A 262,822-nucleotide genomic window follows, 5' to 3' on the forward strand; every position below is an offset into this window, starting at 1 on the left:
AGCGAGCCCGGGGCCGCCTGCTCGCGCCCGGCACTTTCAAACCGAAATCCCCACTGGGGTCCACCGCTGAAAGGCAGGTCGTTTCCACCTAACACACCCGGAACACTTAATTATTCTCACTCCCTCTTTCCTCCAGAGGGAAGCGGAGCCTTTGTTTGCAGAGCCAGGCCGGGAGCGGGTGGAGGGAGCCGGCCCAGCTCCTGTGTCCTCCACGCGGCCCCGGCCCCGCCCGCTCGCTTGCCCGGCGCTTCCTGGCCCGCTGGACGGACTTCAACGAGAAGAAAGGAAGAAAAGTTCCCGACGGAAAGGTTCGGCGCGGGGAAGACAAGGAGGCCCGGCTACATTTCTCAAAGGGAGGGAAAGTTTAGTGCGCCCCGGGCGGACCTCACGACCCAAGGCGGGGTCCGTGGAGCGCGCGCGTTGTCGGGGGAAGCAGGGTTTTATAGGGCGAGGAGAGGTCGGGTGGGAAGCTGGGCTCGTCCGGCGGGAAAAGTTTGTGGGGCAGGTAGAGGTTCTTTGTCTGAGACGAGACTCGTAGGGGGCGGGGGGAGGCTCAGCGTCTGAGTCCTCCAGGCAGGTGTCCGCATTCCTGCCCCCAGGTGGGCTTCAGGGTAGGCTTTTGCATTCCGGCCCCCTGCATGGACATGGACCTTTCACTTACCTCTCTCCTCTCTCCTCAAGGCCCCCCGTCTGCACGAGTGTGATGTTTTCTATGAATTTCTGTGGAAAGACACACGGGTCAGGAAAAGTCCTCTCAGAGTCCATTTCTTTTCTTTTTTTGAAAAGATTTATTTATGCATGCAAGAGCTGGGGTGCAGGCCAGAGGTGCGGGGGTGAGAGGACTCCCCAGAGACAGAGTGGGGAGCAGAACAGGCAGATCCACTGAGATCCACTGCTGAGGGGAGCAGCGGGGAGACAGGAGGGGTCTGCTGCGCCCTCTGGGTAGCTCCCTGGCTGGGGATCGAACTCAGGCCCTGGCGGTGACAGTGCCCAGACTTAACCCCAGGCCACCAGGGAGGCCCTGTGACTTTTTGGCAAGCTTTAATTTTTTAGCTTAATTCTTCTTTCTAGGAAGGAACAGAGCCAGGACAGGCCAGACCACGGTCAATGACGCTGTGATTCCTGCGCGCACACGGGCCTGGAGCTGACTTCTAAACACAGAGGAATAAAGAGGAAGGGACACCTTGGGTTCACAGCAGTGTTGAAGAGGGAGACAGCTGGACAAGCACACACACCACAGTCAAGTTTTCAGCTAGTTCTGGGCTCTCCTTTACGTAGGAAACTATGAGACGTAGGGTTTGGAGGGTGTTTTTTGAGCATTTTCATTTTATTTTATATATTTTTTGCATCATTCTTCATTTTTGCACCATGTACGCATTTTCATCTTGGTGAGACGTCCCCAGACAATTCCCACTCCCCTTGTTTTGATCCTACTCCCTCCTCCCCCGCCCCCCGCCCCCCCACCCCCGCCCCGTAGTCTGTCTCTGTTTTAAAGTTGCTTGTTGGTTTTGATTTTTACTTTATTATAGTTATTCTTTTTCCTGGTCCCTTATTTAGGGTTTCTAGATTCCTGCTATGAGTGAGACCATCCGGTATTTTTCTTTCTGGCTTATTTTGCTGAGCATGATCCCTTCCAGCGCCATCCATGTTGCTGCAAACTGCATATGTTTATCTTTTTTGAATGCTGAGTAATATTCCATGGTGCATATGGACCACATCTTCTTGACCAGTCATCTATTTTTGGGCATTTGGGCGGTTTCCAAAGCTTAGCTATTGTAAACAGTGCTGCTCTAAACATAGGGGTGCAGGTGCCCTTTGGAATGGATGTTTCTGTGTCCTTTGGGTAAATACCTAGGAGTGGAATTGCTGGATCCTATGGAAGCTCCATCTTTAGCAGGTTGACCCAAAGCAGTGAGAGTGAAGGCAAAGATAAACAGCTGGGACTACATCAAACTAAAGAGCTTCTGCACAGCAAAAGAGACAGTAACCATAACAAAGAGACACCCCACCGACTGGACTGGGAGAACATTTTTGCACACAACACTGATGATAAAGGACTGATCACAAAAATCTACAAAGAGCTGAAGACACTCAACAAAAAGAACGTAAATAATCCAGTCAAAAAATGGGCAGAAGAGCTAAAAAGAAATTTCTCCAAAGAGGAAATGCAAATGGCCAACAGGCATATGAAAAAATGTTCAACATCACTTGCAATCAGGGAAATGCAAATCAAAACTACCATGAGATACCATCTCACACCAGTGAGAATGGCACATATTAAAAAAACTAGCAACAACAAATGTTGGCGAGGGTGTGGAGAAAAAGGAACCCTCCTGCACTGCTGGTGGGAGTACACACTGGTCCCACCACGACGGAGAGCTGTGTGGAGGCTCCTCAACCTGCTAAAGAGACTCGGGCTTTAAGGTCACCTTCTAATGTGCGTGCCGTGTAACCAGAGCGTCGGAGGAAGAGCTAAACTGTGAATTCTAACATCATGTGTAGGACATAGTTGAAATGGCCCCAAGGGCCCCGGGGTCAGGACTGGTCATCGTGGACGTGTCGCCCAGCTTCCCGGGACTCAGTTTCCGGTGTGTGAAGGAGCAGTAATTACAGAGCCTGTGGGGGAGGCTGAGATGGCAATGTGAGAAAGTGCCCTGAGCAAAAAGCCTGGTCAGGCTGCCGTGATTACAGCCCTGCTGTTAATTTCTCCGTGTGGAAGCGCAACTGCTAACAGCAGCGTCCGGGGCCGGGAAAGCACTATCTGTAAGATTTGTGAGGAGCTGAGAAGATGAAAGGGCTCTCAGCGGCGTCTTCCCAGGAGTCAGATCTGATCCCAGGTGAGTCTGAATTGGGGTGAGGGGGTGGTGGTTGCGTGTCAGTGGAATTAGGAGAAATACACATCTTATGCTGCTTTAAAAACTTTTATTATAAAACTTAATGTGAGGGGGGCCTCCCTGGGGGCGCAGGGGTTAGTCTCAGCACGATGAAGCTGTTGCAGCCGCTGCAGCATGAGTTCAGTCCCCAGGGAGCTACCCACAGGGCGCAACAGACCTCTCCTGTCTCGCCCCTGTATCCCTCAGCAGTGGATTTCAGTGGATCCGCCTGTTCTGCTCCCCGCTCTGCCTCTGGTAAATCCTCTCACCCCCTCACCTCTGGCCTGCACCCCAGTTCTTGTAGCATAAATAAACCTTTAAAAAAAAATTAAGGCATGGGCCTCCCTGGTGGCCTAGGGGTCTGCACTGTTACCTCTGCGGCCTGGGCCCGAGTTGGACCCCGGCAGGGGACTAGGCCACAGGGTGTAGCACTACACGCACAAAGGCGCTCTCCTCCCCCTCACAGGAGTGACTCTTCATCTGAGAGGACTTGCATCTGCTTGACAAACCGCAGCCAACAGAGCTTGTTTACGGTACGTGTCCGTCACCCCCACAACCTCTCCCAGGCCCCTCCAAGCCCATCACCCCCTTTGCCTCCGTTTGATAAAGTAGGACATAGCCTGGGCTCCACCCCGTCTGCACACTCTTTGGGGTTCATGCCTGGTCTGCAGAGCCTCGCCTGTGTCGCCATCAACCCTTTCTCCCATCAGCGGCCCAGATGCGGGACCCAGGAGAGCGGAGGGAGGGGTCCTGCTCCCCTACTCTGCTTGTGACCACAGCAGTCCACTGAGATGACTCTGGGATCTCGAGTCACGTGTCCCAGTGCCCCCCCCCGCCCCCACACGCGTCCCCTGCTCTGGGTCCTCGTGAGCCGCAGGACGGACGTTTCACAAGAGGCGGCCAAGCTGTTTGTCTGTTCTCCCTGTTACGACACAGCCCCCGCCCCAGCCCCCTCCCAGTGCACCTTTCTTCACGTTTCCTTCTTGCCGCCCGTGGCTGGGAGGTAGCGCCCAAGTTCCCGGCAGGTCAAGTTTTACCTCCTCAGTTTCTCCCCAAGCGTTGATTTGATCTTTTCTCAACTTCACTGGCCTCGGCCTGAGGACAGGCGGCTCCTGAAGAACCCCCCCCCCCAACGGGAACGGGCCCGGCTGGGGCTTCCTCCTGCTCCACGACTCAGCAGATCTCACCACGCTTCCCTGATCTTTATATTTTCACACATTTTTCATGTTTTATTTTATTATTTTTTTTTTTTGGTTTAATTTATTTATTTATACAAGCACTGGGTACAGTCAGAAGCGCGGGAGGGCGAGAGAATTCACCAGAGCCAGAGCGGGGAGCAGAGCAGGCAGAAGGACCGAAGGACACTGCTGAGGGGAGCAGCGGGCGGCAGGAGAGGTCTGCGCGCCATGTGGGACCCTTACCCAGTGGCCGGGGAGCAGCCGGGGATCGAACCGGCGCCTCAGAGGCCGCGGGCAGCTTCGCAACCCAGCGCTCAACCGCTGCGCCACCGGGGAGGCCCATTTTTCATGTTTTAAAAAAGGTTTATTTATGTATGCACACAAGAGCTGGGGTGCAGGCCAGAGGTGCAGGGGGTGAGAGGACTCCCCAGAGACAGCGTGGGGAGCAAAACAGGCAGATCGACTGAAACCCACTGCTGAGGGAGCAGCGGGGAGACAGGAGGGGTCTGCTGCGCCATGTGGATCAGGTCCCTGGCTGGGGATGGACTCGGGCCATAGAGGTGACAGCCTGAGCCTGACTCCTGGGCCACCAGCGAGGCCTCCATGGACATTCTAGAGGCACCGTTTCCATTTGTATTTGCTGAGGAGGGTCCGTCTCTCTGGAAGGCCCTCCTTGCATGTGCACACGAGCACTTCTGTTTGCTGAAAGCTTCCTGGACAGAGAGTCGGGCCCGACGTCCTGGGCTCTGGCGCAGGAACAGTGTATTGAAGACCGGCCCTCAGACTGCGGCCTTGTGCGTGTGAAACTCGTCCCACGTGCAGCCAGGGACACTGTGTTTCTCCGTCTCCCCACCTCCCAGCCTCCTGAGGTGAAATCTCAGGCAAAAATTGCACAAAATGCCCTTTCATCTTTCATAGCTTGCAACGGGAGGGCCGCGCTTCCTGCTTTGAGGACACCCGCCCCTCCAGCCGGCTCTGCTTCCAGAGAGCTCAGAGGCGAGAGTTGTGCCTCCTTGAAGGGGTCACAGCAACGGCAACTACCGTGGGGCAAATGAGCACAGGTTCTCTCCACCGATTTCCAAAAATGGAGTGAAGAGCTAAAGCCCTCGGCAGGAGTGTGTGGGTGGAGAGTCAAAAGTACCTGGAGGAGCTGATCAAAATAAATATTGGGCAGTCCAGTGTCCGGCCGACTGAACAGACACAATCTTTACTCTCATTTAAAAGTTCGCACGGCGATTCCCTCTGAATAGGCTCCACCGGAACGCACTTCCGGCCCACTTGCCGCGAATCGTTCCTGGCCAGCAAAACCCTGCTTTTTCTCTGAGATCATCTGACCTGCGCTCAAGCCTATGCGGTTGGGCCTGAAGGCGGTTCTGTCCATCGTGAGCGGCTGCACCGAGGAGCTGAGACCCTTGAGGGGCTGCATGTCAAGGTCCCCACATCCCCTTTCATGGGGAATCATAATCGTCAGTAATAAATGAAGTGATTCCCCCCTTATCTGAGTGGATGCCTTAGGAATAACAGCGTAGATTTTTCAAAATACACCTCCAATTGCTTCAGATTTTTTTCCTGTAGGATTCCCTCATCGGGCATGAATAAACCTGTACTGGAATCAAAGCAAACACAGATGTTTACTCAGTAGAATCCCCACCTATTTGAGAAAAACCCAACTAATTAAGTTTTAGTTTCAAATGCCCTTTGTAAATCCTGTACCTTGCCAAAGTGATTCGAATGTAATGTTAATTTTTTTTCTCATTTGCTGGAAGTTAGAGTTCCCTGCTGTTCTTATTCAAAAGTAGATGGATATTGGGCCTCCCTGGTGGCGCAGCAGGCTGAGCGCCGCACTGTGAAGCTGCCCGCAGCCTCTGCAGCGCCGGTTTGATCCCCAGCCGGCGAGGGTCCCGCATGGCGCGCAGACCTCTCCTGCCGCCCGCTGCTCCCCTCAGCAGTGTCCTTTGGTCCTTCTGCCTGCTCTGCTCCCCGCTCTGGCTCTGGTGGATTCTCTCACCCTCCTGCGCTTCTGACTGTACCCCGTGCTTGTATAAAATAAATAAATAAATCTTAAAAAAAAAAAAGTAGATATTTATCTTTGTAGCTTGGTTGAAATATAAGAATTTTTAGCCAACCTATATTTAGCTTATAAGAAGTGGAAATTGTCCGCGAACATCTTTTGCCCCAGTGTGTTTGTGCAGTATTGGATTTTTAAAATTTACCAATCTTGTAACTTCAAAGTTTTTATCCTGTTATTACTTTATTTGACTCCTCAATCTTAAGCTGATTTTGCTTTGGAATATTTTTGCTCATTTTCTGTTTAGATCCCCATGAGAAAAGAAATTTGTAGGCATAGAGTGGTATTTTTTTCCTTGTTTTTCTTAATGCCTTTGCAGATTTCCAGGTGTCTCCACCAGGATCCTCTCTTCATCCATGTGGGCCTTACTGAACGTATCCTGCTTGGCCGCCTCCCTGGTGGCGCAAGGGGTTAAGCGTCAGCGCTGTGAAGCTGGCCACAGCCTCTGCAGCCTGAGTTCGATCCCCGGCCAGGGACACACCCATGTGGTGCAGCAGACCTCTCCTGAGTGACTCGCCTGCTGCTCCCCTCAGCAGTGGATTTCAGTGCATCCGCCTGTTCTGCTCCCCACTCTGTCTCTGGGGAGTCCTCTCACCCCCAAACCTCTGGTCTACACCCTGGCTCTTGCATGTGTAAGTAAATAAAAATAAATCTTTTTTTTAAAAAGATGTATTTATTTATGCATACGAGAACTGGGGTGTAGGCCAGAGGTGTGGGGGTGAGAGGACTCCCCAGAGTGGGGAGCAGAACAGGCGGATCCACTGAAGTCCACTGCTGAGGGGTGCAGCGGGGGACAGGAGGGGTCTGCCGCGCCACGTGGGCAGCTTCCTGGCCGGGGATCGAACTGAGGCCGCAGCAGCGACAGCCTGAGACTGACCCCCGCGCCCCGGGGGCGCGTCCTCGCGTCTTCGCTGCACAGACCCAGCGACCCCCGTCGGCGACAAGCGGCGGCTCCGCCCGCCGCCCGACGACTGGGGCTCCGGGCCGCGAAGCCTCGCCGGGGCCGGGCGGCGGGAGACCCGGGGCGACCGGGTCCTCCAAGGACTCCCCGAGCGACCCGCGCGGCCCGGCGGCCCCTCCCCCCACCCCCCCCGCGCCGGACGCCCGGAACCGCACGGTGGGGCGGGGCGCCGGCGGGTCTGGCCCGGGGCGGGACCGCAAGGACCCGCTCGCCCCGGCCCGGCGCCGCTTCCGACGGAGAGGCGTCGCGAGCACAGCCGCCCCCACCGGCAGCCCGCGAACCCCGCTCTCGGGGTCCCGGCACTGAGGGGGAGCCGCGCCCGCGGGGGCGTGTCCCGACGGGAGGGGCGTGTCCCGACGGCTGGGCGTGTCCTGACGGAGGGGCGTGTCCCGACGGCTGGGCGTGTCCTGACGGAGGGGCGTGTCCCGACGACGGGGGCGTGTCCTGACGGGAGGGGCGTGTCCCGACGGCGGGGGCGTGTCCTGACGGGAGGGGCGTGTCCCGCCGGGCCTGGGCGTTCCGGGCCGGGCGCGGAGCCGGCGGGCGCGCGGGGCTGCGGGCCGAGCGGCGGCACCTCGCGGGCGGGCGGGCGGCTCCCTGCTGTGCGCCGGGGCCGCGCGGCGGCAGCATGAGCAGCGGCTACAGCAGCCTGGAGGAGGACGCCGAGGACTTCTTCTTCACCGCGCGGACCTCCTTCTTCCGCCGGCCGCCCCCGGGCAAGCCCCGCGCCGGCGCGCAGGTGAGGCCGCGTCCGCGCGGGCGGGAGGGGCCCCGGGGCAGAGCGGGCCGGGCCGGGTGCGGGGCGCGGGCTGCGCCCCGTCGGGCCCGGCGCGGGGGGCCGCGAGCAGCGAGCCGGGCCCGGCCACGTCCTCCCTTGGGGGCGCGCGGGGGGCGCGGGGCGCGGGGGGCGGGAGGGGCGCGGCGCCCGCGTCCACCCGACGGGCCGGCCGGGCCGGGCGGCCCTTCCTGGACCGCAGCCGGGCGGCGCCGGCGGGCGGGGGGGGCGGCTGTGTCAGCGCTGCCCGGCCCGGCCGCCCCGTCGCGCGCGCCGAGGTCGGGCTTCTCCGGCCGCGCAGGCCGCGAACGCCCGAGGACGGGACGGGACGGGACGGGACGGGGGCGCGGGCGGGGCGGCCAGCAAGTGTCCGCTCCTCGGCCGGAGTGTGGGGTCCCCCGGCCCCCCCGGCCCGGCCCGCGGGAGAAGCGCCGGCCCCGCCGCGTCGGGAGCGGAGCCTGCGTGGCCTAATCGTCCGCCGACGGCCCCGCCTCCCGCGCGTCAGGGCTGCGCCCCGGCCGGGGTCCCCCGCTGGCCCTGGGTGGCCGCGGCCAGGGGGCCGGGGCGGGGCTCGCCGCCGGGCTGGGCTCTGCGGCCGCGTTCCGCGGCGGGCGTGTGATTCCCTCGTCGTCGCGGGCCGCTGACTCGGCTGCGGCCCGGGCCCTCCTGGGGTGCTCCAGGGCACCCCGATCTGAAAGGGGTGGCCTGACGGGGGGTCCTCACCCGCGCTGAGGGGCTCTGGGAGGACGCGGCTGCCGGCGCGCGCAGAGGCCGGCGAGGGGTGTGTTGACGGGAGAGTGAAGAGTTTGAGAACTCGGGGAACGGGGACGGGGGGTCGCCCGTGGACGCGCCTGCCCGTTTGTCCTGCCGAGCTGGGCCCGCGCGCCGGGCGCTGGAGGAAAAGCAAGTGGCCGCCAGGCCCGCATGGCGGGGACGCCCAGCCCCGCTGCTGGCTCCGCCCCGCCCGGCGCCTCCCGGGGAGGGTGACTGCAGGGTCTGCCGCCCGTGGTGTCTGGGGTCTCCCTGGCCTGGGTGGGGGTGGAGCCCAAAATATTTGTGGGGTTGGCTCGGGCGCCGACCCCAGGACCTGCCGGCTCAGCGGCTGGCGTCCTCCGGTTCTTCAGGCCGCCGTCCGGCCTCGGGTGGCTCCAGGTAGTCACCCCAAGCCCGCAGGGAGGGGCCTTTGTGGGTCAGGAGCTCCCAAGGCTCGGGGAGCGCTGCGCCAGGAACTGTGGGCGAAGGCCGGCAGGGACCTTCTCAGGCCGGGTGCGCTTTCTGCCCCTTCTCTCTCCCGGGCCGCCCCTGGCCCGCCTGCCGCGTCCTCCGGCGCCGGGAGCGCTGCCCACCGCGTGGTCGCGGGGGTGGGACCCAGAGCTGACCGGTCTCCAGGAAACCCGCAGGCTCCTGGATTCTCGCGGGGAGCTGCTCCCTCCCCCAGGCGGCGTATCCCGGCTGGAGCTGCGAGAGAGAAGCTTCAGGCCTGCAAAAAGTGAAAACGTCCTTTTTCCTGGCGCGCACACGTTGTTTTGTGTTCACGGGGCTCCCTCGGCGCCGCTGGCCTGCAGAGTGCCCTGACTTACTGCGTGTTTGAAGTACGGCGGTAAAATTCACACGGTTAAGACCAGGTTGTTTTTTTTTTTTTTTCCCAAAGATTATTTATGCACACAAGAGCTGGGGTGCAGGCCAGAGGTGCGGGGGTGAGAGGACTCCCCAGAGACAGAGCGGGGAGCAGAACAGACAGACGGACTGAAACCCACTGCTGAGGGGAGCAGCGGGGAGACAGGAGAGGTCTGCTGCGCCATGTGGGTAGCTCCCTGGCCAGCCAGGGATCAAATTCGTGCTGCAGAGGCTGCGGACAGCTTCACAGTGCACCGCCTAACCCCTTGCGCCACCAGGGAGGCCCAAGACCAGGTTTTTGTTTGAAGAGCATACTACGTGTACCCTGAAGCTTTGCTGTGTCCCCCCTTACAGAGCTCGCACCCGGCGCTGGGTCACAGACTGACTTGCCGGCTGGAGTAAGGTGGAGACCGAACTCTGAATTTTAGTGGGCATTTTGGTTTAAAGAAGTGACTCAGCCAGTCTGTTAAATTCCTGATAAGATTTGTGAGCTAAGGAAGTGAAACTTAGAATAAATTGATAAGGATTAAGGTTCTCTGTGCTGGTGGCTGTAAGATAAGCACTTTGGAATCTGGTGTAGAAACGAAATTTACCTTTTCTTTCGAGAGGTGAAGAGGGAAGGATCTATATTGATAATCGTGATTTTCTGGGGCTGTCACACCTGGTGGAAAAGCCAGGACAGTGCGGTTCCTAGAGCTCTTGAAAACATCCAGAGCAAGCAGGGTGTTGTGGTAAATGCGGAACGGGGAGAGGGCAGGGCTGTGAGACTGTCTCTTCTCTGTCTGCTCCACAGTGACAGAAATTGTACATCTATAAAGAAAATGCTGCGGGCCTCCCCGGTGGCGCAGCGGTTGAGCGCTGGGTGGCGAAGCTGCCTGCAGCCTCTGCAGCGCCGGTTCGATCCCCGGCCTCCAAGCGAGAGTCCCACATGGCGCGCAGACCTCTCCTGCCACCCCCTGCTCCCCTCGGCAGTGTCCTTCGGTCCTTCTGCCTGCTCTGCTCCCCGCTCTGGCTCTGGTGGATTCTCTCACCCTCCTGCGCTTCTGACTGTACCCAGTGCTTGCATAAATAAATACAAAAATATGTAAAAATAAATACCTTCTTTTTTTTTTTTTTTTAAATTCTTTTTTTTTTAAAGATTTATTTATTTATTTATTTATTTATTTATTTATTTATTTATTTATTTATTTATACAAGCGCTGGGTACAGTCAGAAGCACAGGAGGGTGAGAGAATTCACCAGAGCCAGAGCGGGGAGCAGAGCAGGCAGAAGGACCGAAGTACACTGCTGAGGGGAGCAGCGGGCGGCAGGAGAGGTCTGCACGCCACATGGGACCCTCCTCCGGTGGCCGGGGAGCAGCCGGGGATCGAACCGGTGCTGCAGAGGCTGCGGGCAGCTTCGCAACCCAGCGCTCAACCGCTGCGCCACCGGGGAGGCCCAATAAATACCTTCTTTTAAAAAAAGAAGAAAGAGCCTGTCTAAAGGGAACGCACAAGTGGCTTTTTTGTGGTGCTTTTGTTATAGGGCAGGGAGAGGGGCAGCCCAAACCCCGCAAACCTGCCTATTCTAAATGGGTTCTGCCATCCGCCGCATCAACACAAAACATAGGAGACTTTAATGGGAAGGAACTTTAATAAAACTAGGAAACAATACAGGAAAGGCAAAGAGTCTAGTTTCTAAGTGAAGCATCCAGAGTTACCCGTCCCCTCGTGGGTAAAAGTCCATCCACATGGGATTGGCCCAGAGCAAGGCCCCAAAGCCTGCCCCAAGTCTAAAGCACCTTCAAGTGGGGACCCACAGAAAAGGGTCACAAACAACCGGACAAGCCCGGAAGGAAAAGAGCAAAATCAACATCAAGATAAAAGCTGCCATGGTCACCTCCCCATGGGTCTCACCCACATCTGTGTCACCCCGTCCACGACCAAAAGACAAGCGCAGTTTCTTCACGTGTCTCTAGGCTCCATGTGCCTCCTCCAGGTCTCCTGGCTCCATCCTGCTTCCTTCCTTCCTCAGTCTCTTCTGCAGCTTCTCCTCTTCCTGCTCAGCTCCACCCTCCCTTGGGTGGGGCAGGGAACCTCCCCCTTTCCTGGGGACCACCCTGTTACACTTTGAAGGTCATCATGTTTATTGCTGTTCCGCAGGGCCTCTGATCACCTGCGCAGCGGCCGCCGGGGCGTGTAGGTGGAGGGAAGGACCTGTCCTGGCTTGGTGATCACTGGTCTTCACTGGACCACCTCGTGATGCTCCGGAGAAGCCTCTGGAGGCTGCGACACACCTCGTTACGGGGTTCACCGAGGAGCCACATTTCGGGGGAGGGCTGCAGGTTTTCTGACTCAAATTCCATTCTCCTTTCCGTTGTTCTCAGCTCCAAAAGTAAATTTAAGATTTGATTTTCCCTTGGCAAATACAGACATCTGCACGTTAGGAGCTTTTTAAATCTTTGCCTCCCTGTCCCGTCCGGCAGGTATCTTCATCACAGTGTTGGTGAGAAATGGAATAGGGACCTCCCCAGTGGCCTAGCACACTGTCGCTGCTGTGGCCTGAGTTCCATCCCCGGCCAGGGAGCTCCCCACATGGCGAGGCAGACCTCTCCCATCTCCCCGCTGCTCCCCTCAACGGTGTATTTCATCAGTCTGCCTGCTCTGCTCCCCACTCTGTCTCTGGCGGATCCTCTCACCGCCCCCCTCCTCTGGTCTGTACCCCAGCTCTTGTGTGCATAAATAAAAATAAATCTAAAGAAAAAGTAGAATAGGCAAGTCTTGAAATCTTAAAACTGTCTTCTAAATCACCTACACTTTTTGAAAAGTCGTAGTGAAGAATTGTTTAATAAGGCAAGCCTGTGAGACTCACCTCCACATGACAGGCCTCAAATTCCCCTGTGAATTTTATTCCTTATTATCATTTCAATATTTTCTGTGGTTCTCTCGTTGCTTCCATGTCTGACTGCTCACATCGGTTGTAACGAGTCGCACAATTTTAGTGTTTCCATTAGACGTTTTGGTGATGGGTCACTGAGGGCCAAAGCATGGCAGTTTACCCCACAAAGTTATTTTGACTGCACTGTCCTGGCTTTTTATGCTCACCTTCTAATCCCTGTCCTGCCGAGCATAGACAACCCCTCCAGTCCTGCCCGGCGCACGGCGACCTGCTCACACGTCCTCGTGTCTGCTGGAGTCTGGCGCCGCAGCGCTCCTCCGCGGGAACACGTGTGAGCAGAGCTCACGGGGACAGATCGTCCTCCAACCGCATTTCAGAAGAAAATTAGTTGTCAGTCTTACTTGTCCGCGTGGATGGGCAATCTGCTCTTTACGCGTTTCTTCTGGCTGACTTGCAAGGTTTGCAGTTATTTGGAAAGCAGTGACACGAAATGTTTATGAAAAGAAAAGCTAAAAATACCCAATAGAGTGGCTGTTCTTTCTAGACTGTCGTTGGCCGTGAGAGCGGGTCACACTGTGAACATTTTCTGGAGAGAAAAAGTGAGGTTCTCGTGTGCCCTGCTGACCGCCTCGGCCCTGGACACAGCCCTGCTTGCCTCCGGCGGCCTCGGGGGTCGCTGCCTCTGTGAGAGCCCCAGTCAGAGGCTGCTGCCTTAAGACAGATACTGACAGAGTCCTCATGTAACACTGTTGGTAGGTGATTTTCTTTCTTTCTTTCTTTTTTTTTTTTTTTTAAGATTTATTTATTTCTGCACACAAGAGCTGGGGTACAGGCCAGAGGTGCGGGGGAGAGAGGATTCACCAGAGACAGGGTGGGGAGCAGAACAGGTGGAGCCACTGAAATCCACTGCTGAGGGGAGCAGCGGGGAGACAGGAGGTCTGCTGCGCCCTGTGGGTAGCTCCCTGGCTGGGGATTGAACTTGTGCTGCAGAGACTGTGGACAGCTTCATAGGCTGCGTCTTAACCCCTTGTGCTACCAGGAAGACCCCGAGATCCACAGTGTTATTGACAAAGTTTTATCACTTTCATACCAGCATTTGAGGTTGTGAAACTTCTGTGGGGAGAACTTCCCTTTTGTCACATAAACACTCATAGGAGGGGCCTCCCTGGGGGCGCAGGGGTGAAGTCTCAGCACTGAAGCTGTCCGCAGCCTCCGCAGCATGGGTTCTGTCCCGGCTAGGGAGCTGCCCACAGGGCCCAGCAGACCTCTCCTGTCTCCCCGCTGCTCCCCTCAGCAGTGGGTTTCAGTGGATCTGCCTGTTCTGCTCCCCACTCTGTCTCTGATGAATCCCTCACCCCCCACACCTCTGGCCTGTACCCCAGCTCTTGTGTGCATAAATAAATAAAAGAACTGATAGGCTACTGCCCTAGTGGCTCTCTAACTATTCTCTGCCTTCAGTTTACAGACTAGGTTCATTATTTCACAGAGTATTAAAACAGCAAGAGTATTATGCACTTTTATGTACCGTAATTGCTAAGTGCTGCTACATAATTCAGTGTGCTAAGAATAATTTACTGATTGTATATTGCAACGCTCAGTTCTTTTTCCACATGCTAAACAAAGTAAGATGAATAGAGGAGAAAAAAGGATGGATTTGGGAATTAGAGACCAAGAAGAATAAATTTAGAAGATCTTGGATTTAAGAGATTTATAGTGTCATTGACAGTGTTTTCATGAAATTAATGCAGGTTGTGCGAAGTGTATGTGTTTAGACTGTGTGAGGTCAGGGAGGTAGTTTTCTAAGTTTGTTTCCCAAGTATTTATTGAATATTTACAGTATGCTAGAGGGCGGGTGAACAGAACAGATAGAAATCTCCCATGGAGTTTGGTTGGTCTGCGTGGACCATCTCTCAAGCATGACAAAGAGCGAGATCATTAGTTAACATGGGCTCCACCTTGGGCCTCCCCAGCGGCCTAGGGGTTAAGACTCAGCTCTGTCATCTCTAGGGCCTGAGTGAGATCCTGGCCAGGGAGTGACCCACAGGGCGCAGCTGCTCCCCTCAGCAGTGTGTTTCAGGGGATCCCCCTATTCTGCTCCCCACTCTGTCTCTGGTGGAGCCTCTCACCCCGCCCCCCCCCCCACCTCTGGTCTGTACCCCAGCCCTTGTATGCATAAATAAATAAATCTTTAAATTTTTTTTTAAAAAGCCCCTTTATTTTTAAACTAGTTTCATTGCCCCCCTAGTTCCACCGGATATAATCATTACAATAGAGGGAGAAGCCTTATAAAGGCACCTCATTGTTGTTTAATGCGCAGTACTTTAACAGTGAATTGGATGGATGTTTTTGTGCCTTCTAAGTGGATCTTCCTCTTGCTGTGAGCTGGGGCATAGGTGGCCTCTGACCCATTTGCTGGATGGGCGGAACCTTGAGAAAGCTGCTCCAGAATCCCCTGCAGGGGTGGTTCCCCTTTTATTTTCAGTCAGCAGAACTTTAGGTTATTTTTTTGACCTGCTCTGTTTGTACAAAGGGACATTACATCCCTGGCATTTTGCAATCATTTAGAGTGAGTTTCGGGCTGACATCACTGAAACTCCTCACAAAATCCTTCTCTCTCCTGCAACAGGCACAGGACAAGCTTTGCTTAGACAGTGTCACCAGCACCGGGAACACTCGCTGATGGGTCCCCTCCCAGCTGTGTAAAAAGGGGTCTGGAAGCGCCCGTTTATCTTTGAACTTCTGTAAATTTAGCACATGGTTTCCATCCCCCCTGCTGGCATTCAGAGGAACTGAGTTATCTTACATGTAGACCAGGTGCTGGGGAGAGGGTGTTCGCCCACGACTATAAAAATCCCATCGGGGCCTCCCTGGTGGTGCGGGGGGTACAGTCTCAGCATCACCTCTGCGCAGGAGTTTGATTCCTGAGTTCGATGCCCGGCCAGGGAGGTGACCACAAATGCTTGTTTTGAGGACCTTTAAAATATTTTTTCAGTTAAGTCGCAGGAAGTTACATGTACAAGATAAAGTTCTTAAATAGCCAACAAAAGTTAAAAAACTTTTATGAAATTTAAAACATTTTTTGAAATTTCACAAAATGTAAAACAACACAACTACGTGCACTACCCAGAAGGAACACCCCAATGCTAAGAGGGAGCTTAATCTTCCGTAGTGCCTGACAGTTCATGGAGTAATAAGGGATTGCAGGTCAGCTGGTTTATTGAACTCTCATTTCAGGGGAACTTTGAGGTGAGAAATTAAACTAACAGAAGCTTTATCCATGTAGACCTTAAGTAGAGCCACGTTTAATTCACGGCAGAGGGGAACTCACAGGTACCTGACTGTAGCTGTGACTTCCCAGCTATGGGAAAATGTAAATATTACGTAGGTGGTTTGTAGGTGGTTTAAAGAAACAATAGTGTTACGTTTGTCCCTTTAAGTTCTGCTTCTCTTTGTTTAAACAAGCCTTTCATAGCTTTATCTCGCCAGTTTTCCTCTGGGGGGGAAGGCAGCGCCTCCTCAGAGCTTTCACCCGTGTTGATTGTGTGGTAGGCCGCTGGCTGGATGGAGGGGTGTTGGGGTGGGGGTTCATGCTGGGCTCTCCTGTTGGTTTCTGCTAGAGCAAATGTGTTCTGAGGGTCAGCCCAGAGAATGGTCATTGCTGCTATGCCGGGGAGAGGATCTGGACATATGTCGGAGGGGGAAGACAGTGTCTTTCAAACCTAGAACCAGTATCAGCAGAGCAGCTTAAAATCCATTCCTACTGTGGGTATCCGGGACAGTTTGAAAGTGAACATTATTCTGCATCTTGAACTTTAGGTTTATTTATACAAGAGCCGGGGTACAGTCAAAGGCGCGGGAGGGTGAGAGGACTCACCAGAGATAGAGCGGGGAGCAGAACAGGCAGACTGACTGAAGTACACTGCTGAGGGGAGCAGCAGGGGAGACACGTCTGCTGTGCCATGTGGGTTTCTCCCTGGCCGGCGGGGAATCGAACCGGCGCTGCAGAGGCTGCGGACAGCCTCACAGCGCGGCTCATCCCACCGCACCACCAGGGAGGCACCACCATCTTGAACTTTTGAGGTGAGACTAAACATTCCCACTATTGGGGAGAGGAAATTTAAAGTTACTTTCGGCTGGAAGTGTGTGTTCTGGACTGCTGGCCTGAGTGTAGGTGGCTGTGTAAGAGCCTGCACTCTCGGGAGAGTCGCTGTGTCTGGTCAGCCTCAGTTTCCTCATCTGTAAGGCAGCAGGTGACTGCTCTGCAGAGGTTAGGTGCCTGGCTCACTTCAAGCAACCGTAAGTCTTAGCGATCGTTATTTTGAGAATGTTCTGTTATATTTGATCATGTACTTCTCCTTGGAGGGTGCTGGGCTGAGTGGAGAACTGAGCGCGTTGAGAGGTTTGAAGTGAACTAAGAATCCAGCTAAAGAATGGGCGATGGCGGGACGCTTGGTCCCTCTCTCTGGCTTTATTGATTGAAGTGAATCAGAAACCTCAGTGGAGCTGACCCATAAAGAGCACGGCTGTTCCTGGAGGCTTCGTTTTCCTCCTCTGCTGTGTTGTTTTTCTTTTCAAACCCCTTTCACTGTCACTGTAGTGCTTTGTTCTCTGATGAAAGGCTGTTTCCTCCCGACCACGCCTCAGACATTGGATCAAAATTTTCACCAACTTCTTCCTTTAAAGCTCACCACCCCAGTGGGGAGAGAATGAGCAGGCCTGTCAAACTGCGCTTTTTCACTCGTGTGAAAAATTCCTTTCTTTTTTCTCTTTCCGCTTCCTCTGCTCTCCGGCTCACCTGCCCCTGCAGGACTCTGGCTGCAGCGTGTCGCCGCTGGCTTGACTTGGCGGCAGAGTCCTCTTCCTGGGTTTTTCCTTTTCCTCCAGACGTTCTCAGTCACCTTGCACTCATTGTTTCAGTAACTTGGTCACTGTTTCATTCCTGGTTTTCATAAGATCAAGTCGGATGAGGTGTCAGGACGCAAAATTTAACCGAGTACCTTTCTGTTGTGTTTATTCAGTGATTCGCGACAAGGCAGCTTCCCATCTACAGGGACGGGTCTGAGCTGCGCAGGGAGGAGGGAGTGGGGCCCGGATGTCACACTGGCGAGAAGTGGATGGGGGGCTCTGCCAGGCAGGCTGCGCCTTTAGTGCTGACCGGAGAGTCCTGCTACGGCCTTAAGATCCCATTTCTGGAAGAGCCCGAACTGTAACTGAGTTTTAGTTTGGTGGGAGAGGGCTTAGCACTGGGGCTCCATTTTGGGCTGATTGTTTGTCTTTAACCAAGGTAATTTGTGTGAACTTTGTGTCGTGTTGCAAAGGCAGATGCCATAACGGTTGTCAGAATCCAGCTCCTCCAGTTCCACACGCCGTGTCTGGCTCTCTCAGGGATTTCGCGTAGCTGGACACAGTCCTAGTTCCCACAATAAGCTCATGCAATTGCAAAGCAGGCATGAGAGAAGCCTGGTGAGTCATGGGAATTGTTTGACCAGCTCTTCAGACTTCACTTATGTTCTGTAAAACCGACATGAGTTAGGGCCTCCCTGGGGGCGCCGGGGTTACCTATGAAGCTGTCCGCACGCAGCCTCTGCAGCACGAGTTCCATCCCCGGCCAGGGAGCTACCCACATGGCACGGCAGACCTCTCCTGTCACCCCGCTGCTCCCCTTGTGACAGGGCAAATCCCTATACAAAATGGGGTTTCCTGACTGTGGGTCCTCACCTGCACGCTTAAAGGGGACTTACGCATGCTGCACTGCAGACACACACACAGGGTTGATACAAGTTCATTTACACGGGCGGGGGGAGTGGGGAAATGAGTAACTCAGGGAGACAAAGAGGGAGATAAATTCGTACATGCATCCTACCCGTTCTGCTGACCCGGAACCCCAGTGACCCGCCCAGCTGGCAAAACCTTAGCACGCCTCGAGGCCAAGCCGGCGACCCCCCCTCCACCCTCTCCCCACCACCCCCAGTCACCCTCAGCAGTGGGTTTCAGTGGATCTGCCCGCTCTGTTCTGCACTCTGTCTCTGGGGAGCCCCCTTACCCCCCACTTCTGGCCTGTACCTGGTTTTTGTATGCATAAATAAATACGTCTTTAAAGAAAAAACTGACACGAGTTTGGAATCTGGTGGGAAACCTGGTCCCTTGGGCCACGGGCGCCTGCTGGGGTTCGCTGTCCCCTCTGGCCTGCCCGCCTTCCTCGTTGTGTGCTGCTTACAGTGTATCGGGGCGTGAAGTTGGCTTTATTGTTTCCGAAGGCCATTTTGAATCTTTTTAATGACTTAAAGTCTGAGCTGCAGTATTTATTGATGCGCTTTCATGTAATTGATACCGTGAATCCGTACGAATGACTTGGAAGGGCCCTGGAACTAAAGGCAGTTGAGGCAGTGCAGGTCAGCTGTTGCTGCTCATGATGTGACCATGTGGGGGGAAGAGCTTGCCCTCGGACAGTGTGGTTCGGTGGACAAGTTCGGGGAGCTGGAGCTGTCGATGATCTTGACTTTGCGTTGATGCTGCCTCTGGGAGTTTAAAGTTCCCTCGAATACTCGTTTGTTAATCTTTAAGAGTGAGATAATTCCAGGGTGTTGTGATTTATAATAGCAATATGTATTTGGTCTTCACTCCCTGGTTTTTTTTTTTTTAATCTATTTATTTATGTACACAAAGGCGGGGGTGCAGGCCAGAGGTGCACGGGGGAGAGGACTCACCAGAGCCAGAGTGGGGAGCAGAACAGGCGGGTGCTCCATTCTTTTTAACTGGGGGACACATGAACTGTGATGATGTGTAACAATTATTTCCTCCCACTTTCCTCCATGACAAACACCATTGCTGTAAACACCTTTGCGGGGCTGCGGGGCTGCTGATCTTCTGAGCTGCCTTAGTAGGTGCTTTGAAATGGGGATTTCTTTGAGCGTGGGGATTAGGGATTTATTTCCTTTTAATTTGTAGGCTACTATTTTCTTGTAACTATGAATACTTGTGGTTTGGGGAAGACTAAGAATGTTGACTAGGTAATGTTATGTTAATGGCTTGTAACTTGTCAGCTGAGCAATTTATAGTTGCATGTCCTCTCCTGGAACCACAGGGAAAGACTCTAAAAAAAAAAATTTTTTTTTAAAGATTTATTTATTTATGCATACATGAGCTGGGGTACAGGCCAGAGGTGTGGGGGTGGGGTGAGAGGATTCACCAGAGACAGAGCGGGGAGCAGAACAGGCAGACTGACGAAATCCACTGCTGAGGGGAGCAGCGGGGAGACAGGAGGGGTCTGCTGCGCCATGTGGGGAGCTCCCTGCCTGGGTGGGAATCGAACTCGTGCTGCAGAGGCTGCGGATTGCCCCACAGGTTGCGTCTTAACCCCTGCACCACCAGGGAGGCCCCTATAAATAAATTCTTAAACTGCATTTCCTTGGTTATTTCCTGTCAGGCAGGGGCCGCTGATTGTCAGTTGTTTTGATCTGTTGATGTTGCCCGTGTGCAGAGGAAGGTCGTCCAGGGACTCACCTCTTCCTTTTTTTTTCTTAAAGATTTATTTATTTATGCACACAAGAGCTGGGGTGCAGGCCAGAGGTGTGGGGGTGAGAGGATTCCCCAGAGACAGAGCGGGGAGCAGATCAAGCAGATCCACTAAATCCACTGCTGAGGGGAGCAGCGGGGAGACAGGAGAGGTCTGCTGCGCCATGTGGGTAGCTCCTGGGCCGGGGATTGAAGTCGTGCTGCAGTGGTTGCCGATAGCACCACCAGTGAGGCCCCCGCTATTTTTTTAATCTTTTTTACCCTGCCCTCTGGTCTTCAGGGTGGAGGGCCTGGCTTCGTCTCGGGCAGCAGGTTTGCAGAGCCGGTTCAGGCCTCAGCTGACTTTGCCCTCTTGTCCTAGACAGGGCAGGGGCGTGTTCCCAGAACGTTCTGTTTGAGCTCACACTTCTTCAGGTGCTTCTTTCCTTTTGGCAGGAGCCGGTGATTGAGCTCCTAGTTCGGGAGCTTGGTTGGGAGTTCTGTGGTGTGTCTTCCCTCCAGGGGCCTTTGAGGGGAGGTGACGCAGCAGGCGCTCCTGGCCGAGCTGTGGTGGGGCCAGGGCCGGCTTTGCACCTGCCTGTGTTTCCTGAGCTGAATGAATCCCTGACGCGTTTACCCCCAGTCTGTGAGGGCGGTTTATAGTCTTTGCTCTTCCACTAATTTGGACTTAGAACTTTCCAGCAGGTGGTTCAGTTGAGGAAATGCTATAGATGTGGGATTTGTCAAGACCGCCTTGGCTTTGGGAAGCGCCGGCCAGAGGACAGTCTCGACTCCCAGGCGCCACCGGTTATGGGGCCTCCTCTGACTCTCTGCAGTTCCCGCTGCTCTTTACCCCTGTGCTCGGAGTCGTTAATTCCAATTATTTGTTGCGGATTCTCTTTCCTGCTGCCTTAGCCGGGCCCCTTGTGAGCACATCAGAAGGACCCCTCGCCTGATGATCTCAGATGTTTGCTTTATCCTCCCCGGCGATTCTACTTCTAAAAATTTCTCCTTAAAGCAAACAAAAAACCCCACAGGGGTAAATGAAAAAAAAATCTCTTTCAGGACGGTTCACCAAAGTGTTGTTTTTATTTTTTAATTTTTATTTGGCATAATTTGCCCTTTTCACCCAATTACTAATACATCCAACAAAATTTTCCCAATTTTTAAACCTTTCTTTACCACTGATGGTGACTTCACTATTCCTTTTTATTTATTTACACATAAGAACTGGGGGACAGGCCAGAGGTGTAGGGGGCTGGTGGGTGTCTGTGTGTGAGAGACGATCACCAGAGACAGAGTGGGGAGCAGAACAGCTTGATAGCGCTGACTTTAACCCCTGCGCCTCCAGGGAGGTCCTCACTATTCCTTTTTTTTTTTTTTTTTTTTATAGAGGCATGTTTTTCTTTATTTATTTGTTTGCTTGTTTGTTTGTTTTGTTTATACATGCACTGGGTACAGTCAGAAGCGCGGGAGGGTGAGAGAATTCTCCAGAGCCAGAGCGGGGAGCAGAGCAGGCAGAAGGAGCGAAGTACACTGCTGAGGGGAGCAGCGGGCGGCAGGAGAGGTCTGCGCGCCATGTGGGACCCTCCTCCGGTGGCCGGGGAGCAGCCGGGGATTGAACCGTCGCCGTAGAGGCCGTGGGCAGCTTCGCAACCCAGCGCTCAACCGCTGCGCCACCGGGGAGGCCCTCACTATTCCTTTTTAAAGCACGACTTAAGGAAATTGAAATCTTCACCGGGAACCTGTTTGCTCACAAGTCCAGGGGATCGCTACCACACGAGGTGTATGCGAGAGTAAGAAGCAGAAGTGGCCTCTGCGCAACCGGCATGTTATCCAGTAATACACTGAGCTGCTTCTGCCCGCACGGAAGCCTACGTGGGCAACATGGTTTGGCCTCCTTGCTGCAAGCTTGGACTCCTAGTGTGTGATTGTTCTGGTTAATAATGGTAGATTTGGGAACAATTTAAACGCCCAGCATCCAGAGGTCGCACGCCTAGGGCCGGGCGCAGGCTGCGTGCTTTCTGGTCCTGACACTGTCACCTAGAGCTGGGCGACCCGGGGGAAGTTTCTTCTCTTAAGTTGTGGTGAAACATGCGTCACATGAAATTCACCATGATACATACCGCTTTCGTGCGTGTAATTAAGTGGCATTACATGTGGTCCCCTTGTGCGTGGGGGGTTTCCTGATGGAACTGGTCGTGTGAATGTCAGCAGGTCTCTGCTGGGTTATTTTGAATCTTAAGAAATAAACATGCCGCGCACATGCCTGAAATCTTCCCTAAACATGAGTACACACATACATATATGTATTTATATGTATGTATTATCTTAAGGTCAAATTCACATTTATTTAAGGTCAACATGATGACTTGAGACACACACTGAGGAAGGATGATAACCACGAGGTAACTAACCTGTTTCCTCAGCATCCTTACAGTTCTGTGAGCTCCTGGCTCCCTCCCTGTCATCAGCTCAGTCTCTCTGGACTCACCCTACACGCCCCCAGCTTTGTGCCTTTCGACCCACAAACATTGGCTGTTCTTGTTATTAAATTTTAAATGTTTTTTAAAGTATTCAATACACAGATAATCATGCTTTTTAAATGGAAAAAAATTTCAGAACAGCACGTACAATGTACTATTAAATATAAGAACAGAAAAAACCCCAAAAGGTCTACCACTCTGGATAATAAGCTAATTTCTTTCTTCCATGTGTGTTTTTTTTCTTTCCTATAATTGTCCTGTTTTCCTTTTGTAATAGAAAATGTATTTTCTTTGTGTATGAATTTTATTCTGAGATCTTTGGGTAAAAACTCCCAGAGGTTACTGGCAGGTTAATCCTAAGAAAGGCAATTTGATTTTTCACTTTATCTCAGAGTTTCATATGTCCAGATTGCCTAATTATTTAAACAAAGTTAAGGTTCATTGTAGTGTGCAGAGAGTGGTGATGAAAATGCGCTTTCATACAAAGGCGACTTCCTAAGGGTGTCCATAAAATTGTATTTTGTTGGTGTTATTGTGGTATTTTGTTTTTTTCATTATAGTTTCCTGTTCTTGCTATTTGCATGTCAATGCTGATGGGAGTGTTTGCTGGAGGGGCTGGTAACCAGATGTTGCGCTGCTTATAATTCAAGGAAACAGCCTGCTGCCTGCCGTTCTCGGTACAACTGCACAAAAAGCTGGAGTGCTTTGGTTCAAGTTTTATAAGGTAGATTCCAGGAATATTCTAAATTTCCTGTCCCCACGCTGAAGCTTCCTGCAACGGAGGTGGGAAGAAGCAGCAGGCGGGGGAGAGTGAGGGCCTGGGGGGGCCGGGAGGAGAGGAGAGCCTCCCCCCCTGCAGCCCCCCCTGCAGCCCTCTGGCCTCTTTGGCTGGTCAGACGACCAAATTAACTTCAGGCTGGTTAGTGGCAGAAAAGGAAAAAACCATTAATTACATAGGTTTCGGGAATCTGAATGGATGCAAACCCTAAAATAAATGGGCACGGCCCAGGTGGGGGCTCTGGGGAGGGAGGAGGCTCAGCTGACAGGGCCCGGTGGCCCGGGCGGTGACCGGAGGCCCTTCCACTGGCCGCTGCCCGGCCCTGCGCAGCGGGTCCGCCGAGAGAAAGGGTCTTTCTGATGAAAAACCTAATTCTACTTGGAAAAAACATGGCGGCCCCCGGGAGGTGGGGGCAGGGGGAGGAGGGCAGAGGTGCCCAGCGACTGTGGAGGCGAGTGTAGACGAGAGCCTCACCCCCGGGGGACGCCAGACCCCCGAAACGTGTAGTTGTGTTAATCAGCGGCAAGAAGCAGCCAGTTCTGGGTAGTGCCCCCCATCCCCCTTCCTGTGGGGAGTGAAGGGCGTGACGAGTTTCCCCTGTGCCCCAGGCCTTGGGCTTAACTTGAAACAATCGGCACGTTCAGTGCCATGTCCTGGGAAGGCCTGTTCGGAGCATCTGGGGGGCCGGGCGGACACCCCAGGAGCGCGAGGCAGCTGTCTGCCCGGGGCTTCTCAGCACCCGCCCCTTCTGCCGTGGCAAACACGCGGTTTCTGGGTGTCTGCTTGTGTGGACGGCTTCCTGTGCGGGCGGGGCCCGGCCCCTGCGCTGTCAGCGACGGCCCTGGGTGGGCTGCGCCGGGAGCGCGAGGCCCGACTCGCGTGGCTTCAGGTGGGGGTGGTTCACGGTGGCCGTGGCTTGACGGACCTTCTGGCATTTATCCAACCAGGACTGAATCCCCGCTCGCTTGAGAAGTTTTGTGGGCTTGGCCAGAAGGAAGTGCAGGAAATAGGCAAATCGGGATGGCAAACAGTGTGAGGGCCCTGCCCGGGCGCTTGATGGGCGGGTACCCCGGGATTAGGGGATTCTCGCCAGGCAGCCCTGGAGGCAGGCACTGCCAGCACCACCCTCCCTGCCAGAGACTGCACCAGGGAGGAATTTATCCTTTCTTAAAAAATGTTTCATGTTCTAAGTGTTTGCGTGCGGCAGGTCTGTATCCTTGTGAGGCAGATAAGCTTTTTATCATTAGCATCCTGCTCTGCCGGCTCTGCCGAAGAAAAAAGAAAAGGTGACTTGATTTCTGAGGTGGACAGTGGAGCGTGTTGTACCTTCTTACTCCTGCTTCGCAGATGAGGAAATAAAATAAAGCTCCTGCCTGGAGCTCTCGGGGGTTGAGGGTCTAAGCACAGGCGGGTCCAGCAGTGCCCCTCGCCCTTGAACGTGCACTGGCCGGAGCTGTCCTCGGAGCTTCTGGTCGGTGGTGCTGGAACACGGGCCGCAGGGACCCCCGTGCTCATGGGGGTGTGGGGGGACGCAGGGACGGGGAGCCGGGAGCTCTGTCCTCTGCTGCAGCCGGGAGCAGTGTTAGATGTCTCCAGAGGCCTTGTTTTCCGAGTGGCTGTGCTGTTCTGCTCGGACACTTGCCAGTTTCTCAGGCAGCCACTTGCAGATAATTCTGAGGATCAGAAAAGCTTTTTGGTGAAATAAGCCAAACTGCCCTTGCGGCGGCCATGGAGGGGCCTGGCAGGGGTGCAGCTGGCCTCCCGGCCCCGGACACTCGTTCTGGTGGTCAGGAGTCTGCGCCTCCGCCCGGTAACTGCTTCCCACCCCAGACGTCCCCGTGGCGCTTGTGTTAGTGTCGGGGTCTTCATCGTGACCCCCTTAACCTCTTCCTCTGCCGGCGCTGCGCTTCGCATCTGGGCTTTTTACTCCTCAGGGCACAGGCTGGGGCCGTTTAGCCCCGTGTGCGTGGGGTGCGGGGTCGCGGGGACAGGCCTGAAGTGCACCTTGACCTTCCTCCTGGAGCCGTGTCCTTGGAGCTTGTGGATCTTACCAGAGTCCAGCTGCCGCCCAGGGTCACTTTGCCCATTTTATAGGCAAATGTGATTCTCTCCCAGCGGAAGAGGAAGCCGCGCCTCCGGGCCAGCCGCCTGCCTCTCCCCTCCTCCTGAGCTTCCCAGATGAGACTAAATTCAGGTATTTCACCAGGACCGCGCTGTAAGAGTTTTGCCTTTTCTTTCGCTAGTGATTTGTCGTTGAGGGGGTTTCGGGCGACTCAACCCACTGCTACCTGCAGCACACCAGGCTGAGTAGAAGCCCCTGCAGGGAGTGCTGGTCTTACTCCCCGGCCTGTGTGAGGGGGCGGCCGATTCTTTGCCTGGAGCCTCTGCGGCCACTCAGGCCTGTTTCTCCTGCACTCACGGTCCCCAGAGGTGTTTGCTGGATGTCCTTCGTGGCGTTTGCTATAAATGGATTTGAGGTTGCCCTTTGAAGTGTTGCACAGCCATATACAGAGCTAACTCACTAGAGTAACGTTCCTGCGTCTCAGACACTCGCGTCTAATAATAGCGAAGGCCTCTGCACCGCCTCTTCTGTGCCCCTCCTTTTGCACGATGCCGAGGGCAGGAACTCCGGCCGCCACCCTAACCTCAGGCCGGCATATCTGGAGAGGCCGCAAAAACAGTAATGGCCGAGGTGCCTGGAGATGCGGAGAGGAAGTTATTTTTTAAGTCCCCATTTATTCAATTGGTTGATGGGGTGATGCTGGTTTACAGCACTGTGTTTTGGGGTGTGGGTTCACGCTTCTCTACAAATGCACATGGTCACACGCGTGTGACGGCACCATCCTCACCCCAAAGCCCGAGTCTCCCGCCTCTGCAGCTCCCTGACAAGGCCCCGGTTCAAGTCTGCGAGCAGACGCGGTGTCTTACGTGTGAGCGGCTACACACTCTGGAATCCTCACAGGTGCCGGGCAGGCGTGAACTGCACAGCAGCAGGCGGTTGCGCTTCCAGACTTGTCGGTGTAGCTCCTGTTTCCTCTGCAAACGGGTGGGGACGGTGGTGTCTCAGCCATCAGCTAGAGCTCGGGCTCTAACACAGGTAAACTTTGTAACCGTTTGGCCTCTTAAATAGTGTAACTTACAGAATAGATGGCTGGTTTTTATTTCCTTTATGGAAACACATTGTGGCTTTTTTTTTTTTTTTTTAGATTTATTTATTTATGCATACAAGAGCTGGGGTACAGGCCAGACGTGTGGGGGGAGGGGGTGAGAGGACTGACCAGAAATAGAGTGGGGCACAGGACAGGCGGATCCACTGCTGAGGGGAGCAGCGGGGAGACAGGCGAGGTCTGCTGCGCCATGTGGGCAGCTCCCCGGCCAGGGATCGAACTCGTGCTGCAGAGGCTGCAGATTGCTTCATAGAGCGGTGCTTAACCCCTTGCGCCACCAGGGAGGCCCCATTGTGTCTTTTTCAGTCATTGTCTATCTGTGAGCTCATCCCTCTGAGCTACTGGCCGGGCGTTCCTCATGGCAGGTGCTCAGACCGTTGTTTTCTTTTTTTTTTTAATGTACTTTATTTTTTAATTTATTTATGCAAGCACTGGGTACAGTCAGAAGCACGGGAGGGTGAGAGAATTCACCAGAGCCAGAGCGGGGAGCAGAGCAGGCAGAAGGACCGAAGGACACTGCTGAGGGGAGCAGCGGGTTGCAGGAGAGGTCTGTCGGCCATGTGGGACACTCGCCGGTGGCCGGGGATCGAACCGGATTGAACCGGCGCTTCTGACCCACCCACGCGCCAAGGTCCGAGGCCTTATGTTCACTCTGTGGAGGAAACGCTGTTGGCTGAGGCCTCTGACTCAGGGGTCCAGGGGGGATGGAGATGGGACCCCCTGTCTGCGGCTCTTCCCTGGCTGCGAGCGCCTTAGTTGCGATCACACGCGACTTGCCCAGCTGTGCGCCTCTTGCAAAGTTTTGATTGTTCCTGTATCTAATTCTGGCAGAGTTCGCTTTGGATGAAAAGAGTCTCTCAGAATTTAATTAGCTGCCCGGCACCCGGGCCTGCCGGTCTGGGCGGTGCTGGGGTGTGTCCTGGGTTCCAGGGCAGAGGAGGGTCCCGAGGTGCGGGGGGCATCCGGGTGCAGCTGCTTCTTGGCGGCGCGCACCTGCGCTTCAGAAACAGATGTTGCTGCCCCAGGGCCCGTGGGCCGGCTCCGCTCTTCTTCCCTCTCTGCTGCCGCTGCAATCGGACCAGCTCCGGCGGAGCCCCCTCTACCGCGCCCTCTGCCGTGCCAGTGGCCAGGGGATGTTGGCGATGACTGCGTGGAACCCTAGTGGGGGAGACATTGAGGATGGAAGGTCCCACGCGGACAAACACCAGAGGTGGGGGTAGGGATGACCACGGAACCAGACTAAACCCAGCCATGGAAGGTTCCAGGAATCTGAGGCGGGTCCGAGGATTATCAGCTGGGGAGGGGCAGAGAGCGTTGTCAGAGAAAGAGAAGACCAGCCCGAGGGGACCCGGGTGACAGCATGACAGAAACCCTGTGAGAGCAGGCCGAGGCTGCCCGCCTGGGTCCACCCGGCCGGCTGGTGAACGGCTGGTGAACGTCTGCGGGTTCTTTCTGGCCGGCACCCAAGACCCCCCGCACGGGCCGAACCTCATCATCCGGGCCCAGGAGCGCTGAGGCCGCTGAGCTGTGCCCCACGCGGGGCAGAACATTAAACTCTGCGTCGGTGTATTTGCCCCCAGCTCGCACGACAGCATGAGAGCAGTTAGGAGGGGAGAGGCCGGGCTCGCGCCTGGGCCTGGCCTGGGGCCTCTCCTGCGGCTGCCGTGGCTGAGGGGATCCGGGAGCTCCGACATCTCCGCCTGCTGCACCTCCTGCTCCTTCCACTTGTCCCTCCTGGAGCGTCTGTGTGTGGAGCGGGCTCTGGGGACGGACCCGTCTGTGCCCACGGCCTTGTGACCCAGAGGCCGCCTGGGCCGCGCTCTGCTGACGCCGTGCCGGGGGCGCTAGGATTGAGGCTGCATTTGTCTGAGGGCGACGCGAGGTGTCTGGAAACCCAATTTAAAGTCATAAAGCCAGCACGTGCCTGCCATGTGCTCGCTGCAGAGACTCCTTAGAGGGCGCCGTCTGCAGGGGATGCGACCTGGCCCGTCTCAGCACCCCCGTGGGAAAAAGAAACCCTCGCCATGCAGGGGCGTCTGCGCTTGGGAGGACCCTGGCGTGGGCTGAGGCAGAACGCGCTGGCCTCCGCTGGCCGCGGCCGTGGGAGCAGGACGCAGCCCGATCCTTCAGCAAAGGGCTGGTCAGCAGCGGCGACGAAGCCAAACCTGGACCGGAACAGGCTGGCGCTGTCGGCCTCTGTCGGGTGCCCGCGGACGTGGCTCCTGGTGCCCTGCAGGCGGGAAGGCCGAGGTCTGGGGCTGGCGTGTTTGGGGTCCGGGGCGGGGCGTCTGCTTCCAGGGTCACAGCAGCGTCTTTGCCGTGTCCTCGTGTGGCTGGGGGGACAAGGGTCTGAGGTCTGCCTGGAAGGCCGTCTTCGCGACCAGCCGGCTGCCCGGGCCCCACCTCTTGACTCCCTCACAGGGAGTGAGCGCGACCCGCACACCTTGGGGGGACCGCACCCACCTGCCTCACGCCCGTGTGCAGCGGGGAGTCCATTAAGGACAGGTTATGGGAGAAGCGCGGTGCCCAGGGGGGCAGTGGCTGCAAGCCTGGGCGCGCCTGCGCGGTCTCTGGGAGAGCGTGCTCGTCTTCAGCTGTTCCAGGAATTCCTCCCTGGGGAGGGGGCGCGGGAGGTGGGGCCAGGGGGTATTTTGGGAACAGTGGGAGATCAAAGTCATTTCCGGGCCGTGGCCTTCCCCCAGTTAAACCCGGATCGGTCAGAGCCAGCGGAACGGACTTGGAAGAAACGGCTTCCCAGCTCCCCCGTGGAACCCCCAGCCCGCGGCCCGGGCTCGCGCGTGGAGCTGACTTTGGGATAAGTGCAGAGATCAGCTTCTGTGGGTGCCTTGTTTTCACCTGAGGTTTGTTTGTGAGTTTCATAATAAAAGTAAACCAGGGCCTCCCTGGTGGTGCAAGGGGTAAGACCAACCTATGAAGCTGTCAGCAGCCTCCGCAGCACGAGTTCCATCCCCGACCAGGGAGCTGCCCACAGGGTGCATCAGTCCTCTCCTCTCTCCCCGTTGCTCCCCTCAATAGTGTGTTTCAGTCAATCTGTCTGTTCTGCTCCCTGCTCTGGTGAATCCTCTCACCCCCACACCTCTGGCCTGTACCCCAGCTCTTGTATGCTTAAATAAATAAATCTTTAAAAAAAAAAGGTAAACCAGAGTTGATTTTCCTGTCGCTTTTCGTGTGTGTGTGTGTGTGTGTGTGTGTGTGTGTGTGTGTGTGTGTGTTGGGGAAGAGAATAGTGAATTGTCTGACCTGTAATGTGTTTTCTGCACAGAGTTTTCATGTAATGTGTCTGCACTTCAGCCAGAACCAGAACTCCCCTCTGCTGACATAGAACTTTTCCTTTGTGGCTGGCATGTTTCCAGGAGGAGGGGGGTTCTGGATCTTGCCTGGCTGAGAATGAGGGCGGCAGCGACAGGGCTCAGGGCTTGAGAGGGTATGTGTGTGCGCGTCCGCATGCGCGAGTGTGCATGCACCTGTGTGCACGCGCGCGGCGGGGGGTCTTTGGATACACGTGGCGATCGCTTAGATTAGCGTCAAGCATTTAATCAATTTCAGCTCTTACATGGCGTCACTGCAGTATGTCTTTTGTTATAAAACTCAGAGCTTTACATAGACGCTGGAGGGCGGCTCGTGGAGGAAGCGCCCGCGTGAGGTGCTGGGAGCAGCAGTCATGTCCGCGCAGCTTTGGAGCAGAGGACTTTCCCTGTCCCCCACCCGCGCCCTGCCCTGGCGCATCTCTTCAGATCTCCCGCCTCCTCCCTCCGTTGTCGTCCCGCTTGGCTTGGCTGGAGGCGCTTTGGAGGAATTGGTAGTAAGGCAGGAACCGGCTGACCACCTGACAAGGGCGGTGTCGTGTGTCACCGTCCGGGGAATCCACAGGCAGAGGGAAGAAGCTCGCTCAGAGCATCATCTTGTTCCTAAAAATGTGCTTGGGACAAAGGGAGGAGGACGAAGAAAGCTGTCTGGTGAGACAGACACAGCACGCGCTGCTGCCCCGTGGACAGAGAACTGTGCTCCCTGACCCCCAGCCGCCTCTTCTTTAGCGACTACATTTGGGTTTGGAAACACAGGGAACTCCGTTCAGGGACGTGAGTGTGTCCCGTGGGCGACACCTGCGCCTCCTCATCCCTTCTCATGCCTTTTGGTTTAAGAAACATGGATTCCATTGCTGGTGATGAAAGTGTACTTTAAAAACTTTACTGAAGGCTACTGGTCACTACCCCGGTTTTCTGTGCAGTGGGCGCTGGTTTGGTATTTTGTGGGCTGAAACATCTTCTAAAATCAGAGATGCGAGGGTGCGTAACGGGGACTTGTGGGATTCGCATGGGTCCTACATAGAACGACAGCCCCTCTCCATCAGTTGTGTGACATTTGGGCAGAGCAGCCTGTCCACCCGTTTCCTCACATGTGAAATAATTGGTTGTTTCACAAGGCTGTTGTGCTGAGTAAATGGATTAATATTGCGTGAGCGTCTGGCTCAAGGTAGACACTAAAATTAAATCTGGTTGGTTTGGCTTCTGTTCACTCTTAATGTTGATTTCAAGAGGCTCCAGTCAGGCTGCTCAATTGATAAACATTGATTTTTACTGTTCGATTTGAATTGGCGTTACTGAATGCCAACTTGAGAAACACTGACAGTCGCCGCAGTAACGATGGCGGTAGCCAGCCAGAGCTTGTGAAGGGCTGTGTGTGTTTTCTTAGTCTCTCTGAGCAAGCACCTGTTAAGGGCAGGTATTAAGAGTTCGTTGTGCTGACTAGAAGGTTTAATGCAGTTACAAGATTTTAATGCAGTTAAAATCTTAATGTTTAAGGTTTAATGCAGTTGAAAGATTTAGAAATGAAAAAAAATGCTATGTTAAAGAGATCACTTTTTTGATGATCAAGATGCCATGCATGAGTTGAAAGTTGCTTATAAAAGAGAGGTAAGAGCTCAGCGTTTCCCGGTGGAGCAGGGTTAAAGTCTCATCCCGGCCGGGGAACTGCCCACAGGGCGCGGCAGACCTCTGCTGTCTCCCCGCTGCTCCCCTCAGCAGGGGATTTCGTCAGTCTGCCTGTTCTGCTCCCCGCTCTGTCTCTGGGGAATCCTCTCACCCTCCCCATGCCTCTGGCCTACACCCCAGCTCTTGTATGTAAAAATAAATTAAAAAAAACTTCAGCGTTTTGCAGGCCGAAGCCAAGACTCCTGTCCGCCTGTTCCTGCAACACCTGTTCCTGCTCACAGCGCCTGGCCTTTGAATGTTGACTGAACCGAATCCTGAAGGTCTGGCGTATCTGCACAATCCAGGAAGTTTCTAAGTGTTTTCTTCTAAATTGATCTGGTCACCTGGGGAAAATGCATTACTGCTGCTTATTTTTAGTTCCCACAGGAATGAGAGTCCAGCCTGTAATCTCTGCTCTGCAGGGAAGGAAACAGGCTGGAAACCCACAGCGGATAGCCTGGTCACCAGACACTCAGGCAGGCCGACACGGTAGCATTTGCATCACAGTCTCCTGAGTCTGCCAGTTGAGAACCTCGGGCTTCGGGACTGTGGGGTCAGCTGGCGGCCAGCCCCCGCCTCACCGCCGGCAGCTTTGAAGCACCAGTGCTCGGCTTAGCTGGGGAGGAAAGATTTTCCATTCCAGTTACTTGTCGCCCTTGCAGCTGTGCTGACTTCGCTGCTTAAGTGCTGGCATTTTGGTGACTGTGGAGAGAAGTTACTTTCATTTCTCAGTGTTTTAAAAGAGGAGCGAAGAGGCAGCAACCAAGAACTGAGACCCAAAGAAGGAAAACAAAGTGTTACCTGTAAATTTGAATTTCCCTTCTTTTCCACTACTGAGAAGTTCTACTACCGAAACCCTCTAAAAATACCTTTCGGCAGCTCGCTGAGGTATTTTTATTTTCTCTTTGTCTAAAATTACCTGATTTGCACAGTGCACTCTGGTTTTCTGCAGCCTTCTGCTGGGTGCTTTAGCTGCTTCTCTGCAGTTCTGTGAGCTCAGGGTGACGTGCTTGACGGGAGGCAGAACGGCACGACAGGCCTTTACAGGAGAATGTCTCAAAATCGGAGGCAAATTTTGATTTAGAGCCTCCACGGGTGGCTTCTTCCCCGAGCTCCCCTGCCCTGTCACGGCCTCCTGTGGCACCACCTCTCTGTCCCCCTGACAGAAGGACAGTCCCTGAGCTCTGTCCACCGCGCTGCCCAGACCTCACGCAGCGTTGCTGAATGTGGGGGCTCAGCAAGCACCTGTCCAGCGACGGAGTCGTCCATTGCTAAACAAGAAGAAAGGGAGCAGTGTTGTCTGCTGGTGGCGTCTGCGTAGAGACCGACAGTTTCCCATGAAAATCGATAAGGAAGTGGGGACAGAGGAAGAGTGGACGGGCAATGGCTGGGACGGGACGGTCTCCCTTGTCGCCAGAGTCAGGGTGTGGTGTGGGAGCCAGGCCTGAGGCCAGGTGAGAACAGCTGGGCCGCCACCTGCCTCGCTTCGCGGCCCGCCCGCCCCGACACCTCTCAGTGTGTCTTTGTGTTTCAGCCGGTGTCTGTGCCTTCAGAAACGGGCTGACCTGCCCGAGTGGGGAGCCAGCGTTTATTTTGTGAAGACAGGTACACGAGGCTAGCAGTCCCCGCTGCTCCGTGCCTGGAAATGGCTCTCGGCTTGTGTGTGCGCATTTGCTCTGGAGTAGAAGCTCCTTGGAACAAGGCGGCCAGAGCTTCTGTTTGTTTTGTTTTTTAATTTATTTTTTACATAAATGAACCCATGTATTACAGGCTGGTGATGTTTCAAACTGTGGAACTTCTGCTTGTCTTTTGGTTCCACCTGCCTTCTGATGGCAGCTGCTGTGGTGCAGAAGTGGGGGTGTCGGTCCAGGCACCCCCAGGGACGCCAGCGCAGGGCCGCACAGCTTGTGTCTTCCTCTGGTTTTGCCCCAAAAGGAGCCAGTGTGCTCAGCATGTTGGCTGGCCTCAGTTTCCTTAACTGCTATCCTGCGGGGGCACCATAGCAGGCCCCCCATTACCAGGGATCCCCACCTTCTGGACGCGGCTCCGGGCAGGTGGCGCGGAGCACCCGTGGCTCCTGTCCAGACTGATAGAATTTCTGTCTTAGGAATCTTCTCATTTTGAGACATTTAATAAATGAAACGAAGTAGGGGTTTATGGAACTAAGTAGCTTGTGCAGTGGAGACAGGCAGTGTACAGTGTTAGGTTTTGCCCCACGCAGAAAAAGGCGGTTGTGTCTACTTGCTGCTAAAGCCTTAGCGATGTGATTCTAGCTGTCCTGCGTTTCTTCCTTGTGTTTTCTGTTTTCCAAGTTACTCATCTGGAGGGTGTGCTACTTTGTGTCCGGGTTAAAACATCGAGAATAGCGTACAGTGTAACTCCAAAACTTACAAATTTAAAATACAAATGGTAAAGTTGGGGGAAAGGAATGTTCCCAATTTACATGTGTTGGGGGGTTTCAAGAAGGACGGGATTCGTCCTGGTCCTCTGCCTGCGCTGAGTCGGCTGAGAAGGGAGAGGTGAGGATCGTGGGGACCGAAGTGGGTCTCTTCTGTGACAGCTGCAGTGACGAGGCCGGTGGTGGGCTGCCCCGTGCGGTGGAAGCGGCCCCCAGATGACACCCACTTTGTCTTCCAGACCCCCGACCCTGACGCTGGCTCCCTCCTGGCCTGGGGAGGAGCCGGCTGGGGTGGGGAGGAGCCTCTCCTGTCGAGGGCGTGTGCCGTCTCCTGAGGTCACGCGGCTCCTTGGTCAGTTTTCTCCTGGGCTGTGGAGGCCGTTTGGTCCGAGCAGGAAGGGGCTGGTTCCGGAGCCGGCCGGGCTGTGTTCACATCCCACCCTGTGACCTTGGCCTCGGCTGAGGCGCTGCACGGTGGGGTTAAAATCTCCACACAGGGCTTTTTGGAGACCACACGTGTTGCATGCATCTAACATGTGCTGAGTACCCGGCTGGTCCTTGGCATCCGTCTGGTTGTCGTCAGCGCTGCAGGCCTGACCCGCCAGCTGGCAGCGTTTATCACCCCCTTTGTTCTTCCAGTCCTGACGGGGGCCGCAAAATGCAGCCCTGGAGAGTGGTTCTCAGCAGAGCGGAACTTGGAAATTGGCTATTTTAATTTTGATCTTTTGGGAGGGAAAAATTTGTTCCCAAGGAAGAAAAGCTTTAAGTTGAAAGTATGTCGCGGGGCGCACGGCGCGAGGAAGGTTTCTTGCACCCGGAATTGATTTTGTAGTCGGGAGTTGAAGGCTGTGGCCGGTTCAGCCTCGCAGGACGAACGCCTTTCCATTCCAAACAGCCTCGCTTATTTTCAGGGACTCGGGAAGATACTCCCGGGGGAGGACTCGTGGCGTGAGCGAGGGGTGGAAGCGTGACGCGCTCACATCGTTGTTCCGACCAGCGAGCGTGCAGGGCGACGGCCTCCTTGTCTTCACGTTTCCTCGGAAGCAGAGAGGAAGCATCCGGTGCCCTCGGGGGCTGCGGATTCGGGGAGCCGCGTGGGGCGCTGTCCTGTGACTGCTGAAGACGGGCGTCCGCTCCCCGCCAGCGTCTGCCGTTTCCTTCCTGTCCAGCCTGGGGTCGGCGGAGGACAGCTGGGTCCAGGCCCCCTCACGCTAATAGGCCCGTTAAATTCACTTTGTCTTTCTTCCAAGTCAGCGTTTACTTTTATCCAGTTTCCGGCCCGGACATGGCAGCTGAGCGGCCCCGTCCCCACCACCGCTGGGGCCGAGCGGGCCTGACCCAGGGGCGGGAGGGCAGGCTCCCAGGTCGCTGGCCCCCGCCCTGAGGAAAGGTGGGGCGGGAGGCACTTCCTCCAGGCCTTTGGACTTCCTGTGCACGCCCGGAGAAAATGCCGCTGGGGCGTGTATGCGAACTCGGGTGACACAGGCAACACCAGCCTCCTGCGCCACAAAGACAACTCAAACTGCTGTAACTTACTAAAAATAAACCACTGGCTGTCCAGTTCCCAGAGCAGCTGGAGGGCAGCTTCTCTTTGCTGCTGGTGGACGGGGGTGCTGACAGCCTGGCTCTCATTGGGCAGCGCGTGGCCGTCACAGCCTGTCTCTGCCCTTCCCTGCACCTCCGTGCGGAGATGTGACAGGAAGGAAATGGCCCCTCCTCACGGCCCCCTCCTCACGCACACTGTTGTTTCTTTGGGGGTGACTTTAGTGGGCACAGCAGAGTGTGTTGTTTGTGCTGGCAAAGCGTTGAATTATTTTGGGTTTGCTTCTGTCTCCAAGGCTATTTTTTTAAGATATACTTATTTATGCACACAAGAACTGGGGTGCAGGCCAGAGGTGTGTGGGTGCGAGGATTCCCCAGAGACAGAGTGGGGGACAGAACAGGTGGATCCACTGCTGAGGGGAGCAGCAGGAGCCAGGAGAGGTCTGCCACGCCCTGTGGGTAGCTCCCTGGCCGGGGAAGGACTCAGGCTGCAGTGGCCGTGGACAGCTTGATTGCGCTGGGACTTCACCCCTGCGCCCCCAGGGAGGCCCTGCAGTTCCTAATTTTTAGACTAACTTTGTGGTCCCGGCCGGATGACTAATTCCCCAGCAAGCTGCCAGCTGCACCACGCGCCCTGAATCCAGGCGAGCACCCTGTTTCTAAGCCTGAGTCTCCAGACGCCGGAGGCCCACACCGAGGGTCTCTGGCTGTTTCCTGCGCTCAGCCTCCTTTCTTGACTTCACTGGCTTTGAACCCGACAGGCCTGAGCAGAACCACATGCAGCCGTGGCAGTCACTTCGTGAACGTGGCACACGCGCTCTTCTAGGACTTCATTCTCCTCTTTGCAAAAGGGGGGTGATGGGGCGGCCACCTCCGGGTGATCCTGGGAATCCTGAGTCAGGGAGAGGGTGTGGCCTGATGTCTGGGACGCGGGGAGGCTAAGGCTGACCGAGGGAGGCTGCGGCCACTCCCCAGGGATCTGGGTCGGCTAATTCTGTCCCTCTGGCTTGGGGAGCGGGACCAAAAACGAAGGGGGGGGGCGCAGAATGGGGGAGGTGTATTGACGAGACTTTTTTTCCTTCTAAATGTCAAGTTCAGCTGTTTGAGGGCCTGACTGAACCCCCAGAGGCAGTGGGTCCGGGCTGGGGTTGAGTCCTCGAGTGGGTTCAGTGAGGAGGGGGGCTGAGGCATGTGGCGTTCTTCTCAGGGCGGGGTCTGCCTCCCTGGTCTGCCTCTGCTGGTCTCTTTCTGGGGTCCCTGCTTCACCCCACCCCACGACCCTGAGCCACACTGTGGGGAGGGCCGGGGTTCTATAGAGAAGGAGCCTATCGGGATTGCTCACCTGCGGCTCCTCAAGGTGTTGCCGGCCGTGTCTTTCAGTCTCTCCACAGCCCCTGCGGCCGGGAAGGCTAAGGTCTCAGGTGAAGCCACCGCGGGGGGCTGCACTGGGGAAGGAGGCGGGCGGGTGTGGGGTGCAGGCAGGTGTGGGTGCCCGGCGTGAGCTTCCTCTCCTGGACACCGTCCTCGGCGCAGGCGGCGGAGCGGCTCCGTCCTGGGCGAGGGCAGCAGGAGGAGGGTCAGCCAGAGGGGCGGACGGGCTGCCGGGGCAGAAGGGGCAGGAGACATTGGCGCGCCCTGCAGGCTTTTCGGCTTGTCTGTTTAAAACGCCCGTCCGCGTCCTGAACATCGGGGAGACGCCGCTGCTCGCGGGGCACGGCCGTGGCGCGTGCGGGTGCGAGGGCTCGTGCGCGGCTCAGTGCAGAGGACACGGGTGCGGCGCGCGAGCCCAGGCCTCACGGGCTCCCTGTGGCGACCGTCCCCCGGCTCCTGCAGCCCCACTTCTAACCGTGCTGCCTTAAAACGTAGCGTCCGCACCGCTCTCGGCGCTCCCCGTGCCGCGCGGCTGTCACTGGGCGCCACATCCCGGTCGCCGCGGGAGACGCGGCCCTGCGGGGACCTCGGCTGTGCTGATGTGCCCCGGCCTGCCTGCCGGCCGCAGAAGTGTCTCATGTTCTCAAACGCACCGTCCAGCCAGGCGGGGGCCGGCGGAGCGACGGCTCCAGGTGCCCACAGGCCTCGGCCGGGCCGCCAGGTGCCGCTGGTGGCGGAACCGGAGCCCGAGCGACCGGGAGCTGCTGAGCTTCCCAGCCGGGCCGCCTGTAACCAACCGCCTGCCCGGAGCGGCGGCCCTGAGACCTGACGGCCCGCCCGCCCCTCCGGAGACCCCTCGCCGCCCGCCCGAACCAGGCCTGCGGTGGGGCCTCCTCGGCCGGGAGAGGTTTCCTGTCGGGTCAGGGCGGGCCTCGTGCACCGTGGCCGCGGCTCCCCTCCCGGCCCAGGCCTGCCCTCAGCGCCGCTTCTGTTTATTTTCCAGTGAATTCTCCTAACCCCGCCCTAGTGCCGCTGTGGGGGACTCGATGCCATGCGGCTTGGAGGGTGGGGGGTGTTAGAAAGCGGAGCTGGAAGGGCCGCAGACAGTGGGGTCCTTGCTAATAAGAAGAAAAGGGCAAGCCCGAGGTTGCCCCAAGAGGCGAGTGCCTGCCTCCCCGGGGAACCATGTCGCCTGAGCAAATGTTTCAATTAAGCAGTGAAAGAAACCCGCTGGGAAGGGCACCGAAGAGGCCGCGGAGCCTGGACGCGACCCAAAGCCTGGGGAGCCTGGCAGCCTGCACTCGGGCCGCTTGTGCTTTTGGAAATTTCTCGTTGGGTTTCCTGCCCCTGTGGCGTGGGCACCCGCCGAGGGGTGCGGGGCGGGGGCCGCAGGGACTGTCCCCGGCCGGTCTCCTCCGTGAGTCTCTTCTGTCACGAGTCGCCGGGCAGTGCGGGTGGCTCGTGGCTGTGACCAGACACCCAGCACCAGCGTGTGGCCTCTCAGCTGCTGACCGCTCCTTCTCCCGGTGGTCAGGAGGCCCTTTGAGAGCCCAGACTCCCTGCAGCTTCCGTGTGCCCGGCCGAGGCTGGCCCGGGGGTGCTGACTCACCTGCGGCCACATTCCTCTCCTCATGTCATCTGATGGGCCGGCTTTGGCGTGCTGGTTGTGAGGGCTCATGAGCGTGCCTTCCTTGGTTGCCTTGCTCACCTGGACGCTGAGGAAAGTTAAACCAGTTGTGCAAAGTGTCACCTTTCAGAAACGGAGAGCTCTGCATGCAGCCCCTTGGAACCTGGTTCCGCGCGAGCGTCATCTGGCGCGCCTGGGGCTGGACCTCGGGCCGGGGCACTCTGCGGAGCCTGGGCCACCTCCAAGTTTGTCTTCTGGCTCCAGACAACGAGTGCTGTGTGCCGGTTGGCACGCGCCCCGGCTTTGGAAGCGCGGCCATATAGGGTATGGAGGCTGGTAACCAGGGGCTGCAAAAAGTGAGGTCACGGGAGGCCCAGATGAGGCGCTTTTCAGGGCACCACAGCTGCAGTTAATCTTACTAGCACGCTGGGCCTGCGCCCGCCCCACCGCCAGCGTGCGCGGGGCTCCGGGGGCTGCTTTGAAGGCTCCGGCCTTTGATGGTGCAGACACGGCAGAGGCCTGAAACGTGCCGTCTCCGGTCTACAAAGGCCTTTTGTGCCCTGCACATTCATTCAGCTCTGAGACGCAAACAAAACAATTCCGCGCGGACTGCTGGGCCCGCAGGAGAGGCGATGGCCATGCGGGCGCGCGCTCTGGGCCCCGAGGGCCGGTGGAGACAGAACGGAGCCCCGGGGCCCGTGTCCAGCCCGCCCCGGCCCGGGTTCCGGAGTGAGAGTCGACAGGCCGCGCAGAGTACACGCGGGAAGAAGCGAAGGGGGGGCCAAGCCTGACCCGGCGGGGCAGCCGAGGTTCTGAGGTGGAGGTGAGCGGGGGCTCTGGCGGCCGGCTCGGCTTCTCGGGGGCAGGGCCTCGAGGGGGGGTCACAGCTGGGGAGCAGGGGTGGGCCTCGCGGTGCTGCGGGAGACTCGCGGGGGCCGGGCACAGTGCGTGGAGGGGAGGCTGGGAGGACTGAGAAGCGATGGGTGGTACCGAGGACGTCCCTGGCTCCCGCTCGGCCCCCCCTAGCTGCGCAGAGAGAAGGCCGCAGCGGCCTCCACCTGCACACGCCGCCGCCCGCTTCTTCCTCGGGTCCATGTTTGAGACGCCCCCAGGACCCCGCTCTGCCTGTGGGGCTCTGGCAGGCCGCCCGGGGCAAAGGGGCTGTTTGTGACCAGGAGCGCGGGACCCCCGGTGACGGCGCCGTCTCTGGTGAAGAATTAGTGAGGGAAGAGGCACCTGCAGGCTGCGCGGGTCTCCCCGATACCTTCTTGGGCCTGTCAGACTCCGGGCTCCCTACGGTGCTGGTCATCGGGGGACGGGGACGGGGCTCCGACTCTTCTGGCCACAGAGCATGCCGGCGCGGGCTGGTGTCCGGCTTGGCCTGCAGTGCGCTGTGCATTCCCTCCGCCGCCCCTGTGTTCCCATCTCTTGATACAAGGCACACGAGGGGGCTGGGACACCCCCTCTTCTTTGCTGTCAGGAGCACGAACAGCAGATGCCGTGCAGGTGTGGCGCGGAGGGGCCTGCAGTGAGCTGAGCTCCTCTGCCCCCTTGTGCCTCCGAGGCTGGGGCTCTGAGTGGGGACCTGAGTGGGGACCCAGGCGGGAGGAGCCCTCAAGGCTGTGTTGGACCAGCTCCGGCCGTGCCCGTCCTGTGCCCGCTTTGGGATTTGCACTTGCGCACCCGCTCACCTCACCATCCCGGGACAGTCCCTCTGGCTCCTGGCATCATTCGCGTGACCGGGTCAGCCCGAAGGCCCCTCTGCAGGGGAGGTCTCTCCAGAGAAGACCCCGTCCTGCTCGGGTTCGTGATACTTCTTTGGTGCCCCTCCTGGGAGGAGCCCGGCGGAAGACGCGCGCCTTCGCCAAGACTCTGTTCTGCGCCAGCTGTCCCTGAAGCCCCCCGGGGTGGCGGCCACTGCTCCGGCCCGTGTGGTCTCGGCACGAGGCGCCCGGTGTTTGTCTGTACACGTGATGCCCGCGTTTGTCCTGTGGGCACCGCACTGGGTACCCCATTTGGGACGTCGGGAGGTGGCGGCTCTTCCTCAGCTGGGGAGGAGACCAGCAGAAGTTGCGAGTTTGGAAGGAGGCTCGCTTGGAGGAAGCTCCTGCTGGTGGCCTTTGCCTTCTGAGTTTACATCAGCCAAGGGGCACCCCCAGAATGCCAGGAGTCAGGGCGACGCCCCGGGAGGGAGAGGCACCCAGAGCGCGATGACTGCTCCCTGCCTGCCGTGCCCCCACCGTCAGCGCCGAGACGGTTTCCTGCCCAGGGTCAGTGCTGGCGGGGAGAGCCCGTAGCTGCTTCTTATGGAGCGTCCAGCCCACAAGGGGGGCACAGGAGGAGCAACTAGACAGTAAACTAGCCGAGCAGAGCTGGAAAGGGGGGGCCGGAGCTGTGCCCCCCAGCTCGGTAGCTGCTGAGCGACGGGCGCGCCGTGTTTTCATGCAGCTGCGTAAGGGACACGCTGTTGGCACATTCTCAGAGAGGCGGCGGCTGAGGGTCCGACAGGGCAAGCGACGGGCCGTGGCCACGCAGCCCGGACTTGGCAGGGCCCGGCCAGAGCCCGCAAGCCCGACGCGGCCCCTGGAGCAGCAGGGCCGTCCTCACCCCGCCCCGCGCAGGCCCCTCCCGAGCTTCGGGGTTGCCTCAAAGCGTGTAGACTAGAATTTCAGAACCGGAGGAGTCAGAAGAATACGAAGGAGCAGAAGCACCTGTTCAGAGGCTCGCCCGCGTGCAGCTTCTTAGAGGACCGTGACTTGGGCTCTTCCATGTGGGCTGGGCGGGGTGGGCGGGGGTGCGGGGCGGGGCCGCAACAACACTCGCCGTGGAGAAACAACAGCCGCTCTCACCCCACCAGGAGCCCAGCCCCCCAGGAGCGCCCGCGGGCTTGGGGGTGACAGGAGAAGCCGCCGGGGGTGACAGGAGAAGCCGCCGGGGGTGACAGGGGAAGCCGCTTGGGGGTGACAGGGGAAGCGAAGCCGCTTGGGGGTGACAGAAGCCTCCGGGGGTGACAGGAGAAGCCGCGGGGCTGCTCACTCCTGGGGGACTTCGCCTCTGGGGCGGGAGGTTTGGGGGAGCATGAAGCAGCGCGGCCAGCAGAAGGTGCCCCGCAGGCGGCTCGGCGGGCGCAGGCCGGGCGCGGGCGTCCCGCGAGCAGCCGGAGCAGCTGCCGGAGCCGCGGGGCTCCCCAGGCGTCCCGCTCCCTGCCCGGCCGGGGCTCGGGGTGCCCGGGCGCCCCTGCCGGCCCCGCTCCCCCCCCAGCCGTCTGGCCTCTTTCTGCCTCGGGGTCCGCTGTGTCCCCAGAGCCGTCATCTTCCCCCTCGAGAGGAAACGGGGGGCTCGTCTCAAGGGGTCAACGGTGCAGACGTTCCCCAAGACACGGAGCTGGGGCTCCCGGGCCTGTGGCGCTGCAGACCCGCCCCCGCAGGGCCGGCCCGGGACCCGGGGACCGCGCGGGGACCCCGGCGCCTTTCCTTGGCGGTGCCCACTGACTGCACCGCCGCGGAGCGGGCGTGGGGTGCCCAGCCCCTCCCCGCCCCCATCCCCACCCTCCCCTCCCCTCCCCCTCCCCCACCCCCTCCCTCCCCCCGCCCCCCAGGCCCGCCCCGCATGCGGCTCCTCCGCCGGCGCTCGCTGCGGGGCCTCCTCGCCGTGGCCCGGCCTGGCCCCCGCGCGTGGCCGGTGGAAACCCAGGAGCCCGCGGGCGGCCCCGCCCCCCGCCCCCCGCCTTTCGCTGCCGAGAGGTCTCCCCGAGCCTGCGGCCTGCGCGCCCCCCACACCAGCGCCCGCCCGGCGCGGCTCCCCGGCCGGAGAGGGGAACCAGCCCGCGGCTCCTCGCGGGAAGCGCCGGCGGCTCCCGGCCCGTCGCGACGGCCGAGCTCTGTTTCGGGTCGGCCTCGTCCCGGCCGTGGGGGCGTCGCTGCTCGCTCCACGCGGGCGCCTCGAGGCCCCCCGGAGGGTCGCCCCGAAGCGCGGGAGCGAGACTCGGCTGGGCGGGCGGCGGGGAGCAGGGTGCTGGCCGCGTGTTGTCCGTTGGCGTGGAAACGGTCACTGCGGCTTCTGGAAGTGAATCTCGGCGCCCCCCCCCCCCCCCGCACCCCAACAGTACATCCGAAAGCAGGTTGACACGGCGGCTGCTCCCCAGCCAGTCGGGGCGCTCCCGAGGCGGCAACTAGACGCAGTCGGCCCCTCGCCCCGAGGCTCGTCCCGGGGTCCCCACGAGGGCCTGAGGCAGGGGTCGTGTGGAGCCCGGCATGGGGAGCCCCCTCTCTGCTCCGTGCACAAGCGCGGGGTCAAGTCTAATTTGCACGCGAGGCCCCGGGAGAGATGCGCCCCCTCGCCAGGCCCGGGGGCGGTGGGGCTGGGCCTGCGCTCCCGCCCGCCAGCCGTCTCCCTCTCGGGCTGCGCGGCTGAGCCGTGGGTGAGGGCGCGCTGCTGCGCCCCGCCGGGCTGCCTTTCACGGGCACCTTTCTGCTGCCCAGACACGGGCGTCCCCAGGCCGGGGCTGAAGCGGGAACATGACGGGTGAACGCGCACACCCGCTCGGGCCTTGAGGGCAGAGACCGGAGTCTTCCTGGCCGCAGAGCCCTCCTGCGCTGCACCGGGGTGTGAGTGTGCGTGAGTGCCGAGTGACGGTGAGTCAGGGAGGGAGGGGCGAGAGACTAGGTCACAGAGCAGAGCAGACCCTGCTTGAGAACCTGGAGCTGGGGCGGCTGTGATGTGGCCCCAGGGGCACCTTTGGGCTAAAAATCAGGGTGGGCGTGGGCTTAACTGAGGGGCGCCCAAACTGTTAAGGGGAGAAACCCGCGTTGTCCCCCGAGGACTCAGGCCCACCCCGGCCCCTACAGGCGGGTCACCAAGCTGTGTGCGCCCCGACGCCTGCCGCAGGGGCCCCGAGCATGCGGCGGGAGAGAGGCGCAGGGGAGAGGGTTCCACTCAGGCTCCCGGCCAAGCTCCAGATCAGCCCCCTCGCGGGCAGCGGCTCAGCCAGCCAGGCAGGGCCCGAGGCGGCGTGGGCAGGCCCGGGCAGAACCCGGAGGACGGTCCAGGAAACACGGACGGGTGGGCGGGCTCGGGGCCGGGAGAGGGAGGAAATGAAAGTTCAGCACCGGCTCCTCCGACTGCATCGATCCCAAGGTCAAGCGGCACCGCGCGGCCTCTCGGGAGCTGGGCGGTGCTGCCTGCGGGGCTCGTGCTGGGGTAGAGCCCAGGAGAGGCGCCTGCCACAGGACTTTGGTCCCCGCTCCCCGGGCACCCCCGGCAGCCCTCTCCAGGAAGCCAGTCCAGCAGCGGCAGGGCAGCCCGGCAGGGCTGCTGGTGATGCCGGGGGTGTTGGCTGCGACTTCTGTCAGGGCCGCGGAGCAGGGAGGAGCTGTTAGGTGTCTAATCTGGTGGGGTTGTCCCTGACAGACCCCTTGGCGTCCGGAGCCCCAGCCCCTCTCATGCCCATCAGCTCGTCGCGGGGGCGGGGTGGGGGGCTGGGTGGAAGGAGCTGCCTCTTGGGGTCAGGCTCCAGGTATGTCCCGTCACTGCCACACAAGTTGGGTTTCCAGTGGCCGGTGAACTGACCTCTTGCCGCTTGGTCTCATCTGAAACCGGAGTCTTGATGCCCGCCTGTTACGTTGCCGGCAGAATTCATGTGTGGCACAAGTTAGGTGCCTGGTGTACCTGGCTCTGAGGGGCCGCCGCGTGATTCTCCACAGTGACTCGAGCATTTAACTAGGGGTGGGAGGCTGGGGGGTGCTTAGGGGGAGTCTGCTACTTGCATCTTTTTTTTTTAAAGATTTATTTATGCATGCAAGAGCTGGGGTACAGGCCAGAGGTGCGGGGGGTGAGAGGACTGACCAAAAACAGAGTGGGGTGCAGGACAGGCAGATCCACTGAAATCCGCTGCTGAGGGGAGCAGCGGGGAGACAGGAGAGGTCTGCTGTGCCCTGTGGGTCGCTCCCTGGCCAGCTGGGGATCAAATTCGTGCTGCAGCAGAGGCTGCAGATTGCTTCACAGTGCGGTGCTTAACCCCTCGCGCCCCCAGGAGGCCCTGCTACTTGCATCTTAACATGAAGATTTGCCTGGCAGGTGAAATTGGTTATAACTTGACAGGTCAGTGATTTGTGCCAGTGAACATTATTAATGACCATACTTTTTGGTAATAAATATTAACACCTGTAAAGATCATAAAGGTGATAGATTTGCTAAAGAGAAGCTTCTGGGGCCTCCGTGGTGGCGCAAGGGGTGAAGACGCAACCTATGAAGCTGTCGGCAGCCTCTGCAGCATGAGTTCGATCCCCTGCCAGGGAGCTACCCACATGGCGCAGCAGACCCCTCCTGCTTTCCCGCTGCTCCCCTCAGCAGTGGATTTCAGTGGATCTGCCTGTTCTGCTCCCCACTCTGTCTCTGGTGACTCCTCACCCCTCTTTGATGCATAAATAAATAATTTTTTTTTTTAAGATTTATTTTTATTTATTTATACAAGCACTGGGCACAGTCAGAAGCGCGGGAGGGTGAGAGGATTCACCAGAGCCAGAGCAGGGAGCAGAGCAGGCAGAAGGACCGAGGTACACTGCTGAGGGGAGCAGCGGGCGGCAGGAGAGGTCTGCGCGCCATGTGGGACCCTCCTCCGGTGGCCGGGGAGCAGCCGGGGATCGAACTGGCACTGCGGAGGCTGCGGGCAGCTCCACAACCCAGCGCTCAACCGCTGCGCCACCGGGGAGGCCCAATAAATCTTTTTTAAAAAAAGAGAGAGAAGCTTCTGGTGTGTGTCTTCAAATCTTGTTTGGAATAGAAGCAGCCCGCGCGCGGCAGGCGCTCTTGGGGAATGTGCTTTTGCAGATGGGAAAGTTAGCAGAGACAGTTTTGCAAAACAGTATTTATGGAAATGTTGCTTTTAGCTTCTGACAAATTGGTTTGTCACAAATTGATGTGATACATTTCTTAGGGCTGAAGTTTGAAGAAAATAAAACCACAACTTATGGGTGACACTGGGGAGCTTGGGGGGGGCAGGGTCGGGCGGGGGATCAATTCAAGGTAAACGGCTCCACAGCTGTTCTCGTGTGGGATGTGAAAAGAATCCTTATCTGCTTTTTTCCCGATTGCTCACGTGTGCCATGTCTTGTCTCTTCCCCCAGGATGTGGAGAAAGAGAAGGAAACCCACAATTCCCTCAGCAAAGAGGAAATCCAAGAGAAAGTTCATAAATACAATGCGGCCGTGACAGACAAGTTGAAGATGACCTTGGTAAGCGCCCGTCATGCTTCAAGGTGTTGGTTACGTTAGCCACGTGTCAGAGACAGACCTGAGCTGCTGGTGTGCTTTAGAATTCCTGAAAAGCATTTGCAGAACTTTGCCAATCCGTGTGTGCAGCCCCGGAAGGTGAAATACTTCTCCAGCTTCCATGTGAAAGCTGCATTTTGAAGTAACATTATCCAAGAGTCGTGAACATTGCATTTTAAAGGTTACAGTTTTCACAAGAGTGAATAAGTGACTGTGTGTTGTAAACTGAGGCTGTGGACAGAAGATGGACTAGACAGGCTTTTAATGTTTTGCTCTAACTGTGTCACTTGTACATAACGGGGTTTGTAGTTAACATATAGAGGTTTTCACACGACAGTCAACATTTTTCTCAATAATCTGAATGTAAAGAAAAGTCAAGACCATCATTGCTGGTTTTGGCAGCTAAGGAATAATCCTGCCAACATCCGGGGACAAATACCGCGCTCATCAGCTTGTATGCGCTGGATAAGTGTCGTTTTCCGTATAAAAATCACACCTTACACGGCCGTTGAGAAACCGCCCGTGTACAGGAGCTGCCGCGAGCAGCATGTGCAGGAGCAGCAGCCGCTCCGAGCCGCGACCCCGCTCTGGTCAGAACCACCCCGTGCAGCCGCGGGGTCAGCTGCTGGGGCCGCGGGGCCCTTGTGCGTGTGGGTTCAGAGACACACAAGCTCCGGTGCTTATCACAGGGACGGATAAGGGGCCTCGTGTTGCCAACTGCCCCGAGACTGCGAGGTTTCGGTTGTCAGAGAGTCACGGCACATTTTTGCACAGAAAACAGAAAAAGATACATCGTGACTTTTCCGACAACCGATCGCCGTTTTCTGGCCTCTCCTTGTTACTCGGCACCTCGGAGTCCCGCGTGGCCTCCTTCTCCGTGGCCAGCTGGCCACCAGCGCAGGTGTTGCGTCCTGTGGCCGGGCCGGCCTCCACCCAGGGCCTGCCTCACCCCGGCCCCACCTCTGCCCGCAGGCCTCCCCCCGCCACCCTCCCTGGAGGTGGTCCCTCGGGGGCGGTCACGGTGACGTCCACCTCGGAGCCAGAGAAGCTTCCCCTGTCCCTTCGTGGGGTGTGCGTGTCCTCCCGGCGCCCTCCCAGCTAAGTGTGCGCTTCTCTCTCGCCAGAACTCCAACGGGACGTACACTGGCTTCATCAAAGTGCAGCTGGAGCTCTGCAAGCCGACGTCCGCGGCCTCCGGCCCAGGCAACGGCTGCGTGAACACGCTTCACATCAGCAGCACCAACACCGTCGGGGAGGTCATCGAGGCCCTGCTCAAGAAGTTTCTCGTGGCCGAGAGCCCGGCCAAGTTTGCACTTTACAAGCGTTGTCACAGGGAAGACCAAGGTACCTTCCTTCACGTCTCTGTCCCCAGCAGGAGGCACGCTGTGTGCGTCCAGCTGTGTCAGCCCGGGGGCCACCTGAGGCCACGGCCCTGGGGGGCGCCACCCTGACTCCGTGGCTGAGTTGGGTGGCTCTGACGCACATGCCACTGCAGGGTGCCTGCGAGCGCGCCCTGGGGCTGTGTCCCCTGAGCCTGCATGGGGCCGGGGGTGACTGCGCACAGCCCCGGCTTCCCGGGGTGCCTGGCCCGCCCTCCCAGCAGCACACACAGGGGGTGAACAGTGTTTTGATTTGGGATCTGAACTTCACACCCACGTCCAGCCCGGAAGAGAGTGTGTGATTCCTGCGCGGGCTGAGCAGGACCCCCCAGGTCAGCGTCGAGCGGTGCCCACGGTGGGCAGCATTGGGTTAGCAGCCCCCTGACTGCAGGCTGGGGGTGAGCGCTCAGCTGCTGAGCTGGCTCCCGTGTTTCTGGGTGGGGCCTCGAGCAGCTCCCAGGAGACAGCCGGGCCTGGACACGGCGGCAGCGCCTGCATCGCGTGGCGACGAGGCCCGCCTGGTGCTGGGTGGGCGGGCGTTTCCTGGACACACAGCGTGACCAGGCAGGGCAGCAGGCAGCAGCAGGGGAGGGTGGGATTTACGCCACAGCTGTTGTCGGATGTGCCAGCATAACGCGGGTGACCCCGGGGTTCTCTCAGCCGGCCAGTGTCTTCGCCTGCCCGCCCGGGCTTTAGCTGCACGGGCCCAGCGATGGCACCGGGTTGAGAGATTAACCCAAGGCTGGCAAATCTTCCAGCAGGACAGGCAGGGGTGGGGGGCGGGTGTGCAGCCACCGGAGTGTGTGTTCTGCTGCTGGGTTATTTGCAGCTGCCAGTCTAAGTTGATGTATCTGGAGATTTGTTCCCAGAGCTCTGGCTTCCGTCCCCTGGACGGTGTTTTGCTGCTTCTCAAGGGGCGCCAGGGCCTAAAGCTCAGCGCTGCCTCTTCTCTCTGAAAGGAGGAGCAGGACCCTCCGTCTGTTTTGAGACCGATCACCACTGACTCCACTCCTGGAGTGTGTCCCCCTCGGGGCGCAGCTGCCTGTGCAGACGGCCTGGCCCGCCCCGCCGTAGCCTGGGGGTCGCATGGGGGGTGACGGGGCTGCGTGACCTGGCCCTTGACCTGGCGGGAAGGTGGGCGCGCGGTGACGCGGGCGGCGCGGGTGACACGCTCCTGCCCCTCACGCAGTCTACGCCTGCAAGCTCTCGGACCGGGAGCGCCCGCTGCACCTGCGCTTGGCCGCCGGGCCCCGGACGGACACGCTGAGCTTCGTTCTCCGCGAGCATGAGGCCGGGGAGGTGAGTGGTCGCGCTTCCTCGCCCTGACCGCCCGGGGAGGAAGCTGGGGGCGCTGTCCGTCCGCCCTGGGAGCGGAGGGGGACCCCGGCGGCGGCTCCGCGTGTTGTGACGAGTCGGAGTCGAGCCCAAAGGCAGCTGCGGGTCATTCCTGCGCAGAGTGTTACGCCGGCCTCGCCTTTTCGGAGGGGGCGGAAATGCTTTTCTGTCACCTCATCTCCACCCACAGGGTCATTTTCACCCCCTCTGACCTCCCAAGTGCTGGAATCCAGCTGAACTTTGAAAGCTGATCCCGCCATATGTTTGCGGCCCACAGGAGGCGCCGGGCTAATTTGAGCTGAAGGGAAGTAGAAGGAAATTCAATCTCTTTACCGCAAAGACACCGACTTCCTGGAATCGGTTCCTTTTTCACCTAGATGGCCGTGGATTTGGATTTATTTAGGGCCCGGGTGCCGTGTTCTCTGCACGGACACTTCCTGGAGGCCAGCTGAGCCCAGGAATGAGCTTTAGACTGGCCCCCGAGGCCCAGGAGCAGCTTTAAAACGGCGCAGGAGCCCGTGTCCCCGGCCCTGGGCCTCCGTCTTCCTCGGCCGCGGGGGCGAGAGGCGGCGTCCACGTGGCTCTTGGCATGACGCAGCGCGGCTGGAATGTCTAGGTTAGGAGGAGGAAACGCTGCTTCCTTGCGTCCCTCCTGTCAGCCGGGAGCGGGACTTTAAATCCTGCCCCTGCGGTGCCCAGCCGCGAAGTCAGCGCAGGGGGCGGCGGCCTGAGTCTCGGGCGGGAGCGGGTGTGACCGCGCTGCGGGGATGGCGGCTTCTGAGTCTCAAGCGGAGCTTTATTCAGGGGGGTCTTAGGGGCAAGGGGGGTTGTGGAGCATTCCTGAAGCTTCTTCGGGTCAGTGTTTGGATGCTTTCAAGATTCCCGCTCACTTCGGGGCGCCCAAGCCTGACTCGGCGTCTCGTTTGGCCAGTGGCCCCTCGCCCCCCCAGGCCCGGCCGTGGCCCGTCGCCTCCCACTTCCCGCCCCTGAGTGTCGGGGCGCCCTGCGGAGGGGAGCGTGTCCGCTCAGGGTTGAGATTTGCCCCGCGCCGGAGGCCCCGACTGCTCTGCTGGGCCTCGGCGGCTCTCGTCTGGCCCTCGAGGGGAACCGAGGAGGGAGGCGGCCCCCACGGCCGGCAGGGAGGGAGGAGCTGGCCTGATGGAGCGTCTCTACTGGAGCACGGACGCAGGTGAGAGGAAGATGTTCATTTGTTGGAGTGGACTTTCCGGCACGGGAAGGTTTGTTCTCCTGCTCCACGCGGCTCGCGGCCCCGCCCGTGACAGCCGGTCTCCGGGGGCCTCGGTCGTGCGGCCCTGGTGGCGCCACCCTGAGTCCTCTCACCCGGCCCGGGGCCGCCCAGCCTTCTCCCTGCCCCACGGTTCTGGGGATTTCCCAGCAGCGCCGATCCTGGGGGGTTCCTGGCCATGGGGTGGGGGGTCCGGGCGGGGGGTCCCGGTGAGGGTGGTTCTCAGCAGGCCCGGGGACCCCTGTAGGGAGGGGCAGATCTGTCCTTGGAAGCCAGTGCTGCCAGGCCAGCGACATTCACTGGTTTTTTTGTTGTTGTTGTTGCTAAGATTTATTTATTTATGCTACAAGAGCTGGGGTGCAGGCCAGAGGTGGGGGGGTGAGAGGATCCCCCAGAGACAGTGGGGAGCAGAACAGGCAGACTGACCGAAACCCACGGCTGAGGGGAGCAGCGGGGAGACAGGAGAGTCTGCTGCGCCCTGCGGGCCGCTCCCTGGCCGGCGGGGGATGGAGCTCGTGCCGCAGAGGCCGCGGGCAGCTTCGTAGTGCGGCGCGGAGCCCCTTGCGCCCCCAGGGAGGCCCGACGCCCACTGTTCTACTGATCAGGTGACGCAGACGAGCAGACCAGCCCTGGGTTCGGTGCCGCTGCTATGGCCAGTGGCCGGTGCTCTTGGGGCGAGACCCGGAGGCTCGGGCAGGAGGCAGAGCCCCTGTCCTGATGGGGCTGTGACGGGGTGGCGGCGCCGACGGCCGCAGCCTGGGCGGGAAGGGGGTGCAGGGATGGGGCGCGATCCCGTGGGGAAAGGGCCCCGGAGCTGCCCCTTGATGCTGAGCTGGGCAGGCGAGGGGCGAGCCAGGGGAAGAGCCCCCGGCCAGGAGGGCGCCGGGCGGGGAGGGGGGGGCAAGGGGGGGCTTAGCGGACACTCAGCGACGCCCCAAGGGTCAGCGGGCGCGCCGGGGCCAGGCTGGCGTTCCCCAGAGTGCCCTGGGCTGGCGGGCACAGGCGGCGGGTCTGAGAGGCCGGAGCGGCTGGGGAGGAGGCCGTCCCGGGGGGAGGTGACGGTGGCCGGCCCTGAGGGCCGAGGGGTGCGCGGTCCAGGGATCCCCGGGACCGGGTGGCGTGCAGAGGCCTGAGGTGCGCCTGGGGCGCGGGGCGCGGTCTCCGGTGCCGCGGGAGTCGGGTGGGGAGTGAGGAGCCAGACGGGCCCAGGGGTCGGGGGTCGGAGGGGCGCGGGGAGGGGACGCGGGGACACGGGCGGGCCCGGGCGGGAGGCGGCGGCGGCCCCGGTCCCGAGCCCGAGCCCACCCGGCGCGGCCTGTCTGTCTCCGCAGTGGGAAGCCTTCAGCCTGCCGGAGCTGCACAACTTCCTGCGCATGCTGGACCGCGAGGAGGCCGAGCACCTGCAGGGCCTGCGGCGGCGCTACGCGGCCTACAGACTGCAGCTGGAGGAGGCCCTGCGCGCCCTGTGCAAGCCCGACTAGGGGGCCCCGCGCGCCCGCCAGCGCCGCGTCTCTCCCCGGGGGCTCTGCCGCCCCGCGACGCTGGCTGCTCCCCGCGGGTGCGGCCCCTCCCGCCTCCCCGGCCGCGGGCTCCGGCGGTTTCTTCTTCTTTCACTTTGGTGCCTTCGCGGAGAGCCCGGCACGTGCACGTGTTTCCAGACTTGCCCGACCCGCGCGCGCGTCCACGCCGAAGCCGCCTGTGGTTTTCCCGGGTCGGGACCCCCCGCAGGAGCCGAGGGGCGGGGAGCGGGGAACTGGGACGTCTGTGGAGGGCTTGGGGGCGTCTGGCAGAGACAGGACAGGGCAGGTTGGGAGGCGCGGGCCGAGGGATTCGGCGTGGAGGAGCCGGGCGGGCGGCGGGGAGCTCAGGCTCCTGGTGGTGAATGTGCGGACAGGCCAGAGCAAGTAGGAGCCAGACCCTGCGGGGGGCTGGGGGGCGCTGACTGCGCTCGGGGCCCTGGGGGGAGCAGAGAGGGCCGGGGGGCGCCTTCCCGCCGAGCTGCTGCTCTGGGTGCCGGGATGGTGGCCCCGCGGCCACGCGCAGGCTCAGGGCGCGCTTGGAGACCATCATCCCCCTTCCCGTGCCTGTCCCCGGGCTGGACAGACCCTGCGCGCCCCGCCCCGGCTCCGGGGAGGCCTTGCCCGGCGGGGGCAGCACGCGAGGCGGCCAAGTCCACGCCAGAGCCGCTGCGGGACGCGCTGAGCGAGAAGGCACGTTCCCTCTGGCCTGTCCTCCGTCCTGTCCTCTGGCCCTGCCGGCCCGTCCTCCCGTCCTTCCTGCCAACCAAAGAATTGTGCAGCGCGTGGGCCAGGGAGGCCCCGGGCGGGTCGCTCGGGCCGCGCGGCTCTGAGGACGGCCGCGGGGGGCGCGGCGCGGGCTTCCCGAGGGGCCTGACCACCCGCCGGTCGCCGGGCTGGTTCCTGTTAGGAATTCCCAAGGAGCGGTTGGCTTGGGGACACCCGGCGGAGTGTTGTCGAAACTCCAGGCGCTTCTGCGCTCGGCCTTGACGCGGGCTGTGCCTTCCGTGCGCTGCTGCGCCCCGCGGTGGCTCTTCCCGCTCTTCCGAGGACGCCCTCCCGGCCGAGGCCGGCGGGCCGGGCCTGCTGCCCACGCGGGTCGCGGAGACCATCGCAGCCTCCTGAGCTTCCCGGGAGCGTGGGAGGAACCGTGGCACCTGCTGTCGCGCGTGGCCGGCACGTGTTTCCCCTTGCACCTGCCTGCCGGGCGCTGACGAGGCTTTCGTGACCTTGGCGCCCGGCATGGACCGTCCGGGGAGTCGGGGTGTCAGGGAGTCGGGGAGTCAGGGAGTCGGGGAGTCGGGGAGGGCCTTCGGGCGTGTGCGCCGGCCTCCCCCGGCCCGGCCTGGGGGGCGTGTGCTCCGCCCCACCGCTCAGATGTGGTGAAGCGTTTGCTTCTCGGCTGCAGACACCGCTAGACACGCAAGTAGATGCGGAGCTGTGAATTTTTTGTTTACTTGAAGTTGGCCTCATGCCGCGTCCTCGCGCGCGCCGGGAGGACCTCGCGCGTCGCCGTGCGCACTACACGCTGCCGTCGGAAACTTGCTGCATCGAGATTGCGTCAGTTCGCGCTTTCTGAACACTCGGGTCCCGTCCCAAACGCTGGCTCTCGGCGCAGCCGCCGTTGGAACGTGTAAAGAAGCGAAGGCCGCTGGGCCAAGAGTTTTAAAAATCATCGCACAGATTCCTAGGTGAAATGAAAGGAAGCTCCGCCGGCATCTGCTCCCCTGCGCGGGGCGGCCCCGGACGGCGCGAAGCTGAGGGCGGTGTTGCAGGGAGCATTTAAATCACGGAAATAAAAAGTTATGATATTTATAATTTTGATGAGTTTAAGTTTATTTTTATAGGGAACATTCATCTTGCCTGACATCGTTTCTGGATGGCAGTTGTTTCCGTAATTAAAAATCGAAGCTGTTAATGGACGCTGTGTGTGTCTGTCTCTATGACGTGCCAGAGGGAGGGCGCCCGCGGGTGTGGCTGGCCCTGCCGCTCCGGAAGGGCCCGGGTGTGGCTGTGGCTGGGTGGGGCCGTTCTCCCAGCTGGCATTTCCCCTGCCGTATCCCGGGGAAGTGGTCGGAGGCGAGCATCTGCCTGAGAGCACCTTCCCCGAGCGAGACTGCAGTAGGCCTGCCTTCGGGAATGTACGAAGGGGCCTCCCTGGGGGTGCAAGGGGTGAAGATGCGATCTAGGAAGCTGGCCCCAGCCTCTGCAGCGCGAGTTCCATCCCCGGCCAGGGAGCTGCCCCCAGGGCGCAGCAGACCCCGCCTGTCTCCCCGCCGCTCCCCTCAGCAGTGGGTTTCAGTCAGTCTGCCCGTTCTGCTCCCCGCTCTGTCTCTGGGGAGTCCTCTCACTGTCCTACCTCTGGCCTGCACCCCAGCTCTTGTCTGCATAAATAAAATAAATCCTCAAAAAAAGACAGCCCCGGGCCTCCCGGGTGGCGCAGCGGGTTGAGCGCAGCGCTGCGAAGCTGTCCGCAGCCTCTCAGTGCGGGTTCGATTCCCAGCCGGCCAGGGAGAGCCCCACAGGGCGCGGCAGGCCCCTCCTGTCTCCCTCTGCTGCCCTCAGCAGTGGGTTTCAGTCCGTCTGCTTGTTCGCTCCCCGCTGTCTCTGGGGAGTCCCGCCCCCCACCCCCCGCACCGCTGGCCGGCACCCCAGCTCTTGTAGCATAAATAATAAAAAAACCCCAAGGAGTGTAAAGCAGGGGCGGCGCTGAGGAGTCAGGACTCCCTGGTCAGCCCCGGCCCCGCGCCAGCTCGCCTGCCCTTGACCCCAGCTCGCCTGCCCTTGACCCCAGCTCGCCTGCCCTTGACCCCAGCTCGCCTGCCCTTGGCCTCCGGGACGCAAAACCGCGCGTCTTTCTGGGCCGGCGCCCCCGCGGCCACGGCGCCCCCTGGCGGCGCGGGCTTCGCTTCGGCGCCGACGGGCGCGCAGGCTCGGCGGGGGGGGCGCGGGGGGGGTCGGGGGGGCGCAGCGGGGCGGCCGGGGCGCCGGGGGGATTCGCCGGGTTTGCGGCGCCGGGACCGTCTCTGCGGCCGCCGCGGCGGGGGCCGGGGGGGCGCGGGCGGGCAGGGGCAGCGGCCCTCGGGGTCACGCGCCCCCCGCGCCGGGTCCACCCCGCGCCGCCGCCCCCGAGTGCGTGTGGGGGACGCGGCCCCGGCGTCGGGGGGGCCGGGCCGGCCGCAGCACCGGCCGAGGGTCCAGCAGCCGCCCGACCTGCGGCCCGCCGCGCCCCCGGGGCCGCCCGACGCCCCCACCCCGCCCCGGCCCGCGGGAGAGGCGCCCGCGCGGGAGCCGGAGCTGTTGGGCCCGGGCCCAGGGCCCCGGCCCCGCCCAGAGGCCCGCGGAGGCGGCGGGCAGCGGGGCCCCCGGCCCGGCCCAGGCGCGCGGGAGCCCGAGGCCGCCCCGCCCCGCCCCCGACACCGCCCCCGACGCCGCCCCGCCCCGCCCCCGACGCCGCCCCCGACGCCGCCCCCGCTGCAGCCCCGAGGAGGGCGAGGCCGGCGCCAGGTGCGCGCGGCCGGCGGGTCCAGTCGGGCCGCGCTCCGGCCCGGCCGCCGGGGGAGAAGCGAGAAGCCGCCCCGAGGGCGGGGGACGCGAAGGCCGGGCCCCGCGGGGTGTCCGCGCCCCGGACCTGCCTCACCGCCCGCCCGGCCTCGCCACCTCGCAGCCCGCGGGGAGCGCCCCGCCCGCCCCGCGCCCCGACGGCAGCCCGGTGAGTGGCTTCTGGGCGCGGGGGGGGGGGGAGCTGGGGGGGTGCTGGGGGGAGGGGGAAGCTGGGGGGGAGCTGGGGGGGAGCTGGGGGCGGCCGCGCCCTTCGGGGCCTGTTTTCCCCCCTGCCGAGCGGCCCGCTGCGGCCCCGGGTCAGCGCTGGGCCTCGCCCCGCGCGCTCTGCGCCTCCTGCCCCCGCTGCGGCCGCGGAGGCACCTGCCCGCTGCGCCCCGGGCTCGCTTGGCCCTCGGTCTGGCTCCCCCGGGGCGCGGGCTGAGCCGCTGGGGCACCCCCGGGCCTGAGGGAGCAGGCGCCGCCGGTCAGTGACGGCCTTCAGGTGGGTCATGTCGCTTCTTGGGGCTCGGGCTGATTCCGGGTTGCCTGATGTTTGGACCCCGAGATGTTGGCACCCCCTCCTGATGGCGCGTGGTCCCCAGACACTGGGGGGGCGCCTGGCCCAGGCGGCCCCTCTGCTTCCCGGCCGGGGCGCTGACCACTGGGGTCAGAAACGTCACCCAGCGAAACGCGGGCCGTGGGGACCCTCAGAGGAAGCTGGGGTGCTTGGGGGCGCCAGGGCCGCTTCCGCGAAGCCCTTTCTGAACCAGGAGCCCGGCTCCTGCCCCGGGACTGTGGGGCCAAGCGGGCGCTGAGCTTCCTCCTCCCCAGGGGGATTCGGGGCTCCGGCGTGAAGGGCCCTTTGCCTTTCAAGGGCAGTAAGTTGCGCCCGTGTGTTCGCCCGGGCGAGGTAAACTCGGGCAACTCAAGCCCCAGAGCTCAGCTGAGCGCGGCCACAAAGAGCAGCGGATCCGGATCCGCGGGTGGGGAAAGGCCCGCTGGCGCCGGGCACACGCCGAGGGCGAGGGCTGGGGTGGCAGAGCTCACGGGCGGGAGGGAGCCGGCCAGAGCCCGCGCACGGCGTGGGTGAGTGGACAGCTGCTGGCCAGGGACAAGGTTCCGCCTTCTCGTTAACCAAGCTGACAGGACATCAGCCCCTTGTTGGGGTGCTTTTCTTTCCAAATACTTATTTATGCAGACAAGAAGCGGGTGCAGGTCAGAGGTGAGGGGGGCGGTGAGAGGACTCCCCAGAGACAGAGTGGGGAGCACAACAGGCGGATCCACGGAAACACACTGCGGAGGGGAGCAGGGGGAGACAGGAGGGGTCTGCTGCGCCGTGCGGGTTGCTCCCTGGCCGGGGATCGAACTCGGGCTGCAGAGGCTGCAGCAGCTGCACAGTGCGGTGCTTACCCCCCGCCCCGGGGGAGGCCCGGTGGTTGTTTATTGACGGAAGAATTGATGAAGGCCCCTCCCTCCCTCTGCAGCCCAGGCTTGGAGTCAACCGCGATCAGCTTTGGGGAACGGCTGCTCTACGGCCTGGGTCTGCGCCTGCGGCCGCTCGCGCGCGGTCGTGGCTGGCACGGAAGCTGGTCTGGGAGGCCGCGTGTGTTAATGTCATTCAGCGACTGTTTAGAAACCGCAGAGCGGGCGTCAGGCGCCTGGCAGATGATGAGAAGGACGCCAAGGGCTTGTCTTCATCCAGACGGACCGCCCACCGCTGTCGGGCAGCTGGAGCCGGCGCGAGTCCCCACTCAGGCTCCGCGGAGGCTGTGGCGCAGCCCAGGTGTCCAGGATGCGCAGGGTCCCCGGCTGGCTCGCTTCAATGGAAATGTTGTAAAATGGAGACAGATTTCCAAGGCTTTTCTTTGGGTGACATTTTATTGGCATCCTCTGGCTGGGCTCCCTGCTGGGAGAACTTTCTAGATCTGCTGCTCCCCGGTCAAGGCTTCCTCTCTGGAAAGGGCAGCATTGGCCTCGACGCCCGTCTCCGCGCAGAGGCTCACCTGCCCGCTGCGCGTCTCAGGGCCGCGTGGGGCCCGCCTAGGGTGGCCGAGGCGCCGCGTACACGGTGACGCCGGCGCGTGTCCCTGAGGAGGGTGATGGCTGCCTCGCGGCTGCCACAGGCTCGCCCGCTCAGGCTGACACTGGCAATCCTCTAGATAGCATCACCCGGGACGCGCTTTCTAAAGCCGCTCAGTGGGAGGGAATGCCTGACACGCAAACACTGCAGGCGTGCGGGGAGGGAGGAGCCCGAGCCATCGGCCCGCGCTGCCGTCCCTGGGCCACGTCCTGGGGCCAGGCAGGCGGGTGCTCGGGTGCAGGACACGGGTGGGGGGACCCCCTGGAGCCGAGACGACCCACAAACGGCTTAACGGGAAGATGGCTTCGAGGCAGGTGTCTCACCTCGTAAATAGCTTGGAGAATCCGGCCGAGAACCCCGGGTTTTTCCTTTCTTAATCGCAGATGCTAACTGCAGGCCTCGCCCTCTGCCTTCTGGGTCCTCTGGACATCAGAACTGGGCAGAAGGTGGTCGTGGAGTCCCGCCCAAGACCAAAGTCTAGAACAGTCAGTACCGCGGCCTCCCTGGGCGCCCACTCGGTGCCCACCACACCCTGCCCGCTTCGCGACGGCCAGGCCGGCGGCGAGTCTAGCCCCGGCCTTCAGCTACGGCCCTGGGCTCTCTGGTCGGCTCTGGCCCCAACACACTTCAAGGTACGCACACGAGCCCTGTGAGCCCACCACTGGCAGGGCGGACACAGGGCTGGTCCGGAGGGACTCTGGGTCTGCGGGCAGGCTACGGTCCCGGCGGGAGCGGACGGGCGAGTCAGAAGAGCGGCCCCAGCAACGTGCTTACCCTCACGGCGCACGGGCCCCTCTTCCTGCTGCTGGCTTGACCTGACGCGCCCAAACCACCCGCCGCTGGCCTGGCAGGTCCATGGGCCTCCTTGAACATTCCTTTCCTTCCCCTTGGCCTTCAGGGTGTGAGCCCTGCTCGGTCGGGGCTTGGGCCAGGACCCGTTTTTCTAAGTAAAGTTTTGCGGGCGCTCAGCACACATTCCCGGCCCCGTTGTCCGTGGCTTTCGTGTGTGAACAGCAGAGCAGCTGCGGCCCAGGCCACGTGGCCTCCAGCCCGACCACGCACTCCCTTTAAGGGGACGCTGCAGTCCAGGGGCGGAGTCGTTCCTCACTCGGGACGGCGGGGCCGTGACTGACAGCAAGGCCGGGCAGCTCTGAGGGGAGCTTAGTGCATCCAGCGCCGAGGTGGCCAAGGGCAGCTTTCTGCAGAGCTATGAAGGCATCAAGACTGAATCGGGAAGGTTTCCTCCACATTTTCCACTCAGGGGTTCTCGGTGCGCAGGGCCCACGTGTGCGCTCTCCAGGTGGAGACGGAACGCTGGGTGAGCGACGCGGACGCTGAGCAGGACCGGGAAAAGGCTTCTCGTCAGAGCTGCTCGTCTGGAACAAGGGACACGCCCCCGCTAACAGAAATCACTTTTAATTCACTGCAAAGTGCAGCCGTGAACAGGGTCCCTGAAGGGCACTTTCTAAGTCAAATGCCTGAGATGACACCGAGGCTGGGGAGAGTAACTTCTAGAAGCAGACGACGCGCACGCAGGGAGCCAGGAGACTCGGGTACCTCAGCGGGGTGAAGAACCCAAGTATTTCCATCCAAACCTGGCGGCTCATTTGCAAATGCTTGGCTTTCTGCTGAAGAGCCTGAGCCGCTTCGTCTCCCTGCAGGAAAGCCCCAATCCTGAGTGGGCCGCGTCCAAGCCCACGCGCCTCGCGGGGAGGCCGGCCTGGGGGCTGGCACCGCCATCTCGTGTGGGGCCCGTCAGCTACAAATGTATTGGCGACAGCGCCAGGAGGTCCCCCTCAAGGATGCTCCAACGGTGTCTGCTCCCTGATGCGTCATGTATTTGTGGGAGAGTTTTGTAAAAGGAAACCTCATAAGGCAAAAACCCCTGTTCATGCCTCACAGTTCTAGCGCTTTCTTTCCTGAAGGGCACCCACAGGCACGTACTCGGCTCCCTGCGGGGGGGAATGAAATTTAAGAGGCGCAGGCGCCCCTGCCACGGGTGCGCGCACCCGCGTTCCCAGCAGCTCGGTGCTCTCCGCCTCGCCAGAAACTGAGGCGGCGTCTCGGACGTGGCTTTCGGCACCGGCCGTCCGGGGGAAGCCGGCGCACGGGGAGGCGCAAGGCGATTCGAGGATCAGGCAAAGCAGCAGAGGCGGCACACGGGGCTGCTGCGCCCCCACCGCCTCCGCAGAAAGCGGGCGACCCCAGGACAGCGGGGGGGGGGGCTGGGCCACCCCGAGGGTCTGACCTGCTCTCGGGAGCCAGAGTCGGGAAACCACAGCACGTCACGGCGCACGGCCTGGTGAGAGTCGGTCTCTTTTATTCGGGAATAACTACGGCAACTTCCAGGAACGCGGCGCTGCCTGCCGCGGGCCCAGGCCCGCCCCATCCACACGGAAGCTCAGGTCCACAAGGTCCAGATCCCCGCCCCTGAACAGTCCCGCAGAGGTGTTCACGCCGCGCCAGGAGCGGGCGTTGGCCCGGCTGGGCGCCCCCCGGCTCCCCGCGAGTCTCTCTCACAAAGTGCTTAAAGCTCAACCGAAGACCTTAAATAAAGCTGAAGTCAGTCGCGCCCGAGCTGCACAGGAGCCGGGGGTGCCCCGCGGCCCCTGCCAGGCCGCCTCCCGGTGCGGCCCCCGGGCTTGGTCTCCGCGCCCGTGACGTGAAGTGAGGTTTTCTGAGCAGCGACGAGACCACGACGAGACCTGGCGTCACGGGAGCGCCAAGTGCCGCACCCGGCCCAGCGCCTCAGGGGCGCCCCTGGCAGGGAGGCGGGTGGTGGGGCGGGGGCTCGCCCTCGGCTCCACACCTGAGAGTAAGACTCTCCAGTGCCGGCGCCGGCGAGGCACCCCTGCCCTGACTGGCACCCCGTGGCGCGGCCTCGGGAGCAGAGCGCGGCCCTCCGAGCAAGCTGCTGCCCGACACGGCTCAACGCTCGCTGCGCTGCGCGGGCAGCACCAGCCCGGGCCCCGGGGAGACTCGGCAGCGCCGGCTGGTGTGTCCGGCTGACGGGAGAGCAGCGGCACCTGCTCCTGGCCACGGCCCCGCCGCGGGGGTTTCTCCTCCAGCGGGTGCCGGCAGCGCGTCTGACAGCAAAGCGCTCCATCCGAAAAGCCCCGGGACAGCAGGTCGGGCTGTGGCCCCGAACGCGCCCGGGATACCCGCGCTCCGGGTGGGTCCGCAAAGCCAGGCGTGGAGTGCGGGGGCGAAGGGGCGAGGCCAGAGCGGAGGGGGGGGCAGGGCGGGCAGAGCTCACAGCTTGTGCAGCCCGTCAGGCTGCTCTTTCATACAGACTCAAACCAAAGCCAGTCCAGAAACTCCCAGGCGTGGTCGTGAGGACGCGCTACAGGCACCTACTGCAGTCACTCGTCAGGAAGAGGCGTGAGGGTCCAGCCGAGGCCGCTACAGAGGATGCTTGGAAAACCTCCGAGTCCTGACGCTGCCGTGGCTGCTGAACATGAGGCGAGGGTCGAACCTGTACCTGGGAGGGAGAAAGGACGTCAGCGCCTCCAGGGCCGGGAGGGAACCGGAGGGCGGGAGGGCGCAGGGCAGGCCGGGGCCCTCTGCGAGGCAGCCGAGGACAGTCCATCCTGGCCAGCCAGCCGGAGGAGCGCAGGGAAATGGCGCGAGGAGAAGAGACGGTCAGGCCTCAGGGGTGGCAGGAAGATGCCCTGCTGGAGGGAGGCTTTCTGGGAGGAATCCAGCTGCTGCTGAACACCTGACCAGCGGCTCCGCAGCGAGACACACAGTGGCGGGCGGGCGGCCCTCCAACGTGGTGAATCTGGCTTATTATGAACTTAAGTCATTAACCTCCCTGAGTCAGGGAAGTACTGGAAAATGTCTGCTACGTGAAAAAGCTAATTTTGCCTCCCAAGGAAGGTCAGCGTCAATGCCCAAAGGTGACCTGAGCGGAGGTGTGGCTGCAGGAAGAACACAGCTGGCGGGGTTAACTCAGCTCCAACAAGCTGTCGGCACCTCTGCAGCACGAGTTCGATCCCCGGCCAGGAGTGACCCACGTGCTCTCCCCGCTGCTCCCCTCAGCAGTGTGTCAGTGGATCCGCCTGTTCCCCACCGTCTCTGGGGAATCCTCTCACCCCCCCACCTCTAGCCTGCACCCCAATTCTTGTATGCATAAATAAAAATAAATCTTTAAAGAAGTAGATAGCTGGGGGGCCACTTCACAGGCACAGGCGAGAAACAACATACTCAGCCTGCTGCCTCGCGAGGCAAGCTTCCTCTCCTTAGCGCGAGGTTGGGCGGCACCGGGTGTGGGCCGCGCTGTCCCAGCCAACACGGGAAGGCACGCGACGGTCCCAGCAGGGGGTGGCTGGACGGGGGTCGCGCAGGACTGCGCCCGAGAACAGCGTGGCTGCGCGAGGCAAAGCCCTGGAAAGGGAGCTTACCCGGGGTCAAACACCCCAGGCGTGCGGCAGGTGGGCCCGGCGCAGGACTGCAGCATCATCAGCCGGTAGTTCATCTTCCCGAGCAGCTCCGGGTCTATGGTCTTGGCGATGTTCGTGAGCTGGTCCGGGTCCGCGGTCAGGTTGTAGACCTCCACGAACACCTGCGGGAAGGGCACGCGGGGGTGGAGCGAGCCGGCTGCGCTGGGAGAAATGCTCCGCGCGCGACTCCTGCCCACGCGGGAGCGGAGCGGCGGATGACGAGAAGGCCGGGGAGAATGTAATCTGGTCTCAGGAGCCTCGAAGGCCCCCAGCGTATACTTGAGGCAACGGAGAGTCCGTTCCGGGGGTCCCACTGCTTTGGACGCGTGTCCACTGGCGGAACCGGGGGCCCCCGTGCGCCCTGTGCCTCAGGCAGGGTCCTCGGGACGGGCTAAGCGTTGGGCCACGCCGTGGCGGAGACATGTTTGACACGCTGCCCGCCGGCACCCTTTCTAGGAAAGCTCCCACGTCCGCGGAAGCGGCGGGGTCTCACCCCGCCCCGGACACCAGCCGAAGGGCCCCGGTGGAGACGCTGCCCGCCGGCGAGCACCTCGCCACCAGCAGCCTCACCTCCTGGTCGTCGAACTCGCAGTACTGCAGGTCCCAGCGCGCCGACAGGGTCCTCACGCAGGCGTACGTGTTGTTGTAGGCGTCTTCACACACGCAGTCCGGGAAACATTGCTGCGGGGACAGAGAAGGCCCCACCTGCGGGTCCCGCTACTGGCCTGCAGGGCCCGAGCTGGCTCTGGTGAGACGGGCACGCGGGAATCGGGAGCCCTTCCCAGAGGAGCCGGTCAGTCAAGAGCAGACAAGGTGGAGGAGGCGGGTCCTGGGCTCAGCTGCTCCGCCGACTCCCCGTGACACAGGTGGGAAGGTTCTTCCTGAACCCCCCACCCCCCAGCACAGCCCCCAGCCCCCGGGAGGCTCTCACAGTCCCGGAGCTGCTCCCGGAGGAGCGACGGCACAGCCCACATCAGACACCCACCCTTGGAACTTGTGCCGGAAATGACACCGTTTGGCGTAGAACCAACCGGCCCGGGGAGCAGGAGACGCAAGGGGCAGCAAGGCCGGAGGGGCCACTCCTCGGAGCAGGCGTGCAGACCCGCTGCCCGGGGCCCCGTGCGAGCAAGGTGCTGACGTCACACGAGGAGGGGACCCGTCAGCTACTCCAAAAGCACCTGGAGGGACAACGGGCTGTCTCCCGAGAGGGGGGCGCTGGCAGCAGCCGCTTCTGCGCTCCCACTGCCTGACTCGAGCCTGGGTGGAGGGCGTCGCCTCGGCCGGCGCCAGAACGAAGGCCGGGACACGATCTTTGCTCGATCTTGCAAGATCTTGCCCTGGACTCACGGCAGCTGCCAGCGCCTCGCTGGAAGGAGATGACACACCCACCCAGGAGCCCGGCGGCCGCGGCCGTCCCCGGGGGGACACTTCCATCTCGCCTGCGCCCCAGGCCGGAGGGGCTCACGGCTGACGCCCACACGGCCACGTACGCCCGCCTGTTTGAAGAGCTAGTACCTGGGGTCCAGGCGCTCCGAGAGCGCCTCCCCCTTGGGACGCTGACACGCCCTGGCCCACGCACAGCAGCGAGGTCCTCTCTAACCCGGCCAGGGCGCGGGGCACAGCTGGAGGACAGAGGTCGCCGCCCACACAGCTACCCCCTCGAGGCCGGGAGAGCTGCGCTACCTGCCGCCCGGGGGCCACGGTGCGAGCCAAGCGAAGACACGGGTGTCCACTCCAGATGAAAGGACCAGAAAAAACCTCAGGAAAAAAGAAGACTCGAAAAAAAGGAGCTGGAGGTGACGGTCACGAAAAGCCCGTCCCAGCGGGGGAGGAGCGCGAGCAGCGAGACCTCGCGGCAGAGAGAAAGAAGCTGCCCGGCGCGCCACGGCCGAGGCGACGCTGGCCTGGAAACACGCGAGAAAGGCTCGGCGGCGACCCGGCGACGGGAGAGGCGAACGTGAGGACAGGACAGAGCTCGCCCGGGGAGGCCACAGGAGGAAAGATGAAGGCGGCTTCAGAGACGTGGGGCCCCAGCAAGCACAACAGCGGCACAGCAGGGGCCCCGCGAAGGGAACCGGCACCAGGAAGTGCCTCAAGCTGGGGACACGCGGTCAGGCCCAGGAAGCTGTTTCAGATGCACCGAACCCCCAAAGATCCACACCCAAACCGGACCCAAGACGTCAAAGGCTGAAGCGTCCTGAAAGCAGAAAAGGCGGCCCCGCACGACTGTCCCCGCCGGAAGCGGCGCGGGCCCGGAGCACACGCGAGAGCGACGCCGGCGGGACCAGATGCCGACCGGGCAGGCGCCGACGCAGAACCGAGGGGGAGAGAAGATGGCAACACCCGGCGCTCGCGGGACGCAAGAAAACGTGGAAGACCCACCGGAGAGCAGCTCCTTAGCGCGGGGAGGGGTGACTCGCTCGGGACCCGACCCGCGTGGGCGACAACTCACACCGCAGCGCTCAGGGAAGGAGAGAGGACAGCGGCCGTGAACCGTCGGGCGGGACGAAGGCCCAGAGGCCCAGAGTGAGCTCAACGTGACGTTACCGTTAACTTCAGACGCATCAAAACCTTGTGGGGACCTTCTCGGCGAGCGCCCCGAAGACAACGAGCGGCACCGGAGCGGCACCCGGAGAGCAAGAGGAGCACCGCGAGCTGGAGAGGAAACTAACGTGGTGACGCCGGCACGCCTGTCGGGGGGGGTGTGACGTGTGCGTGACGTGCTCCCTTTTCGGGGTCTAAATTCTCTGATCAACAGACAGTGGCGCAATGCATTAAAAAAACAAAACAAAAAAAAAACCACCTCGTCGACTCAGCCGACGTATCTGAACCCACATTTCCCCGAGGCAGGCGGCAGCCGGCGGGTTCGCGAGTGCGTGCCCGACATTCCTGGCCGTCAGGAAAAGGCAGCTCAGAACAAAAGGCTTTCCCTGCGCTCGCGCCAGACGGTCACGACCAGAAAGTCCCAGAGGAGAGGACGCGCGCGGAGAGGACGCACGAGGAGGGGACGCGGGTGGAGAGGACGCGCGTGGCCACCGCGTGGGGTGCTGCGGACTTGACGGCGAACTCGCTCTGACGCCCGCCGCTTCCCAACACTTACAAACCATGAAGCTGGACACCTGGAGCTAAAACAAGGTGACGCTGCCGACTGGACCGCGAGGAAACCCCGCACCGCGCGGCAGGCAGCGGCTGGGGTGGGAACCCGGCAGGTGCGCGCCGCCCACGAAACCGGGAGAATTCCAGGGGCGCCCTCGGAGAGCAGCCGACGTCTTCAGGGTCCCTGACCGGTCGTCCCCTCCGTCGACCCGCCACCCAAGGTCAAAGAGGCCCGGGGCTCGGCTGCGGGCTCGCGCACCCCAGCCACCCCCCGTGCCCTCGCCGACAGCTGCTGAGGCTGCGCCGGCCGCGACTCACCGACACTCCGGGGCTCAGGGCGGGACACGTGGGGTCCGTGACGTTGCGGCCTTCCCCCTGATACTCCACCAGCACGTCCGAGCGCCACGTCAGGTTCCCAGCGCCTCTCTGGGGAGAAGAGCAGAGCGGGTGCGTGGGGGCGGCGGGTACCCCGGTGTCAAGCATCCCAGGGTGACTCGCGCAACGGGACAGGAGACTTGTCGTGAAACCCGCACCCCGGACAGGTCCTGCTAGTGACGCTTCCAGAACAGTCTGGGCAGTTTGCATTCTCTCGGGCTTCTTGCCCCTCCTGGGGATTCATCTTCTTCCTCGCTGGGAGCTCCACAGGCAGCGCTGCTCCCCTTCATTTCAGCCTTTCTTTGGTCAACACGAGTGACTCTTGGGCACTTCCTCATTCCTTTCGGCGTTCGTTAGTCATTTCTTTGACCCATTATTTCTACTGGGATAGTAATCTGTGCTTTCTAAAGACTCATCTGTTCAAACTAATTACCCTGTTCACGATTCTGTCAATATTTTCCCCATTTGTCACCCATAATTCTGTTGATGAAAAGTCTGGGGGGGACACGTGGAGAGACGGACGCTCATGTCTGTAGGCGGCCCGCAGCCTTTCAGAAAAGTCCTTCCCACCACGAGAGAAAAGTTCTGTTCTCTGCTCTTCAAATTTAATGGTTTTATTTAGAATTTAAACCTTTATGTCTTTATATGACCTGGAATTTTTTCCAGAGTGTTGACTGAACACCTGACTGAGGGCGTTTACTCACCAAAATGGGCAGTAAAGACATCCCGTCCATCTGTGTCTTATTCAGGTTATAGCCAGCGATGTCCAGAATAGTAGGACCCAAGTCAATATTGGCAACGAGCATCTATGAGGGGGGAAAATACAAATAATTTGAAAAAACTGGCCCTATTTTCCTCTTCTACCTATACTGAGCTTTTTCTCCCCTACCCCATCAGCAAAGTTACTGAAGTCTTACTATTTCATATATTTACATATAACTGTAATAGTTTAAAAAAAAAAATCTAGAGGCTTTCAAGGCTTTTAACAGATGCCCCAGGAAGTGAAATATCAATTCCACCCATATTGCAATGGATCAAAACATTTCTCAAAACTTCACATAAAATGTTCCAACTTGATCTATTAGTTTACTAGATTTGGGGTCACAGACTCCTGACAATGCTGAAACCGCAGTCTAGGTGAGGTCAACACTGAGACAAGAAGTCTGGGAGTCCTGGAGACAACACACCAGGGGAATGAAGGAGAACTAACGTTTCCTGACCACCTGTTCTGGGCCAATACTTCCCTTTTAGCCTCATTTAATGCTCACTGCAATTTCAGGAGGCAGGATTTCTTCCACTTTACAGATGAGAAGAAAAGAAGGAGCTGAGACCAAGTCAACAGCTTATAACTGGAATCCTAGCATTTACTGAAAGTCTTTAAAACCTCAGAAAACTCAGATTTCCTTAGATCATTTTAGGAAAGACCAAAGATTTAAAAAAAAAAAAAATCTGAGCCTCCCTGGTGGCACAGGGGTTAAGTCTCAGCACTACGAAGCTGTCCCCAGCCACTGCAGGTATAAGCTGGGAAGAGATGGCGGCAGGGAAGGAGAGACAGGCACGCCTGGCCAGCACCGAGGCAGCACCTGCTCAGCCAACACAGGTGCCACCCGGGCACACTGAAGGTCGGGGCTGTCCAGTGTTCCTCTCCTCTGCCACCCCTGGGGCAGGAAGCACCCCCCCCCCCCGGGGCATGGCAAGACAAGGCCAGCGAGAACCACGCAGGAGCTGTGTGGAGTCTGGAGCAGCTTTCCAGAGGACACGCAAAGCCAAAGCCTGGAGGACAGTGAGCTCCGCAGGGCAGGGCCTGCTGTGCCAGAGCGGGGGAGAGCTGTGGCTGCAGGGAGCCAAGTGCGTCCACTACTTGACCTTCTGCTCCCCGAACCTACCACGTTCGTCCTCAAGTCTGTGACTTCACCTTTGTTCTGCACAAATGTCTGCACGGATGCACAGATCGCTGCTCAGCTGACCCTGCTCAACATCCGGGTCTCCACTCGAGCGCCCGGGAGGCTTTCGCACGACTGCAGTGGCCGTGTCTGGCTCTCCCTGAGACGGGCAGTTAGAGCTGACCCTCCCTCCCAGCCAGGCCCAGGGTGCACAGACAGTCTGAGGGGTTCCCCACAGGGCGCTGGCCCACACCCACTGCTTCTCAGATCACGTGTGAACTTGAAGAAGGAAACAGAGGCTGGGTCCCCATTCCCGACCAAGTGAGCCCAGAAGAACCTTTTCTCCAGATGCTGCCGACTGCCTACCACGCTGACCAGCTCAGAAGGCACCTGACAAGCACCCTGATGGGCGTCCCCGCTCCCAGGTGAAATAAAGATCGAGTCTTAAAAGACAAGCAACGGCTGCTCACATTGGTGTGCTGCGTACACGTGGCAGTTGGGAGAGACAGCAAATGGGTGGGTGGAGGGGGCCAGGGTAAAAAAAAAAAATATCCCTGTCCCTAGGTTTGTCAAGCACACTTGTAAGACCTCCCACTGTCAGCAGACCCCCCGTCTCACGAGAGCGACCCAGTCTGTCTCCTGCCAGGAGCAGGTGCTACCTGGCAGCGGCCGCATCTCACCAGGCACTGACCTTGCTCGTCTGGTTTGGTCTGATCCCAGGCCCGCGCACCAGGAGTGGAACCTTGATATCGAATTCATACAGCTGTCTTTTGTCTATTGGCAAAGAAAACTGTCCTGAAAATAAAAAATATAGAGACGGAGCCAAGACAGAAGCGTTACTCACAGACCCATTCATTTCATTGATAGCAAAACTGAAAAAAACTTGGGGCTACTGATTATGGCATTTTACTAGCTGAAATGATGAGCTCATCCTCTTTAAATAAACGCCCCGAGACTCCCCGCTCCCAGACGAGACAAATGAAAACAAACGAACGAGACGGGACGGTACACACATACCTAAAGTTCACGTATGATGCGCGGCCTGATCACAACTGAACGAGATTATTCTAAAAGCCAGATAAAAAAAAAAAAAAAAAAATCCCGAATACTTCCTGGCATTTCAAAATAATCAAACAATCCACGAGAAGTTCTACTCTGGTGAATGCCAGCTAGCTGCAGAGGGAGGGACAGAGTTGTGAAGTCAGTATTTTGCAATTTCTGGACTAAAGGAATGAAGTAACGATCATCCACGGAAGCTCCAGCCACAGAAAGGTTCACAGGAAGGACTCAGGCTGAGACCATGAGTCACTCCTACAGAAGGAAACCAGACACACGCCCTCAGGATGTGACGCAACAGAGAACACAGCAGCATCACCTAGAAAGCGTTCTCACCTGAAAACGTGAATCTCTATTTGGACTCTAAGCTTAACCACCGATCTATAGGAAATGCTAAATACAGACGAGGTAGCATGAGGCAGCAAGTAGCCAACTGCAGCACGTGACAGCCTTTTAAGGGGTACTTGATTTATTCAGTTCACTTCTTTTTTTTTTTTTTAATAGAGGCATGTTTTATTTATTTGTTTGTTTGTTTGTTTATACATGCACTGGGTACAGTCAGAAGCGCGGGAGGGTGAGAGAATTCACCAGAGCCAGAGCGGGGGGCAGAGCAGGCAGAAGGACCGAAGGACACTGCTGAGGGGAGCAGCGGGCGGCAGGAGAGGTCTGCGCGCCATGTGGGACCCTCCTCCGGTGGCCGGGGAGCAGCCGGGGATGGAACCGGCGCCTTAGAGGCCGCGGGCAGCTTCGCCACCCAGCGCTCTACCGCTGCGCCACCGGGGAGGTCCTATTCAGTTCACTTCTAATAGGTGACGAGAGCCGCAGCTTTATGAAAAGACAGGTGGGGAGGTCTCCGTCTGCCCAGCTGTCGCTCCTTCATGATTTATCACTTTATAAAAACACCATGTAGTTTATTCCCCTCTCCCCTACTTCCTAGAGACCAGAAGGGCTTCATTAAATTCAAATGAAGCCTTGAGGGGCACAGAACACGCCATGGGGCCTAATTTCTCGTTAGAAATTAGGCAGCAGAGAGGGTGACAACGAGGCCCTTTGACCGCCAAGTTCTGTCCCTTAGGCACCTCGGGTGTTTTGAGCCCCACCCATGCCCAGTTCCTCCTCAGCCATAACCCCATGACTTTATCTCATGACCTCTGGGGCGGGATGGCAGATGGAGAAAAACCCGTCCTTGGTGATTAGCAGTTACTGATCTGCTTAAATCAAAAGTTTCAAGTACGGTTTCATAATGGTAATTTTCTAAATCTATTATTTTATATAGATCAACTGTAACTCTTCTGTGACGCTGAGCTTTGCCTTATCAGCTGGGACTGTTTGGTAAATGTGAAGTATAATTTCTCCTGAAAAGACAGGATAAAAACGTTTCTTCTTTTGAGTTACCAAGTGTAAAGTTGATCTGGTTTAACTGTGCTCGATGGTGACCACAGACGCTCTTCTGCTCACTCACTGCACATTCCTGCACACTCGGGCTGCCGCAGGCTCAGCGTCAGCTACGCAGTCTTTCTGATGCTCACACTGTCCTACCTCTGCCAGCTGCAACCTCAGCGAGCTGGACTCTGTGCCCAGTGAGGGGCTCGTATTTATCTGTGAAAAAACTCTGGCCCTTCACCTGTCCCTCCTTGTCCCAAACCAGAAGCCAGACATTTCTTAAAGAATTCTGGCTCCTTAGAACATGACACATTCCAAAGGATGAGACCAGTTCTTCCCCGAATAAATCAGTGGCAAACAATAGCCCTGGGAGAAAAGAAAAAATAAAAGCAGCGCAGACTCTGCTAAACCCGACAGTCAGGTACGTAATCAAGTGGGATCACAACATCTGTGAGTGTCTGCAAAACCTTCCGGCAAAAAACAATCAAACACGGGGACGATAAGGACACACGGAGCCTGACCACATGCAGCTGACCCTGCCGAAGCTGGACAAGGGACGTTATTCCACGAGCCTTTAGATATTTAAAAATAGTCGTAACAATAATACTCTAAGTGTCTAATCAAACCGTCCCTATGCAAGCAGGTCTGTTAATTCCATTCAGATGGAAGTTTGTAGATGGGGAAAGAAAACATTTGCTTGTAACTACAGAAGGCCCAAGCAGAAATTCTAGACCAAAGTCAAGGGCTTGAGGTTGATTCATGCTGTGGTTTTGACAACATTAAAAAACAAAAAACCACACACGAAACTAATTTCACAGGAACAGAGCCCCTGCGTCCTCCACAAGCTTCTCTCTGTCCTTCTGCATGAAACATGGTTACCCCACTTTCAAAGGTCTGCTCGACCTTTTATCTACTTCAGCTTCTTACTCTTCAGGACGTCGGCCTCCAACCCACCCCTCCTACTCTGCTGCCGGCTCCTGGAAAACTGTGCCTTTCCATATGCAGAACAGCCAACAGTGAAACCTGGCGCGTCCAGGTGGGGACGAACTGGCCTCTATGTGGAGGGACCCGAGGGCCGGCCTCCGCCCGGCCTGCCCTCTGCCTGCCTGCTGCTGGGAAGAGCTGGGGCTGCCTGCCACCCACGCGGTGAACAGGGAAAGGACACGTGGTCCTGCGCCTCACCTGTGTGGTAGCCGTTGTCTGAGGTATAAAAGATGTAAGTGTTGTTGAGCTCCCCGTTAAACTCCAGTCTCTTGACCAGTTTCTCCACAAGATCATCGACAGAGAGGAGAGTCTGCCACCTGGACATGGGCGAGGGAAGCAGCAGTCTTAGCGTCAGAGCCGGGGCCCACCGTCTCCCACAGAGGAAGGAAACTCACCCCAAAGCAAACACTCAGGGAAACCTCCAAAGCAAAACGTTCAGAGCCACCCTCCCAGCAGCTCAGGTCCCCTATTATCTTTCGCCACATTAGAAAAATCAGATTAGAAAATTCCAGAACATAATTAGTTCACCCCAAATCTAACTGAAGTTTCTTTATGTTTTTTTTTTTTTTTTAAAGATTTATTTATTTATTTACACAAGCACTGGGCACAGTCAGAGGTGCGGGAGGGTGAGAGGATCCACCAGAGCCAGAGTGGGGGGCAGAGCAGGCAGAAGGACCGAAGGACACTGCTGAGGGGAGCAGCGGGCGGCAGGAGAGGTCTGCGCGCCATGTGGGACTCTCACCCATTGGCCGGGGATTGAACCGGCGCTGCGGAGGCTGCGGGCAGCTTCGCAGCCCAGGGCTCAACCGCTGCGCCACCGGGGAGGCCCTCTTTATAATGTTTTATTATTTATTCCTTTATAATGTTTTATTATTTATCCCTAGTGGTGAGACAGAGGAGGGACAGTGGGCAGCTCTGTACTGGCTCACAGAGGTGAGTGTAGGCAGATTTATCACACAATAGTGCGTAGCAGCCCCAAGTAGGGGTCAGCAGGCCAGAGCCCATGGGCTAAACTCCGTCCACTGTCTGTTAAGCTGTTTATTTAATCGTAAAAAACACAAAACTTGAGATTTCTCTTCCCAACCACTTTAAGTGTATAGGTCAGCGTGTTAAGTAAAATTCATGCAGTGAACAGACCTCCAGAACTTTCCATCTTGCAAATCTGAATCTCTCCCCTAAACCATGCACTGTCCTTCCCTTGCACTAACACATCTTGCTGGCGCGCAGCCCTGCTCAGTCACATTGCCCAGGCCGCCTCTGCTCCGGCAGCAGCGCCGGGCCGCTGTGATAAAGACCGTTTGCCCTGCGGTGCTGTAACAGGGTCTGCCTCTGTGCAGGGAAAGTTCACTGACTACAACCTAAATTCTTCATAGCCTAAGAGAAAGTTGGTGAATTTTGAAAAAGTGACTTAAAAGAATTTCTTGAAAATTTCAAGCCACAAAGGCAAATGCTTGGCTCTAGATTCAGCCTTCGGATCTTATGCACGTATCAGAGCTCTTCTCTCCAAGTGAACTTTTCTGTGGACACGGGACAAAGTGAAATTTTCTTCGCACTCCAGTTTGCAACATGTATTAACAAGTAATAAAACTGGATTGCTTGATCAGTCCTTGGTCCAAAGGCCGCCTCATCTACAGGCAATGAGAAATGGACAGACCTCTCTGCCCGTGACAGCCGCCTTCCCATCAGAAGGTCTCTCCCGCCAACGTGCTCCCCGCCCTCGGATGTGTGTCTTGGAGACAACATGCGGCGCAGGCCCTGTCCCGAGCGGATCTGGAGCGTCCCAGAGACCAGCCAGGTGGAGCAAGCAGCAGTTCTTACCTTTTCCTAAATGCGTTATCTAAAAACTGTATTGAAGAATTGGTCATTGGGGTCTTAGCTTGCCTGATTAGCCAGTGCTTGTTCTGGAATTGGAAAGAAAAAAACTGTTAACAAGTCACACAGTCAAAATAAACTCAATAATAAGGCTCACTCTGTAGTTTAGCGAGAAGGAACAACCTTGAACCCATTTAAGGAACCTCAACCTTGCTTGTTCTTCACTTGCCCCTCCCCGTTAAAAAAAGGACCGGAACCTCTGCACATCGGCACTCGCGCCTTCTTTCAATTCCTCCCGCCTCCCTGACGGTGAGGGCCCGGGCGCCTTAGTTATTCACATTAGGAAGGGGCTCAGCCAATGACTTGGGAAGCTACTGGCTAAAATGAAGCGGAATGTGTGCTTCTGAGTCTAGAATTTTCGTCTACGAGCCAGACTTGACCTTTCCCTAACTCCGCCTGGTACGTCATCACTCCCCTGTCCTCGACTTTCCTACCCGCATGACCCCAGAACCGTGGGACAAATCTCGCAACAATTTCTTAAAATTTCAAGTCCAAATCCGGAGCATTCCCGTGTAAATAAAAAAGCCACGTTTTTAAAAACAAAAGCGTTCTCGGACAGTATTAACTCTCTCCGCCCCCATGACGAAACCCTGCATCAGCTCCCAAACGAGGCTCCTCAAAGTCGTCTTTAGCGCATGGGAGAAATGCTGGTGCCGCCTCCTCCCGAAAACCCACGCGAACACGAGCCACGGGGAAATCCTGCGCAAAGGGACGTACTTAAGCCGCCGTCTGAGGGCCGCGAGCTCCTCTCGGACCACAGCCTGAGACTGCCCTTTAGGTAAAACCCAGTTCGCCCAGTGCTGAAATCGTGCTTCAGCGTGGCCCGCCACATGCCAGGTGGGATGCGGGTGCCTCATGTCCTTTGTGCCAGGCCGCGGCTACCCAAGATGGGCATCGCCCCCGTCCACAGGAGGGCGTCAAGCACCCTGCTCAGGCCAGGTCACTTAGCTGGAAAGTGGCAGTGCTCGGGCTAACGCCCAGACTCAATCTTTCTGCCACCTCCCAGGTCATTAAAGCGTCTGCGTTACAGGCACGCGGGGCAGGGCACGCGGGGCAGGGCACGCGGGGCAGGGCACGCCGCCTTTCAGCCCCAGGGTGCCATACCCCTGTGCTAAGGAGAGTAACTTGAGCTGTGCTTTAATACACCTTCATCTCCCCGAGCGCAGCTTCCTCGGTGGCTGCCAGGCGGGAGAGAGCGAGCGCGCAGGAGGCCGGAGCACCGGCAGCTGAGAGACGGCATGTCCACACCTTCCCCTGGCGTGCAGCAAGAGCCCCGTCTACCTGTGCTCCTGAAGCAAGCGCACGCCACCAGGTGAACTTGAGGTGGGTACAATACCTTTAAAATATCTGGAAGGAAACCAGCTACCAGGTCGAAGGTTCCCCACAAATACATCACAGTGTAAGTGCACTGAGCATGGCTCATTCTGGGGGGGAGTTACCGTTCCGTGGATGTTGAAGTTCTTGCTTCTCGGTGCAGAGACGTTCTGGAAGGCCTTCTGGTACTGCGGGGCGGCCGTCCACGGGGAGTGAGGCGCCGGCGTGGAGATGAGCATGAAGAACGGCTCGGAGTTGGACTTGTAGTCCAGGAAGTCCAAGGAGACGTTAGCCTGACACACAAAGACGGGTCATCTCCGGCCCTGCCAGCAGCAGAGGACCCGACAGACACCCTCTGGTGAACAGGAGGTTCGGGGTCACACCAGCTGTTAACCCGTCTCGGCACACCATTTATACAGCAGTCGTTTGTAAGCATATCGTAGGGACAAATATTTGACTTTCAAGCAACACTGGGATTGAAAAGCAGACCACCCTAGAAAGGCAGTAGAGCTCTTGGTGCCTTCACATGATCTAGAAATTGTTATGCCTCCCAGAAAGAAAGAAACGGGAATTTGGTGATTTAGTATTGACTCACAGGAACACAACCAGGAGTATTATTTGATGACTAATTATAAGGAGTCACCTTAATTCACAGGAATGAGGGTGGTGGATTATGTTACCTTGGCCTTAAAACAGAGAGAGTAGCTAACATAAGTTACTGACGACTGGAATAGTTACGCTGAATGAGTAATATTGAATCCAAATACATCTTGAACTTGGGAATAAGACTGGGGTCAGCAGTAGGAACCCGTCCAAAGTAAAACCTCTACAAAGTCATTTCTCTAGTCTTACAGATTAGCCTTTGGAAAGGGATTTGTGGCTGGAATTTTAAGAACATTAGTGCTGAGCCTGGCTTTTATACAGAGAAAAACCCCCTCCGGATTCTTAATGAGTTGAAAACATTCCTGGCCACTGAATTATCATACAGTCACATTATTTAACGTGAAAAAATACATTACTACGTTTTCCAGGCAGAGTCTTGAATTAAATGTGAGTCTGCTCTGCAAGGACAGAGTCTTAGTAACTTACCAAAACATCGGTCAGGTAGTCCACGCTATAGTTTCCGCCATGCCTCCGTGCCTTCCCGTTGATAGAGAGTGTATAGTTATAGTATTTAGAATTCTTTTCCTATTAAGGAGAAGAGAGTCAAGTTTGTCATGAGGTCACTGTACAAAAATGAAAGCTAAAACCCATGCTGGGCTAATGATGCTGTTTAAATAGTGATAAGATTTTTAAAAAGGTAATTACTCAGTCAATATTGAATTGGATTTTTGAACTAGGGTTTTATTAACTACGAGCATAGTTTCAACAATAGGTCCTTTTTCCAAAAGCCAGAAGTGGATCAGGTAGAACAGCAAACTATGTATAATCCAAGAAAAACACCTCAGAAAGGAGATTACTAGACAGATTACTAGATTTCTTTTAAGGAAATAAAACAATCATAAAAACAAACTTAAGTTATGTCTATATCAGAGATGAATTAGGAAGAGTATTTTGCGTCTGGAGGGCTGTGTGCACTGGTCACTGCCTGCAACAGTCACTCACCAAGGCATACCAGTAGCTCCAGCCCAGGGGAATGTGCTCTAGTCCGCCTGCGTCGGGGGCTCCGTACTGCAAAGCAAGACAGCAGGACATGAGAAGTGCCGGGACAGCCAGGCCCGAGAGAGACAGGACGCTCTCAGAATTGTTTCAGATCACGCCCGAATCAGAGTGGATACTCCGTTCCCCCGAGCATGGACTCGTGAAAGGGTGAAGAGCGCTGTGTCCCTAGACACTCCTCCAGTAGACAGACTACAGTTAGCCCAGTCTACACTTGCAAACTGTTCTGCATGGCCAGCGAGCTCAGAACTGTTTTCCCAACCATTAAACAACACTAAAAACCAAAAAAAGGAATGTTTTGTGACATGTGATGGTTACAAAAAATTCAAATTGCAGTGAAGATAAAGGTTTTTTGGAGCACAGACAGGCTCAGTGGCTCATATAATGTCTCTGGTCACTTCCACAGGAGGCTGCAGAGCTGGGAAGCCACAAGGGCTATGGCTGTGCAGTCTACAGTATCTGTCCTTTGGCCCTTGACAGAAGAGGTCCGCACACCTTAGCCCACAGGCCGAGCTACTGTCGGCACAGGCAGAACAGCTCAGCTGACCGCATAGCTAGGAACAAAATAAAAGACTGTGAGTTCTTCATCAGCCCGCTAACTTCAGTTGTTCTTCTGAGGAGATCTACCCCTGGAGTTCAATTCACCCGATGGATGGGTCAGGGGAGAGCCACAACCGCCGTTCCGTTTCGCCGCGACAAGCCTAACACCGTACTGCGACCTTGGCAAGGTTTAAATCAATTAGAATTAATTAACCCTTGACAACTAAATCTTGGCACTTTAAAGAATTTCTCCAAGTGTTACGTCCATGCTGGATGCTTACGAGCCTGCAGAGCAGGGCAGGTTCTCTACGACGCAGAGCCTTGCCGCAGTGATCTGCATCTGTACTGGATTTTCACGATTCTTTTCAAACTGATTCATCTTCCTTCCAACTCACAAAGTGATAAATCTCCCCAATTACGAGGGGAAGAGTTAACAGAAAATTCAGATTTTAAGGTCTCCAGTGAACACAGATAAAGTACACAGGAAAACATACATGTGTTCACTGTCCTGCATCTCCAGTTTTACCCAGAAGCTCACACACTATTTCCGTGACGCTTGCACCCTGACGAAAAGGTAGCGCCATGCGGTGGGCCCAAGGCCATGAGATCTGGCCTGGCAGGTCACCACAAGGCACCCTCCCTCCGCCAGGAGGCCAGCACACGCTGCAATGGCCCAGAGCTCTGGGGGCTGGGGCGCCCCCTCTGCTAGTTCCCATTCTTCACCGTAGCCAACAGGCTGAGCATTGTGTTATTACAGTTCAGGGGAGATTCTAAAAAGATCTTCACTTTGAGAAGGTGAAAGGGATCCTGGTGAAGAGGAACTGGACGGCCCCGTGACAGCTGTGTGACCAGCACAGCTCTGGGGAGGGGAGGGGCGCACCCGCCAGCAGCAGGCTCGGGCCAATCTATGAAGAAACTCCCCCGAGGCTGTTGCAAGGAAGCGCAGCTGTAGTACAGAAACCACGACGGTGTGTTTATGTCCAGTAATTCTCGATGAACAGTCAGGTGAAGATAAAACAACATATACTACAGCTTTTTCTTAAACTGATACTCATTAAAAACAGCATGAATTTACACTCACATTTGAAAAACGAGTAAGAGGGAACAGCCTTTTCAACATACCTCGTTCAAGTATTTCCCTGCAAAAAAGGTTTGGTAACCACACATTGAGTTGAGAATTGCTGGGAAAGTATTTGGTTCTTGGATCTTCTGCCAAGACTTGCTGCTGCAGTTCCCCTCTAAAGTGTTGTTCACCACGTGGTGGTTGTGAGGGTACTTCCCCGTCAGGATGCTGGCGCGGCTGGGGCAGCACAGGGCACTCGGCACGTACTACAAAGGGGACAGGGGTGAAGGACACGGTCACAGGAGATTCTGCCCTACTTACTAAAATGCGAAAGGAAAGCTGCTCAACAGTCTAAACTTCAAATTTCTAGTTTCCCATGGAAGAGTCTCTACACGACAAACCGCAGCTGCTGTATGTCACGCAGACAGTCCAGCAGATTAAACCAAACACGAGAACAGATTTTTTTCCCCAGGTGGTTCCTTTCTGCAAAATAAAGTGAGTTACTCGACTCTCATCCGCCAAAGAAGTAATGTTTATGTGCAAGGAGCAAAGCACAGTGGGAGCTGCATCTTAACCAAAGGTGAAGGCCACGGCCTGACTCCAAAGCAGGCGAGCAGCAGAGTTCGCTTTCAGGCTGGCCTGGCGTTTCTAAGCGCTTCCTGTCCCACTTTAAACAGGACCGAGGAACTTGCTCCTACTTTGTATCTGTGAGCCCCGTCATCAAGGCGTCCCCCGTCCAGCTCAACAGTATTTGTGTGAGTCTCAGTGTGCATCACGCAGCCACTCACGGAGGGCAGGCCCTGGCGGACGCTCACACGGAGGGCAGGCCCTGGCGGACGCTCACACGGAGGGCAGGCCCTCGCGGGTGCTCACACGGAGGGCAGGCCCTGGCGGACGCTCACACGGAGGGCAGGCCCTGGCGGACGCTCACACGGAGGGCAGGCCCTCGCGGGTGCTCACACGGAGGGCAGGCCCTGGCGGACGCTCACACGGAGGGCAGGCACACGCAGGAGAGCACATATTCGCCAAAACTACACACTATCCTTTTCAAAAACTTAGTATTTGGTCTTTTCAAACTGAATGTGTGGGGTAACATCCCCACTGCGCACTGGCCAGCTGCACCTATGTGATGCTTCCTGGGCTTTACCCGTTCTTCCTCCTGGGGCTGCTGGACGCTTGTCACGTGGTATGAGTCAAGGTGGGTGCAGTCAGGTGACAGATACGCACGATTTTTTCCTTTAAGTTTTGGTCGATGTTTGTCTTTAGAAATCTCCACATCGACAACTTTTAATTCTTTCCCTTTGTTTCCTGACCTACTTTCTGGCCAGCGCCACGCTGTTTACTGTGTTTTCTGATCGCATTTTAGCATTCGATAGCGCAGGTCTTCCATTAAAGAGATTCATTGACTTTCCTAACCTATTTATTATTCCAGATAACTTTGGAATCACAACTCAGTATAAAAAAATCTTGTTAGGATTCTTATTAGAATAAAATTTTACAATATTGTGTCATCCCACAGAAAATGATGTGCACACATTAAATACTTTATCATTCACAAAGTTCTTAGACTTTATTTATACGGATGTTGGCCATTACTGGCTGCGAATATCTGTTTTCCTGCTCCGTGAATGTAATATTTTCTATGCTTCTCTGATTGGTTATATGGAAGAAAGTTATTCTTTTCATTTCTACCTTACTCAATTCTACTAGTTTCCCAGTAATCCTATGTTCTCTACGTGGCAAGTCCAAACAAGTGAAAGTAACTTGCTCTCTGTCCAGCAGGTGCCCGGACCCCACAAGATGACGGCGCTCACGAGGCGGCTCCTGACCCACTCAACGGGAGTGGGTGGCTCTCACCTCGTCCAGCAGCAGCGCCGCGCGTCTTCCCCTGGGACTGTAAGGTGGACTATTTGCTTCCAACAGCCATCATAGGAACGATGTGGCCTTCAAACAGTTTACTAAATTACCAGGAAAGGATGCTGCCACGAGGATTTTCAAGCATCCTTTGAGCTGAAAATCTACTTTTCCCTCTCGCAGCCGATGGCCTCACATGACGGGCAGAACCGCCGCATGCAGCGTTGCTGTGAGCCGGGCGCCTGTGAAAGTGCAGGCCCTACAGGTACCAACTCACTCAACTTAAAAAAACAGGTAGTTTTTATATGATGGGGAAATACAAAGGATGTATTTAACTTAATACAAAGGATGTGTGTAATAACCGATCCAAGTCACACAGCTAGGAAGCGGCGGTGACAGTATTCAAAGCTCAAGGACTGGGCTCCTGAGCGTGTGGTCCAGAGCGCGTTCCATGCCGCTGGTGTCAAGCAGGTACCTTAAGGGGCTACAGTTTTGTTTCTTTGACTTTTATTTCTGTGTGTGTATGTGCGTGTTTTGTTGCTATTTTTATCTTTGTCGAGCTTGGCTCTCAGGCTTTATAAAACGGCCTGCCAACTTTTACCATGGAACCATTCACAAATGTTACTTGAGTCTTATACATCATCTTCAAACCTGAAAGAGTGGGCGTGAAATAAAATTCTGTGATCCTGAGTTGTAGAACATACTGGCTTAGAAAATACCAGTAACTAATCTTCAACTGGTATAAAATATGATTTCAATGAAAACAATGTACATCACGTTAAATAAAAATCCTTTTTTCAGATCAGGCATTGAGGAAAAAAACTGAGGAAAAACATTGTATCAGACAACACTGAAAAGTGTCCTCAGAACATAAATACAAGTCTAATAAAATTAAAGCAGCTTTGAAACTTACAGCGCTGGAGAAAGTCATGCCCATCTCTCCGATGAGAGCCTTTGTTTTCTTTAGGGGTGTCTGTAAAGCAAGAAATTATCTGTTAAATGATCTCTTCCAGGGCCTCCCTGGTGGCGCAGCGGTTGAGCGCTGGGTTGCGAAGCTGCCCGCAGCCTCTGCAGCGCCGGTTCGATCCCCGGCTGCTCCCCGGCCACCGGAGGAGGGTCCCACATGGCGCGCAGACCTCTCCTGCCGCCCGCTGCTCCCCTCAGCAGTGTCCTTCGGTCCTTCTGCCTGCTCTGCTCCCCGCTCTGGCTCTGGTGAATTCTCTCACCCTCCCATGCTTCTGACTGTACCCAGTGCTTGTATAAATAAATAAATATTAAAAAAAAAAACGATCTCTTCCAAAGAATTAAAACCAACCAAAATGCACATGCCTTGCATCTTCCTCTCACTCCCACATGGCCAGCTCCACCTGACACAGCTCAAGGGCATCCCGCCCTTCCAAAGAGACCCAAACGAGGTGGTCATGGCCACACGTCCTGTGCAAGGCCAGGAGGCCATGTTCGCAGGAAGGGACAGGTCCAAGCTGATGGCACTGTTCTAGCAAAGCTGATTTCAATGTAATTAAACTCTGGTGTCACGTTCTCTTTTGTCAGCAGCCCTCGCACAAGACGGGGCGGAACTGTGTTCGTTCATCTCTAGAAGCAGAGCGTGGGGACTAACTGAGAGAAGTCTTCTTTGAGACAGATACGTGAAATTGCTTCGGTTCTGAAAGCCAGACGAGGTCCTGAGACCTACAGACCGACTCAGTGGTGGAGCCCAGAGGCCATTTTCAACCATTACTGTGCGCTCACGGCGGCTCTGTACCCACAGCCACCTCACAGGCGCTGGGCCAAGGGCAAACAGGTGCACTCGCCCGGCAAGCAAAGGCCTCGTCACAATTTACTTTTTTTTTTTTTTATAGAGGCATGTTTTTATTTATTTATTTATTTGTTTGTTTGTTTTGTTTATACATGCACTGGGTACAGTCAGAAGCACGGGAGGGTGGGAGAATTCACCAGAGCCAGAGCGGGGAGCAGAGCAGGCAGAAGGACCGAAGTACACTGCTGAGGGGAGCAGCGGGCGGCAGGAGAGGTCTGCGCGCCATGCGGGACCCTCCTCCGGTGGCCGGGGAGCAGCCGGGGATCGAACCGGCGCCGCAGAGGCCGCGGGCAGCTTCGCAACCGAGCGCTCAACCGCTGCGCCACCGGGGAGGCCCACAATTTACTTTTATTCTTGTTCTTTATCTTTTGTTCAGTGATTTATTTCAAATCACATAGTCAGATTTATTCTCATTCATGGACTTCAAAACTTTTTCACCTGATTTTGAGGAGCAGCACCCAATCATAAAACAGAAGAGACCAGCAAGGGTGCAGTTAGTATGTAAAGTGCGTGACAAGCGTTGCCTGACAGCACAGCCGCCTCCTGGTGCTGTCAGAGAAGCAGATGCCTCTGGCAGAGAACACCTGGAGGACACCCAACTTCCCTTTTAGGGTGAATGATTTGAAAAAGAGCAAGTTGTACTTCCGTGAAGAAGGATGTCCAACACGCCATGACAGCATTCAAGTAAAATCAAGAAAGAGGAATAGCTCCCTGGGCAAAAAACCTAAAGATTAAAAACAGCCTCACAACGATGCCTGCCACAGATGCAGTGAGATGTCAGTGACACCACATGAAGACAGCGATGACTGAGAGACTCCACCTTAAACTACCATCGCACACGTTGTAATCTTTTGCCCTGGGTTGGCTGAGGAACCGACTACTGTTTATTTTGCCAACTATGGGGCCAATTCAGAATCTTCTCTGGGTCAGAGGTCACCCTCTCTCCGCAAAAATGAAGAGTATAAACAAAGTATTAGACATAAATTAAGGGGTTCCATGCCCCCCCATCCCTAAATGTCACTGGAGACTCTCATCTGACATGTGTGACTAAGAAAGAGGAAGAGCTGGTGTGGGTAGGTCAGCACTGACAGAATTCTCTAGAAGCAAAAGCATGTGACTCCGAGATCACAAGGCACCTGGGCTGACCAGCTACAGGAACCTTGTCCAAGCGACTTAACCCCCCAACTCTTCCTTTTCTCCTGTTTCAATTTAGGAAAATGCCCTCAGGAGAGCCCCTTGGTGACCAGAGCGCAGCCATACAGCGTCTCGCCCTCCGGCTCCGGGCAGGTGCTCGAAAGCCCTCAGCCTGCGCGGCCCTTCAAGCGCGTGAAACCAGCGGGAGACTTGGGAGAAGCTGCGGGGGACGCGGGGGGCGCCCCAGGGGCGCACTGTCAACCTGGGCTTATTGCCCCCGCTCTGGGGTCGCTCCTCCCTGCACGGACACCGGCTTAAAGGACCAGACGAACGGCACGCGGCGGGGCGAGGCCTCCGACACCCGAAGACCCATCTGAGGTCACCGGGAGGAGGCGCGGAGCCCCGGAGGCCTCCTGAGGGGACGCGCTGTTTGCCGAGATCCCGAGGGCCAGGAATGCGGCTGGAGGGTTTGCTGCTTCTCACAAACTTCCCCGAGCAAAACCACTTGTTAAAGGGACGGGCTGCGAGGGGATGAGGGGGGAGGCCGGGGTAGGGGGACCCGGGGAAACGCAGGAGGGCGGGGAGCGCCGGACCCTGGGCCCTGGCTGGGCAGGAGAGACACTGAGACTCGGGCAGGAGGCACGGCCGCGACCCCGCCCCAGCCCCACGCCCTGCGAACACGCGCTCGCGCCTCAGCCCCGGCCACGCACGGCCGCGCTCGTCTCCCCCGCGCCCCGGGCAGCTGCTCCCGGCTCCCCCGCACGGCCGGGCTGGCCTCCCTCCCCGGGCGCTCGGGCCTCCTCGCCGGGGCCCCGTGGTCGCGGCACAGGGGGGGGACGAGGGGCACTCGGGGCACAAGGGGGCACTCGGGGCCGGCGGGAGGGCCGCGGGCGCGGCTGGGGGGGGGAGGCCCCGCCAAGCGGGAGACGGGGGCGGGGGGCGGGCGCCGGGTCAGCCACGCGCGGGAGCCGCGGCGGCTCGGGAGGGGCCGGAGTCGGGGCCGGCCCGCGGAGGGGCCAGGGCGGCCGCCGACCCCGCAGCGGGCCCCGCGCGCTCCCCGCCGCGGCCCGGCTGCCCCGACCCCGCAGTCCCAGGGGCCTCCCGGCGGCGCGGGCCCGAGGCCGGGGCGCGCAGGTGCCTCACCCGCAGGGCGGCGGGCGGGCTGGGGGCCGGGGGGCCGGGGGGCCGGGGGGCCCGGGGCTTGGGGCGCGTTACCATGCCGCCGAGCAGCGCGTCCTGGTCGTCCGCGAGCAGCAGCACCACGTTGGGCCTCCGCGCCGCGCCCCCCGGGCCGCCCAGCAGCAGCAGCAGCAGCAGCAGCGGCAGCAGCGGCGGCAGCGCCGGGCAGCGCGCGGGCGGGCGGCGGGGGCCGCCGGGGGGCGGGGGCCGGCGCCGCATGGCCTCGGCCCGGCTGCCCGGGCGGGTGCGGGCGCGGCGGCCGGGTCGGGCGGGGGGCGGCGGGAGAAGAGCCGCGCCGAGGGCCGGGGCCGCGTCGCTGCCGCCGGTCACGTGAGCCGGGGCGGGCCCGGAGCGCGTCACGTGAGGCCGGGCGGGGGCGGGGCGCGCCGCGAGTCACGTGAGGCCGGGCGGGCCCGGAGCGCGGCGCGTGGTCTAGGCGCGGGCGCGTCACGTGACCGGCGGCGGCGCGGGGGCCGGAAGCGGAGACGCGCGGGAGGCGGCGGGGACGGCGCCCGGCCCCGCGGCAGGTCAGTGCGCGCCGGCGGGTCAGCCCCGAGGCCGGCGCCGGGTCCCTGCTCGGGCCGCACCCCGCGCGCGTTCTCGGGGACCGGCGGGGCGCCCGGGCCGCCCGGGTTTTCGGGGACTTGCGTGGAGGCGCGGGGCGGCCCGTGGTCGCCCGAGCCCGCGAGCGCGTGATTCCAGGACCGGGGCCCCGGCGGGCTGAGGTGGCGGGGACGGCGCCGCTTCCTCCGCGGGGTCCGCCGAGCCCACGCCCGGGGCGAGCCGCCCACCCGCCCCCCGAGCGGCGGCCGGAGCCTCCCGACGCCCCGCGGCGCGCGTGCTTCCCCGCGCGGGGCCGTGGGGCGCGAGCCGTCTGCGGGGAACCCCCGGGGCGCCCGTCCACGGCCGAGTAACTGTGGGGCTGCTTCGGGGTGCGTGTGTGCGGCTGTGGGGCGACGGGAGAGGTGTTGCCTGTGTTCTGTTACGCTTTTATTTTTAGTTTTTTTTTTTTTTTATTACTTAAAAGTAAGTCTACAGAAGACAGGAGAATCTTCCAAAATGGAATTCCATTGCAGGAAAAAATTACACTGGGAATGCGCTCAGAGTAGTTTCCAGATGCCTGGAGTACCGGGGAAGTGAAAAACCTTTTACAAGTACTTCACATGACTTCCCACGCAGTGTTACGCGCCGCTGGAACAACTAACTGCCGTGTGTTCAGGTTTCAGCACTTCCAGGAGGATTTGCACAAAAAAAGAAAGAACCTGTTCCATCTGCATTGAGGCCCCACATTGTGAAATCATATCATTGTTTTTGGTTCAAGGCTAGATGCATAACTAGAAGCCAGCTTTGTTCCAAGTGCTAGGCTGGTGCGGAGGCGACACTGTCCTTTCATGGAACTTGCTAGCTAGTGGCAGAGAGATCCAGTCTCGTAACCACAGAAGTGTGTAGTTACACATTGGGAGACATGCTGTGAAGGAAACGTGAAGATAGTTAAAGTGGAGAAATGTTCCTGGCCATGTAAGGCAGCTGACCTAGCCCAGGTGTCCTGAGGAGGCAGCTTTGAGTGACTGTCAGAAGTTTAAATAGATAATTTGCTGCTGGGAGAGCGAGTGGCGAGAAAGCCTTTGGGCACCGAGTACAGCCTGCACAGAGGCAATTAGAGGGACAACGAACTAAAAATCTGGTGTGGTTGGAGCGAGGTGGACAGGGACATGCAGAGGCAGGCAGGACCTAGATCTATGTTAAAGATTTGGGTCCTTATTCTAAGGTAATGGTAAGTCACAGGAAGGATGGAGGCAAGACACATATGCATTTTTATAATATTTTTGTGCTGTGCCATGGTGGGCAGATTAGAAGAATGAAAAAAGGTAGATCAGCTGCATGGCGGAAGGTGATGGTGATGGGCAAATTCAGATTTTGGGAGGCCTGAAGCTTATGTATAATTTTGCAAGGGTGGCTCCTTAAGAAAAACAGTAAGTTGTAAATTGTTGCGACAGGGACTTTGTTGCCGCTGCTCCGCGGTGGGCACTTGATGAGGATGCAGCAGTCAGGGAGCAGGTTTGCGAGCCCAGACTCCTCACTGGAGCAGGTCTTGTGCCATTTATTGAAAACACACAGGCTAGTAAAAGCTGACGGTGTGACAATGGTATGAGAAACAAAATCCGGAGGGTGGGAGAGGAATAGGGGACAAGGTTTTACGGGGTACAGGGAAGGGGACATCAAGGCCATACGTCAAGAGACATCTGTGTCAGCAAAGTAGGATGTTAACACAGGCAGAGTCATCCGGAGACGGCGGTGGAGATAGTCACGTAATCAGGTCGGCCTAGGCCTGGGCATCCCGGGCCTGCCTCCTGACACGAGCCAACTCTGCAGGTGGTCAAGGATGCTCTGCTGGGATTTGTAGAGAGCAAACAGGTTACAGTTGCCATGAGCAGCCAGCTAGGAGCCAGCTTGTAGGAACCCACAATAAATACAAAAGTGGATATTTACACTAAGAAATCATAATGTTAAAAACTATCACAAAAAATTTTAACAACATGTTTTTATTATTTACTGCCAAACACACCTCTCCATACTTTTTTCTACTTTTTATGGCTGGGTACTATTTAATCATCTCTCCGTGTGACGATATTTTGTAATACTTTCTACAGAGAGAACAGAAAGGTAATTTGGTCTTCTCTAGCATAGTTGATCAGTATTTCTTAGTTACTGAATTTTTCTCATCCTCACAGTTTATTATTATATATGTATGTAAATAGACATTACATCCGTGTGTGTATATATTAGAGTTTTTGCCCCATTTCAGAAAGCTCTGTCAAGTATCTTTATATGAGCAGAATAATGACATTTTCTCAGAGTCAAATCTCAAAATGATTCTCTCTTGATTTTCTCACTCTCCTTTATAACTTTGGTTTTATACTCCATTAATTATTTTAACTCAGTTTGATCTCAGTGCCTTAATAAAATAAATGTACAGTTGACAAAAGAGGGTACCTCCTAGATGCACCATCGCTGGAATATGTAACCTAATGGTTTTATTGAAAAATTCTAAAATGTGTCTAAATGCAGTTAAAGTGTCATATTTGCATTTTATCAATTAGGTGAATAAAGTTTTTATATCTCATTTGTGTTTTGGTTTGTATTCTGAGTCACTGAAAATATCTTTCAGAGTCTGCAAATTTCCACTCAGCCTGTTCGGTGAGACTTGGGACCTTTACAGTGGGCGGGCCATTTGCTGTACTTTTCAGGGTAAAATCCAAACTGGCAAAATGCTTAAAATTCTTCATAGAGCAGTTGAACCTGAAAATAGGTGCCTGTTGAGAAGTACTGAACTAGCTGGCACTTTCAGTCCCCCCAGCAGCACTAAGGTGGGGGTTGTGTGTGGCTCGTGTGTTCGGAGGGGGCTTTAGGGAACACGCCCCCTTTGTCCTCATCCCGTGATCACTGTGCTGACCTGCAACTGACTGTGAATATTGTTCAACCATAATTCATTTTGTTGAATAAAGTCTCAGATCAATGTTTTTAGTTAAAAAATGCTAATAGAGGGTTTCTCTGGTGGCGCAAGCGGTTACGACGCAACCTATGAAGCTGTCCACTGCCTCTGCAGCATGAGTTCAATCCCCCAGCCAGACAGGGAGCAACCCACATGGCGCAGCAGACCTCTCCTGTCTCCCTGCTGCTCCCCTCAGCACTGTACTTCAGTCAGTCTGCCATGTTCTGTTCCCTGCTCTGTCTCTGGTGAGTCCTCTCACCCGCCCCCATACCTCTGGCCTGTACCCCAGCTCTTGTATGCATAAATAAATAAAATCTTTTTAAAAATGCTAATAGAATAGTTAATAGATAATGGAAGAATAGTGCAAAATAATTGACAACTGATCAGTGTTAGTCATAGCTACAGTAGAATGTGTAGTACTATTACTTGGTGTCTGGTTACATATTTGAGTTATCACTCAAAAATGTATTTTCCCATTATCTAAAATTATTTTATAAATCAGTTTATGAATGGTGCCATAAGCCATAAAAATATGTCAATTTTAGGCCTTAACCAAAAATTTGGATGCAATCCAGTTATATAAAAATTCCCATGAAATTTCTTTTTTTTAAAGATTTATTTATTTATTTATACAAGAACCGGGGTACAGGCCAGATGCATGCGAGGGTGAGAGGATTCACCAGAGACAGAGCAGGGAACAGAACAGGCAGACTGACGAAATAAACTGCTGAGGAGAGCAGTGGGTGTGACAGGAGAGGTCTGCCATGCCATGTGGGCCCCTCGCTGGCCGGCCAGGATCAAACCGGCACTGCAGAGGCTGTGGACAGCTTCACGGCAGGGCGCTCAACCACCTGCGCCACCAAATTTCCCATGAAATCTCTATTACAGGTACAACACTAATTTTCATCCTGACCGCTGAAGTATATTTTTCACTTAAATATTTAATAATCTCAAGACTTCCACCTCTGATCCTGATGGCGTAAAAAGACCAGCTAACCCTCCTACTACAAATAACTAGGAAACAGGAAAAAATTATGTTTTCACACAATATTCAACAGTCACCGCAGAACTATGATCCATGTGTGAAGTGGAACAGTTGTTCTTTTCTGTCTGGCAGCATGTTTGAACGAGGGAAGCAGAAAAAGGCCCCCATGCAGAACAAAGGTGAATTGAGGTGACGGGAATTAAGGTTGGAAGAGGATGAGAAAGCTGGAAGTTGGGCAAAGTTCCAACGTGGAGGAAGTTATATAAATAAAACTCCATAAATCTGCAGATACCATTTGAGACTTTGATGAACACTAAGGTATCATGCATAGGGAGAGGACAACATCGGTAAGGCAGTGAATAACCTAGGAGATGTAATAATTCTCATAAGAGTTAGAGGTGTTTTGACAGAGGGAGTCTTACTTGATCACCATGGCTTTCAGCAGAGAACCCAGAAAACTGAGACCTTAGTACTATGGTCTTCTCAACTATCATGAGAAAAAATTACTGTACACCTACAATAACAAAGTTTAAATACAAACTTGAAAATACTGAACTGAGCTGCAAGAATCTTACCTTGGCTGATAGAGACAGAGTGGGGAGCAGAACAGGCAGATCCACTGAAACCTACTGCTGAGGGGAGCAGCGGGGAGACAGGAGAGGTCTGCTACGCCCTGTGGGTAGCTCCCTGGCCGGGGATTGAACTCCTGCTGCAGTGGCTGCCAACAGTGTCTTTAACCCCTGCACCACCAGGGAGGCCCCCAAGGCCCTATTCTTAAAGGGAGACTACAAAATCTAGATAGTCAACTATGTGAAATTCATAATACCCTGACTCCAATAAGAAATTACACAGGCTCCAGGGCCTCCCCGGTGGCGCAGCGGTTGAGCGCTGGGTTGCGAAGCTGCCCGCAGCCTCTGCAGCGCCGGTTCGATCCCCGGCTGCTCCCCGACCTCCGGAGGAGGGTCCCACATGGCGCGCGGACCTCTCCTGCCGCCCACTGCTCCCCTCAGCAGTGTACTTCGGTCCTTCTGCCTGCTCTGCTCCCCGCTCTGGCTCTGGTGAATTCTCTCACCCTCCCACGCTTCTGACTGTACCCAGTGCATGTATAAACAAAACAAACAAATAAATAAATAAATAAATAACATGCCTCTATTAAAAAAAAAAAAAAAAAAAAAAAAAGAAATTACACAGGCTCCAAAACAAAAATGTGACCCAAAACCAGGAGAAAAATCAGTCAATAGAAACAGATGAAGGAATGAACAGATCAGGGTGTTAAAGTACCTGTTACAACTGTATTCAAGTTTTTTTTTTTTTTTTTTTTTTAAATAGAGGCATGTTTTATTTATTTATTTATTTATTTGTTTGTTTGTTTGTTTTATTTATACATGCACTGGGTACAGTCAGAAGCGCGGGAGGGTGAGAGAATTCACCAGAGCTAGAGCAGGGAGCAGAGCAGGCAGAAGGACCGAGGTACACTGCTGAGGGGAGCAGCGGGCGGCAGGAGAGGTCTGCGCGCCATGTGGGACCCTCCTCCGGTGGCCGGGGAGCAGCCGGGGATCGAACCGGCGGCGCAGAGGCCGCGAGCAGCTTCGCAACCCAGTGCTCAACCGCTGCGCCACCGGGGAGGCCCTGTATTCAAGTTTTTAAAAGGAAAACAGTCACCTGCGGAGACGTGGAAGACATTTTTTTTTAAATACAAAATAAATATAACTGAACAGAACAATATCTGAAAAACTTGACCACATGGGTTAACAAAAGATTGTACTCTGTGTATGTGTGTGAGTGTGTGTGTGTGTGTGTGTGTGTGTGGTGGGGGGGAGGGGGGGAGTGTTATTCAGGTTCATGACAGAGCAATGGAAAATACCCAAAATAAGCAAAGAGAAAGAAAAGACTGAAAGCAAAATTAGCAATCTCTGTGACATGTGAGACAAAATCATGTGGTTACCATTCATATTATAGTAGTCTCGGATGAAATGATTATTTGAAGAAATAATAACAGAAAAGTTTAAATTTGGAAAAAATTATGAACTCAGATCCCAGAAACTTAACTCCATGCTGAATAAATATGAAGAAAATCATACTGACTAACATCACAATCAGAGTTTCGCAAACTGGGGGTTAAAAAAAAAACTTGGAAACAGTCAAAAGGGGGAAAACATATTACATACAATCGTACAGAGGCAAGAATTACTGCAGACCTCCCACAGGCACTATCCAAACGGGATGGCAATACAGTGACATCTTTGAAGTGCTGAAAGAAAAATACTCAACCTAGAATATACCCTTCGAAAATAAATTTAAAAAATGAAGACTATTAAACACATACCAAAAAAGCTGAGTGAGATAATTTCTTACCAGCAGACAAAAAATAAATAAATAGAATATGTCAAATTATGTGGAAGGAAAATAATTTCAGATGCTTACTTTGGTTGTCTTCTAGTTTGATAACACTGTGACCAGAGAAGATACTGGAAATGATCTCAGCCTTCATGAATTTATTGCATCTTGTTTTCTGACCCAATATGTGACCTACCTTGTGGACTCTCTCATCTGCACTTGAGAAGAATGTGTATTTAGCTTTTTTTATGTTTCAGTGTCCTATAAATGTCTATTAAAGCCCTGTGATCTAATTCTTTGTTTAAGGATATTGTTTATTTTCTATCTGGTTGATGTGTCTTTGGTGAAAGAGGGGTGCTGAAGTCTCCAACCGCTGTCGTCTTGCTTGCAATGTCTGTTTTCAGATTTGATGATAATACCCTCTTTTTAAGAACATTTATTATTTATTTACACAAGAACTGGGGTACCCAGAGGCATGGGAGGGTGAGAGAATTCACCAGAGAGAGCGGGGAGCAGAACAGGCAGAGAGACTGAAAGCACTGCTGAGGGGAGCAGCGGGGAGACAGGAGAGGTCTGCCACGCCATGTGGGTTTCTCCCTGGCCGGCCAGGAATCGAACCCAAGCTGTAGAGGCTGCGGACAGCTTCAGTGCGGCGCTCAACCCACTGTGCCACCGGGGAGGCCCGCTTCGTATGTTTTAATGCCCCTTTGTTTGTTTGTTGAATACATCCTGGGGAGAATCGCATCTTCCTGTTTACTGTTCCCTTCATCATTATCTAGAGCTCGCCTGTCTCTTGTTACCTTGAGTAGCTGTCAAGTCTGTTTCACCTGACGTCAGCAGTGTTGTCTTCGGGTCCCCTTTGCTTGTAGGACTGTTTCAGCCGTTTACTTGCAGACCGTGTTTGTCTTGGGAATCACGTGAGCGTCCTAAAGACGGAAGGAAGGCGGGTTTTGTTTTCTGATCCAAACGTCCCGCTGTGCCTTTTGATTCTTGAGTTCAGTCTGTTTACCTTCAGGGTAATTATTGATCTATGTCCTTAGTTTTCTGTCTCTGTTTCCTGGTTCAGTTTGTGGCCGTCCTTTGTTTGATTTAGGAGTGAGAACTTCAGCATTTCTCGTGGAGGTCGTCTAGTGTTTGCAGACTCCTTCAGCTGCTGTTTGTCTGAGAAGGACTTTACTTCTCCCTCCTGTCTGACGGCGTGGGTTTCTGTGTTCTCTTGTGTATGTTTGATCAGGTTTTTTGTGTGTGTTTTCTTCCATTTCTTGATCATGACAACTTTCACCTCCGTATCTGATAGGAAGAAAAGATCTTCCATGTCTTTGTGGTGGAGTCTGGAGCTTTGTTCCTTCAGGCTCCTGAAATATCCCCTTGAGGATTCAAGGTGCCCTGTAGATCCCCATCTTTCCCATTTGCTGGTGTTTCAACTGTGTCCTCAGGGGGCAGAACTCCCACTTTCCAGTAGATGGTGCTGTGGGTTTATTTGTTTATTTAGCTTTTCCTGGCTTGACATAATAGTATTTGTATTTTGGGGAACATTGATCTGCAGCAGTTGAGTCAATAGGGGTATGGAAGGGTCCAGTCACTGATGAAAGTGTTTTGGGGGGTGGCTTGTGTTTGAGGGTTCTGCTGCTGGCCCTCATCCCTGGGTTTCCAGACCCAGGGTTCTGCAGTCTGCAAGCCGTGCTGTTGTGTTCCACAGACTCAGCTTGAGTTCCTCGCAGGGGGAGCGCCATTCTGCACCGTCTTCTTCACTGGGGACTCAGCCCATCTGGGGTATACTGGCTTCTTCACATGTATCTCCCCTCGGGTACGCTTGCACCTCTACACTAGTGAGCTCTCCCACCCCTGGGCCATCAGCCCAACGTGGTCAGAGCTCTGAGGTCAGCTTTTGGTGCGTCTCCGCCCGCCGCTTGCTGTATGGAGTTGAGTCTCCTCAGTGTTCCTTCCGGAGCTGTCGGCATTGGTCTCCAGTGTCCAAGATGTGGCCTCATTTTGCCCCGAGTCACAAGATTCTTTCCAACACAGTCTTTTCTGAGGTGTCTTTTCCCACTGTTGGTAGATGTCTGAGCTCCAGTTTGTTCAAGCATTTCTTTCGGGGGGATGCCTGGTGTTTGGGTGCCTCAGCCTGGGTGGGGGTGGCAGGGGCTTTGGGTGGCCCAGCAGGGCTTTGAGCAGTGGCCTCTTCTGTAGGGGAGTCCAGGTGTTCTGACTTGATTCGGGCCACAAATGTTGTCTGTGAAGAGCCTCACATGAGGGTCAGTGATCCTCTCTGTGTGCACGCCCCCATAGCGCTCCACCAGTGCACCCTTCGTCCTAGATGCCTGCTCCTGCACCCCTTTCCCCGTGCAGGAGCCCCAGTGTCGGTGTGTGTTTGAGCCAACAGCTGCAGGGGCTCTGCACAGCAGCCCGCATCCCCCCTCTGGCAGGTGGTCCTGCCCCACGTCTCCCTAAGCAAAGTGCATTTAAAATTTTTCTTTCCTCTTTCCACTGGGCTGGTTCTCCTGTTGTGTGCCCTGGTCCTCAGTTCTCCCCTCAGGGCAGTTTTGTTGTGAGTTTCTGGAGGAGGCTCCACTTCTTCACTCTGCAGCCATCTTGCCAGCCCTTTAAGTAGATGGACAAAGCCACAGTTACATTGTTCACATACAAATAGACACATAGTAACAGAAAGTGATTGTTATCATTAAGCAAAAACAGACTTTAAAACAAAAAATGCTACTAAAGATAAAGAGGAACATTGTATATTGAAAAAAGTTTCACTCCAGGGCCTCCTGGTGGCACAAGGGGTTAAGATGCAACTTGTGAATCTGTCTGTAGGCACTGCAGCACGAGTTCCATCCCCCGCCAGGGAGCAACCCACATGGCGCAGCAGACCCCTCCTGTCTCCCCGCTGCTCCCCTCAGCAGTGGTTTTCAGTCGATCCACCTGTTCTGCTCCCCACTCTGTCTCTGGTGAATCCCTCACCCCCCACACCTCTGGCCTGTACCCCAGTTCTTGTATGCACACATAAATAAATCTTTAAAAATGAAAAAAGTTTACTCCATCAGGAAGATACAGCAACTATAAATATATATGTACCTAACAACAAAAATTATTAAGTAAAACTGACCAAAATGGAGGGAAAATTAGAGAACTGAATAGCAGCAACTCTAATAATGAAAAGAATAACTAGTCTGGAGGCAACAAGAGAAGAACTGAACAGCATGAAACACCGCGACGTAGCAGATAGAACATGGACCGGCTCTTCTCAAGCACCCAGGAATATTTTCCAGGATAAATCATATACTAGGCCATAAAACAAACCTTGAAAAGTGTTAAGAAGATAGCAATGATATGAACTGTTTCCTGGCTATAATAAAACCAAGTTAGAAAACAATAATGTAAAGAAATTCGTGACACTCACAAATGTAAGAACCTTCTTTATGTAATTCTTGAATGGGAAATACAGATCGCATTATAGCCCAAGCATACAAGTGAATTGTAACCAGTCAAATTTGAAGGGCTAATAAGCTTCCAGGAGAAGCTGAAACTCTTCAGTGACCTTCTGCATTTTTCTTGTGATCTGAGACTGAGTAATTCTGGAAGGATTAGAGTAAAAGGTTCACTGGGAAATCAGCTGTTCCAAGAATAATCATAGATTTCATCACAGCACTTCAGCCTTTATGTGTATGTTTGCACATGCCGGAAAAAAATCATCTCATTATCAGAAATGCTGAGACTCTGTTAAGTAGCTTTAAATGATGGGTGGCAGAAGGTTATTAGCAAGACCCTTACAGAAGGTTGGAAGTCGTTTCAGAGTTTATAGTTTGTAGCTTGTCAACAAGATTTACATAAATTGCCTTCTGGAGACCATAGTACTTTAGCGGTAGATGCCACTTCGTTCCTTGCAAAAATAATAGTTCCTTGGAGTCCTCGGGCCTTACATAAAATAAATGGTATGATTATTTAAATATTAAAACCAAAATTCAAAATTAAAATACTGGTTACTGTCCGTGGCATTCGTACCTGTGGTCAGTGTCATTTTAGCTACTCTCGCTAGTCCTGGTCAGCGTGATGGCCTGTTCCCTCACGCCCGGTAGGTCTTCAGGGGCCTGCCTCGGCCTGCCCCAGTCAGAGGCCGTAGTAAGGCAGTATAGGAAGGGGCTGCTTTTGCTAGTATCACTTGTAGGACTCTCTTACTGGAGCTCACTTTTCTTAGCAAGGGAGGTATTGGGTGATCCTTTCTCTACTTTTCATCTTACGTTGTGCCAGGGAGCGGGTGTTCTAGGAGAGAGTGCACAAAATAGGCAAACATTTCTGCCTCAAGAGCTGACATTTCAGCAGTAGAAAACAATGAAATAAATCAGTATGTTGGAAGCTGGTGAATAATATGCGGGGAGACAAGGATGGAGAACAAGGGAATGTTGGGGGTCGGGAGCTGCGATTTCCACAGGGTGGTCAGGGAGGGGCCCGCTGAGGAGAGGACACTTGGGGAGCGCTCAGACCCCGGGAGGAGCCGTGCGGGTATTTGGGGAAGACCATCCCTGCAGGAGCGAGGGCCGAGCTGGCTTGCTTGTCACTTTTTCCTCTGCCAGGTCCCTCCTCCGCGGGTTTGGTCATGGCGGAGAATGGGGGGAAACGTAGACGCTCTGGTTCATTTGGGTGTTGGCTGTCAGAGCCTGTCTTTTCCCTCCATCCTGCACCATCCCCTTCAGCTCCCTGTCCGCCCCGTCGGCCCGTGGAGAAACGACAGCTGTGCTGAGGAGCAGCTGCCTCGGCTCTCGCGGGGTGGAGGAGGGAGAAGACAAGGTCCAATTTCAGCGTCTCCCTCTGAAATCCTGCTTGGGCAGTTCCGCGGCTGAAGGGAGGTCTCGGGACTCTCCAGTGCTGGGACAAAGGAGAAAAATCCTCAAAAAAAGACCAAAAATAATAGGTGATTCCATTTCTCCCCATCGTCTTAGAGACACACGGCTCAGAGCAGCGGAGGCGCCGGAGCGCGTGTCCGGTGTGACGTCTGGACGTCTCTGGGGTCTCGGGGGCTGGAAAGCCTCAGGCCCCGCGTGAGCTCCGCCGTCGGAGAAGGGCCTGGGCGCCCGCGCGGGCGGGAACAGGCGGAGCGAGCCCGCGGCGCGGGGTCTCCTGGGCGCAGCCCGTGTCCGCCGGCCCGGGAGGCGGGTCCGGGCCCCGAGCGCCGGGAGCGCCCCGCCGCGAGGGAGCCCCGGGTTCCGCGGCCCCCGGGAACCGTCGGGCCCGGTCCGTCCGGTGGCCTGGGGGGCCCCGCGTTCCCGGAGCCTCCTTTCGGCGGGTCCCGGGGTCGGCGGATTCTGCTGCAGCGCTCGGCCCCCCGCGGCGTCCCCCGCAGCCCCGCCTGGCGTCCCGCGGCTGCCCGACCGGCCCGCGGGGGGCGGGGGGGCTGCGCCCGGGGGTGCGGGCGCCCCCGCGCTGCTCCGGGCGGGGCGGGGGCCGGGGGCGCGGCCCGCCGGTCAGGCCACGTGCTGGGGTGCAGGCGGCGGCGGCCGGGGCGCCCCCACGGCCCCGGCCGAGCGCGCTGGACCGTCCGGCCCCTGCGCCCCGCGGGGCGCCCTCGCGGCGGGGTCCGCTGCCTCGCGCGAGGCCCCGGGGTGCGGGCCGAGCCGGGGCGCGCGGCCGCGGAGGTGCCGCCCCAGAACCTGGCGCCGCGCCCGGCGGGAGGCCGCGCCCTCCCGGATGCGGGGCGGGAGGCGGCCGGAGCCGGCGGCGGCGCCAGGGGCCATGGAGGCCCTTCCCGGGGGCGCGGCGGCCGGCGGGGCGCGGGGGGCGCGCGCGGCGGCCCTGGTCAGCGGGCTGCTGTCCGCGCTCTACAGCGGCGCCGACGAGGCGGCGGCCGGCGGGGGCCGCGGCGCGGGGGGCGGCGGCGGCGCCGCGACAGCTCCACCGAGGCCTCGGGCTCCGACGCGCGGCTGGGCGGCCCCGGCGACTCCCGCGCCCTGCAGGAGCTGCGCGCGCGGCCCGGCCCGCGGCACCAGGCGCGCTACCTGCGGCAGAAAGGTGAGCCCGGGGCGCCCCCCCCCCCCCGGAGCGCGGCTCTCCGCCCTGGCGCCCGCGGGGACCCGGCTCCGACCCGACGCCCCCTCGCGCGCGCGGGGCTCCCCGGTCTCGCCCGGAGCGCGGCGGCGTCCACGAGGGCGGGGAAGGGGCCCGGGGCGAGCTGGGCTTTCCCCGCCCCCCGAGCCGCCCCGGGCCCCGCGCTCGGCCGCGCGCAGCAGGGGGCGAGGACTCGGGGTGCGGCCCCGCGGGCTCCCCGCCAGCACGGCGGGTCCCCCGAGCTCGCCTGCGGGCTCCCCTCCCGGCTGCTGCGCCCCGCGCCGGGCCGGGCGTGCGGGGGAGGCGGGGCCTGCGGGTTCCTCCTCCTACCCGACAGCGCGCCCCGCCTGGCTGTCCCCCGCGCCCCGCCTGTCCCCCGCGCCCGCCCGTCCCCCCGCCCCGCCTGTCCCCCGCGCCCGCCTGTCCCCCCGCCCCGCCTGTCCCCCGCGCCCGCCCGTCCCCCCCGCCCCGCCTGTCCCCCGCGCCCGCCCGTCCCCCCGCCCCGCCTGTCCCCCCGCGCCCGCCTGTCCCCCGCCCCGCCTGTCCCCCGCCCCGCCTGTCCCCCCCGCCCCGCCTGTCCCCCGCCCCGCCTGTCCCCCCCGCCCCGCCTGTCCCCCCCGCCCCGCCTGTCCCCCCGCCCCGCCTGTCCCCCCGCCCCGCCTGTCCCCCGCGCCCGCCTGTCCCCCCGCCCCGCCTGTCCCCCCCGCCCCGCCTGTCCCCCCGCGCCCGGGCCGCGGCCTGGGCTGCGGGCCTCGTGGCCGCGGCGCCCCCGCAGAACGCGCCCCGAGGCGCGGGGAGGACCCGGGGCGGCTTCCCAGCGTGAGCGCAGCCTCGGGTGCCGGAGAGCCCGGCAGGGCCACCCCAGCCCCGGGCCGCGAGGCTGCAGCCGGGAAGGGAGCGAGTCCGGGGCGTCCACGTCCGCAGCAGCCGTCGCGCCCCTCGGGCGTCCCCGGGAAGGTCCCAGCTCGGGCGCCGGCGGCCCCCGCCCACCCCCGCCCCCCGCCCCTGGCCGGCTGGACGCCCCCGCCGCGCCCCTCTGCCGAGGCTGCCGCCCGCGAGCGCACAGGCCGGAGGCCCCGCGGATCCGCCGGGCGCTTGAGGCGCGAGGACGCGACTGGCCTCGCCGGGCGCCTGTCCCCTCCCGGCGCGGGATGTGGGGCCGGTGCTTTCCCGCGGGAGGCGAGCCGGGCGCGGCGCGGGGAGGGGGCAGGCGCGGGCCGCGGGCAGCGGAGGGGCCGCCCGGGGTCTGCCTGCCCGGCTGGGCCCGGCTGGGGTGCGCGGCGTGAGTGCGGGGGGCGGGCGGGCACTGGGGCGCAGGGGACGCTACGAGGAAGGCCGGGGGGGGGGGCGCCGGTGACCGGGTCCCCCCCGCCGCGCGGGCCGGGGGCACCGTCCAGGGGTGTCCCGCGGGGTCTTACCCCCCCCCCCCGCCCGCGCGGCTCCTGGGGAGGCCGGGCCGTCTCCCCGCGTCGTCAGGGGGTGACCCCGGCAGGGCTGCGGTGACTGTGTCAAGTGACCAGGGCGCGTCCAGCCGTTGTTGTCGTTTCTGCACCACCCGCCCGCCCGGAGAGCCAGCTGGGCCCCGGGCCTCTCGCCTCCCCTCGGGGTCGATCCGTGAGAATCAGGGGGCGCAGGTTCCCGCCGTCAGCCCGAGCCCCTGCATGTTCTCCCGCGCGCCGGTGCGGCCGCCGCGCTGGACTCCGGAGAGAGAAAGGACAGAGCCCGTCCCCTCCCGCAGGGTCCTTCTCTCTCCCCGCCCAGGGCTCGCGGGCGTCCCCGCGCTGTCCACGCTGCTGCTCGCCGACCGTGTTCCGTCAGCGTCGTCCAAGACTCGGGGCCCTGCCTCGCCGGGTCCCACCCGCGCGCTGGGCGACGGGGCTCTGGATGCTTCTCTTGCCCTTGGGGCCTGCTGGCACCCCGGCGTCCTCCTCGGGCCTTTATTGTTCTGTTTTTGCTCTTCCGGCAGACGCGAGCGAGCTGAGGGCGCTCCTGGAGGAGCTGCGCGGCAGGACGGGCCTTCTGTCGGCCAAGCTGCTGCGGCAGCTGAAGCAGAGGGACCGGCTGCTGCGCGAGGCCCAGAGGAGCTGCGACGTGCTGACCGCCTGCCTGCAGGCCGCCTCGCCCAAGAGGAGTGAGTGCAGCCGCGGGGTCCTGGCCCGAGGGGGCTGGCCTGGAAGCCTTGCCCCGGGGCGCACCCCAGCCCTGAGGGCCACGGACAGCTTAACGCTGTATTTTTAGTTAAACCCGTTATGACGCGTCCGACCTTACAAATGTAGCTTTATTTTTTTAGGGTTTGGGGTTGTGTTCACTTTGACAGGGTTATTTTTACCAAATGCTGCCTTGAATCCTTGTTTTCCCAACGGCGTCCAGCGCCTCCCCCTGCAAGGCGGCCTCCTCCTCGCGCTCTCTGTTGCGCCAGTGAGTCAGCCGGAGGACTGGCGGCAGCAAGGAGTCTGTGTGACAGGATCTTGACCTTGCTCTGAAATCCGAAAAGAACAAAATAGTTTAACCAGTTAAACCTGTTCTGTGGTAACTGATCCATAACTAAGAGTTAAAAATTAATTGTTCAATTACTCATCTATCTTAAATACTAGATACGAAAGTTTATTAATTCACTTTATAATTTTCCATGCACTATTCAAATGTTTTATTCTGCTAATATTTGCCTATTTTTGTCTTGTATTCTTTATTCACATGCAGCCGGGCAGTGCGGTGAGCACAGGTATGGTAGCTAGACACGCCGGTCATGTGTGTACGAGACGCCTGTGGCAGCTGCCTCGGTCGGTGCATGTGGAAGTTGCGTTTCCTTGTGCCTCTGCCTTGTCACGTTCTAGATGTAAACTGACATCTCCTAGAGTTATTTTGTAAATTCCACATTAATACGTGTTTGTTTTCATCAGACAACTTTTAGGGCTTAGTTAGTATCAGATAATAAAATTAGACTTAATTCCCTTTCATTATTAAAAGCAAATACTGTGTTTCCTTTTCCTCTCATCACACTGTTATATTCAAATTACTCTTCTTGCTATTTGCTAAAGAAAGTTTTAACCTAATACTGGATTAACGAGGACACTGCTTGGTGATCACAGTGATAGAACAGCCATACAAGAAGCAGGCCTGTGAGGCGGGAACTGGCTTTTTATAGGGTTTTGTCCAGAGCCAGCCACTTGTCTGAACTAGCTAGAGGTGGCTCTGTATGTCTGTGTATCTACACCTCTGGCTGTCCACACACGCACGAGTGTGGGTGTATGCAGTAGATACAGAGGGGACTGTACTGACATTTGTCTGTGTAATGTCTACAAAAGGCCGGCCTCTAAGTATTTGACATTTTCCCATGGATTTGACTCACAAGTATCCAGTACAAATGTTATTTTCCCCTTTTATTTTGAACTACCTTGATTTTGATTTTTCTCTTTCACCTCCACAACATTGTTGTTTGTACGGGAGTTAAAATCACCCAGTGGGAGACGCATGGAGTTTGGCTGCGTGGGAAAGTCTCTGGGGGTGGAGCCAGCGCCAGGGGACAGGAATGCCAGGCTAGCACAGGGCCACGAGCTGGAAATTACTAGGGGCATATAGTCATTTAGAATTTGGATTTACTTGGCTGATGAAAGGATTGGCAAGTATATTTTTTTGGAAAATGTGTCCACCGTCACCCAGTTTAATTTGTGCATTTGTGACTGCGTCCTTCATCTGTATTTTAGAGATGATCTCTTTGATCCTAATGAGGATTTTGCATTTCAGAGCATATGGGGTTCATGACCCCTTTTCTTGGGAATTAAATTCTCAACTTACTAATAAGACCCTAATAAATGGAACCGAGTGCTTTTTGTTGAGTTAAGAAATAACAGCGCTTGGGAGTTATTCTCATCACGTGCCACTGTATTATGATGTGGACAGTGTTAGGAATTCGACCGAATGGTCACTTGCTCATTTCAGAACTACAGGGGCTAGACGTTTTGTGGCCAAATGCCTGATCCCGGTAGTTGCACATTTTATCTATTTCCTCAAAGCCAACTAATAGTAAATACGTTTAATTAGAATTATAGAGAATTAAGAGTTCACCCTCACCTAAATAACCGAGCTTTCATTTCAGTAGTGATTGGTAGTGACGCAGTCACGTACCTCGTACATGTTGGCTTGTTTGTGTTTAACATGTAAAAGTGCAGGTGAACCCTGCTTTCCCTTCATGTGGACTCAGTGCTTGTGACTATTTCCACAAGTAACTTTTCTGCTCTGTAACATGCCATGTTTTAATCTTTTATTGAAATGGGTTATTTCCTGTTGATATCCTGGATATAGTAATTTTGAAATAGGAATCATAAGCAACAGTGTATTGTAAACTAAAATGACTAGGTGATTTTTTTTCTTTCTTTTTAAAGATTTATTTTGATTTTTACAAGCACTGGGGTACATGCCAGAGGCGCGGGAGGGTGAGAGAATTCACCAGAGACAGAACAGGGAGCAGAATAGGCAGAAGGACCGAAATATACTGCTGAGGAGAGCAGCAGGAGAGGTCTGCCGTGCCGTGTGGGTATCTCCCTGGACGGCCGTGAATCAAACCAGCACTGCAGAGGCTGTGGACAGCTTCACAGCGCTATGTTCAACCTGCTGCACCACCAGGGAGGCCCTAGGTGATTTTTATTTCTAACATAGGTGATATACCCTCCTAGATGTTGTTGTTTCCTACACCAAACTTTATAGCAGAATCCTTCTTTTTTAAAGTAAGCATGGGAATAAGGAGAGCAGGGTCAACATTTGCCTTATAAAAGAACAGTTTTCCTTTCTATTTAACCTAAGGGTAACTGTGGTGTAAGCAATTCAATATCAATAATAAAATCACTCGTAAGAAGAGTAGCAGCTGGCACCACTCATCAAATGATGCTTTACACACACTGTGGGCTTTATCTCTCAGAGCAATTCAAAATAATACGCATATTTAGGTACATTTTATTAGGCATATAGTAATAGCTTTTGAACCTGCAACTTCTGAGAAATTCTGAAGGCTTAAAAAACAGCTTAAAAAACAACCTCCTTAGAAAGAGAACTGGTTGTTAATAAAAAATAAGTCTAAATTGCAAAGTCATAGTAATTCAAAGCTAGGAGAGAATTTGAATACAATTCTATTGACTTCCAACCTGATTCTGGGCAAAGTGAGTTGGGGAACAAAGTGAGTTGAAGAGCTTTGCTGAAATTCAGCCCTTGTTCCGATGCTGGGTGTTGTTAGGGTGCTGGGTGTTGTTCTGATGCTGGGTGTTGTTCCGATGCCGGGTGTTGTTAGGGTGCTGGGTGTTGTTCCAATGCTGGGTGTTAGGGTGCTGACGTTCCGGCGGGCCTCTGAGTAGCTGCGCGATGAGTGGCTTCTGGATGAGTGGAGGGGTTGGATCCGAGTTTGTGTGTGTGCTCGGGGGTGTACAGGTGCAGCAGGCAAACTGGTGATGAAAGGCGGAGAGACAGGCCAGAGGAGGCCGGAGCTTGTGATCAGCAGCACGGACACGTGGTCATCATTGACAAGAGGGAAGGGGGCTGATGGGGAAGGCGCTGCCTCAGGCACTGAGATGGGAGTGTTTTCCTTAGTAAGCATGTGGGGGTTTGAGAAGTTCCAGGTCACATCTTAGAATTCTGAGATTAGAGGGAATCTCAAAATTAATCTGTTGTAACTGCCTGTTAAATACAGGACACTAGTGTATGTGAACTGTGGCTTATTAGAAAGTGCTTAGATTCTGCGAGATTCCTAGATTCCAGAAGATTCTCAGATTCTTCTTAGATTAAAAGCTGTTTGAGACTATGGCTATTTGACAATAGTGTTTTACAAGGACTCATTTAGTAATTGGTAATGTTAAATATAATCTCTACATGAGAATGGAGGGAGTGGAAAAATTAGGTTTTGTCTTTTTAGTTAGAAATAAAGTCTGAAAAATAGTTTGAAAATTTATGTTTCAAGCAGCAGGAGAATAGTGAAGGTCGATACTTCAGCTGTATATATTATAGAATAGCTCCTTAAAAGATTGTAACATTTCACCTACCCGATTCTAAAAAGGCATCCAATCCTATCTCCCTCTACAAACAGCAGTTTTTTCCATTTCTTGGTGTTTTTGTCATGATTTTTACTTTTCTTTAAAGATTTATTTATTTATACAAGAGCTGGGGTATAGGTCAGAGGCACGGGAGGGTGAGAGGATCCACCAGAGACAGAGTGGGGAGCAGAACAGGCAGAAGGACCGAAAGCACTGCTGAGGGAGCAGCAGGAGAGACAGGAGAGGTGTGCCGCGCCACGTGGGTATCTCCCTGGCCCCCCGGGAATCGAACCTGCCCTGCAGAGGCTGCGGACAGCTTCACAGCACTGTGCTCAACCCACTGTGCCACCGGGGAGGCCCTGTCATGATTTTTACTTTAATGGCTGTATCCTACTGAATAAAAACGTATTACCTTTTCATCGTGAGGCATGAAGAAGTCGGCGCTTGCAGTCCCCCCTAGAGAAAGCTGCTGTCTCCTGCTGCTGAGGACTTGTTCTGATGAGTGCTCGTCCCAGCCCTTCTTTCCTGGCCTCTTCCAGTGTCGCCTCTGGGCAGCTACTGTGAAATGGGATGTTCTAGGACCTGGTCCCTAAGGCTACATCAGAGCTTCTGTTGATTTCCTCAGTAGGTTTCTGGCCTGTGTGCAGTGCTGCGGCCCTGCCCCTGGGTGTGTTGTGATTGGAGGGGCCCGTTCTGGGAGAGAAGGGCTTCCTGGCCCCTCCGGCGGCCACCACCCACGCTGGCCAGGAGAGGGCAGTGGAGGGCTTCCCCCGCCTGGCAGGACGCCCATGGAGCTGGGCCCCATCCTGAGGCCGCCAGGGGGCCCAGCTGGCATGTTTTGTCCATTTGTTTATGTAACTGGTCTGTTTACTTTAAAGCCAACGCTGGAGTGGCATGATGCAGTCTTTGACTTACTAGGTCCCTAAGTTTTATTCCCTTCAGGGCCATCCGTGTTGTTGCAAATGGCAGAATATTCTCTTTCTCACAGCTGGCTGGTATTACATGGGTCTGCAGACCACATTTTTTTTTTACCCATTCATTAATCGATGGGCGTGTGGGTTGTTTCCAGTTGCTAGCTATTGTGGACAGTGCTCCGGTGAACATGGAGATGCGTGTGTCTCTTTGAATTAGTGTTTTTGTATTTGCAGGGTAAATACCCGAAGGTGGGATAATTGGACACATGCAATTTCTAGTTTTAAATTTTTGAGCCATCTTCTTACTCCTTCCTGTAATGGCTGTACCAGGTTACGTCCCCAGCAAGAGTACATAAATGTTCCCTTTTCTTTCTTTTTTTCAAAAGATTATTTATTTATACAAGCACTGGGTACAGTCAGAAGCGCAGGAGGGTGAGAGAATTCACCAGAGCCAGAGCGGGGAACAGAACAGGCAGACTGATGAAGTACACTGCTGAGGGGAGCAGCGGGCGAGACAGGAGAGGTCTGCGCGCCATGTGGGACCCTCGCTGGTGGCCGAGAATCGAACCAGCGCTACAGAGGCTGCGGGCAGCTTCACAGCCCAGCGCTCAATCACTGCACCACCAGGGAGGCCCTAAATGTTCCCTTTTCTCCACATCTCCGGCACTTGTTATTTCTTGAATTTTTGATAACAGACATTCTGACACATTTGAGGTGCTCTCACATGGTGTTGATTTGCATTTTCCTGGTGACCAGTGAAGTTGACCATCTGTTCATGTACCTGCTGGCCATCTTTACGCCCTTTATGGAAAATGTCCATCCATATCCTCGGCTCATTTTTTATTTTTTTTCACTATTGATTTGTATGAGGTTTTAAATATATTTTGGATATTAACCGCTTATCAGACTTGGGATTTGGAAAGATTTTCTCATATTCAGTAGGTTGCTATTTTTATTTTGTGGATAATTTCCTTTGCTGTGCAAAAGCTTTATAGTGTGATATAGTCCCACTTGTTTATTTTCACTTTTGTTGCTTTTACTTTTGGAGTCAGGTCCAAAATATCACCAAAACTGATGTCAAGAAACTACTTGCCTACATTTTGTTTTGGAAGTTTTCATGGTTTTTGGTCTTGCATGCAAGCTTTAATCCGTTTTGAATTAATTTTTGTGTATGGCATTAGAAAATGGCCCGGTTTTGGGCCTCTCCTGGTGGCGCAGTGGTTGAGCTCTGGGCTGCGAAGCTACCCGCAGCTTCTGCAGCGCTGGTTCAATCCCCGGCCACCGCCGAGGGTCCCACATGGCACAACAGACCTCTCCTGCTATGCCCACTGCTCCCCTCAGCAGTGTATTTCTTCGTCAGTCTGCCCGTTCTGCTCTGCTCTGGCTCTGGTGAATTCTCTCACCCTCCTGCGCTTCTGACTGTACCCAGTGCTTGTATAAATAAATAAATAAATCTTTAAAAAAAAAAAAAGGCCCAGTTTTATTCCTTTGCCTGGTAGATGTCCTGTTTTCCCAATACATTCAGTGAATATTCTTGACCTCTTTTTTATACATTAATGGGCCGTATATGCATGGATTAATTTCTAGGCTCTCTATTCTTTTGCAATGATCTGTGTGTCTGTTTTTATGCCAAAACTATGTTGTTTTAATTACTACGGTTTTGTAATATAGTTGAATTCACGGAGTATGACACCTCCACCTCAGCTTTGTTCTTCCCCAGATTGCTTTGACGATTTAGCCTTTTGTGGCTTTGTAGAAATTTTAGTCTTATGCAGCGCTCAACCCCCTGCACCACCAGGGAGGCCTAGATGATGAGTCTTCATAGGACACTTAAAAGACTCTTCATTTTGTCTCTCATGTCAAGGCCCACAGCGGTCCATCTCTCCTCCATGGAGACATAGGCTTTCATGGAGCTAACTGTTCTGTACAGATGGGTATTAATAGATTTTTGTTGTTGTTCTAAGAAAGATGTAATAATGATATTCTTCCCTTTCCGAGAAGGAGCTAAATTTTCAAACACTGTTGGGCTTTGAGTGCACGGGTACTGGCTTTGTTTTTGATGATGCTTTTTTTTCCTGTAAAGCATCTGGCTTGCCTTTGTTTCCCTGTTTGTGAAAATATCTTCTTTCCATGGACTAAATAGTAGATCTTCTTCAAAGTGTGTCATCGAGAAAATACATTTCATTTTTCCAAGCTTTGGTTGCTGTATTTAAAAGTAGGGAGTATATTCACGCATCACAGAACATCAGCTTTCCTGGGAAATGACAATTTCCTCAGCCATCTCAGCCTGACCATTTTTTGCAAACAAATCAGTTGCAATTTTATCCCTTTATACCAGTGCGAGTTAAACAGTAAGTAAAAGGCATCTCTTTTTCTCGTTGCTAGCAGTCAGTCTGCGGGAAGACCAGTGACCTGTAAATCCACCCCACCCGTGAGGGCCACGTTGGCCTCTCGGGCGTGCACGCCCGCCATGGAGAGCTGGGGCCAGGCGCTCCGAGGCTTTCCCATTAAGTTCTTGCTCTTTGCACTTGAATTTCAGTCTGCGCTTGAAACTACACCCAGAGCATGTCAGTGGCATGACTATAATTAGGGAACGTGAGCCTCAGAGATTAAATGACCTGTGTGAGTTTTTCCAGTAAATAAGTCTAATTCTCCTCTCAATTCATAGAATGAAAGTTGAGATTCATCTCATCCAGGTCAACATGCTCATTTTGCAGATGAAGAAATTTAATGTGCAGAGAGTTTCGATAAGATGCTTTAAGCCATCTGACACCCATTAGAAATGATGTCATAAAATAACCCAAACAGAAAATAACAAGCGCCGGCAAGAATGTGGAAAACTGGGCGCCCTGTACACAGTTGCTGGGAAGGTGACGCGGGGCGGCCGCTGTGGCACACGGCACGGCAGTTCCTCAGAAACCAGAATTATAATTACATAGGATCCAGCAGTTCCACTTCTGGACTATACCCACAGGGATTGAAGCGGGGCCTTGCGGCTGTGACCGTCTGCCCAGGTCAGAAGCAACACTGCTCCTGACGGCCCGAAGGTGGGAGCAGCCCGTGTGTCCATCAGCCATGGACGGACAGACAGAACGAGAACCTCTCTAGGTCTTACGGCTGGAAGGCACCTAATGCCAGTACTGATTCAACTCTGGCTTTTCCCCAAAGGGCCGCTCTTGCTTTTTTAATAGGATAAAACACATGTAACGCAAGTATGGCCACTTTAATGGTTGTAAGTGTCTCCAGTGCGTTCACAGTGTCATGTCACTGCTGCCACCCTCCCTCTCCAGGACGCTCTCCTCTGGCAAACCTGAAACTCTCTGCCCGGAGTGACACCCCCCCACCCCCTGGCAGCAAAGGCTGATGGCGCCTGACCTTTCGTGATTGACATTTCCCTCGGCCGCTGGAGGCTCATCAGCTGTGGCGTCTGCCATAATTTTCTTTCTTTTAAAGGCGGGTCCCGTCCCCCCGGGCTCTGCGCCCGTCCTGTGAGGTGGCATCCCGGGCCTTCCAGCTCCCGCTGCTGGGAGTTCTGTGCCGTGCGCGGGAGTCAGGTCCCCCGCCTCGGAGGTGACCAGCCTGTCCCGGTGCCGGTGCTCTCCGCCTGCCTTTGTCTTCCCGCCTCCTTAACGCTGCTCTTGGACTTGTTTTCCTCACTGGACCCCCTGCGGGGCCCCTGCCTCTTCCTCCGGTGAGCCCTGGTTCCGTCCAGTGAGTCCTGGTTCCGTCCAGCCAGGGGCGCCCTCCGAGCACTGCCGCCCCCCGAGCTCGGCCTCGGGCCCTCCCCTCCCTCGTCTCCGCTCCTGCCGCCGAGTCTGTCCCGCGTCCACTTTCCCACCCGAGGAGGAGGATTTGCTGACGGTAGCTCTGAAGACCTGGGCCGTCCCCCCCACCGCCCCCCACCGCCCCCCACCGCCCGTCCCCCCTGCCAGGAGCGGCCCAGCCCTCCTCCTCCTCCTCCTGCTGAGCCCGCCCGGCCACCCGGCGAGCCAGAGACGCTCTACCCCGACAGTCTATGTCCCCAGTCTCCTTTCACTCTCCTTTTCTCGGGACGTGACATTTACCTGTTGAGCTAAGACCAGGGAAGATCCTGGAAGCACAGAGCTTAGTCCCTGGTCCGAATCGGGCAGCTGGCACCTGCCGGCTGCCCTCCTCACCCCTGCTGCCTGCGTCTCCACTGGGAAAACCGTCCTGGTCCTCCGACAAACATAGTGACTCTTTCTGACAAAGGATTTCTCTTTCTAGGATGTATTTGCAACTCCCAACCCAAGAAATGGGCATACAAGCTTGCAGGAGTGTAGACGGCATCATAAGACTTATTAAATTGCAAATAACAAAGATGTATTGAAAGACCAGAACTTTCTCATAAATGATGGACTACCTTTGGGGAAGTCTTTAAAGTGACATTTTAGAAAATTACCTGTGTTATTAAAAAAGCTATAACAGTGGAGGGAAAGAAAGCTTGAGAAGAAAATGGCTTACTTACCCTCTGCTGTGAAAGACTGATTTCCTGCTTCCTGGCAAGCGATCTCACAAAGCAGGTGGCAGTCGGGCAATAATTGCTGGGGCTTTATTAATTTATGAAGGCCAGGGACGGGTTGGCATGTGTGGAGGGAGTGGATTTGCCTCAAGTGATATGTTAAAAAAATTAAGATGATGGAAAATGTGAGCAGCCTGTCAGTTTAAATGAATGTTCCTTTTTTATGCCTAGACTTGTTTTGCACTAGACTCTATAAGGACTAGAATCTAATATAATTATGGAGCAAATGTGTGATCCTATACCTCCAAATCATATACAGCATTGTAAAGCAATGTTGCCTCAAAAATGAAAATAGATAGGAACTTAAAAAATGAATGAATACACATTAGGGAGAAGAAAACCTGAGAAAGAAGGAAAAGTATGGTACAAGGTGAATAAGGTATGTGTGTGTGTGTATATATATATATATATATATAGAGAGAGAGAGAGAGAGAGAGAGAGAGAGAGAAAACACACAAAAACTAGAGCGACCTGGTGGCATCATTTGTAATCTACAACAATGTTGACATAAAAGTTTTACATGTATTTTCCTTAAAAAATAGTCTAAGTCCTTTAATACTGTGTGTTGGTGATGCAGTAGGTAACATTCATGTAGAGGCTATTATGGACCGGACAACATGTTGCTTTACCTTAAATCCTTAGAGCGAACCCTATGAAGTAGGTTCTTGCTCGTCCCACTGCACGAGAGAGGAAACTGAGGCCATGAACAAAACCAGGTTTGCATAGTTGCTGAGCGGCGAGGCCAGGTTTCAGATCCAGGCGGCTGGTTCTTGAGTTTGTGCTGCTTAGTTGTCTCCTGTGCTGCCTGCCATTGTATCTAGAATTTCAAGAGCTCTTTTCACCTAAGTGGAGCAAATGTGTGATATTCAAGCATCGCATATCTTGAAAACTTGCCAGTGAGACTAAAAATAGTGTTGGTGGATTTTTTTGTACATTCCAAAATTGTCAGTCATTTACTGCTCGTAAACACATCTGTCTATTTCTCTGTCGCTGCAGAAAAGCTTTTCTTCATGAGTGGGAAGGTCTGACTCTCTCTTGACATAGGAGTTTGTGGTGTTTATTGGTAACATCCACGCACTGGGCATCGGTGTGCAGAGCCCCTGTCGCTGCAGGCAGAGGGGAGAGAGGAAACTGAGTGAGACACGGTCTGTGCTCGGAGGGTGGTGATCTGGTGAGAGGAAAAGGCCTCCCTGCTAATAATGCCAGCGCATGGGGTCGGGGGCAGTGTGGCGCTGAAGAGCGGGTGTTAAGGCAGGTGCTGTCCTTAAATGCCCAGCCACCTGGCCCCCAGCTGGCATGCTTCTGTGTCACACGTGCGATGATCGAAAAGCTTGCTGAGTGCCTACTGTGTATCAGGTGCTGTGTGATACTTAGCTTTTACGTATCAGGAAGGTTTAAAATGTAGAAACTGGAGATTTTTTTTAAGGCACACTCTGTTCCCTTCCAAAGGCTCTGCTGTACCTGATGGGCTCTGGCACAGGGTCAGGCCGATAACACGCTGGGTGTGCAGGGACTGTACCCGGTGTCGTCAAAGGTGCATTAGGTGCCTGAGAGAATAACACGCCACGCTTCCGTGGCTTCGGGGAGAGAAGGAACACACAGACCGCGTATTTAGTACGAGCTGTCTGCGTCCTGAGCAGCGTTTCATCTATTCCCAAAGCACGGCAGGCCGCCTTTCATATCCCGGACGGTCACACGAGCGGTGGTGCGAGGAGAACCGGGTGGAGCCTGTATCTTTAGGAAGGAAAGGGCAAAAGTGCACGTCCCCACGACAGACGCTGCCCTGGCCATGCTGAGGCGTGGGCTGACGAGCCTTCAGTCCCCTTATCCTCACGCGTCCGCCACCCATGTAGCTCAGGGTCTTGCATTTTCCTAGCATTGGTTGAGATTCTTTTCTAAGGACTGCTTTGCACTCTAACAAGATGAGAGTAATGATGTAAAGGTAATGCAGGATTCTTAATGAATACATAAAAATCCAGTTGTTCAGAATAATCTTTTTAAGTCAAGGAAGTATAGTAATACACTGAAAATATCCTTAATGAGAGCTGAAGCCAACAAGAACTTTTTGGAGCGAACGCTAGTCTACTTGAAAACAAGACAACCCAAATTGTAGTCTCTAAGCATAATAGATGGTCAACAATTACGTTGGATTGAGGAATTCTTGTGGAGTCATAGGCACTGCTGTGTGTGTGTGTGTGTGTGTGTGTGTGTGTGTGTGTGTGTGTGTAGGAGAGCTGGGGTGCAGGCCAGAGGTGTAGGGCGTGCAAGAATTCACCAGAGACAGAGTGGGGAACAGATCAGGTGGGTCCACTGAAACCCACTGCTGAGGGGAGCAGAGGGAGACAGGAGGGGTCTGCTGCGCCCTGTGGGTAGCTCCCTGGCCGGGGATGGAACTCAGGCCGTAATGGTGACAGCGCTGAGAGTGACCCCTGGGACACCAGGGAGGCCCCAGGTCATAGACTCTGAATTTCAGTTGACCTGAGCTCAGAGAACCACAGCGTTGGGTGCTATTTTACTGGTTTGGCAGTTGCACCTCACCTCCCCTTTCCTTTCCCAGCACCCCCACTGCTGGGCTGCAGCCTTTGCCTGAGGTGCCAAAGGTATCTCAGGACATTTAAGATTTCTTGAGACTTGATGTTTGACTGTCACAGCTAGACAGTTCTAAGCTTTGCTGCGGTCTGTCTCCCTCTGTCTCCTGGTGCAGTTCTGACTCAGCCCTCGGAGGGAATGTCCGAACAGTCTCCGTGTTCCTGCCCCGTGAGCGAGCAGAGCAGCCTCTGGATGACATCCCTGGGGTGCTCAAGCCAGACTTGCCCTATGGCCAGGGCCAGGGCCCATGCTGGGCACAGGGCGATGGGGAGGGGTCCTGTACTGTGAGGACAGACGCTGAGAAGGAGCCCGAAGCAGAGGCCCAGGGGGCCTGCCGGTGCCGCCCGCGCGGCTCTCCCGGCGCCATTTAACTCTTAACAGTACCTCAAGTAATGGTGTTCGCTCTCGGCCGAGGACGTGGAGGCCCAGGAGTTGCGTGTACATTAAGCACTTAAGAGTGAGTTGCTGCAACCACAGATGGCGCTGGCAGGGATCACGCTCAGCGAAAGAAGCCAGAAACAGAAAAATCCTGGACGGTCTCACTCAGAGCAGGAATCCAGAAAACCTAAATAAGGGACCAGGAAAAAGAACAACTATAAGAAAGTGAAAATCAAAACCAACAAACACCTATGAACCAGAGACACTCTATGGGGGGTGGGGGGCGGGGAGGGGAGGGATTGGGGTCAAAATAAGGGGGTTGCAATTGTATGGGGAACATAAAAATAAAAGTTAAATAAAAAAAGAATTATATATATATATATATATATAGAGAGAGAGAGAGAGAGAGAGAGAGAGTGAGTTGCTGCAAAAGGTTGGGAAATCGAAGCTAAGGGCTTCGTTGTGATGGGCTAAGCGGCGATTTCATCTCCTCAAGTGCTGGGTCATTCAGGTCCAGTCCCGACGAGGCCGTGAAGAGCGGATAGCACAAGCAGAGGAGGCGCATGGATGAGTTTTGTCCTTGGCCTGTTTACAAATGAAATCTAGTAGTTCAGTGAAATAAAGCCCCGGGGAAACCCTGGAAGCTACGACAGAGATCCCGTGTCCCGGCAGGCCCTCGCCGAGTCTTCTGAACGAGCCCTGGACGCTGTCCCTCCCTGCCCGCCTCGTCACTCCCTCGGTGACCTGTCGGTTCCGGGGGGGTCTGAAGCCACACCCTTGTCCCCCCAACCACAGCGCAGTGCCTGCCCCCCCGCCCTTGGCAAGAAAATGTCTATTCCAGAGGGAACAAGTCAAAGAGAAGCTGTCCTCTGCGGACACCATAGACCTGTCTATTGAATCAATTTCAGTTGTTTTGAAGCAAGAAAATACTTCACACAAAGCTGCCGGCCTCGAGGAACAGTGATTTCTGGAAGCGTGGGCGGCCTGTGTGTTTGAGAGCTCGCGAGCCTGGCCGCAGGGTCTTGTGTGTTCCTGGCCGGTGCGCGGAGATGATTTCCTCTCGCTGTCGGTTCAGTTATGATATTAGACATGTTTTTGATTAAAACATTTCTGGTCTGTAAGTGAAACTGGTTATTTTGAATATACTTCATCTGGAATATTTGAGTATGCACAGGGGACTGTCCGGAACGGGTTCTATTTTGGAAAATACCTGCCTAGCGGGGCTGCCGAAGAAAGCCCACACGGAGGCTCGAGGGCCGCAGGCCGGGTGTGGCTTGGAATTGGAATTTAAAGCTCCTCAGTTACACGCTGAACAGCACCTTCCTCGGAAGGAAGCAGAATGCACAAGCACACCCGGTTGCTTTCAAGGGTGCCTGTATTTCAGTAGAGAATTGGGTTTCTACGACTGAGAGGAGAAAAGCCTCCAAAAGAAAAGAATTGTCCCTTGTGCATCATGTCGTGTGCCCGGTCATCGGCCGCCCCTTCTTCTTGCTGCCCCCCTCCTGTCCCTCTCACGAGGCGAACATCGTTGTGGTGGTCGTTGCTGGAGCGCGGAGGTGCGGGCTCTGCCGGGTGCTGGACGGTGAATCCAGGGGCTGCTTCTCAGGGCTTCCCCTTCAGGGGTCCGGGAGGGTTGGCTTCTGGTGCCGGCCCCGGGGATGCGGACAGTGTTGCCAGCTACTGTTCTTTGGGGGACATTACTGCCACCATTCAGGGTTGCTCGTGGACCTTCAAAAACTGTGGCAAGGACAGAGAGGAGCAGAGTGGCTTTACACCAGCAGACCCTCACCCTCTTACGAGCGTGTGTGAGGGACGAAGCCCTCGCCTGCGTGGAGGCAGCAGCAGCCCTGCCAGCTGGTGCTGGCGCCTCTGGCCCTCGGGACTTGATGGGACGGTTGCCAGGAAGCGCAGCGGCTGGAGGGATGGTGCCAGGCCCCTTCCCCAGAGCAGGCTGCTCCCTGGGACTGTTCTCTGTCCCCACGGCAGGCTCGGGGCCTCTGCGCCTGGTGGTTGGCACTGCTCGCGCCTGGAGATGAGCACGCAGGCCCTTTTTATTTTAAGATTTTACTGTTAAAACAAAAATAGCAGCATTGGGAAATCACGAAAGTCCAGGACCTGATTCCCCTCTGGAAGCCCCTTGGGGCAGCTGTTATTCCTTTAGTTGAGGTTTCTTTGCCTCCAGGCTTCCTGCTACTTCTTCCATCACGGGGCAGTTTGCTGTCCAGGACGCCCCCCGGCCAGCGCAGGGCTGAGGGGGAAGGGAGGGAGAGCTGAGTGGCGCCTCTCCGGGTGCATCCTGGGGGTCTGTGTTTCTGGGGTGCTCCCTGGGACTGGACTCGGAGACATTCAGAGCATTTCCTCAGAGCATTCTTGTTTTGGGGTGGTGGTGGGGGGCAATCCAGTAACAGACTCTCATGCGGTGTGAACTTAACTTTTCGCAAATGGAGCTTACACAGCTGCTCTGCCCCAGGCCAAGGTACGGTTTGCCCAGATGTGAGCTCACTGATGTCCCTTGACCGGGACAAAGCACAGGCTCAGCACGAGTGACGGTGGCCTGGCCTGGCTGGAACCCGTACCAGCCGAGGTCCTCAAGCCAAGTCGCTGCCAGGATTGTTTTCGCTCCAAGCTGGCTGGAGATGACATATTTCACATTTGGAAAACAATATTCCAGACACGAAGAAGAAACTATGAGTCATACAATAAATGTAATACTAGGCTGTGCCCCGGCTGCCTTTAGAGCATTGTCTTTTAGTGCTCGTTTAATTATCTGTTTGCTATAAAAGTTGGCAGTCTTGGCTTTCCTCGCCAGTGTAAACAAATAATATTATTTAATTCCCTCGCCACTTATTGCTATAATAGAAGAAACTATTTCTTTTTGGTAGTTTCGACTTCTCTGTAGTTTGAAATGGAAGTTTTTATTTTTTTATTTTTAATTTTTTTTTTATTTTTTTTTTTTTTATATAGAGGCATGTTTTCTTTCTTTCTTTCTTTGTTTTTGTTTATACATGCACTGGGTACAGTCAGAAGCTCGGGAGGGTGAGAGAATTCACCAGAGCCAGAGCAGGGAGCAGAGCAGGCAGAAGGCCCGAAGCACACTGCTGAGGGGAGCAGCGGGCGGCAGGAGAGGTCTGCGCGCCATGCGGGACCCTCCTCCGGTGGCCGGGGAGCAGCCGGGGATCGAACCGGCGCCGCAGAGGCTGCGGGCAGCTTCGCAACCCAGCGCTCAACCGCTGCACCACCGGGGAGGCCCTATTTTTTATTTTTTTAAAGATTTTTTATTTATTTATACAAGCACTGGGTACAGTCAGAAGCGCGGGAGGGTGAGAGAATTCACCAGAGCCAGAGCGGGGAGCAGAGCAGGCAGAAGGACCGAAGGACACTGCTGAGGGGCGCAGCGGGCGGCAGGAGAGGTCTGCGCGCCATGTGGGACCCTCGCCGGTGGCCGGGACAGCCGGGGATCGAACTGGCGCTGCCGAGGCCGCGGGCAGCTTCGCAACCCAGGGCTCAACCGCTTCACCACCGGGGAGGCCCTGAAATGGAAGTTTTTAAAGAAGCTTTCTCTTCTTTTTTAAACAGTTTTTCCTTCAAGTAAATCTAAGGGAGGCGAAATAAAATTCTCATTTTGAAAGTAAGCAAGCCTCTGTCACCACAAGTAAAAAAAAAAAGCCTTGTCACTGATGAAACATTCCAGAGAGAGGCCGTTTTGTCAGCCCTGACTCATCTGGGGGGTTGACAGCTCCGGGTCTGGATTCCGCTCTGACAGCCGGGAACTTGATTTCTGAGCCGAGCGGTGCGCGCCCTCGGGCTATGGTTCGCCTCCTCCCTGCAGCGAGGATGGCCGGGAAGTCCAGGGACAAAGGTCTGCGCAGCGAGCCTGGAGTCCGAGCCCAGGACCGGGCTGGCCTGCGCCAAGTGGCTCCCGGCAGCCAGCGGGGCTGCACGCCGGCCCATGCCAGGGGCAGCCTTGAGTGGCCGTCCTCCTCCTGGCTGCCGAGGCCCGTCCTGCTGGCCCAGTGCTGGCGACAGCGACAGCCGCTCTCGGCAACAGAGAGCACAAACCCTGTGAGGTCCGGGCAGGTGAGGACTCAGGGAGACCGGCTGCTCTGGACTTCCTTGCAGGCCCCGCTTTGATGCTGGTGTTTGCCACCATCCAGCCCCAGGCCCGCGGTGCCCTCTAGACATCAGGCCTGTTTCCATTATTGTCCTAAGCTAAGTGAGCTGAGCGGCGCCTCAGTTCGTGGAGCGCTGGTTACGGTGAAGAGACGCCAGCGGAAAACCAACAGGGACCGATACTATCAGCGCATCAGGCTGTGAAAGATGCTCTGAGCGCGGTGCAGAATGTCGGGCAAGCTCGCCAGTCAGTCATGCCCGGGGTAAACATGGCTTCATCTTCCCAGCCACCAGACAGAGTCCCGCTTTGCTCACGCAGGCCGCGGGCAGAGCGAAGCGTCTCCAGAGCCCTTACCAACCTGGATTCCTCTTGTACATGACGAATTGTATCTAGATGCTTACGTGTGTCTGTGATGTTGTGTGTCTGTGACGTGTGTCTGTGATGTTGCCCCATTTCTGGAATCATGTTCCAATCCTGGAGGCATTTTGCAAAGTCCAGAATGTATGATCACAAAGAAGAGTGTCAGCATCATGAGGAGTGCTGCTTTTTTTTTTGCTCTTTCAGATGCCATTAAAAATGCATTTAAAGATATTCAATACTTCTCAGTCAATAGGAGCCTTTTTTTTTTTTAAAGGTTTATTTATTTATGCACACAAGAGCTGGGGTACAGGCCAGAGGAGTGGGGGGTGAGAGGATTCACCAGAGGCAGAGCAGGGAACAGAACAACAGGCAGATTGATTGAAATCCACTGCAGAGGGGAGCAGCGGGCGAGTCAGGAGGGGTCTGCTGCGCCATGTGGGTTGCGCCCTGGCCGGCCTGGGGATCGAACTCGTGCTGCAGAGGCTTCATAGGTTGTGTCTTACCCCCTTGCGCCACCAGGGAGCCCAGGAGCCATTGTTTTTTTTTTTTTTTTTCAATAGAGGCATGTTTTATTTATTTGTTTGTTTGTTTGTTCTGTTTATACAAGCACTGGGTACAGTCAGAAGCGCGGGAGGGTGAGAAAATCCACCAGAGCCAGAGCGGGGAGCAGAGCAGGCAGAAGGACCGAGGTACACTGCTGAGGGGAGCAGCGGGCGGCAGGAGAGGTCTGCGCGCCATGCGGGACCCTCCTCCGGTGGCCGGGGAGCAGCCGGGGATCGAACGGGCGCCGCAGAGGCCGCGGGCAGCTTCACAACCCAGCGCTCAACCGCTGCGCCACCAGGGGAGGCCCAGGAGCCATTGTTTTTGATCTTCAAGTTTTCTCTGTCCAGTGGCAGCCTGTCCGTGCGGTTCTCATGGCCTCTTGACATGTTTGGTCTCGGGCACTTCCTTCCTTTGTGAGCGCGTCGGACGTGCTCAGGCTCACCTGGTGTGTTTCCTGGCCAGGCCAGGAGTCTGTCACTCCTCAAACATCCTGGTTTCTTGTAACGGCGAAATGGTTTTCGAGACCACAAAGTGGGTGTTGGGGGGGTTCATCACTACGGACCTGCCACTGCTTCTACATATGTTTGTGTGCACACATGCACATTTTTGAGAAGGAAAAAGGTGAATTGCTACTAGTTCTACTTTAAATATGCTAATAAGGATTAAAAAAGTGAAGTTCTTGGTTGTATACTTGTGTTGTTGTTACAATGAAAGCATCTTGGTTCTTCTGGCTTTAACGTAGTTAGTTGCCTTATCATGTAGTCTATAGAATTAAAAAATACCAATATTATTAGACAATGTTGCTACTGAACGTCACTGAAGATTTTTTGACAGCTGTTTGCTGGCGCAGGATGCACCATGGACGGGTGGGACCCTGTGCCCTAGAGCAACTTCTCCGTCTTTGCAAGGATGGGCTGGCCGTTTAAATTCATTTGTTTCCACTCACTTTTAGTTTTTAGGGTTTTCTTCTTATTTGTTAATATTAATAAAACAAGAGATTCTTGTGCCAAAAGCGCCCGCGTGCGGCACATCCAGAGCAATCTGTTTTCCATTTTTGTGTCTTCCATGCTGTTCTCTCCCAGGTGCTTCGAAGTCGTGTTGGGTTTACGGGTCCAGGGCCTCCCCCCGGGCCCAGCCCGCGTGTCCCTGTCCTGTCCTGGCCTGTCCTGGCCTGGCCTGGCCTGGCCTGGCCGCCGCTGCGGAAGGACTTTCTGAACCTGCTGTTCTGGGCTCCTGAAGTCTCTGGCCGGGCATGTGAGGAAACAGTTTAAAAATCGCTGTATTTCTTTTCAAATTTTTATTTATTTCTATATTTTTGCATCGTTGCTCATTTCTGTACAAGTTTGCTTTCTCCCCGGGGGTGCAGGCCCCTGAAATCCCCACCGCGAGACCGAGACCCGGCGCCGGCACCCGCTCCCCGGCTGGGCGACCCGCTGGGAGCGCGCCCCAGTGCTGCCCCCACCCCTCGCTGGGTCCCCGCTATTCCTCCACTCGGTCAGGCCACCCGATATTTTTGTTTCCTCCTGAGGGTCCCCCAGCGTCCCTCCCGCGCGGCTGCGGGCGGCACCGCTCTCCTTCCCGCGCGCCCCCGGCACCCCCGGGTCCCCCCCCGCGCCCCCCGCGCGCCCCCAGGCCCCCCGCGCGCCCCCGGGCCCCCCGCGCGCCCCCGGGTCCCTCCGCGCGCCCCCGCGCGCCCCCAGGCCCCCGCGCGCCCCCGGACCCCGCGCGCCCCCGGACGCCCGGCTCCCCCCGCGCGCCCCCCCGGAGGCCTCGGGGCTGCTCGGGTCCCCGCGCCCCTGCTCGCCCCGCCCCGCCCGCCCCGCCCGCCCCGCCCCGCCCCGCGCTCTGCGGACGCGCCGCCCGCGCCGCCTCCCGCCTCCCGCCTCCCGCCTCCCGCCTCCCGCCTCCCGCCCGGCCGCTGCTGCTGCTCGCGGCGGGGCGCCCGGCCCGCGCCCGGATGCGGCAGGACCGGCCCGGGGGCTCCCTGCGGCGCGGCGGGCGCGGCCCCCGGCGGGCGGGCGGGGTGGGCGCCCTGCTGAGCGCGGTGCTCCGGAGGCGCAGCTGCATCGCCCGCACCGCGCCGCGCCTGCTCTGCACGCTGGAGCCGGGTGAGCCGGGCGCGGGGCGCGGGGCGGGGGCGCGGGGGGCGCGGGGCGCGGGGCGCGGGGGATGCCTGGGGCGCAGGAGGCGGCCGAGCAGGAACGACCGGGCGGCTTTTCCCGGGGTCCCCGAGGCCCCGGCGCGCCTGGAGCCCCTTCTCGCGGGGCGCGGGGCGCGGGGTCCCTCCCTGCCCGGTGTTCGCGCCCGGCCGGGCCCGCGGGCGCCGGGAGCCGCGGCGGGGGTGGCGGGGGGAGCCGCCGGGCCTGCGCGCTCCCGGCCTGCGGCGCCGCGGGGCCCCGGACCCGCCCCCGCCCCGACCCGCCGCCCGCGGGAGGAGCCGCCGGCCCGGAGGGGGGACGTCGCGGGCCCTTTGTCTTCCCGCCGAGCCCGGGGCCGCGGGTCCCCCCCCGCCCCCCGCCCCCCTGTCCAGGGCGCGGCCTTCGCGCCTGAGCCCGGGGCCGGGACCGCGCGGCCAGGACGCGGGTGGGGCGCGGGGGCCGGGCGCGGGGGCGCCGGGACTCCGGGCGCGTGACGTCAGGCGGTGCGGGCCGCGCTCCCGGGTCTTTGTGCACGAGCGACGTCACGACTGCCCCCCCCGTCAGCACCGCGCGCCTGGACAGCGGCCGCTGCCCCCGGGGCCCCGCGAGGGCGCGCTCGGCCGGTGCCGGTGCCGGTGCCGGGGAGAACCGGCCCGCAGCCCGGGGAGCACCGCGGAGCGCTCCTGGGCGCGCCTGGGGCTCCCCCTGCCTGGGGCTCCCCCTGCCTGGTCGGGACCCCCCGGCGCTCAGCGGTCGGCGCGGGCAGCTCAGCCGCGGTCCAGCCCCGCCCGGGCGCTGGAAGGGCGCGTCATCGCGGCTCTGCACCCCGAAGCCGAAGCCGGCGCTGCGCGCACAGCCCCTGCCCGGGAGGGGTGAGGGCTCCCCCGGCGGCCACGGCCCCCCCCCCCTGCGCACAGGCCGCCCCTCGGTGATGCACCCCGGCTCTGGGGCTCTGGCCGGCTGGTGCGCGCGGGGCCCGGCGCTTCCCAGGGACAGGTCCTCGGAGTGGGGGTGTCAGCGCCCCTTCCCTGGAGTCGAGGTGGTGGGGAAAGACTGTAGCGTTCTCCGACTTGATTTTGTCATTTTTTTTTTTTTAAGATTTATTTATTTATTTACACAAGCCCCGGGCACAGTCAGGAGCGCGGGAGGGCGAGAGGCTCCACCAGAGCCAGAGCGGGGAGCAGAGCAGGCAGAAGGACCGAAGGACACTGCTGAGGGGAGCAGCGGGCGGCAGGAGAGGTCTGCGCGCCCTGTGGGACCCTCGCCCGTGGCCGGGGATCGAACTGGCGCTGCAGAGGCTGCCGCTGGGCCACCAGGGAGGCCCCTTGATTTTGTCATTTTGAATGAGAATTCAAGAGGAAATAACAGTTGTCAGGTGTTTTCTGGTCAGTAACAACAGCACAAACCCCCACGACGGAATGAAACTAAAATGCGATGCGAACATCCAGCGCGGCGTCCTCACAGTGCTTTCTACTTCTGCCCCACACGTGTGAGGTTGGAGTGACAGGCGTTCCTCTCAGGTCCGCTGTTAGCTGGCGGCTGTCGCTGAACATACACGCGGCTTCATCCTCAATGAATAAGTAGAACAAGACGGAATTTTATTTTTTCCAAAACATGAACATCCCATGTGTAAAGCTTCCCTGTTGTGCGGCCGCGGAACGGCTGGCACAGCCCTGGTGTGACTGGCGGCCAGGGATGGTGGGTTCACCGGTCACAGTTACCCGCCTCTGCGAGACACCTCATGCCGGCAGCTGTGTCGGGGTGTGGTCCCCGAGTGTGCTGGTGGCTCCCCAAGAGGAGCTAAACAGGGGAAGGTAGAACGTCACAGTCACTATTTTTGTTGTTGTTCTTTGGGGCTGGGGGCACCTGAGGGTGATGTGGCTTCCTCTTTGGACCCTGCCTGCTTTCTTCCTCGTCCGTGATTTCACCATCTTCATCCTGTGCTAAGGCTCCCTCTCCACCGACACCGTCCCCGCGGCCACCGGGCTTCGCTCCTCACTGCGGTGCGCTGCTTCGGCTTCTCACCTTTTCCTTCACCTCCCTCCTCTCCACCCAAACTCTCCGCCCGGGCGCCCGCGTCAGGGGCGTCTTACCCTCGTGGCTGTGGCGGCCTGGGTGCGTCGGCCGAGGCAGGCGCTTCCAGGCCACCTCTGAGGTCACTGAGGTTAGGAACCTTCCAGCTGAGCAGACGGGGCCTTTGCAGACATTGCAGCTTTGTCAGGGATTCCAAGACGCTGCTGTCTCTCCGTTTCGTTCCACTGAAGTCTGGACGTGTGAGATTTAAGAGGTTTTCTGCTGACACGTCCAGACCTTGAAGATTGTACTGTGAGAGCCCAGCTTTTCAAATGCAGGCGCTCAGGGAGATTCGAAACTAAAATCAAGTCTCCTTTGTTAAAGTGAGGCTCTCCGAGGTGCACAGATTCAGCCAGTCAGCCCAGCGTTCCCCTCCCTTGCTTCGCCCTCGGCCAGGGCCACCTGAGAGGCTGTGGGCTGCTTCCTCAGGGCCGGGGCCTTCCCCTTGAGTCCCTGGTTCCCTTTTATTCCCTCTTCACACCTAACTTTCTGTGTGGGGAGGGAGAGGGCCCCAAGCCCGTGCAGTGAGGGCTGTGGGGCAGGGCCTGCTGGCAGTGAAGGCGACGCCTGGCCCCCGGCGTCAGCCTGGGTGGGCACAGCAGAGGAGCCGCCACAAGCAAGTTACTCTTCAAGACAGCTTAACGATACGTGAAAGCTGGAGCAGCGGCAGACCTCTCCTGCCTCCTGCAGCTGCCCTCAGCAGTGTGCTTCAGTGAATCTGCCTTTTCTGTTCTCCAAAAAAAGGAATGATGTTATCTCTGTAACTTGTGCTATGCCACTGACGTTTGCGCACTAGACTTAGTCTGCAGAAGTATCCTGGAAAACAAATTCTTTGCAAGGAATTTTCTTCCCAAGTTTCGCAAGTACGAATGACACCACGCTAGCTGGAGATTGCTAGTCACCACAGCAGTTTACGGAGGCAGCTGTTATTATCCTCATTTTGAAGATAATGAATTAAGATTAAGACAGATTAAATTAGTTGGGAAAAAAACAGATTAGATCAATTGTTTTTTAAAGTCAGCAAGGTGGAGGTCTGTCTGACTTGCAGCCTGTGGTGTCACTGCTTTTTGTTGTCTCTGCATTACTCCTGAAATCGTGGGATCCGCCCTTTGTGATGTTTCATTCTGTTGCTATGGGGGATTTTTCTATTTTAATAATCAATATTCTTACTTTTTCTTTCAATAAAATTGACTAACATTTAGTAAAAATAAATGCTTCAAGATATTTTGTGATGATTCAGTAGAACAAGGTAAGTTTTTTACCTTTATTTTTGATGTAGCTTAGATTTACCCCAAATAACAATTATTTATATATTTTTCTTTTAGGAGTTGACACAAAGTTGAAATTCACTCTTGAACCATCTCTAGGCCAAAATGGTTTTCAGCAGGTAACTTTATTTGTCATTTTAAAAATATTCTAATTTTGGAATGGCTACGGAAAACGTGGAGATGTATTCTCAAGTTGGAAAAATTGTATATGCTTTGAGATGTATAAGGACATGACCCAGCTCTTAAAATAACATACAAAGCTACAAGTGGCCTGGATTTTTACTGTCACTGAAAAGTTTCGTACTTCTTATTAATGACGCAAGTGTGAAAAAATTAAGATTGGGCCTCTCTGATGGCGCAGGCGTTTGAGCGCCGCACTGTGAAGCTGTCCGCAGCCTCTGCAGCGTGGGTTCGATCCCTGCCAACCGGCGAGGGTCCCACATGGCGCGCAGACCTCTCCTGTCACGCCCGCCACTCCCCTCAGCAGTGTATTTCGTCAGTCTGCCTGTTCTGTTCCCCGCTCTGTCTCTGGTGAATCCTCTCACCCTCCCGCACCTCTGGCCTGTACCCCAGCTCTTGTATAAATAAATAAATCTGTAAAAAAAAATCAAGATGACCAAATATCTGTTTTTCTAAATTCATAACACATATTTTGATTTGGGATCTAAGCCTTCCCAGCTGCTGTACGTGCTGCAGACGGCTCACCGCTGCGCTAGGGGCTCTTCAGGGGTGGGGGCTGGGGCACTCATATTCCTTAGACCAGTCACGTCTGACTGAGAGAAGATTTTATCAGGTTCTACAGGTGCAGGATGGGGGGGTGGAGATTGAAAAGTGCTTATCCAGGTCAATTTATCCCTCGGCATTTGTCTGTCTTTTTGTTCCTAGTGGTATGATGCTCTCAAGGCGGTTGCCAGACTTTCCACAGGAATACCAAAGGAGTGGAGGAGAAAGGTGAGGAGGGATCGTAAGACTAAAATGCAAAAGGGCTGTCGCTTATCCACTCATCTCTTTTCAAGTGCCTGGAATGGCACAAAAGATATTCCCAGATTATGTTCTTTGAAACCTATCTTTCTTCAGTATTTATTCATTGGGTGAATATTTGTGGGTGATCTATTCTGTGCCAGATACTGTTCTAGGTTCTGGGGTACATCCGTGGGAAAAAAGGAAAAAGACCAAAGATTTTACTTTCTGAACCTTAAAATGCGTGCAGTATGAAATGGTAGGTGCCATGAATAAAAAGCAAAGTAGAGAAAGAAATAAGGAGAGTGGGAGAATGGAAGTAAGGAGGTGTCATTTTAAATAGCGAGGTGACCTCTGAGTACACCCCTGAGGTGAGGAACGCGGCAGACAGAGGGCCTGGCGTGCGTGACACAGTTACATTTCAGAGGGGCCATCTGGCTCCTCACTTGGGAATACGAGGTACAGGAGGCCAGTGGAGACACACAACAATTCAGCAAAGAGAGGCACCGGGTTTGGGTAGTGGACATGGAGAAAAGGATCCAATTCTTGACGTATTTTGAAGGCTGAGTCGACGCAAACTCCCCCTGGATTGAATGAAGGATGTGAGAGAGATCACAGTCATGTCGTCAAGATTTTGACCTGAGCTCATGGAGGGGTCGGGTTGATGTTTACCAGCTGGGAGGAACAGAGCCGTGTGCTGGTCTGTGTGTTGGTCTGTGTACGCAGCCTGGGCGGTGGAAGGGTAGGCGATTGGCGGCGAGTCTGTTAAGGTTGAGATGCTTGTTAGATATATAAGGTGATGACGTCTAGTGAGCATTTGGACTTAAAATTATGATGCTGAGGCGAGAATCTGGTTGGAGATATTAATCAGTGTTACACCTCAGAGTTGTATTCAAATATCGAAACTTGAAATGCTCTCTTAATAATAAATTTTAAACCTAGTCTTAATTAATAGGCCCAGAATTTAAACATTGAGGTTCCTCAAAATATGCATTAAAATGGCATTGCAGAATATGTTTTTTATAAACAGCTTTTCAGAATAACCTAATAAAAGGAGTAAAAATATCCAGTGACTCCTAAAAAAGTTAGTCATTATGGGAGCCCATCTGTCAGCTGAGTGTGTGTGTGTGTGTGTGTGTGTGTGTGTGTGTGAGAGAGAGAGAGAGAGAGAGAGAGCGAGAGAGAAGAGGAGAAGAATGACTTGAAGGCAGATGTTACTCCATGGTGGAAAAAAAAAGCCCATTCTCTGGATCAAGAAGATGTGGGACATACACACAATGGAGCACTATTCAGCGATCAAAAAGATAAACTCATATCATTTGTGGCAACTTGGATGGAGCTGGAAGGCATTATGCGAAGTGAGATGATTCCCTTAGATAAATACCAGATGGTTTTGTTTATATGCGGAATATGGAGAAACCCAACAGAGGGTCAGGAAAAAGTCAGAACTTGAAAGCTGACTGTGGACTTGAGGCATCCACAGGGGAGGGGGAGAGAGAGGGGCCTTGGCGGGGCAGAGCACAGGTTGGGGGCAGAGCACAGGGTGGTGGTGATGGCCCACGGGTGCTGTGGTTGGGGGGAGCGGACCATGGGGACTGCACCCCAGGGAGAACTCAAATACTGTCCAAAAATTAACAACCATGTAAGAAAATAAATAAATTCAGTAAATTTCAGAAAAAGGACCCTTTCTCCATGAGTGCGCAAGTAGCGATTCAGAGCCAGTGTTACAAGCTCACCGAGGATATAGCTAGTCCCATGAATAGATACAGAATTTGAGGCCTTTTTTGGGGGGTCTGTTTTCTTAACAGTATCCCTGTAATGGCGGGGTCCCTGCTTGGCCTGTAGTAGAACTCGAGGAATATTAATGAAAGAATAGACGCAAGGCCCCGGCCGTGCTGTTCTGTGCAGCAGAGCTTTCCGTCAGGCTGGTAGATTCCCACCCGTGGGCTGCGTCTAGGCTGGAGTCAGTTCTCATTTTCTTATTGATGCAATACCAATTTTTTGATAAACGTTGGAATATGTCTCTGACTTCGGCCTTCTTTACCAACCTGTTCACCTGTAGGTCTGGCTGACCTTGGCAGACCAGTACTTGCACAGTATCGCCATCGACTGGGGCAAAACCATGCGCTTCACTTTCAACGAGCGGAGCAATCCTGACGACGACTCCATGGGAATTCAGATAGTCAAGGTAATGCCCGACCCGGCCTGCCGCCCGTCGCGGCGTGGAGACTCTGAGAGCTGGATGGCTCCTGGGCAAGGGTCAGGTCATCGCTTCGTTTAGGTCTGGGTCTGCTGTTTGCTGTTGTTTACTTTTCAGTGGTGAACTTTGACTGTGCTGTGTCTTCTTAACTTTGAATGTTGACAGTGAGAAGAGAATATTTCCATTCATACTCATATTTTTTACCTCGCTCATATGATAGCAGATTAAAAATTCTTTTATTCTGTTATCATGGGTAAGGGTAAGGGCTGCCAGCTAAATTTTTACCTAAGAGTCACTGATTGAGAAGTATAAGGTTAAGTATATTTCATATTAGAATAAATGAGCTGGGGACCTCCCTGGGGGCACAGCGGTTAAAGACAAGGCACTATCGGGCCTCCCCGGTGGCGCAGTGGTTGAGCGCTGGGTTGCGAAGCTGCCCGCGGCCTCGGCAGCGCCGGTTCGATCCCCGGCTGCTCCCCGGCCACCAGAGGAGGGTCCCACATGGCGCGCAGACCTCTCCTGCCGCCCGCTGCTCCCCTCAGCAGTGTACTTCGGTCCTTCTGCCTGCTCTGCTCCCCGCTCTGGCTCTGGTGAATTCTCTCACCCTCCCGCGCTTCTGACTGTACCCAGTGCTTGTATAAATAAATAAATAAGTGAATAAATAAATCTTTAAAAAAAAAAAAAAAGACAAGGCACTATCAAGTTATCCCAGCCACTGCAACATGAGTTCAATCCCCAGCTAGGGAGCTGCCCACAGGGCACAGCAGACCCCTCCTGTCTCCCTGCTGCTCCCCTCAGCAGTGGATTTCAGTGGGATCTGCCTGTTCTGCTCCCTACTCTGTCTCTGGGGAGTCCTCTCACCCCCCCACGCTTCTGCCCTGTACCCCAGTTCCTGCATGCATAAATAAATAAATCTTTTTTTTAAGATTTATTTATTTATTTATACAAGAACTGGGGTACAGGCCAGATTTGCAGGAGGGTGAGAGGATTCACCAGAGACAGAACGGGGAACAGAATAGGCAGACTGACAAAATACACTGTTGAGGGGAGCAGCAGGTGAGGCCGGAGAGGTCTGCTGCGCCTTGTGGGACCCTCACTGGCGGCTGATCTAATGTGTCTGTTTCAGCCAAATGCTAAAAATTTTTTGGAATTTTATGTGATATGCTTGAAAAGCCCCTGCACTATCCACATGTCAGTTATTTGGAATTTTAGAATGTGTTCCATAGAGATGGACTGTTCTTTATCTGAGATAATTTCTTTCTGTTTCAATTATGAATTAAGGCAGTGCACATTTTATGACAATCATGTTACTGAGAGACGTCTTTATTTTGTCATGGAGGTGAATATTATGTCAGTAATATGGCTTCAGCTTCTGAAAACTGTTATCTCTGGAAATTAAATTATAGGTATTGCTCTCATTAAATACTAAAGTGCAGCAAATGTTTCTGTCCCTTTTGTGTAAGTTTGTAAAGCAATTTGGAGACAATGCTATTTCTGTCTCGGACAGGAAGAATTTTATGTTTCTGTTTAGTACAGATTACATTTTTTTGCTATTTTGATTTTGCTCCTTAATATTGCGTGGAGTTTTCATAGTTCAATATTGTATCCCCCCCTTTTTTGTAGAAGGGAACAATGTTAGCATATAAAATATGTGAGTTTTGATGGTTGTTTCATCTGCAGCATATTAATTATCGCTATTAAAATAAACTTAAATTATATGAAATTATAATGTAATTTTTGTTAATTCTAAGCCACTTTTTGTATTAATTCTGAAAACATGTTAAGTATAAAATTTGCCTGAAATTTCCCTTTAAAATGTGTCTTAGTCAACTGTTTTTAATAATACTGGGGAAAAGTGTTTCTTAGTATACTGGAAAGCATTAGGAAAAGAAAACAAAGAAGTGTTTTGTTCCATGTGTATAAGGTACATGCACACTTTTAAAAACTAAAATCCACAGTGATAATCCGACTGAATTTCGTGCTGAGGCAAAGAGGTCCTCAGAGGCGCCTTCTCGGCAGAGATGCCAAGGAGCTGTTTAAAACACGCCGCTTCCTCCGTCTAGGATCTCCACCGCACGGGCTGCAGCTCCTACTGCGGCCAGGAGGCCGAGCAGGACAGGGTCGTGCTGAAGCGCGTCCTGCTGGCCTACGCCAGGTGGAACAAGAACGTTGGCTACTGCCAAGGCTTCAATATCCTGGCTGCGCTGATCCTGGAGGTCGTGGAAGGTGATGAAGGGGACGCCCTGAAAGTGAGTCCTGGGCTCTGGGGAAGGCGGGGGAGTTTCTTCTAGAGCAGAATGTGGGAATTCAGTTTCTCTACCCTGACGCCCCGTCCTTCCAGGGTATTTGCCACACCTTTGTCGTTACCCACGAAACTACTTCCCTAGGCTAAAGCCAGATCAAGTGACCAACTGATGTCGTTGCTAAATGTGAAGAGGTTGATTATATTTTTTAGTCACACTTGTAAGAAAGATGTTTTTTTAAAGCAAGTTAAATGCTGATTGGGGCCTCCCCGGTGGCGCAGCGGTTGAGCGCTGGGTTGCGAAGCTGCCTGCAGCCTCCGCAGCACTGGTTCGATTCCCAGCTGCTCCCCGACCACCAGGGGAGGGTCCCACATGGCACGCAGACCTCTCCTGCCGCCCGCTGCTCCCCTCAGCAGTGTACTGCGTCACTCTGCCTGCTCTGCTCCCCGCTCTGGCTCTGGTGAATTCTCTCGCCCTCCCGCGCTTCTGACTGTACCCAGTGCTTGGATAAATAAATAAATAAATAAATCTTTTTTTTTTTTTTTAAAGTTAAATGCTGATTGGATTAATTACCCATTGCTTTTTGGCCCACCAATCCTCGAAACAGCAAATATACATTAACGTACATTTTCTTGAGTTAGGAGTCTGGGTGTCCCTAGCAGACTTAAAAATCACATCAAACTGTTGACCGGGTTGTGGTCTCATCTGAAGGCTCAGTGTGGGAACACTCACTTCCAGATTAGCTCACTTGGTTGTTGGCAGGGTTTGATTCCTCACAGGTTGTGGGGCTGAGGAGCCCAGTTTCTTGCTGGCCACTGGCTGAAGGCCTGTTTTAGTTTTCTGCCATGTGTGTCTCTCCATTTCCCCAAATGGTCGCTGGCATCCCTTAGAGCGAGAAAAATAATAAAAGAGAGCAAGGCGGAAGAGGCAAGGTGCTGAGGGATAGCCTGGTCTCAGAGGTGACATACCATTATTTTTGCCCAATTTTATTCACTGGAACCCAGTTACTGTATCCAGCTCCCTCTCCAGGGAAGGGCTTATGCGAGGGCTTGACCAGCAGGAGGCGGGAATCACTGACTCGACCATGTTAGCAACTGTGTGCTCCACCCTTACGCTTAATTCTAGTCGGCCCTTGTTAGCTTGCTTTACTCTTCATTTTTGGGCCAAGGGATGACGGAGGTAGGAGTGAATGTCCGTGATGGAAGGTGTTTGCATGGAAAATTTATGAAAGTGAATTATGTTTATTGTCTTTTAATCCTTGATGCCTTGAAACTTTATTAGTGAAAAAAAAAATCAAAACAAAACCTGGGAACATTTGAGGTGGGGCCCTAGAAATTTAAGCTTATTGGCCTGCATGTGAGTCAGTGAGTGAGCAGAAATAGCGTCTTTATGAAAAATGAAGTATTTCAAGTGTGCAAGGTGACTGTCACCGTGTTTTCTCCGGGCAACATGGAGTTGCTAATTCATGATTGAACCTGTCGATGGCAGTGCTTTGTGATGGATGGGATGGATACTTAGTCTTTTATTCAAGAGCCTCTCCCTACTCCCCAACTCTGTGTTTGATTGTGGCAAATGCCCAGTGATAGGCTCTGTCACTGAATAATGTGATATGGAAAAACAACCACATATTCCCCCTGGTTTATACCCATCATGGTGGAATTAATTATAAATCCACGATCTAAATATGTATTCACCCTCTCACTTTTTCCATTCATTTATTTAAGGAAATAGCTTTGAACGCCTTGTTTCCCTAATAGGCAGCGGTGGCTGCAGAGGCAGTGATAAGTCAGATGCATGAGTTCAAAACATTTCTCATTAAGAAGCATTGCTGTTCACGCAGCCCGTCAGCCGGGGTCTGTTTCTTCCGGTGTAATTTGTGTGACTGTGAAACAAAAACTGTTCGTTGAAAAGTTGGAGCAAGCAGTTTGCTTGGGGGTGCGGTGGAGAGGTTGGGGGAGGGAATATACATGCAGTTATCATGAAGGCCTTGGTGATACTTGAGAAACTGAAAAGTCACATAAAGACGGATTAGATACAGTTGAGAATTGAGAAACTGAGTCTGTCTCTTCCTCTAAGGCACTCCACGGAAAGAAATGGCACTGTCATCTTTTGGGATCGTATGGCGAGGCATTTCGTATGCAGAGGAAGGTTGGGTTCATGAAGAAACAGTCCAGATAGAAAGGGAAACATTGGGTGTCGTCTTTTTCCAGCAGCTCTTTTGACCTCTGTGAGTTGTAATTATTAGGGAAATACATGGTTTAATTTTCCCTGATTTTTTAGCACTTACTGCTTCTCCTTAGTAACTTTTATTTTTCTATTTGTTGAAAATTAGAAACCCACTGTTATTTATTTCTGAGCACTTAATTTCTAAGAGTGCTTTGAGGATCACAGCAAAATTGGGAAATGAAGGTTCAGAACAGCACAGGAGCACGCATGTGGCGGGGCCCTCCGCCCCCCACACCCACACGCACACGCACACGCACACGCACAGCCCCGTGCCCGCGGCACCGCCCCAGCGGGACGTTTGCTGCATCGGCAGAGCCTGCGTCGGCATGTGGCCGTGTCAGCTGGATTTCCCAGTTCAGGGCTTCCCCTGGGCTGTGTGTTCCGTGGGTTCGGGCAGATACGCGAGGACGACGCGTGTTCAGCGAGGTCATGCAGAGCTTTCCCGGGCCTGCGAGTCCCCCGCGCTCCACCTCCTCTTCGCTGCTTCCCTGTCCCTGCAGCCACAGAGATTTCCTGTCTCCATAGTTTGTGTTCCCAGAATGTCCTGTAGTCGGCACCGCACGGATGCGGCCGTTCGGGGTCCCTTCCTCCACGGGGCGACGTGGGAGCCGAAGGTGCTCTGGGCCTCCTCAGGGCTTGCCGCCCAGACCAGGGCCCTGTTGCCTGGGGCCCCGGAGGGCGACTCGGTTGCTTCCTAGTTTTAGAAATTATAAATAAAACGGTTATCAAAATCTACACATGGGGTGTGAGTGAGTGAGTGAGTGTGTGTGTGTGTGTGTGTGTGTCTAGTTTTATGCGAGTAAGTTTTCAGACCCTTGGAGTAAATACCGAGGCGTGCAGTCGCGGGGCTGCATGGTAAGATCAGGCTTAGTTTTTAAAGAAACGGCCAGGCTGTCTTCCGAGGTGACCCCACCGTGGCCGCACCCCTCCCGGCGGGCACCTCCCTGGCTCCGGGCCCCCGTCAGCATCGGTGCTGTCCGCGCCGAGACCGCAGCAGTCGTGTGGCTGCATCTCGTTGTTGTCATTTGAATCCCTGGCGGCGGGTGTGAGCCTCTCTCCACAGCTCCTCTGCCGCCTGTTTATCTTCTGCGGCGAGGTGTTCGAGCCTTGGTTCATGATTTTAAAAAGGCCGTCTTCTTCGTGCGAGTTTTAAGAATTCTTTGTATGTTTTAGATAACAGTCCTTTATCAGACGCTGCTTTTGCAGTTATTTTATTCCAGCCTGTGTCTTGCCTTCTTATTTTCTTGACGCTGCTGTCAGAGCGCAGGCGAAGTCCAGCGTGTCAGTGCTGTCTCTCCTCTGATGGTGTGTTTGAAAAGCCGTTCCCCTGCCCAGAGTCACCGACGCTGTTTTTGTGTAGTTTTGTGATTGATGTTTACGGCTGTGATTTCTTTGGAGTCAGTTATTGTGAAGAATGTAAGATTTATGTTTAGATTATTTTTTCTTTTGCATTTGGATTCCAGTTGTTCTGTAACAGGGTGGTCCCCAGGAAAGGGGGAGGTTCCCTGCCCCACCCAAGGGAGGGTGGAGCTGAGCAGGAAGAGGAGAAGCTGCAGAAGAGACTGAGGAAGGAAGGAAGCAGGATGGAGCCAGGAGACCTGGAGGAGGTGCATGGAGCCTAGAGACACGTGAAGAAACTGCGCTTGCCTTTTGGTCGTGGACTGGGTGACACAGATGTGGGGGAGACCCGTGGGGAGGTGACCATGGCAGCTTTTATCTTGATGTTGATTTTGCTCTTTTCCTTCCGGGCTTGTCTGGTTGTTTGTGACCCTTTGCTGTGGGTCCCCACTGGAAGATGCTTTAGACTTGTGGCAGGCTTTGGGGCCTTGCTCTGGGCCAATCCCATTTGGATGGACTTTTACCCACGAGGGGACGGGTCACTTTGGGTGCTTGATTTAGAAACTAGACTCTTTGCCTTACCTGTATTGTTTCCTAGTTTTATTAAAGTTCCTTCCCATTAAAGTCTCCTATGTTTTGTGTTGATGCGGCGGATGGCAGAACCCATTTAGAATAGGCAGGTTTGCGGGGTTTGGGCTGCCCCTTTCCCTGCCCTATAACAGATTTGGCGACCACGAAGATTTAGGACAGAGCCATCCGTGGTTAGTCAGCCCCATGGGAAATTGGGCTTCCCTATGGCACTGGCTACCATAAGCGCAAATGTGATTTTTGGTTTCTCCAGTGTGTTTGTTTCATATGTCGATTTGCTGTTGAAAAACTGGCTTGGGCTTTGTGAAGATTCTGTGTGTTTATGTGTAATTTGTTTGTTGTTCCAGCTCTTGTTAAAGGGGCTGTCTTTGCTGAACTGCCATCGTTTATGCTAACCGCTAAAAAAGATCTAATATTTGGTCTTTGAAATCCAGCAGGGGTTGGAGGGACACAGTCCCGTGAGCTACCCCTCGCTTTCTGTCTGTGTCAGCGTCTGGGACGCCTTAGGCAGAGCTTGTGTCGCAAGAATTGCAGCGATAATTGCACATGTTTGGTTTGTTTTTCTTGCTTTCATGTAATTTTGAGGGAGTATAATTTTTCATAAAAATGTCTTTCTTGATATTATATCATTTACTTTTGATGAAAATTGCAATAATAGGTAGACTTTGAATTTTGTCTTCACGTCCCTGTAAAACCCTTTTTTCCTTCTTCCTGGAGTGCGAGGTCCCCGCCAGGGAACTTGGCCCTGGGGATCTGCTCTCCTCAAGTGTCCCCAACACCCCCAGGGCCTCCCCCTCACATAATCACGTAAGCTCCTAACTCCAAGGTGATGATACATTCTGCCTCAAGACGAGGAGGTGAAGAGGGTCCCGGGGCCGGCCTGCTCCCGTGATAAAGGCCTCAGCCGGGCCTTCTGACGGGTGCGCCTTGTCCTCACCGACCTCGTGGCACCCCGATCCCGAGAGTAGGAACTCCAGCGGGATGAGGGGACAATGGCACTCTGGCTTATCTTGGGAGATAATTTTTTTCTTTTGAAAGTAGGGTTTTGTGATTTGCTGCAAGTCCAGATGGAGGTAGCACTTCTCCACCGGCGCGTGGAGGAAGTCAGCTGCGATGATGTCAGTTTGTCGTTTCCGCGCTCTGGGGAGTGGCCGTTCAGGGCGGCCAAGGCCGGGTCGTCTTAGTGGTTCTTGGTATCTTAAAAAGGTAATAGCTTAGAAAGGATCCTGACCCACATCTTTAAATCTTTAAAAATATTGAAGATTTTGAGGACCTCGATGTGATTGAAGGATCACAGACTGAAATTAAAATACGCAATTAAATTACACTGGAAATTTCTGACAAATAGAAAGGTTAGAATGAAGTTAGTAATTTGAAGCATTTGTGAGATAATTTTACGAAAAATAATCAGATTTTAAAAGTATTATTTGTTCAAACAAACACTGGCATCATGGTCCCTGGAGGGGAAGGAGAGGAAAAGCTGGCGTCCGCTGCGACAGCCCGGCTGGTGGTCAGCGACTCCCGAGATCTGCCCCAGTGGAAGCCTCTTCACGGGCACCTCCTGGTTTCACATAAAGGCCGTGGGATTGTGCTGACGTCCAGGAGTCGCTGTTGCGATCCCCGCCGCAGCCCAGGAAGCCTGTGCTCTGCCTCGTCCCAGTGAGGCCGCGGGTTATGTGGTCACAGCTGCTCGGGAGGTGAACTCAGGCCTAGAGGCCCTTCTGGAAACTTCAGGCAGCAGCAGACTTTGGGTCTGAGTTACTTAAATACTCATGCTGCCCGCTTTTTCCCAGCGGGGAGGGAGCCACGGGAAGCGAGGCTGTTGGGCAGTGCCACATTCAAAGGACGGTGGCTCTGGTGACCTCCATGCCACCCATGTGAGTGTTCTTGAATGTGTTCTATTTAGTGTTTGTTGGGATCCCAGTTTTTATGAATGATCTTATTCTTGATCTTTTTCTTCAGATTATGATTTACCTTATTGATAAGGTGCTTCCTGAGAGCTATTTTGTAAATAATCTCCGGGCGTTGTCTGTGGATATGGCCGTCTTCAGAGACCTCTTGAGGCTGAAGCTCCCTGAATTATCTCAGCACCTGGATACTCTGCAGAGAACTGCAAACAAGGAAGGCGGAGGTAGTGCTGGTTCGCAGCTGTCAAGTACTCTGATTACGCTGTGTATGGGGGCCTAGGCCTGGAATGGAAATACGTGTTTTTAGGTATTTCTGTTGGTGAGGATTTGATGCACTGGGATAAATTTCTAGAGTACAAAGGCAAAACTAGACAAACCGGGGCCACATGTTGTACCTCTAACCGGTCACGACTAGGGAGTCAGCCAAGAACCTGTGCTTCGGCGCCAGGCCAACAACTGACACGGCCCCCCGCACTCCGGGTGGGGAGGGCACCTTCCCTGCTAGGCCACCTGCTTGAAGTTGACACCAAACCTCCAGGACCTCTTTCAAAGCAAGCAATAGCTATGGCTTAGCACAAACTGTGGTTTTTGCCTGAACCATGGAGATTACGGGAAAGAGGAATATGTATTTTCATCAAGTTGCAGGAGATCAAAGGAGTCAATTGGGTTGAAACATTTAATGCTCCTTTTATTCATCGTGCCAAGGATATTTAGAGTTCCCTGAGATGAATGGTCTTTCTGGACTCCGGGCAGAATCTGAACCCGGCAGGAAGGCACTCGGTTGGGGGATGGCCATGGGATGGCTCTGCAGGTGACTGAGTCTTCTTGCTGTCCAGTGGGCCCCGGCCAGCTCTCCGAGGGCCTGAGCCAGGGCTGTCATTGCACCCCCGGCTTGCACTTCCCTGGCTGCTCGGGACATTCGGAAGAACAGTCAGAGTGTGTTGTTTCCTGTCAACAGGTGTCAGGTCCTGACCCACATTTAAATGTGGGGAAATATTAAAGGATTTTAAGGGCCTAATCTGTGGTTAGAATACCCTGGGAAAGTTGGCAGCACCCAGGGGTCCCTTTGACAGTGCTGGAACGGCCCCTCAGCTGTGGCTGTGCAGTGTGGCTGTGTGGGCTTCATGGCACACGCAGGAGGACCAGCCTTACCTGGCTTGTGGTCAGACGCACTTTACCCGGCTCTGCCGGTTCCCCCAAATGCCTTGTACTTGTCTGCAAGGGGTGACCCAGAATGCGGTTTCTGGACAAAATACTCCTTTGTTTATGGAGAAGAAGGAAGAAAGATAAATGTACATGACTGTGATTTGGGGGATCAGTCCAAATATTTAGGTTTTTCTATATCAGTAAAATATATACTTGTGCCATCATAGGCATAAGGAGGAGGCATAATTAGGAGGGAGCTCTGTTTTTAGTGAACCAAGAAATTCAGAGTGAGCTGGTTCCAGATTTTTAAAACTATGTGTAGTTCGGTTCAAATATTTTAATTTCATCTTATTTAATCTCCAAATATTTTGGGATTTTCCAGCTATCTTTCTGTTACTAATTTCTAGTTTCACTCCATTATTGTCTGAGAACTGTGTATAATTTAAGCAGCAGGAAAATAATTTGTAGTGAGCAATTTTTTCTTTATCATCAGCATCTGAGTAAAAGTGGACGCTGGAATTTTTTTTTTTTAAAGATTTATTTATTTATTTATATAAGAACCGGGGTATAGTCCAGGTGTGTGGGAGGGTGAGAGGATTCCCCAGAGACAGAGTGGGGAGCAGAACAGGCAGACTGACGAAATCCACTGCTGAGGGGAGCAGCGGGGAGACAGGAGAGGTCTGCCTCTGCCGCGCCATGTGGGACCCTCACCTGCCAGCCGGGATTGAGCCGGCGCTGCAGAGGCTGCGGACAGCTTCACAGCGCGACGCTCAACCGCCTGCGCCACCAGGGGAGGCCCCGGACGCTGGACTTGTAAAAGTCAGATTTTGCTTTTGAGAGGCTAAAAGCCTACCTTTTTTAAAATCCTGTTTTTAATGAGGAAAACCTTTGTCTTAATTTTCAGCACTCTGCAGTAGGTAGAGCCACGTTAACTCTCAGGTCAACATCTCTGAAGTACCACAAAGAATTTGTGAATTTAGTTCTAATTGACTTTCATTAGTTTTTTAATCTTAAGATTAAAAAAAAATACGTTTATGTTTTTCTAGAAAAAGGAAGGAAAGAAGGAAGAAAGAATCACAATGTAGAGCAACAAACAAGTCAGTCAGGAAATGTAACACCTGGGGAGACGAGGCTGAAGGGTACTTTGGTTTCTTGCACGTTTTAATTCTGAAACAAATACAGCTGCGGGTTTTATTTCAGGCGGCTACGAGCCCCCCCTCACCAACGTCTTCACCATGCAGTGGTTCCTCACCCTCTTCGCCACGTGCCTCCCCAACCACACCGTCCTGAAGATCTGGGACTCCGTCTTCTTCGAGGGCTCAGAAATCATCCTGCGGGTGGCGCTGGCCATCTGGGCGAAGCTGGGAGAGTAAGTGGTTCCGCTCTGCTCGGTCCCGGGGCGTTGGGGCTGTGAGCAGTTCCGCGTTCTCACAGGCACAGCACCCATGTTCAGGTGCGAGGAGCAGAGCACCCTGGGGACTTGGTTCAGTTGCTTAAACTCCCACGGTCTCAGCGGGCTCCCTGGGCCCCGGAGGTCAGCTGGGACGGCCTCCGAGCCGCAGGCTGCTTCTGGGCTGTGGCTTGCTCTGCGCTCCCTGTGCACGAGTCCGGCCCGGCCCACTCCTTGCTGGCGTCTCTCCGGGCGCTAACTGGGGCGAGAGGGAGGACCTTCGGTGGAAGACCAGCGAGGAGTAGGTGGCTGTTGGTTACCTTTACAGTTCACCTTATTTAAAACCTTTTGTCGTTTATTTGTGTATTTTCGCCTCTCCCGACTGTGATGGACTCACTTGAGCAGCACAGCTGACGTGTCTGGCGTGGCCAGTAGTGGACCACGTGGAGCTTTTTCCCTTTCATCACGGATGAATTCTGTGTGGGAATCTGTTACTGCTCAGCATTCTGCCGGAAGGATTTTACTCACGTACTGGGCTAGAAGCAGGGCTGAAAAACTGAGGGTGTTTTCACCCATCTCCAGCGTATTATGACGGTTCCGTTGAAACCCTGTCTTCTGGGTAATGGAGAACATCAGGGTGGGATTGTTATGGTTAAATTTAAGATGCAGAGACGTCTTTAACTTGTCTTTCCGAGAGCTGTAAATGACTTGAGTGGGTACCCATAGGCAACATGTCAGAAAACTAATAAATTGCTGCCAGTATTTTGTTTCAAAATCCTTTTAATGAGCTATTTTATTTATGACAAGTTGTTTCCTGAGAGGCTTACGCCATTTTTCACTTTCCCCAAGCTCTCCCAGCTCTCCCAGCTGTCAGTTGAGGGATTAGAAAAATCCTTGTGTGTGTGTATTTTTAGACATCACATAGCTGCCCTTGCCTTTGTTTTATTGCACATTGTTTTTCAAGTAGGCACATGCGTTTGTGGAGGGTTTGGTGGCTCCGATCTGACCCGTTCCCCCTGTGCACGCCTCTGGCGAGTCTCCTTCCTCCAGCCTGCTCGCACCCTTAGACGCTCTTGGGCTTTGATGGTTGCTGAGGGTGTGTAGTCCGGTGACTAGGTTACTAGTTTCTAGCATTAGAATAGTAAAACCCTCTGTTGTGTGCTCATTCAGTTGCGGTTACTTTTGTGTTAATCCTTCCGTCTGGGGCAAGAGGAAAGGGGCCTCCCTTCACGCCCGTGCGTCCACTATCTGCAGGAGCAGACTTGGCTCGCGCGGTCACCCTCGGGACGCACGCTGGTCAGTAGGCACCCTTAAAACGCAATGTTCATTGAGCGTCTGCAAAGGCCAGGCAGTGTGCTACGCATTCTAGATGTAAAACCCGCTCACTCGTTCCTTACCGTCGTCCTGTGAGGCAGGCATGGAAGGCACTTTGCTCTCTGTTTTGCCCATGTGGGAATTGAGGCACAGAAAAGGTGAATAAGTTGCCCAAAGTTACCTGATGAATAAGGGAACGGCCTGAGTTTTTATTGTATTATTTGTACTGAGATGACTGTGTTTACAGTGCTGCATGTAAGTGGGGCCTCGGCTCAGATGCATGTCACCCCCTCACCACCCGGTGCCCATGGTCCCCCAGAGCCAAGGAGCCGCTCCCTGCTGGGGGCTTCCGTCCTGCAGCCGGATTTCTAGGGTTTGTTTGGTTTAGTTTTTACGTTCCCTTGTTTTCTTTCTTTTTATTCCACAGATGCAGGAAATCATCTGGTGTTTTTCTTTCTCCTGACTTACTGCACTTAGCAGAGCCCCCTCCAGCTCCACTCATATTGTCATGAATGGGAAGAGTTTGTCTTTTTTAACAGCATTGTCGTATTCTGTTGCATATAAATACACCTTCTCAACCCACTCATCTGTCCCGGGCTCTGAGGTTGTTGTGCAGCTGGCTGATGTCATAGTGTTGCAGCAAACACAGAGGGGCATGTATCCCTTCGAATTACTGTGTTTTCCTCTTTCTGTTAGGCATCTGGGAGTGGGGCTGCTGGGACGCAAGGTAGATTTATATTTAATCTTTTTTTTTTAAAGATTTATTTATTCATGCATACAAGAACTGGGGTACAGGCCAGAGGTGCAGGGGTGAGAGGACTCACCAGAGACAGAGCGGGGAGCAGAACAGGCGGATCCATTGAAATCCACTGCTGAGGGGAGCAGCCGGGAGACAGGAGAGGTCTGCTGCGCCATGTGGGTTGCTCCCTGGCCAGGGATGGAACTTATACTGCAGTGACTGCAGACAGCTTCATAGATTGCGTCTTACTCCCTTGCGCCACCAGGGAAGCCCAGATTTATATTTAATCTTTTGAGAAACCTCCACGCTGGTTTCCACGGCGCTGGACCAGTGTGCATTCCCACCGACTGTGTACGGGCCTCGAAGGCCCTGATCAGAATGCAGGTGTCCGGGCCCGAGTCTGCCTTTACAGATGTGAGTCCACTGATAATAAATTTATGAAATGTAGGGAGTGTGGGAATCAAGCGGATGGAACTTTACATGCTCCCGAGTCTTTGCTCAGTATCACTGCACAGCTTCTGAGCATGCGGCTTGTCAAGTGGAAATGAAGACGGGCAAGACACAGCTCGCCCGCGTGCGTCGTTCGTCGCGTGGCTGGTTCTCCGCGGAGCCGGGACCAGGCGGGAGTGTTCTCTCCGTCGTGTCGAGGGGGAACCCGCCCGGGACGGTGGAGGAACTAGTTTAAGGTCATGCAGCTAAGACGGAGCAGAGCTGGGGCTTCACCCTGGTTTTCTCCGTCATCTTCCCCTCACACTTGTCATTAGAAAAAATGCAAAGAGCCCGCGGGCCGCGCCAGTCTCAGTGGCTCTCGGGGCCTGGCAGGGACCGCTTCACCCGTCCACTCTCAGCACCGCTGTCCAGCCCCCGCTCCCGCTGCTCCCTCCGGCCGGTCCAGTCAGCACTGACCAGTCCACGGGGCCCCTGGGAGGTCCTTGGTCACCATGTCCCTGTCCCTGAAGTGCTGCTTCTTGTCCATCTGGAGAGTATTTTCACCCTGCATCCCAAGCATCGTCTCACCTCCTTACGGCCCCCCGGGGCACCCAAGCACTTTCCCTCTGCGCCCACGGCTGCTCTGTGCCTTGTAGGAACATCCCCCAAGTCCGCTCCCTGTTCATCACGTGACTGGTGGCGGGGCCTGGGCAGCTCTCGCCCCCGCGTCTCCTTTGTCACTGTGGGGTGGCGTCCCCAAGTGCCTCTGTCTGGCGCGGGGCTCCAGTGGGGGCCAACAGCGTGGTCCTGGAGAGCAGAGGCCGGGGTCCTAGACAGGACAGGCTACCCAGTGGCCGCTGCCTGCGCTGCTTCCCCAGGACCCCGAAGGGCCAGAGTCTCGCCTGTCCAGCAGGTCGCCAGGTGGTGTGTTGTGTGTGTGTGGACCAAAGGGAGAGACGGGGCATAGCGGCCATTCTAGGAGAAAAGCTGAAAAAATTCTGCCGGTGAGAACACCCTCCGGGCAGAGAAAACATGCAGACATGTTTCTCCTCTGCCCGCCTTTCCTTTCCTGTTGTGGCGCTGGTCTGTCAGCGAAGTGGGTCTGCAGACTGAGAGCAGCAGCTCCCGGGAGGGATAATTGTCCTTCAGTCCCCAGCCTCGGGCTTGGGGCTTCTGACCACAGGCAGGGGCTCCTGGCGCGTCAGATATGTCGCGCGGGCACAGCAGAGATGCCACAGGTGTGGATTTGGGGAGCCAGTGGGGAACACAGGACTCAGCCTGTCATGAGAGCCTCTGACTTGCCTTTGTTTTGTTTTTCCCTTTTACCTTTTCTCCACGTACAGCGGGCTGTGCTGTGAGGATGTCCAGGCGTTTGGTTTCTGTCCATTGCTAACTTAGTTGATTTGGTGGTGAGAGTCACAACACCTGCCTGTGCCCGTGGCACACACCTGAGGCCCGGCCGAGTGCCCAAGCCAACCTTCTCTGCCCTTTCTCTTAGGCAGATAGAGTGCTGCGAGACAGCAGACGAGTTCTACGGCACCATGGGGCGCCTCACGCAGGAGATGCTGGAGAACGACCTTCTGGAAAGCCAGGAGCTCATGCAGGTGAGTGGGCGACAGCCCCGCCTCGCTCGGGGACCCAGGTAGTGTTTCTGGAGAAAGCTTGCATCACTCACAGATCATCTATGACTCAGTTTCATGCAGAATAATATCCTGGCATTCAATGGCTCTAAAAATTGTCCAAAATCTTTGAAAAACAAGCGCTGCGTGTGAGTAACACCGATGAGGTCTTTGTTCCAGGAGTAACGGAGCTCTGCAAAAGTCCGAGTTAGCCCGTCCCTCCTGTGGGCAGCTGCCCCATGTGCCCCCTGCGTGCTCACTCGCTGGGGTAACCAGCCGCAGTTGCATTGGTTTGAGGACTCAGTTTTTGTTCATCCATATTTTGTTTTCCTCGAAGCAGATACTGGAGGGTTCTCTCTACAGCCACGCATGGGCAATGCCGGCTTCTTCACGCAAACTGATAAAACTTTCACGTCTTTCCAGGAGCATAAAAGCTGTTTAAGGCCACATTTCAGACTCGGCATTTTGCTTTGCTTTTCAGACGGTGTATTCTATGGCTCCATTCCCTTTCCCACAGTTGGCGGAGTTGAGGGAAAAATACACCTACAACATTACACCGTTCCCAGCCGCGGTTAGACCCGCCTCGGGTTCTGGGTAAGGTCTTTCATTCCTCGTCGTTGTCTCCGTGGAAGGTTTAATACCTTCATTTGCTACTGGAACTTGCTACGTATTTAGTCCCAGAAATATATTCAGAATTCAGTTGCCCCGTGAACAACATGGGTTTGAATTGTGCTGCTCCACTTACACACAGGCTTCCTCTCCCCGTGGGTTCCTCATCCACAAATCCAGCCGCCTGCCGTGTTGGCTGGTTGACTCCGTGGAGGGCAGCTCGTGTATACAGAGGGCTGACTCTAAGTTACTTGCAGACTTTTGACTGCGAAAGAGGGTTATGCCCCCAACCCCTACATTGTTCAAGGGTCACTGTAGTTTGGTACTTAAAATCTGAATGTCTCTTTATCAAGAATTTTGATTTACATTCAAGAGAGTGTTCAAAGGCTTATTTTACCAATAAATTTGGCACAAAACTGAAGGGTATTTAGCAATCCCACAACTCATGTAAAAAATAATAAAGTAGCAGGGCCTCTCTGGTGGCGCAGCGGTTGAGCGCTGGGTTGCGAAGCTGCCCGCAACCTCTGCAGCGCCAGTTCGATCCCCGGCTGCTCCCCGGCCGCCAGGCGAGGGTCCCACATGGCGCGCAGACCTCTCCTGCCGCCCGCTGCTCCCCTCAGCAGTGTCCTTCGGTCCTTCTGCCTGCTCTGCTCCCTGCTCTGGCTCTGGTGAATTCTCTCACCCTCCTGCGCTTCTGACTGTGCCCAGTGCTTGTATAAACAAACAAATAAATAAATAAATAAATAAATAAAACATGCCTCTATTTAAAAAAAAAAAAAACTAGATTGAGATTGTGTTTGTTCCTTTATTTATTTATTTATTTATTTTGCCAGTCGGATTGACAGATTCAAAAGTTTGCTGCACCTTCTGTTGATCAGGCGATGGGAAAACATACTACTGCGTGGCTTGTGCGAGCCTGGTGACGGCAGGTTTTGTGACCGGCCGCGTGGTAGTATTTGCCGAAGTTATAACGCCTGTGTCCTCGGCCTGGGAGTTCTCGCTGACAGAGGCATTTGTACACTTACAAAACACAATGTGTCTAGGTTACTGCGTCGTCGTTTACGATAGTGTGACACTGGAGACCACTGAGCGTGTGCCAGCCATGACCTCCTTGCTCAGCCTGGACTTCCCACGTCCACGGCAGCGCGGCTGTGAGGAAAGGGTGCGGAAGCTCTGTGTATGAGTGTGGAAAGATTTCTTAGGTGAATGAAAGCAAGGCCGGAAGTACGCTGAAATAGAAAGTACGCTGAAATTTGTGCAGCAAGAGAAAAGTAAGACTGTAGTCGTGTCTGCTTAGACATCTATTAAGTTGTTGCAGAATGCAGAAGAAATTAGTAACGGTGGCCCCTTGTGGGAGTTAAGGGGGGACAGAAGTGGGCAAAAGTTGGACAGGGACAGAATGGAGGCTTTAAAATGTATGCTAAGAATTACAGGTGTGTGTAATTACACACCCACACACACTTCTCATCGGTGTCCGTAGCCGCGGGACGTATTCTGTGGTAAAACGCCACTGTGTTCTGTGACTATTTCCTTTTCTTCCCGTCTGCCCCCAGGCGGCAGGGCAGGGGCAGAGACAGCGATGAAGACAATGACGCGGATGACGAGGACGCCGTTGCCGATGCAGTGGGGTGTCTTGGGCCCCTCAGTGGCCTCCTGGCCCCCGAGCTGCAGAAGGCCCAAAAGCAAATGAAAGGTAAAGAGGAGGCTGCCGTTCGGGTCACCGCACCTTGCTCCCCGTGCCAGTGACCCCGCTGCGCCCGCGGGTGTCTGTGGTTTCCTGGCCTGGTCACTGCACCTCGAGGTCCTTGTGGGCAGCATCGCCTGGGCACTGTCCTCTTTGCAGGCGCTCTCTGTCCGCTGTCGTGCGCGTAACAGATCCCCGTTGCTTTCTGGTGACTTGCTGCCCCCTCGTCTGGGTCACCTGGGGGTGCCCGTTTGCTTAGCGCGGAGCCTGGCGTGTAGTAGATGCCGTTGCAGCCTGTTTGATTTTAATTAGATTTATTCTCAATTGGCTTCTCTTCCATAGAAATGCCCTCTAAATCTAAACTATGACGGTGGCCTCTACTTGAGGTTGAGCGACAAGGAGCTCATTCTCTCGTAGGCGTTCTCTGGATTCCTCTGTTCAGCCTGTGGTTCTAGTTACTAGAGATGAGAACCTCCACGAGCCAGCGTGACTACAGGCTTCTCTTTGGGACGAGTCACAGTGCATCTCCTCTGCTCTGTGCTTCTCCAGGGCCCACGTTCAGACCGTCTTTAAGCCTTTAAGACCTGACTTCTAGAAATTTCAGTATTCTTGAAATTCACCTCTGAATGTCCAGCACTTTGCTGTTTCCCCCTTAAACTGTGCTGCTCTGAGTTGAGCGCCCTGCTGTGTTCTTCTTGCTGCGGGTAGACTCCCCTGGCCTGGACGCCATGACGTCATGGTGCTGTGAAGCAGTTTGTGCTCTTCATGTCATGGGTGGCAGCTCTTTCTTTAGGGTGTTTATCCCACACCTGCTAGTCCAGAGAGCATTTTCCTCAGCGAAAGAACATAGAACAGCCGGAAGAAACGCAATCGAGGTCAGGCACCTTTGCGCTCCCCAGGTCCTCTGGGCCTCTGCACCTCTGTGCCAGATGGCAGTCAAGGGCTGGTCCTCATTTGTGTTCTTCTTGCTTAAAAGTCTTCCTTTTTTTTTTAAAAAAAAAAAAAGTAGTTTTGAGTGTTTTCCCTAAGTCTTGGCTTGTTTTGAGTTTTAACCTGCTGAACGGTTGACTTCACATTGCATCGTGTTTGTCCTTCATACAGACTTTCTCCTCACAGCTCTTTACATAGCTTTTAGATTTGAATCTTACCAGAGTCCTGTAGATTTCCCAATGCCCCCCCACTTTAGTGCCTGAATTCTAGCTTTGAAGTCCAGGTCTATGTCCTGTTTTGTTTGTTTTTTTAGCCTGGAAATTGGTACAATGACTTTAGACTTTCTGGATTTATGTTTTCTAGGGAATTTTAGAAAACAGCAGTAATTTTCCTCTGGAAACAGTCTTAGGTTTACACAGTGCACAAAGGGGTGATGCAACCAAATAATGCACCCACACAGCCCATTAAAGAACACAGTTAGACTATGAGAAAATGCAGAAATATTTTCAGGACAAACTCTCATGTGTGTTTTTTGTGGCTTAACATCTCCTGGGGGCTCAGCTGCTCTGCCAGCCTATTGTGTGGTCAGTTCCGGGGTCCCGCTCCCCTCCAGTGTCTCCCTGTCTCCCCCTGAGCACAGAGCCCCAGGAAGAGCAGACCCTGCGGGCTGGCAACATCGGGGAGCTGAGCCCGGGGGCCATCACCTCCTGCCGCAGCGAGCACCACGCGGCCCTCAGCAGCATGATGCTGGAGCGCATGACCACCGACATCGGCGCGCTGCAGCGGCAGTACTCGCGGATTAAGAAGAAGCAGCAGCAGCAAGTTCACCAGGTGTACATCCGGGCAGGTAGGCGGCTCGGCTGGAGTCGGTGTCGGCTCCATCAGCCTTGAAAGGGAGAACAGACGTTCCTGGGACAGCCTTGGAATCTCTGCTGGCTGCAGCTCCGCATTCACCAGCACACTGGCGTGAGATAGCGGCGTTCTTAGCTGTTCATTTTTAATTTTATTTTATCAGGCTTTAAGGAAGAAAATGACCAGAGATTCCTTCTAGGCCCCAAGGACGCCAGACTGGACGGTACTAAATGAGTCCTCACTGTGTGCCCTCTAGGGAGGCTTCTAAGTGATCCAAATACTGCCATGCTGAGCAATCCTTGGACTTGAGAAATCTGTAGTGTTGCCTCCTAAATTTTAAGCATTTGAACATAGAATTCAGCCATCTGGGCACTAGTGAATCAAGCTGTGCACTGGTCATTTAATAAAACAGGTGGTGTGGTCAGACAAAAAGGAAGAAGCCCCTGCTGTGCCTCCCTGATGCCAGGGCGTCCTGGGGGCTGCTGACCCAGGCAAGTGTAATGCAGCCGGGTGCTCTTTTCCAAGGATTGTCAAGCTCACTTCTTTATAAATTCCCCAAATCAGCAAACAATCTGCTTTACTGTTTAATTTATGGTGATCTGGAAATCGGTTTGTCTTGTTCTAAGTGAAATCCAATGAAAGTGATGCCTGTCCAGAATTAAGCAACTTTGACGTGTTCCCAAAAGAGGTTTGTGGGATGTGACGGGCCTGACACGGGAACTGAACTTGCCCTCCACTTGCCCCGGAGGAGCAGGCAGTGCTTGGGTTCCTCTTTTATCCTGAGTCGCTCAGAAAACGGCACACAGAGACTGGCGCGGAGAGCGCTTTCGTGTTCAGTGTGGGCTCACGCGCCTCGGGCTCTGTCCTTAGCACAGTTGGGAGGGGGGTGCGGGGAGACGCTCAGGCCCTTCTGGAGGGCGAGCGGACGCGGCTCGGGAGGGCTGCGCGCGTCAGGCCCCGCGAGGTCCCCGCTCCGCTGCCGGCCCCGCTGCCGGGCGCGCCTTCGGCGGCGCCGAGTGTCCCCTGGCCTGGCCCGCCCGAGGGTCACGGCTGTGGGCCAGCGAGGCCCTGCCTGGTCTGTGACGCTCCCCGGGAACTGGGCGGGGCCGCGTGGAGACGCCGTGACCGCTGCCCCCGCCGGGTCCTCGCGGGGAGGCGGCCGCCCGGCGCTGGCCGCGGCCCGGGGTGGGGGGCGCGGGCGGGATGGGGGCTCCGCGGCGCGCGCGTAACCCCCCCCCCCTCCTTGCAGACCAGGGCCCGGCGACCAGCCTGCTGCCGTCGCAGGTGAACAGCGCTCCGGTCGTCAACCACCTGCTCCTGGGCAAGAGGACCAAGGCGCCCGGCAGGGCCAGGGCGGCCCTCGCGCCCCCCGCGCCCCCCGCGCCCGGCGAGGACCTGCGCGCGAGGCTCAACTCGCCGTGGCGCGCGCACCTGCGCGTGCACAGGAGGGCGGCGGCGCGCGCGCGGGGCCCGGGCTGCGGGGACACCGAGGGGCTCATCGCCGAGCCGGGCGGGCCGGGCGGGCCGGGGCCGGGGCCGGGGCCGGGGCCGGGGCCGGGCCCGGGGCGCGCGGACGGCGGCGCCGACGTGTCCGCGGCGCGGGCGCGGCTGGAGCGCCTGGACCTGAGCCCGGGGGACGCCCCGGGGGACGCGGGGCCCGGCCCGCGCCCGCCCCCCGAGCCCCCCGGCGAGAGCTTGGCCGGCGGCGCCCCGCGGACGCCCGCGTTCAGCCCGTTCCCCAGCGTGAAGCCGCTGCGCAAGTCGGCGGCCGCGCGGAGCCTCGGGCTGTACGGGCCCAGCGAGCGGACGCCCAGCGTGCGCTTCCCGCGCCTGAGCCGCGGCCTCGGCCAGCCCGGCGGGGCCGGCAAGAAGCGGTGACCGCCCTGCCCGGGGGCGCCCTGCCCGGGGGACATCCTGCCCGGGGACGCCCCAGCCCTGGGGACGCCCTGCCCGGGGACGCCCTGCCCGGGGGGACATCCTGCCCCGGGGACGCCCTGCCCGGGGGACGCCCTGCCCGGGGGACGCCCTGCCCGGGGGACCCCTGCCCGGGGGACATCCTGCCCGGGACGCCCCAGCCCTGGGGACGCCCTGCCCGGGGGACGCCCTGCCCGGGGACATCCTGCCCGGGGACGCCCTGCCCCGGGGACGCCCCAGCCCTGGGGACGCCCTGCCCGGGGACACCCTGCCCGGGGGACGCCCTGCCCGGGGGGACGCCCTGCCCTGGGGACGCCCTGCCCCGGGGACGCCCTGCCCGGGGGGGACGCCCTGCCCTGGGGACGCCCTGCCCTGGGGACGCCCTGCCCGGGGGCGCCCTGCCCGGGGGGACGCCCTGCCCTGGGGACGCCCTGCCCGGGGACACCCTGCCCTGGGGACGCCCTGCCCGGGGGACGCCCTGCCCGGGGGACGCCCTGCCCGGGGGACGCCCTGCCCGGGGGACGCCCTGCCCTGGGGACGCCCTGCCCGGGGGCGCCCTGCCCGGGGGACGCCCTGCCCTGGGGACGCCCTGCCCCGGGGACGCCCCAGCCCTGGGGACGCCCTGCCCGGGGACACCCTGCCCTGGGGACGCCCTGCCCGGGGGACGCCCTGCCCGGGGACACCCTGCCCTGGGGACGCCCTGCCCGGGGGCGCCCTGCCCGGGGACACCCTGCCCGGGGGACGCCCTGCCCGGGGGGACGCCCTGCCCTGGGGACGCCCTGCCCCGGGGACGCCCTGCCCGGGGGGGACGCCCTGCCCTGGGGACGCCCTGCCCTGGGGACGCCCTGCCCGGGGGCGCCCTGCCCGGGGGACGCCCTGCCCTGGGGACGCCCTGCCCCGGGGACGCCCCAGCCCTGGGGACGCCCTGCCCGGGGACACCCTGCCCTGGGGACGCCCTGCCCTGGGGACGCCCTGCCCGGGGGACGCCCTGCCCGGGGGACGCCCTGCCCGGGGGACACCCTGCCCTGGGGACGCCCTGCCGGGGGCGCCCTGCCCGGGGACACCCTGCCCGGGGGGACGCCCTGCCCGGGGGCGCCCTGCCCGGGGGACCCACCTGCCCGGTGAACTTGGACGGATCCAGACGCGCCTCAGTCCTGAAACTGGGGCGGGAAGTTGCGCGGGGAGCGGAGCGGGCCCCGCCGGCCCTCGGAGCTGGGGTTCGCGGGGCAAATAAATGTGGCTTTTAATGTGACGTTTTCCAGATTCCCACCGCGGCTCCTTCGGAGATGGCCCCGCGTCGCCTCGCCCCGCCTCGGTCCGGGGCCCCGGGCTCCCCTCTCGCGCGGGGCGGCAGGATCTTTCGGGGCTCCCTCAGCCGGTCTGAGTTGTCTGTTCCCGCGGGCGGCGCGGCGGGGGCGCCTGGGGTCTCTGCTCCCCCCGCCCCCCCCCGCCGTGAAGGAAATGAAGGAAACTTCCATCTGCGCAGCCCTGGCGGGGCACAGCGGACGCGGCCAGTGCGCGGCCAGCAGCCCCTGCGGGGGGCCTGCCTCGAGCGCTCCCGGCTCCCCCTCCTCCGGCGGGCGCTGCCCCCCCGGAGCTCCCCGCGCCCTGCCCGCGGGGGGTGCCCCCCCAGACGCAGCCGGGCTCCGCGGGCAGCTCCGCCACTGGGAGTCCAGCGGCCCCGGACCAGAGCGGCTCCCCTGAGCCCCGCCTTGCTCGGACTCCGCCGGCCTGCAGCGGCCCGCTCCCCGCTCCCCGCTCCCCCGCGGCCAGGGCGGCCCCGTCTGTCCACGGTGCGGACCGGACTCCGGCCCGCAGAGGTGAGCGCGAGGCAGAGGCCCCGGAGCGATGACCCGGCCCGGCCCTGGAGCTTAGGCTGCCCGCGGGCCCACGCGCCCCAGGCCGGGGCTGGAAAGCCGCTGCTGCGCGCGCCTTTCCAGGGGCAGCAGGTCCTGGACGGGCACTTCACAAAACCGGCGCTGACCTCCTTCCCCGCGAAGGCCGCTCATTTTAAAAAGGCTTCCTAAGCTGCCCCTCGGTGGACGCGGGCTCCGGCCTCCCGCCTTCGCCCGCCGTCGCGCGCGGAAGATTCGGCCCCTGTCTTTCTGGGAAGGCCGAGGCCACCCTCCCGGCCGGCTGCCCCTCCCGGCCACTAACCCTCCCGGCCGGCTGACCCTCCCAGCCGGCTGTCCCTCTCAGCCGGCTGCCCCTCCCGGCCACTAACCCTCCCGGCCGGCTGACCCTCTCAGCCACTAACCCTCCCGGCCGGCTGTCCCTCTCAGCCGGCTGCCCCTCCCGGCCACTAACCCTCCCGGCCGGCTGACCCTCTCAGCCGGCTGCCCCTCCCAGCCACTGCCCCTCCCGGCCACTGACCCTCCCGGCCGGCTGACCCTCCCAGCCGGCTGCCCCTCCCGGCCACTAACCCTCCCGGCCGGCTGCCCCTCTCAGCCGGCTGCCCCTCCCGGCCACTGCCCCTCCCGGCCACTGCCCCTCCCGGCCGGCTGTCCCTCCCGCCGCTGTTGATTAGCGCCAAGCAGCTGCTCGCCCCGGCGCCCAAGCCGCCATCCAGGGAAGGCTTTCCCCGCGAGAGGCCCTGGTTTTCGCGGCGGGATGGTGGCCCGAGATTTTTTGAACAGAAAACACGAGACTGACAGATAAAGCAAGAAAAGCCATTTTATCCCTTTGTGGTGTTTTTACCCCCGAGGAACCGAAGCTGGAAACTGAGCCGGGCTTTGGTCTTGAACTCTGAGCCGCCCGGAGTCAGCAGGTGGCGTCGTGCGCAGCAGCCGCGCCCGCAGCCGGTGCTGCAAGGGGGTGTGGGGGTCAGGCTGGCTTTGCCGTCCACCCCAGGACAAGACCAGGCTCTCCCCGCAGGTGCGCAAACGACACCATTTCTTCCAGCTGTTGAGCTTGACAGGTGAGGATGACTCCGCCTCGTCTTCTCCCCAGCCACGCGGGTCAGGATGGCCGTGTCCTCCCCCCGGGCCTGATCTGCCCCTTGGCAGCCCAGGCCCAGGCTGTGGGGGAGGCGCTGCTGCCCTTTGGGGCTGCCCACCGCCTGCCTTCCTCCTGCCGCTGGTTTTCCTGAGACGGGTGGACGAGGTGGCCCAGGGGTGGGCTGAGTATTTATTGAATGAGTAACTGAGCGGTTGATGGTCATTTCAGGTGACCACGACCACGGGAGATTTAAAGCCGACAGATTCCCATTAAAACTGCTGGTGATGCAGGTGCTGCCCCAGGCAAGCGCAGCGTGAGCCGGGCCTGTGCGGCCTCATCTGCTGTAGAAAGTTGAGGAATTGGCACCGCCGCCGCCACGCAGCAGGCAGAGGCCGCTGTGGCCTTCCCGCTGCCCCCGGACACTGCCCGGCCCAGAAGTCCTGGGAGGGGGGACCCTTCAGTCCTCCATGTGCGGCTCCCGCCCGCCCTTAGGCTGCGGTCGGCTCCGCCCGAGACCTGTGCCCCTCCGTCTGCTGAGAAGAGGGGGTAACCGTGGCGAGTCCGCCCTGGTGGGACCGTGAGGGGTGCTCTGTCCCTCCCCTCATCCCTTGTTATCCCCGGAAGCTGCGCTGATGTCCGAGATGTGCATAAAGGTCCCGCTGCGGCTGTGCCGTGTCTCTCTGGGCTCTGTCCCCACAGCCTCTCCCTTGTCCTTTCTCCAACCAGGGGGCGCCCCCCCTTCAGTCTAATTACTGGGTCACTGGATAGCCTGTGCCCTGCTGAGAACCTGGCGGACTAGCCTGTCCTCAATGACTAAGCAGAAAGCTGGGCGTGGCCGTGTGTGCACGTGTGTGTGCACGTGTGTGTGCGCGCATGAAGTTAACCTGTGGTCCTGCCATTTTCCTTTTTTTAATAAGACAGGACTATCGGGAATGCAACTGAGTCCCCTGGTCTATGGATTCTAAACGCTAGAGAGCGGGGGTCAGCGCTCAGCTGCCCCCCCACAACCTCCATCACTCTCCAGCCTCCTTCTCTGCTGCCCCAGCATCACCTGAGACAGCAATTAAAATGTAGTGTTTTTCTTTTTTTTTTTTTAAAGATTTATTTATGCTACAAGAGCTGGGGTGCAGGCCAGAGGTGTGGGGTGAGAGGACTCCCCAGAGACAGAGTGGGGAGCAGAACAGGGGGATCCACTGAAACCCACTGCTGAGGGGAGCAGCGGGGAGACAGGAGGGGTCTGCTGCGCCCTGTGGGTAGCTCCCTGGCCGGGATGGAACTCGCGCTGCAGAGGCTGCGGGCAGCTTCATAGTGCTGCATCTTAACTTCTTGCGCCACCAGGGAGGCCCCAGTCTAAAATGTAGTATTTTTCTAATGAGAAAAGTGACTCCTTTTAAGGATCAGGAAACTGGACACAGGGAGCCATCAGTACTCCGATGGGGCTTTTCCAGCATTTTCTCGTGTGGGTCTGTGCACACGGCACCATCCGGGGCCGGCCGTCTCCCGGGCAGCCCCCCAGTCTGCATCACTCGGGCTTGTGGCCGTGGTCAGCCTGGAGCGAGCGGCCGGCACCGCAGCACCTTGTGTCTGTCTGCAGCAGCGAGAGCCGGAGGCGGTGCCGCAGGGCTGGAAGCCCGAGCATTTTTCAGGCGGACCCCTGAGCCTCTGGCCTGAGAGGCTGAGCTCACCCACGTGGTGAGTGTGCAGTTGTTCTTCCCCATCCCCAGGGAGTCGCAGTTTCTCGTCGCCCCCCAGGGCCCCGTGACAGCAGCGCAGAGAGGTGCGCCCAGACCTGGCGCCTGACGCTGCAGGGAGCAGCAGCAGGTGTTTGTTCCGCACCTGGCAGGTTGCTCTTGTCAGGTCAACGCAAGAGCTTTCCTTTGTGCTTGCGAAGAGCTTGAAGTCAACAAGTGGGAGTTTTATGGAATGACCCTCCTTGCACCCCTTGATAAGGGAGCAGTGCTTTAGACTGGGCATCTTGAGCTTGAGAAAATAACCAAGTTCCATCAGAGAACATTAGCCATTTTACCGTTGAAAGTGGTCACGTAAACGTTCTACGTGCAGGTGTTCTCGGAGGCGGGGATTGGGACTTACCTGGCTTGACTGGGGAGGCCGCTCTGAGCCCACCACCTGTCCAGATGGATTTCACGCCACAGCCACCTGGGCGAGCTGCTGGTCAGCCGCCGTGTTCCAATCCATCTGCATTAAACTTGGAAAAGCCCCACTTCCTGGAGACGTGGCTCGGGAACTGGAACGTGGCCCGCTCAGGTCGCACGTCCTCTGCAGCGGAGCCGCCGGCATGGTGATTTGGCCAGCGTGGGCCCTGGCCACTGTGGCCTGGGCCTTTCCAAAGGCAGCTGGCCCCTGTGTCTGGAGCGCGAGATTGGGACAGCATGAGGCCAGGCCTGGACTCCCTGGGGGAGGTCCCCTGGGGCAGCCCATACAAGCAGCAGACTGTGCGACGGAGGAGGCTGCTGCACACGGAGCCCGGTGGGGCGTGCAGGGGCTCACGGCTGTACCAGATGTACTGCCAGAGTTTCGGAAAGTGAGCATCTGAGAGTAGGGAAGACGTCTGGGGGAGGCACGGCGCGTCCACCGTTGGCAGAGCAACGGCGCAGGAGTGCTGAGCCTGAGATGGTCACCTGGCAGCCACGGGCAGCGGGGGCCAGTCTCCAGGGTACAGCCCAGGGCGGGAGGCCGGGACGGGAGGGGGGCTCTTTCGAAAAGGGGGGTCTGTGCTTGGTCACTGTGCCGGGCCACCTGTGCCGGGCCGCCTGTGCGTCGTCAGGGGGCCTGAAGAAGCGGATGGCCAGGGCTGGGCCAGTCCCCACTGTCCCCTGCAGAGGCTGAGTCCACTTGTCTCCTGGAGCCCCGGTCCGGGAAGAGACACCTCCTGCAAAGCCAGCTCCCCCCACCCCCCGTGCCCTCCTGACTGCACCCCAGAGGCCCCGATGGCCTTTTTGGTCACGTTTTCCTTGGGAGAACAGGTTGGAACGAGGACTCTGAGCCGCAGAGGGTGGCAGGGAGGTCCAGGGAGGAAGCGCGGGTCCCGCCGCGGGGCTGGGCAGGGGGCACTGCGGGGAGGGGCGGAGAGAGAAGGTGCCCAGGGGGGTGAGGTGTGACTTAAACAGGAGCTCGGAAGGAGTCAGCGCGGGAGAAACACCGGGCAAAGGAAGGCCCCGCGTCTCCATGAAACCCGCGATGAAGGCGTGTGCTGGGAGGTCCAGCCACTGAAAGGCGAACAGGAAGCCACTGGGTAAGAGATGAGAAGCAACTAAGGGGAAAACCCACAAAAAGCAGCCAAGGGGCCGGTCCCCCGGGTCTCAGGGTAGGTGGAGACGGTCCCCGCCCCACTGCAGCCCTGCGGAGCTGTGTTGGGAGCCGGACGCCCCCTCGGGAGGGCCCGTGCACCGAGCGCCTCTGGGTCTGGGGCGGGGCAGGCCTGGTGTGGGTCCTGCTGACGTGGGGCTCCGGCGGGTGGGGGGGGCAGGGGGAGGGTCTTGCTGTTGCCACCCCCATTGGCCCCCGCGTACATTTTTTGGGGGTGAGTGAACTCACCAGAGACAGTGGGGAGCAGAACAGGCAGACTGACTGAAACCCACTGCTGAGGGGAGCAGCGGGGAGACAGGAGGGGTCTGCTGCGCCCTGTGGGTCGCTCCCTGGCTGGCCGGGGACGGAACTCGCGCTGCAGAGTCCCTGGACAGCTCAACAGCGCTGGGACTAACCCGAGTCCCCAGGGAGGCCCAGGGCATTATTTCTTGAAGTGATTTAAAAAAGAATCCACCTTCCTTGAGCTGGGGTCCCTCTCCGGCCCCGCCATCCTGCACTGGGGCGAGGGGCACAGAGCCCCTGGATGGGCAGACCAACAGGTGAGGGCGCCTCGCACGCCTCTTCCCTGACACCCCTGGCCCTTCCCAGGATGCGCATCTCCCGTGGCTGAGGTGAGGCCGGGAGGTGGGGGCCGCGTGGCCTGCAGGCCCAGGGGCTGGTGAGGACCAGGCTCAGGGGGGCAAAGGCGCCGGGAAGGAGAAGCCGGGTCCCTGCGGCTCTTAGGACGGCCCTAGCCGGTCAGGAGACGCGGGACAAGCCCCAAGAGGCCAGGAGGGCGCGTCGCTGGGGGACAGCCGCTGGGGCTGTTGCCCTTGGGCACATCTCTGGCCTTCACCCGTGCAAACCCCCCTCCGTCCCCGTTTCCAGGCCACAAGGCCCCCAGCCTGGCCCCAGCGCAATGACCCACCCGTGTTCTGGTGCTGGGCTGCGTGTGCTGGCGTGGGCACCTGCGTCCATCCCCTGCCCCTCCACGCCCTCAGGACACCCCTGACTTTCCAACGACTCCTGAGAGTGCGTTTATTCATCAGAACCCCCCAAAGTCTCAGTGACCTTCATGGGATGACTGCCTGGAAGCCGCGCAGCTCAGATCAGGGTCAGGGCCGCGACGGGTGCCCAGAACCATCCGGCTCTCGCACAAGAGGGGGGTGACGGCAGACACGACGTTCGGGGAGAAGCGCCAGGACCGCAGGCAGCGCTGACCCCGCAGCCGCCCCCCGGGGCTGTCTGCGCGGTCGGCCTGGACAGCCGGGAGCGCATTAACAGCCGAAACATGTTTACTCGGATCCTGGCGTGTGCGCTCGGCGTGGCGGTGCGGGGCTGGGGTGGGGGCCGTGGGGCCGGAGCCCACTCGCGGGCCAGCGTCGGGGCGACGGGGCCCACGCGCCCAAGCTCTGCGGGGAAAGCGCGTTGCGGTCACCACGCCCTCGGCGTCCGGGACAGAGCCCCCGCGGCCCCGCGGGACGGTCTCGCGCGCACAGCGGGCGGCCGCCTCGGAGAAAGCTCTCCACAGCCTTGTGTCCGCGGCCCCCCGGCGAGCTCCTGCTGTCCAGCGCCTACATCCTCTGCACACACGGGGTCTCCTTGCCGTGCAGCCTGCGGTGCTTGGTGAGGGCCGACTTGCAGGAGAAACGCTTCCCGCACTGCGCGCACGCGTAGGGCCTCTCCCCGGTGTGCGTCCTCCGGTGGACGACGAGCGACGTCTTCCAGTGGAACGCCCTGCTGCACTCCGGGCACGCGTAGGGCCTCTCCCCGGTGTGCGTCCTCTGGTGCTGAGCCAGCGCCGATTTCTGGTAGAAAATCTTCCTGCACTGCAGACACTCGTAGGGGTTCTCCCCCGTGTGAGTCCTCTGGTGCTTCCTGAAGGTTGACTTCCAGGAGAAGGTTTTCCCGCACTCTTGACACGCGTACGGCTTCTCTCCGCGGTGCTTTCTCTGGTGTGCGGCGAAGGCCGACTTGCAGTAGAAGGTCTTCCTGCACTCCTGACACGCGTAGAGGCTCTCCCCGGTGTGAGTTCTCTGGTGCACGGTGAGGGAAGACTTCCAGTAGAAGGTTTTCCTGCACTCTTGACACTCATAGGGCTTCTCTCCGGTGTGAGTGCGCCGGTGTTTAGCGAGGGCTGCTTTCCACAAGAATCCCTTCCCACACTCTTGACACTCGTAAGGTTTCTCTTCCGTGTGGATCCTCTGATGTTTCGTGAGGTCTGACTTGCAGGAGAAAGTCTTCCTGCACACTTCACATTCATAGGGTTTCTCACCTGTGTGTGTCCTCTGATGGATGATGAGGGACGCCTTCCGCAAGAAAGCTCTCCCGCACTCTTGGCATTCGTAAGGCCTCTCTCCTGTGTGTGTTCCCTGATGTTTCGTGAGGGCCGAGTTGCAGGAGAAGTATTTCCTGCAGAGTTTGCACACATAGGGCGTCTCTCCGCTATGCGTCCTCTGATGTGTGATGAGGGATGTCTTCCACAAGAAAGCCTTCCTGCACTCCTGACACTCGTAGGGTTTCTCTCCGGTGTGAGTGCGCTGGTGTTTGGTGAGGGATGACTTCCAGTAGAAAGCCTTCCTACACTCCTGACACGCATAGGGTTTCTCCGCTGTGCGAGACTGCTGGTGTGCAGTGAGGGCCGCAGTCCAGGAGAAAATTCTCACGCATTCTTTATTCTCAAAGGGTTTCTCCGAAGTGACGGTGTCCTGGTATCTTCTGAGTGTTGATTTCTCAGACGTTTTCCCATAATCAGAGGGTTTACCACCTGTTTGTGTTTCCTGACGGTCACTAAGAACAGAGACTTCATAGACAGGATTAGTACGTGTATTAGATTCAAAACTTTTTTCTTCTAAAGGAATTCTCTGGAGCTGAGTGAAGTGGAGTTCCTCGCTGAAATAATTCTCACTTTGATTATATTTCTGGTGTTCATCTTCAAAATCTTTATGAAGATTCAAAGATTTCTGATTCCCCAAAGCAGGACTCCCCCGCCCCTGACACGCACAGTGAATCTGCCCCATCCGAGTTCCATCCTGGACAGCGAGAGCTGCCTCACGGCAAACTTCCCGACACACGCCTGTACAAGGGCCGTCCCCGCGAAGGGCCGTCCCGCGGGGAACGGAGGCGGCCTCTTTGCTGACGGTGTCCCCTCGTGCGCTGAATCCTAAAGGCCGCCGGTGAGCCTGGCCCTGACGCAGCCCGGGATACTCCGCAGCCCTGACAGCTACCCGGGCCGGTTCAGGGCCCCCGGCTTCCTCCTCGGCGCCTGCCGCGCCAGGATCCCCGGGGGGACACGCGTTCTCACACGCATGCACACCCGCAGGCCTCCCTGAGCAGCCGCCCTTCGTCACAGTCGGGGTGCAATGATCAGCGGAGCTCAAGGGCGCACGTTCTCCTGAGGCAGCGGCCTCCCCCGCTGGGGTTCTGCTCTTGGAGACGCGCCACGGCCGCTGGCGCTCTTCCCGGGGGGTCTCCACCAGGCCGCCCACGGCGGGGACATCTGCAGGGGGGAAAAGACAGCCGTGTCCGTGGGCGACACCTGAGCCACGCCCGTGCGGGCCACGGCACAGGGGAGGGTCCGCCGCATAAGGACGATTTTGAAAAACCGGGTATCGAGTGGATGCCGCGTCTCCCTCCCGCATCACTCAGGGTAACCGACTTCAGGAGCAGGTTTTCGCGGGTCAGACACGCCGACAGCCAACAGCAAAAAACTCTCTTCGCCGTCGTCTCGCCGCTGAACGCGGGCGGGAGGCCCGGCCGGACCGTCACTGGGCTCCAGACGCAGAGTCCAGCTCAGGGCTCGGCCACGGCCGGGGCCGGGGGTGGCGACCCCTCGGGGCCAAGGGCACGAGGGCTCCCCCGACCGGCGTTCCCGTTCTTGAGGGAACTGCGGGGCCGCGGCCTCCACCCCGGGCTCCGGCCGTGCGTGTCCACCCCGCGTGGCACAGACGCGTCCACGCTGCGCAGCCCGCCCCGCACCCGGCTCCCACCCGGCGCCGCCCGGGGACGCGTGTTCTCTCGGGCGCCCTCGCTCTCCGGGCGGGCTCCGCGGGCTCTGCGCCGCAGCCCGTGTCTCTCCGGCGTGTCTGCCTCAGCAGAACGCGGGCTCCGCAAGGGGCAGGGCGCCCAGCTGAGAGCGACGCCGTCTACACCCGCCGCGAGCCCACCGCGCGGGGGAAGTGGAGGCGCCAGAGGACGCCCCGGCAGCGGCGCGGGCCTGGATCTGCCGCGTCCAGATCGGACGGCCCCGGGAAGGGGAGACGGGCCGCGAGGCCGGTTCGGGGCCGGAGCCTGACCGAGCCTGACCGAGCCTGACGCTCGCGGCCCGGGGGTGGCTGGTCTGGCCAGCGAGCGCCGCTCTCCCCCCAGGCCCCGCCCGCGCCCCCGACTGACCCGAGAGGCTCCGGCCCGGGGGTTCCGCCGCAGCCCACGGCTCCGCCGCCTGCTCCAGCCTGACGATCACCTCCGGCTTGTTCCCGCAGCGCCCTGCGGACGAGAGCAGCGGCCCGTCCCCAACCCGCCCTCCTCCGGGCCGGGAGAGGGACGGCGCCCGGGGCCCGGCAGGGAGGGGCGCGTGGCCGCGGGTGGGACGTGCGGACTCCCCGGCGCCCCAGCCCACGGCGCGGCCCGCAGAGGCGCGTCTCCCCGCGAGGCCAGGAGCCGCGGGCTGGGCGGGCCGGCCGCTCACCCAGGGACGCCAGGCTGCCGTAGGTCTCCAGCATCACGTCGCGGTACAGGGTCCTCTGCGCGGCGTCCAGGGCCCGCCACTCCTCCCCCGTGAAGGTCACGGCCACGTCCTCGAACGACACCATCCCCTGCAACGACACGTCCCACCCGGTTCGGGGACTCGGACCGGCGCCTCCGGCTCCTCCGGGCCACTGCCCTCGGCGGGGCGCGCCGACCCTCCCCGAGCGGGGGACAGGCTCCGCGGCGGCCGTGCGGGCGCGTCCGTGCCGAGCAGCAGCCTCGCGGGCCCTGGCGCTGCCGTCCCGGAGGCCCGGAGTCCGTGCGGAGTGAGGCTCCGCTCCCGGGGGCGGACACTCGGCTTCCGGACTTGGGCTGGCCACGGCCGGGGCGTCGGGACATGTCCCGTGGGCTGCGGACAGGAGAGAGAGCGCCGCTCTCTGCGCTGCGGGAGGGGTGGGGGCTTCACTGGAGACCCAGACGCTCCGCGTCCACGCAGACGCCGCCTTCCCGGGCCGGGCCACAGCAGCAGGAGGCGAGGTGTGAGGACGCCAGAGGCCTGCGGGAGCACCCTGCCCGGGGCGCCCGGGGGACGGAGCCCAGCCCCACGGGCCTGGGCATGACGCTCTTCTGTCCTGAGGAGGACGGGCCAGCGGGCGTCGCTGGCGGCCAGGGGTGTGGGTAAGACAGCAGCGGCGGTCGCCTCACACCGAGGGTGACAAAGGGGGGCGGTGAGGCAAAGCGGGGCCGTGGGAAAGCACCCCAGAGCAGAAAAGAGCCCGGGGGGCGCTTAGGAAGAGGGGCGAGTCCCCACACCCCACAGAACGGGAGCCTCCCCTCGGTGCCGGCCCCGGCCCGCTGCCGGCGTCTCCAGGAACCTGGCTCAGGCCTGCCGTGTGTCTCTGTCCTTGCGCCACCACAGCAAAAGCCTGAGACCACGTGCACCCCCTGGACAACCTGCATGTCAGCTTGGTGATGTCGTCCTTGAGCAAAACTATCCTGATTCTACTTTTCCATGTAACCTTATCGATGCTCTCAAGCCTCGTAAGGCACAATGCAAAGCAAGTTACAGAAAAATTACTAAAAGACTCACTAGAGATTTACTCAGTGTTGATCTTAGAGGTGCAGAAAGGACTCTGGGAGCAGAGCTGGCACAGAAGGAGATGGGGAGACATGAAAAGCCCTGGAGGGGCTGGTCCCAGATCGTGGATCTTCTGTCTCCAGCACACGACACCAGCCTGGAGAAGACAGAGAGACGGAATTCTACACCTTACACTGTGAGGAGGGGCAGGGAAGAACCCACGAGTCCATTCAATTTAGACTTACAATTTTTTTAATTAAAGATTTATTTATTTATGCATGCAAGAGCTGGCGTACAGGCCAGAGGTGCGAGGAGTGAGAGGATTCCCCGGAGACAGAGTGGGGAGCAGAACAGGCAGACGGACTGAAACCCACTGCTGAGGGGAGCAGCGGGGAGGCAGGAGAGGTCTGCTGCGCCCTGTGGGTCTCTCCCTGGCCAGCTGGGAATCAAACCCGCGCTGCAGAGGCTGTGGACAGCTTCACAGCGCTGCGCTCAACCGCCTGCACCACAGCGCTGCGCTCAACCGCCTGCACCACCGGGGAGGCCCTGGACTTATCTTTTAGTTCATGAAAACACCTATTTCCTCATCAACTGTTAATGCCAGGAATTATTAAATTATCAAAGATGCTAATTCACACACAACCTACTGGAGCTCAGTTGATAGGAAACGAGTCCCATATCTGGTGGCTCACTGTCCTGGTGAGGGGCCCCCGGCACACCTCTCCGGTGAACCCCCTTTGGCAACAGCCCGGGTTTTGCTCTGGACGGGGCTGGGACTGCGGGGCGGCAGGAGGACGCTGCTCGGGATGGCGCGCACACCCCCGCGGGCCCGCTCCCGGTCAGCCGTCCTGTGGGGACACGGGCCGGGGAACAGTCGCTGACGCGCAGCGAAAAGCAGGGGAAGTTCCCAAGCCACCCGGCCTCGCCTACGCCCCAGAGGCCCGGCCTCGCGTCGCGGGCCGCGGGCAGCGGAACGGCAGGGCCTGGAAGCGGGGCCGTTGCTTTTTCACAAACCAGGGCGGCCGGAGGACCCGCGCGCGAAGGTGCCCCGGAGCCTCCGCGCCCCCACGCCGCGCCGGGGACCGGCTGGCAGCCACCCGCCGCCGCGCCGCGAGGGCAGGGCGCGCCCCGAGTGCAGAGACCCCACCGGGCCCGCCGCCGCCCAGGGAGCCCCCCGCCTCCCCCGGGGCTCCCGGGCCCGCCGCGCCCCTCGGCCCGTCCCCGGCGCTCGCCCGCTGCACCCCACCCGGTGCTCGGCCTCCCGCCGCCGCCCTCGCCGTCCCCCGCGGGGCTCGCGGCCCGCCCCGCCGCCCCGCGCCGCCCCGCCCCCCCCCGCGGCCCCGATCGCTCCGGCTCTCACCCGCACCCGCCCGCCGGGCGCCGTCCACGTGGAGCGCGGCCTGCCCCAAACTTCCGGGACGCCGGGGGCGGGGCCGCGCCTGCGCAGAGGGACCCGGAAGCCCCTTCCCAGAGTCCCTTGCGGAGCCTCCGAGTGTCCATTTCCCACAGGCCTGGGCGCCCGGCCACGGGGCGGGCCGAGGGGCGGGGCCGGCCGAGGGGGCCGAGGGGGCGGGGCGGGCCGAGGGGCGGGGCGGGCCGAGGGGGGTCGGGGGCGGCCGGGGGCGGGCCGAGGGGGGCCGAGGGGCGGGGCGGGCCGAGGGGGGTCGGGGCCGGCCGAGGGGGGCCGAGGGGCGGGGCCGGCCGAGGGGGGCCGAGGGGCGGGGCGGGCCGAGGGGGGTCGGGGCCGGCCGAGCGGGGCCGAGGGGCGGGGCCGGCCGAGGGGGGGCCGAGGGGCGGGCCGAGGGGGGCCGAGGGGCGGGGCCCGCGCGCGCGTCGCAGTCCCCTGCGTGAGGCGCCGCCGCGGCGGGCGGGTGAGTCCGCGGGGGCGCGGGGGCGCGGGGCGCGGGGCGCGGCCGTGGGGGCGGCGCGGGCGGGCGCGCGGGGAGCTCGGGGGACGCGGCCCTGCGGCCGGCGCGGCGGCCGCGGTGTGGGGGGCCTGCGCCTCGCGGCCGCCGGGCACGCCCGCTGCGCACCCCCCCCGGCCCTGCGGGAGTCGGGGCTGCGGCGGGTCCCCGGCTCGGGGCTCCTCGGCCCGCGCCCCCGCCGCCCGCCCGCCGCGGGGCGGCCTCGCGGGCGGGAGCGGACGCGGCGGCGGTCCCGGCCCCTGGGGCGAGGGGTGCGGGGCGCTCAGCTGCGGGCCCGCGCGCCGGGGGGGGGGAAGCCGGGAAGCCGGGGTGCGCCCCGCGCGCCCCAACACCCAGACAAAGCCCGCGGAGCCGGCGTGCGAGTCTACCCGGGGCCCAGTCGGGGGCGCGCCTGCTCCCGGCCCTGCGGGACCCTCCCCGCCCCCCAACCCCCCGAACCCCCACCCCCCACGTTGCCCTTTTTCCCCCCCTCCCGCCCCCCATCAGTCCTGCCCTAAACCCGGCGTTTGCGATCGGTCTGGTGGGAGGGCACCCCCTTCCCGCACCCCTTCCCGCTCCCCTTCCCGCACCCGCTCCCTGCACGCCCTCCCGACGCGCCTCGTCTTCCTGTCCCCGACACCGCGAGCCGGAGCCCCAACTCCCGGGCCCCCTGCCCGAGGCTCTGGCCGCGCTGGACGCACCTCGCCGGGCCGCCTGGCCTCGGCCGCTCCCTGGGCATCCTCGCCCCGCCCCGCCCCGCCCCTCCGTCCGCCTGACTCCCGGGCGCTCCGGGGGGCGGGACCCACGGGCTCAGGACTGGGCACGCCGCCCTCCCGCGCCGCTGCCCCGCTCACCCACCCGCGCGGGGTCTCCGCGGCCTGCCGTGGGCAGTGGCCCGGCCACTCCTTCCTCTCTGAAGGGGCCCCTCGCGGAGTCTCCCTAGAACTGGCCGCTCCCAGGTCCTGGAAACCCTGCTGGGGAGCCAGCTCCCTGGAGGGGGACCCGGCCGGGGCCCAGCACCCGCGAGGGGGACCGGCTGCCTGTGCAGCTGCATGTGCGCGCGAGGGGGCTGCCGGCCGCCTTCCTTGCTGGGCTCCGCGTACACACCGAGGACGGGCCTGCGTGACCAGCAGGTAGTGGCGGAAGGGATGGGCAGACGCCTGGGAGGCCGGCAGCCCGCAGACGCTGCGGAGGCAGGAAGGCCTTCTGCCCTGCAGCCCCAGGGGAGCCTGACCCCAGCCGCACTGCGCTTGGACTCTGTCCCCCGGCATCAGAGGTTTCAGGCCTCGGTGTTGGGTCAGGGTGTCTAGTACTTTTTTTTTTTAGGATTTATTTTATTTATGCACACAAGAGCTGGGGTGCAGGCCAGAGAGGCAGGGGTGAGGGGAGTCACCAGAGACAGAGTGGGGAGCAGAACAGGCAGACTGACTGAAACACACTGCAGGGGGAGCAGCAGGGAGTCAGGTCTGCTGCTCCATGCGGGCTGCTCCCTGGATGCTGGGAATCAAACTCCCGCTGCAGAGGCTGCGGACGCCTTCACAGTGCTGCGCTCAACCGCCTGCGCCACCGGGGAGGCCCTGTCCTGATTTTTAAAGACCGAACAGCCAAAGGTTTTATTCCCCGCAAGTTCTGTTCCTGCATCGGCCTGCGCTCGTCCCTGGCTTCCTGCGCTGCTGGTGCCCGGATGACATGAGGATGCGTCCTCCAGGGCTAACGCTGAGGCCGGGTGGCTTGGGAACTTCCCCTGCTTTTCGCTGCTTGTCAGCGACTGTTCCCCGGCCGGTGTCCCCACAGGACGACTGACCAGGAGCGGGCCCGCCGGGGGTGTGCGCTCCATCCCGAGCAGCGTCCTCCTGCCGTCCCTCAGTCCCAGCCCCGTCCAGAACAAAACCCGGCTTGTTGCCAAAGGGGGTTCACCAGGGAAGGAGCCAGGGAGGCAGGTCTGGGAGCCATCGTGGACGGCGATGTCCCGAGGGACAGGGACATTGTCTGGGTGTTTTTCTACAAAATTGATACAAAGGATTTCATTGTGTGAACTGGCATGTTTGATAATTTGTTTTTAAAAGGTGTATTTTTTTATGCATGCAAGAACTGCAGTGTAGTCCAGATGTCCAAGGGGTTTAGAGGATTCACCAGAGACAAGTGGGGAGCAGAATAGGCAATTCTGCGGAGGGGACCAGCAGGAGGGGTCTGCTGTGCCATGTGGGTCAGGTCACTGAGGGGGGGAGTTGGGGGGGTGTCCAGCTCAGGCCTCAGTGGCTGCCCTTAGCTTGATAGCTCTGAGACTAACCCCTGCACCACCAGGGAGGGCAATCTTTGATAACTTTAATAAACATCAGCATTTACTTTTATGGCTAAGTAGGAAAAACCTTGGTGAACGTGAAGGTCAGTTATAACCATTCCAGTCCGCGGATGGACTTGCGGGTCCTTTCCTGCCCTGCGCAGGGCTGATGAAGAAAGAATTCTTTCTCTGTGTTCTGTGTTCCCCAGGTGACATGAGGGGAGCTCCACGCGGGAGCATCTGGGTCTAGCCGCAGCCCCCCCGGGCTTTCCCAGTCCCTGCCGCATCCCCAGCTCTGCTCTCAGGGTCCGCGTCCCTCTGTGGTGGCAGCAGGCGATGGCCGAGTCTCTCGTGAGTCACTTTTTTTCTGGAGCTTGTCTTGCGTTGTGCCTTACAAGGGTTATGGGCTTCGAGGCAGTTACCTGGGAAGGCAGAGCAAGGGGCAGTTCAAGGAACGACGACAAGGTGAAGCTGTCCTGCGGGCGGCCTGGGCGGGGCGCGTGGCCTTGGGCTTTTGCTGCGGTGGCGCCAGGACAGGGATGCGCGGCCTAATCAGCCAGGCCCTCCAGCCAGGGGTGCCTCCCCCGGCTCAGAGCACGGCCGACGGCCCCAGACGGGGTCTCTGCTGGTCACCTGAGGGTGACGGGGACAGAGAGTCCCCGTTCATTTCAATCTGGAAATGAACACCGCCTGCCCGGGGAGGTGGTGATGGTTCCCTTGTGCTAAGGGTTGATAAGGGTTCTCTGGAGTTGGAAAACAGTGTGGTTCCAGACACTGGAATACCCTTGGAGATGTGGGATCAGTCTGGAGCATCTGAGGACCGAGTCAACTGTGGGTCCTTCAGTAACTGCCCGCGCGTCCCCTCAGCTGGTCTGTAGCAGGTTACACAGCAGCCTAGTCAGTGTTTCTTTTTTATTTTTAAGGTGTATTTATTTATGCATACAAGAGCTGGGGTGCAGGCCAGAGGTGTGGGGGTGAGAAGATTCCCCAGAGACAGAGTGGGGAGCAGAACAGGCGGATCCACTGAAATACAGTGCTGAGGGGAGCAGCGGGAGATGGGAGAGGTCTGCCGCGCCGCGTGGGTCACTCACTGGCCAGGGATCACACTCAGGCTCTAGCGGTGACAGCACGGAGACTTAATCCCTAAGCCATCAGTGAGGCCAGGAATTACTCTTTGTGATGCATAATCTTGTTCCCCACAGACATCATATATCTTTCCTTTCGTTTAGTTCTTTTTTATTTCCAGGCTTTTCATTCCTGCTCAGACAGTTTTACATTCTTTTAAAAATTGCACTGCAAGGTGTTTTGTGTCTGCACGTTGTGTGAGTCTCTTGGCCTGCAGTCCAGCAGCTCTCACCTGGAGCGCGTGCCCGCTGCAGCCTGGTCAGCATGGCAGGGGCCTGGAGTGCCTCCGACCTGGCTTTGCTACTGCATCGTGTTCCTGAGCACACGCGGCTCCTGTGGAATTGCCAAACACCTCTAGTTCCTCCATGATCACTGAGGAGCTAGCCTCCAGGGTTGTTTTTCTCTCGCGTCTACACTGAACAAGCTCTTGCATAGTCCGTTTGCACGTTCTGGGCATATGCATGTGTTTATGGCCGTGAATCCCGTTGTAAAGTCCTTCGAGGAGAATAATTTCATTCATACTTGTGTTCTTAGCATCAAGGACAACGCCATATATATATAAAGGTAGTTCTTAGTTCTTTTAACACTAATGAGCTGATGCAGTAGAATAGAGTAATTCCACTGTGAAGTCTCTCGAATTGCAGCGAAGGCACAAGTAACGGTTGCGTCGTGTACAAGATGGAAATCACGGAGGAACAAGCTCCCGGCCTCCCCGTTACTCTGGCCAGGGCTGGTCCTTGACTGAGGCGACGTGTGCCATTACAGGGGCCAGTGTCATTTGAGGACGTGGCCGTGAGCTTCACCTGGGAGGAGTGGCAGGCCCTGGACGAGGCCCAGAGGACCCTCTACAGGGACGTGATGCTGGAGACCTACAGTCACCTCGTGTCTTTGGGTGAGTGGGACTCCCTGTGGCAGCTGAGGGCCGGCACTGGCTTCTGTATTGGTAAGTATGTGAGTGTCTCTGAAATCAGGGCTATCTAGGGTTTAAGTTTCCAAGCAAAGAAGAAAGTGGGTTGTCAGCCCTCCAGTCAGAGGCTCATGTTGGCTCTCATCGCACACCCCTTAGAGGTGGCCTGCTGGCGTTCTTCAGAGCCTGAAACCTGAACAGTTTGGCTAACGGCAGTTTCCTCTCTCACCAGCAGGGCATCGCGTTAGCAAAGCTGAGGTGACCATCAGGCTGGAACAGCGAGCAGAGCCCTGGACCGTAGATGCACCCCCAGGCAAGAGCCTCCCGGGTGAGTTGGTGCTCACTCGGCAGAGGCCAGAGAACCCCGGGAGCGTGTTGGCCACACTGTTCTGTGTCCCATGTCCAGACCTTAGGACGCTTAGTCTGCATTTGTCAGACTCATTCGATGTTTGTTCTCCAAATGTGACCCTCACTTGTAAATCCCCTCTGGCTTTTTTTTTCTCTTTAAAGATTTATTTTTACTTATTTATGCATACCAGAGCTGGGGTGCAGGCCAGACATCCGGTAGGTGAGAGGATTCACCAGAGACAGAGCAGGGGGATATAATGAAATCCACTGCTGGGGGGAGCAGCAGGGAGACAGGCGAGGTCTGCTGTGCCCTGTGGGTTAGCTCCCTGGCCGGGGATCAAACCCATGCTGCAGTGCCTGGCAATAGCTCAACAGTGCCAAGACTTACCCCCTTGTGCCGCCAGGGAGGCCCCATCTCTTCTGACTTTTTAATGGCTGTAAATTTTCTTAGATTGAATCAACATCTAATCCCTAACTGCTTGCTCATATAACTGTTTCTTGATTAGTTGCTTTCTCCATTTTACTGCATCCTCATGGGCTATTTTCCTCTGGGCATTTATTCATGCACTTGCTCGTGCTTTCAACATATTACTGGAACTTTTGGGCACTGGTAAATTTTGTAGTTGTGGGGTAAGAGCAATAATCAAAGAAATACCCTTTGTTTTATGGGGCTTATATTCTGTGAGAAAGGAAAGTGAAGCAATCAGACATGTTAAATAGTGAGAAGAGCCACAAAGAATGTCTAACCAGATGAGAGAGAAGGAACCAGGGGTCTGTGTTAGAGCATGTGCCCCGAGGGCACTCTTAGGGGATTGTTTGCGTTGTTGAGCTGTGTTGGCGGAGGCTCTCGTATGTGGGTATGTGCAGTCTGGATTAGAGGTCGGATAACACTTGCAGATGCAGATTATTATGTTGTTATCCCAAAGCTCGTGGGATGGAGGTTACTTAGGGAGTTACTGCGACCGTGAGTGATGACGTCTGGGGTGAAGCCTTCTGCCCACAGTGACAGAAGCTGGGAGATGGAGGAGACCCAGCAAATGTTCAGCGTAGATGGGAATGCTCTGAGACATTGGAGTTGTTACTATGGATTGTGGGTCCAGACCCATGGAACCAAAAATTTCAGGTCGGGGACCCAAGCCATACGACTGGAGGTTGAACTTTGTAATTTCACCTTCTCTCGTGGAAGTCACTGCAAAGGGAAAACAAAAGGCTAAGAAACCTACATGGGATTCCAGTTTCATTTTGTCTTGGAGACAGTGAAACTCAAACATGAGATAATGATCTTTCAGATGCAGTGAGTTATCAAGTAGGAACGCCTGTTCCATGAAATGCAGTGAGAATACCAGGGGTCTTGGCACTAGAGCAATGTGGGAAAATGCTTTTTAAAGATGGTGAGTACAATCTGGGTTGCAGCATCCGAATCCTTTAGCTCAGCGGGCAGCGGATGCACAGAGTGATGAGCCAGAGTTTGCTGTTCCTGCTCAGGTCCCGGGACGGGAACGACGGTGTATTTAATTAGGGATTTACTGAAAACTGATTTGTCTTTTGTATAGAAAAGCGATTTTTCTTTGAAAAACACAGGTGCCTGTAGCCTTTCTCCTCAGAGAAGTAAACACTAAACAAATGCAGATGCAAAATCCTTGCCTCTAAGTAATACTCCCGTTTAAGTGACAGAGAAGTGGCCCAGGCCTTCCACCAGTAACTGCGCCAGGAAAGTCATGCATCGACTAAACATGGCTGTTCAGAAAAGGGCCCCATACAATTTCAACAAAAAGCCAAGAAAGAACCAGGATGAAAATGCAGCCGGTTAGAAGCGCCCAGCTAAAATTTACAACTAGAGTGTAAATGAATATATCAACAAGCTTACTTTATTATGAATTTAAAAAGTAAAACAATATTAAAGAAGTAATTCTACTTTTTTGTCAACATGGCTTGACGTTAGAAAAATATTGATGTAAAGTTTGTTAATTTATTCGAGAGCAAAATCATGCGTCAGAAAATCAACATCCCTTTTTAGATTTTTTTTTTAAAGATTTATTTATTTATTTATACAAGCACTGGGTACAGTCAGAAGCGCAGGAGGGTGAGAGAATTCACCAGAGCCAGAGCGGGGAGCAGAGCAGGCAGAAGGACCGAAGTACACTGCTGAGGGGAGCAGCGGGTGGCAGGAGAGGTCTGCGCGCCATGTGGGACCCTCCTCCGGTGGCCGGGGAGCAGCCGGGGATTGAACGGGCGCTGCAGAGGCTGCGGGCAGCTTCGCAACCCAGCGCTCAACCACTGCGCCACCGGGGAGGCCCCATTTTTAGATTTTTTTTAAACTGTTGTTCTACTAGTGTAAAAAGAACTTCTTTACTTTTATAACAGTTCTTTATGAAATGCTTAAATGATGTTCATACAGATGGTTGTTTTGTCTCATTTTAAGATGTGCATACTGTGGATGCCCTTACAAAGATACTCCAAGAAAACCAGGGCAGACATTTGTGGCAAATTCTACTCAATAGGAAAACATCAGTTAAGGAGAGAACTGACCTTGGAAGAACATTTAATAGTGTGACCCTGACTATAAATAATGGAAGCTATTCTGGAATAACGTCTGATGATTTATGTAAGAACACAGATTACCCTGGTGAGCCTGTTAAAATCCATGCTCTAGAGAAAAGTAAGGGCCTACATATAACCAGAAAATCTCTCCACTATATGGAACATCCTTTTTTTCATCAGATGATTCAAACTTTGCAGCTGCCTTTTGATCTCAGTGGACTAGGGAAAGCTTTTAGCAAAGAAACAATATTCTTTACACATCCAATGCCCCTTACGGAAGAGTCTGCTTGTAGATACAGTCAGTGTGAGGAAGCCTACGATGCAGCCGCTTTCATTGTTGAAGCTAGAACCCAAATAGGGCGGGCTCGCTATACATGGGATGAAAGGGGAAAACCTCTTTTTGATAGGCACATGCATTTGAATTTTCATAGAGATTTTCAAGTTAGGCATCACGAATGCTGTCAACATGGGGATTATTTTAGCAGGAAATTAGATGTCACTCAGCCCCAGAGAGCTCCATCAGGAGTGAAAACCTTTGATAATACATGTGGTAAAACTTTACATAAAAAATCTGTTCTTACTAAGCATCAAAAAAAAGAAACAGCGAAGCCTTATGCATGTTGCAAAACCACTGAGAATTCAAATATCAAACGATATAGGAGAACGATCACTGCAGAGAAAATTGTTGAATATGAAAAAGATGGGACTCTCTACCAGAAGTCAGCCCACCATGTACACCAGAGAACTCACACAGGAGAGAAACCTCATGAGTGTCAAGAGTGTGGGAAGACTTTCCAAAAGAGGTCAAACCTTACCGAACATCAAAGAACTCACACAGGAGAGAAACCCTATGAGTGTCAAGAATGTAGGAAAACGTTTCCCCAGATGTCAACCCTCACTAAACATCGGAGAATTCACACAGGAGAGAAACCCTTTGAATGTCTGCAGTGTAGAAAAATGTTCTCCCGGAAGTCAGACCTCACTGTGCATCAGAGAACGCACACAGGAATGAAACCCCATGAATGTCAAGAGTGTGGGAAGACTTTCTGCCAGAAATCATACCTTGTTAAACATCAAAGAACTCATAAAGGAGAGAAACCCTATGAATGCCGAGAGTGTGGAAAAGCTTTCTCCTGGAGGTCAGCTCTCACTACACATCAGAGGACTCACACAGGAGAGAAACCTTATGAATGTCAAGACTGCAGGAAAGCTTTCCCCTGGAAGTCAAACCTCACTGAACACCAGAGAATACACACAGGAGAGAAACCCTATGAATGTCAAGAGTGTAGAAAAACTTTCTCCTGGAAATCCGCCCTCAGTATACATCAGAGAATGCACACAGGAATGAAACCCTATGAGTGTCAAGAGTGTGGGAAGACTTTCCGCCAGAAGTCACACCTTACCGAACATCAAAGAACTCACACAGGAGAGAAACCCTATGAATGTCAAGAGTGTAAGAAAACGTTTCCCCAGATGTCAACCCTCACTAAACACCAGAAAATTCACACAGGAGAGAAACCCTATGAATGTCTGCAGTGTAGAAAAATGTTCTCCCGGAAGTCAGACCTCACTGTGCATCAGAGAACGCACACAGGAATGAAACCCTATGAGTGTCAAGAGTGTGGGAAGACTTTCTGCAGAAAGTCATACCTTACTGAACATCAGAGAACTCATAAAGGAGAGAAACCCTATGAATGTCAAGAGTGTGGGAAAGCTTTCTCCTGGAAGTCAGCCCTCACTACACATCAGAGGACTCACACAGGGGAAAAACCCTATGAATGTCAGGAGTGTAGGAAAACATTTTCCTCAAAATGTAGCCTCACTGCACATCAGAGAACTCACACAGGAGAAAAGCCCTATGAATGTCAAGACTGTAGGAAAGCTTTCCCCTCAAAATCATGGCTCACTGTACATCAAAGAATTCACACAGGAGAGAAACCCTACGAATGTCAAGAGTGTGGGAAAAGTTTCCCCTCAAAATCCAGGCTCACTGCACACCAGGGAACTCACACAGGACAGAGACCCTATGAATGTCAAGAGTGTAGGAAGACTTTCTGCAGAAAGTCACACCTTAATGAACATCAAAGAACTCACAAAGGAGAGAAACCCTATGAATGTCAAGAGTGTAGGAAAATGTTCCCCCACATGTCAACCCTCACTAAACATCAGAGAATTCACACAGGAGAAAAACCATATGAATGTCAAGAGTGTAGAAAGACTTTCTCCTGGAAGTCATCCCTCACTAAACACCAGAGAATCCACACAGGCGTGAAGCCGTATGAATGTCAAGAGTGTCGGAAAGCATTCTCCTGGAAGTCAGCCCTCACTACACATCAGAGAACTCACACCAGAGAGAAGCTCTTTCAGTGTCACGAATGTAGGAAAACGTTCCTCTGGAAGTCGCATCTCACTATACATGAGAGAACTCACACAAAAGTCCCACGAATGTCAAGACTGTAGGGAAAGTTTCTCCCAGAATCCAGCCTTCTCTAGTTCAGAGAACACATACAGGATAGAAATATTATGAATGTAAAGAGTGTAAACTGTCACAAAAGCTCTTTTTGAAAACAACATAATCAAAAAATCAAACAGGAAAGTAATAACGTTTGGAAGAGACTGAAGCATGTTTACCAGAATACATTTTCATTCTGTTGGGGAAATCCCCTGCATCCTGGCCTCCTCTTACTCTTGAGCTTTGAACAGGCACTCGTGAACACAAGCAGTGAACATTGTTTCCAGAATGGGTCACTAAAGTTAAGTGAGTTCTTCCCAGATCTTTTATGCCCTGTGTTCCTACCTGCAAATGGGCCTCCATGGTTGGCTTTGGAGCCATAAAGTGAAAATGGCATCGTGATCGATGGGCGTGTGGAGTTTCCCAAACTACCTCGACTGTCTCCATTGGTCTTTTTGACTGAGAAGTCCTTGCTGCTTTTGGTTCTTTTTTTTTTTTTTTTTAATGTGTTATCTGTTTATAACATTGTCAGTCCACTGTAGCCAGTTCAGTTTTTGAATTTGCCATATGTAAAAAGTTACCAATGCTTGTGTTCAAAATCACACTGGAAAGAACTGGGTTGTCATCTTAAGTCAATTGTAGGTAAAGTCAAAGAAATAATAGGAAGGGAAGAATGAAACAAATGTGAACACACCTTTATGATACACAAACTGCTTATTGAATGCTGATAAATTAAAAAATTGAAATTTTTTAAACTGTTTAGTTACAATAGAAAAAAAATTACTATGTGCCTGTAACAGGAATATCGTTGCAAAATGCCCTGTTGTGGGGTAAATTTCACTCCCAGTGGAGAAACACTGGCCTGTGGTCAGTATTTCCGAAACCTTTGAACACAGTATTTAGTATTTCTACCAAGAACCTGACTTGTACTCAGAGTACAATGGTTGTATGAAGTGTTGACAGCTTTGAAACCATTTATAAAACGAAGCTGGGCAGTCGTTATGAAAAAATGACTTTAACCTTCTAATTGGAAACCAGTCTGAAGACCATTGAACTGGACCAAGATCTTTGCACTGAACCACATGCAACTGTACTAAGAAAACATGTTTGAGAAGTTCTGAGATTTATGAGTACTGAGAAGCCTGGACTTCTTCCCAGGGGATGGCAGCATCATCCATTTTCATCCTTTCTAGACAGTAAGTGACCAGTTATGTCAAGCCACGAATAGTCCAGCTTGTTGACGATAACTCTTTAACAACCACTTACCTTGTCTTATGTTTTGTTTTCCCATAAAAGCCGTCACCTTTAGCCTTGGGGCTCAATTTCAGTTACTGCTGAATTGGTGCACCCTGACTAGACGTCTTTGAACCTAAATAAACATGTTTTGGCTTTTAACGGTCACCTGAATTTTTATGTTGACAGCACAGAAATAGACTAAGAAACCAGCATTCTTGAGAGAGGTGTTGAGAAACATTTGATACTACTGCCTTGGAAGTTCTGAAGTGTAGCAGGGCATACCATCTGTTCCTTGGTTAGCTTGCAGCGCTTCTGGGAGTTAGTGCCACAGTTCTGGATTATGTGGTCTTGTCATGTTTCTTTTTGCTCAGATGTGGTCAGATTTTCTAACCAGCAACATTTGACTTTTGAAAAGTGTGGGTTTGGACCACAGGTCCACTTATGTGGAGATGGCTTTCAGTCCCTTTTTTTCTTTTTTTTTTTTTGCAGATTTGTGATAATGTTTAAAAACTCGGCCAAGTGTAGACTGGAAAATTCAAAAATATTTTAGAAAGTCATCAGGAATGCAGAGTGTATATATTTCTATATGTGTATACACACACACACAGTTCATTTACTGTCACAAAATGTACTCAAATCTATTATGAAAGGCAAAGTTCATTAATGCTCATGCACACAAATTGCACACACTGCACCAGAGTCCAGAGAAATGTACACAGTGATGCAGTTTACATCCGAACTCAGTCCAACTCAAGTGTTGGGCATTGCACTGTGTCAGCGTGACGTGTTGTCTCTATGCTGCTGCAGCAGCTCTAGCCCTGAGTGTCCAGTCATGCGCTGTTGACACTATAACCATCCCACGAAACTGCCTGTGGTAGAGTACGTGAACACTCATTGTTCTTGCATGTTTTTCTTTGTTTTTGTGATTCTGTAAACCCTGCGTTATCCAGGAGACCCACAGAAGTATTACTAGTGGTGCTGGAAGTGCTCCTATGGGCCAGTCATAATTTTGCAAGAAAGAGATGAATTCCTTGGCCCACGCCCTAATGTGGGGTCTGCATCTGGGGCGCCCACATTTCCAGATCCAAGGGCTTACTGTCGAGACCACCATGAAAGAGGAAAAGGCCTCCGAGCTACTGCTGTCACAGGTGCACTGACTGGAGCCAGGAATTCCTGCCGTGCGGGAAGCAGGGATGCCGCGCAGAGGTCTTGTCAGGATGGCCGGCCCGGGTGGATGCGGGCAGCGCCCGGCAGATGTGTGTTCCTGATGCCGGTCTCTTCCCCAGTGGCTTCCCTGATACAGGGGAGAGGAAAGCGCCTGTTCTCAGTCAACAGACCTGACTGTAACCGTTTTTTGTGGGCGCCGAGGCTCCCTCCCATCTGCACGTCAGTTCACGGGGCGTCCTGCGTGCGCACTGCCCCTCCGCCGCGGCCCCGGAGGCCCTCGGTGCGCCGGGCCCTGTGCCCTCCGCTCGGCCGGCCACCCTGCAGCTTCCCGCCGGAGCGGACGCCGCCTGTCCCGGGCCTCGCGGGGACGAGCACCGCGGGCTCCGGGCGCGGGAGCCTCGGCCCAGGGCGCGGCAGCCCTCCTGGGGCGCCGCCTCCCGGGCTCAGAGCCGGCGCCTTGGGCTCGGCGGGGAGGCCCCGGGCTGCGGGCGCGGCGCGGAGGGCGGCGAGGCGGCGCCCCCGGCGGAGACGGGCCGCGCCCGGGAGCGGGGCGGGCCGCGGGCCGGGCCCTCGGGGCAGCGCGCGGGCGGGGGGCGCCGGCTGCGCGACCAGGCCGGCCGGGCCCTCGGGGGCTCAGGGCGACGGGCACCAGCGCGGGGGGCGCCTCCCCGCCCGGCCCGGCCCGCCTCGGCGCTGTCCCCGCGCTCCGGGCGCCGACGCCTCCTCGCGGCCCCGCACGTCCCGCCCGCGCACCGCGGCGGGCCTCAGCCCCGCCCCCCGTGACGTCACGCCCCGGCTCCCCTCCCCCACCCGGCAGGAGCAGGGCCGCGCGCGCAGGCGCAGTGAGAACCGAAGGCGCCTGACGCCCTCGCGCGGAGGCCTGTGGGAAACGTAGTCCCGCGAGCCCGGCAACGTCCGCAAGAATTCTGGGACGGGCTTTCCGGCCGTTTCTGCGCAGGCGCGACCGCGCTAGCTGGCCCGCCTCCCGGAAGTGCCGAGCGGCGCTGGCGTCCACGCGGTCGGCTTGCGGGGTGCGTCTGGGAGGCCGGGCGCGGGCGGGAGCGGGGGAGCGGGAGGGGCCACGCCGGCTGGCGACGGGGTCCGGGCGCGGGGAGTTGGGGGGCGGGGCGGCCCGGGGGCCCGGCACCTCCGGGACGGCCGCCCCTCGGCGCCGGGCTGGGGTCCCTGCGGTCGGGGCCTCCGTCCTGCGCCTGTCCCGGTGGGGAGGTGAGGGGGTGGGGGGGCTGGGGGGCGGGAGGACGCCGCGGGGGGGGCGGCGGGCGGGACGGCGGCCGGAAGGCGCGGGCTCTCGTCCCTGCCGGCCCTCTGCCGGGCGGGATCGGGGCCGCCCTTTCCCCGAGCTGTCCCGGCGCTGCCCCCCCGCGCGGGGTCCCGGGCATCCGCCGGGCCGGTTCCCGCAGGGGCCTTGGCCCTCACCAGGCCTCCCAGGCCTTCGTGCCGGGGGTTGCGGGGGCTCAGATGTGAGCCTTGTTAAAGGACACCCCGCGGGAGCCCGTCGGGCCGTCGTCGTTTCACGGAGTAAACGGCCCCAGTTCTAGGCCCTGCCGGCCCGCGGCCCGCGACGCGAGGCCGGCCCTCTGGGGTGTAGGCGAGGCCGGGTGGCTTGGGAACTTCCCCTGCTTTTCGCTGCGTGTCAGCGACTGTTCCCCGGCCGGTGTCCCCACAGGACGACTGACCAGGAGCGGGCCCGCCGGGGGTGTGCGCTCCATCCCGAGCAGCGTCCTCCTGCCGCCCCGCAGTCCCAGCCCCGTCCAGAGCAAAACCCGGCTTGTTGCCAAAGGGGGTTCACCAGGGAAGGAGCCAGGGAGGCAGGTCTGGGAGCCATCGTGGACGGCGATGTCCCGAGGGACAGGGACATTGTCTGGGTGTTTTTCTACAAAATTGATACAAAGGATTTCATTGTGTGAACTGGCATGTTTGATAATTTGTTTTTAAAAGGTGTATTTTTTTATGCATGCAAGAACTGCAGTGTAGTCCAGATGTCCAAGGGGTTTAGAGGATTCACCAGAGACAAGTGGGGAGCAGAATAGGCAATTCTGCGGAGGGGACCAGCAGGAGGGGTCTGCTGTGCCATGTGGGTCAGGTCACTGGCGGGGGGGGGGTACAGCTCAGGCCTCAGTGGCTGCTCTTAGCTTGATAGCTCTGAGACTAACCCCTGCACCACCAGGGAGGGCAATCTTTGATAACTTTAATAAACATCAGCATTTACTTTTATGGCTAAGTAGGAAAAACCTTGGTGAACGTGAAGGTCAGTTATAACCATTCCAGTCCGCGGATGGACTTGCGGGTCCTTTCCTGCCCTGCGCAGGGCTGATGAAGAAAGAATTCTTTCTCTGTGTTCTGTGTTCCCCAGGTGGCATCTGGGTCTAGCCGCAGCCCCCCCGGGCTTTCCCAGTCCCTGCCGCATCCCCAGCTCTGCTCTCAGGGTCCGCGTCCCTCTGTGGTGGCAGCAGGCGATGGCCGAGTCTCTCGTGAGTCACTTTTTTTCTGGAGCTTGTCTTGCGTTGTGCCTTACAAGGGTTATGGGCTTCGAGGCAGTTACCTGGGAAGGCAGAGCAAGGGGCAGTTCAAGGAACGACGACAAGGTGAAGCTGTCCTGCGGGCGGCCTGGGCGGGGCGCGTGGCCTTGGGCTTTTGCTGCGGTGGCGCCAGGACAGGGATGCGCGGCCTGATCAGCCAGGCCCTCCAGCCAGGGGTGCCTCCCCCGGCTCAGAGCACGGCCGACGGCCCCAGACGGGGTCTTTGCTGGTCACCCGAGGGTGACGGGGACGGTTTGCGTCACCAGCTTGGCCACGGGCACTGCCCGCATGCTGGGTGCGGTCGGCACCCTGGGGTGGACGCATTCAGGGCCCTGTGAGTGCCCAGACAGGCGTGTCCTCACGGTGCAGGACCTTCCCAGCTCAGGGTGGGCTGTGGTGTGTCGGAGGGCTAGGGGACTGTGGGTCCTTCTGGAACTGCCCGCGCGTCCCCTCAGCCGGTCTGTGCCCGCAGCCGTGTTGGGTGTTCAGTCTGGCGGCGTGTGCGGCTCCTTCCTCTTCCGCCCAGTGACGTCTCAGCTCATTTCCACGCCGCGATCCCACGGCCTCAGTCAATCCAGTGACCGTTCCGCGGCCTTTGCCTTCGTGGAGTCTTGGGCCATGTTTGCCAGTCCCGTCCGCGACCTTCCGGCAGTTCCCGTCTGACAGGTTCTGAGTGGCTGTGTGGAGGGTCTTGTCTGTCTACCTCAGCTCTTAGCTTCTCCCGCCCTGCGTGTCGCTCATCCTCGTGCTGGATCCCGGCCCGGCCGCCCGTGTGGTGCGACGGCCCCGGCTCTTTCCCTGCGGCCTGGATGCCACCTCCAGCCTTTCCGTGCTGTCGGGTCCGAACTGCAGCCCTGTCGCCTCGGCCCCCCCCCACTGCCCCCGGCCTGTCACTGCCCCCTGTTCTCGCTGTCCCCCTGGCTGCGAGCTGAGCTCCGCGATCCCGGAGACGCGTCCTGAGTGTCCTCGCGTGACTGGTCCTGTCTGGCAGGGTGCTCAGGCCCTCCCTGGGGTGCGCGTGTTCGTCATTCCTGTCCACGTGTCATTGACTCTCCCTGGTGTTCCTCTCATTTGTTATTTCCTCTTGCCCTGGGGGCATCTTTGCACATGCTGGTTCCACTTGAGTTCGTAGAATGTGTCTTTTTAATCTGACTTTAGCCTCCTACCGTACACCACTCCACTTGGTCAATCCCTTGAAAAGTAAAGTGGTCATGTACTGTGATCCCTCACGTTTTTGTTTCTTGGGGTGTTTTTTTTTGCGTAGAACTGGGGTGCAGGCCAGAGGTGTGGGCGGTGAGAGGATTCACCAGAGACAGAGTGGGGAGCAGAACAAGCGGATCCACAAATTCACTGCCGAGGGGAGCAGCGGGGAGACGGGAGAGGTCTCCTGCGCCCTGTAGGTCAGCCCCTGTCGGGGATCTGCTCAGGCCATAGTGGTAACAGCGCTGAGATTGAACCCCTCGGCCAGCAGGGAACCCTGTAAGTTTGATGTCATCCCAGATGTATATTCTGGTTTTGTGCCACTTGCTGCGGGGCTCACGCTGACTCAGTCTCTGTGGCTGAGATCCTGTGTGTGTCCCTGTGTTTCCTGCAGTGACCTTGGGCTTTCGCTCATCTAGCCAGATGTTTAATCCATTTTGAATTATTTTGTGCATGTAGTTAATTCCGGGTATTGTTTATTCTTTGCAAGGGGCGCCACATTTCCCCACCCACTAGAGGTTTGTGTTTGTTTTCTCCTTTGCGCGACTTCGCGCCTTTGCCAGAGATGAGCTGGTGCTTCTGCGTGGGTTAGTCTGGGTCTCGGCTGTGGCCCCTTGGTCTCGTGTTTCTGTTTTGTGTGCTTTTCCCCCAGCAACATGCTGTGGAGCCATTTGCTTGGAATTTAATTTGAAATGAGGAAGTGACTTCATTTTCCTCCTTTTTTTTTTTTTTAAGATTTTATTTATTTATTCATTTATTTATTTACACAAGCACTGGGTACAGTCAGAAGCACGGGAGGGTGAGAGAATTCACCAGAGCCAGAGCGGGGAGCAGAGCAGGCAGAAGGACCGAAGGACACTGCTGAGGGGAGCAGCGGGCGGCAGGAGAGGTCTGCGCGCCATGCGGGACCCTCCTCGGGTGGCCGGGGAGCAGCCGGGGATCGAACCGGCGCTGCAGAGGCTGCGGGCAGCTTCGCAACCCAGCGCTCAACCGCTGCGCCCTGGGGAGGCCCCATTTTCCTCCTTTTAACCCAGGATTTCTTTTTCTTTTTCAGTCTGTTTGGGGTTTTGTGGTTCCGCGTAAACGTTATACTTGTTCTGTTTCCTTAGTAAAAGCCTTTTGTACGGACAGTCTTGCGCGTCACTCTGTAAATTCCTTGCAGTTATGCAGCCCTCTCAGTGACGCCAACCCTCCAAGCCCCCGGCACGCACGGTCCTCGCCGCTCTCGGTGAGTTTCCTGCCAGGGATTTCCTTTTTGGCCTAGCTGTAAATGGAATTGTTGCCCGGTTTCCACTGTCTTCTCATGCCTCGTTTGCGTGTGGAAATGCAACTCATTTTTGTCTGTTTATTTTGTATCTTGCCACTTCCTTGTATTCAGTTACTGTCTCGCTTCCCGAGGAGACTGCTGTGTCATCTGAGCACAGTGGCAGTCTCGCTGCTTCTTGCTGGGAAGTTTTCTTTCTTTTTCTTCCTTCAGGTCTTCCGCGGTGATTTCCTTTACTGCGTTGCGCAGCAGTGGGGACAGCGGATGGCCTTGCGCCGGGCCTGCTCCCGAGGGAGCGCGGGCGCCTCTCCTCCGCGGAGTGTTGTGGGCTGCAGGTTGTCCGCGCGAGTTGTGGAGTGTTTTCATAAGTCATTTATTCTCCTTTGTTTGAGCATTTTTTTTGAATGAAGAGATGTTGGAGGCGTTGAATGGTTTTTCAGAATCTGTGGAGCTGACCTTGTCTTCTTGGTCTTCCTTTCTCTTGTTCTTGTGAACAATCCCGCCTGCGGCCCTGGATGCCGTCTGATTTATCCAGGTGGATGATTCTCTTGATACATGGCTGTGGGCTTTTTTCCTCATGTTTGGTTGAGGATTTTGAGGTGAGTTTTTCATAGATGCTTTTTTTTGTTTTGCTTTTTGATTAGGGTGATGCTGGCCACATACAAATGTGTTGGGGAGATTTCCTCCCCTTTTGAGTTTGGGGAATATTTTCATTCGGATAAGCGGCAGAACTAATTTGAAAGTTTTTGTAAAATTCACTGGAGAGGCCATTTGGTCCCGGGCTTTTGTTTTTTATTCCTCTGTCCATTTCAGCCCTTGTGATGGGACTGAGTTGTCTGTTTCATCCTAATTCAGTCTTGAGAGAGCGTATGAATGTAAGCATTAGGCTGATCTTCTGTATTTCTGTCTCATCTGTTGTAATTTTACATCTTTCATTACTGAATCTGTTAATTTGGCTGTCATTTCCTTGTCGGATTCTCTAGTGGCTGGTAATTTTATTTTTGTTCAAAGAATGAACACCTGGTTTCAGTATTGCTTTGGGTGGAATTTTTGCTTTCTGTTTCATTGATTTCTGTTCCTTTTCCATATTCTCTCTGATTTTTGGCTGCTTGTCTGTCTTCTTTTTTTAGTTCCTTCATGTGCAGAGTTCGATTGTTAACTCAAGGCAGTCCATGCTCGTGTGGGTCTGTGCTGCTGTCTGCTGCCCACAGATCCTGTATTCCGAGCATCCCATGTGGGCTGGCCACAGTGGGAGACACTAGTGCTGTTTTATCTGTGATCTCTACGGTGGCCCAGAAGTTGTTCACAGCAATTTTGATTAGACTCTAGATGCTTCGATTTGTTCCTGGATCCTGTTTCTGGTTAACTCCAGCTGTCAAGTATTTTTGTCTGAGAAGAACCTTGACATACTTCCTGTTTGTGTATCTTTCTGAGACCTGGCTGGGCCTCAAGTAACGACCAACGTGCCATTTCAGGGGATGGTGGCATTTGAGGACGTGGCTGTGACCTTCCTTCCGGAGGAGTGGCAGAACCTGGGGGCCGCCCAGAGGACCCTGTACCGGGACGTGATGCTGGAGACCTATGGCAGCCTGGCGTCCCTGGGTGCGTATGACTCCGGTAGCAGGAGGCTCTGGATCTGGGCGTTCCTGGTCAGTGCACGGCGTGCCTGAAGCTGGTGCTGTGGAGGCTCCAGTTGCAGCTGCGGTGCAAGTGGGGGTCATCTCCTGTGTACAGATGTTCACTGCTTTCCATGCTGCTGTTCTGCAGTGTGGGACTGTAAGTAATATGGCTGAGAGTGGTGCTCTTTCACCCACAGGGCACTGCATGGCCAAGCCTGAGGTGATCGCCAGGTTGGAGCAGGGAGCAGAGCCGTGGGCTGTGGAGGAACCCCTTGCCACGAGCCCTCCAGGTGGGTCTGCGACACCGTGCAGGGAGGCTGGGGGCCCAGCACGCGGCGGCTGTGCTTTCTGTTCCTCCAGGGCCCAGCCCTGAGGCTGGGTCACTTCCGAGTCTCGAGATGTGCCTTTCAGGGTGGATAGGAATGAACGAGGTAGCTTTGCCTTAGTGCCTGCCGTGGGCCTCCTCCAGTCAGTCACCGTCTCTGGGCAGATCTGCTCCGTTCTTGTGGGCTGTTTGCTTCAGGCTCTAGTTCATGCAGTAGTTTATTCACTCGAGGCACTATTGGGAGGTTTCAGCCACTAATAATTTGTAGTTCTGGACACGAGAACGGTAATTAAAAGCACACCCTTATTTTATGGAGTTTTTGTTCTGAGGTAAAGGACAGAGAACCATGAGAAATCCTGAGGGGCGCCAGGGACTTGAACCGGAGTGAGAGAAAGGGAGAGTTGTATGTTAGAGCACCCAGCGCACACCTGCTAGAGCGGAAGGTGGCCGTGTCTGTTGAACACGTGCACCTGCAGTCTGGGTTAGTGGGTAGGTTTCGCTATTGCTCACGTCCGTCAGGTGTTGTTCGTTCACAGCTGCTGCGGTGAGGGGGAGCCTGGGCGACTCCAGTGGAGAGTGCTGGCCTGTGACACGGGAGGGAAACCAGAGATTGCTGGGCCCACAGCCGTGGATCCCAGACTGTCCGCTGGGGGTGAGGGCGTCAGAGTCTGGGAATGGAGGCGGAACGTTGTGGTTTCACATTTTGTCGTTGAAATCACCAGAGGAGAAAGAGCATGAGAGGCGCACATGGCTCCAGCGGCAGGGCAGCGAGGGCACAGCTGGGACGTGACCCAAGAGGAAGGTCTTTGATGCCGTGAGATGTCAAGGAGGAGCCCGAGCTCCCAGCAATAGCGCGAGAATCCCGTGGGCCTGGGTGTCAGGGAATGTGCAAAGTGTTTTGAAAGGCCGCCGCTCGCGGGCTGCCCTGCAGCCCCTCTGTCCGCTAGGGCCGCGGGGAAGGGTCCCCAAGTGCTGAGCAGTGTCCTGCAGCTGCCGAGGCTCTGGGCAGGCAGTGCTGTCGGGTCAGCTAGGGGCTCACTGAGAGCAGATTCTGTCTGTTGTGAGGAAAGACATTTTCCTGTGACGTGACCCATAGGTGCCCGTAGCGTTTCCCCACAGCGAAGCAAACACCAAACACAAGTCGGTGCAAAATCCTTGGCCGCAATTAACAATCCTGCTTTTGTGCCAGAGAAATGCCCGCCCCTCCACACAGCACGTCAGAGGCTCGAAGCTCACCTTTAGAGCCGGAGTCTCAGTCTGTGAGCCAACCGAGTTGTGCATCGTGAGGTAAAGATAAGACTAGTAAGCAAGCAGTGCATTCGTTTTGTCGGCATGGTTTGACATTCTTCTGTGTTCATGTCATTTCTAACCTGAGCAGTGAGAACAGTCAAGCTCCTCTTAGAGTCAGCGTCTGTTCTTCGTTACATCATCTACTACTGCTCGATTTTAACTTATCGCCTGCATGCCGGTACTCATGGGACCTGCTTAGATGACGGTCACCCGCTCGACTTTTCTCATTTTAAGTTGTCTGTGCTGCACATAACCTGACACAGACCTACCAGGAACACCAGAGCAGACTCTTGTGGTAAACTTGACTCTCCACCATCAAAGAGCCGAGGGGGGAGAGAGAACCGGCTTTGGAAAAACATTTAGTTTGAGCTCAATGAATAGTCTGAGCCTGACTAGACACTGGAAGCTGTTCGGGAATGAGGCCTCTGGAATGGCATCTCTGAGGGAAACCGCTCCGTGGTGACATGATGAAGGGTGTTCGGTGGAGAGAGCAGATGGTCCTGATGCGAGAAGAAACCCCTGACGCTCGAGCGTGTCCTCGTGACCGTCTGCGGCTCAGAGTGCAGCGGCCTTCTCAGGTAGTGGCCGCGGGGGAACCTCCCATGAAGAAAGAACATTCTTTACGCATGCATGAGCAGCTCGTGGAGAGCCGTGCATGGACACGGCGAGTGTGGGAACGCCTGCGTCAGCCCCTGCCCTCCTCATGCTGGGCCTCAGGAGCGCTGCCTCACTGTGTGTGCAGTCGGGGGGGGGGTGGGGGGAACACGCAAATACAGTTTTTTTGACTCGCAAATACATTTGAAACTTCAAGGTGCTACTGCAGATGTGCACCAGAAATACAGCTAGAGTGGGGGTTACTGCAGGAAGCTGTTGTGCCTCAGTCAGCTTCATAGAATCCTATTAGAAGAGAAATTTTTTAAAAAGATTTGTTTATTTTCTAAGATTTTCTTTATTTTTTTATACAAACGAGAGCTGGGGTGTAAGTTAGAGGTATTGGGGTGGGGAGAAGATTCACCAGAGACAGAGTGGGGAGCAGAGCAGGCGGATCTGCTGGAATCTGCTGCTGAGGGGAGCAGCGGGGAACAGGAGAGGCCTGCTGTGTGGTGAATCCTCTACACCCCGCAACTCTGCCCTACACCCCAGCTCGCATCTGCATAAATAATTAAATCTTTAAAACAGTTTTTTAAAAATCTATTTTCAGCACACACATTGAAAAATATAAAGAGGAAAATCTTCAGAATGTTGGAAAGCCTCTTACTATTCAAATACCAAAAGTTATCTGGTACCAGTCTTGGAGAGTAAACCTTTAAGTCTAGAGGATTTGGGGTTGGGGTCTGCGTGCCTGACCCAAAGGGGCTGGTCCTGGTTCTTGCTGGGTGATGAGAGAACGAAGCTTCGAAACCAGAGTTTGTCAGAACAGCGGGAGTCAGATGAGGAGGACTGGGAAGCGCCCTGGCAGGGGTTGGCAGTGTGTTGCTCCTGAGGGGCAGGGAGCCGGTGTGTAGATGGGCATCGCGGGCAGGGATTGGGGGTTCGGCTGTGCATGGCTCAGCTCTGTGTCTCTGCTGATGGGCCACGGCCCGCTGGGCCCTGTAGGTGAGTGAGACCCAGGAGTCTTGGGATCCTGTGTCCCCAGACGGGCTTGGTCTGTGGTCCTGCTGTTGTGTTGTGCCGATGTTGTGAACATTCACCTTTCGCTGGTTTGGGGCCCCTGGACTCCAGCCACCTGTTGTTCATTCAGTTTGATAAATGGGCTTGGGGCTTGGCAGGGGGCATCCTGGCCCTGACTTACCACTTGTACCCATTTCCTCCCTTCCTCATAAAGCTCACAGGAGAACTTTCTGCCAGAACTCAGCCCTGAGTGTATATCAGAGAACTCAGACCACAGAGAAACCCTATGAATGTGAAGAGTGTAGGAAAACTTTCTCCAGCAAGTCAAACCTCATTGTACACTACAAAACTCACACAGGCGAGAGACCCTACGAATGTCAAGAGTGTGGGAAAGCTTTCGCTTCAAAATCAGGTGTCATGAGACATATGAGAACGCACACAGGAGAGAAACCTTACGAATGTCAAGAATGTGCGAAAACTTTCTCCTTGAAGTCAACCCTCAGCAGGCATCAGAGGATTCACACAGGAGAGAAACCCTATGAATGTCAAGAGTGTAGGAAGACTTTCCTCCTGAAGTCAGGCCTTACCAAACACCAACGAATTCATTTGGGAGAAGAGCCCTATGAGTGCCAAGAGTGTGGGAAAACTTTCTCTGTGAAGTCAGCTCTCACTGAGCATTACAGAACTCACACAGGAGAGCAGCCTTACGAATGTCAAGAGTGTGCAAAAACTTTCTCCTTGAAATCAACCCTCAGGAAACATCAGAGTGTTCACAATGGAGAGAACATCTATGAGTGTCAAGAGTGCAGGCAGATTTTCTCCTCCGAGTCACTCCTGGTAATACATCAGAGAACTTGCAGAGGAGAGAAGCCCTACCAATGTGAAGAGTGCAGGAAAGCTTTCTCAACGAAGCCAGCCCTCATTGTGCATTACAGAACTCACACGGGCGAGAGACCCTACGAATGTCAAGAGTGTGGGAAGGCTTACACTTTAAAATCAGGTGTCATGAGACATATGAGAACGCACACAGGAGAGAAACCTTACGAATGTCAAGAATGTGCGAAAACTTTCTCCTTGAAGTCAACCCTCAGCAGGCATCAGAGGATTCACACAGGAGAGAAACCCTATGAATGTCAAGAGTGTAGGAAGACTTTCCGCCTGAAGTCAGGCCTTACCAAACATCAAAGAATTCACACAGGAGAGGAGCCCTATGAGTGCCAAGAGTGTGGGAAAACTTTCTCTGTGAAGTCAGCTCTCACTGAGCATTACAGAACTCACACAGGAGAGAAGCCTTATGAATGTCAAGAGTGTGCAAAAACTTTCTCCTTGAAATCAACCCTCAGGAAACATCAGAGAACTCACAAAGGAGAGAAAACCTATGGGTGTCAAGAGTGTAGGCAGGTTTTCTCCTCCAGGTCACTCCTGATAATACATCAGAGAACTTGCATAGGAAAGAAACCCTATGAATGTGAAGAGTGCAGGAAAGCTTTCTCCCTCAAGGGAAACCTCATTGTGCATTACAGAACTCACACAGGAGAGAGACCCTTTGAATGTCAAGAGTGTGGGAAAACTTTCTCCCTCAAGGCAACGCTGATTGTGCATTACAGAACTCACACTGGAGAGAAACCCTATGAGTGTCAAGAGTGTGGGAAAACGTTCTCCAGCAAGTCAACCCTCATTATCCATTACAGAACTCACACAGGATACAAACCCTATGAATGTGAAGAGTGCAGGAAAGCTTTCTCCACGAAGTCAGGCCTCACTGGGCATTACAGAACTCACAGGAGACAAACTATGAACGTCGAGAGTGTGGGAAGGCTCTCTCCAAGTCAGGTGCCAGGGCACATACTAGAACGCACACAAGAGAGAAACCTTATGAGTGTCACAACTACGAAAACTTTCTCCTGGAAGTCCAGTTTTAGTGATCATTAAAGGGTTCACACAGGAGAGAAACCCTATGAATGTGAAGAGTACAGGAAAGCTTTCTCAAACAAGTCAACCCTCATTGAGTGTTACAGACTCACACGGGAGAGGAACCCTAGGAAGGACAGGAATTTGAGAAAACTTGCGCGTCAGAGTCAGGTGCCAAGGAGACAAGGGGGACATCAGGGTATCCACACAGGAGAGAAACCCTGTGAATGTCAAGAGTGTCGGGAACCTTTCTTCTGGATGTCAGCCCTCACCGCACATCAGAGGACTCACACCAGAGAGAAGCTCTGTCACGCATGTAGGGAAACTTTCTCTCTGTAAGTCGCATCTCACTATACATGAGAGAACTCACACAAAAGTCCCACGAATGTCAAGACTGTAGGGAAAGTTTCTCCCAGAATCCAGCCTTCTCTAGTTCAGAGAACACATACAGGATAGAAATATTATGAATGTAAAGAGTGTAAACTGTCACAAAAGCTCTTTTTGAAAACAACATAAAACATCAAACAGGAAAGTAATAACGTTTGGAAGAGACTGAAGCATGTTTACCAGAACACATTTTCATTCTGTTGGGGAAATCCCCTGCGTCCTGGCCTCCTCTTACTCTTGAGCTTTGAACAGGCGCTCATGAACACAAGCAGTGAACATTGTTTCCAGAATGGGTCACTAAAGTTAAGTGAGTTCTTCCCAGATCTTTTATGCCCTGTGTTCCTACCTGCAAATGAGCCTCCATGGTTGGCTTTGGAGCCATAAAGTGAAAATGGCATCGTGATCGAGGGGCGTGTGGAGTTTCCCAAACTACCTCAACTGTCTCCATTGGTCCTTTTTTTGACTGAGAAGTCTTTGCTGGATTTTTGGTTTTTGTGGGGTTTTTTGATGTGTTACCTGTTTACAACATTGTCAGTCCACTGTAGCCAGTTCAGTTTTTGAATTTGCCATATGTGTAAGTTACTAATCCTTGTGTACAAAATCACTAGAAAGAACTGGATTGTCATAAAATCAAAGAAATAACAGGCAGTGAAGAATGGAACAAATATAAAAACACCTTTATGATACTGCTTATTGAACATTGATAAAAAATTAGTCTTTGACATCCTGAACATGTGGCTGTAGAATAGGGGCTGCAAATACGGGGTTTGGTAGCCTGAGAGATACTGAGGATGGTACTGACGATGGTGCAGGTTGCAGGGTAATCCTCTTCATAGCTGGGGTTGGTAATTATGTTGTGGTTCTGTAAAGATATTTTCCTTGGGCCTCCCTGGTAGCGCAGCAGGTTGAGGGCAACACTGAAGCTGTCCACAGCTTCTGCAGCGTGGGTAAGAGTCCTGGCCAGCCGGCGAGATACCCATGTGGTGCGGCAGACCTCTCCTGTCTGGCCTGCTGCTCCCTTCAGCAGTGTGTTTCAGTGGGATGCACCTCTTCTGCTCCCTGCTCTGTCTCCGGTGAACACTCTCACCCTCCTGCACTGTGGCCTGTACCCCATTTCTTGTATAAATAAATCTTTCCAAAAAATAAAGATATTTTCCTTGTGTATTTTGTAATGTTTTCCTCCCAGCCTTTTCTGTTACAGGAATACAGCATGTACTGCAGAAACATACAGAACGTGTGTGTTGATTGTTGTCAGCCTCTTAAGGTGCCCCACCCAATCACAAGTTCTGATTGACCATTTAGCACCCATCAGCTCATTTCTCGTACCTGATTGGGCCGTTCTATGACCCAGGAGGTACGTGTGAAAGGGAGATTACGGTCCCTGAGCAACCCCAGCCAGAGCTGGCCTGGGCGGGAGCAGCAGGCGGGAGACCAGCCCTGCTACCCCCAGGCCCTGCTGCACGGGCAGGCCTGCAGCTGAGGCCGCCCAGTGCCTGCGTCAGACTGCAGCATTTGTATGTCCACACGCTTGCTGGTCGCATCGTGGATGTTCTTTATGTCCATTGTAGTCTTGTATGTGCCTGGTTTTTATTTGTGTTTACATGGAAACTCCTGGTGGGTTTTTCTGTGTGTGTGTGTGTGTGTGTGTGTTTGTGTATGTGTTTTACCGGGAGATGGTTCTGTTCGAGTCCTTTATTTAAAATTGGTGATTAGTGGTTTCTGAGTGCTGAAAGTTAGCTGTTCTGGTGACCAGACCGTTATCAGATATGTGTGTGCAAATATTTTATTCCACTCTTTGGGCTCTGTTCCCTTTCTAACACCCTTTTTTTTTTTTTATTTATTCATGCATATAAGAACTGGGGTACAGGCCAGATGTGCGGGGGTGGTGGTGGTGAGAGGATTCACCAGAAGAGTGGGGAGCAGAACAGGCAGATCCACTGAAAAACACTGCTGAGGGGAGCAGCGGGCGTGGCAGGAGAGATCTGCTGTGCCATGTGGGTTGCTCCCTGGCTGGCAGCTGTGGACAGCTTCACAGCACTGCTGCGCCCTACCAGCTGTGCCCAACACCTTCGCCACCAGGGGAGGCCCTGAGTAACATCTTTTAATGCACAAAGGTATACTTTTTAACAGAGCCAGTTTTGTTTTTCTTCTGTTGCATTGGCTTTTGGTTCCAGATATAAGTGATTCTACATCAAAGTCCTGAAGATTAGACCTCCCTGGTGGCCTAGGGGTTGAGTCTCAGCACTGTCACCACTATGGCCTAAGGTCCATCCCCGGCCAGGGAGCTACCGGCAGGGCGCGGCAGACCTCTCCGTCTCCCCGCTGCTCCCCTCAGCAGTGGATCCGCCTGTTCTGCTCCCCACTGTCTCTGGTGGGTACACACACACACACACACACACACACACACACACCCCTCTGGCCTACAACCCCATACTTCTAGGCAAAAATAAAAGCTTTCTGAAAGAAAAGTCCTGAAGATTTAGATGCCCACATTTTCTCCGACTCATTCTGATGCACCAGGTCTTTGCTCTCCTGTTTCATGGGCCAAAATCCGGGTGCGCGTGGACTGCGCAAGTGTCGTGGGGAGTGTCCAGGGCGCCGGGCGGGGTCTGGACCTCAGCCCGTGCGGGGCGGCGGCGGGTGGTGGCCGGGAGGCGCGGGTGTGGGCTCTGCGGCCGTCGGGGCCGCTGGCCGGGCCAAAGGGAAACGCGAGCTCGTTTCTTTCAGCCGCTCTGCAGACGCCCTACCCGCCGCCGGCCTGCTGCGCCCGCAGGAGCCCGCGGAGCCGGGGCTGTGGAGGACGCGCCCAGGGCTGCGACGGGCCGGGTGTCCGGCGGAGCGCGGCCCCTGCGGCGGGTCCCCGTGCGCGCGCTGCGCGGGAGCGGCCGCGGGCCGCGAGCCCCAAGGGAAGGCGAATGTGGCCGAGCAGCCCGCAGGGAGACGGCCCGGCGGGGCGGGCACCGGCAGCGCAGCGTTGCTTCCGGGTAGGCGGGGCTGCGTCCGCTGACGCGCGGTCGTTCAAAGGCCTGAACGCGGCCGTCCGCGTCGGAGCGCGAGGCGCACCCGCACGTTCGAGCCCGGCCGTCTTGGCTCCCAGCGGGCGCACAGGCTTGTGGGAAATGTACTCTCGGCGGCCTGGAAGCCACGCAAGGGTTTGGGGGGCGGTTTCTCCCGTGTCTTCTACGCATGTGCCGCGCCGCCCCTCTGTAACGTCACCTCCCGGTCCGTTCGGCGGAGTACAGACCCGGCGCCTGGGCGGCTCACGGGGCCCGCGTGCTTGTGGGAAATGTAGTCCTTTTAGGATTCCGCTTCCGAACCCCCCTGCGTCCGAACGGCACATTTGGCCGCACAGACTTGTGGGAAGTGTAGTTTCGCAAGGCCCCGAAGGCGTCGCTATCGACACGACGCTTAAAGCACTGGGGACTAGGGGGCGACACCCGAGCCCCACACAACTCAGCACAGCCCGTCTGTCACCGCACCCTCTTCGTCGGCTCTCGGGGTCACAGCGTGCCCGGAACGGAGGAGCGTCCTGTCGGCGTCTGGCGGGCGCACGGGCCTGTGGGAAATGTAGTCTCGCGAGTCGCGGCCGGGTCCGCGCGGGGATCTGGGAAGGGGACCCCGCGTCCACGGTACGTGCAGCTGCGCCCGCGGCCCGCCTCTCCCGACAGGTCGCCTCGCAGGGCGCGGGCCGGCGCCGCGACCCTGTGCGTACCGCGCGCCCGCGCAGGGGCCTCCGGGAAGTGTAGTCCGCGGCCGCGCCGGTCTCCGCAGGGGGTGGGGGGGGACTCCGGCTTCGGCGCGTCGGGCCCGGCCCCGCGCTTCTCCCGCGGCTCCGGGCGGCCGGCGGGGACTCGCGGGTCTGTGGGCGCGGAGGGGCGGGGCGGGGGCGGCGGGGCGGGCCCGGGGCGGGCGGGGCTGCGCGGCCCGCTGACGTGCGCTGTCCGGCGCGTCGCCCGCGTCAGGCGCTGCGGGTCGGCGAGCGGCTGCCCCGGGCGGGAGGCTCCGGGCGCCGGTGGACGCGGGGCGGAGACGGGCGGCGGCTGGAGACGCCCCCTCCTCGCGGCGTTGACCGCCCCGCGCGCTGCCCTGCTGCCCGAGCCGCCCGGCGGGAGCCCCAGGGGCCGACGCGCCGCCCCCGGGCCGGGCCGGGCCTCGCGGGAGCGCGGGCGGGGGGAGCCCGGGCCGGGCGCGGCGAGGGTGTCGTGTTCCCTCTGCGGTAACGTGTCTTCCTGGCCCCGAAGCTGACGAACTCTGGATGCCGCCCGCGGCCGCCCGCCCGGAGGACGCCGGTGTCCTGCCAGCGAGGGGGGTCCCCGCGCCATCCCTGCCCCGTCGCCCGCGTGCGGTGTGAGGCCTGACGGGACAGCGCGTGGGGAGGAGCACGCGGGCCCTTCCTCCGCGGCCAGCTGGCGCCGAGGCCGGAGCAGAGAGAGAGCAGCGCCGCGTCCGTCCGCTGTGAGTAGTTGCCCGTTTTTTCCTTTAGCTTGTTTTGTGTTTTACCTCCGAGCCCGTGAGCGCCCATCCCGCTGCGCGCAGAGCGGGCTGTGTGGTCACGGCCTCAGCAAGGGGAAGCTGTCCTGCGGGCGGCCGGGGCGGGGCCGTGGCCTTGGGCTTTTGCTGCGGTGGCGCCAGGACAGGGATGCCCGGCCTGATCACCGGGCCCTCCAGCCAGAGGCGCCTCCCCCGGCTTAGAGCTCGGCCGACGGCCCCAGACGGGGTCTTTGCTGGTCACCCGAGGGTGACGGGGACGGTTTGCGTCACCAGCTTGGCCACGGGCACGGCCCGCATGCTGGGTGCGGTCGGCACCCTGGGGTGGACGCATTCAGGGCCCTGTGAGTGCCCAGACAGGCGTGTCCTCACGGTGCAGGACCTTCCCAGCTCAGGGTGGGCTGTGGTGTGTCGGAGGGCTAGGGGACCGTGGGTCCTTCCGGAACTGCCCACGCGTCCCCTCAGCCGGTCTGTGCCCGCAGCCGTGTTGGGTGTTCAGTCTGGCGGCGTGTGCGGCTCCTTCCTCTTCCGCCCAGTGACGTCTCAGCTCATTTCCGCCCCGCGATCCCACGGCCTCAGTCAATCCAGTGACCGTTCCGCGGCCTTTGCCTTCGTGGAGTCTTGGGCCATGTTTGCCAGTCCCGTCCGCGACCTTCCGGCAGTTCCCGTCTGACAGGTTCTGAGTGGCTGTGTGGAGGGTCTTGTCTGTCTACCTCAGCTCTTAGCTTCTCCCGCCCTGCGTGTCGCTCATCCTCGTGCTGGATCCCGGCCCGGCCGCCCGTGTGGTGCGACGGCCCCGGCTCTTTCCCTGCGGCCTGGATGCCACCTCCAGCCTTTCCGTGCTGTCGGGTCCGAACTGCAGCCCTGTCGCCTCGGCCCCCCCCCACTGCCCCCGGCCTGTCACTGCCCCCTGTTCTCGCTGTCCCCCTGGCTGCGAGCTGAGCTCCGCGATCCCGGAGACGCGTCCTGAGTGTCCTCGCGTGACTGGTCCTGTCTGGCAGGGTGCTCAGGCCCTCCCTGGGGGCCTCCTGCTCGCCCCCTCTGTGTCCCTATCTGTTGCCCACATCTGAGCGCCCCGGTGGCTCATGAGCAAAACTGCAGGGATGCGCAGCCCCGGGTCTGTCTGGGTCCTGCTCTCACTTGTGCGCCCAGCAGTGGGTTGGGGCTCCTGTGGTGAGTGTTTGGTGCCGTCCGTCTCCTGCACTAGTGTGCTGTATGGGTCCTACCCGTCCTGCCATCCCCGGTGTCCCGGGTCCTCTGAGCTGGGCGTGCTTGGCTGGTCGACCTCACATGCGAGCGCTGCACCCGGTGTGTTCCCCCCCGCACCCCTGCTCACGTCCGACACCTCTGGGGTCTTCCATCCGCTGCCTGGGCTGGGTCCCGGCACAGGCCCCTCAGGACAGTGGGTCCCTGCGCCGTCGTGGCGCCACTGCCTCCTGTCTCGTTTCCGCAGGGGTCCAGCACCGGATCCTGCCACCTCAGTTTCCTTCTTCGCCTCTCGTCCGTCTCAGGCACACAGGAGAGCCTGGCGGACTCAGTCTCTCTGGTTTCCCACGCGGTCACGTGCTCGGGACCCCAATTCCTCTCCCGCCAGCCCCCGGGGTCGGGTTTCCCTGGTGGCCACAAGCACTGAGCTGTTGCTCTCCGCGGCCTTGTAAGGGTCTGCATCGGGTGAACCTCTCCCCTCCTGTTCCTGCAGCCCAGCTTCCTGGACCGGAGTCCCTGAGTGGAGAGGGCGCCCTAGGCCTTTGAGGCGTCTCCTGGGTGGGGCCCTCCCTGCGGCTCGCCCTGTGCCCTACTGGGCCTGTCGTGCTGCCAGGGTGGTGGCCCTGAGCGCTGACAGGGCGCGGGCCCGTGGCTCCGGGTGAGTGGACAGGCCTGCCTGGGTGCGCTCCAGCCCCTGCCCCAGGGCGTGATCTGTGCTCGCGGCCGCTCGGGCCGCCAGGCCCGCGGAGGCTCCACGTTCTCCGTGAGGCTCTCTTTTCTCCCAAGGGCTTGTCATCGGCCTCCCGGGGTCTCTCCCTGTCCCCTCGGCCCAGCCTGGTCGCGGCTTTTTCTCTCGTCTCCTGTCCCCACAGCTGCCCCCGGCCAGCACCGTCCGTTTCTCTCACTCTCTGGAGAGCACAGTGCTGGCTCCAGGGCCCCGGCGTTGGGCCTGGGTTTCGTTCACCCCGGGTGGAGAAAAGGAAGCGCGGGGGACGGAGAATGCGCGCAGAGGGTGCACGGCCGGTGGTCACTGCGAGTGCTCGCGGCAGTGTCGTCCTGCTGGGAGGACCGCGCCAAGGGCGTGGTGTGGCCCCTGGCCCGCAGGAGGATGGTACAGGGCAGCCCCGCTCTAACACGGGGTGCCTGCCTGTGGGTCCTCCCCGCGCGCTTCAGAGGGACTCGCGCTGCCGGCGCGGAAGGGCACCAGGAGGAGTATTTACAGGGGAAGGGGAATGAGGAGACGTACAGCTCAGGGAGAAAGGGGGGAGATAAAGCCTGACACGCGTCCTACCCCTCCATCGGCCTGGAATCCCAAATGACCCGCCGAGGCCGAACTTGCCTGGCCAAGAGCAGGAGCCGAGGGCCCGAGACCCCGCGAGCCCGCGGACGGGGCTGGTTATATTTAGAGAAAACTCGCCCTCAGGCCCTCGCAACCTCCCTTTGGGGAGCCTGGGATTTGTCTGGCTGGAGTGGGGGTGGCGTCCCCAAAGCCTGCATGGAATTCGCTCAGGACATCCTTTCCCCCTAACGGATCCACCGCACGGCAGGCCCGAGCCAGGTTCCTGGAGACGCCGGCAGCGGGCCGGGGCCGGCACCGAGGGGAGGCTCCCGTTCTGTGGGGTGTGGGGACTCGCCCCTCTTCCTAAGCGCCCCCCGGGCTCTTTTCTGCTCTGGGGTGCTTTCCCACGGCCCCGCTTTGCCTCACCGCCCCCCTTTGTCACCCTCGGTGTGAGGCGACCGCCGCTGCTGTCTTACCCACACCCCTGGCCGCCAGCGACGCCCGCTGGCCCCGTCCTCCTCAGGACAGAAGAGCGTCATGCCCAGGCCCGTGGGGCTGGGCTCCGTCCCCCGGGCGCCCCGGGCAGGGTGCTCCCGCAGGCCTCTGGCGTCCTCACACCTCGCCTCCTGCTGCTGTGGCCCGGCCCGGGAAGGCGGCGTCTGCGTGGACGCGGAGCGTCTGGGTCTCCAGTGAAGCCCCCACCCCTCCCGCAGCGCAGAGAGCGGCGCTCTCTCTCCTGTCCGCAGCCCACGGGACATGTCCCGACGCCCCGGCCGTGGCCAGCCCAAGTCCGGAAGCCGAGTGTCCGCCCCCGGGAGCGGAGCCTCACTCCGCGCGCGGACTCCGGGCCTCCGGGACGGCAGCGCCAGGGCCCGCGAGGCTGCTGCTCGGCACGGACGCGCCCGCACGGCCGCCGCGGAGCCTGTCCCCCGCTCGGGGAGGGTCGGCGCGCCCCGCCGAGGGCAGTGGCCCGGAGGAGCCAGAGGCGCCGGTCCGAGTCCCCGAACCGGGTGGGACGTGTCGTTGCAGGGGATGGTGTCGTTCGAGGACGTGGCCGTGACCTTCACGGGGGAGGAGTGGCGGGCCCTGGACGCCGCGCAGAGGACCCTGTACCGCGACGTGATGCTGGAGACCTACGGCAGCCTGGCGTCCCTGGGTGAGCGGCCGGCCCGCCCAGCCCGCGGCTCCTGGCCTCGCGGGGAGACGCGCCTCTGCGGGCCGCGCCGTGGGCTGGGGCGCCGGGGAGTCCGCACGTCCCACCCGCGGCCACGCGCCCCTCCCTGCCGGGCCCCGGGCGCCGTCCCTCTCCCGGCCCGGAGGAGGGCGGGTTGGGGACGGGCCGCTGCTCTCGTCCGCAGGGCGCTGCGGGAACAAGCCGGAGGTGATCGTCAGGCTGGAGCAGGCGGCGGAGCCGTGGGCTGCGGCGGAACCCCCGGGCCGGAGCCTCTCGGGTCAGTCGGGGGCGCGGGCGGGGCCTGGGGGGAGAGCGGCGCTCGCTGGCCAGACCAGCCACCCCCGGGCCGCGAGCGTCAGGCTCGGTCAGGCTCGGTCAGGCTCCGGCCCCGAACCGGCCTCGCGGCCCGTCTCCCCTTCCCGGGGCCGTCCGATCTGGACGCGGCAGATCCAGGCCCGCGCCGCTGCCGGGGCGTCCTCTGGCGCCTCCACTTCCCCCGCGCGGTGGGCTCGCGGCGGGTGTAGACGGCGTCGCTCTCAGCTGGGCGCCCTGCCCCTTGCGGAGCCCGCGTTCTGCTGAGGCGGACACGCCAGAGAGACACGGGCTGCGGCGCGGAGCCCGCCCGGAGAGCGAGGGCGCCCGAGAGAACACGCGTCCCCCGGCGGCGCCCGGTGGGAGCCGGGTGCGGGGCGGGCTGCGCAGCGTGGACGCGTCTGTGCCACGCGGGGTGGACACGCACGGCCGGAGCCCGGGGTGGAGGCCGCGGCCCCGCAGTTCCCTCAAGAACGGGAACGCCGGTCGGGGGAGCCCTCGTGCCCTTGGCCCCGAGGGGTCGCCACCCCCGGCCCCGGCCGTGGCCGAGCCCTGAGCTGGACTCTGCGTCTGGAGCCCAGTGACGGTCCGGCCGGGCCTCCCGCCCGCGTTCAGCGGCGAGACGACGGCGAAGAGAGTTTTTTGCTGTTGGCTGTCGGCGTGTCTGACCCGCGAAAACCTGCTCCTGAAGTCGGTTACCCTGAGTGATGCGGGAGGGAGACGCGGCATCCACTCGATACCCGGTTTTTCAAAATCGTCCTTATGCGGCGGACCCTCCCCTGTGCCGTGGCCCGCACGGGCGTGGCTCAGGTGTCGCCCACGGACACGGCTGTCTTTTCCCCCCTGCAGATGTCCCCGCCGTGGGCGGCCTGGTGGAGACCCCCCGGGAAGAGCGCCAGCGGCCGTGGCGCGTCTCCAAGAGCAGAACCCCAGCGGGGGAGGCCGCTGCCTCAGGAGAACGTGCGCCCTTGAGCTCCGCTGATCATTGCACCCCGACTGTGACGAAGGGCGGCTGCTCAGGGAGGCCTGCGGGTGTGCATGCGTGTGAGAACGCGTGTCCCCCCGGGGATCCTGGCGCGGCAGGCGCCGGGGAGGAAGCCGGGGGCCCTGAACCGGCCCGGGTAGCTGTCAGGGCTGCGGAGTATCCCGGGCTGCGTCAGGGCCAGGCTCACCGGCGGCCTTTAGGATTCAGCGCACGAGGGGACACCGTCAGCAAAGAGGCCGCCTCCGTTCCCCGCGGGACGGCCCTTCGCGGGGACGGCCCTTGTACAGGCGTGTGTCGGGAAGTTTGCCGTGAGGCAGCTCTCGCTGTCCAGGATGGAACTCGGATGGGGCAGATTCACTGTGCGTGTCAGGGGCGGGGGAGTCCTGCTTTGGGGAAACAAATTCATTCATATCTTCACAGAGATCTTAATCAAAATGGGAGTTACCTCAATGAGGAATTTCATGTCACTCAGTTTCAGAGAATTCCATTGGAAGAGAACATTCGCGAATCTAATGCATGTGATAAAACTTTATATGAAATCTCTGTTCTCTGTAATTATCAGAAATTACAAACAGGTGGTAAACCTTATGAATTTGGGGAAATCTCTGAGAATCCAACAATCAAAAAGTACCAGAACACTCTGACTGCAGAGAAACAGTTTGATAATAAAGACTGTACGGGAATTTTCTCCTGTAATTCATCCTTCACTGATCAGCAGTCTCATGCAGGAGAGAAATCCTGTGACCATCAAAAGTGTACAAAAATGTTTGTCCAGACATCATCCCTCCCTGAACAGAAAACCCTCCCAGGAGAGAAACGCTATGAATGTCAGGAGTGTAAGAAAATTTTCAGCCGGAAGTCACACCTCACTAGACATCAGAGGACGCACACCGGAGAGAAACCCTATGAATGTCAAGCGTGTAGAAAAGCATTTTCCTCTATTTCTACCCTCACTAAACATAAGAGAACTCACACAGGAGAGAAACCTTATGAATGTCAGGTTTGCAAGAGAGCTTTCATGTGGAAGACGTCTCTCTCTAAACATGAGAGTGTACACACAGGCGAGAAACCCTTTACCTGTCAGGAGTGTGGGAAAGCTTTCTTGTGTAAAGCGTATCTCACTAAACATCAGAGAACTCACTCAGGAGCGAAACCGTATGAATGTCAAGAGTGTGGGAAGTCCTTCTACTGGAAAACATCTCTCAGGATACATCAGAGAAATCACAATGGACAGAAACCCTATGAATGTCAAGAGTGTAGGAAAACTTTCAACTGGAAGATCGACCTCACTTTACATCAGAGAACCCACACTGGTGAAAAGCCCTATGAATGTCCAGAGTGTGGCAAAACTTTCTCCTGGAAGTCAGCCCTCACTGCTCACCAGAGAACTCACACAGGAGAGAGCCTCTATGAATGTCCAGAGTGTGGGAAGCATTTCTCCCATATGTCATACCTCAGCAAACATCAGAGGCGGCACACAGGAGAGAAACCTTATGAATGTATACAATGTAGAAAAAAATTCTCCGAGATATCATACCTTATTAGACATGAGAAAATTCACACAGGAGAGAAGCATTATGAATGCCAAGAGTGTGGGAAAAGTTACCGCTGTAAGTTAGGCCTCATTGTACATGACAGAACTCACACAGGGGAAAGGCCTTATGAATGTCAAGTGTGTAGGAAAACTTTCACCTGGAGGTCAGCCCTCAGCTCACATCAGAGGACCCACACCGGTGAGAAGCCCTATGAATGTCAAGCGTGTGGGAAAACTTTCTCCTGGAAGTCAGCCCTCAGCTCACACCAGAGGACTCACACAGGAGAGAAGCCCTATGAATGTCAAGTGTGCAGGAAAACTTTCTCCTGGAAGTCAGCCCTCACTACACATCAGAGAATTCACACTGGAGAGAAACCCTATGAATGTCAAGAGTGTCAGGAAAGTTTCTACTGTATGTCAGCCCTCAATTCCCATCAGAGATGGCACACAGAAGAGAAGCCTTATGAATGTCAAGAGTGTGGGAAATGTTTCTTTTGGAAGTCGGACCTCACTAGACATCAGAGAACTCACACAAGAGCGAGGCCATATGAATGTAAAGAGTGTAGGAAAACTTTCTTGCAGAAGGAATATCTCACCAAGCATCAGAAATCTCATAGGAGGAAAACCCTATGAATGTCGAGAGGGTAGGAAAATGTTCTTGGAGTCAATCTTTACATTGCAGATCTCACATGGGAGAACATCCTGTGACCGTCCGGAGTGGAGGACGCTTCGGCGAGGCCGACATCCCAGCCGCGTCAGGGAGCGCACGCAGGAGAGGGTCACTCGCATGTAAACAATGTGGTAAAATTTCTTCTTCAATCCTCAGTAAATGTCAAGGGAATTCACAGCAGAGGATCCCTTTGTATACAAAGAACATAAGAAAACGGTCTTCCTGAAGTAGGGCCACCTTGCGCATCAGGAGTTGGCACTGGGGCAAAGGAGAGGTGTAAGTAATTTAGGGAACCTTCTTCCCGGATTCTGGGCTCACAGCACAGCGGCACATGCTCGGGTGTGTTGTCGGGCGGTTGCACGACGCTGAGGCACAGGCGCAGCCCTCCGCGGTATCGTTGGGAGCGTATGGGAGCAGTGTGAGCCTGGGAGAAGTTTTTATTTTTATTTTCTCCACCATCCCGCGGTTAAGCAAGGGGGGGTAGTCTCTGGGGTTCCCCAGGCCAGGAAGGAGGGAAGGAGCCGGGTGTGTGCCGGAGTGAAGGGCAAAGCCCCACGCCGTTGGCAACGGGACCCCGCGACTGTCTGAGGCGCCAGCTCCTCTGTCCCTGTGTTGGGTCATTTCTCGTCCCATGCGGGCTGCCCGCGCCCTGGGCCTTGCCTGCCCGCTGCTGCCTAGCCGGGCTCCGTTTCTCCCCTGGCGCTGGGGGCGCCTGGACCCTGAGCGTTCACGGCCTTGCCCGTGGAATGGACGCCTGCGCTGCCGTGTTGCGTTTCGTTTTCCCTCCACCGCCCGTCCTCCCACAGGGCCAGTGCTTGCTTGTCCCGTCCTTCCTCCCGCAGGGCCAGTGCTTGTCCTGCCCTTCCTGCCGCTGGGCCAGTGCTTGTCCTGCTCTTCCTGCTGCAGGGCCAGTGCTGGTCCCGTCCTTCCTGCCGCCGCAGCCCTGCGTCTCCTGCCCCTCGCCCTCCCGCGCGCCGGACCCGCAGAGCTCTGAGGACGTGTGCTGGTGTGCAGAGGGTTTTGTGTTTTTTGTTTTCAAAACGTGTTATGTGAATGTCCAATATTGTCTTCATCGGTCTGACTTAGTTTTCTGCAATTCCCTCGATTTTGGTGAAAAGGGCTGGATTTTTCTCTCCTAGTGGTTAACTCTGCGGGGTCCATGTCCTGCATCTTCTTGATCCGGGCATCTGCTAAGGAGGTAGAAGTTCCATGTCCCAGAATGTGTCTTCTTGATGTGGTTTCAGAGCCTTTGGCGTGCTGGGCCATACAGCATTTCCATTTTTTAACATTTTTCAGGTACATCCAGATGGTTCCGCATAGTGAGTTCGCCAGTTGGCCGTCCTCGCGGCAGCGGGAGAAGGCTGCCCGTGTCTTCTCCAGCATTTGTTTCTGGGGCTCTTCTTGGTAGGTGAGAGGTAGTAGCTGATTGTATTTTTCATCTGTGTCTCACTTGCTAGCAGACAGACTTTTTTTAATAAGTATTTGGCCTTCTGGATGTCTCTGGTGAGTTCTTAATATCTGCTGACAATCTTTTTGTTGTTAACTGGTTGGTTTTTCTGTTGTTTAATTGTATGATTTTAAAAAAACATTGTCAATTTAATGCCTCATCAGGTATATTTTGTGTTTTCTCCCATCATCGGGGTGTGTATTTGTCTTACATTTTTCCTGGCTGTACAGGTAAGTTGACATAATACCAGTTGTTTTTTTAATTCCCGTGCCATGGTTGGAGCCATGCCAAATCTCTCTATTGTTGATACCATGGAATATTTCACCAGTGTGTCCTCCTGTGTAATTGTTGTGTGGCCTACACCTGAAATTTAATCCACATGGTGTTTATTTTTGTGCAAGGTATTAGGGAGTTGCCCAGCCGCAGTCCTTCGGGTCTGGACACCCAGTTCCAGCACAGTTTGGTAAAGACACTCTCTGTTCCCATGTCATGTTCGCAGTTGGTTGTCACGTTGGATGTTGATACACGTGTGGATTTTTTCTGGACTTTGTTTTGCTCCATTGATCCATGTGTCCAGTTTGGTATCAGTAACATGGCTTTTAATAGTGTTTCCAGTGAAGTTTGGAATCAGAATCACCTACCTCCATTTCTCTCTTCTTTCTTAAAATTACTTTTGCAATTTGAGGCCTTTTGTGGTTCCATATGAATTTCAATATTTTCTTGAAACGTATTGCTGGGATTTTGTCGGTGATGGCAATAAACTGGTCTGCCATTTAGTCAGCTTCATCACATTGATCATGTTGATTCTCCCCCATACCTCTGCACCTGCAGAGGTTGTCCTACTCTCTAATCCAGTCACTGTCAAAGTTCTTTAGTAAGATTTGTAATTCCTGTGTTAGTCTTTTACCTCCTTTATCAGGTTTATTTTTAGTATCCCTTTGGAAGCAATTATAAGTGGAGTTGTCTTAATTTCTTTTGCTTCTTATTTATTGTTTGTACTTCACTATCTCTTAATATTTATTTATTTATCTTGAAGAAGAACTGGGGTGCAGAGCAGAAGAGCGGGAGGTGAGAGGATTCACCAGAGAGAGAATGGGGAGCAGAGCAGGTGGATCAACTGAAACCCACTGCTGAGGGGAGCAGCGGGGAGACGGGAGAGGTCTGCTGCGCCCTGTGGGTCGCTCCCTGGCTGGGATGAACTCAGACCATAGGGGTGACAGCGCTGAGACTCAACCGCTAGGCCACCAGGGAGGCCTCCATTGCTCTTTAAAAAGCCTCATACTTTGCTGAGTTTGTTTTTGAGAACTTTTTGATGGCCTGTATAGCGCTATGTGACTGACATAGTGTCTATAGATAGTGATTGTTTCCCTTCTTTTTTCTTACTTGGGTTCTCTTTATTTCCCGACAGCTTTTGCCCAAACCTCTCGCACTAAGTTCAGCAGAAGTGGTGGCACTGGACGTCCTTATCCTGCCTGGAGCACACAGGGAGAGCTTTCAGATGCTCACCCTTGGCTGTTACGTCAACTCTGGTGTGCCTTAGATGATCTTTTTTATATTGAGATAGATTTATTCTCTTGCCATCTTATCAGAAATGGCTGCTGAATCTAATCACATGCTTTCTCTGCACCTGTGTGATTTTTATCCTTTGTTGATAGAATTTTTTTACATGGATGGTTTTATATAAAAGCTTGCTTCTCTGGATTAAATGCCCCTTGGGAATATGATGCATGACCCTTGTAATGTGTTCCTGAGTTCCATGTGCTGTTATTTTGTGGATTTTGCAGCAGTGTTCCTCATGAGTTCTGCATGTACTTTTCTTTCATGGAGCTATTTTTTGTCTCTTTCAATATTAGTCTTGGCACCATAAAATATACTGGCATCATTTACTGTTCTTTGGGGTTTTGGAAATAAATCTGAGCAAGATAACCGTAAGATTTACTTTAAAGATTTGATATAAGTCAGTAGTAAAGTCATCTGACCCTGCTCTGTTTCTTATGGGGAGGTTTTAGTTTGCTGTTTCAATCTCTGTGGTTTTGGCCAGTTTTCTCAGCTCTTTATCCTTGTTGTTTAGTCTCGGTAAGCTGTCATCTGCAAATGTTTCCATTTCTCGGTGTTGGCGGAATTATTGGTCCGTCACTGTCCATAGTCATGTCCTGTGATCCTTTGTATTTCTTTGCCATCTGGTAATTTTCCCCTTTCATTTACTAATTCTGTGTATTAGTGCTTTTTCTGATTCAGAATTGATAGTGTTTCTAAGAATTTGCATGTTCTCTTCTAATTTGTCATGTATGAGGTCATGGTCTTATGTATTTTTGTAGTATGATTTGTAATGTTGAGTTTTCTCTCCTTTTTGCTTTGCTTACATTGGCTAAAGGTTTGTCACCTTGGTTTGTCTTTTCAAAGAACTGTCTTTAATTTTTCTTCATGCTTTATTTTGCTCTCTCTCTCATTTGTTTTCCCTCATCTTTGTTATTTCTTTCCTTCTGAAAACTTCAGTCTTAATTTATTCATCTTTTTCTAGTTCCTAGCAATGCAAAGTTATATTGTTGTCTCTCTTTTGGAGAACAGTCATGGGGGATTTACTAAAATGCGTGGCTGAAAGGAGCAGGGGGTGAAAATCCTTGTGTGTTCTGTGAAACAATGTGTGTTTTGCTGTTGGGTGCAGTGAACTGTATGTCCCTTAAGTCTGTTTGTTCTAGATTGTGGTTCAATTCCAACATTTCTTTGTTTATTTTCTGTCTGGATAATCCAGCCGTTGCTGACAGTGTGGTACTGCAGTCCCTCCAGTTGTTGTATGTTGTATGTTCTGCCTTGGGTCAGAAGCATTATGCTCAAAGAGGGCAGAATCCTGGATCTTAGGATACGCTTGGCTCACTTTCCACGTTTTCTTCCCAGAAACACTTGTTTTATGCAGGCCCCCCATGCCCCCCCTTCACCAGGAGCAGCCAATGGCCCTGTCGCCCCGTGATGCGTTCGAGAGCCCGGCATGGGGGAGGAGCGCGGGCGTGACCGCACAGCACCGCCTCCTGGAGGGAGCCGCCTGCAGGCGGAGTGAATCGTCTGGTGTTTAATTGATGGGAACCTGGAAGACACTGTTCATGTTCTGTGGGCCCCGGACTGTGTTGTCTATGATGATGTCACGCTGCCCCGTAAATCCCCAGGTCACTGGACGGGTCCTGCCTCAGCGGCGGGAGGGGAGGGCACAGCAGGACAGTCCATTCATGGTGGGGGGCTGGGTGCCCTGAGACCAGCTCCCCCGCCCAGGGCTGACTTGGCTGTCTCCGGGGTGGTGGGGTGTGGGCCATGTGAGAGCAGCCGAGTGTTGGTCTTCGCTGCGAGTTGTGAGTTACGTGCACGTGTATGTTTTATGCACGTGTGTTAGATGTACATACATGTTTTATGCACGCGTATGTGCACCGAGATTTGTATTAGACATGCGTGTTCACACGTGTGCACATATCAACGTAGAATAGGGAGATACTTCACATACTACCTATTCTGTAGTATGCGTGTTTCATGTGAGTGGGCTATGTATTGTGTGTATGTGTGTGGCGTGTGTGGTATGATTTCACACCATGTCAGGGGGCCTGGCCGCCCCCCGGTGTATCACCCTGTGCGAACGAGAACATGAATGTGTCCTCAGTCGATTTATCACAAATGTTACCTCCTCTGGTTGCATTAGGCGCGGGGGATTGCTTCGGCCAAAGTGATTGCCTCAGCCTCGTAAACTTTGAGTGTAATTGTCTAATATAATAACACTGTTATTTTCATCTTCTAGTTAAAGGGTGTTTTTTAAGGAGGAAAAAGTCTCCAACTGCCAAAGATTTTGTTTCTAAAATTTGTTAACTCAAAAATTACCATATAATTAAACATAATTGCAGCTGATGTTGCCTTATTTGATGTTCTTACATAGACTCCGACTCTCCACTCGGAATTTTTGATGTTTCAAAAACAATTTATTTTCTTCCTGGCATTAACCCATTTTCATGTATCTAAAAAGCAGCCAATTTGGGGGCCATATAAAGCGAGTAGTGAAATGTTGACTTGTGTTGTAGAATTCCTTTATATTTTTAAAAAATTCTTAACCACTTGTGTGTCCACTTTTGCTCGGGGCTGACCACGATCTTTGCTGAGGGCCGAGTTAGTCCGTGGGGCGGCTTCACGTGGTAGAAGGGGCAGAAGCGAAACCTGAGGCGGCCCAGGTTTGCTCCAGTGTGGCGGCGCCCACGGTCCAGCGCGCCGGGCCCCTCCCAGACCCTCCTGTGGGCCCGGAGCCCCCCTCGGGAGAGGAGCCGGCGGGAGCCCCGCGCCAAGCTTCACTGGGGGCTTATGTGTGACTCACTCACTCACGTGACCCTGGGTCAGCTGCCAGGAGCTGGGAACGCCGTAGGAGGCCGGAGCCTGCTGCTAGGGGCGCCTGTCCAGGCCGCGCTCCCGCTGGTGGAGTCACCTGAGCAACTGCCCTGTGGCCGCTCCCAAGGGCATGGCCCCGGGGCCTAGCCTCCTGCGCTTACCTGTGCAGCAGGTAGGGCTGAAGTCCGTGCTCCCTTCCCCTGTAAAAGCCTAAACCAACTCCCTGTACCTCCCTGTCCCAGCTCAGCGTGAAGATGGCGTCTGATGCCGTGGGCCGGACAGCCCGGCTGGTGGTCACGGGACGAGGGCGCGCTGCTGGGAATGTCCTTTTGACCGTTTCTCTGCAATCGGCGCGATGCTTGCGTGGTTACTCGCCGGCCTAGAGGAACCTGGGAGTGGAGTTGCCACACAGTCTGTGAGGGGGGCGCCATTTCCTCTCCCCACTGACACGCAGGTCCCAGGTACAAGTCCCCCACTGTGGAGGGACAGTGGCCTTGCACCTGCAGGCCTTGGTGTCGGAGACTGGGGCGACTGCCTCCCCTTCCTCGTCTCTCATCCGAGCAGGGGGGCCTTCCGCGGGAGCGGGGTTCCAGCGCCAGGACTGTGGCGCCTCCCTGCACCAATCCCTGCTCCGCTCTCATCAAGGCCTCTCTTCTGCTTTGCTCCGGCTTTGCTTTCCTTGTTGGCCAAAGGCCACCAGAGCCGCAGGGACAAACAGCCGGGCGTGGCCTCTGGGCGGGGGGGGGGGGGGGGGGGGGGGCCGGGCGCCTGTCAGTGCCCCGCCATGGGCCGGGGAGTTTCCACTGCGGCCTCTCCTCCTCCCGCTGACACCGGGAGCCGCAGGCCTGGCTGTGGCCTGAGCGTGTCCAGGAGGTGGCGGAGCCCAGCTCCTCCCGCCAGTGGCTGTCGTCTAGTCCCAGGGACGCTGTGGTCACCTGCCATGGTCACCCTCTGGGGCCTCAGCGTCATCCCACACCAGCCCCGTGGGGCCAGGTCTGAAGCCACCACCGACTGTGCCGTGTCCCCGATCGCGCCACCTTCCACCGCGGCTCCCGCACCCACCGTTGCCTGAGACACGGCGCAGCCGGGCAGGGGGCTCACTGCCGCAGACTTGCACAGCAGTGAACGATGAGGCCGTCTCAGGGTTGAGAGACTGCTCAGGGTGGTCAGGGATTCGGTTAAAGAAATGACACACAGACACACTTCAAGAGTGAAAATCTGAATGTGATTTTATTTGAGTTGGTGACCAGTATATATATGTTTTCTAAAGGCATAGGAAAGGCGAGCATCAGTGAAGAAATCCGCTTGCTTATAGGGTTAGCTTATCATTGACAGGGCGGTGATCTACATCTGGGCCCAGGCGCAGTCCTAAGTAGTTAGGCTATTCATTTTTCTTTTTGTTTTATATGATTACTTTTTGTTTAAACTACTCACTACCACTAAATCACTATTAATTAGCACGGGTGAATTTTACTTTTCACAATGTAATATTTTTATCATTAAGATTAATGCTAACAAGGCTAAGCACACAACAGAGAAATTAAGCTAACAGTTCTGTTAATACACAGAGTTTAGTAACGTTTCATTTGAATTAGCCTCGTTATTAGATTTCGTATGTTCTTTTTTAATCAGCGACCAATGACCTTTTTAGACAGAGAGAGAGAAAGGATTTTAGAGAGACAGTTGTATTAGAATAAAGTTTGTGGGCCTTGAGAAGGCGAGATAAGGTTCCCTGCGGACAGCATTCCCTGGGGGTCGTTATCTTTCCACAGGCTTCCATCTTATCTATGTCTTCAGGGGATTTGGCTGTTCTCCCCCTGCGCTCTGGTTCCTTGCCCAGCCGGACCTAGGGATTCCTAGAGGTCACTGCAGGGGGAGGTGCAGCAGGTATGTCTTCAGGGGGTTTTGCTGTTCTCCCCCTGCAGCCGGACCTAGGGACCGTGGCGCAAGCCATTAGCCCTAAGGGTCACTGCAGGGGGAGGTGCAGCAGCTCACGCCTGTGATCGCGGCTTCGTGGGCTCTCACATCCAGGCTCCTGCTGCAGAGAACATGGAGGGTTCCGGGGGGTGAACCCGCACGGCGCGCCTCGGGGTGCGAGCTTGGCCACCAGGGACGCCGGTGCCCTGCAGGAGACGCCCGCCCCGGCCGCCGAGGAGTGGCCGGCAAACTGTGGTCATGACAGTAAAATCACGCCTCTGGCGGAGACGGGATAATTATTTTCTTTTCAAGACTGCTTGGAGAGCAGGAGAGCGTGCCGCCAGCTCTGCCGCCGCTGGGGCTGTGCGCGCTTCCGGCTTGGAAGGGGAGACTCGTCACTGAAATAGCATCGGCCGTAGGAAGTCAAAGCAAACAACCCGGCTTTCCTAGCATCCTGATCTGCCCTCATCCTGTTACTCGTCTCAAGAAGCGCCTGCTCTTTCCTCCGCAGACGGTACAAACTGCGCGGGGCCCGCGGGGAGGACGCGGACTCCGGCTGGACGGCGCAGGGGCAGGCGCTGGGTGGCCGCCGAGGCCTCGCCCCTCCAGGCACGAGGGCGGTGTTGAAGATGCGGTCACTGGGGTTCAGCTTCCGAACAAAACCCGGCCCTGTACTTGCAGGTTGGGATTCAGGGGAGGCGGCCAGAAGGCCCCGCCGTCGGCTCGTTGCTCTGTTAGAGAAAATGGCCGCTTCTTGATCCTCGGTTCCCGAGCTCAGTGACAGGGATACCGGTAGCGCCGGCTGTCCTGGACAAGAACGGGGTGCCGGCTCCAGAAAGCACGGGAATCCCAATCGTTTGGGGCTTGTTGCCCTTGGCTGTGGCGGGGGAGCCGTGGGGAAGCGCACGGTCGTGGGCCCCGGTGGCGAGGCGGGGCTGCTCCTGGGCAGAAGCTCCTGAGCCGTTTACTGAAGCACACAGGCTGGTGACCCTGATCGCACGTCGGCAGTGTGAGGAGTGAGGTCTGGGCCAGGGGGACAGAGGTTTACGGGGAACAGAGAAGGGGGCTCTGAGCATACGTCGGGAGACGCGGGCGTCAGCACAGGACGGCGCCGGCGTTCTCGCAGGCAGAGCTGTCCCGGCAGGCGGAGCTGTCCCGGCCGCCCCCGAGAGCCACGTCAGGTTGGAGGCGGCCAAGGCGCCCACCTGCCCAGGCACGGGCTGCCCTCCGCAGGTGGTCAAGGATGTGCCGCTGGGGTTTGCAAGCAGCAAACAGGCCACCCTGCCCGTGAGCGCTGGGCTCGTGGGGACCCACCGAAGCCGCAGGAGCCGGTGCCTGTTCACGCTGGGGATCTAGGAGGTTTTGCTCCCAGATAATGAGTTTCCAGTTCTGGGGAACCAGCTGTGATTTGTCTCTTGAGAGCCGGCTCAGGCTCCTGGCTCAAGAGTTCAGGCAAGCCTCTGTGTTGTCAGTGTCCAAACCTACACCCTAAGGCACGAAGGAGACAGAGGCTCCAGGTGTTGGGCGGGTGAAGTAGGTCTCGGCGGTGGGAACCTTCCGGGGTGCCGCGTCCCGGGGGAGCTCACTGCAGCCTGGGAGCAGCACCCAGCTGCCCGAGTCACGACCCGCTCTCGCCCAGATGCACAGTCCCCTACGTAAAGAGGCGTGAAGTGTCTTAGTCAGCACTGATGTTGTACAGATGCAGTGTGCGAGTGTACGGACGCCTCCTGCAGCCCAAGTGGGTTTTATCAAAAGCAGCTGCGGTGGGTTCATGGAAGGCCACGTGAGCCCGGCCTCGGGTCTCGCTCGCGACGGCGGCACATACCACTTATCTCAACGTAAGTGCCTTCACGCAGCAGAGCATGAAACGCACTTCATCTGGAGAGCTTGCTCTCGAGAGCTCCCGCGGAGCGTGGGAGGGGAGGCCTTGGGGATGAGGTGATTCGTGCTGTTCATCTTTCTGCCTTGGGGGAGAACCGGTAGCTTTTCAGAGCCAAAATCCAACTGCTCACCTTGGATAATGCAATGTAATAAAAGTGTTACAGGGCAAACCCCGATATAAAATGGGGTTTCCTGACTGTGGGTCCTCACCTGCGCGCTTAAAGGGGACTTATGCACGCGACACTGCAGACACACACACAGGGTTGATACAAGTTCATTTACACGGGCGGGGGGAGTGGGGAAATGAGTAACTCAGGGAGACAAATTCGTACATGCATCCTACCCCTTCTGCTGACCCGGAACCCCAATGACCCGCCCAGCTGGCAAAACCTTAGCACGCCTCGAGGCCAAGCCGGCGACCCCGCCCCTGGCCACCCGGCCAGTTAAATACCCAAACCGAGACTCGCAGCCTCCCTTTGGGGATCCTGGGATTTGTAGTTCCCGGTGTGGTGGGGGTGGAGTCCACGAAGCCTACGGACTTTGCCCAGGACCTCCTTCCCCCTATCAAGGGGAGCGTCCCTCCTGCCTCTCAGAGCCGCCATCCAGAGACGAGCACGCCGGCCCCGGGCTTCAGCCCCGCTCACCCATGGGCTGAGCCCACCGCCCCCGGGGCGGCCGGAGGGGACTGTCTGCCTGGGTTTCCACCGTCCCAGGCCTTCTGGTCTGCTAAAGCTCGGGCTCCCCCACCCCTAGTCTCACTCGCGTCACACTCCCTGAACGCCCCGTCCTGACCGTCTGACTCTTCGACACCCTCAGCCTGGCCCGGCTGAGCCTCGGCTGGCCTCCGTGAGACTTAGCCACTGCTCCTGCGTCGGCTGTCTGTGTGTCCTTGGGGGCTGCCCTGGTCCACGTTGGGCACGGCAGCCTCCTCCTGCAGGTGGCTGCTCGCCTGCCCTTCCGCCCTGGCCAGCGTGTGTGGAGCGCTTGGCCGTGAGCACAGCACAGTGCTTCACAGGCGTGTGCGCGTGTGTGTAGTGCACATGCGGGGGTTCAGGCGGGCAGACCACATCTTCTCACCTCTTCATCCACATCTCCTGACTCAGCTCCCGAAAGCCTGGGAATTTCCAACAGGGAGAGTGATAAAGGGGCTATTGTTATGTTAATGAGGCGACTTTTTGGGCCCCTGAGGGCTTGGAGCTGGTTGCCAGGGGAACCAGCGCTGTGACTGGAGGGTTGGAGCTTCTGCTCCCCTTTCTCGGTCCCGGGCCGGGGCGGGGCTGGGCTGAGGCCAGGCCAGGGACTGCTCTGTCCTAAGGCGGCCTCTGTGGAGACCCAGGAAGGGCCTTCAGGAGCTTCAGGGCTGGCTGGGGGGGGGGGCCCTATGCGGCGCCTGGGGGGGCATGGAGGCTCCACCCCCCATCTTTCTGGGCCCCTCTTCCCTCTGGCTGTTCCCCAGATCGCTCCTTTGTGATCAATTGTGCTGTTGCTGATCCCTAGGGGGGGGTGCGGGGGGGTGCGGGGGGCGGGCCGCAGCTGCAGAGTGGGGCGTGATGCGTGTGGCCAGGGCTGCAAGGCCAGAAACCAGCAAGTGGGGCCCGTGGAGGCCATGTGGGGTGCTCGCCCAGCGGGGCGCCTCGGCCCCTGCCTAGACACACACCCCCCCCCACCGCGCCCTTCCTGCTTCTCCCTCCTGCCTGGGTCTGGTTCTAACTGCAAACCGGGTCAGGGCCTGCTGTGGCCTCCCTCCAGGCTGCCTCCACCGCGAGCAGCGGGAGGGCTCAGGCGGGGCTGCAGCTGCTGGACCGTGCACAGGGGTCCCCCTCTTTGGGGAGCGCCCAGGACAGCATCTGGGGGAAATTCAGCAACATAAACGTCTCAAAATCAAATCAGGAAGCGGCGTTTTCTTCAAAGACAATTTATAATCACTTTATTTTCCAAAATACATACAAAACAGCAAAATTATCTTTCAAGTGCTTCTCCATTTTCTCTACAAAAGTGACTGCAGCGGTGCTTCTGGGCAGCGTGGCGTCCCCCGTCCGGCTGCGGCTGCCCTCGCACACGCTGAGCTGGACGCGCAAGGACACTGGGGGGTCGCGACTTGCAAGGGCGGCGGCGAGACGCTGGTTCTAGGTAGTGCGGGCTGGGCTGTGGGGTCTCAGGGGCGCAGTCACCTGGCACAAAAGCCAGAAACACAAGGCCTCGGAGCTAAGGCTGCGTCCCGCGCTCAGAGCCGAGGGCCACGGCCCAGGCCGAGCTGGGCAGCTGCTGACGACCAGCGGCTGGAGGCGGCGCGAGCAGACAGGGATCCGAGTGAGGCAGCGGAGGGGGGTGCGCCCGCCGGTGGGGGTGAGTGCGCTTTCCTGCCCTGACTTGCCTATTCCTCGCTCTGAGGGCATCTCCCCGCCCGGCTTATCCACAGTCCTCAGATGAGCCCATCCGGCCCGCACTCGGGGGCTGGTGGAGTTGACCTGAATGATCTTAACTTGCAATCGATTTCTTGCTTATTAAAAACAATGTGAATGGGCCTCCCTGGTGGCGCAGCGGGTTTTGCTCAGCGCTGGGAAGCTGTCCGCAGCCTCTGCAGCGAGGGTTCGATTCCCGGCCGGCCAGGGAGATTCCCATGTGGCACGGCAGCCCTCTCCTGTCTCCCCGCTGTCCCCTCAGCAGTGGATTTCAGTCTGCCTGCTCTGCTCCCCACTCTGGCCCTGGCGAGTCCTCTCACCCTCCTGTACCTCTGGCCTGCACCCCAGCTCTCGTATAAATAAATAAATCTTTAAAAAAAAATAGTGGCCTATAATCCGTATTTTAAAAAAAACCAACGTGAATAGTTTTCCCATTAGCGTTGAGAGTTTACAAAGCTCTTTGTGCTGGGAGTTGCTTAAGTAAAAAGCTTAAAGTTTCTTTGTAAAGGGAAGTATCGTGAAATCCACCAAACCATCTAGAGAGATAAGAAATAGGGCAAATCGTGCTGTTTTGAGCGCACAATTCCGTGGCTGGTGGGTTCACGGCCTGACCGTTTGTTTTTCGGTCCCCAAACTTTATTCCACGGCAAAGGCGTGGTCAGGTGGAATCCCTTGGGGTGATGTTCAGGCTGGGAGAGTCAACAGCCTTCGAGAGAGGTGACAAAACCAACATTCCCACACGTGAGCCTCCAGCAGGAGCCGGGGGGCGGGGGGTGCAACCCGCCTCGCTCCGTGCCGTGCTTGTGGCGAGCAGGCCGCCCCGGGGACTGAGAAAACAGGCCGCCCCGGGGACTGAGATCCTGCCCCGTGAGCAGTCAGGGGCTGGGGCCCCGACGCAAGCCCAAGACAATACCCATGAAAGCACCCCTTTCCGGGCTGGCCGGGAGGCCGTGGTCTGGGGCGGCGCTCGGCGGCCGGGGCCAGGGGAGAGGGCGGCTGGTCCCAGAGAGGCGTCTGCAGAGGCCAGAGTGGCCCTTCCGCAGCCCCTGTGGCGAGACCCGCACCCCCTCCCGGTCCCCACGGCTGGGCCAGCCGGCGGCCCGCTGTGTCCTGAGGAGGGCGGGCGGCCGCAGAGCCGGCGTGGCACCGGTGGCCACTCCTTGGTGGCTGCACAAGGACACACGTGTCCTCCCCACGACGCGAGTCCCAGGGTCAGAGGACGCGTCCCGCAGGCCTGGGCTGGGGTCCGGCCCCCTCCGACTGCGAACGGGCCTCTGAGGTTCTCACTTCGCCTTCGTGCTTCTCACCGTTTTGTGGCAACGATTGTTTCCGCCCAAAACTCCAAAGACTTGAACCAGCGCAGCCCTTGGCCCAGCCCCGCCCGTGGGGACCGAGACGTGGGGCTCGGCTCGCCAGGGGGCTGGGCGCGGAGACGGGGCTGTCCCGGGCGGCGCCGGCGCGGCCTCCTCCTTTCTCCAAGAGGCAAGAAGGCGCGTGAGCCACGGTGCGGCCCCCGCCCTGGCGACCCCTGAGCTGCCGCCTCGGGTCCGGGAGCCCGTCGGGGTCAGCTGTGCTCGTCCACGGGCCGGTGATGGGGCTCAGCCCATCCACACTCGGGGGGCATCCTGGCATCCGAGAGTCCAGTGCGGGGCAGCGGCAGCCGGTCACGGGCCACATGCCCAGGCGCTCCGCGTCCAGGGCAGACCCGAGTCCGTAGGGGGGGCGCGGGGTGCCGCGAGGGGTGGGGGGGCACTGCAGGGGATGGGGGCACCGCGAGGGGTGGGGGACCCCGCGAGGGGTGGGGGGGGGCTTTGCCCCCGTGGTGACGTGCGCTGTCCGAGCCCCAGCCCAGCGCCGCCGCCAGACGCGGGTCAAGGCTCCAAATGCCTGAAGATACTCTGGAATTAGGGCTCCGCCGAAAATGGGCTTTCCCGCCACCGGCGCGGGCTTGGGAGCCGTGTCTTGCGTCCATGTCCTGTGTCCTTGTCCTGTGTCCATGTCCTCTGTCCTGCGTCCGTGTCCTGTTTCCATGTCCTGTGTCCGTGTCCTGTGTCCATATCCTGTGTCCGTGTCCAGTGTCCGTGTCCACGTCCTGTGTCCATGTCCAGTGTCCTGTGTCCATGTCCTATGTCCATGTCCTGTGTCCATGTCCTGTGTCCGTGTCGTGTGTCCTGTGTCCATGTCATGTGTCCTGTGTCTGTATCCTGTGTCCATGTCCAGTGTCCATGTCCTGTGTCCATGTCCTATGTCCATGTCCTGTGTCCACGTCCTGTGTCCATGTCCAGTGTCCGTGTCCTGTGTCCATGTCCTATGTCCATGTCCTGTGTCCATGTCCTGTGTCCGTGTCGTGTGTCCTGTGTCCATGTCATGTGTCCTGTGTCTGTATCCTGTGTCCATGTCCAGTGTCCATGTCCTGTGCCCGGGTCCGTGCATCCACGCGGGGCCCAGTGTTTCTCACTGGCGGGTCTGCGGGGCTCGCTCCTGGCGCTGGGGGTGCCCCCACCCGGGAGGCCAGGCTCTGGGCCGACCCACCGTGGTTCTCGGCAGACGAGCGGCCACCCCGGGGGGTTCCAGCTTACAGCCGGGGCATGTTTCAAAGAGGGGGTGCGAGAGACAGAGACCCCGGCGGGCAGAGGAGCCTCCAGAAGAGCTGGCTGCGGGGCAGGGGTCCCCGCGTGGCCCTGGCCAGGCGCTGCCAGCTTGGACCCCACAGCTCTGGGTGGACCCGCCGGACGACCCAGGCGCGGCCAGGCGGACTCTGTTCAGGCAAGGGGACCCGCGCAGCAGGAGGGGCCAGGCCGCCTGGGGAGCGCCGCCACTGGCCGGGCTGCAGGTGCACCTGGAGGCCCGAACTCAAAAGGCCACTGGCCCACGGTGCCCCTCGTCCCCTCGGGCGCTCCTGTTCTGGAGTCCTACGGGGTGGAAGGTGGTTTGGGGGACGGGCAGGATCCTTGACTGTCAAAGCTGGTGGCCCGGCCAGGAAGCTGAAAGGCAAGGGTTCCAGGCGTGAGATGGGGCAGGAAGGGGGTCAGGCGGCCTCATGCTGCCCCTGTGGGCACCGGCACCCACAGGCAAGTCGCAGACCACGCCCCACCCCGGCTCTCACCTGCGCAGGTGCAGGACAGGCCACACCTCCACTCACCTGCAGGCTGCACCAAGAAGCCGGCCCTCGGGCCACCTCTGCTCTGGCCTGGCCTCCCCTGTCACTGGTCAGTGCTGCTGTGTGGGGGCGGGGGCAGTGGTCACTGGGAGCTGCGGCTCTGGGCAGGGGCTGCCGCAGTCCCTTGAGGAGAGGAGGCCGGGCTGGCAAGTGGGAACAGGGGGGCTCATCCCCCGTCAAACTACACACTCTGCCTGGGAAGAGGCAGCGACCAGGGGTAAGCCTAGGGGCCGAGTCGGGGCCAGCAGGGGTGCATCAGCCTCTCCTGTCCCTCAGGTCTCGGCTCCCTGCTGCCGTGAGGGCACAATGCGCTCACCCGAGGACTCGGGGCCAGGGCGCTGCCCGGCCCCTGTGCCCCAACCCGGCAGGCGCTGCCCAGAGGCCTCAGGATTCAGGCCCATGACCAGTCCCTCCCTGACGGGGGGTCTGTGCAGGGAGTGGGTGGGTGTGGGGTGTGGCGGCTCCTGTTTTGGGGATTCTGGGGCACTTGCTGAGTTGGCATATAGGGGAGCAAAAACCGACACCCCCAAAGTACATCTTTGGCAGAAGCTTGGTTTCAGGGAGGGCCCTGGGGCGGGTGAGGGGCTTCTGGAAAGACACTGACGTGGAACCCCCCCCCCCCAAGGTCACCTGCGGGGGACACGCCCTGTCCTTCCCGGTGGAGCAGCTGCACATGGCCTGCACCTTGGACCAGGCCCTGTCCTGAGCCCCTCGCTGCCCTGCCAGAGCCCGGGTGTCCGAGCCGAGCCTTGGGGGATCTGTGGCCTGGGGCTTCCCGGTGCGCTCAGGAGTGGACGGGTCATCAGTAAGCCTCTTCCTGGCTTTCTCTTACAGCCTTTCTCAGGTCGCGTGGCTACTGGCCCACTCAGGGGGGCCCAGAGGGACAGAATCGTGTCCCCTGTGCCCCAGGGCTGTTGTCACAACAGGAAGCAGCAGCCAGCCCCCAGTCTCCAGGCACTAACAAGGGGCGCCACAGTCACCACCCACGGGTGTAAGTTTCCAAGCACCGCAAAGAAAAAGCAGGTGACAGCTTCTATGGCTTATTTCTAAACCAATCCCCGCGCACTGGACTGCACTGAGGCGCAGGGGCCTGGAGGACAGAGTCCATGTCCGGCAGGGTCTCTTAGAAAGCCAGGGGACACCCCTCCAGGGGACACCTTCAGGGGACACCCCCCATAGCACCCTTAGGGGACTCGCCCCCAGGGACACCCCCCCATAGCACCCCCAGGGGACTCGCCTCCAGGGACATGCCCCAGGGGACACCCCCAGGGGACTCGGCGCAGAGCGGGGCGGGCGGCTCACCTCCAGCAGCGGGTGCCAGTGGGTGATGGGCTTGCGGTGGTAAGCCAGCATCTCGTTCCAGTGGTCGCGCCCCAGGCCCTCGGCGTCCAGGCCCGTCCTGCACACGCCGATGACCTCGTTGTGCCCGACCCTGCGCGGGGGAACGGCCGCGGGTCTCGCACCCCCACTGGTGCCGCACACTGACCACGGGTTTCGCGTCCTCATTCGCTAGTTTCTGCTCTCCTGGTAAGCGTGACGTGCTGTCCTTTCTCTCGGCCTCGGCAGCCCCCCTTGCCCGCGCCCCGCACCTGACTCGGCATCGCCTGCGGTCAGCGTCCCTGACTGTCTCCGTCCTCCTTCCTGGTTAGCCCCGGGGGACAGGGGCTGGGGGGTGCTGGTGGGGGGCTGGGGGTGCGCTCATCTCCTGCCGACGGTGACACCCCGCTGGGCCCTGCTCCTCCCCGGAGAGGAGGAGCTCTGGGTGCAGAGCTGGGTGGAGAAGCCCCCCCACCTCCGCTCCCGCCCTGCCTGCTGGGCACACAGCCCGCGCGCGCGGGCTCCTGACGCTGCCGTGAGGCCCGGGAGAGTGTGGCTGTCAGGCCCCCCGCCCCCGCCCGTGTCCCTCGGCGTGAGAACGGCCACTTCGGGAGAAGGAAAGAGTGGGCAGCAGCCCGTCCTGCAGCGGCCCTGGGTGCCTACCTGTCGTAGTCCATGACGGCGATGGACAGGCTGACCTGGTCCACGTTCTCGGGGGGGATGTCGAAGACGACGGCCTCGTTGTACACGGGATTCAGCGTGTTCCTCTTGGTCGTGGTCTTCCTCTTCTTCAGCCGGCGGCCCTCGCACATCAGGGACACCTTGACGTAGGGGTCTAGGGGCGGGAGGGCGGCCGCGGTCACTCGCGAGTCCCGGCCTGGCGCCCTCGGCCTGCTCCATGCCCACCAGGGTCTCCTCGGAACGCGCCGGGCGTGGGTCTCGGCAAGGAGTATTCCAGAAGAAATACTCTGGCGCGGGGGACGGGCCGGTGCCACGGAGCGGCCTCTCTGCCCAGGGGACAATTTCTTGGAGCTGGGCTCGGGCCTGTGGTGCGGACGGGGCGGGTGGGGGGTCTCAAGCTAACGCCCGTGAGGAGCGTCCTGTAATCAGGGTGGCCTTGCGCGTGCCGCCTCGGGCTGCCTGTCTCACAACTCGATGGTTTTGACGCAGCCAGGAGGGGCAGGACGTGCGGTGATTTGCAGGCCGCAGGCCGCACTGTTTCACCCTAAGGCCTTACAGCTTCCTGACCCAAGGCTTCTGCACCCAAGGACACCCCGTCCCCCGAGGCTCTTGACGGCCTCGACGCCCCCCCCCCACCGCCTGTTGTGTGAGTCACCAGCGCCCGGCCCCTGCGCCGCCTGACAGCGTCCTCCCGCGCGTGGCCAGCGGGCGGCCAGTGGCCCTCGTGCAGACCCGCGCGGACCCGGGCGCTCGCACCCCAGGAGTGGAGGTTAAACCAGGGCCTAACGGGCAGGACATGACTTGAAGATTTTCCCAAAACCACGAAGCAGAATTTCCCTCGGGACTGTCTCTGGGGAGCCCAGGGAGACTTGCTCACTGTGGTATTTTTTGAGGTCCCCAGAGTGGCCCAAGTTTTGGGCTAAATGGTGGTAAAGCTGCAGTGGGGAGCGTGGCCTCGCGGCCCGGGGGTGTTCTGCAGGTCAGGTGGGGGCAGTGAACTTGGTCAGCGTGTGGTGGCCGCACAGCCCTCAGTCCTGAGCTGCCTGGGGCACGGGGTGTCCTGGAGGGCTGGGGTGTGTGGGGGGACAGGGTGTGCAGAGGGATGGGGTGGCGTGGGGGGTGGGTGCAGGGGACGGGGTGTGCGGGGGGCGAGGTGTCAGGATGGCGTGGGGGGATTGGGGCCACACAGGATGCCGGGAAGCTGGTGTCCAGGGCCTCTGGCAGGCGCCGGCCGACTGCAGGTCAGCGCTGGGCGAGGACTGAGCCCGCGGAGAAAGACAAGTCAGCGCCCGAGCCCGAGGCCCGTCTGCTGATGACACTTTCAAAAAACTCCGCCCCAGGGTGTGAGCAACGGCTGACTGGGAGCCGCGATGAAGAAACTGAGTAAGAAGCCAGGCCCGAGCAGCCAGGCCCAGGGGTGCCCGCCGGACACCCTGGCCCTGGAGGGGCCCCGCCAGGCCCGGCCCTGCCCCGCCCGCCCCCGCAGGCCCTACCTGAGGAGCCCGTGATGTCCATGGCCTTCAGGTTCCTGCACTTGATGACCGTCAGTGTCATGCGGCCGGCCGTGGGCAGGTAGCAGAGGGAGAACATGATCTCCCCCAGGTCCACGCTCTCCTGCGGGGGCAGTCAGGTCAGCGGCCTCGACTGCAGCAGCCACGCCAGGGGTTCCCAGCCGGCGACGGCACCACCCGTGCCCCAGGCCAGCGGGGCCACCCCCGCCTCAGCACCCCAGGGGCCTCCACAGGGGACTCCCTGGTCTGGCCACATGCCCGGGGACCCCGTCTGGCTTCCACCGTGCCAGTGACTTGCAGGACCCCAGTTGAGCCTGTGAGGTGTCGAGGGCTTGGCAGCCCTGCAGGGCTACACCCCAGGATTGTGCCCCCCATGGCCTGCCCCAGCCCCGCCCGGCCCCACGCACCGTGGTGGCGCAGAGAATCTCCCTCCACACGGACGCTTCCCGGGACAGGTCGGAGGCCTCGAACAGGTTGTCCAGGATCACCTCCCCAATCATGTCGTGCCGGGAGAACCTGTCGAAGTCGTACACGCTGAAGTGCAGCTTGCGGGCGCCCAGCTCGCCGTAGGGGACGGGGAACTGGAAGGTCTCGTCGAAGAGGGGGTTCAGCGTCTTCCTGTGCACGCGGGTCTGGAACTTGCGCTTCCGGTCGGGGAGCAGGTACATCTTCACGTAGGGGTCGGAGGTGCCGCTGAAGTCCTTGGCCGGCAGGTCCAGGGCCTGGATCATCCTGACCACCAGCAGCTGGCCCTCGTAGTCGTAGCGCAGCGCGAAGTTCAGCTTCCCGCAGGTCGGGGCGTCCGCGTGCCCGCCGCCCTCGGAGTCCACCGACCTCTGCTTGTAGAGCTCGGGCTTGATCCGCCCGATGCTGGTGGTGGTCTCCCCCCGCTGCAGCGCGGGCTCGGCGCCCGGCTCGAAGTCTACGCTGGACACCTGCATCTGCCGCGGCAGGTGCCGCCTGAAGGAGTTGTGGCTGCAGCGCGGACACACACACACGCACACACCGGCCGTTAGGTCAGGACGACACAGGGCCCCCGATAGCGTGAGCCGGCATCTGCAGCAGCCAGCACCACCTCACACACATACAACACGCACACACACAACCCCCACACACATGTTCACACAGACACACAAGACAACCGTGCCTGCACACATGACATGCACACACAACCGTCAGGTCGTGGGTGACACAGGAGGCCCCAGGGTCACAGGAACCCACGTCTACAGCAGCAAACATGCACACGCTCACACACACCCACGCACACACGCAGGCACACACGCACGCACGCAGGCAGGCAGCTCGCTGGTGACAGCGCTACATGGTGAGATGCTGCCCCAGGCAGGTGCCCTGAGCGTGCCATCCACGCCTGCTCTCACGCCCCGGCCTCGGCCAGCTGAGCCGCGGGTCGTGGAAGCTCGGACCCCACCCTCTTGCCCCCACTGGTGTCCTCACGTCGCCCCAATCTCGAGCAAACTAGTCCTCCCTCCCCTGGCTCTTGGGCCAGGCGCCGCTGCCCATGTCTGCCGGGGCGCTCACACCTGCACCCCGAGTTGCTCCAGGTGGCCCCCGGATGAACATCCCCACACAGGACGTTGGACAGAGGGGTGGGAGGCGCCAGCTGGGCCTGTTGGCAAACACGCGATTTCCAGGAGTCTGCAAAACCCCTGCCTCTGTGATAACCCCGCGGTCTCAGGGTTCAAGCTGTCGTCGTTACAGTTACACTGAAGTGGAACTCGTCAGGGCCAGAGTCGTAACTGAATGTGTCTCTCACATTCGAGCAGCGTCCTTCCCGGGGCTGGGCTGCCCTCCTCCTTCGGCCGCTAGTGGGTGGCAGCCCCCGGCCCGCCATCCAGCCGGCCGCGGCGCGGGAAACCGCAGCCCTCCCGCGAGCCCCCAGCTCACTGCACAGCGCAGCTCGGGCACGGCGCACGGGCACGGGGCGGGCCCCAGCCACACCCCTGTGGCATGGGGGGGCGATCTGTTTTCTGCTTGAAGGGGGCTCAGGGGTGTCGTGGAGAGTTACGTGGAAGGAGGGGACTGCAGATGAGGCCTGCGGAGTGCCGAGGCGCGCCGAGGGGCGGGACTGCGTGTGGGGTCGGTGACGGGGACCCGCGAGGCCGGAGACACAAGCACGTGTCCGCCGCGCGATCCTAGACATTGAGCTTCTGACCTTGCGGGGAGGGGGGGAGTCGCTGGCCTCCCAGGTCTCCACCTCCCGGGGCCCATCCCCTGGGAGGCCCTTCCCCGAGGGCCCCTGGCGTGGACACGGAGCCCAGCGGGGGAGAAGGGCGCCCACAGTCGCTGGGAGGTGGTGCCCGGCGTGGACTGGCCGCTTCCGCTGGGAACACCCCGCCCGCCGGTGCCGCAGGCCCCGGGCAGCGCCTCGGAGGGGGCTCCACACGCCAGCGCCGCCCCTGCCCGGGCACGCCCTGTCTCCGGCCCGGAGCCCGCTGACCAGACTCTGCACTTGGGCCCGGGTGCCTCGTCTCGCGGGGGGCGGAGAGCCCCGAGACCCTGCCGCCCCGGCTCTGCGCGGTCGCTGGCGCTGGCCGCAGAGGGGCTCGCGTGAGGTCGACGGCCCAGGCCCGGCAGGCGCGCACCTTGCAGCGAGATACTCGGATGCGTCGCCCGTGGGCGGTGCACACCTCACAGAGAGGCAAAGAGGGAAAACAGCTCTGACCAAGGCCGGGGGGCCGAGGAGCTGCCCCCGGCCTGTCCCGGCAGAGACACCCCGTCTGATTACCTTCCCCAACGCCGGTCACTCTGCTGGGCGGCCACGCAGACGAGACATTCCGTGTGCTTTCCTGTCACTCCTTGCACTTAGCGTCATGATGGATGAGAAAATCGTGTAATTCACTACGCGCCGAAGTTCCTCGTGGAAGAGCCCGAGATGTATTTTTAGATGCGCTTTTAACGGCCTCGCTGGGTCCCGAGCGCTGGGAAAGAGCAAGGCCGCTCCGTCTGTGGGACCCGATCACACAGGCACCGCGCCCCCGCGCCTCAGCCGGGCACGCGTGCCAGAGGCATGCTTGGGAGGGGCCACGCAGCCAGCTGTCCGCCGAGCCGCGGGGTCATCGCGGATCCCCGTGCGAGGCGACGAGGCTGCAGCTGGAGCCTGCCTGTGCCGCCTCCACCCTGGCGCGGGAGCAGCTCCGGCCCGTCGACTCGGGGTTTGTTCTGGTCTGAGTGGCGTGCGGGGTCTTCATGGCCTTCAAGTGTGAGGCCCGTTTCCTGGACGCCGTGGCTCCGTGGCCTGGGCAGGCTGGGAGGCCCTGACCCTGAACGCAGCAGCAGCTCCACAGGCCCAGCGGGCAGGACCCGGGCGGGCAGGGTCAGGGCGGCACCAGCATGCGAGCAGCCAGCCTGGAGGCCCGGCGGGGCCGGGCGGAGCCTGCAGGTGTGGGGGCTGGAGGAGCCGCTCCCAGGGGCCCGAGCGCCCGACATGACCTGGTTTCTGCCGGTACCACCTTCACTTGGCAAAGATTTTTGATTAAAAAAATGCGTTGTGAGTCAACCCCCCAAGAACTTAATTCCTTATTTCTTATAGACTGGACCCTTATTTCACACACTCGCTTTTCAAAATAGAAAATTGCATCTCCTGTTGTCCTCAAAACCGGGACTCCCGTCCCCTGCCCCAGACAGAGCGGGGGTTCGGGCCGAGCCTGCGCCCTCAGCACGCGGGGGGGGGGGGGGGGGGGGCGTGCTCCGAGCCAGCGCGAAGGCTAAGAGGAGCTGTAATTAGCACAGTGTTCAACCATCGCCATGACAACACACGTCTCGGCTTCCTTCTTGCTCTTTTTTCTTCTCCTTCCCTCTTTCGGGGTGACAGTGACAAGCAAGTGGCTGTTTCGACTCAGATAAATACCCCGTCAGGGTACCCGCCGCCTGCCCGTCGCTGCTCCCGCCTCCTTCCCCGGGGGCGGAGGCCCCGCAGGGCCTGAGCTGGCCGGAGCCGCCAGCAACAAGGGGCTGTGTCCCCCAGCGACTCCCAGGTTTCTGTCCGGACAGATTCTCACACCGGGCAGAGGCCGGGAGCTGCGGGCGGGTGCCTGGGACCCACCGGGAGCCCGCGTCGCCCCCGTGGAGACAGATCCCTCCAGAGGTGGGGGGGCAGGGCCAGAGGCCCCTGGGCCCTGCTTTCCTGGACAGGTCACGTACCGGCGCGGCCCTGGGGCCCCGCAGACTCCCGCCACCCCCCCTCGCTCGGCCTCAGCCTCAGCTCAGCCTCCGGCCGCCGTACTACCTCCCAGGAGCTGAGACCTGCCGCCCGGCCTCGCCCCCCACCGCGCTGTCCCTCGACCCCGGCGGCGGGTCAGCGCCCGAGGTCAGAACGCACTGAGTCACTGCTCTGCGCCGAGGACTCGCTGCCAGGTTGCTCTGGAACCGTAATTCACGAGACAAATGGCCAGTTTCTCTGAAATACTGGCCCCTGACCTTTTCCACGGTCAAAAAATGTTTCCATCACAAGAGTCAGTAACGGTTGCTCCTGCTCTTGCATATATTTCAGGGGACGCATAGGAAGTCCCTTTGGAGAACATCCCTGGTAGCTTCTGACCTACGAGGAAAGTTCTGAGGACACGGGTTGATGCTCGGAGCAGAGCTGTCGCTGGCGGATAACAGCAGGTCGAAAAAATAAATCCAAGAACACCGGTTCTTCCAGCCTGGATCATGGATTCCCGCGCTGCGCGGCGAGACCAGGCCTGGAGGGAAGCATCTCGGCTGCCCCTGGCCGGCCCGCCCGCCTGGGCCTCCGGCCGCAGCTCCGCACGAGGCGACCGTTGTGTTGGAACCCGCAGGCTCAGACCTGGCCCGGCCCGCCGCGGCCCAGACTGCGGTCTCGCGGGGGCAGCGCCTGAACTCGTCGTGCTCTGAATTTCATAAAAACCCGTGCCGGGGGGGGCCTCCCTGGCGGCCTCAGGGTTGAGTCTGAGAAGCGGGCACCACCGGTTTCCCCCAGGGACTGCGCTGGGGCCGCACTGGCCGTCCCCACCCCCACCCCCGTTTCTCCAGCAGCCGCGCAGGGCCAGACCCCCGAGCCGGCCCCCAAACTCGGTCCCGGGGGACTGGGGGGCCTCTGCCTTTGTGGGGACCCTGCACAGGTGTGGCCGCGCCCCGCTCTCCCGTGGAGTCTCCATCTCCACACGTGGCATTTGGAGAGTTTCGTTTCCCTGAGGTTTCCAAAAAGACTCTGGGCAGAGGGCGGCTCGTCGCTGGAGGGTCCCGTCTGCAGCGTGTGCTCAGAGACGCGTTCGTGTTTCCACAGCGCCCTGCGGACTCGCCAGCGCGTCACCCCGAACTGCGAGCATGGGAGGCTTCCTGAATAGTGCCGTGGCCGCAGTTTGCAGCGGTGGCTCCAGTCACTTCTAGCAGCGCATCCGATTTTGACAAGGCAGTTCGGGTGCGGCTTCAGCGAGCGGGGGCCTCGCGGCATCTCGCGCCGGCCGGCCGCTGAGCGGTGTGCACTCGCTGTCAGTCTCCACTGCTCGCTCCGCGCACTTGCTGGTGGCCGCTCGCCCTGCCTGCTCGAGGCCGCGCCACCACGCGTGTCAGAGCCAGCCCGGAGGCTGCCAGGGGCAGTCAGGAGCAGGTGCAGCCCAGCGAGCGGCCTCTCCGCCAGGTCCCGCGGGGCTTCCCTCTCTCAGGTGTGCTGCGCCCCTGCCCCGCAACAACCCGCCCCACCATGCCCCCATCTGCTTCTTCCTCACGGCTTCGCTGCTTCTTCCCGCCTCAGTTTTCTCTCAAGAAATCATACATGTTTATACACACCCACCTGCACACGCGCCTGCACTCACCTGCACATGTTCACACCTGCACATGCACCTGCACGTACACGCACCTCTATTTCCTGCACCTGCCCACTTACCTGGACACACACATACCTGTATGCACCTGCATCTGCATACGTACCCGGACACACACCTGCACCTGCACACACACCTGTATGGACCTGCACATGCTCACACCTGCACACACACCTGCACACACATGATCCAGTGGCACGTGCTCGCCAGTTCTTACCGGGAGGACGGCGTGGGGTCGGTGGTCTGCCTCTGCACGCGTGCATTCTTGGCCAGGTGCTCCCTCAGGGCGGTCTGCACGGCCGCGGGGATGTCGGGGGAGGTGTGGCTGATCTTTATCGCGGGCTCGGTGGCTCTCAGCGCGGGCTTTCCGTCCTCTGCCGCCTCCTTTTTCTCCTCGGCTTCGCACGGCTCAGCGGATGCGGAGCTAGACACGCTCTGGGGCAGCGCGGCTGCGCCGGGGACTGCGGGCTTAGTCCTCCAGCTGGGCCAGCACAGCTTCCAGAAGACGAACACGGAGACCACCAGCAGGGCCAGGCCGCAGAAGCTGACCACGACAGCCAGCAGGCTGACGGAAATGTCTGGAAGAGATCACAGAGCAGAGGAGTTCACAGCCACACACACAGACGGCAGAAGTGCAGAGATTTCATTACGATGACAAATTTTCTAGACTCAGGGTTTCAAAGTTTGCTTTGCAGGCAAGAGAGATCAGTAAGACGCCTGGAAACTCAGAGGAGATATTTTTAAAACGCCATCCCGGGGACACCTCAGTTGCACACAGGAAACCCTCAGCACACGTGACCCGTTTCCAGGCGCTTGGGCCTGAGGGGTAGAACAGGGCGGCTGCCCCGCCCCACTCCCCCCAAGCAGGAGCCCTGGAAGCCAGGGAGCCCAGCCCTGAGGTGTGTGTCAGCCACAGCGGCCACCAGGCTCTGCACCCGAGGCCCAGACGGCGCCCTTTCCAGCAGCCTCGTGTTCCTGCCTCACGTCCGCCACCTCCTGGCTCGGGTGCCACCGGCTGACGGCACGCGAGGGAATGTGCCTGCAGACCCAGGGGTTACAAGTCCACTGGAAAGAGAGACGTTTATTTTTACTTCTTTTATTATTAACAAAGAGAACACACGGTCAGCGCGCTTTCCAGCATTAACTGTGCGCGGCGACGCTGCCTGCGCGACCTCCACGCATTCCAGCTCGACCGCACCTCACCACGCGCTCCGGGGCAGCTCTACCAACGGCCGCCCCGCGTCCAGCAAGGCCTCCGCCGGGCTTCCCAGCACCTGGGCTCACTTCTTGTCGCTGCCGCATTTCATGACTGACGGTATTTCACGCGTGTTCCTGGGGACCGGTGACCCTCCTGGTCTCTGAGGTCGAGGCCGCGGCCCACACCCACCCTGAGCACCCGGGGCCCTGAGAACGGTGACGAGTGGCTCCGCCTGGGTCTGTTATGGGACAGCAAGGCCCGGGCGGCAGCACAAGTCACCACAGGGTCACCTGCCACCGCCAGTCCCTGCTCAGAACAGGCTGCCCGCTGCCCGGGGTGCCAGGGTCCGGCGGGATGGACAGAGACCAGGGCACCATGGCGCCTGCCCTGCAGCCCAGGGCGAGGCTCGTTGCACATCCCCCGTGGCCTCAGCTGCCGGGGCTGGTGACCGCTGGGGTCTAGGCCGTTGACGGGGAGCTCTAGGGGTCTCCTTGCAGCGGGACCCAGACACACAGGACAGGGCCTGGCTCGGGCGAGACCCCTGATGGTGCCCACACGCTGGGGGGGCTCTGGCACCACGGACCTTGGCGCCCCTCGTGCCCTCGCCCTGGCATCCACGGTGGTTCTCGTCTCTCTCCGTGGGGGCCCCTCATGTGGACTGTCCCCCGCTGACCGCCTGCCAGGCGGCTCTGCCTCCCATGCCACTGCCCTCTTGCCCTGGGGTGTGGCGACACCCCCCCCCAATGTGTGCGAGTGACTGGCCGCAGTTCCCCGGCAGGCGCCACGAGCAGCCGTCTGGGAAGGCAGCAGCTCCAGGCCCTGCAGGACGGCGCAGCTGCCTCTGAGAGCTGCTGAGGACGCCACACGTGCATGCAGGCGGCAGACGGGGGGGCGCGGTGCAGAGGCCGTGGTCCCGCTGAGCTGGTGAGGAGTGGGGCCCTGGGCTGGGCACAAACCCCGCCTGCGACCCCTGCTTGTGGCCTCTGACCCCTGAGCCCCGCCTGCGCCCTGAGGCTCAAGGAAAGGACCTGATGGAGCAGAGAGCCCCCAGAGGCGACTGGGAAGCCGGAGAACCAGGCCCGCGTGTGGCCACAGACTCTGGGGACGTTCTAGGGTGAGGGTGGGCGAAGCTCACTAGCTCGGGGCAGGCCTGGGGGTCCAGCAGCAGCCCCATGGCCGGGGGGACACCGCTGACCTGGGGAAGGAGAGCGAGCGGTGACCAGCTACCAGACACGCGTGGGGGCGAGGCTGCAGCCTTGGGGGCTGGATGCGCTGGGCAGGGCCCGGGGAAGTGCTGGGCAGGTGTCCAGCAGGGGTGGGCACCGAGCAGGCGCAGCCAGGTCTTTGGCGCGAGGCCAGCACTGCTCGCTTGGTGGAGTAGGACCCGAGTGACGTGAGCCCCCTGGGGCTTGGGCTGTCACAGAGGGGAGGTCTGAGGGCTGGGGCCGCATGTGGAGCGGGGAGCACGGGCTTGCGGGTGAGCGCTCCTCGGTGGGGTCCAGCAGAGACCCGCCCATCCGGCTGTGAGGCTCGGAAGCCTGGAGCCGGAGAGGCAGGGGCCGGCCCTGGGACAGGGTCTCAGCGCGGAGAGAGCGGGCTGGGTCCCCGGTGGGGGGAGATGGGCGCAGGGGCTGGGGAGGGCGGCTCCCCAGCGCACCCCTCCAGGCGGGGGAGGCGGCCAGGTCGGGCCCACGCCCCGGGCTCTGCGGTGCCCCTCCCTCCGGCAGCTCCCTGCCAAGGCCCTGGGGCCAGAGAAGGGTCCGTGAGGGGCGGGCGAGGGGCTGAGAGCGCGTTTACCTGTCCGAGGATCTGGCGTGGCCGGCACAGACCAGCCACGCAGCCCTGAAGATGGGATGAGGCCACGCCGGGCAGGAACAACATAAGCCCCAAATGCGATTTCTCAGAAGCCTGAGGGTGGCAATGGTGGGGGGGTGGTGTGGTCCTGCCCCTGCCGGAGTACCCGGGCCTGATCCGCTGCCCGCACACGCGCCCGGGTCTGGTGGACGTTCTCATCTGTGCCTTTCGGTGCCATTTTTTAATTTTAAAATTCTACTTCTTTAATTTTGAAAATGTGCAAGAATATAATTTCCCGTGGTTAATCAGCAGTTACTCGTCAGTTCCGGGTATTCCAGGCCCTGGCCGTCGGAGGCCGGGTCCGAGACCCCAGTGGCTCTCCTGGGGCAGCTCCTCGGAGCTGGAGACGCGGCTGCCCTGCCGGTGACTCATTTGCAGCCCCGTGTGGAGCCGGAGTCAGCACAGAGTGAGCCGGCGTGTCCAGGGCCCAGACCCGCAGCACCAGATAGGACGGAGCTGCTCTCTCCTCACAGCCGCTGAGCAGGCCCCACGCCCTGCTCCAAAGGGCATCTGCAGCATCTGCCCTGCCTTCAAGGCTCCGCCTTCACCAAGATGGAGCAGAGCCAGGGGCCCGTCCCTGCCGCAGGGGCACGAGGGGAGGACAGTGATGCCGCCGTACACACACTCTGCCGCCGGGGCCAGGGGTCGGGACGCGCTCAGAGCACCCGCCTGCAGGGCCAGCTGAGAAGTGCCGTCCCTTCAATGCACTTTATTTTTTTTTAAGATTTATTTTATTTTTTGTGCATACGAGAGCTGGGGTGCAGCCCGGGCCAGGGAGTGACCCGTAGGGCGCAGCAGACCTCTCCTGTCTCCCTGCTGCTCCCCTCAGCAGTGGATTTCAGCAGATCCGCCTGTTCTGCTCCCCACTCTGTCTCTGGGGGATCCTCTCGCCCCCCCCCCGCCCCCGCCCCGCCCCTCTGGCCTGCACCCCAGCTCTTGTATGCATAAATAAATAAATAAATCATTAAAAAATGCCAAACTTAAAAAATCTTTTCAGCTTTTCAAAGTCACGCTGAAGCACTGTGCGCTCACATAATTTACGGCCCCTGCCCATTTTAATGCCTGGCCCGAGAGCTGTCACATCGAAAGCCCAACAAGTACTTGTTGAATGGGGGTGCAAGCGCACGCCGCCCCGCAGCTGGGTTAATGCCTCCTACTGTCCAGATTAGAAATGGTAATAAGCTTCTTAATACTATTTTGCCCATTGTTCCTGTAAATCTGCGACAGCAGAAACAGAACCAAGGCAACAATGAAGACAGAGGAGACCTCGGCAGTCCTCGTGATCTGATCAAACAATTCTGCAATGTGGACAAATTGACATTTACGAGGTTTTAAAAATCGACCGTGATGTTCTCTGTTCCATGGTGGAATGTGAACTGGAGCCGCAGATCAGGACGCATCTCAGGACCGTCCACGCCCCAGGATGCCTCCCCAGAACCGGCCTGCGCCTGTCTCTGTGGCCCCACCTGCCTCCCCCCTGCGTCCGGAATGCAGCCGCAGGTCTGCTTGTCTCTTGTCCACACCTGCCCCGCCCCGCCCTGCAGAGCGGCTGCACCCCTGCGTGTGCCTCCACCTGTGCGTCCAGGCGTGGGGCTTTTCCGAGTCCATCTCAGAGCCCCTTGCACTCCGGACAGCTCGACTGTGAGGGAAGCAACTCTCCCGAAGGAGTAACAGAGCCAGGCCTCTGTCTCTGGACGGGGCGGTGCTGAGAGTTCCAGCGGCTGGAGAAGCTGCACCGGGCAAATGAGGAACAGCGGGACGGCCAGCCGCCCAGTTACAAGGCTCCCGGCAGCCCTGGCTTCCTCGGACCCATTCGTGCTAATCACACTTCGGGGCCCTCGAACAGTGATTCTCGGCTTTCTCCACGGTTAGATTTCGTCTCCAGTGCCTCCCAGTGCTGAATTTTAATAATAATAGGCAGCGCTAATTAACTTAGCCAAAATAGAGTAACAAGATAATGGCACCGCAGCACAATACTGTTCTCATTACAAATTAACACAAACAATCCGGCCGGTTATTTAATATCCGTCTTCATTCTCGGTTCACTTACGAGCACATGAGAAGAGCTGTGTGTGTAGGATCCGAGTTGCACACGTCACACACCGAGGACTTGCAGGATTTTACTGTAAAAACGCATGACATTTGGCAAGAATATGAGCGAGTCTCGGGCCTGCTCAGCGGCCCCTGCGGGCTCACGCCCCAGCCGAGGGGGAGACCTCGCGGCGGCTCTTGGGTGCGCGGGCACCCTGGGCCGTGGCCCTCCCCTCACACCGCGGAGCCACGGACACTGCAGCGAGCCCTGGACGGGGCAGCACAGCCTCACGGGCCCGGCCCGGCGCGCCTCCAGCTCCGAGGCCTCCTCTCTCCGCCTCTTACTGCAGCGGGGGTGGCAGCTAGGGAAATGCGGCTCCTGCTTCGTGCTCACAACTGCGAAGTGATGACTCCTCTCTCCAAGAGCAGCGCGCCTGGGGGTGCAGTCTGGAGAGCGGTGGCTGTGTCCTGCGCTCCTCTCACTTTGGCAGACGCGAATGGATGCAACAGATGGACATTCCTCGCCCAGAACCCTGGGAACCACAGTCAGGACATCACACGTGTCCAGCCCCGGCCCAGCGCCGCCCCCACTGCCCCGGAGGCAGGGCCCAGCGGCACCCAGCGGCCTCGACCCAACCTGCCACCGGCCCCGCCCCAGCCTGGCCACCCAGACCCTGGCTCCTGCCTCTGTCCCGGGCTGGACGCTGAGGCCTGACCACATGGGCCGCCGTGTTAGCCGCAGAGATACGGGCACATAAGGCTCGGTTTCATGAAGCCCAGCTCATGAAGCGGCACCCTCGTTTTACAAATACGGACGCTGAGATGTCTTGAGGATACACGCCTTAATTCAAGTATTTGGCCAACAAGTATGTACTGAGACTCCAGTAGGAGCCACAGATCTTTCCAAGTGTTAAAGGTAAACAGTGAACATAACCCGTCTGCGAGGAGCCAAGCCCTGAGCCGAGTGAGCAGGATGTGAGCCGGACAAGGTGCAGACGAGACGGGCCTCCCTGGGGCCCAGCGTCAGTCAGGCTGTCTCCACTGCAGCACGAGTTCCATCCTGGCCAGGGAGCAGCCTACAAGGCACAGCAGACCCCTCCTGTCTCCCCGCTGCTCCCCTCAGCAGTGGATTTCAGTCAGTCTGCCTGTTGTGCTCCCCACTCTGTCTCTGGGGAGTCCTCCGCACCTCTGGCCTGCACCCCAGTTCTTCCACACACACACATCTATTGATTTCATTCTGAAAAGTAAGATGCAGATCAGGAAGAAAACAATTTAGACATAAAGATCATTAAATGGCACTGAAAATTCTAGTTTGTCTTCCACCAGAATTTTCTGCCAAAAAAAAAAAAGCTTGTAAATAAATGAAGATTCACCCCAAATAACGAACTTTTCCCATGCAACAAAATTACAAAGATGACCAGGTTTTAGAGAACGTGGGCTTTGAACGAGAGGGACAGCGCACACGGTGGGTACGAAGTCTCCCAGAGGCAGATTTCAGGGAGTCGCAGTCCACGCCGAGGGAAAATACCGATCTTGTGAGAAGAAAAAAAAAAACAACCAGGCTCGGAAGCAGCGCCCAGGACTGCCAGGATGTGGATGTCGGGGAATTAAGAGAAATTGATGCTTGCTGAGGCCGCCTGACCTTTGATGGTAACTGCCCTCCCGTCGGGAGGGACCTCGGGACATGAAACTGCTTCGGGGCGACCGGCAGGCCAAGGCCGCCAGGTCAAAGGGGAATCCAGCTCATTATCAGTTATCAGCTGTGCTTCTTCCCGAAGCCCCTGGGCTGAGGGGGGGGGGCCTGGCCAGGCAAACCACGACTAAGCTGAGCCACCATTTGCTTGGTGTCCGAGAGGCATCGACGTGGACCCCGCAGTGAGCATAAAATGTCTTCAAATCCCCGCGGGCACCTCTCAGCAGGCAGGAGCCTCGGTGGGTCTGCCGGGACCTGCTCACCTCCCAGCCAAGAGCGGAACAGAACACGGGCCTTTAGAGGAATCTGCCTCAATTTCCTTTTTGGAATTTTTAGTCCCGAATGACAAGTGTGACACCACCACCCGGAACGCCGGTGCAGTAGCTGTTTATGTAAAACGCCCACGGCTGTGCAGGGCTGTGCTTGTGAGCTGAAGTGGGGCGACTAGCTGTGACCATTGGGGTCCACCTGTCCAGCAGCTTCCACGGAACCTCGCGGGAGCGCGAGAACGCAGCAGTCAGCGGCTGTCCAGACACGATCCCAAACGAACTCAAGGTTCACTCACAGCCTGTGTCTGGGAAATAACACGTGAGGCCGGCAGGGTGTCCTGACTCCCCTGAGCACCTCCTTTTCGCTCCCCCGTGCAGCGGGAGTTCAGGGGTGACCTGTTAGGGGCGGGGGAGTCAGTGACAAGACTCTGCAAAGACGAGATGTTCTAACAGCGGCACAGGACGAACGTCCTGGGGCACAGGTCACGCCGCTGAGGAGCCATCCCCAGGGGCAGCTGCCCGGGTCTGCACAGGCTGGCAGCACGATGGGCTGGCCGGGTTCTTGGCCTGGGGCACCGGCCGGAGGTCAGGCCCTGTGACCCCTGAGCAGCTTAGTGGGGGGTGGCTTTCCCCAGCCCCCTCCTCTTCCAGAGCGAGGGATGGACACCCTTGATCTGGGAGCCATGGTCCCCGCGTCCAGGCAGTGGTGACCGATGACCACGAGGCCCGCGGGGGCACAGGCACAGGCAGGAGCGGTGAGAAAGTCTAAGGGGGGGGTGTCGGAGCGAGGAGCGGCCATGACCACACCAGGGAAAGTCTGAGCACCCCCCTGGCAGCCGCCGGCCTTGGGGGCTCATTTCCCATGAAAGCGCTCCCCGGGGGCGGCGGCGCCAACAGGCCCGCGGAAGAGGAAGCGGGTTAGTGTGGAAGCTGGTCCCGGCGACCTCCCCGCTGACCTCGGGGCTGCCCGGTCACCATCTGCCGCCGGAGGGGGCTCTGCGGAGGCCTGAGACCTCGTGCTCGCCTCTCCGCACCGCAGGCCCTGGGGGGGCCTCCACCCCACCTCGAGGGCCCAGGTCACGCCCTGGTCTCAAGCTGCGCAGCCCCGCGGGGACCGCGCGCAGGCTGGACACCTGCTGGGGCGAGCGCCTGGGCGGCAGCTGCTCAGCCCGCGGGGCCGGCGCTTCCCCGGTCCGCGAGCGACGCGAGCCCCCGGCGCCCCCGGAGCCCCCCGCGCCCCTGGAGCCCCCCGCGCCCCTGGGTCCCCCGGCGCCGCTGGAGCCCCCGCGGAGTTGGGGACCGCGGCGCGGGAAAGCGCAGGCAGCGCCGCTCCTCTCGGTCCGTGGGGTGGGGTCCCCAGCGCGCCCGCGGCCCCCCGCCTCCCCCTCCCGCGTGGACCGTCCAGGTGCGCGCCCCGCGCTCCCTCCGCGCCCACTTGTTGCCCGGGCGACCCGGGGCGCGCGCGGCGCTGACTCCCTCCCGCGGCCTCCGGCGCCGGCTCCCCCCGCGCGCCGGGCGCCCCCTGCTCGCTCCGGAGGGAGTGGGGCGCGCCGTGGAAGGGGCGCCCACCCCTCTCCGCCCCCCTTCCGCCGACCCAGATGCGCCTCGAGCCCGCGACGTGGCCCCCAATCCGGCTCCGCAGGAACCAAACCGCCTTTGGCGCCGAAGTTCGCCTGGAAGCGCGCGCCCCCCGCCCGCCCGGCGCCCCCCGGCAGCGAGGCGCACCCGAAACTTACATAATGGGAGCGCGCGCCGCTGCCTCCGCGGAGGGCGAGGCGGCCCCGCGGTGCCCGCGGCCGGGGCGGGGCCCGCCGAGCGCTCGTCCCGCGGCTCCGGGGCCGTCCGGGCGCCACAGGTGGCCGCGCGGCCCGGCTGCTCCCGGCGGCGCCGGCGCTTCTGCCCCCGCCCGGCCCGGCCCGGCCCCCCGCGCGCCCCCGCGCCCCCCCGCGCCCGCCTCTCCCCAGCGGGGCGCGCGGGGCCGGCGGGGCCGCCCGGGCCGGGCCGAGCGCGCGGGCGGGACGGGGCGGGACGCGGCGCGCGCGGTTACCTGTGCTGCCCCCGCCCCGGCGGCCGCGGCCGGGCGGGAAGAGGCCCGCGCAGCGCTCCGGGTCCACGCGGCCCGCGAGGCACAGCTCCGACACGATGCGCAGCGCCTCCTGGCACAGGCTGCCCGCGCCGTCGTCCTGGCGGGCGCCCATCGCGGCGCGGCCCGGCGGGCCCCGGCGCCTCGGGCTCGGCTCGGCTCGGCGCGGCGCGCGGGGAAGCGGCGCGCGGGCGGGCCCGCGGCTGGGACGCGGCGGGCGCCGAGGGAGCCGAGGACACGCCGGGCGCGCCGGCCCCGGCCCCGGCCCCGCGCCCGCCCGGCCCGGCCCCCCTCCCCGCGCGCGGCCAATCAGCGCCGGCCCCGCGGCGGGAGGGGCGTCCCCGCGAGGGGGGCGCGGGGGGCGCGGGGCCGGGCTCGCGCGGGGCGCTCCCGAGGAGCCGGGCGGCGGCGGCGGGAAAGTTGGGGCCGCGGGGCTGGGCCGGGGCGCGCGGGGGGCGGGCGGGCCGGGGCGCGGGGTCCTGCCGCGACAGCCGCTCGGCGCCCCCCTGCTGGGAGACGGGGGGGCGGGGGGCCACACCGAGAGCCGCGCCCGTGGGCCCCGGGGTCCCCGTGGGGGTGGGGTCGCGGCTCGGGGCCCCGACGGCCTTGGCGAGGCACAGCTGCCGCGGGGGGGGGGGGCGTCGGCATGGTTACGGGGCGCTCCGAGGACACCCTGAGTCGGCGTCGCTGAATCCTGGTGACGTGATCCCGGACAGCGGGTGGGACCCGGACTCGCGGGGACCCGCCGCCTCGCTGGCTCTTTGGTCTTTAGACGCGAGACTCGGAGCTTTTTAGATAAGACGGGCCGCGGCCATTTCCCTGCGGAGCGCCCGCGCCCCCCCCCCCCCGCGCCCCCGCGCGCCCCGCGCCCCCGCGCCCCCCGCGCCCCCCCGCGCCCCGCGCCCCCCCCGCGCCCTCCCGCGCCCCCCGCGCCTGCGGCTCCGGCTCCCCCCTCCCCGCCCCCGCCCCGCCCCCCTGTGCTCCGGCTCCCCGGCCCCTCGGGCGGGCAGCGGGGCGAGGCCCGGGCGCTCCCGCCCACTGGCCGGCCGGGCCCTGAGGCCTCCGTCCGTCCGCGGACAGCTGCTGCCCCCGCGCCGCCGGTGCGCCTGTCGGGCTCCTGGCTGTCGCCTGAGAGGAGGCCGCGGCCTGGACACTGGCCTCTTGCTCAGCTGCCCTCGCCAGCAGGTGAAGGAAGCTCCTCGGCGCCTTCTGACCCGGGTGGGATTTTGAGAAGGAAGAGTCTGGAGTCAAGGTGCCCCTGGGTGCCGAGGGGCGGAGGCCAGAACCGGCTCACGTCTCACGGATACCCAGCTGCTTCCGCTGGCCCGAGCCGGCCGCAGGCGTGTGCACCGGGGAGCCGGGGTGAGGCGCAGGGAGCCTGGCACCGCTGCCTGCCACTGGCCTCCTGGCCGTGACCCGCTGGGCGCCCTGGGCCGCTGCCCTCCCGGCCCTGCTTCCCCCCATGCAGGTCTGGAGGGTCTTCTGGGTGCAGCGCTCCCGCGGGCAGGGCCTTGGGGTCACCCTGGGGACACCATCCCAGGCCCCAGGTGGGGGCTGACGGGGGGTGAGAGGAGGGGGCAGCTGGGCTCAGCCAGGGCCGCAGTGTGACAGCCGTGCCTTCTGCTCCCGCCACCCGCTGCACCCTGGGGCCTGTACGCGTCCTGACGGGGTGACCTCCGGCCCCTGACTCGGGGGCAGGTCGGGCCTCTGCGTCCCCCCTCTGACGCGCTGCGCTGGGCTGTTTCCTCCTGTGGCTCACATGTTGGATCCAGATTCCCCACGACTGTTAGCGGGAGGGAGCTGTGCGGGACACTGTGGGGCCGGTCTGAGCTTTGCAGAGAGCAGGCACTTGGGCGAGGGCAGTCACGGCTCAGGGAGGCGCATGTTTCAGGCACCGGCACTCGCCGGCGCTGTGAAGTGGGGAGTCGCCGGTGCCGGCCTCATGGCCCAGAGGTGTGGGCTGCTCTGTCCCTCCGGCAGCTCACACGCTGGCTCTGGTCTCCTGCGCAGCCCCAAGGAGCGGCCGGAGGAGGAAGCCGCCCGGGGTGGCTGTGCTGTCTGGGGCAATCTGAGCCCCGCTCCTCAGGGGCCTTTCCTGGGGCCTGCTGTGGGGCGGGAGAGGCTGGGCCCCCTGACCCCTGGGGTGTCTGTGCAGCTGGGCCCCCCCTGGCCTCGCCCTGGCGCCCACGGGCTGCCGCAGAGCAGGTTACTCTGTCCTGTCTACACTCCCGGTCGCGGGCCTGGGCTGGGGAGGACGGGCTGAGCCGGAACACAGGTCGGGGCCAGCGAGGGTCTGCAGAGCCGTCCCCCACGGCAGGCTGAGGGCGCCGCTCCCCACAGGCCTGAGCCCACACTCCTGCCTTTTATTTGATCATCAGGTGAAACCGTTAGAGCTGGCACTAAGCTGATGTCAGTTCTTGTTCCTGCCGAGTCCCCAGGAAGGTGCTGATCAGGACTCTGCCTAACAAGACAGCCACAGGCATTTATGCAACACCCCACACGGTGAGCCCAGGCCCTGGCCGCGCCCGGAGCTCTCTGAAGTCCACTGGGTTCTGACACGGCGCCGCAGGGGGCCTAGGCCCCTGGCTGGGACCGAGAGATACAAAGGTAAGAGATTAAGGACTCTGAGGTTGTCAGTGATGGAATGGGGGCTCCCCCTTCTGCCCAGTGCCCCCACCCTGCCTTCCGGCAGCCCGACCTCCTGCCCACCGCATCCTCCTTACTCCTGGCATCTGGCTGTGTTCAAGGACGCGGGGCCCGGCATGCTCAACCCCGGCCTGCTGATGCTCTTCTTTCATTTTGAATTGATTTTTCATTCTCCTACACGCGCGGCCGGCGGGTCAGCACGCATTGCTTCCGTGAGCTCGCTTGTTCGCTGGCTTCCTTGGAGGGCGCCAGACCCGGAGGGCTCGCTCTCGTGGCAAGTCTGGGGGCCACGGGGCCACCGTGCTCAGCCCCCGGTGCTCTTGGGGTGAGCACGCATGGTTATTTTGCTTCGTGATTTTATTTCATTGTAGAAAATCACATTCAAATGTGGGTAACTTGCCTGTCGTGGGGTTGCTCTTCGTATTGATGTGAATGTTGGAACATGGACATTTGACTGTTTGTCCCGTTTTCTAACAAAGATCAGTAGAAAACAGTAACACAGAAGCAAGTCCTTACCGGGCACTAGCCTTAAACTTTAAATGTATTTTTTTAAAGATTTATTATTTATGCACACAAGAGCTGGGGTGCAGGCCAGAGGTGTGGGGGTGAGAGGACTCCCCAGAGACAGAGTGGGGAGCAGAACAGGCGGATCCACTGAAGCGCGCTGCTGAGGGAGCAGGGGAGACAGGAGGGGTCTGCTGCGCCGTGTGGGCAGCTCCCTGGCCGGGATGGAACTCGCGCTGCAGAGGCTGCGGGCAGCCCCATGGGTTGCGTCTTCACCCCTTGCGCCCCCAGGGAGGCTGAAATTTTAAGTGACCTGAACACGGATGTCAGGTGAGAGATTGGTAAAGTAGACTGGCAGGAAGCTCGTGTGACGGGAGCTGCTGCTCCAGCCAGGGAGAAAGCAGGAGGGTGGAGGGAGGGGCAGGCAGTGCCGGGCAGTTTTCACAACACAAGTGGAGTTGAAGTCAAAATGGTTCCACGCTACAAAGATGGCTTCTCCCGCTGCAGCCCCTGCCATGCGCTGCCGTCGCGCCGACCCTGTGTGCGAGCTGGCGTTGCTATTCATGTTACTGCTCGGCAGGAAATACAAGAGGGTTTCGGTGGAGGAATGACACATCCATAACTAGCACAGAATTATTTGGGGGGTAACACGCTCGCACAGGCTTCTCTGACGCCCCAGCAGTTTTAAAGCCCTGCACCACAGCCCCGGGAGCCCCTGGGGTTGCCCCAGGCCCTGCCGCCGGCGGCGTCCAGGGTCCCGTCTGGCTTGGCTGTGTCTGTTCTTTGCTTTGCGTCTGTGTCCCGCGGACGCGAGCAGCCGTCCAGCGTGCGTCTCCGCGTGACTCTGCCGGTCGGCACCAGCCCCTCCCGCTCCAGCCGCTCGCCGCTCGTGCCAGGCTTCCCCTGGTTTCTGGCCGCGTGGGGTTCCACGGCCCACAGGCCAGACCCCGTCTCCCCGGCCCCTCACGCGCGGGGGGCGCCAGGCCGGCCGGGCTCGGAGGGAGCGAATGATGCTGTGGAGAACGTGGGACGCGGGGCTTTCTCGGCGTCTTTGCTTCTTCGGAAACACTCCTGGAGCGGGTCGCGTCCGGCTGTCCTACTTGCAGTGTTCGGAGGCACGTCCATGCCGCTCCCGGGACGGCCGTGCGCCCGAGGAGAGCTGCCCGCGGCCGGGGAGAAGCCCCAGCTGGCCGTGTCAGAAACCCCCCGAGCTGAGCGCCCAGGACCCCGAAGTGAATGGCCGGGTTTTGGGGAAGCAGGAGGGCCGGGGTTTAAACATGCCAAGGGAGGACGGAGCCGGCGCCCTGCTCTGAGGCGCCTCCTCCCCCTCGGGAGCAGGGGTGCGTCCGTGGGTGGCGGCGGCTCTGCCTGGCGGGTGTCACTTTGTGGCGTGGAGTTTCCTGTCTCAACCCTGACATTTGCTGCCGGAGCCCGGCCGTCGCCCTCGTTACCCGTTTTCTCTCTGAGGCCTCCGGAGGCCGCGACGGTCAGAAGCGACCAGGGGCTGGAGCGCGGCCCCGGGGCCCAGGTGTCCCGCAGCCCGGCGGGTCCCCGGGAGGCCCCCCAGCCCACCTGGAGGCCACCCCGAGGCACCGGACCCCCGATGCCCTGGGCGGACATTCCGTGGACGTTTCTCCCGTGGGAGCCTGTGGGCTGCGGGACTCGGGGACCGAGGCTGGCGGGGGGGGGGGGGACTGTGCGCAGAAAGTGCACGGAGCAGCCGCACCTGCCGCCGCGTGTCTCCCGCGCGTCCCCTGGTGCCCCCCCCCGCCCCCCAGCGCCCTGCCGTCCCCGGCGGACTGTCCGCGTGTCCCCAGGCCCGCTCCTCCTCGGGCGCCCGCGCTCCTGGGTCCTCTGGGCCACGGCTGCGCCACACGTGGGAGCGGAAACGCCGACCCGTCTGAGGTGTCCCCGGGGTTTGCTGCGCCCGGCCGGAGGGCGACCTCACCCCCCGCTGCGGGAGCCCTAGGGCCCTTGCGGGGAGCAGCACCTCGGCCCCGCCCGCGTCGTCCACCCCACAGCTGCCCCTGTCCCGCCCCGAAACTGACCGCAGCCCCAGGACGAGCCCCCGACCCTGTGGCGGGCAGGCTGGGCCCCTAGGGACCCTCCCAGACGCTGCGGACCCAGAATGTGGCCCTGAGGGGTCCTCTTCACCTCAAGAAAGCTCCCCTGAGCTGCCCAGAAACCTGGGCTGGCGAGGATGCCCCGGGGCGGGGGTGGGGCTGTGACCCTGGGCCCAGCTGGACACCCCCGTGGGGCTCCCGGGGCAGTGGCTCTGCTTTCCTCTCACTTCACGGGCCCCTTGGGGCCGGGGTGGCCTTGGGGGTTGGCGCCCCCTTGGTTTGTGTCCAGGAGCTAACGGGGAGGCTGGGCTGGAAAGTTCTAGGGGCCGAGTGTGTGGGGGGAGCCCAGCGTCCTGCAAGAGCCGGAGGCCTCCCACCTGCTTGTCGCCTGGGCCTGTGCTCCCGCCGGAGCCAGCGGCAGGGGTTCGTGGCCGAGCCAGCGCGTGCGCGGGCGTGTTAAGGTCGCCCTGTGCTGCTCCCCGCCACGGCCCCTTCCCCCACTCTGGTAACCACCAGGCGGTTTTATAGTTTATTTTGGCTTTATTTAGCGCGTGTGTGCTTGTGTGTGCACCACACTTCAGGGAGGCTGCGTGGGTTTGTCTTCGCCTCTGACTGACTTCACTCAGCGCCTCGAGCTCCCTCCATGTTGTCACAAATGGCAGGCGCTCACCTTTTTCATGGCCGAGTAGTGCTCCACTGTGTGCCCAGCCCGCGCCTCCCTGGTCCCGTGCTCTGTCCTGGGAACTCAGGCTGTTTCCCCCACTCGGCTGTTGTGAGTGGGGCTGCAATGAGAACGGGGGTGCAGGGAACCTTTTGAATGAGTGGTTTTGTGGGTTTTTTGTTTTTTTTTTTATAAAATACCCAGAAATGGGCTGGCAGGGGCATATGGAATCTCTACTTTTCGTTTTTTGAGGCATGCCTGCGCGGCGTCCACAGTGGCTGCCCCACCCCACGACCACGACCCAGCCCCAGGCCCCTCCTCTTCGCCCCCTCCCGGCGCCCGTCCTGCCCCGGAGAGCACAGGCTGTCAGGGCACGCGTGACTCAGGAGCACGGAGCCGCGGACTCGAGCGGGGCGGCCGCGGGACAGCCGTGGGGTGGCCCCGGGGACAAGGGCCTTTCTAGCTTTGTTCTCTGTCCTGCACCACCGGGGCCCGTCCAGTCCAGGGTGGAGGCTCCCGCAGACCCACCTCATCCTGGCTCCTCCCCCCTCGCCTCCGCTCGGAGGCCGGGACCCCTCCCCGCAGCTCTGATGTCCCGGGTCGCCCAGCCGCGTCCCTCCCTCCCTCTCCGAGCGCCTGTCTTGCAAACCTCTCACCTCATTTCCGAGCCCCCCAGTCTTGGTTTCAGTCCACCAGCGTGGGGGGGACAGCAGATTTCCAGTTCCTTCTCACCCTCCTCTCTCCATCACGAGAGTCCACAGCTGACCGGCCCCACTTCCCGTGGGCTGGGCCCCGCTGACCGGAGCCCACCCTGCTCTGTCTCGGCGACCCTGGAAGACCGCGGCGTTGTCCTGCCCTCGGAGCTGGCCTCGCGCGTCTGCCCCTGCCCCGGTCTGTGTCATCCGCACGAGCAGCGGACGTTCAGAGCCCCCTTGAAGCCCTCGGTGACCTGTCCTCCGGCGCTGCTGACCACGCCCCGCGGCGCGGCGGGCAGGCTGGGCGCACTCACGGGCACGTCCGGCCTCCGGAGGCACGTGAAGCGGCTCTTCAGGAGAGGCGCTGCAATTGCAAATGCTGTTTTTAGGACACGTCTTCAAGGAAATAACTTGACAGTGCTTTGGAGCTTCCGTGGCGGGCGGTGCTCTTGAAGACCGTGTTGAACAGATCAAAACACGCGGTCCTGTTGACACGCTGTCCTGTTTTCCACCGGGGAAATTCGGCGGCAGTTATCCCCGGGCCTCGGCCCCAGGCGACGTGCTCAGCGCGCGGGCAGGAGCGCAGGGCCTTCCCGCAGCTCAGCCCTGCCTGCGCCCTCACGCTGCGCCCGGGCAGGTGAAGGCCCCGCCGGAGTCTCGGCAGCCGTGGGGACCGCACGCGAGTGTCCCCTAAGGGAAGGGGTCGCGGTCTCCGCTGCACTGGGGCCTGGGTGGCGCCGGGGAGACGGGTCTGGCTCGTCATTTTCTACTGAAGGAACTCCTCCGCCTCCTCCCAATTCCTGAGGCCTCCGGCTCCATCTGTGTCACTGCCCAGACACCAGGATGACCAGGTTCCTGACGAGTCGCGATTTGAGCTCATTTTGCCATCGTTGTCAAGGAGCCGTTCGCCTGCATTTTTGGCAGAGGGCACAGGAGGGGTCACGGCCGAAGAGGTCTGATGGGTACGAGTACCCAGTGTAAGGAAGGACGGTCTCGACACGTCCTGCGTCGTAAACGGGACGCTACACACTGACCATGATCCACTGACCGGCGTGTCTTCGTGTCTTAAAGCCAGTATTTTGTGCTCTGGCGAATTTGTAGAAACTTCTATTTTGGGTTCAGTCCTAAAAACACCTACCTGTTCCCTCTCGGTGATGCAGCCCCCCCATTCCAGCTGGTGACACGCAGGGCGCGCGTTCCTGCGGAGTAGGCGTCCAGATGTGATAAAAAATTAAGCAGCTCTTTAATAAACCAAGTCTCTGTGCCTCTACACACAATAGATGGAATTCCAGACTGGAGCAACTGCCATTCCTCTTTGTTCTGTACAAGTTCATTAAAATATGCATGATAGGGGAGCTTTGCAGCCTTGCGTGAGCCGATGGCGGAGATAAAGCTCCTTTATAACATCACGCTGAATTGAGATCCCGAGGTTTCTGAAAGCTGTAATAACAGGCTTTATGAGTATTCCATAAAGGAGGCAACCTTTTCGCTTTAGTAAGGCGGTTGTAATAGTTGCATAGTTTTATGAAATTGAGATTAAAGTTCTCTTGATGACTTCAGCTTCCAATGAACACAAAAGGCATGGTTATAAATAAAGACAACCAAGGGAGACTATGAATAATATTGTGAAATTTTTCCCTTTATAATGAGCATATTTCAGATGAAACCGTATTTAAAAAATATGTATCAATCTATACTGCATGTGAGAATAGGTGACTATGAAATAATTATTTATAGTAGAAATTTTAGTGTAGTTTCCTACCCGTTCTCAAGAGTTCTGCTGATGAAGTGACACTTGGATTCTGAGTTTGACTTGGGTTGTAGCTTCGGTGGACAGCCGTCATGTTTCCTTACCCAGGGTGGGGTGGGGGGGAGAGCCTGGCCTGCTGAAAGCCTCCACCATTTCTGAATGCAGAGTGAGTCCCACGTGGAGGGGAATCGAGGCTCCTCATGTGCCACTTTCTGTAGCTGCAGGCGCAGCAGACACTGTGCCCAGCGAGGGAACGATCGGTTTACTTGCCACGACACAGGACGAAGCCCCGGTCACAGGCTTGAGTGTTTTTGCCCCCACGTGATGCGCCTCGGGCAGAGCAGGGCAGACTAGGAAGCCGGGCCTGCTTCTCTCTGGGGCAGCAGCTGTCCCGGGCCATGCCAGGGCCAGGGCAGTAGATGGATAAAGGTTCTAAGTGGGCAGCCAGCACCGGCCCCAAATCCGAAGGCATCGGAGCCCCCTAGTCCAGTAGAACCAGGGACGTTTGCTTCTGGCACTTGAGCACCGGGGAAGTTTCGGTTCTTTTTGACACGACTGTTGACAGCCATGCCGGGTCTGGCACGGTTGAGAGACGCTGCGGGGACGTCCCACGTGCCCACCGCCCCGCAGGCCCTCGCTGCTCCCTGTCCCCACCGCTGCTGCTGGGCCAGGCCCTGGGCGCCGGCCTCTCTGGGGTGCCCACGTGTGCTCCGGCGCTTTGCTGGCCGTCAGCGGTGAGTGACCCCCCTCCCGTGGCAGCACCGCCCGTCTGTGCGGTCACCCCACGAAGGCTGGCTTAGCTGCTCCCAATGCTCGGCAGCTCCAGGTATGGCGGCCACGGGCACAGGCAAGCTCTGGGCACCTGCTGGGTGGGTGCTGCCGGAGGCCAGGGCTGGACGTGCAGTCAGGGCGGCTGCGGCCTGTGTTCCTGCCGGGTGGTGGTGGGTCCTGGTCAGCATCTGACGCTGCTGCAGCCTGGCCTGTCCCGGGAGCCTGGGCCGGGCCCCGCCCCACGCTGGCTGCGGGGAGGGGCAGCGCGTGGCCTGTCTGTGTCTGCTTTGTGACGCGTCTGTCAGAGCCCCCGCCCGGTGTGGTTTCTGGTGCTCTTTGCTCATGTTAAATTTGATTTATCTTTTTATTTAAGTAAAATTGCATCAGAGCGTGTCCAGGCCCCACACGGGTCGCCCCGACGCTGGGTCTGTCCACTGCAGCTGAGGCCTTTGTCGGGCTGGTTTGGCGCCAGGCGGGGCCGCCTGGCCTGCGGGATGGCGCTGCGGGCGCCCCGCCGCCTCCGAGGAGCCTTCTGCTCCTTTGGGGTAAATGCCCAAAGTGGGGCTGTAAGGGGGGCTAAAGCAAAGACTTGCAGGTGGTGCCCCCAGGAGGGGGTGCACGTGAGGAGGGCGCCCCAGAAATGTACTCACAGTGGGGGGCTCCGGGAGGAAACGTAAGGGGCACAGGAGCGTTTGGGTTTAAGTGTCTTCAGATCTGCAGTGATCCCGGCCCCCTGCAGATCTCCCAGATGTTGGGGGGCCCTCGGAAGGATGCAGCAGTGTCCAGAAGCCACCCCAGAGAGGGCAAGGTCGGGTCTTTGCAAGTGGCCGGGCGACGGAACTGCCCCGGCTCGACCGGCTGCTGTGGGTCTCTCTGCCTTTGCGGCCGCTGTCCTGAGTGTCCTGCCCAGCGCTGCGGGGGGCGTCTCCTGCTGCTGTGAGGCGGCTCTGCCTGCCCTGTGGCTGCCACATGCCCTGGCCTCCGTGGCGGGAAGGTGCCAGCTTGGGGGCGTTTGTGTTCCGGCCACGCTTCGGGGAGGGAGACACCGTCGGTGGCCTCAGCGACACTGTTTTCCCTAGTCTGCCAAATAACCCCACGTTGGCCCCGAGCTGCGTGGTCTGCGCCGAGGGCGAGGAGCTGGGGCGGCCACCGCGGACTGCCTGGGCGGCCAGGCCAGGGCTCCAGCCCTGCTGCTGGGCCAGGCCCCCTGGGGGGCGCCGGGTGTCGCTGTGACTGAGCTTTGCTGAGTCTCTCCCGGCCGCGGGGGGCGGGCCCCCACCCCACCCCTCCCTCCATGACAGCCTGTCCTGCGGGTGAGGGGCACCTGCGACCTGTGTCTGGTGGTGAGCGGTGACGAGCGTCCTGCTGGGGTCTTCTTGGGGAAGTGTCTATGCAGCTCCTCTGCCCAGTTTTCAATGCGGTTGTTTTGTTGTCGGGTGTCGTGAGCCCCTTGTGTGTCTGCTGCTCACGCGGGCCTGCGAGGCGGGGTCTGGCCGCCGGCGTCTCTGCGCTTGGAGTTGGCTCTGCAGGAGCTTCCGGTCGGATGTGGCCCCGGATGTGGCCCCCCCGTGTGTTCGGTGGGTTTAGGCCCGTCCTTGAGCCTTTAGTCCATTGGAATTCATTTTTGTGTCTGGCGCTACTGGTCTAGCTTCATCCCCTGGCGAGATGGTCCGGTTTCCCTACACCTTTGATTGTTATTATTGTTATTGTGTTTTCACTAAATTGTTATTGTTACTATTTTTTTTTTTTACAAAATTTCAGGTACAGAAACATCCAGCAAGAAGATTAGCGGCAAACAGGTAAAGCACGTGCCAACCTAAAATTGGAACATGTAAGGTTTGCATTTAGAAATGAAGAAAAGTTAACGTTTCAAATTGGTTTGAAAAGGAAGAACAAGACGACCGGCGTTACTTGGTATCACCCGCGCAAGACGCTCGACATGGTGAACCTAAAAATCAGCTTGTAACTGATGGATGGTTTTATAAATTTATAGAGATAGATTTTTTTACGTCATTGTTCATTTTTGTACCATCTTTGCTTCTCCTCCCAGGCGTGGCCCGCCCCGCACCTTCTGTTGCCCAGACCTGCCTCGCCGCGCCGCGCCGGGCTCTCCGCCTGGGTCCGTTCCGGGGCCCGCAGGCTGCGCCCCTGATGTCCGTGTGTTTTCGGCCCGATACGGCGCTGCTGTCATTCATTCCGCGCCGCGTGGGGTCTGGCTTTGCAGAGGGCGATAACTCCGTCTTTGTTATTTTCCTCAGAGCTATTTTTGCTCCGGGTCTCTGGCAGTTTCAGACAAATCCGCCGCCGTTTTTGCTCCGTGCCTGCGAGCGGTGTCTTCGGGACGCTGATGGATGGCGCCCGGCCTGGGCGTCGCTCTGGGGATGGCAGCGCTCCCCACCCGGGGGCCTCTGTGCTCTCGCACCTTCCTGTTTCAGCATCCAGATCTCTCACGTCCTCGGTTGGATTTATCCCAAAGCATGGCGTTCTTTTGATGCGATTGTAAATGGGGTTGACGTCCTGATCGTGCGTTCTGATAGCTGGTTATTTGTGTGTAGAAAGCAACAGATTTTTGCACGTTCACTTTGTAGCCTGCCGCTTTGTCCATTTGCTTTTATAATAGTTGTTGTTGTTCACTGGCGTCTTTAGGATTTCCTTTAATCATGTCACCTGCAAATTGTAGGATTTTTCTTCCTTTTCACGGGGCTCCTCTTAATCCCCCTCTGGTGTGGCTGCCCTGGCCAGGACTCCCGACCGCCGGCTGGAAGGGGTGAGCGTTGACACCCTTGCCTTGCTCCCGGTCTCGGGACGAGCTTTCAGTCTCGCCCCCGAGGGTGGCAGCCGGCTCGCCTCTCACAGCCTAATTAGGTCGAGGGTTTGTCTTCTAACTGGGTGCCGGTGCCCGTCGGGGGCTGCGAGCGTCCGCGGAGATGGCCGCCTGTCTGTCCGTCCTGCTCCCGTGGGCTGTTCGCTGCGAGCATGTTGTTGGGACTTTTTGTGCCTGCCCCCGGGGATGGCGGGCTGTGGCTTTCTTTCCCTGCGGCGCCCTTGCCTGGCTCTGGAGTCAGGGCGGTCTGGACGTCACAGGCGTGTCGGCGAGTTTCCCGGCTTTTCAGGTTTCCGGCAGTTGCGGAAGGACGGGTGGGCCCCACTCCTGCGGCGTCCGCGGCGCTCACCAGGGAAACTCTCTGGCCTGGGCTTTCGTTTTTTGGAGGCTTCGGTTACTATTTCCATTTCCTAATCGGTCTGTGCGGGGTTTTATTTTTCCCCGACGCGGCCTTGGGGTGTTGTGTGGCTCTGGGGCGTCTCCCGCCGCCTCGGGGCTGTCCAGTCTGAGGCAGGCACCTGTCGTGCTCTCGAGGCCTCTGGTGTTTCTGGTGTACCTGCCGCGGCGCCTCCTGCTTCAGTCTGGTTTTGTGGCCTTTTCTGCCTGTTCCCTTTCCCCGTCGGCTGCCCGATCCGGGCTCCCAGCGTCCTGGGTCTGGCGAATTGCCCCTTTGGCCTCTGTTTCATTCGTTTCTGCTCTAATTTTTATTCTTTTCCTACTGACTTTTGGTTTTGTTTTTCTTCTTTTTCTAGTTCTTTTAGGCGAAGCTTGGATGTCGTGACCGTCCTTGTTCCATCAAGCGGCCGTGTCCTCTAAGCCTCCCGCGGCCGCGGCCCTCTGACGTCCACCCACCCCAGGGCTGCCTCAGCCTCCCTCCATCCCCCACCCGGGGGCCGGCAGCCGCGCCGTCCGTCCTCGCCTCGTGGCCTCCCTCTCCTCTGGGTCGGGTTTTAGTTTCGTGCCACCGTGGCCCAGCCCCGTTACCTCAGCCTCACAGGTCGCCTGAGACCCGTCTCGTGTCCCCGAGTCCACGCTGTCCCTGGGCGGCCCGAGAGCTCCTGAGGAGACGCGCGTGGGGGAGGCTCCGGGCCGTCCTCCAGGCCCGGCTCACCTCAGCCCCGGGGGGCCGCTGTGCCCTCACGCCCCGTGTGGGGCTTCTTGGTCCCTGGTGACTCTCATGTCTCCCGCCAGGCGCGCGAGCCTTTGCCTTCTCTGTGTTGGTGCTGCCGGGTTGCCAAGATGATACTAACGAAGTCGTCCTCGTGTGGCCACCCGTTGACCGTGGCGGGACGCCCACCTTTGACCCCTGCTGCCTTTTTTGACTAGAAGCCTGCTGTGGGCTGGGAGTGGCGCAACTTCTGCCCCTGAAAATTTTCCACTGAGTTTCCACTTTTCTTCCTTCTCTTCAAGTCTGTCTTTGTAGCTTATGTGTAAGGATAACACACGGTGGGTTGCGTTTTGTGACCCCCCGACTCTGCCCTGAACTGGGGGTTCAGTCTGCTGGCATCTGGGGTGATGACCCTGTATGGAGGCCACGGCTGTGTGTTGGTCACCGTTTTCATTGTTGAGTTCGAAGACTTTGTAACGGGGGGATCCCCAGGAAAGGGGGAGGTTCCAGGTTTCCTGCCCCCACTCAAAAGGAGGGTGGAGCAGAGCAGGGAGAAGAAGCTGCAGAGGAGACTGAGAAGGAAGGAGCAGGGTGAGCCAGAAGGAGTCTGGGGGAGGCGCATGGAGCCGAGAGACGCGTGAAGAAGCTGCGCCTGCCTTGTGGTCGTGGACTGGGGGACGCAGATGCGGGTGAGACCCGTGGGGACGGGACAATGGAGGGTTTTTGTCTTGATTTTGATTTTGCTCTTTTCCCTCCAGACTTATCTGGTTGTTTCTGACCCTTTTCTGTGGGTCCCGCTGGAAGATGCCTTAGACTTGTGGCAGCTTTGGGGCCTCGCTCTGGGCCAATCCCGCTTGGGTGGACTTTTACCCACGAGGGGACGGGTCACTTTGGGTGCTTGATTTAGAAACTAGACTCTTTGCCTTTCCTGTGTTGTTTCCTAGTTGTATTAAAGTTCCTTCCCATTAAAGTCTCCTATGTTTTGTGCTGATGCGGTGGATGGCAGAACCCATTTAGAGCAGGCAGGTTTGGGGGGCTGGGCTGCCCCTCCCCCTGCCCTGTAACAACTTCTTTACATATTTTGGATAACAGTGTTTCATCAGATGTGTCTTTCCTTCGACTCTGTGATTACTTTCTCTTTTTTTTTAAATGATTTATTCATATATACAAGAACCGGGGTACAGGCCAGATGTGCGGGAGGGTGAGAGGACTCCCCAGAGACAGAGTGGGGAACAGAACAGGCAGAATGACTGAAACACACTGCTGAGGGGAGCAGTGGGAGTCTGGAGAGGTCTGCTGCACCATGTGGGTCAGGGTTTATTTATTTATTTATTTTTGCTATAGAAAAACTGGGGTGCAGGCCAGAGGGGGGGGTGAGGGGACTCCCCAGAGACAGAGTGGGGAACAGAACAGGCAGGTCCACTGAAATCCACTGCTGAGGGGAGCAGCGGGGAGACAGGAGGGGTCTGCTGTGCCCTGGGGGTCAGCTCCCTCTCCGGGGATCGAACTCAGGCCTTGGCAGTGACAGCCTGAGACTGACCCCTGGCCCCCAGGGAGGCCCCGAGGCTGTATTTGCCTTTGCTCTTTTATCAACCAGGAGCAACTTGTATACATTTAAGGGTGTATTCCCGGCCTTCGTGTGCTGCTCCATTGATCCATTTGTCTGCTGCTTCCCCGGTACCACAGCGTCTTGATGGCTGTAGCTGCAAGTCCTGAAGTTGGGTGGTCGCGGTTCTTGCGCTTTGTCCTCTTTGTCCTGATGACTGTTGTGTGAGTGTGCGTGCTATTGCTTGTCTGTGTAGGCTGTGGGGTGAGTTTGTTGACATTTACAACGTGATTTGCTGCAGTTTGGGCTGCAGTTGCAGCGCCTTGTAAACCAGCTCCGATAGGAAAGGCTCCCCTCCTGCCCCCTCCCCGACGTCACATTTGAAATGACGTTAGGTCTGAAGGACCCCGCAGCGTAATCCACGCTCGCCTTCCCGTTTGCTCGGGTATTTCCTTTGCCGCAGGACGTTTTAAGTGCTTTTGCTGCCTTGTTGCGTGAGGAAGCGACATCCATGTATCCATTTTTATAAATGTCAAACTGAGGTATGAACATCCTGAGTAACAGGACAAAAGTCATGACAAATCTGCCCGAGCCGCGTGGCAGACGGAGGCCTCGGGAGCGGGACGGCGGTGACAGGAGCGGCGGAGGCCGCCGCTGGGCGTCTCCCCGGCCGCGTCCCATCAGAGCGGGCCACGCCGCCCGCAGCCAGGCCGGTGCTCCGGCTGGCAGGAAACCAGCCTTGACCTTTTCATGACTCCCCCTCGCAGCCAGCGTGTCGGCGTCGTCAAGGAACATAATGTGCCTGGGGAAGCTTTTCCTCCTCCCGTTCCCAGCTTTCCTTTCTCCTTCCCCAGCTCCGCGCCGGCCGTGCGTGTGCCTGCAGCGCAGAGCCCGGGGCGTCTCCCGACACAGCCCAGGAAGGCGGGCGGGGCGGGGCGCGCAGCAGCCCAGACGCCTCTCCAGGTGGCCTGACTCGTGGGCGCCAAGGCCGCGCTGGGCGCAGCGAGACGGCTGCCCTTCCCTTGAGCTCTGCTCCCGCGGCCTGTGCTGGTTTTCATAGCCGCTGTGCCGTGTCGTTTTCCAGGGCGACCCCAGCGGGTTTGAAGCGAGCGGCGAGGTTGGCTTTCAGGTGTCCGGCCGCCGCGGGCGTGCGCCCGGAATCACTGCAGCGTCTTTCCCTGACACTCCCTTCGGCAGAGCCAGGGCGGGAGCAGCATCGAAGGAGGTTCTCGCACCCCGTGCACCCCTTAGCCTGGCTGTTCATCCGTTTGTTTCACTCCTTGGGAAAGTGGGTGGGTCCCCAAAGTTGAGGTTCGGGTGTGAACCACAAGCGGCGCATGGCGCCGCCTCCTGCTCCCATCACCCGACACGACCCCGTGAGCCCCCAAGCAGAGGAAGAGAAATGTGTTGAGGGATTTCAAAAAGCTCCCTGCCTCCTGCTCTCCCTGAGCCCCGCCTTGTCCCCTGGGGGAGCCCTGGGTGTCAGCCACCCACGCAGCGGCCCGTTACTCTGCACACCGTGGGGGTGGGTGCTGGTCCTCTGAACCGGCCGTCTGAGGTCAGGTCACTTTCCCGAGTGAGAAGCCAGTGCCCGGGAGTCCCAGGGCCACAGGTGCGAGGGGCGGCGGGAGATCAGCTCGGCAGGTAAGCTGAGCAGCAGACGGCGACTGGTGCTGTCCCAGGGGCGCGGAACCCCCACGCACAGGACCCCAGCCCTGCCCGCGGCCTCGGGAAGGCGCTGATCCCGGCGTCAGAGCGGCCCGCGCTGGAGTGGCCGCGTGTACCAGCTTCCGTGCAGCAGGAGCCCTGGAGACATCATCACCTCTGTGTGGGCGCGGGTGGCCTCAGGCTAAACACAGAGCAGGGCGAGTGTGTGTTTCTATGTGCACCCATGTGCACGCACGCGCGCACACACACTCAGGGTGGATTGCTGTCACGCTTGGAAAGCCCTGTTCTGTGGCTTGGAAAGGCCTGTTTTGTGCCGCAGGGATTTGAGAAGCCTGGGAGCAGCCGAGACTCCAGCTCCCCTGCCCCTGCGCCTCAGGCCGCCACCGGCGGGAGGGCAGCCCAGGCCCCAGCCCGGCCAGAGGCGTGATGGGGGCGGGGGAGCTGGGGGTCAGCCCCCCTGTGCGGGGCTGGAGCGGGCCCAGGTCCATCCTGAGCGCAGCATGGGGGGGTGAGGGCAGGTCGCGTGTGGGGTCACAGGCTCCGGGGCCTCGCGGACCGGGCGCCCTGGGGCGAGCGAAGCCGCAGCCGCTCCCGTGAGCCGCGCTGTGAACGGCTGCCATCGCGGAAGGGTGACAGGCAGTAATTTATTCTTTTATGGAAAAGCTCCGTCTTTCTCACTCCTGTAATTTTTTATTCATATGGTTTGTAAGACATTAATTAATTTCTGCAGCATTTAATTACCGTGGAGGGGAGGGCTCTGTCGCTCCTGGCTGGCGGCGGGCTCAGGCAGCCCTGACGGTGCCGGCTCGCGCCGTCTTTCTCCGAGTGACGGGACAGTCCCAGGCCCCACGCCCGGCGGGTACTCAGGGCAGAAATCGCAGGCAGGGGCGGCACAGCGTGACCCCGCGAGCCACCAGCCCTCCTGCTCCCCCGGACAGCGAGGGACTGGGGGGTGGGGTCGGCCTTGGTGGTGACTGAGGGTCTTCAGACACCGCTGCAGGGGCCCAGGGGGCCGGGAGGGGAGGGCGCAGCTCTGGAGGGGGCGGGAGAGCGGGGGTCCTCCAGGCCCACCGTGAGAGGCTGCTGCCCTGCTGTCACGGGGTGGGGGGGGGCAGTCTCTGCCTTGACATGAACAAATCTTGGCACAGAAACTCCCTCCCCTCCCATGAGATTCGGGGGGTCCTCCTGACGGGACACAACCACCTCCCCACAGCCCAGGCCTGTGCCCCAGGGCCTGAGGCCTCTGGTCTAAGGTGACTCCTCAGTGACCACAGGGCCTTGTCACGAGCCAGGTCCACTCAGCGGCCTCCCCGGCCCAGACCTACGACGGGCCTCGTGGTCACCTGTCTCCCAAGACCACACACGTCTGCAGCCTCCTCGGGGCTGGGGCTCAGGTGGACTTGGGAGCTGCCAGCTGAGAGGGGAGTGACCGTGCCAGCCCCTGTGGAGCCCCGTAGTGCCCCTGGGTGACACGACTCCTCACGGGCAGAAGCGTGGTCAGCAGACCTCACCGGCCCCGGGGGCGGAGCATCTCTGGACACCGCCCGCAGTGCAGCCACACCGCCTCTTCCTGCTCGCCTCGCGCCGACCCTGAACTCTGTTTCCCGCATGTCGTGGAGAGTGTGAGCAGCGGCAAGGCCCGTGCCCCTTCCCCTCCTGCCCTGAGGCCTCCTGAGGCATCCCCTCCGCGTAGGGGGGAACAGAGGTCGGCGCTCCCTGCACCCCGCTCCAGGCCTGCCGTGGAAGCTTGCAGAATGAATTCATGGAATTGTTTTCAATTTTATTTGCTAATTGACTGAGTTTATTGTTCAATATATATTTTTAAAAGATTTATTTATGCTACGCGTCTCAGTCTGGGGATCCATTTTTGCTTGTTGACAAGGAAGGTGAATTCAGACACGTCCCCTTCATTGTCCTTCGTGATTACCTACAATGAAAACATAACTTTTAAAGATTTAAACCAAATTGATTTTCCGGGTAGGCTCAACCGATTTTCCTGCTTAATTATGCTAGAGAAGAAGAACGTCCTGACGAGAATGCATTTCGGTTACCTGCCTCTCAGTTTCTTATTCAGGCAGTTGAAACGAAGCTGTGTCATCGGTGTGAGCGTCCAGATTGGAACTGTGAGAAAATTAAATCTGAGAAGAATCTGTCGTCACCTTTCACCGCTTATGCTTTCCGACGCGGGCCGGCTTGCGCGGTGACTGGAAGTAACGCTGGGTTGGTGGACAGAGAAGGCTGACGCAGAGCAGGGGCCTTTCCCGGGGGCCGGAGCCGGGCACCCTGGGCCCCGCTGGCCCCGGTCTGAGGGGCAATGGGAGGGCCTGGTTTCCTGAGAGCTGGCTTGGTTCTGGAAGGCTCCACAGAGGCTGGCCTGGACCCCCTGGGGCAGAGCCCGTGATGGCCCCTCAGGGGCGGGAGGAGGCCTGCCCTCCGGGAAGCGGTGTCAGGTTTTCCTTCCCTCGGATTGCAAGCTGAGCAGACGGGTCTGGTCCGGCCAGCGTCAGCCCGTCAGCCTGGAGGGCTGAGGAAAGACCCAAGGGTGGGTGTTCCTCGGGGCTGGCCTGCTGGGAGGCCCCAGGGTGGTCACTCCAGTGGCCAAGGCAGGGGCTGCGGGAGGGAGGTGGGGAGCCCAGAGGCCCCCAGGCCGCGATCACGCCTGGAAGCCGAAGGTCTGACTATGACCGAGGGTGCTCCATTTACTCCAGAGCCAGAGCAAGAACTGCCGCCCCCCAGACGCCGAGGCTGGCGTCCCTGGTCACAGGCCGCGGCTGGGAGGGAGGACACGGCCGTCCTTGCAGTGAGGGTGCAGTTGCTCCGCCGGCCGCCAGCCTTTGCCCAGCTCGAGCTCCTTCCGCTCCCGAGTCCCCTGGCCTGGAGGTGCAGGCACCGCACCTGCAGAGACTGTGGGTGCCCCGACTTCTGCAGGATGCAGGGGGGACTCTGATGGCCTTCCTGAGCCGGGTCCTGGGGTCAGGGTGGACAGGGGCCGGGGGAGAGGGCGCTCACCCGCCCTGTGGGCTGCGGCTCTCGTGCTTACACAGAGAAATACAGGCAGGAAAAAGATATACAACCCCCTTTTAGAAGTTTTCTTTCAAATGATTGTCTTGGAAGTGAAAGCTTGCCCTCTGGGCATTTCACAGTTGGATTTCGAATTCAGCGGTGATGACTCTGGGGCTTGGCTAGGTCGCCCCGGGACACGCCCTCCTGACACGGTTTGGTGACGTGTTGCCTCTTGAGTTCGAGGCCATGAGAATTATTTCACATTTTGGGTCTGCTTCAGGGAGAAACGAAAATTTAAAGTTGGCGACAAGCTTCATGCAGCTCTTATTTGGTCACCGGTCATGAGAGCTCATGCCCCGGCCCCGTCCCCAGCCCTGCTCAGGCTCCGTCTTCACCCGCCGTGCCCTGTCCAGTCTCGGGTGTCGGCGTGATGTTGTGTGTAATTTGCATGTTGAAAAATAATGACTGGTTAATTTATGACAGCAAATAATAATATAAAAACGGGAGGAAGCAGAGCCGGGAGGGCGAACGCCTCACAGCCCCGGGAAGATAGCCGACAGCACAGGTCAAAAATAACCACTGAACCTGGCTGTCCGGCATCCACCGGGACACGACGTGCAACGTCCACTGGACATTAAAGAGCTGTGAGGCGTCAGAAGACCTGCGGTGAGGTGGACATGCAGCTATCATCACCCTATAAAAATTATTTATTACACGTCAGTGTCATTAAATACACACATTTGCGTAGTGTGCAGTCTCGCTATCTGTAGCAACCATCATATTGGCTGACTGGAAAGCCAGAGCAGGGAGACTCAAGGGTCCAGGTCATTCCAGCCTCCACGGGACCACAGGGTCTTCGGCTGCTGAAGGGCCCGCAGTCGCCCTGCACGGGACACACCAGGCCAAGTCGTGGATAGTCTCAGCCCCAGAGCGTGGCTCCGGCGTGACTCGGGGCTCGGGGCCCCCTTGGGCGGCCACTGGGCTGGGTGCTGATGGCGCCGCCTCCCCCGCAGCCCCGCAGCTCGGCTCTGACCGTGGCGGGCATTTGTGCCGAGAGCACCCACGCGCAGCTGGCCTCTGGGCCGCCCGTGTCCTCCGCCCGGCCCGGCCGGGCCCTCCATGCGGGGCCGCCGTGTACAGGGACGCGGGATGGCGCCGCCAGAGCACGAGCCTGGCTGCTGCGGGCGCGGGGCTGCAAGGGGAGGGGGGCTGGGCGCCCCCGCAGACGCTGCTCCTCTGTGGCCCAGAGGGTTGAAGCGACTTTCTGGTTCGTTTACATACACCCCCCCCCCAACCCCGCTCTCTCTCTCACGAGTTGTCTGGCCTCCGTCCCGGCATTCGGCCCACTGCAAAGTTTCGTATTCGTGTGTGAGACGCACACGCCCTGCGCGCGGGCCCTCGCTCCTGTCTGCTCCTGTATCAGGCGGGCACTCTGATGGGGGAGCTCGGCGGGTGGCCGGGTGGGGTGGCTGAGCCTGCCCCGTCTCCCCTGGAAGCAGCCTGGCCCTCTCAGGCTCTGGGCGTGCTGGCTCCCGCCTGGTTCTTAGCCCGGCCGTCACACACCGTCCAAGTTCTTCCTCCACCACAGAAACGAGGCGATGAATCAAACAATTGTTCAGACAAAACGTTTTAAACAAACTGTTTAGAAGACACGGTGGGTGTAGGCCCAGCTCAGCGCACTGCTGTCCATCTGTAAGGCGCTGGCGCGTGATGAATAGTCGTATCTTCCCCCAAACACATTTAGTCGAAAATGTGATTTACTCGCAAATGACAGCACGGTTAATTGTGTAAACACAGCAGCGCTAAAATTAAGAACATTCAAGATGTAAACAAAGAAAAATGAAAACACAGGAGAAACCAAATGAGTGTTTTGTTCCAAATGTGTTTGTGTAACTTGCTTCCAAAATATATTCTTTTTTTTTTTAAGATTTATTTTTTATTTATACAATAGCTGGGGTACAGGCCAGAGGCGCGGGAGGGTGAGAGGATTCACCAGAGACAGAGCGGGGAGCAGAACAGGCAGACGAACCGAAGACACTGCTGAAGGGAGCAGCGGGAGACAGGAGAGGCCTGCTGCTCCATGTGGGAATCTCCCCGGCCGGCCAGGGATCGAACCTGCGCTGCAGAGGCTGAAGACAGCTTCACAGTGCTGTGCTCCACCTGATGCGCCACCAGGGAGGCCTCCAAAATATATTTTCATGAAAAACCGACGGTCTAATTGTATCTGAAGAACCGTGCTCAGCTGTTCACAGAAGCTTGTGTGAAGTCTGCCCTTCTGCACCCCTCTCTGCCCTGGCTCCTATTTCTTCCTCTAAAAAAAGCTCCAGCAAGTGTAGTTTCGCAATCTCTAAAATATCCTCCCCTGCCTAGTCTTCACCAGCGTCCACCCTCCACCTCTGTCCACTCTCAAGTCTACGAGAGTTCTCCATGCCTGCATCTCCTCCAGCTCGTGCACAGCAACCTTCCTGCCCCCGGGGCTCTGTTCCCTGATCACACCCCAGTGGGCTTCATCTAGATGCTCCAGCTGCTCCCCTGCAGCCCTGGCGTCCCCCCGACCTCCATCACAAGCCGCCGGTCACCCTGGACCCCGCGCATCTCTGTATCTGTATCAGGACTGGACGACCATCCGTCATGTCACTGTGCATCCCAGAGCAACGGGAGGAAACAAAGATGAGGTGTGGGTGTGGACACGCTCCCACGTCCGGTTTCCAAGAAGAGAAGTGATGCAGCGAACTTGGCTGCCGAAGCGAGCATGATAGCACAGCAGCTGACGCCACCTTCACACCATGTTTAAACCCACAGAAGACGACCTTTTTGTTATCTGTAATTTTGAAAAAGTAGAAACAAATGCCCAGCAAAAGGTCATGATTCAGAAATTTATGAAATTCAAACTCGATGGAGTATTACTATGTCATTAAAAAGGTTTATGGAAAAATAATAACAAAAAAATCGCTGAAACGACTTATATTTTGATAAAGCCTGAAGACCTGGTCAGCTGTCCACTGGAGGTCCACCGAGGCCGGGCACAAAGCACAGAGGAGCCTCAGGAGACGGGCAGGACTCAGGGCACAGGGCCGGAAGTCTTCTGGGAGGGACAGCCTGGCTGGGCAACTGCAGTGAGTGCCCGCGCTCACACACATACCACACACCACACACACCACACACACCCCACACACCCCACATACCACACACACACACCCCACCACAGCACACACACCCTACACACACACATACAGCCCACACACACTAATCATATGAAAGGCTGCACTGTGGCCTCTCACCTGCACGTGAGTCATGGCTGCGGCTCCTACACCTGCTGAGCTGGAGAGACAGATCAGACACTTAATTTCATGTCTGAAAAACAGGGTTTGCAAAGGGTTTATAAAAATGTTAAAAATGATTATGGGGCAATTTAGTATAAAAACGGTTAAGAAACAAAACTCAACTCACAATTTTAGAGGATTCAGGAGCTGGCAGACCCCTGGCCCCTGCCGCGCGGGCAGGATGGGGTCTCGGACAGCCGAGGGCAGGACGCCGGCGTGCGGGCAGGGCGTGCAGGCGCTCCCGGGCCCGGGGACCCCAGGGGACCCCAGGTTCCTTGGTGGGGGGTTGCTTCCCGCAGAGGTTGAGCTGCGGGGTCTTGGCCTGGGTGGAGACTCCACTTGGGGACGATTTTTCTCATGTTCAACAACACAACGGTGCCCGCCGCGTGGGGGGGACTTGGCGGCGAGGGTGGCCAAGGCTGGGTGATCGGCCCAAAAGTTGGGGCGCAAGTGCCCAAAACAGTTTCGCTAGTGAAAAGATCGCGGCGTCTGCGCCAGGTACCGCCTGTGAGGACGCCCCTCCCGCCCGTCCTGCCCGCGCTGGCCCTCCCCACCCCGCGACCCCCTCCCCCGCCTCGGCCCTGCCGCCCGCCTGCCCTGCCCCTCCTGCCCCTCCTGCCCCTCCCCCGCTGGCCCTCCCCCCGTGCCCCCCTCCCCACCCGCCTCGGCCCTGCCGCCCGCCTGCCCTGCCCCTCCCGGCCCTCCTGCCCCTCCTGCCCCCCCCCGGCCCCGCGGCCTGCGCTCGGGGCCGCAGTGGACGCCAGTGGACGCCGGGCGCCGGCGCTGCGCGGGATCCGGGCCGAGGCGCGCTCTGGGGCCCGCTGTGCTGCCGTGGGGTGAGGCCGCTGCCTGCCCCGTCCCTCCGGGGCGCCCAGCGGGTCGGGACATCTCCCCGGAGACGCTCCGGGGCCTTGGCCACAGGGGGGGCAGCCGCGGTGGGGGGCGGCCCGGCCGGCCGGCGGGTGGGCGGGCGCGGCCTGCTCCTCCCCAGGCCCCCCGCGCCCCACACGGCCGCCTCCTGTCAGCCGGCCGGACCCCGCGGCGCCCGGTGACCGCCCTGAGCCGTCACTTCCGGGCGCTCCCTGGAAAAGTCTGGAAGGACGACGGCCCCTCCCCCCGGGAGCGCCCGCGGGAGACGAGCGAGCTGCCCGCCGGGCCCTGGCGGCCGGGCCTGGACGCCCTTTACCGAACATGGACGCGCCCCGCGGCTGGAGGCCCCGGAGACGGTGGAGCCGCGCAGGCCCGCGCGGAGCGGACGGAAGGCGAGGACAGCTGAGGGGCGCCCGGGCCTCGCGTCTTCACAGCTCAAGCGAAATTGGTATGTTGTGCTTTCAATTAATTACAGCGTTTAACGTCCCTTCAGGGAAAATTCAGTTACCACTTTACAGAAAGTGTGTGATTAAACTGTCCCGAGCAACTATCTTTATGTTATATGAGTCAGTGAGAAAGCAATCTGGACACTTCTGGATAAAAATGGCAAATTAAAGCCCTTTCTACCCCCTCCCTTCTGAATCCGACAGAAAGTGGCAAAAAAAAAAGTCCACATAGACGCCTCAGTTTTTAATGAAAGTAGGAAATAGCTGCAATTCCTTGAGTTAATATGAGAAATAAAATTCACACCAAATCTAGAGAAAACTTGAAAGCAGCGTCCTGCTGCCTGAGGTGTCCCCCAGCTGCGCTCAAGAGGCCTCCTGGAGACTCCGGCTTGGAAAACCGGAGAGTACCAGCCGCGAGCCCAAGAGGCTGGTGTGGCCCATGGGAGGCCCATGGCACCCCCGGAGCCCCTACGCCCCAGGTCGCCTCAGAGATCCTGGGGGGGCCCAGGTGGCCCTTCGCCATCATGAGGACACCAGTAGGTGCAGCAAAAAATTAGAGGGCCCTGCTTCCAGGGTGCATTTTCCTAATCCTCGCCCCTCCGTTTTCCTGTAAACATGAAGACACAGTTATTTTCTGTCAAGGAAAGAAATGGAGACTATAACACGCGCAGCTCCTGGAGAAAACACCTAATCATGAAATTGTCCCGACGAAAGACAGAGAAGTCGTTGTGAAGGTTGGTGGTGAATGTGGAGTCTGTAGAACTAGAAGATGGAGGACCTTACAATGTAGGTCACACAAATTGGAATGTACACTGTGAGGATGGAAGTCTGAAAAATCTAGAATACTACTTTTCTTTTTTAAAGATTTATTTATTTATTTATTTATGCAAGCACTGGGTACAGTGAGAGAATTCACCAGAGCCAGAGCGGGGAACAGAATAGGCAGACTGACGAAATACACTGCTGAGGGGAGCAGCGCGCGGCAGGAGAGGTCTGCGCGCCATGTGGGACCCTGGACGGTGGCCGGGGATTGAACTGGTGCTGCAGAGGCTGTGGGCAGCTTTGCAGCCCAGCGTTCAACCACTGCACCACCAGGGGAGGCCCAAGAATACTACTTTCCTTATGTCTCTGTGACATACACGAGGACAAAACATACTATTTGAATGTAAAATAATCAAGCTAATAGAAGTTAAAACGAAAAAAATTCCAACAGTAAAATCAGATTATAAAGTGATTATTTCTGAAAGAAAGCGTGGACATACAACATAAAAAGACAATAAACCACATGGGGAAAACATTGAATATGAAAAAATATGAGAAATAAAAAAAACATGGAAATCTAAATACAATGGTGAAAATATAACATTTAATGAGACGATATAAAGCTAAAATATATCTGTCAATTCTATAAATATAAAATAAAAACATCCTCTTTGCATTCAGAAAATAAAAATACGCATAAGTGGATATGTGTGTAAAGAAGGTGATTCAGCTGTAAAATAGACAACAAGACAAAAACAATTCTAAAAACCAGGTAAAATGGACAGTTTTAATGATGCATGATTCATATTAGGCAAAATTAAAGCTTTAAAGTACTAAGGATGCAATTTTACAAGAAATTAGGATATTAAATAACTGCCACGTAAATGGAATAATTTTTGAAAAATTAATGTACAATAAATATTTCCATGGAACATGGTACTAAAGAAGGGTGAATTTAAACACATCACTGGAGAGTTTTACATACACTAGAGAACTATTTGAATATTATTAAGAATCTATAAAAAGATAATTATAACTAAAAATCTTCAATATGTAAAAAATTCACTTCCTTGAAAATTAAGAATGCCTTTCCCTTTCATATGCTGATAGAATATATGTCATAACTTTACAAAAAAAAAACAGAAATCCGTGGTACAGAGGGGTATGAGTAAATGTCTCTGAAGAAATAAATGTAGAAAAAGGAATGTCTGAGAAGTGTGTCAGGAGCCGGAAATATCTGAAGAGACTAGAAACAAAAGGATAAAGAGAAAAGAGAGGGGAGGGGAGAAAAGAGGAAAGATTCTGAAGAGAAATGTCAAGGGTGAGATAAATGAAGACAAATATCTGAGGAGAAAGTCTATGCAGAAACATTTAAGAGGAGAAAAGTATATGAGGAGAGAATTCTGTCAAGAAAAAGCCTATGAGGTTAAAAGTCTGTGAAGACAGTCTGAGAAGAAAATTTGATGAGGAATAAGATCTTGAAGATAAAACCTGAGGAGAAAAGTCTCTGAGGTAGAGAAAGCCTTGGAGGAAAGTATTCTGTGAGAAGAAAACTGTGAAAAGAAAATGCCTGTGGGGGGGGGAATCTATGTGGGCAGTATCCTTTGAGGGGAAAAGTCTGTGAGGAGATAAGTCTGAGAGTAAAATATATGATGAGAAAAATCTCTGAGGAAAAAGTATGTGAGAAGGAAAGTCAATAGAGTCTGAAAATTGTAGTGTTAGGGGGAAAGGATGTCCTGAGCAAACTCCATACAGGCATTGTGGACTGCACCTCCACTCCTTCAAGACACTGGGAGCTACAAATCCCATGATCCCCAAAGGGAAGGTTTCGAGGACCTGAGGGCAGAGTTAAGCAACTAGGCTCTCGGTTCAAGTATTTAACTGGCGGTGTGGCTGGGGATCGCCTTCTTGGCCACGCGGCGTGCTAGGTTTTTTGCCAGCTCGGTGGGTCATTGGGATTCCAGGTAAGTGGAACGGGTAGGACGTTATGAACTTAGCTCCCCCTTTTTCTCCCTGAGTTACTCATTTCCGCGTTTCCCCTTCCCTTGTAAATAAACTTGTATCAACCTTTTGTGTATGTCTGCAGTTTAGCATTAATAAGTCCTCTTTAAGTGTGTGGATGAGGGCCCACAGTCAGGCAACCCGTTTTATATTGGGGTTGCTCTGTAACACTAGGAGAAAATCAGAAAATTCCATGAGTAAAAATGTTTATGAGAGAATTCTGTGAGAAAAGAAAATATGTCTTGAGGAAAAAAGTAGGACAGAAAAGAATGGGAGAAAAGCATGAGAATTCTATGAGAAAAAGGCCTATGAGGATAAAATCTGTAATGACGAAAGTCTGAGAAGAAAAGTTTGAGGACTAATATCTGAAGATAAAAGCCTTAGAGAATAAAATTCTTCGAGGATAAGTCTCTAAGGAGAAAATCTTTGCGGAGATAAGTGGGAGGAGGAAACTTTAGGAGAAAGTCTGAGGAGAAAATTCTATGTGGAGAGAATTCTGTGAAGAGAAAATGTATGATGAGAACAATCTGTGAGGAAAATCTCACAAGGAAGAAATTCTATGAGGAGAAAAGTCTGTGAAAATAAAGTCTGAGTCAAGATTTCTCTGAGGAAAAGGCTTTCATCAAGTAAAATCTATGAGGAGAAAAATCTCGGTGTAGAAAGGAAGAAATTTCTGGGCCTCCCCAGTAGCACAGCGGGTTGAGCGCCACACTGTGAAGCTGTCTGCAGCCTCTGCAGTGCTGGTTTGAGCCCAGCTGGCAGCAGGGCAACCCACATGGCAGGGCAGACCCCTTCTGTCTCGCCCGCTGCTTCCAGCAGTGTCTTCGGCCGTCTGCCTGTTCTGTTTCCCGCTCTGTCTTTGGTGAATTCTCTCACCCTGGCGTGCCTCTGACCTGTACCCCAGCGCTTGTATAAATAAATCTTAAAAAAAAAAAAAGAAGAAATTTCTGAGGAGTAAAGCATATCAGGATAAAATATAACAGAAAAGTTTGAGGACATAATGACAACAGACCACGTTCACTTCTGTTAAATTTTTATTATGAAATTCCAGGCATAAAGGTAGGATTATATGTGGAAACTCACTGTCCATGCGTCATCTTCAACAATCACCAATAATTGATAACCAAGTGTCAAAAATTGAGTCTCGTCTCATCTCTGTTCCCAACACTCCCTGTTGCTGGCTTTTTATTTATTGGCCTTTTTGAGGTGTATGCTCTGCATGCCGTAAGATTCACCCATTTTGAGGTGATGTTGTCACTGAGTTTGTAGCGCTGCACGCCCCTGTGACAATCCAGTCGACAAGAATCTACATTAACCCAAAAGTGTCTCACACCTGTGCGTGCTCAGTTCCAGACTTCTGGGTTCACTTACCTGTTTCCGTCTGTAGATTTGCCTTTCCTGACATTTGCTGGCAGCGCCATCATAAAGTCTGTAGCCTTTGCACGTCCCAGTGCATTTTAAGCTGATACCTGTTAGCCTGACTCCTACAGCAGAACTCACAACATGGCGGGTGCAACACGACTTGGCCGAGGTAAGCTCACAGGGAGGCAGTGGAGCAGAATAGCTCGGGGAATCAGCACCGCCCTGTAAAGCAGTGTGGATAACCCACAGGGAAGATGGAACCGGGGCCAGCATTTCCAGACAGATGGAGTGAGGACGGGACGGAAGCTGGGCTGGACCTGGGTTGGGTCTGGTGGCCACCCGCAGAGTCCCGAGTTGGGTGGAAGAGATTGAAGGCAGGGTGGGGTGGAAGCACCGGCAGGAACCAGGCGCATACCTGGACGCCTTCTGGAAGGGAGGGGCAGCGTGGGGGTGCCAACCAGACCTCCTTCTCTCAGGCCCTGCTATGTCCAGGATGGAGGGCGTCTGACATGAGCGAGCCTGTCTGTGTGGAAGTAGGGCAGGAAGACACGGCTGATTGGAGCTGGCGCCCGAGCAGGGCCTCGCCCAGGTCTCTGCGGTGTGCGTGAAGCACAGGCAGGTGAGTGACCGGGTCAGGACGTGGTGGCTCCGTCTGGGGGGTGCATGGGCAGGTCTAGTTATAGGTTCTGACACCAGGATGAACAAGCCGCATCGCATTAGCATCCTCGGAGCCGAATCTGGGTCACGGCCTAGAAACGGCTTCCGGGCTCTTCCTGTCAGTCTTGGGAGGGGCTGGAGGCCTGAGACCCCCTGTGTTGGGGCCAGTTACAGTCCCTGAGGCTGGGCATCTCCCCCAGGGGGAAGTGTGGTCCCATCCAGGCACCACGTGCCCGCATTGCATGGTGATTACTGCCCGGCTCCTGGGGGCCGGGCTCGAGGGTTGAGCAGAGACTCGGGAGGGGCTGCCTGCCGTCTCCGGCTCGCGGTCCTGGTGGCGCCGGGGGCTGCTCGAGTCACCTCGTGCCTCGCCTCCTCCATAGCAACGCTGGGCCTCCAAAGGGCCTGGGCAGCGGCCAGCAGAGCAGGCCGCAGGGGCGCCCTTTCCACATGGAGGCGAGGCGGCGAGCTGGTTACCTGGCGCCTGTGGCCCACCCAGGTGGAGGTGAAATACGTTCTGCCATGGGACAGCCTGAGCGCTCTAGAAAGCCCCAGGGGGATGAACAAAAGGTGCCGTCAGGAAACACAAGACAAGGCGGCGCCTCCTTCCTAGCCTTTAGAGTCGAGTCCAGCAGGAGCTTAGTTCCTGCCAGGCCGGAGAAGTCGTGAGGGGGGAAGCACTTGCTTCTTAGGTAGCGTTTTCCGCTTTGTTTCCTGAGTACCCGCAGAGAGGGTGTGCTCGGCGGAAAAGCTGGATTCCCAGTGGTTGGCTCCGTTGCCTTCAGCATCACAGCCCCCTTCCGTGGGGGCCCGGCTGGCCCCTGCCCTGCGTTCACCGGGCACCAGCACGGGGCCGGCCCTCGGGCCCTCCCCCCCCCCCCCCCCAGGCTCCGACTCGACCCGACTCAGCGTTGGGAATGACGTTCTGAAGTCACTCGACGTGACGGTGTTTGTGTTGAGTTTTCACACCGTTACTAGCAACACCCGAAGGTTCGGGCGGGAATTGATCAGACTCAGAGAACGTCAGGTCTCCTGAGGACCTCGGGGGAGAAATTGCACAAACACTGTCGTACTCTCTGTCGAGTGGTTTCCAGCCTCCGTGCGACGGACATTGCTCACACACCCCAAAGGAGAGGCAGGGGCTGCGGGGGTTTCCTCTCTCCTGTGCGACAGACGAGTCTGACTCCTTTCGATGATGGAAAGTCGCTTCTTCCGAAACACAGCGTTGCAGGAGCCACATCCTCCGAGGGGATCGCGGGGTGTTCCCGTTCTGTGGCTGCGTGTTCTTCCTTTGCCCCTTTTACGTAACACCACCAGTGTAATCTGAAATATTTATGATAGTATAAAAGTACAAATGACAGGGGAATAAACAGCTGTTTCTCTGCTATTCTCAGATCCAGGATGGCCCGGCTTCCCGGACGGAGCGCCTGGTTCTGCTGCTCAGCCACAGCCAGCCACGCCCGGACCTGCAGAGGTGCTGTTCCTTTCCTCATTCTCTTACGACGCAAGTGTTTGTTCATTGCCTCTTTGTATGTGCGGAGCATGTGGTCGCGGCCTTTTTAATCTTTTGACCTGCACTTTTTTGCTCAGTGTAGCATGTCCCAGCAGCAGGTGTGTTCACCGGCTAAGGTCCATGCCGTTCGCGTTCACTGCTGGACGGTACTCTCGGTTGCGAATATACGGAATGCGTTGAAAGATGAAGGAAGAAGTTGTGAGCACTCCATGGCACGTGTCACACTTTGGACCCTGTAACCAGGCCCACGTGTGATTCCCAAGAACATCTCGTGAGAATGTCTGTGGAGCAGTCAGCTCGGTTCCCAGCACCGCTGGCCACGCTGGCCTTGGTAACGTCAGCCCTGAGCTTTCTCCCAAAACAGTTCCTCCAAGGGTGCCTTGTTCTGGCTTTAAATTGCAAAGATCTTACCACAAGCGAGTTTCTTGCTTGCTTGTTTGTTCACCCTCCGCGATGCCGCCTTGGGTGGGTCGTGACGCTGTCTCTTCCTGACGGGCTTTGTGTGATGAATATACGGATAAAATTATTTGTGGGCGCTGGCTGTCAGCCGGCAGCATCCGCTCTGTCTTGATGCTGCTGCTTCAGTTTGTTCTGTGCTTGACGTCCTCGCGTTGGGCGTGTGTGTGGTGGGCAGTTCTGTGCGTGGGCCGGGCGGGCTGCAGGCGGCCTCTGTCCACGTGTGGCTCTGGTGCACCTGTGCTGGTCCAGGGGGTGCTTCTGGGGCAGTGGCCTGGGGGGTAGGTGCCCTCACGTGCTGGGACCCGCTTTGTCCAGGGTGTCTTTGGTAGTGCTAGAGGCCGGCTTTGGTCAGACGCGTGTTCTGCGCAGCAGAAGGGGTGTGACTGCCCCAGGCCACGGGGGCCCCCGCTGGAGGAATCTGCCCCACTGGACTGTGGGTCCCTCCAGAGCCATGTTGATCTTTGCTCGCTAGGACTTTGGTGAGGTTTTTGTGTCTGTGATTGGAGATTTGGGCCTACGGTTTTCTATCAGGTGTTCTCTGTGCTCTGGGAGTCAGATGATCTTGGCCTCATAAAATGGTTTCCTCCCCAGAGACAGAGCGGGGAGCAGAATAGGCGGATCCACTGAAACACACTGCTGAGGGGAGCAGCGGGGAGACAGGAGATGCGCCCTGTGGGTCGCTCCCTGGCCGGGATCGCACTTAGGCCGCGGCGGTGACAGCCTGAGACTGGCCCCTGAGCCGACGGGGAAGCCCCATCTTTACTCTTCCTCACGATGGTTTTGCCACAGACTTTCTCAAAGTGCTTTATGTTGACATAACTGAGGGGACCGCGCGCCTACGTTTTCACACACACAAAAAATAATGACAGGACACGGAACTGTCAGGAGGAGCAAATGCGTTGAAGAGCGACGTACCTCAGGCTCTGCCTGGCGCACGCACTTATTATCCTGTCAGACGGAGATGACGCTTCCCTGTGAGCAGTAAACGCTTCTCCTGGCTGAGTCCATGGGGTCAGGCGGGCGTGTGATGAGCAGCGTCTTGTCTCTGAGGCGCGTGCGGCCGTGGGGGGTGGGGGGAGCTTGAGGGGTGGGGCGTGGAGGGCGGCTGAGGCTGCCCAGGGTGCTGGGCTCTGACCGGACTCCGGCCGCAGCCGCCTGGACCCTGTCACCTGGGCTGGGCCCGGGCCTGCCCCGCCGACCGCGCGCAAGCTGTTGCACCGTCGCTCTCTCCAAGGGGCTGGCGCAGCGCGGCCGGCCCCCCGGCACCCCTGTGCTCGGGGCACTGGCCACTCGCTGCCGCCTTCATCGTCATCCGAGGCCGGGCCTCTCCCGGGAGGGACTCGCGCAGCTCCAGGCGCGTGTGTGGGCGCCAGCGGCCGAGAGGCGCGCACCCCCGGGCGGGACGTGGAGAGGGCCCGCTCTCCCCTGCGTGCCCGAAACGCAGATGAACGAACCCAGCCTGGGCTCGGCGGACAGCGTGGACGGCCACGTTCCCGACAAACAGGAGCCAGGAACCCCGAGGCCACACGTCCCTGGCGCGAGACGACCCCGGCCCGCCCCGGGACCCCCCACGCGCCGGCCCAGGTCTGACGCCAGCCGCGGCTCAGGACGCGGAGGCCGCGCCTTCACGGGCGGGGTAGACGCCAGGCCCGGCCTGTCCCCGCAGGGTTTTCGCAGCGCCCGCGGGCGCGGGGAGGACGGGCCGGGCGGGCGGGCGGGCGGTGGCTGAGGGTGCCGGGCGGGAGCGCCGAGGGAGGGGCCCGGGCAGCAGCAGGACGCCTTGACGTGTCCTCGGGAGGCCCGCACCCTCCAGGCCGCGTCCCTGTCCCCAGCCGCCCGAAGGGCAGGGCCAGGGAGGGCGCGATCCCGGCCTTGGGGCAGCCGGAGCAGGAGGCGCGTCTCCTCCCCCTCGGCGGACGGTGACGGGGGCGCGAGCGGACGGCCACGGCTGACGTAGCCACAGCCCGGGCCACCCGCCGCCGGCTCCCACGCGCGCCCCCCAGTCCCGCTGCGGCCCCCCCACTGGACAGCCCCGGGCCACGGGGGGCTCCCTCCCAGCTTCTTTGTGCCAAGAACGTCCAGAGGGAGCTGACTCAGAGCCGCCCGCGGCCAGGACTGACTCACGGCCTCGCGTCCCTCCGCCTGGCAGCCGGAAAGGTGATTATCCGGTATTTTTAGCTGCTCGCAGGCGGCGGTGAGCCAGCCAGCCAGGGCCCCGCGGGTCGGGCGCGACACAGCCGGCGGGGCGCCGAGGGTGGCCGAGGGGTGGGGGGCCTGGCCCGCGGGACCCCATGCATGAGAGACGGACTGTGGGGCGCGTCCGACCCCCAGCTCTGGCCCCAGGACCCCACAGACCTCTCCCCGGCGCCCAGCAGGCAGGTCCCGGCAGGCGTCCTCCTGTGGACCCCGGGCCTGTGCGTGTCCGGGAGGAGCCAGGGACACTCGTGTCTCAGCGCCGGCCCCTGAGGGCGGCCAGGGTGGGGGGCAGCCGCTCCTGCGGGGAGCCCTGGTTGGGGTCAGCACCCCCTCCGCGGGGCAGCCACGTTGCTAAGCGGCCAGGGGGTGGAGGGACGCAAGAGCCACGTGGGGGGCAGCCGCGAGGGCCGTGCTCACGGTGGGCGCCCTCCCTGCAGGCCCATGGCCAGGGGCCCTGCTGGGCGTCTGGGTGCAGCTGTGGCCACTTCCCACTGTGGGCCTTTCCTGAGGCGGTGCCTTCCCGCCACCTCCTTGGCCTGCGTTTGCGACGCACGTGTCTGGGCGAGGACGGGCCCCGGGAATCTGTAAAGAGTCTCGGACCCGGGTCAGGAAGACACAGCGGCCGGGACGCAGGCCAGGGCCTCGCAGACCTTCCGCCCAGCAGGCCAAGGCTGCAGCAGGACCCAGGAGGGCGCCGTGTCGCGGCCCGGGCGGCCAAGGAGGTGGCGGACCCCAAAGCCAGAGGCTGCAGCCAGCAGACCCTGCTGCGTGTGCGCCCGGGGTGTCCCTGCAGCCGCACAGGCCTGGCTGTCCACTGCCTGTCCCCCACTTCCCCCCCGCCTTCCCCCCCGCCGTCCACGGCTGCTTGCCGCTGAGGGGGTGCAGGGTCTGGCACTGGAGCCCCGGGACTTGGCAATGAGGAAATCAAGGAGCCGCGAGCAGAGGACGCCCAGGAAGAGCTGCCACCACAGCCCCAGCACAGGGCGCCCTTTCTGCCCCCAGAGGCCGGCTGGAGGGGCCCAGTGCAGGCTGCTCAGCCCAGAGCCCTGGAAAGTGGGGCTGCGAGACGGGTGGGGCGCGCACGCAGGTGGGAGCCGCAAGGGCTGCTCCAGCCGCTGAGTTGAGGAAGAAGTCAGCTGCTTTGTCCAGAGCCGGTGCCCCGCTGGGGCAGGCCGGGCTGCTGCGGGGACCCTGCGCTGGCGAGCGCCCTGGGAGGAAAGACTCAGCAGCAGCTGTGGGAAGACAAGGACAGAGCTGGGACACGCAGCCCGAGGCCCCGCGCTCTCAAAGGAAGCCTTTCACTGTGCGTCAAACCGCAGACAAAAGCCTGGGAACAAAACGCTGCCTCCCGCAGCCTCGCCCTGCCCGGCTCCCCATCCTGTCTGGGTCTCCGCCTGCCCCACCACCACCTCCCCTCCACGCACAGATGCTCAGCCTGGGCAGGGCCCCGGAGAGTCCTTGCGGACCCCCAGCTGGTGACGGGCACAAGGCCTCTGGCCCCTGACTGGAGTCCCTGGCCCAGAACAGCGGCCACTGCCCCTGTGGGAACGTCCCACTGGCCAGGCGAGGCCCCGGCCCTCGGAGGACGGCAGGGGGTGGGGGAGGAGGTCTGCGCTCTGTCCCCGCGGCTTTCTTTTTTTTTTATTTATTTATTTATACAAGCACGGGGTACAGTCAGAAGTGCGGGAGGGTGAGAGGATCCACCAGAGCCAGAGTGGGGAGCAGAGCAGGCAGAAGGACCCAAGTACACTGCTGAGGGGAGCAGCGGGTGAGACAGGAGAGGTCTGCGCGCCATGTGGGACCCTCGCTGGCGGCCGGGGATTGAACTGGCGCTGCAGAGGCTGCAGGTAGCTTCGCAGCCCAGCGCTCAACCGCTGCGCCACCAGGGGAGGCCCTGTTCGGGTGCCGGTTGCCTGCTAGTGGTCTGGTCTCGGGCGCCGGCCTTTGGCACAGGAGCATGCCCTGGACCTGCCTCCTGGAGCTGGCCGGCTCTTCCAGTCGCGTGGCCAGTTTTATGTCCCGGGGCTGCTTTGTCCACCCCCCCACCCCCTCTGTTCCAGCTCCCAGACCTGCCCGCCAGGCCAGGAGCGGGGCTTGGTGTTGACTTACTCAGTTGTGCCCGACTCGGAGTCCACGGCCACCTCTTCACGACCCGTGCCGCTGGGAGGGCCGTCCCAGGGCCTCCGAGCCCCGGGCCGCTTGGGGCGCTCGCTCCTCATACAGCGGCCGCAGGGGCACAGCGTGGCCGGCACACGGTGAGCAGTAGGGTGTGAGCCACCCGTTTTGTCCTCTGCCATCCGCAGCCTGCTGCCTGGCTTACACGCCCCGCCGGGGCAGCAGGCGCAGGTCTGGGGGAACGCAGGGCAGCGTCCTGGCCCCACCTGACCCCCACCTGCTCCTGGAGAAGAGCAGCTGCAGGGCAAGCTCGGCAGGGCCAGTCTGGGGGCAGCGCCGCAGCCATGGGGGCCTGTGCATCTTGGGGGCTGTGCATCTGGGGGGGCCCGTGCGTCTGGAGGGGGCCTGTGCGTCTGGGAGA

At 58.0% G+C, this 262,822-nt stretch overlaps 8 protein-coding genes and 3 long non-coding RNA genes across 15 annotated transcripts; 7 read left to right on the forward strand and 4 right to left on the reverse strand.

The window, feature by feature from the left end:
* Nucleotides 1-1,488: 1,488 nt before the first annotated feature.
* LOC119248501 (uncharacterized) lies at nt 1,489-6,750 on the forward strand. The gene is made up of 3 exons (XR_005125935.2): nt 1,489-2,837; nt 3,340-3,406; nt 6,439-6,750. It is a non-coding gene; the product is annotated as an uncharacterized LOC119248501 (long non-coding RNA).
* A 942-nt stretch (nt 6,751-7,692) lies between these two features.
* RASSF3 (Ras association domain family member 3) lies at nt 7,693-50,912 on the forward strand. The gene is made up of 5 exons (XM_054696745.1): nt 7,693-7,819; nt 45,328-45,435; nt 46,596-46,815; nt 48,040-48,149; nt 50,763-50,912. The coding sequence occupies exons 1-5, from the start codon at nt 7,709-7,711 to the stop codon at nt 50,910-50,912; spliced, it is 699 nt and encodes a 232-aa protein (XP_054552720.1). The 5' UTR covers nt 7,693-7,708.
* An 8,630-nt stretch (nt 50,913-59,542) lies between these two features.
* On the reverse strand, nt 59,543-82,440 carry GNS (glucosamine (N-acetyl)-6-sulfatase). Its single transcript, XM_037513328.2, has 14 exons — nt 82,258-82,440; nt 79,006-79,065; nt 76,298-76,504; nt 74,582-74,647; nt 74,066-74,164; nt 73,102-73,269; nt 71,609-71,691; nt 69,989-70,107; nt 67,059-67,162; nt 65,189-65,290; nt 64,428-64,535; nt 61,584-61,694; nt 60,975-61,135; nt 59,543-60,052 (listed from the first exon to the last, which is right to left on the reverse strand). The coding sequence occupies exons 1-14, from the start codon at nt 82,438-82,440 to the stop codon at nt 59,974-59,976; spliced, it is 1,650 nt and encodes a 549-aa protein (XP_037369225.1). The 3' UTR covers nt 59,543-59,973.
* Nucleotides 82,441-94,763: 12,323 nt separating this feature from the next.
* On the forward strand, nt 94,764-144,058 carry TBC1D30 (TBC1 domain family member 30). Its single transcript, XM_037513329.1, is given in 15 exon segments — nt 94,764-94,893; nt 94,896-95,039; nt 97,042-97,206; nt 120,064-120,125; nt 120,892-120,957; nt 123,029-123,154; nt 125,230-125,415; nt 131,524-131,692; nt 133,815-133,983; nt 137,985-138,090; nt 138,587-138,699; nt 140,268-140,407; nt 141,969-142,175; nt 143,430-143,694; nt 143,809-144,058. Coding segments are annotated over 15 exon segments (2,298 nt in total).
* A 7,715-nt stretch (nt 144,059-151,773) lies between these two features.
* On the reverse strand, nt 151,774-157,520 carry LOC119248124 (zinc finger protein 883-like). 2 transcript variants are annotated; one of them, XM_054696748.1, is made up of 5 exons: nt 157,462-157,520; nt 156,114-156,258; nt 155,025-155,151; nt 154,730-154,822; nt 151,774-153,836 (listed from the first exon to the last, which is right to left on the reverse strand). In XM_054696748.1, the coding sequence occupies exons 3-5, from the start codon at nt 155,146-155,148 to the stop codon at nt 151,912-151,914; spliced, it is 2,142 nt and encodes a 713-aa protein (XP_054552723.1). In that variant the 5' UTR covers nt 155,149-155,151; nt 156,114-156,258; nt 157,462-157,520; the 3' UTR covers nt 151,774-151,911. The 2 variants fall into 2 exon arrangements, with proteins under 2 accessions (XP_054552723.1, XP_054552724.1); XM_054696749.1 differs by lacking the exon at nt 157,462-157,520 and adding an exon at nt 156,749-156,789 and having other exon boundaries at nt 151,775-153,836.
* Nucleotides 157,521-159,160: 1,640 nt separating this feature from the next.
* On the forward strand, nt 159,161-167,524 carry LOC119248121 (zinc finger protein 33B-like). Its single transcript, XM_037515117.2, is given in 5 exon segments — nt 159,161-160,637; nt 162,177-162,303; nt 162,551-162,646; nt 165,089-167,391; nt 167,393-167,524. Coding segments are annotated over 5 exon segments (2,628 nt in total). The 5' UTR covers nt 159,161-160,622; the 3' UTR covers nt 167,480-167,524.
* LOC119248125 (zinc finger protein 883-like) lies at nt 162,630-183,625 on the forward strand. Of its 3 annotated transcripts, none has more exons than XM_054696750.1 (5): nt 162,630-162,646; nt 172,437-172,554; nt 176,542-176,668; nt 176,883-176,975; nt 180,126-183,625. In XM_054696750.1, the coding sequence occupies exons 2-5, from the start codon at nt 172,540-172,542 to the stop codon at nt 181,841-181,843; spliced, it is 1,953 nt and encodes a 650-aa protein (XP_054552725.1). In that variant the 5' UTR covers nt 162,630-162,646; nt 172,437-172,539; the 3' UTR covers nt 181,844-183,625. The 3 variants fall into 3 exon arrangements, with proteins under 3 accessions (XP_054552725.1, XP_037371017.1, XP_054552726.1); XM_037515120.2 differs by lacking the exon at nt 162,630-162,646 and adding an exon at nt 171,064-171,093; XM_054696751.1 differs by lacking the exons at nt 162,630-162,646; nt 172,437-172,554 and adding an exon at nt 172,924-173,268 and having other exon boundaries at nt 180,126-183,624.
* A 2,901-nt stretch (nt 183,626-186,526) lies between these two features.
* Nucleotides 186,527-199,685, forward strand: LOC119248123 (zinc finger protein 345-like). Of its 2 annotated transcripts, XM_054696747.1 has the most exons (5): nt 186,527-186,664; nt 190,212-190,338; nt 190,541-190,633; nt 191,518-191,700; nt 195,154-199,685. In XM_054696747.1, the coding sequence occupies exons 2-5, from the start codon at nt 190,215-190,217 to the stop codon at nt 195,267-195,269; spliced, it is 516 nt and encodes a 171-aa protein (XP_054552722.1). In that variant the 5' UTR covers nt 186,527-186,664; nt 190,212-190,214; the 3' UTR covers nt 195,270-199,685. The 2 variants fall into 2 exon arrangements, with proteins under 2 accessions (XP_054552722.1, XP_037371015.1); XM_037515118.2 differs by lacking the exon at nt 195,154-199,685 and having other exon boundaries at nt 191,518-193,861.
* Nucleotides 199,686-208,708: 9,023 nt separating this feature from the next.
* On the reverse strand, nt 208,709-227,573 carry SYT10 (synaptotagmin 10). The gene is made up of 7 exons (XM_037513330.2): nt 227,423-227,573; nt 218,548-218,908; nt 212,934-213,501; nt 212,509-212,629; nt 210,998-211,169; nt 210,320-210,449; nt 208,709-208,841 (listed from the first exon to the last, which is right to left on the reverse strand). Exons 1-7 carry the CDS (start codon nt 227,571-227,573, stop codon nt 208,770-208,772), a joined length of 1,575 nt encoding a protein of 524 aa, XP_037369227.1. The 3' UTR covers nt 208,709-208,769.
* A 21,067-nt stretch (nt 227,574-248,640) lies between these two features.
* Nucleotides 248,641-250,235, reverse strand: LOC129146017 (uncharacterized). The gene is made up of 3 exons (XR_008552327.1): nt 250,148-250,235; nt 249,685-250,051; nt 248,641-249,518 (listed from the first exon to the last, which is right to left on the reverse strand). It is a non-coding gene; the product is annotated as an uncharacterized LOC129146017 (long non-coding RNA).
* Nucleotides 250,236-251,243: 1,008 nt separating this feature from the next.
* LOC119248128 (uncharacterized) lies at nt 251,244-258,383 on the forward strand. The gene is made up of 4 exons (XR_005125866.2): nt 251,244-251,338; nt 255,487-255,630; nt 255,938-256,080; nt 257,513-258,383. It is a non-coding gene; the product is annotated as an uncharacterized LOC119248128 (long non-coding RNA).
* The last annotated feature ends 4,439 nt before the right edge of the window (nt 258,384-262,822 follow it).

The sequence above is a fragment of the Talpa occidentalis genome, unplaced genomic scaffold, assembly GCF_014898055.3.
Source record: "Talpa occidentalis isolate TD23 unplaced genomic scaffold, MPIMG_talOcc4v2.1 talOcc4.16, whole genome shotgun sequence".
NCBI classification, from domain to species: Eukaryota; Metazoa; Chordata; class Mammalia; order Eulipotyphla; family Talpidae; genus Talpa; species Talpa occidentalis.

Excerpts from the sequence above, each read along its gene's own strand:
- RASSF3 (XM_054696745.1), top strand. The coding sequence starts at position 7,709 with ATGAGCAGCGGCTACAGCAGCCTGGAGGAGGACGCCGAGGACTTCTTC. Across the intron at positions 45,436-46,595 it reads ACAAGTTGAAGATGACCTTG|AACTCCAACGGGACGTACAC; the intron begins GTAAGCGCCCGT and ends CTCTCTCGCCAG. Across the intron at positions 48,150-50,762 it reads GCGAGCATGAGGCCGGGGAG|TGGGAAGCCTTCAGCCTGCC; the intron begins GTGAGTGGTCGC and ends CTGTCTCCGCAG.
- GNS (XM_037513328.2), bottom strand. The coding sequence starts at position 82,440 with ATGCGGCGCCGGCCCCCGCCCCCCGGCGGCCCCCGCCGCCCGCCCGCG. Across the intron at positions 79,066-82,257 it reads ACGCGCTGCTCGGCGGCATG|ACACCCCTAAAGAAAACAAA; the intron begins GTAACGCGCCCC and ends CTTGCTTTACAG. Across the intron at positions 65,291-67,058 it reads GACCAAACCAGACGAGCAAG|ATGCTCGTTGCCAATATTGA; the intron begins GTCAGTGCCTGG and ends CCCCCCTCATAG.
- LOC119248124 (XM_054696748.1), bottom strand. The coding sequence starts at position 155,148 with ATGGTGTCGTTCGAGGACGTGGCCGTGACCTTCACGGGGGAGGAGTGG. Across the intron at positions 154,823-155,024 it reads CGGCAGCCTGGCGTCCCTGG|GGCGCTGCGGGAACAAGCCG; the intron begins GTGAGCGGCCGG and ends TCTCGTCCGCAG. Across the intron at positions 153,837-154,729 it reads CCCGGGCCGGAGCCTCTCGG|ATGTCCCCGCCGTGGGCGGC; the intron begins GTCAGTCGGGGG and ends TCCCCCCTGCAG.
- LOC119248125 (XM_054696750.1), top strand. Across the intron at positions 176,669-176,882 it reads TGGCAGCCTGGCGTCCCTGG|GGCACTGCATGGCCAAGCCT; the intron begins GTGCGTATGACT and ends TTTCACCCACAG. Across the intron at positions 176,976-180,125 it reads CCTTGCCACGAGCCCTCCAG|CTCACAGGAGAACTTTCTGC; the intron begins GTGGGTCTGCGA and ends TTCCTCATAAAG.
- LOC119248123 (XM_037515118.2), top strand. The coding sequence starts at position 190,215 with ATGGTGTCGTTCGAGGACGTGGCCGTGACCTTCACGGGGGAGGAGTGG. Across the intron at positions 190,339-190,540 it reads CGGCAGCCTGGCGTCCCTGG|GGCGCTGCGGGAACAAGCCG; the intron begins GTGAGCGGCCGG and ends TCTCGTCCGCAG. Across the intron at positions 190,634-191,517 it reads CCCGGGCCGGAGCCTCTCGG|ATGTCCCCGCCGTGGGCGGC; the intron begins GTCAGTCGGGGG and ends TCCCCCCTGCAG.
- SYT10 (XM_037513330.2), bottom strand. The coding sequence starts at position 227,573 with ATGGGCGCCCGCCAGGACGACGGCGCGGGCAGCCTGTGCCAGGAGGCG. Across the intron at positions 213,502-218,547 it reads GACCCCACGCCGTCCTCCCG|CCACAACTCCTTCAGGCGGC; the intron begins GTAAGAACTGGC and ends TCCGCGCTGCAG. Across the intron at positions 211,170-212,508 it reads GGACATCACGGGCTCCTCAG|ACCCCTACGTCAAGGTGTCC; the intron begins GTAGGGCCTGCG and ends TCCCGCCCCTAG.